The sequence below is a fragment of the Haemorhous mexicanus genome, chromosome 5 (genome assembly GCF_027477595.1).
Source record: "Haemorhous mexicanus isolate bHaeMex1 chromosome 5, bHaeMex1.pri, whole genome shotgun sequence".
Taxonomy (NCBI): domain Eukaryota; kingdom Metazoa; phylum Chordata; class Aves; order Passeriformes; family Fringillidae; genus Haemorhous; species Haemorhous mexicanus.
This window is the reverse complement of record NC_082345.1, coordinates 61450388-61731579: the sequence shown is the minus strand read 5'-3', so window position 1 is coordinate 61731579 and position 281192 is coordinate 61450388. Positions and strand designations below refer to the sequence as shown.

The following is a 281192-nucleotide window of genomic DNA, read 5'->3' as shown; positions in this document are numbered from 1 at the left end:
TATTTTGGAAAAGAAAAAAAAAAAGCAGGGGGAGCTGAGTTTTGACTCATGGATAACATTTGAAAATGACCGTTTACCAAAGCTTAATTCCATGGCTGGTGGTTGGTTATTAAACGTGACTGTGAACAATAGTGGCATTTAAAATGAGCGGGGACACTGCACAGGGCAGGGTGGCCCCAGCCTTTGGCTCTGCATGCAGCAGGTGCTGCTGTTGCTGTGCTTCAGCTGGTAGTGTGGGCTCTAGTGGGCACCTTTCTAGAAGTTTAGAAATTCACTCTGCAAATTTTGAACTTCACTGGAATCATAGGAAGCTCATTAAACCTTTACTTATGCAAATGTGGCATAAGTAAAGCAGCATCCTTTGAGTTTCACTTGAACCTGATGGTGCTTGACTAATGCAAAGGAGTGGTCACTGTAGCAGTTTCTGGAGGCTTGTGGAGAGAGAAAATACTTTTTACATGGCCAGCATCACCTCAGGGGGAATGGACTGGCTTTCAGTCCTCCACCAGCAGCCCTTGAACCCACCCTCTGTGTGGCAAACTGCAGCCTCTGCTGCTGCTCATCCAAGGGCTCATAGCTTTGAGAGTGTCCTGCAGCTTTTAAAAAAATATTTATTTCTTGTGATCTCTGAGGATACTGGTATGAAGTTGTCATTTCTGGGCCTCAGCCTTAGCTCAGTTGATTTAAAGTCCAAATTGCAGAGCCCAGGAGCCTGGCAGATGGTGGCGGGGGTGGATGTTTCTTGTAACTCCACAGAAAACAGATGTTTTCAAGGCAACTGCAGAGGTGTCGCGGCAAGAAAAAGCAGAAGTGAGACTCCCCGACCTTACGCTGTTGTATTTATAGTGAAAAGTGCCAGCTGTTTCAATGGGTCACTCTCCATGGCCTGTCGCAGCTCGCTGTGTCCTCAGGGCACGATGGTGCTGTGCGGGCTGGGCTCTGCCGGACCCCGAGTCGGGGAGGAGGCGGCGGTGCTGCAGCCGTGTGACCCTGTGAGCTGCGGCCCCGGTCACTGCGTGGGGCCTCTCCCTCCCTGCTGTGACTGCCTGTGGCTCACCCTTCCCTTAAAAAGGGAGTTTGCCGTGAAGGGCCGGATCCCCTTTGCAGCCCGGTTAAACAGCTCTGCAGAGGCGAGGTGGTGCAGGGCCAGCGCGGCCCGGGGTGCCCCACAGAGGGAGCCGCGGCCGGGGCAGGCCGGGCTGCTTCGGCACGGGAGGTGTTGGCACAGGAGGAGCTGGAAGCTCCCAGTAGGATGCAGCCCCCCCATGTCGCTGGAGGGGATTCCAGCCTGCTCGCTCCTGCCCGGGCATCCTTGAGCACCGGGCAGCGTTTGGCCGCGTTTTCTGCCTGACCTCGCCGCTGGGGAGGGCCCTGAGGGGATCCGTGGGGCGGCACTTGGCAGCACCGAAGCCGGGCCCGGCCCCCGCAGCGCTGCGGCTCGGCTGCTGAGCACTGACGCTGCCAGCTTCTGCTTGTTATTTATTTCTCTATCTCTCTCGCTTTGCCCCCTTGCTTTCTCTCCCGACCCGGGTTTCAGAGCTTCTCGGCTGGGTGGCAGCGGTGTCACAGCCCCCCCAGCAGAGCCTGCCCCTCTCCCAGACACAGATGTGCCGTCAGGAGCCAGGGCCAGGACACAGCACGGGAAAAAATGGTTCAGAAAAGGCAAAACACTAAAATGGCTCCAGGAAATTTTAATTTCTTCCACTTCTTCTGTCTGCTTTAATTTTTCAGGTCAGTAACATTAATGGGCTGTGGTGAAGCGAAGTAAATAATCACGTACGCCAAAGACAGCGCATTGATTTGTAAGTCTCTCCTCACTAATTAGTGACAGCCTTTGTAGGGACTGACAGCAGCACTTAAACCTCTGGCAGCAGAAAGGCAAAGCAACACAGTAGAAAGGGAAAAAAGAAAAGACCTTTGCTTGCTTTTTGACTTTCATTATGTTTTTACTAGAAGCATATTGGTATAGTTTTAAAAAACTACTGTTTTTTGAATAGATCTATTGGTGTATCATAAATTTGAGTAACCTTAAAAAAATTATTCCAGTTTACTGCTCTGTCCAAACAACCCATGTAAAAAGGTAGGTACCAGTCAGCATCGAGGTCACTGAAGGGGAAAAAGTTGTATCACCATTTGATAATTGTAATTCTGCTACTTAATCAAACAAGGACTAGTGTAAGTGTTGAGGAGTCTTGCTGAGGTGCCTAAAGCTCAAGGCACAGCTGTCCTCATCTCACAGGTGCAGCAAAGAACATTCCTGAAACTGTCTGTTAGAAATTTCACCTGGGTTCACTTCTAAATTTTTGGTAAATGAGGTTTCCCTTTGCTAATACAACAATAACTAATACATCTTTTGGTTTCTTTCTCTTAAAATAATGAATTTTAAAATACAGATATGCAGTAAGTATGATTCTCCATTTTTATGTGATTATGCTACTCTGTATTTATAAACTAATTGTTGCAAAGACACATACCTACCTAACAAAAAAAAAAAAAAAAGAAAAGAGAAGTTACCAAATAGTATGCTGGCAGCCAGAGAGTTTTACCTGTTCAAAGGCCATGAAGAAGGCTTTATATAAGAGAATGTGCAGGTCAGTACAGTCCTGGGATGAGTTCATAATATGGATGAAGAACTAATCGAGACAGAAATAACAGAATACTTGCTAGTTTTGATCAGGAAATTTGGTTCTCTTAAGGCAGGTGAGGGGGGCTCTTTCCAGATATTTTAAATTAATGACAAAAGCCAGAAAGTAAGTGAGAAAAATTGTTCATATGCTTTTCTACTTGAAAGACTAATAGAAAAATATGACTGTGACTGTCTTTTGCTCATTCACTGAGGCTCATTGTTTTTCCTGACTACTTTCTCATGTCTCTGGTATCTGAAGTGTTCATTGTAAAATGGATTATTTGTCTTGCAAACGCCCATGTTTGGGGGTTAAACCACACCTGAGAGGCCTCATTCTCTCTCCTCCCTCATGTGTCCCAGTTTTGCCCCAAAGTGGTGCATGAAAAAGTAATAGGGTAATAAAATGGGACACTAGAGGCAGTGTGAGAGTTCAGAGGAATGCCAGGACGTAATACCAAAAGTGAATTAAATCAGGCTGTGCAGCTTGTTTACAGTGGAGTTGACAGGACCTGCTTGTAAAAGAAATGAGGTTAAAATTAATGACCAGGTGAATCTGCATATGTAATTTATGAGAGCAAGCAACCAATAAAAAAGAATTACTCTAATTAAAGTCGGTAGCACAGGAGGGGAAGGATACTTTTAAAAAACCCCAACAGTATCCAATCAAGCATTCAGCTCCCTGTGTATGTTTAGTCTCCTTGCCTTTAGGTTTAAACCCCAGTACCCTTCAGGGTAGTGAGGGACATGGGTTTACTCACCTGTCCCAGCTCAGGTGCTCAGTCACACCACACCACTTGCTTGTTTCCCATGAGCAAACAGGCTCTTCTCTGAAGTAAGGGTTATCTGTTTTCACATGTTGGATGCTATCCTAAGCATGCAAAAAACTTTATCTGACAGAACTTGTCCTCTTATGTGATCAGCTTCCACTGGTTTTCAAACAGCTCCACTGAAACCAGAGTGAACACAAAGTTATGGATTTTTTTTCCCCTCTTTCCTTATAGTTTGTCAGTAGAGATGTTCCTGGGAACAGGTTTCCTTATAGAGCAGGTTTCAGTGGTGCTGTTCCTGCCCTTGGTGGCAGGTGCCAGCTGGGAGGGGATGCCAGTCCCTGAGAGCTTCGAACAAGAAGCACCAAGACAAGATGTTCTCTAAATATTTTCTTGCAATACTAAAAAGTATTTGGTGAGGATGTAGTGGGATCATTGTGCTCTGTGTGAATGAGCACTGTATTGCTAAATAATTCCAGTGGGTTACCACCATGACAGAATTTTTCTCTCCAGCCACAGATAAATCAGCAGCGGCCAGTTGAGTTGGGTTTGCAATGAGCTTCTGACTCTCTTTTGGCTGCTGTTTCTTTTGTTCTTTGCCCTCCCTGTAATACTGAATGCATGACCCAATTCAGTCTATGGATCAACGTTACCCAGAGTCTTGGAGAGGTGAGGAATGACTGCAGGGACAATTCTCCTTACAGGACACCTCCCATCTCAGGGAGAAGGGGAAAGGGCTCGAGGCATGCACTGCAACAGAGCAGTGTGCAGCAGGAATGCAGCTGTGTCAATAATACCTACAGAGCCAGGATTTTGCATCATCCTGAAGGAATTAAATGTCACAAAAGCTGCACAGAAAAACCTCTTCTTAAAAATTCAATGATGAGAAAGTAGACTTACATTATTAACAAAGCAGTTTTAATAGAAATGTTTAGGCTTGCATTTCAAAATTACTTACAAATAAACTTAATCACAATGCATATATTCTTTTCTTTAAAAAAAAACCATAATCATTCTAACATAATATATATTTTCTGAGTTATAAAATCCCATATAAATAGCAAATTCTTCTCAGTACACAGATTACAAGAATTCATAGAAACTGGGATGCATATCTGAAAAGAATCCTGAGTATGCATTCCACAACTGGCAGAAAATAGAACAATGCTAGAGTTGGACACAAGAACTGCTGTTGTCCCAGTATGTAATTTTCTAAAACAAACAAACAAAAAACCCACAAAAAAACCACCAACAAACAAAAAACTGAGAACTTTTTGGTTGCTCAAATGTGTTCAGCTCCCTAGACTCAGGAATGGCTCTGGATGCTCCACTCACAGATTTTTGGGAGCACCCTGTGGATTCTTCTGGTATCAAAAAAAGAAAACAGTGTCTGTCTTCAGGAGGACAGAAGCAAGGCACTTCCTTAGAGCAGGTCAGTGTGGGCTGTAAGCAGCAGTTTGGACTTACAGCCAGAAAGCAGCAAAAAGTGACTCTTGAATGATGATGTGTGGAAACAAATTTGGAAGAGGCAGCCAGTTCTTATACTCCTCAAGGCTCCCCTGATTATCCCCCAAAACAACATCAACTCCAACAAGAATGAATAAGTGGAAACTTTGCATGTTAGAAAAATCAAAGCAAAAGTTCCCCTTTTTTTAGACTGAGGTAAGCAAACAAGCAAGTTGGACTAAGAGCAAGCCATAGCAGCATTAAGATCAGAGCACTGACCCAGTTCTTTCTCTTCTCCCTTCCAAGAGAGCAGCACAAGAGAGCGACGTGCCTGGCAGCGCTCCCAGCGGTGTGACTGCATCTCCTCGGAGCGGGCAGGCTGCAGTGCTGCACGAGGACACCGGCCTCACCGTGTGTTTCATTTGGAGCTATTTTATTACAGTAGCACAATGGGGTTTCTTTCTGGTCATAATGGGAAAAAAAAGTCAATTATTCGTGGAAGAAACACAGACAATTCTGCCTGTTGTTTTCAAAGAGTAATGTAGTAATTACATATTCCTTTAAACACTGCTGTTGGATAAAAGATGATGTTTTTTCATAGGGTCACGAGCTCTGACATTACTAAACCATGAATCATAGGAACAAACTCATACATGCAAACTGCAGTAAACACACAGAGGCTTAAATTTTGCTTCTTATTAGAGTGACAACTCATAGAGATAATGAAGTAAATTAGAGCCATTTATAGTCTCCTGGCTTATTCCCAGTTTAACTGGGATCAAAACGTGGATGAACAATGTTATACTTAAGTTGAGCCATAGTTGCAGAGAGCAGAACTTCACAGGTAAACAACAAATCCATGATAGCATTTTAGAATCAGAAATTCCCAACAGTTTTCTGTCCTTTCAAATATTAAAAAGAACTTCTTTCTTCTTGGCATCCTATGAATACTCTCATGGTAATTTTCTTCCTGCTTTAGGTTAAAAACAACAGGAACAAGTTGTAAATATTGCACAGCATGTTAGGATGGAAGACTAGAAAAAAAATGGCACTTGCAGGGTGACTTTTCAGTCCAAAGAAAAGCTCTTCATTTTTTCTGCTAATTCCTGTCTCATTTCTATGTGTTTTTTCAGGTTTTGCACTTCATGGGGCAGGTTAATGTCCCACACTGATACGCAGGATTGTAACTCTGGAGAAAAAAAAAGAAAATTTGAAAACTGCAACAGAGATGAGTTATTGCATGACTAGAAATTATTTTGCTTATCTGCTTGTTCTCAATTACTCATAAATTTACCCAATGAAGCATTATCTTTAGGACCCAGAGACAAATTCCATGACACTTTGAGCTGATGCAGTTATGGGTTACAAGGTGTTTGTACTTGCACAAGTATTTGCATTCTAGTTTCTATATTTAGAGTATCCCATTTAAAAGTACTTGAAAAAAACATTTCTGGTGCCTGTTTTCCTTAGGAAACTGACCTGAGCTACAGCTAATGCCAATACTGAGGTGCCTGCTTAAATTTCATCTCTATTTTTCCAAGCAGATATACCCTAAATGCCTATGAGATTCAAACCCTATTCACTGTAAAATAAAAACTGGTTTCATAAGCTAGTGAATATACTGAAAAAAGGCCACTTCTTCAATCTCCATTCATGCAAACAACTCTTTATTCATGAAGAATTCACACTGTTTTTAGTGGAATAGGGACAACTGAGAACACTTACATGAGTTGAGGCTTACAATCTAAGGCCTCAAGGATTCTGGAGTCTCTGATTCTTCTCTGTAATTAATGTCACTCTTAAACAAAATAAAAATGCTAACAAGCCAATAAATGTTCTTACAGTTACAGGAATTGGGGATTACCACAATGTAAACCCAATGCTCTGAAGTTTGACTCATTTCAGTCAGCTCATCTACACTTGTCCTCCTTAACTTTATACTGTCATTGCCACATTTTTAGGAGTCACTGAAATTGGGATGAGATAAAGATGAAGAAGGGCATTGATCAGAGCATCAACTTTAACTGTTCTTAGAAAAATCTAAAGATGCAGATCTATCTTCTAGCACTTTGCTGTCCTAATTGTCAGGAAGCTTTTACTGATGTCTGACCGAAATCTCCCTCGCTGTAACAGAAACCTGTTAGTGCTTATCCTACCCACAGGGAATATGTAGAAGTCTTTATTCTCTTGCTCTACATTTACATATTTGAAGCCTATTATTGTGTCCTCTCTAAGCTTTATTTATATTAACCAGTATAACTCTCTGCAACATTTCCTCACAGGTTGCATTTGTCTCCTCTGGATATTCCTAACAGTCCAGATCATTCAGCAATAAATGGTTAGGCTCCTCCAGCAGAGGCCATATTAGCACCCAGCAGAGTGTAAGAATTAGCTCATGTCTTATAGACACCACTTTCATGGTGTGAGAGTGGTGTTTGCCTCATCTGCACCCATGTGACAGGGCTGATTCATGACCAGCCTCTGATCAATTCTGACCCATTTTCTGCAGCACCGCTGTTTAAGCTGGTCATTTCCTCATGCTGGTACAGCAGATCATTCTTAATAAAATAAAAGGTCTTGCATTTGTCCTTACAGAATTGTATCCTACTTCCTTCCAGACCATTAGTTCTATTTGCCAGGGTCACTTTCAGTTCTAATCCTGCCCTCCGGTGAGCTTGTCTTAGCTGTGAGTTGTCACAAAACCAAACAGTACATTCACCATTCTTTCACTCCTATCGCCATGAAAACACTGGGGATTCCTGAGCTAGCACAGACACCTCTGGAAATCCATTTGATACATTCTCCAATTAGACAATGACATTTACTCTCCAAATACAGTTTTGCAACAAATTGTATTGTATCCTTCAAACAGTGGTTTCCTCAGCTCCATTTTTGGAAGTTACTTTCAGTTTGTATGAGCCCAGATATGCAAAAGAAAACAAAAACTATTTAATAGTAGTGTTTCAATAAAATTTTGTCAAATGATGATTAACTCTTCATTCTCAGTGAGTAGTCAAGCACAATAGTGTCTCCTCCACTAATAACACAAGTTAGTAAAACACAATTTAGATACCTTTGTGATATTTGTTGTCTTCGGTGTCACTTTTGTAGCAATATCCCAAAACAAGGACGACATTCTTGAGACTCCCTTTTCCAAAGAAATAAAATATCAAATCCTAATTTCAATGTGAGTTTTGTAATTTAAGGACAGAAAGACTAAATGGCATCAAGGCATCAATGGCATCAAGAGCATAAGAGGACGGAAAGCAGACTTCAATCAATCAGACCCTTTATTCAAAATCATTAACCATGAAAAACCCAGACACAAAGACAATATAGTTCCCATCTCCATTTAATGTCAGGGTTTATCAGGGTTCCAAGGCATAAGCACAGGATCAGCTGACCAGCCTACTGAGCAAGCCCAGGAACAAAGCACCCTATTATAGAGCACAGGCAGAGGTGGAAGAGTCATAGGAAACAGATGTCACAGCAAAAGGACAGGCTGCAAGTGAAGTCAAACAGATGTCACAGCAAAAGGACAGGCTGCGAGTGCACAGCAAAACGTACCAGTTCAGTTATGAAAACAAACCAACCAAATATGACAAAAAAACTGAGTAAAAACTATGAACTAAAAGTTTTAAACTTATGATGGCATATGGGTAGGAAGTGGAAATGGGGGACAGATCATAAGAAGGTGCCTACTGAATAACGTAAAGAAAGACTTGTAAGACAGGAGTGGTTGGATCACAAAAGGATAAACAGAATGTGCCAGTGTTTCAATATCAACTTCCTGCTTATTTCCAACAAGACATGTCTATAAATGTCTTGCAAAGATAGACAGAAGCTGTCACCTGTTCTCCTGCCACAGCGGCTCCCTGTTCCTACTGGCAGCACATGAGGGTGGAGAGCCCTTGGCTTTCAGCTAGTAGAGGAATACAGGGCCCAGCCAAGGTCCCTGTGAGGAGCAGGCCAGGGAAGGAGCAGCCCCCCCGTGCAGACACCCCACTGCAGCACCATGCCTCACACTGCTTCAAGCACGGAGCCTGACGCTCCCAGGGCAAAGATGAGGAGGGGAGCAGTTCCTGGGGCATAAATAGACTGGAGTTTGGCTTAACTGTGAAAGCTGCAGCTGGGAAGTTTTTTAACATGCCCCGGGACCTCAGCAAGGTAGAGAGAGAGAGGTTCTTCCTGCCCCAAGGAGGTCAGCACTGTATTCTCCTCTGAGAGTGATGTAAATCTGGTTATAGTAGATTAGGGATGGTGGGAAACATACACATGCTCCATGCTCAGATTTTTCATAAATTCAATTTTTTTCTATAGCCAGTCCTATCCATACTCCTTACAAAAGTGATTGGAACTAATGTATAATGTTTCTTATTTAGACCTAGGTCCTGTCTTACCATATAGAAATCTAAATTTGCACTTGCAAAATAAACTACAGATTTACATCTAAATTATTCTCTATGGTAAGTCTCATGCCTATTGAACAGCAATGTGTTAGGTGACAGAGTTGGAAAATGACATTGTATTTCCATATTCATACATGAAGTACAGATAAAATTCATATCTCGAAGTCTGGCAATCTCTTTTTCCTGAAATATTTACCTCTGCTTGACATTGCATGTTTTAACCTTAAATGAAACTATTTCACACAAATATTATAAAAAATATTTCCCTCCATCTTCTCTTATTTCATATAAGCAATGTGGTACTGCTGAAAAACTGCTCAGCACCCTCAGTGCCATTTTCAGAGATGCCAGTAGAAATCAAGTCCTTGAATTTAGGGAAAAAACCCCTAGCCCTTATAAATAATTTCTGTAAAAAGATGATCAAAAGAAAAAAACTACACATCAAACTGCATATATCAATCTTATTTGCTGTTCTTGAGATTTGTGCAAATGCAGCTAAACTCCTCAATATTAATTTTTCTATAAATAAAATTTTGATGAAAAATGATGTGACTGAGCCTCAAGGCTTTTTAAATCACACTTTTCTATACAATGTATTTTCCCAATCAATGACTGCAGCAAGGCAAAAATTGTTGTGTTTTCATAGCAACTATTCTTTACAAAATGCTGAAAATAACTAATGTCCCTTTATGATACTAACATTGTAGCTATCAGGACTAGATGGAATGATAATGCTGTGCTATAGCTGCCACCATTAACAGCTGGGCTCTGACCAGACAGTAACACTTGCTGTTTCAGGCAAAGGAAAGTCAGAGGAAGGTGAGGTATGTTTGACTCATACAATGTTGCCAGCACTATGACCTGCCTGCAGTCTATGGATTTTTCTGTTGCTGGAAAGGAAGGAACAGCCTGCAGAATAAGTTCCTGATGGTAAGGAGAAAACATCCACAGCCTGCAACAGTGATATTTGTGAGCAGAATTATAGTGTGCTGCTGAATTCACAACAGCTTCAGTGTTCAGGTGTTTTTTTTTTGGAAAGCAAATGCACTTTAAATAACACTGACAGGGAAACTCCAGAATTTTTTCCAAAACACAGTGGAAATAAATGGGAATACACATATTGTGCCACAAAGTACTTTTTGAACTAATGTGTATTTTGACTGTGTTCACCACAGCAGTACCACAAACTTGAGTTTACATGGTCTTTATTACTTTTGGGAAAGGTGCAGGACAGTGCACAGGTGAAGGAAGTTTCGACAGCGAAGGAGTGTCCCTTCCTCAGCTGCATTCCTGTGGCTGTTGGTGGTCACCACTGAAACCTCACAACTCCTGTCTGCCTACAGCAGTTCAAAACAACTGTCCCTGATGACAGCAGCAGCATATCTGTACAAATCCACACCCCAAGTCCAGGTGTGCAGCACTTTACCAGCTCTCCTGTGATCTGCCTGTGACCCAAATCTAAAAGAACTGTTCCTGAATGAGGATGAGAGAAGAAAACTAGCCAATAAGCAATGAAAAGAAGCCAATAAGCAAAAGAAAAATTATTAAAATCCAATATAGTCTACAGAGAGAAAAGGCAGAAGCGTAACACTTGAGATGGAGAAAGAAAGAAGGCAGACACATGTAAGAGAAGACAGAATGACACGTGACAGAGGATGGTGAGAGCTCTGCTGAAGCACAGCACAGGGATGCAGGTAAGGTGGGGAGTTCATGTGCAGACCAGTGACAAGCCAAGGAAGAGCTGCTGACTTATGTGGGCACAGGTATTCAGCCTACTGGTGTTCAGTTTACACCCTAGAGTCTGACACTGATGGAAGATGACAGCCGTGGAGTAGAATGAATGAACAAATCCTGGATAATGCTAATCTCTTCCTGGAACACCACAACAAGCAGTACAGAGCAAACCTAAACTTAGCAGTGATTTTAAAGTACTCATCACTTGAAGGTTTTACTTACCCAGCTGAGCTGTTATCATGACTCGAATAGAATCACAGAACTTGTCTATAACTCGTACAGGACGACGCGTTGACAAATCAAGCAGCAAGATATGTCCTCCTCCTGTCCCTATCCACAGTGCAGTATTTTTCTGCAGACAAATGGTCTTCACTCTTCCAGAATAAGCCAGTTTGTGTTTTGATTCCTTATTTAATTTTTCCACTTTGTTCCTATAAGTATGGAAAGAATTTGCATTGAATTTGGTGGCACCCTATTCTGCACCTACTAAAACTACACTCTGAATACCAGACTTTTAAGCAATCATTCACCAAGCCAAACACAAAATTCTCATGCAAACAAACTGGGATGAAAACTATTGGACTCCAAAGAGCTATCTGGTCTGCTTCAGAAGACCTTTAAAAGGAAGGCAGGAACACTCTCAGTTCTCCCCCAATCTGCAAGAGGTTAATGTCACAGCAAAGCACAAAGAGCACACCTACACCTGCTCCTAACCTCACCATAAAAAAGAAATGGATGTGGCATGCTAAGGCAGAGGAACAAAAATGCAAATGAAAAAGTTGTCACAGTTAATAAAAATCTAATTTCCTACTGAATTTCTGCACTGAAAAGACATTCTTGTTCAGGGGATGCAGGAAGTAACTGGATTAGCCTTAGCACCTAAAGGACAGCAAAAGACTTTCTTCTTTCTCGAGCTAAATGAGCCTTCATGACATCATAGAGAAATTGGGAAACACAGTAAGGGTCTTTAAAAAGTGGGATTCTGCATGGAATATTCTGAAGTTCTGGACCAAAAGAGAGGATAGGAAATCCACACTTGCCCAACAAACTGGACAAATGCCTTACTTCTGGCAGGTTAGGGTACCATGCTAGAGAAAGCAATCTGATATTCCTCTTCCTATCCACCAGGCCAAAAATCTGAAATAAACCACTTACTTAAGAAAATGTGCACAGTCAATTAATTCAGAAAGTTTTTCTGTCTTCTTGTCCCAGATTTCCACAAAATGGCTGTTTTTCTTTGCCAAGTAGATGGATTTGTCTATTGCTATTGAAATAATGTTTGCATCACTGTAAGCATTATGACAGAACCTAAAAGAGAGAAGAATTCCAGTCAGATACATAGAAAATACCTAGTAGAAAAACTTCACTACTTCGAGTGGGATTTGCTTCCTTTGACTCTTGCAGAATCATTCAGCCTTAAAATCAAATTAGGCTAAGATACAATTGAAAGACTTTGCTTTTATCTTCCTACAGTTCAACATAAATTCTCACAGTAACAGAGTTAGGCTGTTGACATCCTTGGAGGCACATTAATGCTCAGTCTATTAATAAATCTTTCTCATCAAACACTGTTTTCCCTGCTCAGGAAAAACTCCCCTTAATTTCAGAGTAGGATTTGTCCATGTGAGAATTACATGAAACACTCCCAAACCCTCAGTCAATAATTTCTAAATAGTGAGAAGTCAGCAATCAGATGTGATTAAACATATATAGGGCAAAGATATGCACACATATCATACTGACAAACATGGAAGGACAAATACAGTGATAAATATGTATGTGTAATTCCAAATAAAGTAAACAGGGCCTGGACTAGACCAACTGGAGATGAAAACTGATCAGTTGTCTAGATATTGACTTCATCAATCCTTTATGGAGTAAAAATGTATTTCCTTGCTTAAAAGCAGCAACAAATACTTTCAATATTACACACTGATACTCCATCTGCATTATGGGAAGAAAAGAACAGAAACAAGCAAACTCAAAGAACAAGCTCTAGAACAAGACATTACATCAAAGTACTGTCAGAAACCTTTGGTGAAAACAAATGAGCCAAATAACATCACTCATAAAAATCAAAAACTTACAGTTGACTTGTCTTTGTTTCAATGAGCTTTTGAACAGAGAAGTCACTGGTTAAAGCAATGATTTTTGTTCCACAGCCTCCCCAGATTACATTTCTTTCAGATAAGCATGAGGATTCATTTAAGCACATCAGGGGTGTGCTAACATTTCCTATAGTCAGTATCTTCAAAGGTGTAGCACCCTTACACTGCAAGAAAAAATATATTTTGTATTAGAAACAAGGAGGATGCAGACTCTCAGAATGCTGTTAAAACAAGGCCACACAGCCTGGTGAATTAAATTTACTCATCCAGATTTTCTGATGGTCCAGAACATTTCCAGAACATTACTGACTGAAAAGCACCACATTCCCATTATAGATGTCCCATAGGAGACAGCCTGAGAGCAGAAACAGGCCAGAGCAGGGACTGACAATTTCTGCAACCCCTGGCACAATTCAAGGACTGGCTGGCAAGGTATATCTATGTCTTTGAAGACATCCTACACTGGACCATATTCTAATTCTGAAATGCACTGCAACTCCATAACTGCTCGAAATGCATGGTCAGGAACTAAACCTTCAGGTGCCAGATGATATAAACAGCTCCCAGCATTTCTTCATCTGTTCTCTGAGCAGAACTCTGACCTACAGGAAACCTAAGCAATATTTTAGTTTTGAACATAGCTGTTATACAAAAATTTACTAAATGAGAGGGAAAAGGAGCTATTACAGCAATAAATAATATTCTGTTAGAATATTCTTAACAACAACCAGTAATGTCAGTCTCTAGACAGTTTGCCAGGCCTTTCAAAGGAATCTTCCACCTCTTAACTCTTTTATTTATAGCAGTTATTGTAAAGTGTGCAGTTCCTCTCAGACTGCAATAGAAAATTATTTTTAGTTTTAGAGAAGCAATTAATTTTAGTTTTAGAGAAGCAATTAAAAATAAGTGGCATGAAATAAAGCTACTATTGGTAGCTGCTTTAGATATTACTGACTGATAACACTGTAGAACAGACAGCAAAGTTGTCTACCTTTACTGCTCTGTCTTCAAAAACTGCCAGTTTGCCATCAGCTGTGCCTACCAAGAAGAAATTCTTCTGTTTGCTGAAATAAAAGAAAATAATTAATTTTAGAAGTGCCTTAATCAGGTAAGAAAAATTAAAATGAGAAGTCTCTAGTATTTCAAGTATTCAATTAAACACTAAAAGCAAACACAACCCCTGTGATCATGAATGTAGTCCCGAGTTGCACTGGGTGCAAAATTAAGTGGAAATGCAGGCAAACTAAGCAGTTGTCAGAACAAAAGTGCAGTGTGTACAGACGTCATTTTCTGAACACCTCAGTTTAGCAGTATTTTCAAAATGTAACCCAAAACATTTAAAATTCATTTATACCTTTGCTTTGAAAGAGAATTACAGTATAAACAAGTGATAGAATCTGACATTTTCTGCAGACGATGCCTTCTTGTTTCATCTTCTGTGTTAACTGCCCACAGAGAACCAGACTGGGTTCCTGCTACAATCCAGTTTTCTTTCTCAGTAGGAAGAGTCACTAAGGCCAAACTTATAATTTTACTGTCTGCAATATCCTGAGTCAGAAAAGAAGAAGAAAAACAACTTGGTCATTATTTCAGTAATGGTAAATGCTAGAAATTACTGATGATAAAAATATAGCAAAATCTTCTTGGATTCTGGACAAACCCTTGGCCTAACTTCCTCTTTAAGAAATCTAATTCCCTATTAGCAGAATACATTATCAACTGGGCCACCTATCTTCCAAGTGCTGGGAAGGACGCCTCAAACAGTACACAGGAAAATCTCTCAGCTGAATGCTGACAAAAAAAATTACTCTTTTATTTATTTAGAATTTTAAAAAATGGAACTCTTGCAGTACTAATTGCTAACAATGAAAATAGTGGCCTAATATTTCTTTTTCTCATTTTATTTTTAGAAAAACAACCCATATAATTTATACCAAAGCTACCAATTCAGATGTGTCATGGTCAACAGATGGCAGATGGAAATAGAACTGAAACAACTTTGATGATGAATCATGCTCAGTTCTGGCACACATGTTCATCACAGCACATCAGTCCTGGGTAAAACCTTTCCCCTTTGCTGATGGGATAGGAACTGAGATGTAAAAAATCAAATGAAAATAACTGGAGGGCATCACCAAAGTGGCACAAGATGGCATTTGTGGGAAAAGAGAAGTTGTTAACAGACAAACTGGATTGTAAAAAGGAGGTAAAGATATGAAGGTCTGCCTAACTATTAACTCCTTTCTGTAGTCTCCATGCTAGAAATAGTTTCCATCTCAGTAGAAGAAAGTAATCCAGTAGTAGAAAGACAGTATTATGAGAAAGTTCAGGCTGGATAGCAGGAAGAGAGTAAAAAGCAACTGCTTTTCTGCTTCATTTCATGGATACAGTGATGACTCACTTATGAGCAGTCTTTCTTCTCTCAAAGCTTAGCTTTCCAGAAGTAATATCCTGCTGTAAAAATGCAATTAATTTTTCTGAAATATATCTGTCTGCCAGAAAAAATAGAATAAATGTCAACTTTCCCACATACCTCACAAGTATGTCCATCTGTGTTTAGGTTAACAAATGAAAGTTGTGCCTTTTCTGTGTTCCCATTGCCTATCCAGACTCCTGCCTTCTTGCAGCTTTGATTGGCAGCCACCATGCACTCTGCTGTAGATGTGCTAGGTATGGAGACATATCTCATCAAACAGATAAGCTCTGCAGAATTCAGGATCTCATAAACCTATAAGGAAAGCCACAGCATGCCCATGGTGACAACAATGGCTTGTACAGCGATAAATAACAAACAACAGATAGCAGCATTTTTTAGATTTAGACACAGTATCTCAGCAGCTCTGGTCATTTGTACTGCCACAGAACAGAGTGTAACTGCACTGATACTATTTAACAAAGGCTTTTTGCATACTCAGTAAAGACCAAGAAGTAATCTGATTTCTGTTTCATTCCAATTGCAACACAGCAACACAAGGGAAAATAGCAAGCTAGAACATGTGCTTGGTAGATCTCAATGGAACAGTTTATTCTGGAAGGTGAGAGCAGGCAATATTTCATGGCAGTTTCCATTCCAGAAAAGAACAAGAGAAAGAAACCTGTGCTTCTCATTAACTTAATGTCTGATTCATTTTCAGAAACCACAACTTTGTACTGCCATCTATCATAAAAAAGCAAATAATCTAAGTAATACCTGGCAAGATGTTGGACGTTCCTGAGGGTTTTCCTTCAAACACTTTTTAATTAAGTTTTCAACTTCAGGCCAGGGGGAACACCCATATTCTTTGACAGGATCTAGAATGTGAAATTACATAACTTATTAACCAGCATTTACCATAGTTCTAACTAACCTTATTTTTAGAATTCATCTAACTTCTTACTGAGCTGCTCTAGGAAATATCACATTCTTAGGTAAAATGTCAGCATGAACAGCTTGGAATTGCTCATCTGTCATTATAGGCTAGAGCATGAAATGCTAGAACTAGAGTCCTTTTAATTAATAGCAGTTAAAGGAAATGGATTTGGCTTTATCTTTTTCTTTGATGTCCCTGTGCCTGGGACTGAACTGCAGATATACATGGGCTGTGTTTCCATTAATGCTGACCATTCAAGGCTATGGCACTTCAGTCAACAGTCTCTCAAATTCCTGTAAACACTATTTTCCACATTTATTCTTCTGAGTATATGGAATACAGATGAACTTCCAATAAAAGATACAGCAAATAGATAAGCAACTCCATATAACATTTAAAAGATATGGAAGTTGAAATTCCCACTTAGTGCTTGGAATATGTATCTTATGACAATAGCTGCTGAACTCTCTGAGAATAAATCATTCATGATAGTGCCTGTATTGCTTTTCCTTTTAGTTTACCATAATCCACAGCAAATATTCCAGTCCTACCTCAGACAGGGGTAACATTAGTGATGAATACCTGCAAATGAACATATTCAGTGCAGCAAAAGACAGGCACTGTTTGCTTGTGAGATCAGCCAGCCCCTCTTTTGGTGGAAATATACAAACTATGAGCACAGGTGGAAGGAACTGTACTATCTCCAGAAACTAATACTTCAATTATTCCACAGGGCTTATATTACAGTCAGTATAGCTGCATTTGAGAGATACTTAGTCATCAGTTCCTGGATATCCTCTTCAGGAAGGGGGCGGAATCTGAGCTTAGAACTGGACTGTTCTCCTCAAGGAGCAGAAAATGTATGAACACTCTGTCTGTCAAAATGGAGAAGCTATGCCAGACTGAGTGATGCTGATCTTTCCTAAATGGAGCAAAACATTCCTCAAAGAATGTTTCATGAGTATACCCACTATTGCTGGGCAATAAATAAGAACACCAGACATTCAGCTTGTAGTGCTATAAAAATTCAACAGCTCTCAACACTGGCAGAAGTTGCCCAAGTTATGTTGTCCTGAGTTATATTGTCCAGATGATTACATCATGTCCAGCCTGACAGCCTGTTTAATCTTTCTTCCAGCAGCCAATAATTACATATTGCAATGCAGAAGAAATATGAAGAATGTTGTATTTTTCTAAGTGTCTGATCACTGTTAGATACAACATAACTCATAAGACATGCTATTTCTGGAGTAGCAGGACAAAAGCTAAAACTTTTAGAGACAAGGCATACCTGGTAATTTTCCTTGTATTGCTAATTCATCAAATTCATTTGGAAACTTCAAGCCTTCCATTATTCTACCTCCTCCTGTTAAAATGTCATAAAGCAGCAAGCCAAATGAATAAACATCAGCTTGTTGATTGTAAATAACATTTCCTCTGGCAACCTCTGGCGCTCGAAATCCTGCAAATAAATCATTGATTAATAAGTATGCTTCATGTCAAGATGAAGCCATATTTGTACTTTAAAAAGTAAACAATTATTGATAAAAATGGCACAGGAAGTCCAAGGGAAAACATCAAACTATTTCTGGGCTGGCAATAGCTTGTATTTGGCAGATGTCCAAGAATATCAGCAGTAAGTATAAAAGAAGGGGACAGTACATCAGTTACAGGGCTCCTGCCCCTTTTAATGTAAAATAATTACTTTATCAATGAATGTTGAAAATCAAGGGCAAGTCTGCTGGCTTTATTGATGGTCTAACATTTAACACTTGAAGTGGCACTCCCAACCACAATTCAATAGACTTAAAGGAACTTTTCAAAGTGATTTTGGAGTTGTTAGGACTTTAGAATGGATGCTAATAGGTTCTCTCTAAAGTTGAGGAAGAGTGAAGATATTTATTGCCTTAAAAAAAATTAAGACTTATGTACAATTTACTGGAAATTAAAGCAAAAAATTTTAGCAGTATAATTTCAATATCACAATAACCATATTAAAATCAGACAACAAAAAATTATTATGAATGCATGTAATTTAATTTCTTCTTTTTAAACCTTTAATATACTCCTTAATTCTTCTAAAAGGTGTTAAAGCATGAACAGGAGGAATGGCCAAGAGGTATAAATCTGGCATCACAACTTGCAACATGATTAGGACTACTTCTTGTGATTTTTGACTAGAATATAGATTTGAGTTACTTCTTACAGACTACATTAAAAATATATCAGCTATTTTTGGACATAATGGACTTTAAATCAAATCCTATTTCCATACCTGGTGTGCCTTCTGAGGTTTTTATTCCCATTCGGCAGCAATACTGGGCAATGCCATAGTCAGCTATTTTTGCAATAACAGCTGAATTGGGATATAAGGTAAAGAGCAACACATTGTGAGGCTTTAAATCACGGTAGATGATCATTGCTGAATGCAGGTACCTAGTAATCAAAAAATATTTACTGAAAGCATTCACAAGTTACGGATGCATCTGTAGACACACACTGAGTGCATTAGTCTTGTAACAGTACATTGTGCTTTCAAACATGAAATATTGTGTTAAAAATGTCAAACATCAACAACAAGACATAGCCTTTCTGGATAATGATTTTAGAATTGTTCTGAAATACTATTTACTGTTTACTACTTTACTATTGACATCGCAGTATTTTAGTATCAATTTTTATCTGAAGAGTCACTGATAGTTTGAAAAATGCATCTTAGAACCTTAAGCTTAACCCTCTTGCAGGTTTTATCATTTTAAAGTCCCACTGCAAAGAGGTGAGGTGATTAAATGACTTTCAGAACTTGAAAAATGCACTAAATTAATTTCTTTGACTTTTCAGTAAGAAATCAACAGCCACATGGAAACTGCATCCAGAGTCTTCCAATTTCTCTACTTATATGAGCATCACTTGTTAGCAGGAAAAGAACAGGTAATGAAAGTTCACGTTATATATCAGTAAATCAACCATGAAAATACAAGCATTTGTCTGACCCAGGAAATATTCTGCTTGAGATGTGAGAGAACAGAAGCTTTTCATTAGCAGTATATCATCTTTATCCTGTTTTGCAGCAATGCAGAAGTCACATTTACCTTAAGCCATCTGCTACATGTAGAGCTATCCTGTGCTGAAGTGTTCTAGTTAAACTTGCATTGTCCTGTTGAAGCAAACGATCAAGAGATCCTTTGAGGGCCAATTCCATCACCAGCATCCGGGGACGGATTGCAGCAGCCAGCAAAGACACCAAACTGGGGTGGTGGAGGTGACAAAGCACTGCAAGCTCCTGTAAATTGTTAAATCAGGTGAAATAGTGCAAAAAGCATAATCTCTACATCTGAAGTAAACTGAGGAATGTTTTGGAGCGAGGCTTGCAATTTACTTAAACTTTTAAAATTCATTCCTAGGGCTGGTATTCCAAGAGCAGCACTACAGAAAAAAAGGCAGGATTTCTTACTTGTCTTAGGAGCCTGAGGGAAGTATGTTTGTTGAAAATCTTTACAGCGACCTCTTCACCACCATAGGATGCACGGTACACAGATCCAAAGCCACCATCACCTTTTGAACAATAACATTGAAGAGTGTTATTAAAAAAGGGATAACAACCATTTCTCAAAAATAATAGCTGAAAGGGTTCAGTTTTAAAATATGTGGATCATCTACTGTGTTAAGATTCATGATCAGTAAACTAAACACATGAAAACCAGTGTCATAGTGCACAAATTAATGGAAAATTCAGAACTCAATAACCTGAAATTCAGAATACCTTAAAATAATACATTTCTTCAGAAAATAAATCTCTAAAATGCTTTTCATATGTTGCAGAACTGACTTCAATAGATTTGTTTACATAATCTCTATAAAAAAACCCCACCCTACAAAATAATGCTTACCCAAGAGAAATTCAGGAGCTTCATCAAATTCCAGGTCATCACTGTTCAACATAATATTTCTAGGCAAATCAGCCAGTATCAGATCAGGAGCAATCTGAGCAATTGGAATGGTCTGTCTTGGCTGATCTGGATTTACCAAAAGGTCACCTAAGAAAAACAAAAGGGAAAATGAAAAAGAAAAAAAAAGATAATCAGTGAAAAAGCACTGAAAGGCATGAGGACCTCTGAAAATGCATAAGATCAATGTGCCTAAAATAAGATTAATATATGTGCTTATATATATACATATATGTCATATGCATGCACACAGACATACATACTAATTAAGTTTACCATTCAAAATCTTGGCTCTTACATGTTTAAGTATTTTCAAGGTTCTTTTTATGTACCTATCAAATGTGAAAAAAATGGCTGCAATGTAACACTAACCAAGACATCATTTTTCTGTCTGTAAAAAGAAAGAATGCTGTTAGTATGTAGAACGCCACACTGAATATTGTCTTTTAAATTACTGTGCTATGTGATCCAACCAAGGGATCAAATATCAATTTAACTATCTGCTGGATTCAGTTCCAAGATGGAAGCTGCATTATCAGTATTATGACAAAATGATTTTTTGAATTATTGCTATTTTTATATAACTACACAGAGTGGATGCAATCTGTCTCCTATTTTTATATATACTAGACAGCTCTGACATAAAAAAAACCCAAGCTGCTTCTGACTTACACTGTAATTTTTTCTTATGGAAATGAAACATTTTTAAATAATATGACATACCCAGATGTTATCAAGGGGATGTTGCATAGTATTTGTGTAAATACAAGTGTACCTCTATATACCTCAAATGGCATAAATATATACCTTCTTCAGCCTTCCTAAGCAAGTCATCAAGTAGTATTTTTTGGTGTTCTTCACCATCTTGAAAGCTGTATAGAGCCCATTTCTTCAACAGTGTTTCCCCTTCACCACAAACATCGATTTCCAACAAACCTGGAAACCATTCTTCCATAAGAGAATCTATGTGATCCACAACTTGCCCCAAAAGGATGCACCCTTTAAGAAACAAAAAGAGGGAAATTACAGACCCAGTCTGCCGTACTTTTAATTGCAAAGACAAATTCCATATTCCAAAGGCAAAAGCACAACAAACCAAAATGCCAAGCTGCAATCAAACTGGAGCAAAATTCAGGCTCAGGAATAATTAACCTTTTCTGCAAGAAGGTGCTGTAATTTTCAAAAAACTGTCTGGGTTGTTGTCAAATACTGCTGATTCCACTAGACAATAAGCTTCAGGAGACCAGTTCAAGTAGATGCCTTGTCTCCAGTACATTCTGTTAGGACGAAGAGCTCGCTCTAGAAAACACAAAATTAGATTAAAAGTCTGATCTCTAATATGAATGTCAATTTAAAAATATTCAGAATAATTCATGGTACTTTGAATATATAATTATGATTGTAGGGTTACACTTACCCAAATAACAAACAAAATAAAGGCTACAACCTTGCAGGCAGCACAGCCCCACAAAAACTAAATATATGTCAACTTGTGTTCAGTTCTGGAAGGAATTACAGAAATGCTTAGGTACGGTCAGGTTCAAGCACAGAATATCTCAGGCAAAATATGAAAAAAAGCTGTGATTTAAATTTTTCCTGTCACACACTGATGAAATAGAAGGATGCGACTGGAATTCGATGCTCAGAAGAAACTCAAATGCCAAGAAATCAGGCATTTACAAGTGATATTTGTAGAGTGTTCCCATATGAAAGCATGGAATTCTTGGGGAAAAAAGTAAAAACATATCCCCTCTTTCTGATAAAAGCAAAGCTTTGAGACTTAAATAAAGGAAGAATTAATGAACCTGAAGAAAAGCAGTTTGTTTTTCTGTGTGGAAGACATATCCCTTCCTGTACTCTTTGTGAAAGCAAATAGCAGTAAACATAAGGATTTCCCCTATCTCTAGCATGTGAAGGAGAGAAATGGATCACTTACAACCTTTACTTTCTTACACACAACTGCAAGATCAGGCACTATCTGCTCCTGGATACTTCTAAATTGCAAAAATGACCACTGTCTTTTTCTTACACTTGTGAAGTGTTTAGCTAAAGCAAAACAGTGTTGGGGACTAAAGCTTTAACATGCAAGCGTTGTCATTCAAGGCAAACTTGCACACTATTCCTTTTGAAGATAAAGATTTGTACCTCTTCCTGATAGCATGTAAGGAGATATCTCAAGCAACCTGTTGATGAGCCTGGACCAAAATCCCATAGGAAAGTATGGCATCTCATAAAGCCTGATGATAATTTCTGAATTTTCACAGTGGGGAAGCTCTATAACAGGTCTGTGATCAGACAAGCTGAAAGAAGAAAAATATTTGATGATGTAATATATCTGAGTTTATGACATATATTATTTATCATGTAAAATGCATGATTTATTAATGTATGCATGATTCAGATGGTCAGGGAGTTAACAGTGTGTTTATTATGCTTGCTTGTGTCAAAGTGAAGTTCTGACTGTAATTTACACCCAACAGTACCTCACTAATGGATCATTAGATATTTAATGCAAATATGAGAAAAATCTGAGACATACATAAGATATTCAGATAAAATCTTCCTATCTCAGGACTTTGAAGGACATAAAAATCCTAATCAGTGCAGCCATGCAACACTCTCTCCACTAGGCAACACAAACATTACTAAACACATTAGGGAAATCTGTAACTGAGGCAGAGAAACTGAGTTATCTGCCTCAGATAAAACAAAACTACCACATTCAAAGTCGTAACACTTTTTTTGTCACCACATTTAGTATGTACACTTTTTGAAGGAGATAGCCTCTGAGTAACTTGTCAGTGGTTCTCACTTCATGCAAATAAGTTACGGAAATGTTTTGCTATCTTTTAAATTTCAGTAAATATCTGTAATGCTGGCACAGTGCTCTGAAGCTAAATTATAACCTTCTTGCTGTAGTCTTGAAGCATGGTAACTATAAAAGAAGTACTATCCTCATAAAGTGTTCTATCATTTATAGTTTCCATTTACCCACCATGTTGATACAATGTAAGCTTTATCTCATGCTTTCATGTACCAAACTGCTCTGATGATCAGGGAAACTAGTTAGCCTGATGGGAGGTTTCAATTTTGATCTATCTCTGGGGCTGATATTTGTGGGTTTAGCTCCTTGCTTACCTGCTTGGGATTAGTAGTTGGTCTTCTCCTAATGGCAAAGCAATCTGAAACTTTTCCAGAAGCTTGAAGTATTGTGACATATAGATTTTAGGAAACTTGCTCTTTTTCAAAAGGAATTTTTCCACATCTGAACGCTTCACAATTCCCTTAGGGTATTTAGAAGAGCCTTCCACTTTCACCATCAGAATCTTTTAAAAAAAGTGAAACAATTTCAGGCGTACATTCATCATTGGATGAAAGTTTCAGAGGTTAGAAAATCTGAATATATATAATAAATCTTGAGAGTGTTTCTAGATCAACATTTCAATGATGGTCTCCCTTTAACAGTCAGTCTGCTGCTCTCCCATTCCAACTTCATATCCACTCACTTGTCTCTGCCATCTGTGCCTAGCATACAATTACAACTTCCCCCCATTCTTACAGCCTTTAGCCCAAAGTTCCAGCTTTCACCCCAACCTGTGGCAACATATTGCAGGGTTACCTTGCATCCATGGGGTTTTTCTGTTCTACATGTATTCTTGTGTCTGTTGCAGTTTAAATGATACAGGACATTACAATTTAAGAACAGACAAGCAATAACACAGTTGTTCAGAAAGCAACAGAAACAGAAAGAACCAGGTTAAAAAAATATGGTCCTTGAGAAAATTCTAGATCATGAAACAAAAAAGAAGTGGTGAAGAAGGAACATTGATGAGTTACAGTGGCTTTAGACAGGGGAAAATATACCATAAATGCATACACAAAAAGTGTTGAGTCTGACCTGTGCCATGATTTTACACAGCCACTTTGGATCTACGAAATACAGATCTCTTAGCTGCAGTGCTGGGTCTTGGAAATGAAGGAGAACACCTGCAAAAGAATACTGTAATTAGCAATGCGTTGCTCAAGATCAATATTAAGCAAAGTAAGCACTCCACTCTGGGCTGTTTTTATTATATAACTTGACAGAAACAATTTAAATAATAAATACAGCGATATTGGTGTCAATATCTCAGAACAGCAGAGTGCAAGCACAGCATGCTCAGCTTTACCTTTATTTTCAGAATTTTCGGTAGATTTTTAATCTGACTTGCTTTTTTACTAAGATCTGTGTGGTTTATTATTTAATCTTAGGAAATCAGTACTGCACTGAGATAAGCTGTTACATGTGTTCCTCTAACCCCTATTCTATCGAGTGATTGGAGCAATTGCATCTTTCTTCAGCAACTGTGCTGCCTAACCAGCAGCAGAATGTTTTCAAGGAGGGGTAAAAGAGAGGAAGAGATATAAACTGTTACAGTACTGATCCTTCATGTCATGGAATTCCCTTCCTAATAATGTGGTTTAACAAACTGATGTTAGCCAAGCTTAGACACCTCAGCTTACCATTTTGTGAAATGGTACCTTGTGAAAGATGTAAAATCATGTACAGATCTGTCAGCTGCAGATTTACAACAAAGTGCTAACAAACATACTTTGAAGAGAATATTTTACCTGATTCATTCAGAAAGTGAATTGCATGAGGGAGTTCATTTTCATCCAGCTGTAACTGGCCTTCTTGTACCAGTTCCAGCAAGCGTTTCTGATCAATTACAGGAAATTCCACTGGGACGTTTCTACGTTCCAGCAAAATTCTCTTTTCCAGCTCCAGGTAGCTGTCAGGAATTAGCTGACCAACCACTGGCTGATCTCTGATCTGTAAAATTATGAATAATAATCTTAAATGTATTAATTTATTCATGTGAAATGAAGAAAATAAAACTAAGATATAAAATATATGTCCACTCAATAGAAGCAGAAAGGAACAAGAACACTCATTTACTGACTAACATGGCTTCTGAAAGGTAGGTGTAAGTAATTATTCTTTCAGAATTATAATGTCTTCCTGTAAATAACTAATCAGAGAAGAAAATATTTCCATATTATTTGTACATAAAAATAATAAATGAGGTCTCTCAGAAGACGTTATTTCAAAGAGAAGCTGTGGTTCAAAGTAAAAGGAAAATATTCACTGTATGAGCAGATTATACAATACATCTTCAGTTAATACAAAGCAATGGACAAATTAATAATAAAAAACCTATACTTCTTGTAGTATGTAATATCTCTAGCCATGTCTTTAGGTAAATGGGGGGGAAGAGGGTAATAGGTAATAGCTTGATTAAAAGTCTCCACTGCTGGCAGTCAGTGGACAAGAGAATAGAATGAAATAAATTTAGCCACATGAGTGACACAAATGGGTGCTCTGTGCCTGTTTCCTGAGCCTCTCTTCCTTCCTGCAGACGCCCTTTGATATTTGGTAATCACTAGTACCCAGTCAGGTTTTCCTTTCTCCATGCCTGCTGAGCTATCAACTTTTTTGAGGAAATGGGAAACAACTTTCCCAATATTTACAAACTGGCCTCATAACTGTAATTTTTCTCTCACCAATGTACTGTGATGTTTTTAATGTGTCAAAAATATAATTGGTACCTTGTGCAGATGAAATTAGTACCTTGTGTAATTTCAAAGACTCCAGAGTACTTGATGACAATGCTGAATACTTAACTAACCTTGTCTAATCTCTAAGCAGATACCTTGTAACATTCCTTTCACAAATTACCTACATAATTTATGGTAATTATCTCATTTTCTTCGGGCCACCTTACATCTATGTAGAAGTTTAAACATCAGTTTAAGTCACAGTCTCAAAAGATGAGGAACAACATTTTTCAAAAAGCAGAACTTCTCTGGGGTGTTCAATAAGTATGGTGAGACACAGAGCCACATAGAAACACCAGCTCAATTCATGCCTGCTGGATGCATGAGAGGAGGAATTAACCCATTTCACTTGAGAGGACACCTCCTTGCCATTTAGAACTGGTTAGCTGTTCCTTGCACTGTGGAATGAAGTTAGAGAGAATTTGGATATGGCTGAGCAGCTAACTCCTGAGAGAAACAAGAGAGGTGTGTGCACTTTAACTGATCTGTAGCACCACTGGTGTGAGGCTAGTCATAAATACATCATTTGCTCTATAAAATCTTCCAAGCAGTCATTTGAAAGAAATTTGGGTTCTGGTACAATTCATGAAGCTCTGCCGTTGATTTAAGGAGGACAGGACATCATCTTTTCTCTTTAATGTGTTATGACATATGAAAAATGTATTGCATAAATTAAAAAAAAAAGTATATTCTTTTTGTTACAGATAAGATCCTGTCTTTCTACAAGCTCCATGCCTGGGCTGGTCTCTTCATTCACACTTAGGGCTTCATGTTATGGCTAAGGATAGAGCAGGGAATGAGTTGGGATGACTCTGGAGACAGAATTACAAGTACAGATATTCCAATCTAGGAGGATCACTCAGTCCAGAGGATCTTCCTTTCCTGCTTTAATTCACTTTCCTCTTTATAGAAATAGTTTCATGCTATGTAAACTGAAATCAGTAAATGAGAAATCAGCTGGTTTTCACAAACCACAACATCCAATTTCCTGTCCCGTGAAATCTTGCAATATTTGCCGTAATTACATGATGCTGTCCAAGAAATCAAGGTTTTAATGAAATTTCTTTGTAAGACAAAGATGGCTCATTTTTAATCGGATACTTGATTTATGGCCATAGTGCTTGAAAAAAGAACTTAGCTGGTATTTTTACTAAGTAGAATTTTTGAGAAGAAAATCAAATTAAAACAAACCTGGCGAATTTCCTTCATTATTTTGCTGTGTGTAACATTTTACAGAAGGCAAGATGACTTTGCTATCACATGGGAATTTATTTAAATATGCATTAATGTTCAAAAATGCATTCCCTTAAGTAAAATAAGGATGTTTTCAACATTAAAACCAGTTTGTATCTCACCTTGAAGTGAAGACTCTCCTTTATGATGATTTTCCGAAGTCTGATAATGGAATCAGATTCTTCTGTGGCATTGACAAAGTGGTAATCCTGGATTGCTGGGAAGCCTCGCTTGTTCAACAGCTCTCTGGTAATTTTACTCATGCAGGCCTTACGTTGCATTTCATCAGAAACATCCAGATGAGTGCCAACAAGAATCACAGGGGATGTTGACGCTCGAGCCTGTTAGTGAGATCCATACTGCTGATAACTCAATAGCAAATGTTGATTTTAGAGTTTTATATTCACAAAAAATGGGAGCAATTTAGTCAAACATTCAGAGAGCTATTTCAAAAGAGAAATATTTAAAAAATCAGCTTTTTCTAAAAGGAAGGAGTGTACATCTATTAACACTATTGGCAGTAAAATAGAGGGACATTATTTGTTAAGAACATCCAACAAAATGGAATAGCCAAAAGAAATGGTACTTTGCTAGCTGTCTTTGGAACAGGGCAGCAGGGAAACATCAGCAGGTACTGCACAGCAAAGAGAACACATCAGAAGTGATTTTCATCAACATAAACTGATTGCAACACTGTGTCCTGTATCACTGCCCAAGTTCATTAACAGGAACAGTAAACAAACTCTTTATGTGAGTGTATTGCCCAGTCATGGCTAAGCATCCTATAAAAGTAAAGACAAGTAATGCTCACTCACCATGGAATGGCTCCATAAATGGAGACAAACACTTAGAAAAAATGACAAATACACAGGCAGATTGTCAGGTCAATTCCCTACCATAGTTCTGGAATAATTCCTATTAATAATAGGATACTAAGCATACACTTCATAGTATAATTTCAAGCCTGTATCTAGTCAGTTTTAAATTAGCCTAATTCTGATTTCCCCAAAATTTATACTGGTGTTAATGAAAAATGCAAGTTTAACTCATTATTTCTTTGATGCTATTCCTTTCTTATTTTTATCAGTAAATTCAAAATATTGCCAGAATATACAAACTATTCTTTTCCACATCACTTTGTACAATTTTAAGTCCAAAATGGTGCTGATCATGTCTCTCCATGTCTAAAATTACTGTAATATCCAATACATGATGTATTTAATCTCTTGTTTAATATTACTGTTCTTACTTTTTGAAGAATTTTTTTCCTTCTTCCCCTATATAAATATTTATGGTTAATTTGCTGTTCACCTACAGCTCCCTGGAAAGGAGAATTCCATTCTGTAAGTCTTACCTTGATGTTAAAAAGCCATGGCTTCATAGCATCCACCTCTGCTTGTCCTTTGCTGAGATCATAGACAGCAAGATATAAAGCCCTCTGGGTCATGAAATGAGGATGGGTACTGTAGAACTCTTCTTGTCCTAATGATCAAAAAATTTCCATTGTTTAGTACTTCCTTGACTGAACATCTTCAGTCACAAAAAGGCAGAGGCACACGTCCCCAGACCACAAGTTCACAAATGAAATTAATGTTCACAGAAATTAATATAAATTGACAGGAAACCATAAAAACTACGAATTTCAGGAAGGCACTCTGTGGTAGCTCATTGACTGAAGTTAATGTTAAAACACATACACTGGTTTTACATCAAGTGTAAGATTTAACTGGATAAACATGGTTGCTGCATAGACAACTTAAAAGGTAGTGATTCTTTTAAAACTTCAGTACTGAATTTCTCCTTCACTCTTTCCCTTTGCTTTCTTCCTTTCCTTTCTCCTATACTTTCAGCAACTTCACATAATAAATTCACATAATTAAGCACTTAAAATTACAACTAAAGCTGGATATCCAGCTTGAATGGCACTGGTCTGTGCTCATGCATTGTGAATAGACTGTATTTAAATGATGACAGACCTCTGTTTAAAAATAACTTTTCTACAGCCTCAATTAGCCCTGGATTTTAGAAGTGCTTCTGTACTCTCTCAAACTTAGAAAGTTTTCCAGAAACACAAGGTTCAAACACTCACCCTAAGTGCTTTGCTGTCTGTGACCTTACAAACCTGTGACATTGTAGAGCCTAGAGAGACCTGGACTACAAAACGGAGAAACAGAGTTTAATGAAAGATTCTTCTGGTGATTACAAGCAGTTTCTTACTATTCTGAAATGATTATTCTAAGTATTATAGTTGAAATGAGTGGTCAAACCACATTTGGTGATAAGAAATTCCTGAGGCTTTGAGGGATTTGCTGCTAATTTACAGAACCCACTAATTTATAAGCGGTCATTTGACTTTGGGCATACATTTGTGATTCTACTGCCCCCAGTTTGAATTACCACAGGCTGACTCTAAGAATAAGTAATGCATTAAAATATTAGAAAAGACAATAGTAAATGAAAATAAACTCAGGAAATACCTCCAAAGTCCCACACATTTAATATAAGCTCCTTCTTCATTTTGCCTTTCCCTTGAATGATCCAGTCTTTTACATCAATGCCTACTGTAGCTTTTGGAGAGCCCAATTCTGTTCGTTTGCTTTTCATGAGCTGTTGCAGCAGGGTAGTTTTCCCACTGCCAGTGTTTCCAACAATCATGAGCTTCATTCTGTTATAAGGCACAGCCTTCTTCAGTCGCTGCTGAAGAAACCTGGTAGAAAAAAGATTGCAAAACTCAGAGAAGTGTATAACAAAGGAAAAGTTGAACAGAACTCAAGAACAAAGAAAAATCTAGAACCATATAATTTTCTTTAAATTTTTTGTATCTTTTTGATATTACTGTTCTTTTAAGTGTCTACTCTAATTTCTGGTTTGAAAGCTATAGTTTAATTCAGAATATATCTGTTTTTTGCTTTGTAATTATCCCAAAATTGAGCTCTGTGCAGTGCACAGAGGAACTGGGGAACACAATAAACATATTACAAATAATTGGTAAGCACCAATTTATTGCACAGTTTGTGGAAGCATTAAATTCAAGAAGTAATACCAGTATGGTCTAAACCACTCTATTTTATCTCTGTGTTGTTATCATAACCTCCCACACAACAGCATGCTGGATTTCACATGACAAACCAGCATGTCTTTTCAAAACATCAAGTTATTTCCTCAATGCTTACTGCAAATCCCAAGACAGCAAACCAGGAATATCAAGAACAATAGGGCAACAAACCTGATAATGTCTCTGGCTTTGCATCCCACATGCTTGAAGTCTAAATTAAGATGGAGTCCTTCCAAAGGAAGATCCCAGACTTTGGACAGTCTTCCCATTTCATCGGGAAAGAATCTCAAATCAGGATTATGACTTACATCCAGAGAAGTCAAATTCTCCAGGAAGCCAATCTGAGGAGGAATCTAAATGAAATAACATTTAATGGGCAATTAAATGTTAAAAAATTGAGGAACATGAACACATTAATTATTTAACAGAACTAGGTATTACTTTTACTGCTGTAGTTCATTTTTTGTAATACACAGGCCTAATAACCCACAGTTAGAGAGAAAAGACCTTATAAGTAAATCAGTATACAAACTGATTATATGACACATTCCAGGCAGAAAAGCTGAATAGCACATAGCAATTTTCCTTCACGGAGGAAGGAAATATTTGCACTTACATACATTTCGCCAACACAATGCAATTGTATGAGAGGTGACACCAAAATCAAATGAACATTGAAAAATTTCATTCAACTGAAAAGCAAATAAATTTTCTTTAGGTAGAATCTTACGCTTTACCTCCTTTAACTTGTTGTGGGAGAGGTGTAGCTTTTCTAGCCTAGACCATGCACATGCCTTTTCACTCAAGTCCAAGACATCTATTTGATTATGATTAAATAACAGCTCCCTTAAATTTAGTGATTTCCAGTGCATCGGTCCAGGCAGGCTTGTGATCTTGTTTTGGCTTAAATCTACTGATCTCAAACTAAAAACATGAAAATAAAAAAGAGAGAAGTTAGCAAATGAAAAAATAAAACCCAGATTAGCTGAAACCAAAGCTGTATTAATTTTTAAAAAACAAGTGGATTAGCTATCAGAAGAGATGGTTTTCTGACTGAAATCCCAACACAAGTAGGTATGTTTGCAAATACATGTGTGTGCAGAAATTACATAGTTCACCTAGACCTATTGGACAAACATGCTGTTTATGAAGCACACAAAAATGCATGCAATACCTTCTTCATTTTTCTGAGCTGGGAGATGCAGAATCTGAAAACTGCATTTTTTTCAACACATCTATTAAATCTGCAGCTGTGAATGTTAGCATGCTGAAATTGTGCAATATCATGGTAATTTCATTAATAAAAATTCCCAAATCTATGGATCTGCTCTCTCTATGGTGCCATCAGCACTCACATCTCCCCACACCTATTGGATCACCCCTTCCAAGCACTCCCTCCACAATCTAATTCTACTGATCTGTTAAGGTCAGCAACTTTTATAAAAAAAGCGAAGTCCAATTTTCACATAAGAATTGCTTTGAACGTATAGCAAAATAAATGTCACATGCTTCTCTACCACAACTCCTTCTAGAGGAAGTGTTTTTCTTTGAGAAAAGTATCTCATGTTATTTAGGAAGTGAAAAACTAATTTCAGTAGTCTTGTGCAAAAGTCTGCAGAACTCAAAAAACTGTATTTTTATTGTTGGTTCCAAGTAAATATGAGATTGATTCTAGTATTCTCAGTAAGAATTGTCAGCTTCAGCTGTCATGGAATATATTTTTAACAACAGTGATTTGAATCTGAGGAGCAGAACTTTTCAGAATCATGAAGAAAATGTGACTAATTTGTCTTCAGTTTAAAAGCAACCAAGTTCTGGATTTAACCAGTGAGGATTCCCTGAAAATCAGTAAACCATTCAGAATTTTCTGCATAACAACAATTTTGTCATCAGATTTTCTTTATCAAGAATTTGACATTAACATCAATGAATAAAAGAGTAACTTACTGTGGTAGAAGAAGAATTGCTTCTGGAACATTAATAAAACAATTCTGGGATAATTTTAAACTTGTTATGCCAGATGACAAGTCAGGTATCTTTTCTAGAGCAGAAAAAGGGGTTAATCCTATGATTTTAAGAATGGCTTAAATTATTTTAAAGACGGGAGTTTAGACAGACTAAAAGGTCAGTCTATCATTCTCATACAAAGGTATCACCTACCAAAGGCAGAGTTCAAATCATTTTTCTTAAATCTTATTAAAAACTAAAGTCCCAAAATTAATTAATATATCATCTTTTAACAAATTATACATTGTTATCCTTCATCTCCTGGTGGCAATAAACACCAAAATAATCTTACTTACATTTTACTGTACTGCAAGAATACATGTGACCCAGGATTTGTTGGGTCTTATTTACTTATTATTCTTATAAAAATGAGTCTAATCGTTCAGCTGTGTTAAATGCAATTCTAAGAGTTACCTTCTGAAATAATGTGACAGTAATTTCTAAATGGAAGATTTTATGTCTTGAAGGAATAAATTCTAACAGTAATTTATGAACTCTCATAGTATAATTGAAAATCCAATTTGTATAATTTTTATTTTGCATAAATAAAGAGATTTTGACACCTTTACAAAAAATATGCTAAGCCACTGACCCACACTCTGGATGGAATCAAGTCAAGCTTGAGTTAAGCAAACTTTAGTTCCTTAACACTGGGTTCTACTGAAGGGGATCTGTCCTGAGCTACCTGAGCTGTGTGCACAAGGTTTGAAGATAATACACAGGAGCTATGGAAGATCTGCTTTTTCTGGACCAGAAGCTGAAAGCCCAGGGGGATGATTCAGGGCATCTCAAATGACACTTGCATGCAGGCAACTGAACCAAAGATTCTCTCCTGTTCTGAAGATAATGCTGGATATAGTGTGGTAAATATTTAATCATAGCATCATTCAGGTTGGAAAAGACCTCTAAGACTATTGTGCCCAACCATTAACCCTACACTGCCAAGTCCACCACTAAAGACCAAAAGGCCACATTCACATGTCTTTTAAATACCTTCAGAGATTTTAAATACCTCAACCACTTCTCTGTGCAGCCTATTCCAGTGCTTCTTTCAGTGAATAAATTTTCCCTAATACCCAGTCTAACCTCCCCAGGCACAACTTGAGGCCATTTTCTCTTGTCCTATTTCCTGTTCCTTGGGAGAAGAGACCAACCCTATCTGGCTGCAGCCTCCTTTCAGGCAGTTGTAGAGAGTGTTAAGGTTCCCCCTCAGTGCTCCCCATCAGACTTGTGCTCTAGACCTTTCACCAGCTCCTCTGTCCTTCTTTGGATTCACTCCAGCACCTCAACATCTTTCTTGAAGTGAGAGGCCCAAAACTGAACAGAGGATTGAGGTGTGGCCTCACCAGTGTTGAGTACAGGGGAACAATCCCTGCCCTGCTCCTGCTGGCCACACTGCTGCTGGTACAGCCCAGGATGCATCTATGTATTACAGTACAGTATTAAACCTGCATTAGTACTAGATTTGCAAGCTAAATCTCAATGATTTTCTCCTCTTTGAACCTTCCTCAGCAGTGTGCACAATCTCAAGTACACTCAGTCATTTTTACAGCATCCACTCCAAATGCAAGAACAAGAGGAGTTGGGTGAGTCAGATCAAATGACTGGAAGCATACTTTATGCTTCAGTGGTCAAAAGCTGATACTTAGGAAACGGTATAAACAAGGACTAGTACACGTGGTATTACTCTTTTCTCTTCTCCTAAGACCCCAAATGTTGGTGGCAGAGGAATTTTGTGACTTGAAATAGTTTCTAGAAGGTGAATTCTAGAAGGTTTTCACAGATACTTACCAAGAACATTCATTCTGGCATTGAACTGCTCCAGTTTTGCACAGCCCATGAAGACATTGTCAGCAAGGGATGAAATACTGTTCTTACTAATGTTTAAAATTTTCAGGTCTTTCAAGCATAGGGGCGAACATAAGCATGAAATCTTGTTTCTGTGATAACAACAAGAAACAAGACAATCCATGCTTAATTTTAGAAACTATTAGGTAAAAGGTGAAAGTATTGTTGATCAGACAAAGTCATCCTTACACCAGTAAAGCAAAAATAAAACTTTATCTACATAAAGACTGACCAGTCAGTAAAATCATTGTTATATGTGGCAATATGGAATAACATGACTGATATCAAAATAATTTTAATTAATTTGGAGACCAAGTGTCAAAATGTATTGCAAGGTTTAATTTTCTGATTACATACTGGAGCTAAATCCCATGCAAAGAGGACTGCTGCATTTGTGAGAGGTTCTGTGTACTAAAAGTATGTGTTTGCAATATTACAGAATTACTAACAACCTACAAAATTTTTTTAAAATAATTCCTGTATGGAATGCAATTCAGAATGAGTATATAACTTTACACAACATATTCTGGGGAGAAGAACACTAGTAAGAAAAGGAGAAAGATACCAAAACCACAGAGATAAAAGATCCATCCACTGTTATGCCAGGGTAGTATTACAAACAAAGTTCACCATTTGATTTAGCATGAACTGTAGGAAATGAATGAGACAGTCTCTGCAGTTTACAGAGCTATCACAAATCACATTCTTAAGAATTCCACATGGTATGAATTACCTCGCTAAGAAATAAGATAATAAGTGCTGGAAACAAAAAGCTAAATGTTTTAACCTGTTTCTGTGGTTTAAAACATATCCATACCAATACCTAAAATTCCATTACTACTACTACTACTTCCAGAAAAGCTTTTATGCATATGAAATACAGTGGAGACTGTATTGTGTATACAGAAAACCTAGTTGAGTATGTCAGACTACACAGCCCTGTGGATTAATAGTATGGAGCAGAAAGAAACTGAACTACAACTTCTTTAGTATGTTAATGGAACAGCAATGCTATTAGATTCTAACAAGGTCCAAAGTAATTCCCATATCTTGTACTTTGCAATCCAACTACAAAAACTGTAGCAATTTATTTGGAAGACAATGTCAGTGTTTCTCTGGTGATTAAACAGTCCTTTACATGCTACAAAGAGTCATCATTCTGCATGACAAATCTATTATTACCTGTTATGTTTGTCATGCTACAGTCTCCATTTACTCATGCTACTCACCCTTCCAGCGAGAGCTGCTCCAGATTTTCAGCAACACTTGTAAGAAATTCAGGAGTGCACACCAGCTGATTGTATGAAAGGTTGAGTTGCTTTAGAGTTGGACATCTGAGGCTGGGATCCAAAGCAAAGGAAGGCCCAATGTCATTTCGCGAGATGTCGAGGTTTGCGATACAATTCATCTTCAGTAAGTAGGGCGGGAAAGCCGTAAATCGGTTACTGTGCAAATCCAGGTAGGTCAGGCATTTCAAGTTCTGAAAGAAAAGGATAATTTGCTTGTAAAAAGTTAAAAGAAAAGATGAATTTATATGTTTGCAATTGAGTTGTACTTTTATACAAATTATTAATTTTTTTATATTTATCTCACATGGAAAAGCAGCAGAAAATAGCAATCATACCAGTGTAACCTATAGTATTTCTACAAAAAAATAAAGTACAGGGCATTATTCAAAAACAATGAGCTCCACTTAATAAAATTTAAGATATTGCCTGCAGTTCTCTGTTCCATTGCCACTATTATGCTACTTAATATCACACATCTTAAAGCAGTTCTCTGCAGTAAATTACTCAAAACAATCCCATGAAAACCCTTTTGTTTCTAATGAACATGAATCCACTAAATGAAAGTTGAGTAACTGTATGAGGCATGCCAAAATATACACCCGTATTCTTGAGTAATATTGCTATGGATACATTATATATGGATCACATTATTAGAGATCAACACTTTATCTTAACTAATTTCAACTTGTGTTAAAAAAAAATTACGCAGAATTACTTCACACAGTTGTTCTGGAATGTTTGCAAGAGCATTTTGGTGGAGCTCCAGTTTCTCAAGGTGTTCCAGATGACTACTTAAGCAGCTATTCTGGCTGATGGCATCAATGTTCTCCAGCTCATTTGATGAAAGATCTAGTGATTTAATATATTCTTTCTCTGAGATCAATGAAGAAAGACTGTCTGATGATCTTATATGTGATGACAATTTTGAGACGCCTTCTATTAAAACAAAAATGTGAAAATACCATGATTTAATTTATCACTGTCACTTAGGTAAAATTACAACCATTTAGCTAGAGATCTAAAGATACAGAAGAGAGTGATTGTTTGGATATTGGTTAAGATCCAAATCCATGAAGAATTCTATTAAGACACAGAAATTTATAAGACAGTAGGGAAGGGGAAGAGGTGAATGTTTATGCACTGCACAAGAGAAGGAGCTTTTGAAAGCTAAAAAGGGCACTCATGAAACTTCATTGCCTACATAAATTATTTGTGGAGTCCAAGAAATAAAAAACTTTATATATGCATTATTTGTACTTTACTGTAGTATTTCCAAAATGTATCTTCCTCTTAGAAAAATACATAATGTGTCTCAAATCTTTGCATACCATGCTTGTGAAAGCATTAAGGCTGCAAAATCTGTTATATTAAACCTTAAACTGTACAGTTTACTTACTGGGGGATTCATCTGAGAGCAAGAATTTTCGTCTTTGTTTCATTAACGGTTCATAATCTGAGCCAGGTCCCTGCAAAATCCAAGAGAAAAAGCATTTAGGAATATATGCATGTTCTGAAATCATCCAAATTCAGTAAAACTCTTATTGTGATTTCTTTTTATCAGAGTTTATAGGGAGAACACCAAAAAACTATACACTTGAACCCAAAATAACAATAGGTCACATCTTTATAAAACGTATTGACCCATGAAATATGAAAGAATGGTAGATTTAAAGTGCATGGAAGTAGTGCATTTCTGGCAAGCCAGAATGACTTTCACTAGGGTGCAGTAATAGAATGAAGCAGAGTATTACAAAACATAACTTTCTCTAGGAAAGCCAATCTCTCCAGTTTCCCTTTACAGTCAATGGAAAGAGAGAAGCTCCTTCCAAAGGAACTTGACTTCTATTCCACCAAGTTGTCCTCTTATGTCTTCTTAGGGAATCAGTCTCTCTCCACTGATCATTACTGAAGATCAGCTTCACTAAGGGGAAATTGAGTCTTTGCGACTGAGCCCATGATTCCTGTATTTCCATTTGAACACCAGACTGGAAATTTGAACACTTCAAAAGGGTGTCTAATCTTTAGTGATCAGAAATTTTTTCTGATATAAACTCATCCACACAGTGCACCACAGCAGAAGGAAACACTGAATGGCAACAGTGGTTACATGACCTTTCCTATCACTTGATTATTAACAATTTTGGAGTAGGCTATGTAGATGGACTTAAAAACCTGGAATGAGCATGGATCTGACTTACCACAGAGTAGGAATGTCGCAGCAAAGTAGGAGAACCTCTCTGACATGCCATTTCCCTACAATATAAATCAGCAACTGCAATGGAATTGGACTTCTTTTTTGTAAAAAGCGAACCTTCACTTCCTTGAACATAGAAACAGAAATAGGTAAGAAAATGTACTTAAAGATGAGGCTCAGAATTCAACTGTACTATAGATGCTGACATACAAAGAGAAGAGATGCATTTCAAAAGCATCAATACTGGCAAGATCTCGCTGGTCAATTCTATGTGCAATAGGCCAAGAATGTTGTCAGTGTGTTTTAGAGTAGAGGGGCCATACTCACTTGACATTCTTCAAGTAGGACCTGCAGGTGATTGCAGGACCTGCACTGATGATTTATGATACAAAATTTCCATTGGGTTGGGATTATTATGTATGTTTCATAGCACACGTTTCTGCTACTTCAGTGTAAATAACTTTTTAAAATAGAAAAGAGTTGTATTTCAATAGATAAATTTGCACTCCCACATTTATTGAGAATGAAACATCAAATGTCACTCTGGATTTGGTGATTTAGGGTCTCCTAAATTTGGTGTCATTATCTGGAGACATTTGATGTCCCTCTTCTCAAAGCTACTTTTAAAACTCCCAAAATCACTCCTGCATTTTTTTAGGATAACAACTTTTCTACATGGGGCAACAAATAGACCTTCAGAAATTAAAAGTGGTCCTGAATGATATAAGGAAAACAACAAAGCAGAATAAAAAAGTTCCTTAGCATTCTTTGATTCCAAAATTCAAATTCTTCATCTGTGTTGATTTTAAGTAACCAGCTGTACTAAAACAAGTAAAACATTTGAACAACATTAATAATTGAGGCTATTTTCATTATTAAGTTGCTGGTATTATAGACACAAATGCTGTCTTTCTATAAGTTAAAGGCATTCAAATGTCCCGGTTACAAAAATGGTGCTGGGCTGAACATAAACCTATCATTTACATTTTCTGACCAATTAGTTATCTTTGGGATAAGGCTTGTTTCACCTGCTTTATTTGTTAATAACATAGTCCTCTATACTGGATCTGGTTGTATGAACTTTATTGACAGACTACCCAGGGAACAGAGGAGTTTCTAGATCACAATACACCTGACTTCATGATGAGACAAACTGGGCTCTTGAAGCTCTTACTTTTTGTCATAGACTATGAAGGCAGCTCAGAAACAGACAGAAAAAGTCAAAATCGAAATTCAGTTGCAAGAATCTTACTCTTTCTCACTAAAAAACACTGAAAGCATGACAAACTAATTCTTAATGTATAACTGGGTAAAATTCTTCAAGGTCTTAGTTTTGTAGATGAAGCACATACTCACCACGAACTATTTTCCAATGTTACCTCAAACAAAATTTTAGAGAGAAGTTTTTTTCTTCATGGGAGGTGCTAAATCTCCAATACAAATAAACAACTTTATTTGATTTATGGCTGTAGTCTAGCCCTAGTACGTTAGATTGGGATTATTGAAAGCAAAAAAGAAAAGAAAAACAGATACCTTCACTATCAATATCATCACTCAAAGGAAAAATACTGTCCACTAATGGGTCAGGTATGAAATTCCAGTCATAGTTTCTGTCCACTCCATCTTCAGACAAGTTTGGATCAGAGCAGGCTCTTGATCTATCCTCTGAAATGTTCTTCATCTGGAATTTGAGCACCATCCTTGCCAGTGCAGAACCTGCATCTATATGTACAAGAAATGGAAAAGATAAAATAATCTCCAAGAATTCTAAGTAGGTTCAAAAAAATAACAGAAATAACTTTATTTCTTTTCAAGTTTTGCCAAATTTCTATAGCAAGCTGAATGCTACGAAAAGATTCTCAACTGAAAGTCTTAATCTAAAACACATTCATAGCATCATCAAAAGATATTGACACATTTTGTACAATGATTTCTATATATACTCACTCTGTTTTCTTGTTTGAGTAAGTTTATCTGGGAACAAAGGAATGAGCCAGGAAGGCTCTAATCTGCCAAAACCAAATCCTCCAAGACAAATACTGCTGTTGGTGACATCAAGGCTAAGCTTCTTTAAGAGCAAGCTGATGATTTGGCTATCTCCTCTCTTTATACTGATGGTCAAAGCACTCCGGACATCCTGCTCTCGAGCACCGCTGGCTAATAACAATTCCACCAATTTAGGATTACTTCCTTTCTCACAAACCTAACAGAGAAAAGCAATTAAAACAAACAAAACAAACCAAGAATATGAAGCATTCAAGTAACAGCTCAGACTGCATTAAGACAATTGTCTCAAATTCAGAGTGACTTCATTTTTAGGACTGTGTCTCTTTCTCAATTAAGCAATTCCTTACTCCTTGGAGCATATGCCTCCTAAGGTGCCTGAGTACCAATTCCCACTTTCATGAGTGCTTTGCCCAAATGTATCAAAGGCTTTAGATCTGCAATTGCAATTTTTGTCATGAGTGCACACAATTTTAAGGCAGAAATGAATGGTAATTTATCTAGTTTGGTTATTGATGTGGCCTATTGCAACTCCATTTATTTATCTGTTTAGTGGAAAATAGACACTTAGGGGTTATCATCTGGGTATTTAATGAACAGGCAAGAGTAGTCAGTCTCATCAAGCCATGCCTAATGATAGTGAGCTCAGCTCTGCTGGCTTTAACTACCTGAAAGGAGGGTGTAGCCAGGTAGAGATCAGCCACTTCCCCCAGGCAACCAGTGACAGGACAAGAGGACATGGCCTCAAGCTGCTCCAGGGCAGATTCAGGCTGGACATCAGGAAGAATATCTTCACTGGCAGGGTGGTTAAGCATTGAAACCCTAAGTGGTGGAGTCCCCATCCCTCAAAGTGTCCAAGAAACAACTGGATGTGGCATTTAGTCCTCTGGCTTGGTAGACAAGGTGGTTTCAGCCAAAATTTGGACTTCACTATCATGGAGGTATTCTCCAACCTTTATATTTCTATGGTTCAGTCAGCTCCTCCCAATCTCCAAGCCTGCATTGCTACACAGACCAGTGTTGATTGTGAAGATTAAAAACATTTTCTAGAAATACTTTCAGCTACTTCAATAAGTCCACTGTGGTTTCCTACACTGATTTGCCTTCCTCACACTCTATCAATGGATGGCCAGTTCTAAACCCAGCTGTGCTTCATCACCCAGAAAGTTCTACCAGCAGAACTGAACACATCCTAATTTCCTTCAGGCAGTATTGGTGGAGTTCTCTCAGACTATTTAAAACCTTGACACTGAACCAAAATAAGGAAGTGCTTATGCAAATCACTTTAAAAAAAATTAAAGGTGGTCACAGTTAGCAAGCAGCACTGGTGGGCATGTGGGAGCAGCATCTCTGCTCTCTGTGTTCAGCCAAATAAATATTTACATGGCAACAGAAAGGAACCCAAAAGCACATTTTTTTAAGCAACAAAACTGTATATATATTTCCATGTATTACCTGATAGATCAAAGAGTTTGTCTTTGTTTTCTTATTAATATCAGCTCCCAGCAGAAGTAAACATTCAGCCATAATACTATTGTACTCCATACATGCTTTTTCCAGCATTGTATTTTTTAACTCATCATTCTCAGCTATTTTAGCAAAACATCTACAACACAGGCTTTGAAACTGAATGGGAAGACAAACAATAAAAGTTAGGACAAAAAAAGCACTGTTTTTCAGCTGTGGAACTGTCAGAGAAAGAAGATACCTGTTGATCTCGCTGGTCAGTGAAACACATAGACATCTGGTAGAAAATGACTGTGTCAAATGATTCATTTACCAGCAGCTTTGCAAAACAAGGTGACAAACCAAGAATTGCCAAGATTGCATGAAATCCCTAAGAACACAATGAGAACATTGAAAGAAGTACAGTGTTAAAAAGTGTCACTTTAAAACAACAAAATCAAATTTCAACCAAAAGATTCGTGCTTTAATTTGTCTTACTTTTAATCATGCAATAATTGACAAATAGGAGAAGTTTGAAAGAGAAGGCAGAAAAAGCAGGTGTCTCTGATTATATAGCTGTAGTTTCATGCTTATTTAGCTGACCTACTTAAACAGATATTAACTGACACTTTGAAAAGTCAAATATACAACATTATATCTGACAACATCCTGCCAGCAGTGACAAATGTACTTGTGATTTCCTGAAAATGTAAAGAGGAAACAATCTCCTTCTAAGGGGAATGAAGATACATCCCCTGTTCCAGTGTGTTGCTCTGTAATCCCTGACTTTGAAAAGAACTATTAAACTAAATGAAAAAATTAACAGGTGTATCTAATAACTAAGAAGAAATACAAAATTATCCTGTGATTCTGCAAGTAAAGTTCACCTAGAAGGATGAACTGGGTAAATTATGGACTCTTTGTCCAAATTCAATTGAAACTAAATCACTTAAAGTAACTTCCTTATTCCTTATAAAGCATATTGTTTTTATTTCTCTCTATATTGGTTGCTAAGCTAAATGTGGAAAGGCTGGGCAAAAAATAGCAGCAAAGAAGGGAGGCTGTATTTGCAATATTTTCATATTCATCTGAAAGAGAAATATAGAAAACTCTCACAGAAAGCTGATGTCACAAGCAAACTCTATCCCAGTAGAAAAATGAAACTGGTAACAAACAGGGAAAACTTCTGAAGCAGAGGAAACAGAACTTTACACAAGGATTAAATGTGTGTTTACAGACAAAGAACTCTCCTTGCATATACAGATGTGGGTCCAAAGTCTGATAGTATTCCAGTAATATCTTTTCTTAAATACAGCACTCCTACACTACGTTTATCCCTGGTGGCAAGGCTGGGAACTAAGTTATCTTCTATGATTTCTCAAAGGGCAATCAGTACTCATGATGGTTACTTCAGGAAATGGTTACAGATTAACAGAATGATGGATCATGACTGAGAAATTTGTTCTAGTTTGCAGATCTCAGAAGTTTTAGATAAAGACTTAACCTATGCTTACACATTCTGGATTGAATATATGCCTCCAAGAAAACCATCTCTACAACAAATGTCTCTGTTTAATTACAAAGGTTTATACTAATCTAGTAATTTCAAGAAAATCAAAATCAAGTAAGTAAAATAAGGAATTATACTTAAATATAACTATATTAAATTAATTTTCTATGGTTTTGAGTTTTGTTTTCATCTTCATAGACAGAAATGACACATACATGCATCTGGATTTCAGTGACTTCTTTAAATCGTCGCAGAGTAGAAACCAGAACTGCTGACAGGACGTGCATGGTTGCAATACACAAACTCCTCCGGGTAATCAAAGAGCGTAGAAGGCTCAAACCCAAACACTGTATGTCTAGAGGAAAAATAAATATTATTCAGACACTGATAATTCAGACAATCTGAGTGGGATAAACCCATGACTGAAGTAGTCTTTCAGTAACATTCCAGAAAGTTATTTGCACGAGCTATTATAGGGCCAGGCATAACTACAGTGTGGGTGAATCTGAGGACTGTGCAACACTGCAGCCTTCTGTTGCCATGCAACCTACATCACATCCAGCACTAAAGAGAGCAATAGATCTGGTACAAACCTCCTACCATGCCATTCTCATTCTGCTGACAAAACACCTTCCCTACCTTGTTCATCTGGATACATCTGTAGGGTGTGAAGCACAGTGTCAGTGGCTCCTTGCTGGGTTAAAATTTCCAGCGCACCAGTGCACTCAGCTACAGAACCAAGCAGTTTTAATCCACACTTCTGAATGCTAGGATTTCCAATAAACTAATGGAGAAAGGAAGATAAAATCAGATCAAGATTGTCCTGCTCACAATGGCAACAGAGGAGTTGCTTGTTCTTAAAGCTGCTCTGTAATAGCAAGTGAATGTTGTTCTTAAGTGAAGTTACAGCTGATGTGACAATAAATAACAACAATCACAATTCCAAAAAGATTTTCTTATCAAACATCAGTTTCAGCTGCTCATAACTTGCCTAGATTTTAATCTTTGATTCTGAAAATATTTCCTAGCTACTTTTCTGATGAAAAATTGGATTTTTCACCCTCAAATTCTCATTGATAAGTTTACACTATTTTTCTAGGTCAAGCAGAGGGAGAAAATGTACTTTGTTTGTGGTTAAAAAGGAAAAAAATATGGGGTTTTTTTGTTTGTTTGGTTTTTGGGTTTTTTGATAACTGAAACAAGTGATAAACATGCTGGCAACTGAAAAATATTAAAAGAGAAAATATGAAGCAACATACCTATTACCACCCCCCACCTTTAGATGGAAGAAACCTAGATGAGGTCTAGATCTGTGTCAGAGAGAGTGTCATAGCCATCATAAATCTGCAAAATTACTTCAATGGAGTCATGTCCATCTCTTCCTCCTTATTCTGTCTCTAGTTTTAATTAAATGTGTCAATTTCTAACCCTTCTGGCTGATATTGTAGCACCCCAAACAACAAACCAGTTGCATTGGAAAATGCAATCAAGGTGATCACAAAATATTGAAGACCTTCTGGAGCAAAAATTTTACCTCCTTTGTTAACTTCTCTATCTGATACCTTCAGGTCAAGGTGTCCTTTAGACACTCTAGAACTATTTCACTGATACATTACTTGCTCTAACTTCTATAGCAAGAGACAAAAATTTCCTTGATTTAATCTGTTTGGCAAGCTTAAAATTACTGAGAGGGACTTCTGAAAAATTAGGAATTGCTACATTTTGATTGTGATCATGTGAACCTTGAAAACCTTGTAGAGATTGGATTCTTCTGAAGGCCATGAAGTTAAACACTTCCAATCACTAGGATTTGAGGTTAATTTGCTGTGGAAAGTTCCCAGAATTTCCTTTGCATAGACTGAGTCTGTTTCAGCCTTTCATTTTTCAGCTTCTCCTTCAAGGCATTGTGATCATTCTATTATACAGAGGCTGGAAAAAGTTGAACAGTGGAAAGAATGCAGACAACTGAGTTGTCCACTCAGTTCTCTGTGTAGCTGAGGTGTAGGCATGAGGACACTTCTCATATACACACTAGCCTGTTTTAAGAAAATAGAAATACCAAATAAACTGTATCCTTGAAAAAAACCTACTTTTTTTTTTTTTTAAATAAATATCCTTTGGAATTACTGTATAAAGAAAAATCTAATACACTCCAGAAAAGAAAGTAAGAAGAAACTCTAAAAGATTCATGAAACTTGGGAGTTAAGATTAATTCTATAAAATCAGTAGGAAAATCAATGCAGAACTAAAACTTACAAATGATTCACTGTTTCAAATGTAAAATAATGACAAAATCCATTGGAATAAAGCTTTAACTATACCCTGTTTAAAGCATTAAGCACCAATGAGTGAATTCCCTCCAACAGACACTGGCTTTTAATGACTTTTCCTGTAAGTGCAAAAGCAGCATCTCCCACATCTCTGGAAGAACCATTCTGGTGTTCATTCTTTGTACCTGCAACAATGGACAACAGCCTTCCTCAGAACAGCAGATTTCTTATTCTCCCCACCATTAACCCAATAATAATACAATCTAACAATTAAATGAACACTGAGGTGACTCAGAGAGCATATTTCAGATCTTATGGTACTTTCAGAACACTGTATTACAGAGACTGGAATCCCTCCAGATTTACATTGTAATATGAGTACATTGTGCTTGAAAGGAAAATTTCACCACATATTTGCTCACTGCTTACTATGAAAATACAAAACCATGCCAAAGAATCTGTTCTAAGGAACATTGCAATCTATTACTTTTTTGAGCTATGGAGTTCCCTGATACCTACTTCAGAATGCCTCTTCCTTCTGGTGAGGAGACACTATAGAGAAGCTATAAACTATTTGTTCTTGCTCACTTGGCAGCACATCATAGGACAAATTTTACACACAGATGACATTAAGTGGAATGTGAGCATATACAAAAAAAACAGAGAAAGGTCTTTCAGATTTACCCTTGTAGCTTTTAGCACTTGCAGTCAAGTGACACTACAGAAAGTACCCAGAGATTCTTTCAAAGTCACTTCAGCATTCATATTTATTGTGTTTATTATTTTTCCCATGAATTACTTTTTTATTTCCTAATTAACTTGCAAGTTCCGACATCCAGTTGGTGCTCTCTGTGTTTGATTACACTTTAGAAGGGCCTTACTTCCAGGATACTGGCAAGTAAAGTGCCTTGTCTCCATGTTAGAACACATATATCAACTCTAAATCTCACTCTTCATTGAAAAAAGAGGAAAGTATTAGGATTAGAACTCAAATAATAGAAGGAAACTGAAAACCTGCAATCAGTCTTCATATTGATCAGGTTATTATTTTCAGAGTTATTAGTTTTGTAAATGTTCAGCTCAAACTGTTGAGAGATACTTGCAAAAAGTTGCTCTGAAAAAAAAAAATCAGTACCCATGTCTGTACTCCTACAATCAATACCAGAGGAAAAAAGCAAGATTTACAGCAGTACATTGAAAAAAACAGTTAAAACTTTTCCAAAATTCTACTAAAGCCATAAAATTAATAAAGAACATTTTTCCACCCTCTGAATTGATGATAAAGAGGGTTTTTTTGGAAAAGAATTTCTAACTAAACTAGTCCTTTTGGTTTCTCCTTTTTGATAGAAAGTAGTGTATAACTGTATATTTTACATCTTTAAATATATAGATCACTGTCCAGTTGTTATATTCCTTCCAAGAGACACTATCAAAACAATTGCATTTTGTGGTACAACAATGTTCATGTGACTATCATGACTTGCTCTCACTTAAAGGGCATTGATGATGCAAACCACAATGACACTGATAGCTCCACACTCATTCCCTGAATTCCTTAGAAGGAACAGAGCTAGCTCTTCACTGAGGAAATCAAGGGAAAGTCAGCAGTAATCACTTCGGTCTGTTACCTTCAATACTTCAAATATTTTCTCCCATCTTGAATGTTCCTAAAGACTTACAGCTGTTCTCTGCTATGTACAGAACTGCAATAATTTTTTGAAGACCCATTAAAGGCTGTCTCATTAGATAAGAAAGACTAAAACCCAGCTATCTGATCCTATTCTCTGATTTGGTGTATGCCTTTGGATGACTTACTGGGCATCATGAAGTGTAAAAGGACTCGAAGTGCTTCCAGTTGTACAGAGAGTGATTTTTCATGTTTCCTCATGGCTTTTACAACTTCTGATACTGCTACTGTCATTACATCCAGATGAGGGAAACTGAAAATATTTTTCATAAAATAAATAAAAAGAATGTATTTCCAAATTTTCCATGTATTTGTCCTTAATTAACACCGTGTGATAACCCTTTAGAACACTATACATCCGAAACATAAATTAAACTTTGGTACTTTTCTTCATCATAGCAAACTATTTTCATGCCATTCTATTAATTAAGTCAATGTAAATAACTGCATCCTAGCCAACAAGAAATTAATATTTAAAAAATGCTATTTTAATAATCAGAGGTTATTTTGTGGGAAATTTTTTATCTCTCAATGCAATTCAGTGCGGCTAAAAGAAGGGAAGACCACCCAGAGGTTGTCTATTTGAATCTCACTGCTCAAGAACCATGAAGGGAAGAACATGCAGCTCCCTACACACACCCACTCAGGCATTTGACTACAGGGCTTACCAAATTCCATGTCTGAAACAGGACTGCGAGTCTGTGGTCAATTTCACTACCAGTCAACAATTTAAATGTAATCACTCTTGGCACAGAATCTCAAAACTCTTCACCATGAAAGTGGACATGCATTTCTAATTGTATTACCTTCCTTCGAAAACATGATTCAGAATCCTGCAGGCACTTTCAACCATTTCAGGAGAATGTGGATGTTTCCTCATTATATCCAAAACATTCATATGTATGCCTTTTGCCAGTAGTGTCTTCCTAATATTTACTAAAACACAAAAGAGCAAGCATCCTATAAGTAAATCTTTCTTTCTGTGTAGTTCTCAAACACAACTTTGTTTCCCTCCTTTTTTTTCTCAATGTTTTTCCCTCATCAAACAGACATTATAGTATAAATTAAAATGGGAAACAATTTGAGCTGTAGCTGACTTATGTTTGCATAGCTTAATCAAACACCTTATAATTTCTGACTGTCTAGTAAGTTTCTATACATCTGCTATTTTTACTTAAGGTAAAGTTAACATACGGGAAGAAGAATGTATGGCCTCACTTATATTTTCAGAAAAGTTTAAGAATAAACTTTTTTCTTGTAATTGCATTCTGTGATCATGTAGGAAAGCTAGAGCTTAAAACTTAAAAAAAACCTTATAACTTCCAAAATGAAACTTAAAAAATGAACTTTTATTTATTAATTCTTTTTACTTTGTTAATTCACTTTTTGCAAATTCAAATATCCAAGCACATGTTGTAGCTATAACTGTAACTAATAAAAATTAGAACATTATTAAAATTTAATAATATTTATTAATGCTCTTTACTTTAATATGAATATTAATTAATATTTATTCATTATCTTTACTTTGTTAATTCACTTTTTGCAAATTCAAATATCCAAGCACATGTTGTAGCTGTAACTGTAACTAATAAATATTAGAACATTATTAAAATTATCATAGTAACTAGCACCAAATCTTGTTATTCCTAGTTCAGGACATCCATTTCAGATGGTTAGTTCAAGCAATACTGCATTATGCCAGAAAGTTTTACTAAGCTTCTTTATGTCTATCATTTCTGCTGTAAGCACATCCATTCAGGGGGAAAATAAAAATAATAATAATTAAAAAAAAAAATAAAAGAAGAAAAACTTGTTTTAGACTTCCAAAAGGAACCAGAGGCCCACTTGTCAGTAACATGTTATGAAAGTACCTGGTATATGACAATAGTATGGATACATTTATGAGATCCATTTCTCAATATAGATACATATTGATCTCATAAATAATTACAAAACCTTTTCTGTGTTAGGTTTTATGTACTTGGATGGCTCAATAAACTGGTGATAAAACAATGCTTTCTCACCTAGAGAATGGTAATTAAGTGCTAGGATTTTTCTTCCTATCTAGCCAGTGGTTTTCAATGTGCAGTCTGCAAACCACTTGAGGTCCATAACCATTTCAAAGGATTCTGTGAAAGTTATCTAATAAAAGCAGGCCAACTGTCAGTAGGCTTAAATACTCTACTCAGGGGTCCACATCTCCACTGAAAAATTTTGAGGGGGTCTGCAAATTGAAAAAAGTTAGGAAACCATGTTAGGGACACAATCAGGAGTAAAGCAATCTTGAAAACTGTCATGCACATGCTTAAGTTTCTACACAATTTGATCCACTGAAGTCAACAGGACTGTGTTAAGCAAGAAGGTGGTATTTGCTGGGCTGTGGTCCTTATTCATGTGGTCCTTATTCATTTTCAACAAATGTTGCTCTTGATGAAATTCAAACATGTGATAAATATTTAAACAAGCATACAAAGAGAGCAGTTTTTTTTTCATGTCTCCTGCTCCAAAAAGTAGCAATTGCAACACATAATGTGGCAGAGAGCTCTTCATTTCCTCATATTTTTTGATACCAGCCAACAGTAACTTTTTGAAAGCAAGGAATAAACTTCCTACTTATCACAACAACATAAAATTCAAATCACAGGGAGTACTGTATTCACTCAACAGTACACTACATTCTCTTTAATATTTTTGCAAAAACTTTCTGCTGAATGAGAAAGAAAAGATAATTAAAGTCCCTTACCATTTTGTTGTGACAAAATTGCCAAGGTACTAGCAGCAGCCTGAAACACTTCTTTTGAAGAGGAGTGCATCAGCATGGAGAGCATCACTGCTCTGTCTATTGGGAACCTTTCAGAGAGAAACAAATCACTGCACATTGACTGTATTACATAGTTACTTCATAACTGCAGTTCAGTTTCTTAAAGAGGTATTAAGTAACATCATGAAAATTTCAGGTGACTGCTCTTGGTCTCTAATGTATTTCCAGAGCAACAGCTGACAGAAAACCCTTTTTAACCTATGCAACTTTGTCTAGTCTGAGTCCCACTGAATTCCTTGGAACCATGCTTTCCAAGGGACCTGAGGTCCAGAAAGGGGTATGAACAGGTTTACAAAAATTGAGTGACTGAAATTTTAAGGAACTCTGAGAAATAGTTTAAGTAAAATGGAAATTTGTGTCTTGTCCATGCCCAGTAGATTCTCCCTAATGAAACAGCATTCCCTCTACAATGCCTTTTCATCTGTTTTGTGGGAAAATGAGCACTGCTTTTCTACACTCCTTACATGCTAAGTATCTTAATCTTGTCTGTTTTCCCAAAATTTCTTTATCCCTATGGCAACTGAAGACAAAATTCCTCATGAACTGTAAAAATTAGCTCTAATAGGCCTTTCTGAAAACACTAGCAGATTTTCCTGAGTCAAGGTTAGCACACTTTGGAAGAAACTTTCCCAGGTATGGTTGATCATCATGCATTTCATTTACTATAAAATTAAGCGTAATTAAAAAGTGACACATCAAATGGCTTAATAACAGGCACTCATGTTTTTTCATTTCCAAAAATCCAGTTTAAGACAACACTGACTGATTATCTCCATCTCCAATCTTCTCATGAAGGTTGCGTTGATACAGAAACAGATTTTTCAAAGCCCAGCACGCAGCCTCCTAAATATAAACCAAGACAAAAAGATTAAGAAAATATACCTCTAGAAGATTAAAAATATATGAAAAAACTGATATAGTTTGACTGCTTTTCAGTTCACAAAAGAGGTACAAGGCACTTTATGTAGAAAGAACAAAATGTGCACTGTAACATTCTTTATAGCTCAGATAGGCCCAAGTTACAAACATGTGTGACAGTCTCATTATTCAATCTGCGTTTTGACATCTATTTTAGGACAAGATTATTTCTTCTGCTGATGGGCCTGTGTTTGACTGTTAGATACAAAAGAGGTATGTAAACAACAATCTTTGCATGGCCAAAGTTTCAGGTATAAGCCTCATCTTAACTACCTAAATTTGATCTGAAGAAGTAAAACCTCTTAAGACGAACAAAGAAAGGTAAGAAAGGTAAGATTTATTTTAAATCTAACCCAGACATTACAGCCTTTCTTTTGTCTGAGGATATAGATGAGAAAAGCATGTTTCTAAACATTTTATTTAATACATAATACAGTCTTTCCATACTCCCATCACTCATAATTTCTCACCAGCACATCTGTATTTTTTCGGTGCAGTTCTAATGCTCTGTAACACGCTTCCAACCAGCATAACTTTTCTTCCTCCTCCTCTTCTTTCCTTTCCTCTAAGTCCCGGTTTAAGAATATTGTTTCAGCTGCAAATATAAAATATTTACAATAAATTCTTACTGTGAAAACAAAACACCTATGTCTTAACCTTTCTGTAGTCATACAGGCACTCACACTGGCAATGTGTGAAAATCAGCAGGAAGATAAGCCTTTTCTGGGAAGGGAGAAATCTTTTGCTATAAACTCTGAGACAGACTTGAGAAACGTCTTCAAGTTTATAAAGGGAGTGAAAAATTTAAGTGTAGTGTAGTGAATGTCACATAGTTACAGATCAGACCAGGCTTTGGCTCCAAAAAGACCTGCATGTACCTCTTTTTGTTGTGTATTTACATACTGAATACCACAGACATAAAGTATAACTGTGAATCATTTGCATGGAACCACTTATTACAGAGCCATCTACACTCAGAAGCAATGCTGTTTAAAATAAATGCAAATTGCAGTTGCTAAGAGAGAAATAGCTCATAAAGTGCAACAGAATTTGAAATTTATAATTTTCAACCTGTGATTTTTCAGCAATTAAGGCAAAGAAAGAAATACCAACACTGAGCATAATATCTGAGGCATAATGGAATGTGCACTGATATCTAATCTTTGCTATTTTGGGGACTCTTAAACAGCATTTCTACTGACTTTTATATGGAACAATTACAAGGACAAAGAGGATCAGATTCTTAGCTTTTTCCCACTAACTAACTAATTTCTGTCTGAACGGTACTCAAGAAAAAGTTTACGTCTTTTAATTGATTGCAGAACTCAAGCACAAGCATTGATTTGTTGCTATCAACTGCCACAATAGGTCAGAGTACTGTCATACCTGGCAAACACAACATCAAATCAGTATTATCACTGGAGACTTTATGTTAAGAAGGGATTATCCAAAATTTGTCTATGAATAAACAGTTTGCTCTGTTCAGATTAGTCAACATAACTTACCAGCTCTGAACACGGTGTAGATGTTGGGCATGTGATATGAACACAGACTTATCATAGTGAAACAGCAAACTGTAATCATGTAGGAAATCCAGCTTTGTTCAAGCTTTGTCCTGCCTGAGTCTTTTGTGTTAAAGAAATTGAGTTTGAAATTATTACAGGAAATTACTAGAGTGAAAAAATTAACAAGTAGACAAACATTTACTCACTTAGAAGAGCTAAACAACTGAGAGCTGCAGCTTGTAACTTTGCATTTTCAGGATATGTTGTAACAGCCTTCACAATGACTTCTGGAACCTTATGTAATACAAGGATATTGAAAAAATTTCCTGAAACCAGATAAGATATCAAATTAATACAAACACATATCTAGAGCTTTACAAGCATTTAACATAAATTTCTCAGCACCCAATGCACAAACTTTTAAACAAATGCTGTTTTTCTTACTACAGGGCTTGACATCAAAATTTTATTTGTGGAAAGAAGAGGTTAGGGAAAAAAATAGTTGGGATCTACATTCTTTGTGGGCCTTTTTGAATTTTTTTTTTTTTACAAGAGGCAGAAGTTTAATGCAAAATGAAACACACACTGTCATCAAAATAAGAAAAATACAATTGGTATACCACTTGCAGACTTCCTGCCAGGAAGCAAATGCAGTCCTGGTCCTGAATTCCTGCAATGATTTGATTTATCTCTGACACAAGTAATTTAACCCTAGTTTACTCTCTGGTTTTGCCCTCCTCATTAAATAAATCAAGGCCAGCATTATAAATATAGAATAGAGTCCTTCTGGAACAGATGATACCCTTTGGTTAATAAATAGATTTAAAGCATAACAATTATTCTAAGTTGTACAGTATTTTGTATTATAGGCTAAATATAAGGCACTCTCCAAAAAGCAAGAAAATTCAAATAACTTCCTTGTTTGGAAGTATTATGCAGAAAATAATGGACCAACACTCTGTCAAATATGGTTTCATAGCTTTGACTTCTATTTAGATATTCAATTTCATTTAAATCTTGATAAGCAAAAATGAGAATCAGAGTTGTAATGTGAAAGATCAGTTCTGGGGTCATGTTATATCAGCATCCCTGTTTCTTAACATATTTTAATGGAAAAGGTATGCTTGTGTAAATGCATTACTTACCTAAAGAAATTAATAAACCTAGGCTATGTGATGAGTAGTTCTGTTGGACTTGGGCTGGCCAAACAGGTATCAGCCAGTTAAAATTCCAAAGACAGTCAAATCTAGGATAGCCATTACCAGATTAGCAAGAATGCATGATGATTTTGGAAGCTAGTACATGCTAACTTCACCATTTCACTGCCAGTTAACATGGGTTTAAGAAGACAGTGTCCATCAGAATAATCTGGGAAACAACACTAGCTATTCATACGAAAATCTTCCAGACCATTTCCAGGAGCACCTAACAATTTTACATCTGTTCCCATAATTGCATGGTGCTGTGAACACTTCTTCCATAATTCTACTAAAGCAGCTCTTTATTAAGATGAAGGGCTCAAAGAAGAAATGGATCTTGTGGCTGCTTTTCCTCCACTCTTCGTTGTTGGTCAGCATAAACACATGGCAAACATCTGATTGAAACCAGGCTGGTTGCCCTCACAGCAAGATCAAGGCCTGTCAACCAAGCTGCTGTGTCCCCACAAGTGCTTGGTTTCTCTGCCTATCTTCAGTCAGCCTTGCACAGCAAACTGTTCAAGGTCAGCATCACCGCTTGCCAAAGAAACTGGGCAATTACCACCTCAGCAGCCATCACATTTCCTTAAAAATCTTATCTGGTTTTCTGAAGGGGAATGGGAAATTCTAGGTTGCACTCAGATCTGATCTGTATTTTCTACCATATCTGCATGAAGAAGTGGAAGCAGATGGTGAAAAGATGGGACCAACTTTATTATGGGGAGTCATGCACTGGTACCAGCATCTGTAGTAGCTTCAGACCACCACCTGCAAAAATTGGGAAGTCTAACTCTTAATGAAGAAAAGCCAGCCATGGAGTGAGGGCTGCTCAGACAGCTGCTCACAGTGGGCTTGCATCCAGCAGGGGGAAAAATATATTTATTTTTATTTTAACTTCCTATTACATAGTTCTTGGCAAGTGCTCAAGTGTATTTATTACAGTTGCAAATGTGAGAGCTGCTAAGAGGCACAACTTTTTGCCACTGACATAATTTCTCTTAATGTGACACCAGCCCTTTTTAGCCCAGACAACCAAAGTACTTTTGCTCAAGTCAAGTCCAAAACCCAGTGATTCATTCACTGCTGCAGCAGAGGGGGGCCCCAAGACAGGCATCATCACTATCAGGAATGCAGCACAGGTCTCTGAAGATAAATGCACTGCAAGGAAGAAAGCTAGAGTTTTACAGAATACTTTTCAACTAATTCTCTAGCACCAGTTGTTTCTCACACATTCACCACTGGCACTTCAAAAAATGAAATCTCTAAGCAATTTTCTTCTTTTCTATAGAGAATCAGACCTACTGATTTCCCATTCTCCTACTGTGCTTCTCACCCTTTTTTGTCTCATTAATTCCCCCTAACTGGAGTCTTTCATGGCAGCTGCTCATTGTTGCTTACATTTACCACATAAGGACACCATATTGCCTGTGGTCAGGGTCATCATTAGACACAAGGGTCTATGCACCACCCTGAGGATGTACTGGAATGGCAGCTGCTGTCTGTAAACACTCCCAGTTAACTCCAACTCTTACATAGTCTGAATAAGCTGACTTTACATAAACAACTTTGTGAACTTACCCAATGTAAGCTTGTGCAACAAACAGCAACTCACTTCCTGAACTGTTTCACTGCTTGGGAAACTTTTCATCATTTCCACTATAACATTGTAGCAGCGAACATTTCCCGACATGAGCACTTCAACATTGCTGGCTGAAGAAAGAAACAGAAACAAAAACTGCTTCTTAAGACAGAGGAAAAAAAGTTGACTGGATTCTAATTCAGACTTTAGCTAAATAGATTTATTTAGGGAAGTGTGACTATATTGCAATTTTTACCTTGCATCTTGAAACAAAGGTGGCTTTATTTCTTGATATGGTTATAAAATGATGATGAACATTTGGAAACTATTCATTAAAACAATGCTTTCTCACCTAGAGAATGGTAATTGACTGCTAGGATTTTTCTTCCTATCTAGCCAATGGCTTTAAATGTGCAGTCAAAATTCGGATTAACACTTCTAGTTTTTTCTCATTCTGTATCAGGCCATGTAACAGAAACCTCCTCCCAAACTAATCTTAGGTAGTTTTTTACTTAAATGTGAATAAGCTGTTTTATAAATACTATATCAATCTTATAAATGGTGTTTCTACCATGATTGTAACCAAGCACACATTTTACAATATTTCAGTAATATTCCCAGTGGCATAAAATTAAGAAAAAAATTTTTGACATTTTTTTTCCCATTAAATTTATTCTGCAGTAACTTATTTGATTTAATAATGTATTTCTGAGTTTCCTTCTTTTTTTAGGGGGAAAGTTAGGAAGTTATTATTCTCATACAAATTAGTTCTACTGTACACCTGTTGTTCAGTACCTGAGGGCACTGAAATTTTCATCTAATGTTCCTGCAATATTTTGAAAGCTGTTGCACACCCTGTATTTCACAGAATCACAGAAGATTGACATTGGAAGCAACAGCTAAAAGGTCACTGTGTCCAACCCACACGTTCAAGCAGGGCTGCCTACAGCAGGTTGTCCAGATGGCCTCTGAGTATTTCCAAGGATAGAAACTTCACAGCCCCTCCAAGAAAACTGTGCCAGAGCTTGGTCACTCTCACCCTGTTTACTTTTTATTCCTCAGGCCAGATACAGAAACCAACAGGGCAATCACATGAGCCCATGCAAAGACAGAATGTATCCATTCCAACTGAGGACAGAGTGATCGTACATATAGTGATTTCAGGCAAAACAGCATCATGGTAGTTAAAATACAGTGTATTAAAATATCCTTGTAGTATTCTATCCAGGGTATGAGACAGGATATGAACCCAAAAATCTTGGCCAAAATCCTGGCCCAAATGAACGAAAGGGAGTCCTGTCACCATTTCAAGGGAGTTAGCATTACTCTGCTGACTCTATAAATTTTCTTAATTGTTCTTTCAACAGCTTGGCTTCCCTGGATACAACATAAGAGTAATATTCACAACTGCATTATTAAAGATAATTACCCTTTTTAAAAGAGCAGCAAATCTTTAAAATTATACATCTCTAAAAACTAAATCATGACAACCTACTGGATGAAAAAGCAAGCTCTGAGTGGGAAGCATTTCTGAAGCACTCTATTTGATAGTGAAGGAAGGTATCTTTCACAATGCTTTATTAGGACAGCCATTTATCAAGTCATTCTCAACTGAAAACACACATTCCACAAAACAGTACTGCATCATTCCACAGTAAGTTATGATTTCAAAGGTGATACTTATGAATATAGTAAAACAGTCAGATGATTCCAAAATTGATCTCTACAGTGATGGCATAATGAACTGCATGTTAAAATCTGCACTATCCAAGCAATGGCACATCTGTAGTGAGTCGCCACATCCCAGAACAAGGTAGAGAAAAAGAGGTGAAACAGATCTCATTTAATCTTAACCACCAAAACTTGGTCATCCAGCTTCTCTCAGCAATTGATGATGACACCTGAGCACTCTGTATGGCGGTTCATCCCAGCTGGTTTAGGGTTAGGTAAATTTCCTCTTCAGGTGACTGTTCCTCCGTACTAAACAGAGCCTGGCTGGCTCCCTATGCCTGCCATTTAGATGGGTAACATTCTGTGATTCACCACTCCACTTTGGAGGACAGTCAGCAGCAAAGCATTTTTCTCGTGCCACAAATACTACTGAGATTAAAGAGTTCTTGTACACCCTTATCCTACAATTTCTTATTACATGAGCCAGAACCAAGTCCAAGTATGTATTAATGAAAGGCATAGCGAGGTACTCACTCAGAATAGAGACTTGCACCTCAGGGTATGGGGAGACATTTGCTATTGGATAAGTTACAGTGTGTACCTAACACTGAACTACCTTCTCCATGGTGGCCTTAAAGGAATATATTTTGTTGAGTTCTTGAGGGATGTGATCAACCAAGAGTATGAATACCAGCTTTGCACACTCATGTGCAGGTAGTCTCTGTTCCTTTGGCTGTTTTCAATCTTTCATATTAGAAATGACAGTATTAAATACCTACTTTAGAGCAGGTCTTTTTTATGCCTTCTCTTGTTACACTTTGTATAACTATTTACTGTTTTGAACAGGACTTAAAATCTGGCATCCTCCTCCCTAGAAAACAGCAGTAATTTTTGGGCTAGGGTAAAATTATTTCTTTCTCAGGGGGTATACTAAACTTTTTAAATATTAACTGGAACAGCAAGAATTTTAAGGAACAGGAACTAGACAGCTTGGAGTCTGATGAAATGTGGGACACTTCAGTCTAGTTCTTGTTCAGTGGGCACTCATGGGGTGAGCACAGTTCCTATAGAGCCAGACAGGATGTACAAGCAAGGCTTTGTAAGTAAACACATTTGCAGAAGGTACAACATTATGCACCTCATGAAAGACACAGAGAGCAGAACCCTGTTCTCTGCTTTCCTAAATTTGTCAGCAGGAAGCTGACAAAACCTGCCTCTGTGTCAACAAGATCAGATTGCTGTCAACAAATTGACCCAAATCATCAAACACATTCTCAGGATCTGATTTTGCATAGAACAGGGATTGCTGCTACTGGAAGAAGAGAGATAACAAAGACCTTTTTTTCCAGTCTTACTGCACAACACCTGAGGACACTGTAAGACTACCACATGCACAGTGCTACCAATGCTTGCCATTGCAGCCACCACTCAATGACCACAGCAGGTGTGTGAACTCAGATATTTTTTCCCAGGCCTGGCCACTGAATTTGCACAGGCAATTTTCCTTTGTGGGACAGACTTTGCCAAGAATATTCTTTACCTGTGACCCGAACTCACTGAAGATTTATTTAGTCAATAAACATATCTTATTTTTCAAGTAATAGAAGATGACAGGGCAGGGTCTTGAAACTTCAGTCTCTACAACCATGACAAGCATCTCTGCTACCACTTACTCCAAGTGGAAGAAAATATCTTTCTGTTACTTAGGAAAGATTTATGGTTAAATATAATAAATAGCACGTTTAAAACAAAAGGGTATTTCCCAAAGAAAACGGGAAGGTGATTTGTCTGGCAACTCCCAACCAGTTCTCAATGTTTTTTTCCAATCACACAAAGATTACTTTTTACAATTACAGAAAGCAAGAATTGATGCACACTGTGGGAGAAAAGGAATTGAAAATAACTTCTAATACTTACGTGGACCAGCTAAGGAATGTAATGAATAAAGTGCAGGAAGAATCACCTCTTCTTTCTCTGGAAACTCTTTAAATACTTTCAGTATGATCATATGATCTTTGCTTTCAACAAATTCAGTCAGCTGCTCTTCTGGAACTAAAATGAAAGGCAAGAGATACAGTATGTTTTGAGGAAATAATTTTTATCCTGGTGCATCATGAGAAAAGACAACTGTTTTTATCAAGTTTCCTTGTATTTATTCTCTATGTTTCACAGAAAGTAAAGTACTCTCCATACACATAGTCTTCCATGATTATGGCTTCTTTAATTAAAAACTGAGCCACTTTATAAGCACCTTTTTCTAGCTTACACTTTACGTAATTGAGTTCTGACTTTTAAATGCTACCTTGTGAATCTGTATTTCAGAAGTCTTTTAGCCTTTTTCAAAGAATGCTAGTCCAAATGAAGTTTCCACAGATAGTCCAAAACAAGACAGTATATAAGTGAGGGAAAAGCTAAGCATACAGTGGAAAAAAAAAAAAATAAAATTAGGGAATGCCATTTTGCATACTCTGATTTTATTTAATGTGTTTGGGTTTTTTTTGGTTTTTTTATTTATAATGGACTTTTTTCCATAAAGCCACACTTTAATAATATCCTACCTTAATGGCTTAAGGTTTTTCCCTTCCTGGCCCCTGTTATTCATACTGACATAACTGTGTGGCTGTGCAATGACACAGATAAGAGAACAGACCCAGGATGAGAAAGAGCACCTCTTAAATTTCACAAACAGAATTGTTTTCTGAATCTGGTTAAAGATAAGGTTATGCAAAACTGACATAACAAAAACTGACAAGGTGGCACATAGGTAGAGAAAACAAGGCAGGAGCATCCTAGGAACTTGTCACATTGGTGCTGCCATCAAGAAGAAGGTATGCAAGTCTGTATCTCAGCCAGATCTGTGAAAATCTGGCACTTACAAAAAACATGCACAGAAAACATAGGAAATTCAGACTGTTATGGAGACTGAAGAGAAAATATAGCAGGGCAAAAGTATTTAGGGACAGGAAGAGGAAAGGGAACAGAGAAGATTATTCCAAGCACACAGGTGGGAGAAACACTTAAAAAACAATATAGAATGGTGCCAAAAAGAACCAATCTGAAGAACTGAAGATTATCTTGAAACAAAAGAGTACAGCAGAGTGATAGCATTTCTCAATATTTATTTTGAATCAAAGAAACTCAATTCAAAGCAAGGGGATTACAACAAGGGGACTTCTGGCTGTAACATGCACAATTCTTGAGGTTTCTGCAAAAAATTAATACAAGGTGACTTCATCTTTCAGAATAATATGGGAATGTTGTATGGATACATGATGACCTTTTAGCACTGTCAGGGTAAAAAGCAGAAAAAAGTATTCTTCCAAAGTACAAACATTTGTTTGATTTTAGAACTGTTCATGTTACTAAAATTTACCAGTCTTAAATACGCAACCCTGTTTTTGAAAATTAAAATCAAATGTCACTATTCTTTATTCCAGTTACTGACCAACATTAAATCCCATCTTTTCAGTTAACTCTGGAGTTAGAAATGAAGGGACATTTTTATTTTTTAAAAGATGTCATATTCATTGCTCTAATTTATAGAATTTGTGATATTTCTTGGAAAGTCTGCTTTGTGCTAGCTCATTTAAGAACAGACATAATCCACAAATCCAATCTGGAATGCAAAAACTATTGCCTTTAAATTAATATCTGTCATCCCTCCCAGTCTATACATTTTTCTAATATCATTAACTAGGAGATAAAATACCTTTCTCAAAAAGTTTGTGTAACGCTTTACATCCATGCTGCTGGATCTCTTCATTTTTAGGGAAGGTGTGCATGGCATTAAATACCAAGGAAAACACATCCACCTCTTCTTCCAAGAGCAGGAAAGCAATTATGTCTGAACAGCAGAAGAGATTACATGTTGCACTGATTATTTCTCAATATTTTCATTGGAACACCATAAAATTCAAAATTCTTTAATACTGTCCCTAAAGCTTACTCTGACAGTTCAAATCCAGTTTTGTATAACCCATGACAAAGTTATCTCTAAAGGTAGCATTTACAATAGTACTGATGTTCTAAAGCTTTACTACCAAAAGACAGTTCATACTTACCTGCTTAAAAAAAGGTTCAAAATAGCACTCTTATTATTTTGTATACATTAAAAATGACAAGTGACTTCATGGAGTAAAACAGAGAGAAAAATCCAGTCTGCCATGTACAATCACACACTTTGAATCAGCTCTGTGTTTTAAAGGCTTAGATGAAATAGGAAAGTAAAACACACAATACCTGACATGAGGAGTAGATTTAATGCTTTTAGTCCTATTACTGAAAGATTTATATTTCCTTTGTGGACTGTAAGCATTTTAAGAATCTGCCTAAAAATTAAAGACAAAAAAAAAAGGGGGGGGAAAAAAGAGTTATATCTAAAGAAATATTGACACATACAAATTTTTATCAAACATTTACTTTGAAAACAGAAGTAGTTATAGAAATTAGCAAAACATTAAAAAGATCTCATGTAATTCTAAAAAACCTTTTATTTCAGTTTATATTTTTTCAAGTTACCAATGAAGTGATATTAGAATTTCAACTACGATCACAGTTCATTAAAACACTGATGTATAACTTATCCAATTTACTTTTTAGTCAGTTATATGAACTAATTCTGCAGGGTCATTTAGGAGGTGGTTACCCTGCAGAGCACTGGTGTGTGGAGCATCACAGAGTGAGGACAGGACAGCACTGCTCTGCTTGCAGCAAGAGCTCAGTTACACTGAACAGGCAAGGGTTTGGTGGAAGAGAAGCAGCAGCTTCCCAGCTGAAGAACTTGAACAGCATCTTGATGAATTTTACCCTATGTTTCAGCCCTACAGCACTTACATGATGCTGGACAAACCACTAAAAAGAAACATTTCCTAAACTTCCAGTTGCACTCTGTGTACTTTCTGTAAGTCTGTTCTGACTTGTTAAAAAAAGAGCCAAACAATGCCAAGTACTGCAAAATTCAGGTCATGTATCAAACTGGGCACAGAAGAATCAGTAGATGTTTTCAACATACTTTACTCAAATTACTATCTGTAAAATAGTGACTAAAAATCTGCAACACCTCTTAAAAAAAAATTAAAGCATTGATACCACACTGAATGAAGCTTATATCAAAATGGGGGGGGGATGTAATTAAAAACTAAATTAAAATGCACAGACTTACACACAAAAAAACTAAAGAAAATTTTTTTTTTTTACTTTTCCTTATTTTAGAGAGCTTGATTCTGCAATTTTAATAATCTTCACATGTGAATCTTTGCATATATAATATCTAATCAAAATAGACTGTGCAGTAGTTGTAATGCTTCAGTTGATATTCTTGACCTGTCTTGAAAAACATAAGCAACACTTGAAGTTTCATCCAAATTTCATGCCCTAGCCCTGGCAGTGATGTTGTTTGCCTTGCTGAAGTCTAAATTTACAAGCTGGAATGAATCACTGTTTTCACTTCATACTATGATGCTGCAAGTTTCTCTCTCCTCTGTTGTAGCACTAGCATTGTAGCTATGATGACCAAAGCAGACACGAGGGGCAAAATCTGATGAGAGGTATAACACCAGTTATAGGCATAACATCCACTTTCCAAATTTACTTTCAGAGAATTCCCTCCTCTATGTTCTCCCATTTCAAGTATAACCAAGAAGGATGTAAACCTTTCTAAACTTCTTCTGCTGTAGGAAAGTTCAACAAAAGACATTACAAAAAATCTCAAGAAGTCTTTAACCTTGTGGAAATAATGCAAATACACTGAAGGAAATTCTCTTTCTCTTCACAGTGATAGCAACTATTTAATTATTTATTACACTTTCAAAAACACCTAAATCAAGAGAAACTACCATTTGTGAACATAACTGCAGTGAAGTCAAGTTGAATCATAGCTGAGAGACAAAAGAAAGAAATGCTTTTTCTAGTTTAATATTCCTATTCTCCCAAAATAGTTACACACACAAAAGGAAAAATCTCCTGAAAAAAAAAATTACTTTTTCTTCTCTATTGTAACTGTTTCCTGCCTTGCTGTAAACAGCATGTACTCATTATGGTGTTGATTCACATAGTACAATCCATGCTCAAGGAGCATGAGACATAATTTAGCTGGCCTGCTCTGCCTTTGGCACTGACAGAAATGCCTGGGCCCACTCCCCCACTCAGCCTCTCCACAGCAAGGAAAACTGTCAACAAGTCAGACAGCGATACAAAGTTGGCTAAAATATCGGTATTGAGAAGGAACCATGTACAGCAGTGCTATCATCAGATCTTAAGAGAAGTTTGAGTTTGAAAAGGATGCCTTCTTTCCCAGAAAGTAATTTTTCTGGGACCTGAGAATGAGCAGCAGTATCTCCAGCTCTCAAGATAACTTTCAGTCAATTAACAAGGTTTTAAGCTGCCAAAGAAATTGTAACCAGCATGTGCAGTTTCAGCTCAGTTATTTCTTGCTCATGAAAATCAACCCAAATCACTTTTGCTTTCCAACAAAAACTGCCAACACATCTTTCAAGGGAGTTAATTCCCCTATTTACCACGTATTCTATACTATAAAACAAATTCCCACAAAATCAAAATGCATCTTCACGCTATTTTTCAACAGCAACCTTTCCAAGGAAGGGTGTGGTAAGGACTGTGGAGGCAGATTCACGGGATTATAAGGCTGCTGTCATTATCAGCCCTGAAGGCAGCAGTCTGTCCAAGAGTGAGAACACCTAACCAAGCCCCCAAACCAACCCTCATGTGCATTGTGCCTACATCTACAATTAGCATTTGTGCTACTGGGCAACATTTGAGCCAACCTGTGTGGGTGTTCATCCCATCTAAACACAGACATCCAGAAAACACTTGCTTAGGCTTCCTTTGACAGTTGATGGACGAGAGCTGAGCAAGTCCAAACCACAATTTGCTCAATTTACCAAAAAGACAGAACAAACCATCCCTTCTGAAGGTAACTGTATCCACTGAATTCACAGGTAGTTGAGGTGATCAGTGTAAATACTTTAGACAATAATAACAGGTGTGACAAAACCTCCTCTTCTTGATTTATACTGCTTTAGGCTTGTGGATATAATTCCTCACATTTGAAAAAAACACACACAAACATCCAGGTAATACTGCATCTGCCAAATGTGTCTCTACACATTTTTTTTAATGCATAAGTGGAATTTTCTATATTTCAGTTTGGGCCTTTTGCTTCTCATTCTGTCATTGAGTGTCACTAAAAAAGGCCTGGCTCAATCTCCTTTACTTTCTGCACCAGGTATTGAATACATGGATAAGATCCCTCTATGTGCCATGTTCTGAAGGGTGAAGAAATGCACCAAAAAAACTGATGTAATAATTTTATATATTTCATTGCATATATATGCTGCCAAAATGACCAAGCATTCTGGCAGACTTTTTGTATATAAAATACTTACTGGTGAACACCCAGTACTTCCCAGTCCTTCCCAACATCCTTAGGAGCTATGTTTTGTAGAGTACTTGGACAAATTTCTATTAATTTACAAAGAAGTGACCAGCCCATCTGTAAAACAAAAATGCAGCTATTTTAGAATAGGTATTCTGATTGGAACTTCTACATTGTCTTCTAATATCCTTGGCTTTTGCAAGACAGCTGTTCTGTTACCTAGCTGAATCACTAAGGGAAAATTAATTAACACAAGACAAATGGCATGGAAAGTTAAAAGATGGAAGTAAAACATATGCTAATGATTCTGATTGCATTGCTTGCAGGAACACATCACTCTCAGTCTGCTTCAGCACTGCTTGAGGATAAAGGGCACACAATTAAATGAATTGCTGACAGAGAGAAAGATATGATGTGACCCATACTATGTTATCATTGGCCAGGGAAAACCCCTACACTATTGCGGGTGTATTTTTTTGAAGAATGTGTGTTTTTGTAAGAACTTGTTATTTAATTGCAAATTGTAAGGACAAAGTATAGCTTTTTAAAGGCCTTCAATGCTTTAAATGGGGATGAGATACATAGACAATTACTATACATTTCATATTCTTGCCATCAACCCTCAGTAGTGTGTTCTTTCAAAATGTAATGAAGGCAGCAGAAGTTTTGAGATCATAAGGAGTGAAAGACAACTAAACCAAATGTATTTGTTCTTAATAACTACTTATTTCATCCACTGCAAATTCTTTGACTTTCAAACATCTGTAAATAATGCCAAAAGCTAAAAATGCTCCTCTTTGATCTTCTTTTTTGGAGAAATCTGCTCTCTTATGAATTTTTACAGGCTGATATGACTGAATAGGCTGCAGTATGGAAGCAGTAAGCAAAATCTGTACAAAGAAACAACTGATGAAAGAAAATCCCTCTGTATTGAACGAAAAGTAGTGAACTGTGAAATGTCAAAAGTCAAGATGAAGCAGATTTTACAGAAAGGCATTATAACAAGGCATGTGAGTTTCCTTGGCCCATAAGTAAATAAAAAGGTGGAAGCAGGCCTCTGTGCTTTAAGAATAGAGTCAAGGCAGAAGATAATATGTCACAAAGACTCTATACAAAACTGGATCACGTTTTCACAGAAGAGTTATGTAAAGCAAAAAGGTCAAGATGGGACAGCCAACAACAGGAATGTAAATGGCTACCTCCAAAGAGTTTAACAGCAAAGTTCATATAAAGTGCATGATCCCTAACCCTGCAATCAGTAAGACTAGAGACATGGAATTACAAGCCTGGTAGTGCAGAGTCACCCACAGGAACAGCATAAACTTGAATTTAGACAGCTTTCCTGACAGCTTTGTAGAGTGTGCAAAAGGTGCTGCAGCTCCCTGGGGACCAGAATTCCACTTCTGTCTTTCACATACTTGGTTGCAGTGAGAGCACAGCCCATATCTGCATTATTTTGTTTCTGTTTCAGTTTAGATTTGCAGAAACAAACATTTTAAGCCAATTATAACCTTAATGTCTGCAGATTGAGCTTGTCTATGAGCCAGTTTCCATACATTTCTTTTCCTTGGATAGCAAGCTGCCTTGCCCTGCATGAGACTACAAATCACTTCCTATGGACATTCGGGGTGGTCTGTGTAACTGAGTCCTAATTAAATGTAGGTACAGTGAATAGTCTTAGTAACCATCAGTCCAAGATGAAGATATATAATTCCTTAATTTTCCATATTCCACCAAGCAAAATAGAGTTTATTGGTGACAGTCAATCAGGTACAAATTTCAAAAACATTGTAGAGGTGACTATCAATTGATAAACTGCTTGTTCTTATAAAATTTAAAATCTGATGAAAACTTGCTTAATTACTTTAGAAAATTCCTTTCTGTATTAACTGTTTCTGATGAATTTTATATTCCCATTGAACATTTTTCTTTGGATTGTGAGGACTCCAGGTATTGACAAACATTTATCAGAACTTTGGATCCAGAGAAGACCAATGGAAACATCTGACCTGCTGATATGTGGTCTATTTTACAACATTAAAATCACAACCTGAGGTAACAGAGAGCTTATTAGCTGTTTGAAGATTAAGTAAGAAAGCAAGAGTCTTTTAAAAAACAGAAATCCTGAAGGTTACAAGGAAGGGAAATAAAGCAAAAGATTATGTTGTTATAAAGACTTAAACAGGTCCCTAGATACAGAAACAGCTGGTAGCAGCAATTAAACTCATTATTTTTAAATCTGACCCTTTTTGTTGCTAGCACACAATTAATTTATATTACATTAGGTGCCACCATCTACGTAAGACAATACAGCTCTGCTGACTGCTCTTTACTCAAGTGCACTCATATTTTGCTCTAGAGTTTCTAAGCTGCTCCAATCATTGCCAGAGAAACTGCAGAAAACTACCCCATTTACTTAAAGACATATATTTTACTTACAGGAACTACTGGCTTTCCACACCAGTACCTTCCTATTGCTGAAGGAGCTTGCAGGGTTTATGCCTGCAGTCTGACTTGGGCCAGACTTGCAATATTGACCTACTAAATTAACACTGTACAAGTTAGTGGAGCAGCATCTAGGGTTCCAACATCAACCCACAATGCTTTGTAACCAGTTAAGGAGGGGAGGCGAAGAAAATTCTCACTTCAGGTATGTCTCTGACTGTCTTTATTCTCTTACGTGAGTCAATTTTTTTACAATGCCAAATCAGGACCTCATTACTTCACCACCACTGTAAAGTGAGAATTTATTCACAAAGATTACAAATAGCAGTGAATGAAGCAAGAAGACAGAGATCTACTTACATAGTGTGAATGTTTGTAAACATCAGAATTGAATGTGAAAGAAGAGCTGCTCAAGATATTTTATGAAGAATGGGATTTGAGCTTTGCACTGGCTGTGAATTTCCCACTACAACACAACATAGTAATGCAAAGGAGGTCCAGAACTTCTGAACTGAAACACTGTATGACTGCAAATGTAGGCAGGTAGAAGATTAAAATTAATTTTAAAATTCTGCATTAGAATGAAGTATTTTAAAAGAGTTAAAATGAAAGTTAATCACTGTCTTCTTTATGCAATTCTGAGAGTCTTGTGCTATCATTTCACACCTACTTCTTGTTATGATTGATGTTTTAATTCCAAGTTTAGACTTCTGGGCAGAGGTTTTATAAACTAATGAGCTTTATCTTGAAAAAAATCTGCTGCTTCATATTCATACTGCTTAATAATTTAAAAAAAAAAAGCATCAAGTGAGTTGCACAGAAATCTGTAGTTTATAAACATCCTCTATGCATAGCATAGTCAGATATTTAATATATGCCTGCCAGGAAGGAGCTGCATTGTATGACAAGTCTGGCAGCTGTACTATAAGTATAACATCAAATTGTGCAAGTGCCACACCTAGTCCAAATGGGCCAATGTTAAATTACAGGAGCAGGTAGGCAGAACCTTAAATTGCAGAACTTACTCTTGGCTAAAATATTCCCCTGTCTTTAAAAAACTGTGCTAGCACAAGTCTCAAGGATATGGCTACACATATACAAATTCATAGTATAAAATCATGCTTTTCAGAAGTTTGTCTAGCCATGGCAAAATTCAATATGGACACGTCAAAATTACATTAGATAACACTGGTAATTTAGAACCCTACATTACACAGTATTCACATGGCTTAATTTTTATTTTCTCTTTCGCCTCCTTCTGCCGGTAAAAACAGAGACGCAGCCAGTGGCGTCTGCAATAAGTTGGAATGCTTGGTCCCTTTAAATGCCAGCAGTGACAGCGCCCTTCTAGAGCTCAGAGCACTTCAGGAAGCGGCCCAGGAGACACACGGCAAGTTAAGGAAAAATCAACAAGCGGAACAACAACTTTTATCCCGGGAAGGGCCCGGCGCTCGCTCGCTCATCCCGCGGAGCGCAGCCGGAGCGGGGCAGCGGCCCCGGCCCCGGTCCCGCCCGGCCCCTGACCTGCTGCACGCCCGCCGCTCCCGGGTACAGATCCACCACCAGCAGCAGGGGCACGTGGACGTTTTTGCCGCTGAAGAGCCGGGGAGCTGTGAGGGGACAGAGACAGACGGAGAGACCGCGTTAGCGACCGGCGGCGGGCGGGACAGGGCAAGGCAGGGCAGGGCAGGGCGCTCACCGCTCTGCCGGGCCGCCAGCTCCAGCAGGTCGCTCAGGGTCTGCACCAGCGTCTCCAGCCGCTTCCTCTCCTGGACGTTCTGGAGCCGGACGACCAGCTTCCTCAGGGCTTGTTCCTCCCCCGCCACCGCCTCCCCGTCCTCGGGGCCGCCGCTGGCCATGGCCGAGCCGCTGCCCTCTCTGTGCCCATCCGCCGGTCGGCGGGACGAGCGCAGGGCTGGGCTGCGCGGAGCGGGCCTGTCCCGCTGCTACAGCCCCGCAGTGCCGCCGCCCGGCCGCCGTCACCCGGCCCTCCCGAGCCGCCCCCGCCGCGGCCTCCGGCCCCTCCCACGGCGCCGCTCCATGGACACGGCCAAGGACCGGCCCCCGCGGGCGGGCGGCCCCCGGTAACCCCTGGGAAACGCCCGAGGGCCTCGCGCAAGCGCCCGGCAAGTAGAACAGACCCGCGGGCAGCTCCCCCTCACAGTGATTGACGAAAGAGCTGCCCAATGGAGCTGCCGAGCTGGACCCCGGTCCGCCCAGCAGCGCCTCGCTGTAAAAACCGGCCAAGGGGAGCTGTGGAACGGGTGATTTTGGTTTTCGGGTTGGGTGTGCTTTGGGCGGCGAGGGTCTGTGGCCCTGTGGGATACCTACACTGGGGCAGTCTGTTCCTGAAAGGCTGAACCCTGTGGAAGGGTGTGGAGTTGAGCCTTGGAAGAAGGGAGGGGTGAGGTGAAGGTGTTTAAAGACTTCATTTCCATCTCTAATTGCCCTACTCTAATTTGTTTGGCAATAAACTGATTTACCCCAGTTGAGTCTGTTTTGCCTGTAATGGTGATTGGTGAGTGATCTCTTCTTGTCCTTATCTTGACCCGTGAGCCTTTTACAATGTTTTCTCTTCCTCCTCTAGATAAGAACCTGAGCTAGAGAGTGGCTTTGCTGAGAAGCTGGTACCCGGTGGGGTCAACCCACTACAGTCCTTTTTGGCCCCCACCACATTACTCTTGCCTGAAACCAGATGTCTGAAATTTTCAGTGTGTATCTTCTGTGCACCTTGATAGTAAATATTGTGTAGTTGAAGTCTCTTCTTGTTCCAGCTCACAGCTGGCTCGAAATCCTGGATCACTTTAGTTCCTTCAGTAAATAATTTGTTGCATTTGTAGATTCCTGAACTAGAGAGCTTGAGCCTGAGTTAGTGTTTCCTCCTCTTTCCACTTATGTTGGCAAAGAGTAAAAAAACTGTGCTAGTGTTTCTGATGTTCCTGAAGAAATACAGGAACTAACTTCTAGAGATCAGGTGTCTCAAACACTGATCTTCCAACATGTCTCCCAAGGTTCGTTCCTCTGCAGGTAGCAGTTCTTGGAGTGCTGGTTGGAGAGGATGCCAGCTTCTGCTAAGTCTCAGGAAGTCTGGTAGAGTTTGGTAAAACTCTTCTGAAGCATACTAATTCGTTAGACAAGAGGAGAATTGAAAGAATGAGGTAGTCTTGGTAAGCATCTATATTGTAGTTTTCCTGGATTTTTCTAGCAAAATACAATGAACATACATTAATATCTTCACCAGTATGAATGGGAAGAATGGGTTCAAATTCAAAACCTGAAAGTTTAGGTTGAATACTAGGAAAAAAGTCTTTACTGTGGGGGTGGTGAGGCACTCTAATAGGCTGCCTGGGAAAGTTATTGATGTCCCATCCCTGGGGATGCTCAAAGCCAGGTTGGATGGGCCTCTGAGCAACCTGGTCTAGTGGAAAGTACCCCAGCCCACAGTGGGAAAGTTGGAATGAGGTGGTCTTCAAAGTCCCCTTCCAACCCAAACCATTTTAGGATCTGTAGAAGTGATTAGAGATTGTGACTGTGCTGTCTTGTGTTGATGTCTGGCAGGAAAATTGAGGTCTGGTAGTAAAGTGTAGTTCTCTGAATGTCATTCTTAGCATGAGAAAAGGGCAAAAGACTTTACCTCTGGAGCACCTCTTAAATGTTTTTCTGCTCTGGAAGTTTCATGTATTTCTGACCTCATTCTAATGTTCCATCAGTGAGAGTGGATGGCTTTCATGAAGACCACAACAAAAGGCCCCAGAACTTTAACTAATTTAAACAATTTGTTCTTTATCTGTTGGGTCTCAGTGTGTCCATTCCACAGCTTCTGTTATCTATCAGCTGTAGTGTGTTGTGTTGGTGTATGCACATAGTTTGAAAATACTGTACAAAGTCACAGAATCAACGGCGTTGGAGAAGACCTTTGAGACCATTGAGTCCAACCTACCACTAGCTCCACCTTTTCAACTAGACCATGGCACTAAGTGTCACATCAAGGCTTTTTGTTTTAAACACCTCCTTTAAAAGCACAGGGACTCCATTTCTTTTTGGCCACAGGCTGAAATTCCACATCATACAGTCTTCTGGTTTGATTTAGCAATTTCCATGGCCTCATCATCCAATGTATAATGCATATTGTTATATTTTCTTGAAATCAGTGTAATATATGAATAGAGGATGCCTTGACCACTAGAGAAACTAAGTGACCACAATGTTAGATTTGACTGTATTTGGCTGTAACAAAACTGTATTTTGTTTTAGCTCCATGCAGAAGTTGATTGGGATAGGAGCTTCTGTTGGAATAAGGCTGCAAATGGGACTCCAAAGGAAGGGGCAAGCTGCTAGAGAACACATTAGAAGACCCTCAAGAACTTTTTTTTCTGAGTTATGGCCCATGTCTGGGCCTGTCTCATCCCATTCCTAGGATTTGTTTTAGAAATGAAATCCAGTTTGGAGCTCCAGGTTGATTTGGGTTGTTAAGGGGCCATTTTCGCCTTCTGTTCTCAGTCATCTCTAATGCTTCATCTGAAAATCATTTTCTTGTCTTGGGCCCATTTCCCTCTCTTGTCAACACACATTTTCAAGTTTGGAATAAAATTTTCTGCTACATGTTTTAATTCACTCTGTCCTTGATATTATCCATCTCTGCTTGGCTTTTGCTATCAGCTGTGTAGCAGGTCAGTCATTATTTCATCCTTCCTAGCTTTGGTGCTGACACTGATTTAAATGTTCTGTGGTGCTGATAGGGTGAGATATCTAGATGCAGAGAGGGATTCTGGGTCAGCTGTGAAAGGACTGTATGTTGCAGTGTGATACAAGTACTTTTCAGAACTGAAACTTCATCTTTTTGACAGGAGAGGGAGGCTGTGTACAAGGAAAGACTGTAGGCTGTTGTTTCTGTGTTGCTGGGAAGGAAGGTGTTTTTATGGAACAGTTCCTTTCCCTGAATCCTTGCCAGTTCAGCTGGGCTTTTGGGGGGCTGAACTCTCTTTGGGTTTTCTTTTTGTTTGGTTTTGTGGGAAGGAATGTATGTGAGAGTGAGTTTGGGTTTTTGTGGGGGAGGTTCTGAATGGTTTTTTTGTTTAGTTTTGTTTTCTGAGGGTTTTTTGTTGTTATTGTTTGTTTTTGTTGGGTTTTTTCCTTCTTCCTGCTCTCCCATTATTTTATTTGCAGTGCTTTACACCACCTGGTAAGCCTGCAGAAGCTGTATTAGGTATTGCCTGGGGACTCTCCTTTGCAAGCTATTTCTGACAGAGAGCAATGTCAGTCAGGTCCATTTTTTCACATTCAGTTTTGTCTCATCATGCTTCCCCCAGAGAGGAGAATGAAAATTTAATTACACGAGACTTTATAACCACCTTTTTTTGGTTTTGAAATCTGCTTTGAAGAGCCCATGCATATTTATCACTGAAGGTATAATACTCTGAATAAATATTCTTTCCATTGTTGCATCTCCATTCTGTGTGTTTTAACCCTGCAGCTGGAGAGGGGCTGATGTTAATTTGAATGACAGAAAGTGCTCAGACAGAGCCTGTTCAGAAGTGATATGACAGTTATTTGATTTACCCCTGGACAAAATGCTGATAAATGGTCCCTCTGCTTTTATGTCGTAACCAGCAGGGGCTCTGTGGTATTAATGAATTCATTGCTTCAGAAAACAGTGGCAGAGCAGGTATTCTGCCTCAACCTTTTCAGCTCTCATTTTAGCTATCAGGGATTTAAATTTTGAAAAGATTAAGTACTGTGCATAGGCACATACTTATCCACTGCTCTCTGTAAGTGAAGGTGCATCATCTCCACAGCTTCCAAATGGATGGGCTCGGGCAGGCCCTCTCTTTGCTGGCTAGGGAACTGGCTGATGGCTGGGCCCAGAGAGTGGTGCTGAATGCTGATACATCCAGGTGGTGGCTGGTCACAAGGGATGTTCCCCAGGGGTCAGTATTTGGATCAGCCCTGTCTAATACCTTTATCAATGATCTGCACTAGGCGATCAAGCGCTTCCTGTCAGTTTGTGACAAGTTGGCACCAAAGTGGAAGTGTTGATCTTCTGAGGGTGGGAAGGCTCTGCAGAGGACACTGGACAGGCTGGACAGAATTGCTGGGCCAAGAACAATTGTGTGAGGTTCCACAAGGTCAAGTGCTGAGTCCTGCGCCTTGGTCTCAACAGTGGAGTGCTGAAGGCTGGGGCAGAGTGTTTGGAGATCTAGCCAGTGGAAAAGGCCCTGGGGGTACTGGTCAACAGCAGCTGGACATGAGCCAGTGTATGCCCAAGTGGCCAAGAAAGCCAATGGTATCCTGGCCTGGATCAGAAATATTGTGACCAGCAGGACCAGGGCAGTGATTGCCCTGTACTCAGCCCTGGTGAGGCTGCACCTCAAATCCTGTATTCAGTTTTGGGCCTCTCACTGCAAGAAAGACACTGAGGTGCTGGAGTGTGTCCAGAGAAGGACAGTGAAGCTGGTGGAGGGTCTGGAGCACAAGTCTTATGAGGAGCAGCTGAGGGAGCTGGGGGTGTTCAGCCTGGAGAAAAGAGAGCTCAGGGGAAACCTTATTGATCTCTACAACTGCCTGAAAGGAGGCTGTAGCTAGGTGGGGGTCAATGTCTTCTCCCAACTAGCAAGTGATAGAACAAGAGGAAATGTCTTCAAGTTGTGTGAGTGGAGGTTTAGATGTTAAATTAGAAAAATTTCTTCCCTGAAAGGGTTGTCCAAGCCCTGGAATGGGCAGTCCAGGGAAGTGATTAATTCACTATCCCTGGGGATATTTAAAAGACATGTTGATGTGGCCCTTAGGGCCATGGTTAATGGTGGACTTGGCAGGGCTGGGTTAATGATTGAACTCAAGAGTTTTAAAATACTTTTCCACTCTAAATGATTCTATGAAATGTACCTTTCTGAAAGCAGGTGCTCTACTTGCCTTTCAAAAATATTTTCATTAATAAGTATTTAAGTGTAACAAAAGTAAAATTTGATTTAAAGAAATTGTGCATATGTTAAATTGGGCTGACACCTAGTGGTGGGAATACTTCTAATACAGTAGTACATGGCCTGTAGTTCCTTTGCTTCTGTGGGTATTTTAAGTTAAACAAAGGCAGCTTGAAACTATGCTGTTCTTAGAGGAGGCCAGAGAAGACTTGGATTTCCTCAAAAGAAGACTGTCCCTGGAGTTCCTGCCCTTTATCTTTCTGAAAATCATCTTCCCTCTGCCTGCTTTTCCCTTCTCATCATCCTTTGGGGTACTCTGCATTGCTATATACTCAATATGGTCTTTATGTTAACAGAGCAGATGAGTACTTCAAAGCCCAAGTAAGCTTTCCTGCTGTTTCCTGCTGAATAGCTGATGATGCACTTTGTGATTCTAAATTAGAAACTGAAGGAAATGTTCAGGATGTTTTCTGCCAGTATCCAGCTGATTAAACAGCTTCTGTTAAAGGGACAAAGCTTTCACTTCATAGAATCATGGGATGGTTTGCATTGGAAGGAACCTTTAACACCATCAAGTTCTGACCCTCCAGCCATGGGCAGGGACACCTTCCACTAGACCAGGTTGCTCAGGGCCCTATCCAACTTGCACACTTCCAGGGATGTAGCATCCACAGCTTCTCTGGGCACCTTGCTCCAGTGCCTCACCACCCTCACAGAAAATAATTTCTTCCTAATGTCTAATCTAAACCTGCCCTCTTTCAGTTTGAAGACATTCCCCTTTGTTCTGTCACTACATGCCCTTGTAAAAAGTCCCTACACACCTGTAGAACCCCTTCCAGTTATTCTTTGCATCCCTTGCTAAGTCCAGCTCCAATTTTCCCTTGGTCATCCCTGTACAACTGGACTGTATCCCTATACTATTCCCAGGTTACCTGCTCTTGCTCCATTGCCTGTGCACATACTTTTTGCCCTTTAGCTTCATCAGCAGGTCCAGACTCAGTGATTCCCATCTCCTGCCTTCCTTGCCAAATTTCTTGTGACTGGGGATCACTAATTTGTGTGCTCCATGAAGATGTCCTTAAAAATTTGCCAGCTCTGTTCTGTTCCCTTGATCCTGAAGAAAGATTCCCAGGGGATTTTCTTGATGAGTTCCTTGAAGAGCTGGTGTTTACCTTTCTGATCAAACCTTTAAGGGGAAAAAAACTTCTCAACTGAAAAATTATAAAGTGCACTTGTGGCTGGTCTCTAAGGAGGTGTAATAGAAAGCCTAAATTTCTGGATCACTGGCTTCAAGGTTATGTTAGAGAGCTGTGAGGAGGAGGGTTAGGAGCCACCTGGTCCAGAGTATGTAGCACTTGGCCATGACAACTAGCAAAGTGATGTAGGTTTAAAAGGAAGCTCCCACAGCTGAGCATGAAACAATACTGACTGCTTGAAAAAAAAGAGTATGAAACAATCATCACTTTTGGAGTGGCTGGAATACACAGACCTTGGATATAATAGGATATATAAGGCCACTGGTTTATGCAATATGGTGAACTTCATAAGGCTAGGTCTACTAGAAAGTACTGCCTCTACTCATGCTACTTCCTTATAGCATAGACACTACAATGTCTACAGAGGTGAGTTTGCTCACCAGATAGAGGCCAGCACTGTGTCTGACCTGGGCAGCACTGCTCATCCTGGGATTATTTTACTTCTTATTTCATTTTAAAGTATTTTCTTAATAACTGTAGCTATTACTATGCATCACCAGTGTGTTTACAGGGCCATGTATGTGGCATTTTGCTTATGTCTAGGGTTTTGTATATCTTTTCTAATTTAATTTTTATGGGTCTCTTTCATTGTATCATAATGTCTATCTGTCATCAGCTTTTATAAAGAGTAAAATAAAGATGGGGATACAAATGAGTGTAAATCCCTGAAGCAGAATTAAAGAATGTGGCACCAAGGTAAATCATAACCCAGCAATATATTTTTTCCCCTCTCTGTCTGTTCAGTTATTAGTGGATTGATCACATTGGTTTTAGTAAGGAAGAAGGTTCTTGGCTCTTATATGAACAGTTATTCATATGGTTAATTATTTACTTTGGCAATTTATAGAAACAAATTCTTATGGGGTTTGCCAGTGATAAAATAAAAACATTCTAATTCCTACAAAGCTTTTTAGGTTTGTTAGATGTTTTTAGTTCTTCCAGAGAATGCATTGTTGTTCAGGACATGTTTTTGCTCTGGTTATAAATCAAAATAATTTTCTTTATGAGAATGAAGAGAAGGCTTCAGGGTGACCTAATTGCAGCTTTCCAGTACCAGAGGGGAGCCTACATAAAAGTGGGAGGGAGATTTTTTAAAAGAGTATGTGGTGACAGGGCAAGGGGGAATGGCTGAAAACTGAAAGAGTGCATACATTTAAATTAGATATTAGGAGGAAATTTTTTACTGTGAGTGTGGGGAGGCACAGAAACAGGTTACTAGGGAAGCTTTGGCTGCCCCATCCCTGAAAATGTTCAAGGCTGGGTTGGATGGAGCTCTGAGCAACCTGATCTAGTGAAAGGTGTCCCACAGGAGGGAGGTTGAAATTAGATGGTCTTTAAGGCCCCTTTCCAACCCAAGACATTCTCTGATTCTATGATTTCATTAGTTTAAATGTAAAAATTATTCCAAGTAGCACTCACTGGATTTGCAAGTAGCTAAAATGATTGACGACTAGACAATCAGACAATCAGTGTTCCTATGTCTGTCCAAGCGTTCTGATGCTGTATCAAGTAACTGATACATGATAGTTCTGCTATCCCATTGCAGGTCTTAGCTTACCACTGAAAGAACATAAAACTTCCCATTCCCTTTACCAAGCAGACATTTTTCTGAATCAGTTGTTTATCTATTTATTGCCCTTTTCAAACTAGAAAAAAAACCTAATCTACTAACATTCTCAAAGTAACATAAAGGAGTACTAGCTGATAATGCTCTTAATTAGCCAAGTACTTTTCTTAAAATATTAAAATTGGTTTAGCCTTTGTCAACATTGACAGTGGCAAGGCCTGTCCTCATTATTTCCTCAGTTAAAGTCGCAGGACTAGTGTTAACTTTATGAATTTTCTTGAGAAACTGAGAATTTAAGTGCTTCAAACTTGTTTCTTGTCACTGCAAGAGGCTTCTAATCAATATTTTCTCTCTTCATAATTGGAACAGCTTTAGTACAAATATGTTTTACTGCATGAATATTTTGACAAATTACCTACTGTATCAAGTACAGTAATTATTTTTGCAAGGTTTTGTGTACCAGCGTGCTGCTCAGATAAGGTAATATCATTATTCTAATTTCACAGTAATTCTTAATTTCTATCACCAGTAGCAAATCAAGGGTGAAGCAAATGATAGGACTGGAAGGGAATAGTCCTCTGGTTTAACCCTAGTTTATATTTTTCCAAGGATATGTTAGCATCCCTCTTTCCTTCAAAGAAATACTCTGCATATTCTCAGTCCAACTTCTGGCAGATTCTCCCATCTTAGTTCTCTACTGCTATTCTTGTCCCTCGGAGGACTTTTCTTATTCCCTATGACATTTCTTGACTTTGGCATGTTTATTTCCTGTGGTCCTCCACCAGACTGCTGCAGGCACAAGTGGTGCCTGCCCCAGTGCCAGGACTCATGCCAGGCATGCATGTGGCAAGAAGGTCAAGCCCTACTGCCACATCTGGCTGCAGCATCAGTCCCCTCTCTCTTCCTGCTTGGCACAGTGCTTGCGATCCCTGTTGCTACTCCTGATAGTGATTATCTTGCATCATCCACAAAAAATATTGTGGCACTGTCAAATACTGTGATATAGCATTATTAAACTGATTTGAAAAGTATTGAGGTGTATAAACTTCCTATTGGTACAATTCCACCTACTGTGTGTAAATGATTGCAGTATTGAAATTGCATTGCAGCTGGTAGAAAACGACTTCAATCACTTTGGTAAATGCATTGCTGTGTGAACAGTATATTGTGATACTCAGCATGCTGTCACTGACACTGAGCATGTAAACAGAGCACACTTAGGTAGTTCCTGTACTTGTGGTGATAGACTACAAAGTCTGCTTACACTGGCTGTTCTTATCTCAGCAGTAAGATAAAAACCATGAGCCACAACAAAGTCAGTCAAATATCTCAGTTAATGTTCATTGCAAGTGTGCCAAGTCCTCCATGCTTTTTGCCTCTTTCCAAAGGAGCTATGTGTATCAAAGTGCTCATGAGAAAGATAACTGAGCCTGTGACACCAAGGGTGCAACACCCAGTAGCACAGCTGCTTGCTGTAATGTGCATTTTCTTGGTGTTATCAATATTAGCTGTGGTTGGCTTCCTGGCAGGCTTCCTACCACATCCGTAGGTGATGTTCCAACTCTGGAAATGAAAGAGTACAATTTCATTTCTTTCCCTTGCAGTCTGTTAATAAGAGTACTGAGTACAAAGTCCTTATTATTTTAGTCAGTATTGCAGTGCAATTAAGCCTCTCTCAGAATTGATTTGGCATTCACTTCAGCCACTAAACAGCCCTCTATGTCATATTAGGGACTGGATACCTACAGCAGTAGTGGGTCTGTCCACCAGCTTCCAGTAGGACTTGCTAGAACGGGAACTGTGCAATAGGCTCTGCAAGATCACAGGGAACAAAACATGTATTTGGAATAAATGAGTGGGCCTTTTTCAGTCGTGTTGTTAAAGGAAAAAAATCCAGCCAGATGTTCACTATGGAAAAATATTAATTTAAATAAGCTTTGTTTCAGATGAGTTCTTAAATAGAAAGGAAAATGAGGTCTTCATGTGTGTTGGTCATTGCCCGGTCCACCTAAGCAGTGATGCCTCAGGAACAACTCTTCCCAAGCCAGTGCTCAAGTCCTGGCCCACATGATGTGTGTGGGTGTCTGACAAAGAGGTGTGAGGACCAAAGGAGTCTGGCACCAGGGAAACTCAGAGACTTTGCATTGAGGAGAAGGAGGCAGGGCTGACTGGGAGAATGTGATTCCTTTCAGGGCATGGTCAAGTTGAGGGCCTGGCATAGAGGCCACATCACCCTTTCAGTCCTGAGCTTCAGTAGCAGCAGAAGGCCTCAGACCAGTGGCCATGCACAATCAAATGCTGCTGCATCTGCCTGCAGTTAAGCAGCTCATCATAGCAGGGAAGGGCAGCTGACCATTCTTCCTGGTGTGTTAGTAGCTCACTGTTCATTTTTTTCTGTGTGATGCTGGTTTAGGCTACAGCATTGGGCTCTGGTGTTCCCCTGCTATGGTTGCAGAAACAGGCTCTGCCCCAAAGTAAAGGGTAAGGCCCTTTGCAGTTTGCTAAGTTGGTGACTCTGTGGCAAGAAGGAAAGGATGGATATAGGATGCCTTAGAGTACGGTGTTGAGATGTTTGTCAGAGTTTGGGAAGCCACAAATCTATTGGCACAGACACGGTGATGTGATATTAGCAAGATCTCATCCATGTAACCTCTGGAAAGCAATCCCTGCTAGTATCTTACCCCAATCACTCTGGGGTTTCATTCCACACTGAGCCACTTGAATTTCTGTGGTATTTAATACATAGATGAATTGTCTGGCCACTCTCAGGCTTTCTTTTTAGGATTATTTTGTAACATGAACATAGCTTGTAAGGACTTTTTACTGTTACCTATGGGAGAATGTTTTAATCCGTTGGGAGTTCATATGAGTCTTGCAATTGTATGCAAAGTGACACTCAGCTGCTGCTGGTTCAGAAAGTTTGCAGCTGTTCATGTGAGAATCTCACGTGTCTTATTCAAGGTGAATGAGGTTGTGAGTGACAAAATACCTTGCAGTTATTTTTCTTTTCTTCCTCTAAGGAGTAGGAGAAAAGCAGAGCTATTCCTTTCTGCTCCCCTTATCCCCCAAAAGAGTAAGTCTGTATTTCATCTATTTTCTTTTTTTTCCCCTTTCTCTCCCTAATGCACAAAACTAGGTCATGAAATCCATCTGCAGACTGCTTGGCAAATTTCTTTTAACTTGTTTGAAGAATCAGCCACAGATTTGATGTAGTCAGTGTCTTTAAATACCACCTGGTTTTAGAAGGTGTGTGTTGGTATAGACAAATGCAGCATTGCTTTCTCTTGGATAGTCAGCCAATAGTACCACACAACACAAGTTGAATTTCTGCACAAGTGAATTTCTGTCACAAGTACTGTTTAACACTGTTATTTGAGCTGATTTTGTCTACTGTGTGCAAGAGTCTAATACTAAAGACTCACAGACTTCTGTTACTATTTAAAGCATGGTGATTTCCCTGGAGAGTTTCTGGATGGGTATTTGGTCTTGGTGTTTAACAGTTTCAGGAGGTCTGGCATTCTCCTCCTTCTATGCTAAAAACTGAGATTTGGTACCTGCGAATATACTCTGCAATAAGACTTTCAATTTCTTTATAAATTTTTGTAATCAGTGAAGTGGGACTTCCTGTTGATGTATGGCCTCAAGCTTTTGATGAATACTGTGCCACCATGTCTATTGCAAAGCTAAAATTAGGCCATGTTTAGATGCATGACTTTGGAGTATAGTGACAGGAGTGACTGCCTGGATTGTCAATATATTGGCCAGTAGTTGTACTTTCCATAAGATAAATCTTCATAAATACCCTCTGATAATAACTAATTTTTTTCTGCACAGAATAATTTGTTCCCAACAAAATTTGTTCAGTGCTGGAGAGTCTCATTGACAGCATCCACCTCACCGTAATCCTCTTCTCTCACTGCAAAAATTCTCTTTCCTCAGTTATGGCTCATTTGCAAAGCCCAAATCTCAAATATATCCATTCTATTAAAAGAGGCCAGTCCCAACATCCAGCTGGATAATCTCATCCCTTAGTTGTAGATCAAAAATTTTTGGTCTTTCATTAATTATTTGCATTTCATTTTTGATCTCTCAGGATTCATGCACAGTAGGACTCATGTCCAGTCCATGTGCAAAACAGTCTTGTTTCATGAAAAACTGGAACAAAATGGACATGAGCAAAATTTTGAGCCTAGATGATTAGTATGAATTATTATTGTTAGGAATATTTTTAAAGTATCAGTTACGCAAAAACAGTTCAAGTTTTATAAGCTATTAAAATATTTATGAAAATCACTGGACTGAAAAAAAAATTCTCTTTTATGCTGACTTTGTGTGTATTAGTGGCTGACAAATTTCAGTAAGTCTTAATCTCCACATAGGTTATATTCAGAGATTAAGTATTGCTTCTTAATTCCGTGTGGTTTTGTGCCAGTCACTTGAATTTCAGGGTCAGCAGCAAGGTAACAATATCCAAAATCCTGGTCCAGTCTTGCTGATTGGCATTGCGTTTCAGTTTGTCAGAGGTTTCCAAATATATTGCACTGTCTTTAAGTCACTCATTTTTAGTTGGAAGACTGTTTTCCTCATTTTTTGTCATGTATTTATTTTCAATCCTTGTTCTGTGCATCTCCTTGCAGTTGTATTTTGCTAACCTTTTCCCACAAAACAGTGGAGGGTATGTATTATGTAAATGGATTTGCAATCATTAAGAAGTCTTTGAGGCTGAAAGTTCATTTTAATACTCATGAGCTGAAATTATTTCACTCTTATTACAAATATATTTATTCATGTGACTGTATTGCTTGCTGCATTGAAATAATGTTAAAATTCCTTGTACTGCTATTATAGCTTTACTTTTCTGCCTTTGATCACATTGGTTACAAATGGCTGTGTCTTATTCCTATGTGGTCAATTATGCTTTGACTTAGTCTTTTTATTGGTAAAAAATTGGGCATTGAGCTCTTTTGAAGTATGTGCAATGGAAGATTTTGGATTTAACTATTTTTGGCATATCCTATTTTCTGCCTGTCTGGAGATTGTTCAAGGTTTTTACTGTACAATTAATCAGATTTGACTTGGGACAGAGTCATAAAGAGAGACTGTGAAGCACTTTGTATCACAGTCAACTCCTCCAAAATATCTGTTACAGAGCTAGTTTAATTTAAGAAACTGTAATTAACTATATTTTTATCATTCCACCATAAATGGAACTTTTTGAAAATTAAGTATATAGGGCAAAATATTTGTAGTGGAACATAGATTACAGAAATATCCAAATCTGGTTTGTGGCACATATAAATATTGATAAATTTCCTGTATCAAAGGCCTTTCAGAAGTCAAGGTAGATACATAAGTTGCTTTTCCCTTGTCCACTGATCCAGTCATTCCATTGTAGAAGGCCACAAGGTTAGTCAGGCACTATTTGCCCTTTATGAAGTCAGAAATCACAGAAAACAAATATGTTCCAAGTTGCTATGATTAAATCAATATACAACAGATCTCTTTGCTGCAAATGAAACTTGCACCAGTTGTATGTATGACTGGTGGGCTATGGACTAACAGTCTAGGTTGTCCAAATCTCTATAACAATCAAATGATTGTAATACTAAATCTAGTCACTATCACCAAAAAAAAAAAAAAAAAAAAAAAAAAAGGAAAAAAAGGTAATACAGCCAAATATTCAAGTATAAGGTTTTTCAAGGTTAGAACTGCAAGAATTGTTTAAGAGAATATCTATATATCTATGATGACAGTGATTTGGCATTAGCATTGTCTCTGTCAGATTGCTTTTCTTTAGGAATTTAAAAAATATATAAAGTCTGCTTTTGATACCAAAATTTGTGGCATTCACATTTTCTGGAAAAATCCCTTCGCCCATGATTTTTCTCCTGGGAAGCTGAGAAGCCTCAAAGAAAAAGGAAAGCAATAATTATCTGATTTGCTTTTCCTGTGTTTTGCTTCTTTGGAATGTGTTTGGAGATTGTTTACCCACAGGTGATTGTTTCATTGTTTTTCTGCTGTGAGTTGTTTTCACATTTTGGCCAATCAGGGCCAAGCTGTGTCGGAACTCTGGAAAGAGTCACAAGTTTTCATTATTATCTTGTTACTCTTCTGTAAGAATCCTTTCTGTATTCTTTAGTATAGTTTAGTATAGCATTCTTTAACATAATATAGTATAATAAAATAATAAATTAGCCTGCTGAGAACGTGGAGTCAGATTCATCATTCCTTCCTTCATCTGGGGGAAACCCAAATACAATAAAAATTATTACTGTTCCTTCCTTTTTATTTGCTAATTGAAAAATTCACAGATAGGACTTAAATGTGCCATGTTATCATATCCATATTATCTTAGTGCAGAGAGGATTAACTAAAAGTTCATGCAATTCATCCTCATCATCAGCCTCACTACACTTGCTGCAATAATCCCTGTATTTAGCCTTATATTTATTGATCAATCTCACATTGTTTTTTCATTCCTCTCTAAGCATCAGAGGTAAACCTGAAGTTTTATTTTAAGCATGGTTCTGTTTTGAGATCTTAATTTTCTATTCTACTTCTTGTCTTAGACCTGGTAGTGTTTACTGGGGCAAAAATGCTCACTGTGGATGTTGCTTGCAGGAGTTGCTGAAAATAATCAGAATATTGCTTTGTGAGATTGCTACATAAATATGTTGAACTATCTTTAGCAAATTAAAATTATTGTTTATTTGCCAGAGCTTCCAACCACCATGTATTTGCTGACAGGTCTGCATTTCCTGCTGATGAATACATCTTTGAAAAGTATGAACATGCTTTGGAGATCGTTATCATGAAAATCTAGTGACTGCTGCTATTCTATGCGAACATGATATTTTACAGGCTTCAATTGCTCTGGCAAACAGTGGAAGCATAAAACTGATGAAGGTAGCAGTCTGAAAATAAAAGAAATGTGTCAATTTTCTGAGAAGAGCTGCTCTCCTGGAGACAGAATAAGCAAAATTTGAGGGGTTGCCAATTTTTAAGCAAACCTAATACTGCTACAGACCAAAGTAGTCAGCATCTTTGTGAATGGGACATGCCTATGTGCTGTGGTAGAGTCAGGGAGGTTTTATTATTGTCTTCACAAAAATCTGAGGCTTTTCTGCCTTCTTGTTTATAAAAGTAAGTAATTGGTCTCTTGTTTGATATATTTGCTGATGAAAAAGGACTGAAATAGGGGGTTTTTTTCTACACAGAGGGCCAAAAATTCACTTGGTCTTTGCATGTTCTTATTTTATTATACACACAGTTGAAAAGTCATTGCATATTTCAGCTGTAACTTTTGTTTCTATGGTCTTGAACATCAATACTGTGGCTATGACTTATCTCATGAATAGTTAAATTTTGTGGATGCTACTTGTTCCTCTCTTTGCAGCTGCTGTTTCTGTCCTTAGAGTCCTTTTCACTGCCTTGTGTAGAAATGCTGCATTTCCCAGGATTATTCACAGCTCTAAAGCCATCATGCTCCGTTGCAAAGCTTAGCTGCAATTAACATCATCCTCTCTCAGCAACATCTTCTGCTCATGTTTTTTTTCTGTCTTGAACTGTTCATCACTAAATGGATATATTGCTGTATAAATCTATGGTGTACTGACATCTTGAACACTATAATTTTTCTCGTTATCTCAAGAATATAGTAAAACTGGAAATATTCTAGCTAATATGTGTCTGATTTTGTGATCAAGGAATCAAATGATTCCTGTAGAGGGGACAGTTTGCTGAATCCTCATCCAGGCTCTTTGGTCTCAAAGGGAGAACTGGGCTATGCACGTGTAAAGCTGTGAATGACACAAACTACATAGGGAACTCCTTCCACTCTCATTCTGTGCAAGAATTAGTGGGTGTCAAAACCACCTAGCCCATGGTAGGGTGCAAAATATAATTCATCATAACATGCTAGTCAGCTGTGGAACTGGTTGTCACAGGACATCGTGGAAGCTAAAGATGTGTTCCAAAACTTGTGGGATTAATTCATAGAAGAAAAATATCTCAGTTACTATGAAGTACAAAAATTCACTTTTGACTTGGAAGTCCCTGAGATGATGATTCCTGGAAGCGGTGCTGAAGCACTGCTCAGATCAAACCCTACCATTTGGCAGGTTTGGTCTTACTCATTTGTGTGGTGCTGTAATCTGACACCCAGGGCTCTACTCTGAATTCTGGGGAGAAATTTGTCCCAAAATGTCAGTGTAGCTGAAGAAATGAAAGGTATCATCACAATGAGAAAAAGTCCCAATGGCTCAGTGTAGTGGAGGGCGAAGCAATAAATATCACAAAATGGTTGAGATTGGGAGGAACATCTGGATGTCTTCTGATCCAACCACCCTATTCAAGCAGGGCCACTTAGAGCTGGTTGCCCAGCACTATGACCCTGTATACATGGAGAGAGATTCTAGCACCTCTCCAGGCAACCTGTACCAGTGCTCAATCATCTTCATAGTGCAAAAGTGTTTCCTGACGTTCAAGCAATGTCACCTGTGTTTTTTTTAGGTTGTGACCCTTGCCTCTGGTTGTGTCAATGGGCACATCTTGAAAGAGTTTGACTCTGTCCCCTTTTCACACTCCTTTCAGGTATTTTTCTGAAAGCTGCTTTCTTAGTTGGGTATCCTCTGATGTCCTGGTGCATGGGGTTGTTCTTCTTCAGCTTCAGGACTTTGCACTTCTTGTTCAACTTCCTTGGGTTCCTGTTGGCCTGTTTCTCCAGCCTGTTAAGCTCCCTTTGGATGGCAGTGTGGCTCTTTGGCCCTTGCTCTCAATTTTGTGTCATTTGCAAACTGGCTGAGTGTACAGTTTGCATCACCATGTAACGAAGGTGGTAAACAGGATTAAACCTAGTATTGACCCCTGGGGTACATTGCCAGTTACTGGCTTCCCGCTCAGCTTCATGCTGCTGATCACCACCCTCTGGGCCTGGCCAATCAGGTTTTGGTCCACCTCCCTGTCTGCTCATCCAGCCTATACTTCAGCAGCTTCCCTGTGAGAATCTTGTGGAAGAGTGTTGGAAAGTCTTACTGAAGCCTTACTAAATATTCACTGCTCCACCCTTTTCTACCAGGATAGTAATTTCATCATAGAAAAACTTGTCAAGTTGTCAAGCATGACCTGCATTTGGTGAATCCATGCTGACTCTTCCATATGATTCTTGTCTTTCATGTGATTAGAAATGGTTTCCAGGATTAGCTACTCCATCACCTTCCAAGGGATCAAGCTGAGTCTGACTGGCTTGTAATCCCCTGGGTCCCCCTTCTTGAAGATAGGATGACATTTCCTTTCTTCTAGTTTTCAGGCATTCCTCCCAATTTTTGTGGTGAATCAAGGATTATACAGTAGCATTACAGTTCCCTCAGGTTTGTCGTCCATCCCCAGGAAGAACTCCATGATGTTTGGGCCATCCAATATCTAAAAGGGAAGTCTAGAAGCAGCTCTGTCTTGTAAGTTCCTTCTTGCAGGAAACAAGCAACACTGAAGCAAGTCTAAGAAGTGGGAGATTATTGCTAGTGGTTGAAAATTACTGACACATAACAAATGAGTTCAAGCTGGAATTGGTAAGTGTGATGCTTATGCTAAAACCACTTCTGAAATTAATAAATTGCATCAAATTATCAGTAGTTCAGAAGGTAAAGTCCCTGGATGTTATAAAGATATGGGTAGTCAATATAGAAAATTCATTAAACTGGCCTATTTAGCTTGATTTGTATGCATGAACTGTGTTACTGCCAGCTGCAGCAAGTTTTGGCTTTGAAGAACAGCACAATGACACTCTGGAGGGAACAGCTACCCTCTTCAGCTCATCAACAAACTTCAAGTGCGGGTCCGGTCTTAAGAGAAAAGGTTTTAATCCTATAGTCCCTGTCTAAGCTCTTTAATCTTTATTCCCTGTCAAAACCAAACTCAACAGAGTAATCTGTTTGGACAGATGGAGGGAAAGGCTGTCATATTATACTGTTTCATACTGTGGATATTCTGAGTGTTATTCAGTTTGACCTGCCCACAAACAGCTCACTTCATCTTTCCCATTCCTAAATTCCCCTACCTGAAATTCAGTTTTGTGTGACAGCTCTGACACCACAAAGTTATTCTAATTCCCTTCCTCCAGCTCTTGCTCAGTGTCACAAGAATCCAATACATCTGCAATATTTCTTAAGAGAGGTACTGCTTCTCTGCTTTCTTAGCTTTACCTTGTGCTACCACAGATGACAGTTCAGCTGACAAAATAAAAATTTGCATCACCCACTGACTGTGCTAACTCCTGACTTCTGGTAATGGCCATATTCTTCCAGATGCCGCAAAAACAGATCTACAAGTGTGAAAGCAGTAGGCTGCAAGAATTGGAGTGTGTCCACTGACTCCAAGGTATGTAAGTAAAGGCTTACTTGCCTTAAAGGACTAACTTCTCCTGTGCGTATATTTTCAGGATTATTGGAAGAGTGTAGCTTGGGAGAGTGTCTATTGAATATAGTTAAGCTTGAGTTTGTAGATATTCACCAGATTAACTACTTTAAGGACTTGTAGCAAAGGAGGAAGAGAATGCTGCCTTGATGCATGACAAGGTGGCATGTCAGCAGCTTTTTTTTTTTTTTTTGAATGTTGAGCTTGACTAAGATGCTCAAGCTAGTGGAAGCAGAAGCCGTGGTCTCCCTACAGCAAAGTAGAAGCAGATTAGAAAAACACAGAGATAATATAGAATTGGACAAAATATCCAAGTCACTCATGCATGAGAAGATTCCTTCTGGATTCTGAAGGTAGATGCAGAGATGAGTTACCTGCTACCAAGATGAAGGTAGAATGCAGAAAAGCTCCACTTTTATGTGAGTAGCATTTAGTGATCAGCAGCTGGACCCAAGAAAGAAAATGTTTATGTCTTGGGCTTTTGAGTGAATACAATGAGGGTAACAGTGCCATTGTGGGCACTGATCTGGCATTTCATTGGACCTGTAAGCTTCTCTTCAATGCAGGATGGAATGTCTTAGAGCCCATCTTTCAAGGTACAGGTGATTGGAGTCTGTGCTGTAAATTCCATTAATGGTTGCTACAACAACTGGAGAGGAGATTCTTTTTCAGAGCTGTTGTTTAGGATGACCTGTTCAAACTGCATGGGCAGATGCTGGCCTCACTGATCTCTCAGCCTGCCTAGGCAGTTTTTTTAAATTCAGTTTTCTTAACCACAGGTCTGTATAGCAATATCTTCTGCCTCTGAATGTAGGCAGAAATATCATCTCCTCAGGACTGCCAGGATTCTCTACAGCTTCCATGGCTGCCAGACTGTTACTAATGCCAGCTGCAGAGTTTTTAATCTTCAAAGTACAAATTATATCTGGAGCTGAGCATCTGAAACTGTTTTTCTCTCCTTGTGACAACTGCTTCTTTCAGCATTAGAGCTGTGTGCAAATGGCTCTTCTCTCCATGGCACTGACCTTTCAATTTGAAATCATAGTAATTTCCTTTGGGAAACTATCCCAGGGACTGCTGCAGAGCTTTTTGCACGTTTGGGGAAGCAAATCCCACTCCTGGGCCTATTGGTATTCATCCAGCCCCTTAAGGTTTACCATCATGTAGTCAGTTGACAAATGCCCTGGTCAAAGTAGTGAGGTGGTCAAGGCTAGTGGGAGTGCAGCAGTGAGTGCTTGTGTGTTTTCATTAGAAGGAGACACACAGTGTCTGTCAAGCCTTAGGGTGGTATGTGAACCTTGGGTAGGCTGGTGCATCTGTGCCTGGGTAAAGGATCTTGGCTTTACCTTTCTGACCTTGGTGTCTCAAGTGCAGCTGCTGTACTCATCTTTCTCAGCAGCCTTTCAAGAGTGATGGAGCCTTTGACATTTATTTCTTGGTAGGAACTTCTAGGTGGAAGATAACAAATAGGATTTGTTTTTTTGTTGATGGCTCCAAGGCAGCTGAGGGGCCCCTGGGTGGTAGGGCCTGACCAACCTTATATTATATGTATTTGGGAATCCAGCATTCAAATTATTTGGTCTTCCCCACCGAACTTGTTCATTGTGGACATACATGGGTTTCTCTTTCTTTTATTATGATGGCATAGCTCTGGAGGGCTGTATAGTGTCCTGGGAAATGGGGTGTTAGTGCTAAATAGCAAATGTTAGGTTCCTTGACATCCAGAAAATTGTGGTCCCACTGTTGTTTATCCTATGTGTATATAGTCCTATCCTATCTGTTTCTGATAGGACTGACTAATGTATATTAGTCAGTCCTATCAGAAACAGAATGGTGGTGGCTCAGGTGAGCTGGCCTACCACAGCAGAACCATACAAGTGAAAGGCCAGCTCAGACCCTTGACCTGGAGTAAAACCTATGATGTGTGGAGCAATTCTTGTGATCCCATATGCTGGAAAAAAGCCAGCAGGCCAGGTCCACAAACTGGAAAGAGAAGGCATCAGAGACCCTCTGGAAGAAGTACAAGGAGCAAATGCAGCAGATGTAGAAGTAAGATCAGTGAGAGTAGATGTCATTGTACAGAGTGCTGCCTAAAGGTAGGAGCCATCCCTTAGGTGTCTGTTTCTGTGCCCTGGGCAGGCAAATGCACAGAGTGCTTGTGCTGTATTAAAGAAGTGTGCATAGAATAGATACTGAGCACTACAAGTGCAGAGTGAACATGACAGAGCAGATTTGGTCAGTGTGGTGCTCTTTGGGCTGCAAAGAGGAAATTGTTGCCTGGGGAGATGTTTGTGGTCATGTAGATGTAATCTAAGGTAACTGTAATGCAGTTCTTGGCACCTAACCACATCCAGCTTAAATATGCGTATCTAATGAATTAAAGACATTATTTAAATGTCTATTTAAAACCAGGTTTCTACAGAGACTTGCCTTTTACCTCTGGTCATCATAGTGTTCTTCCAAACCATATATTATTATATAATATACATACATTATTATGTATCCACTCAGGCAGTGTTACTAGCCTGGTAGGCAAAGTCACCTGTAGCCATCACCATTCAAATTCTGAAGAGAAGACATAAAGTATGTGCACAGGATGAACTGTGTTAACAGACATAGAGATAAATATGTACAGAGAAAGACCACAGTAACAAAAAACATTTGTTCGGAATAAGGTCTTTTTTAGCTCTAGTAAAGTTGCCTTTTTGTGCTATGGATGTATTTCAAACTTGTTACGCAAAATCTGCATTAACAAACCCAATAAACTGGGCCTGCTTTAATAGCTATTAGGTGGAAATTAGTGTCTTTTGGGGAGCAATTAGAGCTCCTCCTAGTGCCTTTGGAGTAATATTGTAGAGGAGCTGTACCAATTACACTCAAAATATCTTGCAATTTTCACAGAAATAAAAAGTAATTAACAGCTTGCATTATTGTTCTCATTATCTAAGTTCTGAACTGTTTCGAGGCTAGGATTTTATTTTGAAAATTATTGGAAAGCTTTCCCTTAAGAACTATTCCCTTTTTCTTTTTATCTCTCTGTCTTATATAAACAGATTTTAGAGTAGCTGTTTTTGCTACTGCTGCTGGGGAAAATAATTAAATCTTTGGTTTAGTAGAGCCATATAAGACAACTAGGAGAATTTGATAAACCTGTGCATTTTCATGATGAGACTGTTTGAAATTACCCATCAGCATGTGTAATTATTTTCTGTTTATCTTATATTTCCAAAACAAGCGTACACTCTAAAGGATATTAGCTAGGTAATTGTGGGTAGAGCCTAAGTTTTGTATGCCAATAAATTAAACTGGAAGGGAATTCTTCTAGCCTTTTTTATTTTATATTATTCTTCCTGAACTCTGAATTCCTTTGTAAAGAAAAAATTTACTATAGCAAAGACATATAAATGCTAAGTAGTACTTTTGTAATAGAATAGCATTAATATTTACCATAATCTTTATAAATATAAGTGTTTGTTCAGCCTGGAAAAGGGAAGAGAAGGTTTAGGGATGACTTTAGTGCGGCCTTCCAGTACCTGAAGGGAGCCTACAAGAAAGATGGAGAAAGATTTTTTGCAAGGGCTTGTAGTGACAGGACAAGGAGGAATGGTTCAAACTCAGAGTAGGTTTAGATTAGATATTAGGACAAAATTTTTTATGGTGAGGGTGGTGAGGCCCTGGAGCATGTTGCCCAGAGGAGTTGTGGATATCTTGTCCCTGGAACTATTCAAGGCCAGGCTCAATGGAGCTCTGAGCAACCTGGTCTAATGGAAAAGTGTCCCTGTCCACAGCAGAGGAGTTGGAACTGGATGATCTTTTAGGTAATTTCCAATCCAAGCCATTCTTTGATTCTGTGAAATATACTACAATTTCTATTACATAGTTGAAGCATAATGGCAAATTTAGTTTGAGAAGATCCACATGTTCTGTGTCAAACTAGGGGAAAGGTAGTTACTGACTTTGCTCATGTTAAAATCCCACTGTTTCCAAAAGGCAGCAGCAATTTCTTTAAGACTGATGCAGAATCCTGTTCTAGTGAAGTCACATTGTGGGCTTAAAGCTGGTGAAAGTATTGATATGTGTCAGCTGAACTGTTCTTCAGCTTGATCAAAAAAACTGGCATGCATTGGGAACTTAGGTGGACAGTGTAACAGAACTGTCCAGCTTTGGGAAACTGGGATATTTTGGCAATTGAAATCCACTAAAAGAAGATTAAAAAAATCCCAAAGACCTGGAAAATTTTTTTGCTTCCTGGAAGTGTTGACTACAGTTTTATCTCCTTGTAGGTATAAATTGAGAATGTCTAGGTAATTAAATGTACTGCTTAAACATTTTCACTGTGAATTAATCATCTTGAACCATGCTTTTATATTTTCCTGTACTCTTGAGAGTGCAGTTTTAAAAAGCACACAATTATTTTATGTTTGAGATAACAGAGGAGCAGGGCTCTTGACAAGCCAGTGGACTCATTAGGACAATAGAGGATCACACTAATGAGTGGGGTACCAGTTCTGAAGTGATGCAGCATGTGGTGCTCCAAGTATGCATGGGATGAAGATTGACTTTGATCATATTTCAGCTCAGTATTAAACTGATCTCACAGACCACTTGAACAGTTTGTGCAGTGCAAGGACTGTGATTGTGGCACTAAAGCAGGCAATCTGTTTCCAGAGGTTGTGATCCTTCTTGCTGCTGAAGAAGCCTTGTGCCTATCTAGAAGGCAGCCTTGCTAGGTTGCTATGATAAAACAGTGCTTATGTAGGGAGATAAAGAATGGGAATTTAAGCCTTAGCCTTTGAATGATATGTCTTTTTCTACCTTTTGAGGCACTGAGTCCCTCCTAGTCTTTGAAAGGAGCCCAAAATTAAGCAGAATTACCCAGTGCTGGAAACTCAGTGAGAAGAAGAGCATCTACTTGTCAGGGTGGCACATGAATGTTTAGCACCATGTATGTCAAAGGAGGATTCCTTCACTTGCCAAAATAATCTGTAATGAAACAACATACTCATCATGGATAGAAGAGTCGACTGTCTAAAAGGCAAGTGGTTTTGTTTGTTAATATGGCTTCACCAGGACAGTGAAAAAACTTAAGATTTTTTGTAATGTCGGGTTAAAAGGCAGATTGATGTAGAGCACAGAAGTATAATTAGCAATAAGCTGATGAAAGCATCATCATTATTAATTTCACTGTTTGCATAGAGGATATTGTTCAGTTTGGTTGAGTGAACTGAAACATTTCTGAACCTGCTTGGACATAATTTTTTTAAGATGTCATTTGGCTTGCAGTATCCTTTTCTGCATCAACAATCACAGCTGAAAATGGAACCATATATCTCAAGCAGACATTGAATTCCTGTATCTGTTGAATCTGAAGCTGTCACCACTCTAAATATCTTTTCAGTCTTTCTGTTTGAATAGTCGTTAACTGCTGACATTATAAAAGCAACCACTTCCAAGTAGATGTAATGACAAATTTCCTAAATTTGGGTATCTGCTTCAGTATGCTTACCTCTATTTGCATTTCTTCAGGCCTTTTTCTGGCTCCTATTACCACTTGAAATGTTTCTGGTGAATCTGTTCTCATGTGTGAAATTTGACTAAGTGAATGGAAATAAATCAAAGGATCAACCTTTTACTGTGAAAGACTCTGGTACTTGTAAACATGTTATGTTTGTCATGCAGAGAATGATAGATTAAGTACTAAAAGGAAAGCTATATTTTTAATTTGAGGTGTTTTGCTCAATTTAAGGCCTAGTTCAGGGGTATTCAAAGTACAAAAACTAATGGAGCTTTAGTTGCATATGATAAAGGACCTCAGATATTGAAGCCTGTACTCTTGCACAGGACTTGTTGGACACAGCAAGATGTTTACCATGCATTAGCACAATATATTCTAAAATACACAATTTCTGTCAGGCAATATTTTGATTGCATGATTTAACTAATAGTCTCCTGCATGCTATGTAAATACCATCCTTGCCAGGTCAAATTCAAATCACTAATAGTTACATTGATTTTTAGTTGTGCTGTTAGGTTCAGGTGTTATCAATAGATTGTAAATCTGCTAAATAAATTGTATTGCTAGAACATGGAGTGCAGCTGTTGTTATTCCTCAGATTAATCACACAAAATTACTTTTGCTGATGAACAGATTACCTGGAACAATCCAATTGGATATTCAATATTCATATTGTCACCCACTTATTGTAGACAGAAAACTACCCATTTTTAAAATTCTGTTCTTGTATTACAAAATATGTTTGACTGAACATAAAAGAAAATATTTAAACAAAATTACAATTGAGGCCCCTGAAATTTAGGTTCTACTTTTTTCCTTAATTTCTTCCTCCTGTGTGCTTTCCTATGCAGATGCTTCCTAGCATAGGTTTTGACAGGACTTGTACAGTTCCTATCAAATCCCTGTCATTGACAGCCATGCAAGCATGGCTTCTGAATGCTTTTCTTCCATCCTAACAGGCAGCATACAGCCCTTTTTTCTCTTGGTGAATTGCATCTGTTCTGCAATAGAAGGAGAGCTGGCAGAAAAATGGCTGGAGTAGTTATGAAGGTGAGAAAAAAACCCCAGATGAATTATCCTGCCATGATGTGCATTTTATATTCCCTATTCTTTTCTTTCCTTTCAGTTTTGCTACTTTCAGTGTTCCTAAACCATTGGATTAAGAAGCACAAGAGCACAAAGATAAGGTGTGACCTTAGACCTATTTCCATTAACGTGTAGCATAACTTTGTCATATCTTTTCTTTGCTACTGCTGCTGTCAGACTTATTTCTTAATAGCATATTTCAGAGGCTTGAAATTAAAGTAATCTAAAATATCTGTCAGTGGCAGAAGAAAACCATTAAACAGTAGCAAGTGAAAATCTAAGAGCTATCTTAGGCTAAATGTTACCCACATCAGTTGGTATACCAGAAACATGATTTTGAATTATCTTGCAGTCTTGATTAGAAATTTTTTTTTCCCTCCATTTATTGATCTAGGATGAGATGGAGGCAGAATTCCTGAGCACTTAAACTAGCTCAGGCTGTGACTGTGCATTAAAGTAGGTAATGAGAGATTCTGGTTTTTGGGTTTCTTAAGTTTGTCATTTTAACTTAAACTTCTGAAAAGCTGCTCACCATCTCCCCAGGCAACTAGCTTTTTAAAAAGGGTTTGCTCTCCTGCATGGTAATTTCTCCTGCTTCAAGTTACTTGTTCATGTCTGTTATTCTTAAATGTCATGTGATTAAAATAAAACCTAAAATAAAGGCTTTCTCATAGCCAATTCCTAATATCTGACAAATAGTATTGAACTGTGTAAATATAAATGTTTGAATTAAGAGAATGTTATTACCAAAAAAACCCTGCAGAAGTTGTATCACTTACTGGGTTGGTTTCATAGTATGGAAAGAACATGGGCCTCCAAATAATGAGAACCAGACTGCTAATAACACCAAGCATTGTTCTGTCAGGAGCTGGGTCCATCTCTTGGTTCATGTACTATGAAATTTTAATAATGTTCTAATTAGGCTAGTCAACTGGAGAATTAAACTTTGCTTCTGACATCCAGCCTAAAGGAAAGAAAGACATACTTTAGTATATACCAAATTTTATCTCCACAGTTCCAAGTAACTCTGAGTATTACTAAGATCACTTGCTTTCATAATGATTATTAATGTTCACTCCAAAGCTGGGTTTGCAGATGGGGCTATATAGTACCAAGAGAAAGCAACTTTTTCAGTGATGACTAATAATATAGGCAAGCTGGGTGAACTTTGTGGGCAGTTTGAAATAAATAATAAGACAGAATTAAAGATCTGCATTCTGTGTCTTTAAATTTTATTTGAGACATTAATTTTTCTTTGTCTCTCTTTCTATTACCTTTTATGTCATGTGTATTTTCGGATATTTATAAAAGATAGTGTTAGATAAACATCACAGAAAGTGAGTAAAATATAAATTCCGTTCAATATAAAATATATTTATAATATGCTACATTGTTTATAAATATATTTCAATGACTCTACATTCAGTCAAAAAGCCAGGCAGGTCTCTGGGCACAAAGGAGAGGCATCAGAGTGTTGAGCTGTCCTTATAAACTTGCAAATATGGTTGAATTAGGCGAAGCTAATCACTGCTGAGACAAATGAGCACCAGACCTGGAATACTAATAGAAGCTTCTGGCTGCAGCCTGTGGTTCATCCTGGGAGACATGTAGCTGGGAGAGGGCTAGGAAAAAGCATCATGGCAGGACCAGATGGAAAGGAAAAAGTGAAGGAGTTTCTGTAGTGGTACAGACCACTAGTTATTTTGGACAGACAAGCCTAGGACCTGTGTCTACCAAGGCTGGAAAAGGAGAAACAACTACTAAAAAGCAGAGTAAGAGAAAGAATTTTAAAATAACAAAAAATAAATCCAAACTAAACCCTACCCAATGATGAAAGAACTCACAGAAGAGCAATTGCAGGGCATAGGACTGAGAACATAAGGTTCACATTGTGTCTAAGTCTTTACTTACAACTCTGAAGGAGTAGACTTGGTTGAAAGATCATGTCAGCTACTTTTTAAACAAAAGAGGTGAAACAGAAACTGAGGCAGCAAACTGAGATGATGAGAGGACAATAACAGGTAGTATACTTGGGGTGATGTTGCTACTATATATTTCAAAATGGGATTAACATACCTTTTCCCATTGATTTGTCTTGAGCAGTGTTAGCAACCCTGAATGTCATCTGAGTCCGTTTTTCTTGTTTTACAGATGAACTTTTGTGGTATAATAACTCCAAATACTGTTGAGTTTAAGAAAGCCAGAAACAGCTTTTGAGGACTTGCTCTCTGCCCTATTAGAGTATTTTCTCAGATATTAAAGAACAAAAAAGTAATGTTTTGTAGAACAAGTGCTGGTTTTGGGCGCTGTGTAAGAATCAGTTGAAGCCTGTTGCAAATTTCATTGGATTTCCCATAGTTCAAGAAATGCCCTGTGGTGTGAGACCAATCTCTGATGGTGAAAACTTAAAATGCTGTTTAGGGAGAAAGCACAAGTCTAGCTGCTTTCTGCCATCCATTTCACTTGTACTCCTCTACTATCCACATTCATTGTGTGAGGGACGCTGGAGGGGAAAGCCCTGGTCTGTTCCTTCAGCATCTGGTACAACATCTACTTGAACCTTTTGCCTCTACAGCTTTCTATGGCAACAGATTCCACAAGTTTGCTACAACCCATGGGGAAAAAAACAGTTTATACATTTTTAATTGATCCCCTTCTATTTTCAGTGAGTGATCTATAGTTCTTCTACTTGAAGGATTTGGTGGAAAGCTTGTAACTTTTCCTCTGCTTTGCGATTTTGTAATCTTTACTTGCATGCCCTCTCAGCATTTTGAGTTCTCCTTGCAAAGCAGCTGATCTCTCCCTGTCATCATTCAAGTTGCCCTTCTGTGCTTCTTCCCTCTCTCTGCCATTTCCTTCCTGATGTGAGAGAGTGGGGCTGCAAATTGTGCTTGAGATGAGAGCTCAGCAAGGTTTTGCACGGAGGCAGAACGGTGCCCTCTGTTTTGCTCTCCTGCCCTTCTGGGTTCAGAAGACAAATTGCATCATCAGCTGTTCAGTGCTGCAATGTGCAAACCCCTGTCCCAGCCATTTTCCTTTGGCATCTTCCTCATTTTGAGGCCATGTCTTTATGGTGCTCCCCAGAAGTGAAATAACTAAAGACCTCTGGAATTCCCTGACTCCAGCATAGGAATGAATGCTCCTTTTGGAAAGTTGCAAATAGGATTTACTCCTGTCAACGAGAGGTACCCACCCTTTCTCAACAAGGGCTTGGTGATCATAATGATTGCCCATGCATTATGTTGGCACCGTCACAGGGGTGCAAGGAAAGACTCCCCAGAATCCTGCTTGTGGCTCTTGCCTGGTGGTCGTTCACACTGCTGGGTAGGGAGGGAGTTTCTTATTTCTGGCAATGAGTATTTGACTGTACATCAAGTGTCCCCATTTATTTTGATTTCCATATTTTTCTTTCATGAAATGTTTAATAGCTTTGCATCATAGGCTGTTTTCTAAATTAGAAATTCACTTTAATATCAAGTGGTTTTGAAACTTCCATATTTTGAGAAGCAATCAGTGAGGCTGAAATAGTTTACATGACCAGAAACTGAAACCTAAAGGTACTTGGTCACTGCTGCAAGATTTTCATTAACATTTATCCACAAATAATTATGGATATTTCATTCTGAAAAGCATCTTATTCCTAGAGCTATATTACTGCAAAACTAGAATATACACTTTGCACAGACATTTCCAACCTCACATCAAACCAGTCTTTGCTTTCATGGGGTCCCTTCTACAGAAATGGTCCCATTAATACAGCAAATGGCAAAAGACCAGGCAGTATTGTGTCTTGGAAGGTGTAATACAAAGGAAAAGCATATAGGAGCATCCAGTGGGTGACCCTGGCCCTGAAGCCCTGGGATGAAGATACCTGGTTGATGTACTCCATGTGTCACAGCAAGGCTCCACAGGACATTTGCCCATAGGGGATCAGCTACAGCTCCCATAAGACCTTCAGGCCATCCCCTCCTTACACCAGCAGTCTTCCTGGGTTTCCATAAGGCACTTGCACCTTATTGCTTCTATTTCTCTGTGCTCCCAATGCTCAGATGAGGCACTTAGAAGGCAATGAATGGTTTTGGGGTGAAATAAACAATGCATATCTTGGTAAGCATACTTAAGAGCAAGAATGTTCATGAAGCTTTCCTTTCAATGCTTTTCTCCCTTGAAGAAAAGTATTAACTTGAAAATAGGAGAAGAAGCATGGCTTTTCTTTTACTCTTGGTTCTTCTCTTTGTGTAGTTTACTCTTCACGAACTGCAACATGTTACTTGAGAGTGTATTTTATTTGTATTAATATTTTTGTAGCTATGTGATGTGAACAGTATTTGTGTTTGTCAGAGCCATGCAGGAGGTAGAAATGCCTGAGAAGGCACAAGGAAGCATCTGGATGCACGGCAGGTGTTGGGTTTATGCCTGAGGCTGACAAGGACTAATTGTCACTAATAGCTGCCTGAAAGAAGCTGAGCAAGGTTACAAAGCATGTAAACTGTAAACTCAGCAAAGTGCTAGCTCTGAATAGCTGGAGAGAATGCAAACCAGACAGAGGGTGTTCCTCTATGATATCACCTTGTCTGAGTTGTTTGATAAGCCATTCTTCAAAGTAGTGAGTTAGAAATTACCTGCTATAAAAGAGATTGAAACAGCAGGTTGCCTTACAAAAGTCCTATGATTTGAAATAGATCCCTCAGCTTGTCTGCAAGAGCCAGATCTCTGCCTTATGAAAACACTGTGAAGTCTCCTTTAGGAGGTTGGGAGGAGGATTTATGTGCCATGAAGGTGCTTTTGATCCTGTGGGTAATGTTCTCTGGTGTCTGAAAGCTTGCTTCCAGGGAGCCTTCTCTGCAGTTCTGGCTGTAAAGAAGATAATCCTAGCGACATCAGTGTAAATGTAATCCTTTGTGTGTTCAAAGCTGAATGCTTAAAGCATTTATTAAGGAAGGTGGAGGAAGAAAAGTGAAGATGGGAAGATTAGTACCAGCAACAGATTTAAGTTCTAAGGGCTGTTGCTCCTTTTCTTTCAGAAGTCCTCATAATTCTTCAGTTTGTCACAGTGTTTTGATGTTCAGCAGGGGAAATGCACAGGAATGTCTCTTCTGCATTGCTCAGAATTCTGATCAGCATTTTGGGAACTGTAAGCTGTTAATTGCTATTTCCACTCTCTTCCTTTTATTCCTTATGATAATTTTAGCAACTGCATAGGAATGCTGCATTTCACACAAGAGCTCAGCATCCCTGGTTCTGAGCCTGCCAGCCACAACAGCTGTACTGAATGAGGTGAAGGAAAATTATACAGTGTGTTAGGGGTCTTCTTTAAGGAAAAGGGTATAGATCATAGGTGTAGCACCTCCTTCTTGGTCCCAAAGCCAAGCCAAACTTAGAAATAGGCCCTGAGCCTGTTGTCTGACTGCCCTTGGGCACTATGTTGAGTCTCACTCCAGCCCCTGGGAGTAGCCAGGGCTCCACACTGAGTCCCTGTGTTAACAACCAGCCAGCACAGCTGGTTTTGAAGGCTGGCAGTTGTGAAAGTAGAGGTTCAAAGCTTCAAATCTTAGTGCTGATTCCTGGTAACAAAAATGTTACCAATGATAACAACTGAACTCAGTTGTTATCTTTTTTAGCCTTTCATTCAAAACAACTCTTTTAAATGGTAAAGTGAGGCACACAGGAGAAAGGTGTCAGGTGTCTCTTACTGGGCATAACAGTGAGATATTCAGCATCATGAGCATGTTCTATTTTTTCAATAGGACATTCAAACTGCTGCATAGAGGCTCAAGAATATCTGTTTAGGGCTGCTTGATCCTCATGTTTTCACTATTTACTTCACAGCTAAATATTATTGTAAAATGCTGCTAAAGGTACACACCTATTCACAATTTCTTGGCTATGCTGCCTCCCAACATGTTTTCAGTGTCATCTTCAGACAGAAATGTAAGTAGGGGAAAAATATCTATACTTAAGAAATACATCCATGTGTATACACTGAAAATTGTGTCATTGCCAGAAATAATTAAAGCCAGAAAGAAGAAGAATTTTAAAATTAATCTTTCAGTATGAAATGTAAGAAAAGTGATTTCTTCAGCTTTGAAGGTGATTGATAATGTCATATAAATGCTTACATGTGGGAATGAGAAATTATAAACTTCTCAGTGTTTAGAAAAAAGCACAATAGCTTGCAGGTGAAGTTTCCAGCTGGAAGCTGTAATCTAGTAAATGAAGATTTCCACACATGAGGTAAATTTTCTGACATGCATGCACTACCTAGGGACTTAAAATGGGATTAGACAGCTTTCTAAAAGATTATTGAACTCTATCAATTTTAAAATTCTTTTGACTGCTCAGTGCAAGGAAGTCTAAAAGAGCAGAATTGCCCCCTCTGGCATTTGACTGTGTGTTCTGTAACTAAAAATGCACCATGCCTGCACATGGCTTCCTGAAGTTGAACTTGACTTGAAAGTCATGGAGCTTTGCATTGCAAATTCATTATGTGGAAATAAAATATCAGAATTTCCTGGCATTTTTAAAGCTAATTACATCACCTGACACTTTTTCCTTAATATATTGCAATTTAAAATCAGCTTTTAATGCTTTTTCATTCATTCCAGTATCTGGCATACACTAGGTTAGTTTTCCTTTTAAAGTCAGAATCTCCATATGGCAGATGTTGATATCAAAATAGCAGCTGTAATACCATATTCTTATATTGAATCAAGAAGGAAAATGCTGTTAAAGATTAGTAATACTGAAGTGTCAACATTATTAGTCAAAAAGAATGTTACCTCTTACAGTCAAAACTTCCTAACCACTTTTCTTCAAATTGGTGTTGATGTTTCTCAAGCCTTGAAAGTAATGGATGGTAGCACACAAGGTCCATAGCAGTTTACATATTCAAAACCTCTTACAAAACAGTTTCTAGAACTTAGCTAATAAAACTGCTGGCACACTTTTGTGTTTGTTTTACTAGCCTAGGATACTGAAGGATAGTTAATTTGCCTTGTATAATTTTGTTCAGGTCAAGCCAGTCCCAGAAGAGATTGACTTTCGATGAGACATAGCCTTCTTTTTTATCTAAACTAGTGGTAAATTTAATACCACTTGTCACATGAACTTCAGCAATAGATTTGAGTGCAACAGGTAGGTTCAGACACCAGACCATAACAGCAAGGATGCATTTAGGTCACCCTGGAGAATCTATCTTATACCTTTATCAACTGACTTTTGTTAGGGAAAGCCAAAGGGTCCTACCACATGCTACAACTAAAGGAACATGCAAAAATTACAAAAAACTATCTCCACTTGTTGCTTCCTTCTCTCTCAGTCATCTGAAGGATGTTTGAGCAGCTCTTTTTTCAGTTATATTTGAACATATATGACAAGTGGGGCATAAAACACATCAGTTAAGTTTTTTTTTCTTCTTGTTCTTTTTGTAGTCAGGCCTTCAGCACCCTCACCACTGGTGGGTTCTCTGCCCATGCTCAAGTTTGGTGCCTCTCTGTAACCTTGCTTCAGGTTAATTGTGTTTAGGTGAGTTGTGTGAGAAAACTGTGAGCAGCAGCTGCTGTAGTCTGTACCTGCATTTCAGCTCAGGCCCCTGCCCTTTTTTGTGCCTGAGCTATGTCACAGCCACATCCGTGTCCCCTGTCACTCTGCACTCAACTTCTGGGCATGACCTTGGATCAGCATTGTTATCACAAACCTGTCTAGCTATCAGTGACTCTTGGCTGTCTTGGTTACTGGCTCACTGGAACGGATCCTGATCCTGGGCTGACTTGAATGTCCTACTTAAAGTGGTGGACTGATGCTCTGGACTCTTGGCTGACTGTGGTTACTGTCACCCAAGCTACTTTACTCATCTTGCTCAAGTACTGGGGGCCAGCACCCTTGGCTATGATGTTCCTGACTGTGCTTGCCTTGCTCTCACTCTCCAGCCTGGTCTCCCCTTCCCCATGGATCTGTTGCTAGAACTTTTCTCACAGAATAAGTGTAATGCCTTCCTTTTTATTTCTCTTTGGTGCATGCTTATCTTATGAAATAACTTAATACTTTCCTTTAATGCACTATTTTCTTTGGCCTGTTATTGTATCCAAGTGTATTTCTGAACATTTACAAGCCTTGTTGAAAAGCTCAGGGCTTTTCTCCTGCAGGATAGCAGGTATGAGCAAATCTGAACCTTTAAATATTCATACATGTAAGTAGAGTCTCTTGAAACAATTATGACTTCTGGGTTGAATTTTTTAAATGATCAGTCCCCAGGATGAATTCCTGTTGCAGAACACATCTGGTGTGGCAGTTCACTGTTGTAACAGCACTGCTTACAACAGATGTAATCCTCTGTGCAATTGTTTTACTCTGGTTCATCAAATATAGACAGTATGGGGCTACAACATTCCCCATGACTGAATAAAAAGGAATTAATAAATTACTCTCCTGGCACAGGGAAATTTGAGGACCCACGGTTAAGATAAGCAACATGAGATATCTTCTATTAATAACCTTTCCCCATTTTCAGGCAAAGCTTATTAACAGAAGATATCTCATGTTGCTTACCTGAACCAGGGGGGTGTGTTGAGTGGCTTACATGAAGTGCCATAAACTGAAGGACACAAGACAAGAACTAGTGCAGACATGCTACTAAATATCTGGAGATTCAGTGGTACCTGGGTTCCTATTCAACCTGCCTTCATTGATATGGTGTTCAGCACTGCACTGACAAAGCCTCTGTCTGAAGTACAAATTAGCCTGAGCAGGGCTCTGTGCTCAGGTGGTAGGGTGTGCCCTGCTCTAGTTCAGATAGATGTACTCAAGGCTGCAGCATGTGCTCTCACTTCTTCAGATGCCAGCCACAGTTAAAGCTGTTCAGTGCTGCCCACTGGAAATAAAACATGGCTATAACTGTTAGACTTCAGTTTGTCATTTGTGTCAGTCTCGATTTTTCCTGAAAGTCAGTAATTTTTTCCAAAGAGAAAATGATAGAAAAATATGTTGATTTGACCATGTCAGTAAGCACATACCCCATCCCTAAAATCTTAGGATGAAGAAAACCAGCTAGGTCTTTTCTTTGAACTCAGGAGAGATGATCATTGCTGGATAGAAAATCACAGAATCAGCTGAGTTGGAAGAGACCCTCAAGGATCATCGAGTCCAGCTCCTGGCTCTGCACAGGACAACCCAAGAGCCACACCATGTGACTGAGAGCACTATCCTAACACTTCTTGAACTCTGTCAGGCTTGGTGCTGTGACCACTGCCCCGGGGAGCCTGTTCCAGTACCCAGCCACCCTCCGGGTGAAAAACCTTCTCCTCATATCCAACCTAAATCTTCCCCAACACAACTTCAGGCCAATCAGTTGTCTGTTTTGAGATTTTTAAAAAGAGACAATTTTTTTCAGGAGGGAAAAGTGGTAGAGAAAAAAAATTTTAACAGAGACTGGTGAGAGATTCTCAGCTGCTCAGAAGATTAACCTGGTGTGAGTATGCCCTAGTCCAGAAAGTGTGGCCTCAAGCAGGCATTTGTATTGCTTCTGGGCAACAGGTCTGCTTTGGTGCTTTTCATAAATTCATTTGTTTTGTCAAGGGGTGGGTCAAAGTCTCTCTAGAATGGAGAGTTCATCCCTTTCATCAATGAAGAGACCTTAAATCAATGGTCCAACGCTCCAAGGTAACCAATTAGAAAATAAAGCTAGAACAGGGTATTGATTCTTAATGTTGCATGAGAAAGAGAGGGGGAACAGAGGTTCCTAGACAGTGTACCCACACAGGCATCTGAGCACCTAGAATCATCCCCCAGAAGAGCTCCAGCTGCCCACCCAATGTAATAGGGGATAGTCAGGTCTCATCCCAGGATACCAGTCCTGAACATCTTTCCTCTGAGTCTAATGAGTTGTGTTCCAAGCATCATTGTCAGGAAGAGGCTAACAGTAACAGATTTGATGGCCACAGACAGTGTAATACCTGAGAGGAAAGAACATTGCTTGTTTGAAGTCCTCCCCCACACAACAAATCAGTGGTCTACTTCAAAAGGTTTATTTTCTTTTATTAGTAATTATTTTCCTTGAAGATTTTCCACACCCATGGGGATCCTCTCTTCTCTTATCCTAGGTCTCAGATACTTTCTTTCATGTATGTTGAGGAACCCTATTATCCAAATCAGTGATGAGTATTTGATGACTAAACATGACTTTTTTGTCCATTCATGTTCCCAAATAACTGATGAAGAAATTTCAAATGACAGGCACTGATGCCTTAGTACTACAGAAAGTTCCAGTGTAATTTGCAGTGCTTCAATGCTGTGCCTCTCTTCCCTGATCATTCTTCATGAATGAATTTGAGGAATCAGCATGCCTATAAAAAATAATCCATCTCACAGCCTAGCTATTTTCCCTTCTATTTCCCTGGTGGGGAACAAGGAGGACAGTTTAGCTAAACATAATGGCAAACTCCATTTTCCCTATCTCTCTTTTTCCTTAAATGATAAACTTTCAGACCAGGATCTGTTTTCTAATATTGCTATTTGCTCAAAAACCTAACAGTATTTTGAGGCTCTGCTGGCCCCAAAACACAATGTAATACACACAGCAAGCTTATTAAGGAAAATGGAAAGATGGTTGTGATGCTGAAGTAATATTTCCTGTTCAAACAGAATTTGTCAGCACACCAGTTCATGCAAAATGTGCTGCTTGGAGGAACAGGAGGAATGGCATTGTCAGAGATGTAATTTCTGTGTTGAGAGCTGCAGACAGAGTAGTCTGCAGGGACCAAGGTGCATCTGCCTGGAAGGAAGCTGCAGCTGAGGAAAGCCATTTCTCATGAGGAGGCTGATTCCTGTAGTGGAGTCAGAGCCCAGCTCACAGCTATCTTCATCTCTTTGTCCCATGACAATGGTTGCAGAAACCCAAGCCTGGTTTGGTGGTCTCTTACCCTCTTCCAGCAAGGAAGGGCTGCAAAGGGCAGGTAGGAGGCCCAGGATGGAGGGATCTGCATCATGTGCACAGGCCAGATGGGCTGCCCCTTTCCAGTGGGCTCTGATCTTTGCAGCCACACTAAGGGGTGGTGAAGAGCATCTAAGTCTTTACCTACAAATAGCCACTAGGATAGTCGATCTGCACCCATGTGCTCTGCATTGGCTCCAAAAAGAAGACATGTGGGGGCTGGGCCAGCCTGTATTCTCCAGCAATTTCAGCCTTCAGGCATGGGTTGAACTCTCAAGCTGGGAGGGTACTGCTGCTCCTGATGCAAGCTATTATCTGAGTTGAAGGCTGGTGATATTCAGAGAAAGAAGGTTCCAAGTGGAATATTCCATTCCCTTGTCCCTGCCTAATAGAAAGATGGGGCTGGAGCACAAGTCTAGAGAGCAAAAACCAGCTGTATTGAGCCTTGCAAAGGGCCCAACTCACATAAAGGCTTGGGACAGATCCTACTGGAAAATCCCCTGCAGGCCTGGACATGGGGTTGACACTTGGAGGCAGATCTAAAGACCACCCATCTGGACTGTGTGTCCCTGCAAAGAAACCTGGAAAAGGTCTGTCCTGTGCTTCAGCAGAAGATTTCCTTAACCAATACCAGCCTGGAAGCTCTTTGATACGCTGCTTCACCATCAGATTACAAACACATGGTGGGTTTTTAAACAATGTCAATCCCAACAGCAAGAGGGAGCAGAGGGAGAGATTGTGCCACAAACAATTGCTTATTTACTCACCTTCTTTTTCTTCAAAATTATTGATCTTCAGAGTTTTTTGCCTCAAGAGCTGCTGCTTGTTGATTGACTCTCTTGACCTAACCCAACTCAGCTGGAATCAGTGTCTAAAACTTAGATTTCCACCTGTTTACTCACCATGTCTTTTTTCTCCTGTCTCTCTTTTTTTCCATCTTCACTACTTTAAAGTTTCCAGAAACTGACAGATCTATTTTTTTTTAATTCTGACTTCTTCCTACTGTTCTTCAAGATTTTTTTCTTCCTCTGCCATTTTTAACCTCTTCTGTTTCTTTTTATTTTTTTTCCCTCTCACTCTTACATTATGTTATCTACAATAGTGCTATCAATGTAAACTTCTCTAATTGCCAGTTTTGGAGAGATGAATGTAAGACAAATGATGATACAATGATGATTCTTTCTCACTTGCCATTGGTCCTAATAGATAACCACCTCATTATTTACAGAACTGTATCTTTGAAAAGTGGTAAATATATTCACCAAATAGTGTTCCTTGAATAGCTCTTGCTCATTTAGAGAAGGTCCTCCTGTTTACCATTAGAAAGATATAGACCACTTAATTTCCCACTTATTAGTTATTTCCCTCTGAAATCAAATTATCACAAAGATTAGCATATGGGTGCAGATTTGCAACAAAAATGTAACTTTAATAGTCTTCAGTGTTGAGAGTAAGCACACACATTTCAGTGTAGCCAAACCTTTCACACCTTTTTAATGTGTTTACATTCTCGTGGTCTTGTGAAGAATACCAGTGCCATTGCTCAACTCAAGATGCAGTCCTTAATGTATTCTGTTATCTCCCCAAACCTGTACGCTCATATGCCTCCCTGTGGGCTGTTTGGCTGTGCTCCCCTAGGGCATATTGAGGATACCTCTCCTATCGATTAACAGTGGGTTCCTGACATTTATGTGTTAGCTGGTCACTCAATGTCACCCAAGAGTGTTACTGTCAGAGCTAGAAGCTCCACCTATCCTAAACTGCACTGTTAATGTCTTAGAGGAGGCTGAATGCTACACCATTCTTTTTCCTCATCTATTTCATATTAACACATTATACAAAAAGTGCCCTAGTCTCATATTGACAATACCAGGTGTTGCATTCTGTAGTTCAAGACCTCACATTTATGTTGGTATTACACGTGGGACTGTGCCCCTCAGGGACATTGTTTTCTGCTGTGAATGCTTTGGTACAGGCACATGCCCAGTTGCCTACGTTAAGGTGGGTATTCACACTATGCTTAAGCACGTAAGCTGAAGTGTTGAGGCAGGAGCTACAGCTGCCTACATGGTCAGCAGAGGGGCTCTTCTGCTCTGCTAAACAAGGTAGCACTAGTGAGAGAAGTCGAGTGCTGATCCATAAAAGGTGTAAGTGCAAAATGGTAGATCACTTCAGTCTCTGTTTTGGAGCAACCAACAGGACCTGAAACAAATGCTGGGAGTGGCTGGGGATGCATTGCTCCTGGGACCATTCCCAGCAGGCAGTATGAACATGGCTGCAGCAGCTGTGGCTGTCTCACACAGTCATCCAATGTAGTCCCAGCACTACTTGTGCAACATGTGCTCTTGGTGATTGATGTACAAACACCTTTTGTACAGAGGGCAAAGCTGTCTTCTTATCCAGCATACCCCTGTGCTCCCTCAGGTAAATGTCCCAGGAGAAACAAAGAATGACCTGTCCAGGAATCACTCAGGTTGACCTACAGTTCCCTGGATCTTACCTTGCCTTTAAAAATAAATGTAATATTAACCATCTTGCAGTCAGCAGGGCCTCTCCTGCTTGCCATGATTTTCTGTAGATGATAGACAGTGACCTTGCTGGCCAGCAATGTCAATGCTCTTGAGTGACCACCCCCTGATTCCATGGGTTTGAATGCCCATGAGACATCTCAGTGCTCCCTAACTGCTGCTTTCCCACTGCCCTTCTGTTCCCCCCCCCCACACTGATATGTGCAAAGGCCAGACAGCACCACTCACATGTGCCAACTAGTGCAAAAATGCTGCTGATTACTTCAGCCTTCACCGTGTTGTCTCTCCCATCCCTCTGTGGACCCTTGTTATCTCTTTTTGCCTTACTACCCTTTATGTCCCTCATTAATTTTAGTTCCAGCTCGGCTTTAGCTTCCCTGATTTTACTCCTCAGTGCCTAAGCAGTGCTTTTTGGTTTTGCTTCCTGCATATTCCTTGTCTGTATTGTAGTTCACCTGGATGGTCCTTGTCTAGCTTATGGGCTGTCAGCTGAAGCTTCCTGTGCTCCTGCACAATGGTATAGCTCATGCCTGAGCTCTCATTAAGTTCTCTCTAAAAACCAATTAGCTCTTCTAGGGACTTTTCCCCTTCACAGCTGCTTCCCACAGGCTATTTCCTGAATAACTCAATCTGCTCACTCAGAGTCTTGTGGCTCACCTTCCTGGCTCTGCTACATCTGTCACCTCAAGACTGCTGCAGCCTGTGACAAACCACCGACAGCCAAAGCAGTGCTCTGTGACCCCTCTCACCCCCACTTCTTCCCTGCTCCTCAGCAGAAAGCTAGCATGAACAAGTCAGTCGTGACTGCCCTGCTCTTGTGCCAGGAAAATGCTACAATTACACTCTAAGAACATCCTGGGTTGCCTGCCCAGTGCTGCCCCTCCACCAGACAACCAGGTGGCTGAAATCCCCACCTGAGGGGACAAGGTGGGGACAAGGACAAGGGCTCAAAGTTGGAGGCTTCAGCCCCTGACTCCTCCTATTCTGCAGTCTGTGGTCCTCATCTACCACAACATCCCCCAGGCTGCTCCTTGCTGTGATCTTGCCCCAGAAACTCTCAGCAGGTCTGTCTCCAGTTTGATACTGGGACACTGCATTTGTCAAGGAGCTCTTTAACGTAAAGCATAACACCCCCAGCTCTTCTTCACCTGTTCTTCCTAAACACTGTGTATCCACCCATGGCCACATTCCAGCCATGTGCAGCACACCACAAAGTCTCTGTGTCCCTGACAGCAGCACCTGCAACAGTGCCTGGCAGTGCAGCTGCTCCTCCTGACTGGCAGGCACTGGGCACCACTGAGGGCACCTGAGGGAAGGCTCCGAGTGCCTGCCTTTGAATGCAAGCAAAAATGGGGTGGGCTCTAATCTGCCTCATTTAGGCATGTAATTTGTAGCTGTAGAGAGAAGCAGGTGCAGAAATTTTGCATCATTAGTGAAAACAGCCTGGTAGCTTGGAAAGCTGCTAGAAAGAGGTCCTGTGTGTTTAACTCCCATTCTTTCACACAGAGCACCATCAGAAGTGCCTCCTACGTATATCCAGGGCCATGTGTTGTTATTGCCATATTGAAAGCAGAGTCCTCACTGAACTTACAGATGCTTTTGAAAAGTCAATGGCACTGCTTTGTGATGGGTATTAGTGACTGTTCAACACTTCCTACTAAAAATCCAACCTTCCCAGGGGATTAGCACATCCACATATCAAATGCTTTGAAGGGTCAAAAATCACTATTAATGCAATTTTTAAGAGTCTTTAATGTTTAATTCAATATTATCACCTTGGCCTCTATGCTGCTTGTCAAGGAATTGTTAAAATTTCTAGAGGAAGTTACAGAAAACATTTTACAGAGGATGTATTCTGAAGTGCAGCAGATTTTAATACTTACAGCAGAACAAAATAGATTAAAAAACTCCCATGCAGCTACATTGGTGGAAATAGGACTTTTGAAGTACAGATAGAGAAAGAAATAAGCAAGGAAGCTATTACAAATGACAGTGTGCTGCAGCTACATCCTCTTTCCCAGCAATGGAAAGTGCTGGTTTTCAACTTCCACATCCCAGTATGATGCCTGGCATGTGTCAATCAACTTTAGGCACTCTCTGAATGTATTTTGCCTTTGTACAGGGAATTCACATGGTAAAATTTCCTTCTCAAAGTTGCCTATCCCTCATGGTACAGTTCTCTCAGAAAAAATCCCACTAAGCAAATTTTGATGGATTCATAGTCTGTCAGATGCAAAGCATTGACCAACTTAATGAGTCAGTGACTGGATTCTTCCTGGTCTGATTCCACTTTCATTTGCAAACTCAGAATAAGCACTTCTCTACAGTGCTCTGCTCTGAGGCAATGCAGTGTCAGGGCTGACAGCAAAGCAGCTTTTAACCTGCAGCTTACAGAATATGGCTTCCTTCTTGGAACTTTAATTTGATGGAAATACTTTGCATTGATGAGGTGAGAGTTTATAAAGTAGTGAATTCATACCAGGTCAGTTGCTGCTTTTCCAGGGATGGAAAATAGCATTTAGTCATAAATAAGCCTGAAAGCCTTTCTGATTTATTTTTCATTAAATGACAGACAACTGATGTTCTGGTCTTATATAATCTGTAGAAGGATTTGGTTTAGAAGTATTGTCCACCTTTTATGGAAATGGGCTCTCATAAATAAAATTTGTTTCATGAACAATAGAATGAAGGAGGTTTGGACCAAAATTAATGGGTCTGCATGTAGTTCTCTTCTTCCTGTATATGTCTTCCATGTACACCAGATGCTAGTTGCCTGCTGGAATAGAGCATTACTCTGACTCTAGAAATATGAACTGACTGAGAGATGGCCTGCTGTTATTCTGGGCTTACCTGCAGCACTTGAGGAGGTTTCTGTTTGGCAGACAAACAGCTCTGTGTTGGTGTACATCTGTTTGAAGATAACTCCTGGTATCCCTGGAATCTCATGGGTAGTGTTGGGCCAAGTCCTTGATTTTCATGCTGCCGGGTGTTGTAACTAAGTAATTATAACTTTTACAGGGTAATAAGGATTGTAAACTAGCAAAGCATCTTTGCAAGTACACAAATGTAAAAAATCCAAATTGTGCAATGATAAAAGTCTGCATCCCCCTGCACCCCCATCCCACATTTTGCACTGGCTTTTAACATGTGCTGGGCCCTGAATTTTAGAGCAATGCATTTAAATGCACAGCCTGACCCTCACCCCTGCACACCTGCACAGATGTCAGTGCACAACTCTCTATTTTGTGGCTGCAAATGCAGCCATTGGGGCACACTAGATTTAGCAGCATGTTTTCACATGTGTTGCTGCTGCCTGTACCAGAGACTCTGTTTCAGTCAAATCTTGTTAGATCTCCCTTCTGACAGCCAAAGGAAAGGCAGAAAGGAACTGTCCTCCTGCCAAAAAACTGAGTCCCTGCTGTAAAGCATAAAAAAGTTGGAGATTTCAAAAATAGGGAGAAAAATTTAACTTTGAGAAATGTGCTTCTTACAATTGCATTTTCAATAGGATTGAGGTGGGTTTGCTGGAATCCATATTTAGAGAAAGAAAGAGAGTGAAATTATGCAAACTGTGAGCTCAGATGGTTATTTGGTAAAGTTACCTGGGATTGAAACAGCCTGTGATGTGATGTCTTAGCAACCTTAGCTGCACTGCTGTTAGTCTGTTAGGACAAGAATGCTTCATCTCCCAGTTTGTCAGCTTCTTTCTGCCATCAACCATCATCCATACCCTTCTCCAGTGCTAAGGCTGTAACTCTTCCTACTTTTTAAGCAATTTATCTCTTAACACTTGACCAGTAGGATTAAATGCATGGCACCAATACATTCCTCATTAAGAAATTATGATGCTACTTTCATTTTGAAAGGATTTTACAGAGGAGGTAAAATTCTGTGTACAGTAAAGGTTTCTGAATCTTGAGACTGCAAGCAAACTTAACTTGAAAGAAAAGGTTCTGTCATTGCTTTTCTAAGGTTTCAGACATTATATAAGCTGCTGTAATAAACAGCATTTGCTGATCTTTTTTTGTATATTAAGCTCAGGGATTTCCCTCAGCCCAGCACAGTAGTATTTTTCAACTCATACAGCAACTCTGTTTAGAAAAATCTTGTGGCAAAATAATTGACTATTAAAGCAGCATCAGAGTTAAAGGCATCATAACAGCAAAAAACAAGAAATTAGTTTATGAGCTTAAAAGAAAAAGGGGTTGGACACTGTATTGCTGAAACCCACATGAGGGTAAAGACCTCATGCCCACCCCCATAGCACCAACCAAGACAGGAAGAATTCTTGGTTTGAGGATTTGCTGCTTGTAATACTGCCTTTTTTTTTTGGTTTTATGTAAATAATATAGCCACCATTGATAAAGCTGACCTTCTTTTGCCACAGAATCACATCCTTTTCTGCTTCACTGTCTGTCTAGACCCACGGCTCTTACATTCTTGTCTGCACATTAACCCAATTTCCTTTAAGAATCCATCTTTTCTCTATTGAACCTATAAACTTCTTGAGAGGTGAGAAAGAGATTTCCTGGGTCCTGAGTCCTGGGCTGAAGCAAATCCACGAATCTGTCCTCCCACTTGCTGGATGAGGCTACTGACCACCAGACTATCACACAACAGACCTAGAGCATCTCTCTGTGAATCTTGGCTGGAGATTTCAGCACTCTCCACCCACTTCTGAGTGCCTGCAAAGACTCAGCTTACTCCCCTGGTCTGGTCTGGCAGAGTTCTGGGGACATTGCAAAGTCGTCAGTATTTTCTGGAAGACATTTTCTGATGCATGCCATGTATCAACAACATAAAAGCAGTAAAATCCTGTGATTATTCCTGCTCTTTATGAAACACAAAACTTTGAGTTTTTGAAAGCTGGACAAGTTTTTTGATCTACTTCACAACCTCCTGGCAAACAATTGTGCAAAAGGAGAGAATGAGAAAGTGCTGTGAATCTAAACAGTGTTTCAATTAAATATTCAATCTCTTGAAAGCATAACATCATATCTAAAATCAAGCATAATCCTTCTTTGAATCCAATGCCCTGTCTTAGATTACTAGTTATACCTACTGTATTTTGAATTAATGTGAAATCATCTATAAGTCAGCTTTTATCATGAAATGCAGTACTATAGAGAGATGATAACAACAATGAAAATCTACAAAAGAAACAAATCCTACATCTTTCTCATGAAGTCAGTCTTCAGTGTAACGCATAAACTCTCACAGCTGAACTTTTTGCGGTCTTTCTTCAGGGGATCCTTTTAAGAGAGAAGCTTGACAGCACGATCTGATGAGAAATTATGTCTGTGCTTGTGTTGGGCCATCAATTGAAAAAAATAAAAGCTTTTTGTTAGCTCTCTTGAGTCTCTATTAACTGCAACATACAGAATGCCTCCAGCATCTGCAGTGGCTATTAAAAAGACAGGTTGTTTTTGTGACAGCCAGCTGTTGTGACAGTATTCTGTAAAAGCAATCCTTCTAGCTGGCTTGGGATTTGGTGTGAATGTTTTCTGTTTCATGCACTGTGTCTCACTTTTTTATTTGGGGCTTACATAAAAAAACAAAACAAAAAACTAGTGAGTGTTATGCTTGTTAGGCAAGTCTGGAGACTTCTGGAAGATTACAGCTTCTCTCCTGCTTGTGCTGTAGAAATGTAAGCCCGTCTGCTCATGGAGAGCTGCTGGACCTGAGGGGACACTTCCTGGTAGCCCACCTCTTTGATCAAGGGAAGGTGGTTGATGTAATCTTTTTGGATCTCAGTAAAGCTTTTGATACTGTCTCTCATAATATTCTTCTGGACAGAATGTCCAGCATTCAGCAGTTCAACCAGGGAAAGTGCCAGATTCTGCACCTCAGATGGGGCAACCCTGGATGTATGGACAGACTGGAGAATGAGAGGCTGGAGAGCAGTGCCACAGAAAAGGACCTGGGGGTCCTGGTCAATGGAAAGCTGAATAAGAGTCAGCAGTGCCCTGGCAGCCAGGAGGGCCCCCTGTGTCCTGGAGGCATCAGGCACAGCATCACCAGCTGGGCAAGGGAGGGGATTGAGAGAGCTCTGCTCTGCAATGGGGTGGCCTCATCTCAAGTGCTGGGGTTGTACTGTAGTTTTGGGCACTACAATATAGAAAAGACATTAGATTATTAGAGAGTGTCCAAAGATGGTGAAGGACCTTGAGGAGAAGTTGTATAACGGGTGGCTCAGGCCACTGGGTCTGTTCAGTCTGGAGGAGACTGAGGGGAGACCTCACTGCAGTTACAACTTCCTCACGAAGGGAAGAGGAGGGACAGACACTGATCTCTTCTCTGTGGTGACCAGCGACAGGACCTGAGGGAGTGGCCTGAAGCTGTGTAAGAGGAGGTTGATGGGGAAATTGGAAAAAGGTTCTTCACCCAGAGGGTGGTTGGGCACTGGAACAGGCTCCCCAGGGCAGTGGTCACAGCACCCACCTGGCAGAGTTCTAAAAGTGTTTGGACAATGCTCCAGGGCAAATGGTGTGACTCTTAGGAATGGTGCCCTGTAGGGCTGGGAGTTGGGTTTCATGATGCTAGTGGGTCCCTCCCAACTCAGCACATTCTGTGATCCTGTGATAACTTCATTCCTCATGCTAGAGCCTGGAACTGTTTCTTGCTTTAGTACTGGGTTGGCCCCTATTGGTCTTTACCAAAATAAGGAATGCTCAGTGCCAATCATACCCTGTTACCCAAATATTGACTAAAAATAACTGTTAACATGCATTTAATTATTATCTAGTTCAGGCTTCTCCCATGCTCAAACATGCAAGCTGACCTATTGTATTTAGAAATCCACTGCCATATCTGTCTCTAACTGGATTAGTTATACAGACATTATACTGTTATTATAATTAATTTTAGTAACTACAGCTCACTATTTTATTTAGTTGGTATTATCTGAACCAGTATCAGTATGTCACAGCTTGCTTTGAGGCAGAGGGAAACCACCAAAGAGACTGTGTGCAGCTGGCCATGTTGGACTTTGCTCCCTCTTCTAATTTTTAAATTCACATGGCTATGACTAGTACTGCTCACAAGGTGTGGGTTGGTAACTGATCCAGTTAATTACCAAAATTCTCTGGGTACTGGCTGGCCTCATTATGAGACTCTCTACAGAAGACAGTTAAGTCAGAAGGAAAATTTTGTTTTATCCATATGCATACCAACATACAAGAAGTACAAATTATAATATTGTGATATTATGACATATACTTTTCCCCAAAAATGCATTGCATCTGGAAGGCCCTTCCATGCACACTGGGAGCAAAGCTTGCCTGGGTCCTCATGGAGCTGGGCACCTCTCCCTGCTGACAGGATCCACCAGGCTCTGCATTCCGGTGAAATATCCCCAAAAAGACTATTTAAAGGTGGAATTAGCAGAACACGATGCTCTACCTCAAGCACAAACACGAGAACAAGCTCCAAACTCTGCTCCTACATGGCAAGAAACCTGTCCCACTCTGAACAACTGCTGGCAATTTCCCCTTTTTTGGAACAGAATCACAGAATTGTTGGGGCTGGAAGGGACCTCTGGAGATCATTCAACGCCCCGCTAAGACAGGGTTACTTAGAGCAGGTTACACAGAAACACGCCCAGGTGGGTTTTCAGTGTCTCCAGGGAGCCAGTCGTCTCTGGGCAGCTCGTTCCAGGGCTCTCGCCAGGCTCGTGGCAGCAGCGCGGCTCCGGCTCCAGCTGCCCGAGCAGCGGGCAGGGACGGGACGGGCAGCGACAGCCAGCCACTGCAAGAGCATCAGCGCCGAAGGGCTTTTGGGAGCTGTGCAGTCCCAGGGCCCTTCCCGTTAACACCCTGAAAAGAGGGAGAGCAGGGGAGGTCGGGACAATCAATCGATACTAACGATCTGAAATGGTCCCAGCAAGTGAGCTGGGACGAAGAGAGCCGGGAGATCCCAGCAGGGAAAACCCGCTACTTCCGTGCTCAGCAGCACAGCCAGTGTCACCCAGTGCTTCAGAAAATGACTAACGCGGGGGAACGCTGTCTCCGTTCAAACGATCCAGTTATTAAGTCAACTGCGATCCTTACGCGCCCGGCACCCGGACAACGCTCCCCAGGCAGTGCGGAACCGCGCGGGGGGCGGGCGGGCAGCCCCGGCCGGCGGCCCCCTGCACCTCATGCAGAGGAGGGCTGCCAGCGGGAACAGCTCCACAGGCTGGGGGACCGGCCCCGGGGCTTGCGCGGCGCCCACCCGCTCAGGGCTTCCTTCCCGACTTCCATCCCGACTTCCTTCCCGGCCCCAGCGTACACTGCCAGCACAGCCACCCGCGAGTGAGGGCGGCGGGCGCGCTCCGTGCGCAGGCGCTCCGGGTCGCGCCTGCCCCGTACCACGAACGGCGGGGGGGTTGGGGGGGCGCGGCCGAGCCCGCCCCTGCGCCCGCCGGGCCGCGCTCGGCGCTGTCCCCGCCTGCCTCCGCCTCCAGCTCCGCCCGGGCGCTGGGAGCGGCGGCAACTTCCCCTCAAGTCCGCCCGGCGGCGGGGGGACGATGCGACCCAGTTGAGCGCGGCCCGAGAGGGGCGGGCGCGCTAAGGACGGGCAGCGTCGGCAGCAGCGGCAGCCCCGCCGCCCTAGTCTGAGTAGCCCGGCAGCCGCCCGCCTCAGCCCCCTGCCCTCCCCCGGTCGGGGCGGGAGCCGCCGCGGCCGTCCCATGTCCCGCAAGGCCAGCGATAATGTGGAGTACACGCTGCGGAGCCTGAGCAACCTGATGGGCGAGAAGAGGCGGCGGCAGGCGGACGGGTCCGCCGGCTCGGGCGCGGCGGCGGGCGAGCGGAGCCTCATCGCCGCCGAGTCCTGCTCCAGCCTCAACAGCGCGGCGTCGGGCGGAGAGCTGGAGCGGGCGGCGCGGCGCCAGTTCCAGCAGGACGAGACCCCCGGCTTCGTCTACGTGGTGTCGGTCTTCTCCGCCCTGGGGGGCTTCCTCTTCGGCTACGACACCGGCGTGGTATCGGGGGCGCTGCTCCTCCTCAAGAGGGAGCTCAACCTGGACGCGCTCTGGCAGGAGCTGCTCGTCTCCAGCACGGTGGGCGCCGCCGCCCTGTCCGCTCTGGCCGGCGGCGTCCTGAACGGGCTGTGCGGCCGGCGGCCCTGCATCCTGCTGGCCAGCGGCCTCTTCACGGCGGGGTCCGGCGTGCTGGCCGCCGCCCGCGACAAGGAGACGCTGCTGGCGGGACGCGTGGTGGTGGGGCTGGGCATCGGTGAGTGCCGCACCGCCCCGCCCGGCTCCCTCCCCCGCGGGGACCCGGCTCTTGCCCGGCGGGGGCAGCGCTCCCCCGGGGCAGGTTTAACCGAGCCGGGAATCGCCCGTCCCTGCACGCCCGCAAACCCCTTGCGGTGAAGCAGAAGGCGAAGTAGTCCCGGAGTGCCCAAGGCTGGGGAGCTGGCGAGGGGAACGCTTGGCTGAGCGGGGTCCGGGGTGGGGTCCCCTGGACATCGCAGCGCGGTGTGCAAGGGGACGGGGTGTATGCTTGCCCTCTTGGATTTTATTACAGGTGGTGTAGTCCTGCCCCGTTGCTGGGAGAGTTGTCTGGTTTCTGTATGAGGAGAATGGTCTCGCATCCTTCCTGCGGTTCCATGTTTAGGGTGGTCTATCAGTGTCGACACCGCACGCCGCAGGCTTTGCATTTGAGGGGGTTCTGGGAAGTCAGGGACGAGGAGATCACGCCCGTTTTTCTGAACTATAAATACCTCTCTACTGGTTCCCCGCATAGCTTTACTTTTGGTCACTAAAGGAACGCCTCTGGGGCAAAATGAGGTGGTAATCTCCCTGGTCTAAATAAGTTAACGCTTGCTTTGGAAGGGTTTGGATTTTATTAATGATATACTGAACGTGAATTGCTGCTCTTTATTTGCCGTCCTATATGGGTTGCAAGCGTAAAACTTTGTAGTTGTCCCAAGGAACTTGCAGTGATGTTTTCTCTGACCTATGAGACTGCTTTCTGTGCCGACTATATCCTAAATAGCCCTCAAGTTTGAGTTGCTCTTCAGCTTTAGTTGCCATCCTATCTTGAATTATACTCATCTTCTAAGATGGGCTGTATGAGATTAATCAGAATTCTTGGACTATAGTAGGTATTGTCTTGCATCCCTTTCTGTCTGAAAGCACAAGGACAAATTGAGAACTAAGACTGTTTTCATCTGTGTAGCAAAGTTATGTTTCTTAGCCATTGGATAATTTTCTGAGTCCTCGAGCTTGTTATAGATACACATTCTCTGATGCAAATTGTGGCCTTATTAAGGAAGAAAAGTTAGTGAGTCATAATAAGGGCTGTCAGAAACAAAATTGTCTCCATCCATGAAAGGGCTCATGCTGGTTTTCCTGTACGGCAACATCAGGTTGCAGTTTTCCTACCTCAAGTTGCATGGATGGTTCTTTTTTTATTTTTTCTTTTGAATGCTACCTCTCTGCATGTTTGCTGTTTTTTCAAGACTTCAGACTGCAGAATGTTGATAGTATTGGTCATGAAGTTCAGGAGGCAAAACTAAATTTGACTATGGGATTGCACAGCTAACAGGAATTTTTATGGCAATATGTAGTACATATATTTAGTGGTAGATACTAAAAATACCAAATGTGATGTCTTTCTGTGTTTGTAAAGCTTGTCATGTTCCTTTACTGTAACTGGTTACAACGACAACTTCAGGGGCTGTAGAGAAATGAAATGGATGGATGTTTTGCTTGACTCCCGTGTGTGTGTTTTGTAGAGAGATACACAGGCATATTGGAATTGTCTGACCATAGTGCAAATAAATTATATTCAAATTGTTGGAGAGATATGAGACCTGGGACCTAAAACAATCAATATATAACCAGAAATGAAAACTAGGAGCCCTAGATCTCTTGTGTGCTCTGGGGAGAGCGATCTTTCTTTAGCCTCTGTCCACATCAGGGGCAGAAGTGGTGGTTCTGCTGGGACTCTGGAGAGCTGAAGTAAGAAAGGAGAAATGTTCAGAGGATTTTGGAGCACAGTGACAATAATTAGTGTTTTAAAAATTGATGGTTTTGCTTTTTTTTTTTTTTTTTTTAAATCACCGACTGCTCTTCTTTATGTGATGTAGCTTAGGGCCAGAAACAAAGCTCAAAGCTTTACCTCAGGTTGCTGTGACTGAAGCATGACAAGAGACTCCAGGAATTGCGGAGTCCAGTCATAACTCGGTTTGTTTTACAAAAGAAAAAGCCTGTTGTGGTTCAAAGCTGTTCTCATATAGCAAACAGGAACAGTCTAGCTTAAATCCCCCACCAGAGGGAGCCTGGATAATTTAATGAAGGCATTAGAAATTGGTGGAAGTTTTTTCTTCCCTTTCATCTCTTGGAGACTCCTGACTATCATTTTACTGCCCAAAGTGAGCCAGAGTTTCCTAGTGTTGGTGTGCGAAGTCTGTTCAGTAATGTGACATTTTAGCAATAATACAAACTGCTAAAATGTGAGGGTGCAGTGGTGTTTTCCTACCTGAAAACCAGTAAAAACTTTTTAACTGTGTATAATTTTATACACAGTTAATTTCTTACGTTTCTTTCCTGTAGCTCTCTGCAAATTGCCCATCAAAAGTTCTACTCCAGACTCCAGATACATGGGGTTTTTTTGCATTTACTAAGTGAATTACTGTCTTATGATCAGTAGTGTGGTGCTGTAAAAACAGATGTGGTGGTGTTCCTTCTGCCCTTGCTGGTTACAGGATAGATCAGTGTTAATTTTGTCTGTGTGAGAAAATTGCTATTTTTCTTGTGACTGTAATTTATAAAGGAATAAAGTTAAACTTTTGAGGATGAAAACTAGAGGATAAATGCTGAAATGAGGAACATCTCTCATTTGTCTGTCTTGTCCATTTCTTACCATTTTCCTTAGAGCTGTTTTGGAATGGAAAAACTGTCCTTTTTCCACAGCCATTACAGAATGAGATGTTTCTGGAAATAAAGACTTTCTCTCAAGGACAAGTCTAAATCCTCTTTTATTGTAAATGTTGAATAGATTTTTATGGTGGAAACCATTATGTTCCCTTTCTGTCCCTCTTCCCCTCAGTATTAATACAAAATATAGAGAATTCATAAAAAGGGAAAACATGTTCATCATGAGCTTAGAATATCCTTAGATCTTTTCAGATCTGAATTTCTAAATACATAGTTCATGACAGTTCCAGGCTAAATGGCTTAAGAACAAGGTTATGGCTGTTGTTCCTCCCACCTGCCCATTTCCAAGCAGTTCTGGTGCCCTGGACTCTTTAGGAATTTGAGCCAGATTTCAGGAATGCAACACTTGGACAGATATTCATTACAGCAAATGGGGGCAAAAATCCAAGCATTTAGGAAATTGGATTGCATGAGCTTGGTAACACTTAGTATGAGCTTAGCTAGGTAAAGAAGTCTTTGGTACAAAGTGTGTTTGGACCTTTGGCATCTGATAATGGTGAAGGACTCCTCCTGTTGTGTTGGCTACTGTAGTTTGGCTTCTGTGCTTGACAGGAAAGCTGGGTTCTTCACTTGGCTCGTATTTGGTCTGTCCCAAAGCCTGAGGTCAGGCCAGAACTGTTACAATAAAAGCAAGAACCAGGTATGACTGGAGATAAGAGTTATTTCTACTGAACACTTGCTGTCTTGAGAAGGAAGGCAAAGAGTGAGAAGAGTAATCACTGGGGCTAAACCAGCAGAGACTAGAAAGGATAATAATAAACAGCCATGCTTGCAAAATCACTTCTTTCTTAGGCTGTGATCAGTCTGATGTCCTTTTTTGCCCGAACCCTTTGGCCATGGTTTGCCAGCAGCTCATCTGTCTGCAATGGGAGTTGTTTATCCTTCTGTCGTCTGGGGATGCTGAAGGTTTTAAGCTTACAGCTGCTGTAGGTGGGTGTTGGCATGGTGCTTCAGGGAGTGAGCTGTTCAGGTTACTTTTTCAAGAACACTTGCATACCACCTGTGGAAGGAAAGCAGTTTGAGCAGAGTTCAGGAAGTGACAGCATTAGGCTTGCTCTTCCATAGCTGATCTCTGTCTTGATGTACAATCATTAGCTGGATAATTAGATACTCCTGTCTTGTTTGGTATGCAGAGTAAATGATGCTCAATTAACGATCAGCTTTTCAGGTTTCGTTTTCTTGCTGAATGTGTGGCTTAGGCATTACTTAATGCACACATTACCCAAGCTCTCATGAAAGCAGAATTACTTAGGGTTGCAATATGTGTATGTTACTGAGTCTGTAGTGCAATGGGGACCTGTCTGGTTAGGTGCCTTATCTTCTCCTTGACTCCTGTCTTTCATAGGTGAGGTTTCTTCACAATGTAAGCCTACTGCTCAGTGCTTGCTTTGTGCTCAAAATGTCTCTAGTATTTTTTTAAAGGCTGTATTTGAATCTGACATATGTAGTGCTTCTGGTAGCATCTTTTGACTACATATGTAGGTCATTTTCTGAGCAGAGGAAGCAAGACTGTACGAAGAATTAGGCTGGAGTGAAAAGTTCTGGCATATGGTTGTGGCTCCCCTGGTGGGGTTGGCTTCTATTGACAATAAGGTTCAATGCCAAATGACAAAAATAACCAAATTTATCCAAAGGACTTGCATTGTGTAGTACAAACTCTGTATGATATTTGAAGTGGTTAAATAAAGGTCTGCCATATAATCTGGACTACTTGATATGCTGTGGAAATACTAGAAAATACCAGGTATGACATGTTGCCTATGAAAGTTTAGGATATGTGTGCTGGTTTTTATTACCTTCTTTTTTTTTTCTTTTTTGGAATATGACTGAGCTTTTTCAGGTATTTTTCAGTGTATTTTTATCTTGGAAAACCAGATTAATCTTCTCATCCTCCCTCAGCAACCTGATATTTTAAAGGAGTTTATACCTTGGTACATTTTGGAGTCACCCTCAACCCCCAAATATGCTGTGCTGCTTCTGACAGATGCTTGTAATTTTCAGTCTGGAGGTTCATAGCTATTTTTGCCTCTGGAGACAGTGGTTTGTTAGTATAAACGGGCAGTTGGGATGGAGGGGGATGGAGAGACAAATTTCTGGGTTGTTGCAATTGATTCTTGTGCTGTCACTGCTCACAGATGGTCATCCAAGCTTCCAGGATCTAAAGGTACTGACATTACTGTGTGTGCTCAGGGTTGAATCTCTGTATTTTAAGAGCTTAATCTATTCTTGTGCAAAAGCATCTGGAAGGATACATTAGCTTCTGATTGGAGCTGAAATCTTTCAGGGTACCAGGATTAATTTAAGATTAAAAACTGTATGTTTTGAAGTCCTCTAATTTTTGTGCATTGGACAGAATACGCAGTACTAAGCTCAGTTCACTGTCACGTCAATAAGCACTGACTCCATTAATGTTTTGTCTGATGGTGTAATACAAAAATCAGCAATTTGCACAGGAATATTGCTACCTTACATTTAGTGACCATTTCAGAATGCAATATTAAGTACACAGAGTTACACCTCAGAGAATTTTTGGATTTTTGATTCTTCTGGACACTCTTTAAAGTCATAAGGGAGGCGTTTTGGCCTTTTTGCTATTGTTTTTATGTAACTTAAGAAGGAAATTAATTCCCATAGTTCATAAACCTTGAATTTATTTTCTGTCTTTAAAATATGGGAATTTTTATAAAATAATTTTCCCTGTACTTGGTCAAACTATTCTATTGCAGCATAATCCCTGGATTATGTTTCAATTGGATTATGTTGTGTTGGATTATTATAAGTATCTTTGTTTATTTTGGAAAAATATAGAAAGCATCCATTTCATGTGTGACATAAAATTGAAATTATGGTCTTCTTACTCCTGATAAAAAGGCAATTTGAAGGAAGCTTGTAGTGTTAAACACAAGTGTTTCTTTACCTTGAAAAATTCATGTGGGCACTGTAGGTGGGCTTATTTTCAGAATGCTTTGTTTGCTACAGGAACAGGAGACCAGTGGCATCTGTGATGTTAGAGACAGCAAATCGTTCAGCTGGAACTCTTGGGTCTGAGTGACTTGTTTGGCTGAAGTTTGCACCAGTCCTGTCAGCAGAGGCACAAGTCAGGATATCTGGGGACAGTCCAAGCAGCAGATTCGAGGTGCTGGCTGCTGTCTCGTGCTCTGCACTGTCAGAACTTGCACTTAATTTTTTTTCTGAGAGTACTATCTGTACTTTGCCAGTTGTATTCTGAGAAGCAATGAAAAAAGAAAAAGAATCACTGAATGGTGGTGCTGAAAAGAAGGTCTTTTAAATTATGTTTTTCCTTATCTCATTATCAGTAGACTTCAAGATTAATTACAGCTGATGTATGCTCTTAAGTGGAGTTTTATAGAATGTATCCTATTTTAAAATATATTAATTTCTTTTTAAAATACTATTTTAAGAATCTTAGGGATTATTACCTTCAAATGGCAAGCTTTTGGGTTGCAAGTCTTACAGAAGTCCTGAAAATTGGTGATTTCTACTTGAGATGGTTGGACTCAAAGTGAGAAACTGTGGTTGTGTGGCATGCTGGCACCACAGAGGTATAATGGGCCTGATGGATAGCTTTGTTTGCAAAATTGCTTTATGGGTCTTCATCAGTGGGCTTTCACATCTGACCTGTACACTCAGTGTTTCTGGTGTGAAGCTTGTGAAGAGCATGGGTCTGCATTGAGCTGCTGGAAGCCTGAAACCAGTGACTGATGAACATCAGGAGACCAGAATTCCACCTTTGGGTTTTTCTTTGAAGTGATTATGCCTGTGGACAAGTACCAAGAGAAGCAGTTGTTAATTCTGTTGAAGAGATCTTATGTAACACAGCTCTGGACAGGTCTGGAGCCATCTGATTACTTTAGCTAAATTCTCTGTAAGTATTTTGATGCAACTTGGGTGCAAACTCTTCTAAAATGTATTTTGCTCATGATAGTTGTAGAAATGAAGGTTTAAAAGCACATGTTCCCGTTCTTTCAATTTCTGATCTCCCTCTGATTTGTTGTCAGATTTAGACTGGTTTTGTAAAGGATTTATTCAAAGTAAATGCATGTTCTGAAGGGGATTTTTTTATAGGTGGTTTCTTATTTTGGCTTTTTGTATACCCAGTCACTGAACTTAGGTTTCTTAGCTCAGACAGTCTGTCCCTCCTTCCTTCACAAGTCCCTTCCAGACGTGCTGCTGGCACAGATGAAATGCCACAGTGACCCCAGAGCTCCCTCCCCCCCTTCTAGCTGGCTGTGGATAGGCCACAACATGCTTTCAGCCATGGGTTTGGCCAATGTGTTCCCACTTCCCCCCAGGTTTGGTCTCTTACTCAGCTGGACAGTAAGGGTGTCTGCCTCTTCTCCAGTTGGGGACAGACTTCTTTTTGTGTTCCTCCCTTTCAAACTGCAGATTCTTGTTTGAAGTCCCCATGAGTGCCCCAGGGGTTGCACCTGTGTTGACTTTCTTTGGACTTCTGCCATCATTTCATGTGGCTGTGTGCTAGTGGGCTCACACACTGGAGCAGTTGTGTAAATTTAATAAAAAAAAAAAAGATGTGTATGTTTATTGATAAATGCAACTTTTTGTCTTTACCTTGCGCTTTTCCTTTAGTTGTCACTCAGGGGTTTTTCCCCCTCCTTTGTAGAAGGGTTTTTTAGTTGTGTGTATTCAGGACTTGTCAACCCAGCTTTTCTGCCTGAACTTTCCTGCCACCCTCCTCTTTGATTTTTCCATTGTAATTCAGCGAGAGAGCAGCTCTCTGGAGGAGGTTTGTCCTCTGTGTCCAATGTCAGTGGCTTCTTGGTTCTCATTAGAGCTGATGTTTTCTGGGACCACCTGGCACTGGCCTTGGGGCTCATCCTTTGTGAGTGTTCTACAGCAACAAGAATATTCTACTTCCACTCCTGGGTGACAAGACAGCTTCCAGCCAAGAAAATTTTCCAGGCTGTGTGGAGAACCACAGGAACACCTGATGCTTTTAGCACACAGGCTGTCAGACGCTGCAAGGCTGAACAGTCTTTAGGGAGAAGTAAGGATTCCCTTTCTTCTCCCTGAAGGCCTGTGCCAATTGCTTCAGGCATCAACTCTAGAACTTTCTGGTCTCTTTTCAACACTCTTCTTGGGAAGATCTGATTGCCACAAATCTCATCTCAAGTGGTGGCTTTGAGGAGCTCTCTAATCTAATGAACAGCCAGCCAAGCACATACAGCTGCATGCTCAGTTGTCTCTGAGACAGGAGTGAAGTGGCTGTCAATCTCCAGATGATAGACACAAAATCAAGAGATGCCAGAAATGGTGGAGAACCTGCTATGTAAACAAAAATGTGTAGCTGAAATTAAAATCACCTTGACATCACCCATATTTTCATAGTCTAGACAAAATTAAATATTTCTAGAAACTTGGTGCCCTAAGTGGGAGCCCTATGGCAAGAGTTTTCAAACCTTTTCCCAGAAATGGGAGTTTCTGCAGGCTAACCTGCAGAAACAAGAAGTACCAGCCCTTTTGTTTCCCTTTTCATTAGTTTGGGAGCCTCATGTATGCGGTTGAAAGGGAAGCAAAACCAGTGACTGTGGTTTTAATGTGTCTATGCATGTAATCACTTTGGAAAAAGATTGTTTTCCAGCAGCTAGAAGTATTAGGTATGTGTTTGTGTTTAGCCACAGCTCTTCTACTTTGCTGCCTTTCTCTGGAAATACTGGGGAATGCATTCTAGGTCGGAATGAGCAGAAGAACCTGCCTGGGGTTGCACAGGTTGTATTGCCCATGCTGTGGGGTGTATGGCCTTGTAAATATGGAATGTGTTCTGGTGAGTGCTGCTCTGAGAAACATCTACTGAACTGATTGCTGCCATGTGCCAGTGGAAGAACCTTTTTAATTTCTGTTTGCTCATAAGAAATTCTCTCCTGTTCCTTCTCCTAAATACTTTTTCTGTGCAAGAACCCTATAAAGACTGACCAATCTCCCTTTCTTAGTAACATTGCATAGTTCTCTAGGTATGTTTTCATAGTTTTAGCACTCCTACTCTTGGTTCACCAGATAAGAACTTTGAACTTAGGCCTACTTGACAGCGCCAATAATTTGAACTTTAAATCCATCTTGAACTGACCTCACTTCTAATAAATGGGTGAATATCAAAGTTTTGCATTGGGTTGTTTGTTCTTTTCTGTCTTCTTTCCTTCAAGTTGAGAGTCATAAAAGCATGAAGGTGACCTTAGTGTCATTAAATAACTTCATGTTGTTAGGACTGATATGTTGCTGTTGGAGCAGTGCCATTGTTCATAAGCCATCAATTACATTTATTCTAATAGAAAAGTTAAATATTGGTAGTGGTTGAAAACTATAGCAATTGCCTTGATTCATGTCCTTCCCTGTCTTCTGCAGTTCATCAGCTCTTGCTTTTGCATCTCTCTCATTTCCAAGGGCAAGAGATGAGCAGATCTGGAAGTACTCCTCCTTTTCCCTAGTGCAGTACCAGAGCAGAACTGCTGTGCCCAGAGGAGCAGGCAGGGAGCAGGAGCTCTGCTGCCATCCAGTTCTCATGCCTTGTGGTGCAGTTTAGCCTCCAAAACAAGACCAGACCAGCTGGTGGAAATGGGCAGCTCCTGTTTGCATCCCTCTGATTTCCTCCCTTAAATTACCATTGATTCTTGTTCAAAGCCTGTAGTGGTACTACAATACTTGGAATCTGTGGTTCTTTACAGTTTTTAGCTAATATTATGAAAATTCAAACACTATGACCCTTTAGGTTTTACAGCTCTAGTCTTGAAGGAACTTGCAGTACTTAACCTGGAAGTTAAGTACTTGCAGTACTTAACTCTATCATTAGCTCACAAAAAATGAATAAGCAGTTGGGATTCAATAATTTCTTTAAGGAAGAGTTAGATGTTCCTGATGCTGAAGACAGCTAACTTCTGAGCATGTTGCAATTTTTTTCTCATGCTTTTGTAGCATAGGTTTCACATTCCAGCTGTAAAAATTGTCAAAATTCTTATTGTAAAAATGATCAGGAGTTATGAAAGGGAAAAAAAAAAAAAACCTACTATCTTAAAAGTGCCTAAAGAAATTCAGAAGCAAAACCTCTTGATTGAAGCTAATAAATATACTTAATAAAGTACTTATGAGATTTTTATAGGAAGAGTGGTAGCTAACTAAATAAATTATGATGAAAGCCATGACAAGAAGGCTGGAGCAACTTCAGCAGTCTAGAAATATAACAAGCACAGAGCCTACATGAGGTGTTGGAGCCAGGGAATATTTTTACTGCCTCTTTGAACATCTTACTGGAGTGCAAGTGGGAACAGGGAGAGCTGGGAGTCTAAATTCTTGTATAGCTGGTGGAGGAGGGTATACCAGAATCCCAAAGTCAGAGAGCTCAAGTCAGATTTAGTGCTCCTTCTTTCAATAGGTGATAGTAGGGAAGAAATACCCATTCTTATGGCATTTTTTGTATGTTAAAGGTTCAGGTCAGTGTACTTTATTTGCTGTTCCTAGTTGTATGAAAACCTACTCTGCCTGTTATTTTGAATTTTTATGCTTGTAGCTGCCTACCTGGGAAGTTTTGTTTATGAAATTAAGGAGATAAAAATCATAGGGACCTGCCACTAAGTACTTGCTCTCTGATTTGGTTAGTTAATTTTTTTAGGATTGTTGTTTGGAGCTCTGATGGACAGTGTGGAGAGTCTAACATCTGAGGAAGGCAGTGTGGTAATTAATGAATGAACTGGAGCATGCTGAGCATGGAGGAAGTAGTGGATAAGTCCAAAGCTGTGTGTACTTTAAGCATGCACTTCAGCAAATGTTTGCATACAAGTGACCTTTTTTGTTTGTTCACAGGTCCTTGATTATTGGACTGTTGAGGTCAGTAGTAGCTATGTCAGCACAGGAATGGGGAATCTGCCTGAGGGGAAAAGGTAAGACTGGTTTTATTCACTATGGAGTTCAGCTAAGTCTTTTGCCTCGTAGACTCCCTGCTCCTGCATTAATCATAGGTGCTGCTGACCTCACCAGTCCAATTCACATTGGAACAGCTTGGTACAAATGAAATCCAAAGCCACCTGGGCAATTTTAGGATCCTGAAAATAGAGGTGGAAAAGGCTAAATGTTGCATGTAGGCATTCATGATGTTTTACATCTTAAATTCAATCACTGTGAGAATATTTTGAGCTTGTACTTGTGTCTGATTTTGTCCTGTGTGTTGTTCTTGGTTAGGAGGAGAAATAAAGCACAGATCCTTCTTGTAATGATTGACTGGTGTTTTCTTGGAAAAAATCACTGGTGCATTTAGCAGAAACGTGGGCACACACTGAGTAGAGCATTACACAAATAATCTTAACTTCTCTTTTAGTGAGTGGGAATGTACTTTACTAAGTTCTTTGACAATTGGGATGAGAAGTTACTATTTATCATAAAATCTCGCATTGTGTAGGGCACAATATTTGTTTGCACCTGTGTGGTGTGTGTGATTTCCTCTCTGCATTTCACCATCCTGCAGGTTTAGGGCTTCACTCTGCGCCTGACCCTAGTCTGCAGGTTTTTCAGCTGGGGTACACAAAATACTATCATGTTCAACAGCCTGTGTGCTTCTGAAAAAGCTGGAGTTTCATGGTGTATTTGTTAGGTCATGCTTTGTTGTTTCACCTTCTGTTATATCTCTGTTGGTGACTTTAGAATAAGAAGAGATGCTGTTTGTGTTTTGGCTTTGATTCTGCCTACTCTGTCCCCACCTACTCCTTCCCTTCATTCAAAGGCTGTCTGTTGTATCAGTCTGCAGGCCTCTCCCTGACTCAAAGTTAATTGCTTTCCTGACACCCATGTAATATCTGGGCTGTTAATCATTGTCCTCTTAGATGTGGAGTGTTTCCTTGCACAGGAAGAAACAGTACTCCAAGCTTGTTATGCAGAATGCAGAGCAGGCTTCTCCTCATAGCTCAAGACCAGCAGTCCTGTCTCCTCTGTAATACCAGTTGGATCTTTAGCAGAATCTGAGCCACCTGTTGAGAACAGTTGTGCTTAATCTATCCAGAAGCTAATTCTCAGTAATTCACCTTGTAGTGGTGAAACTTTGAAGGCACTGTGTGCTTTTCTGGTGTTCCTTGTCTAGAATATTAACATGTTTCTGGCTGACTTAATAGAGCCTCTGCTTATATGCTCACTTTGATCCCTGAGTATGGATTTGTTTCAGATGGGTTGCTGGGGCATCGGTCTCCTTGGCAGTGTGCTGGTTGGATGAGGGTGAGCCTGGGCTGCCTGCTGTCTCAGGCTTTGCTATGCATTCTTCCTGGAGACTTCGTGGGATGCACAGAATGGAACTGTGCTTGTGTGTTAAGTGTGATGGGCTCTTCTTGTGAACTACTTTGCTGCAGTCAAGCTAGTCAGTTTTTCAGTTTTGCTAGCTGCAAATGCTTCTTACCCCCAAGTTTCTCCAGGGAATTTCATTTGGGCTGGGATGTAGGGAAATCAGTCCTTGCACTGGTGCATAGGAGGTAGAACTGGAAGTGTGAGTGCTAAAGCAGCACTGTTTGAACCTCAGTAATTCATCTGCCATACTTGTCTTTCCTGGCCCATGTTGGTGAGAAACAGAGTCAGATCCTGGCCTTCTAGACTGCCACATTGGGAAGTAGGAAGGAATGCAGGCATCTGGAGAGTTCCACATGTGCATGTATGCACAGAAAGAATTGAGTAATGAAATAAGATTCTATTGCTGAATATTTTAATTAGGAGTTGATTGTATTTTTGTGGTAAGAAAAAAGGAGGTTGAAGATGGTTATGCAAGAGGATACTGTAAACCAAGTGCAAAGATTTTCAGGATTAGTGTGTTTGAAACAGACTCCACAGCTGTGCTCTGGAGGACAGGAGAAGATAGGAAGAATGGCTTTGGGGTATGGGGCCGTTCTTTCTGCTTTTAGTGGCTGCTGCTGCTGACAAATAGAAATACAAACCAAAGAACACTCAGAACAACTGTGAAAAGGAGGCAGAGTAAAGCAAACACTTCTCAACCTATTATTGCTTTAGGGATACATGAAAGGTAGATCTCAAGATGACAAGCAGTAGACATTTGAAGTGCTGAAAGCACACACTGCATTGGAAGCATAGTCCATGAGGAGCTTTTCTACCTGTTATATTATTGCAGTAGGTTACAAGTGTTAGGGAGGAGAATTCTGTTATTAAGGAGGTTATCTTTGGTGACAGGAAGAGTAGCATTCTGCTAGAGCAGTTAATTCCCAACCTCATTGACAACAGCCTGTCATCAACATGTGTGCTTTGCAACAGAGAGTAAAATTTTATGGGGAAAATACCATGGTTTTATTATTTTCTTACTATACGCAAGTATAAATAATAACTAACTTGGCAGGTAGGAGAGGATAGTGACTAATTCAGAGATCCAGTCTCCTATGGGCCTGTTTTGTCCTTCATTGTAGGTTCCTAGTTCTTTATTAGAAGCTATCACAACTCGTTCCATTCCTACTCACAATTACTTTATCAGTACTCAGTTTAATGATTCTTCCCCAGTGGGTAATTAATTCTACTTTCTGATGTTGCTCTCTTGCAGTATTGTCAGCAGTCCCTACCTTTTGTTTAGGGAAATAAGAAAGAGGAAGTAGGCCAAAAATGTTTTAAAATGTAAAAAAAGTGATTTTTGCTTTTGAGTGGAAATTCAATTATATGTAGCTAGGTTTTACCATAATTGATGTTTCAATTAAATGTTTCTATATGAAGATATAATTAAATACTTTAATTAAAAAATCAGGTGAAATGTGATATAGGGAAAATCAAGATGGGAGGTAGTAATTACTCAATAGAGTTTCTTTGGAACAAGTCCTGTGGGGATTCAGACATCCTTCCCTGCTCTGGTCTAAGACTTTTCAGTTATCCTCAAGTATGGAAATTTCTTCATAAATTTTTCTCAGTGAAAAGGGAGTAATGCTGTAATCACAGGGCTTGCAAAGTCTGTTTTTCAGAGAGATCCTGGATTTAGTTATTTTTCTCAGTGGTGGCTTGTGCATGAATCTTTTCCCTTAAAGCTTGAACCTTAAATGAGAATGTCCTGTCACTTCGAAGGAGAATGTGCCTTCATTTTTAACTATAAACTTTTCAGTTTTAAGGATGGAATCCACTTCTAAGTGGGAGCAGGTATGAAGGTGTTAAAATTTACTACCCTCCAGTAGCTGTGCCTCAAGTACAAAAAAGCTGGGTTGCTTGGACCTGGCAGACAGCAAACTGAAGCAGTGGAGTATTTCATTGCCCAGCTTGTTACCTGACAGCTTACACTGATTCATTACAACTTGTCTAGTGCAAGTCCCAGGAAGAGCAGATTCTGTCTTAGAGATACTTGCTGGATCTGTGGTAATTGGAATGGGACTGTCAGATATACTTTTTAGAATTGCAGCACCTAATTTTTCTTGAAATTTCTCATTTTCACTATTCTCTCACTGTGTAAGGGCAACACAGCAGACTGACAGGAGAATCAGTGCAGTGCCTTGAGTTGCAGAATGGCACTTCAGATACCCATCTTTATTTCCTCTTAATCTCGAGGTTATCTAAAGTTATCAAAGACTGGTATCACTTAATGAGATTTACCAAAAACAATGTGGTGTTTTCCCAGCTTTCTCTGTAGGCTGACCTGGAGCTCTGCCTGAATCCTGCCCTGCCAATGTGCCTGGAGAATGAAAAAGGGGCAGGAAAGAGCTGCTCTGCAGGGGAACCTGCAGGAGTTGTGCTTGGTGCTTAGTGAGGACCTAAAAAAGTGCAAAGTAAACGCTGAAGTAAAGCAACTGTTCCCAGAATTACATCTGCTGTTTGGAAAATAACTGTCCACCACAATGCATCTAGAGAGCTGCAAGTTGTCAAAAATTAAAAGTCATGAGAGCAACATTTCCCAGAAAGCTCTTTGGCAGTCCATTTCCCTGACAAAATTTAGCAGTAATTTCTTTCCACCTGCAGCATCCATCCACTCCTGGTTGGCTGAGGCTTCCTCAGCTTTTTGTCCCTTAGGTATTGGTAATGGAGTAGTTGATCTGTTCCTTTTTTCCTTTTAGCACTTGACACTACTGTCTTGCTTTTTTTCTCCCTCAAGTGCAGCATTCTCATTCTTCGCTTGTAGCTTCTTTTTCTTTGGTCGGTATAAGCCACTGGTGGAAGTAAATACACATCAAAAGTGTTTAAAGTAACCTTGTGTCCCTTGACAACTTGAATATTGCACCATGAGTGTGCCAGTTGTGGTAGTCTAGGAGAGCAGTCACAAGTCATTTCCATGTGCAGACCTTTATGACATGAAAAAATTGGCTTATCCCTCTGCTAAGAGCACTCTAATGCAAGATCCTTGTGCTTACAGTTAAAACCCTCTCTGAGACTACCACTTTTCTTGAGAGATCTTTACTTGGGATTCCTCCATAGGATGCTCTTCTATTAGAGTTGCATTGCACTTGCACTGAGCAGCTGTTTATTGAATTGGTAGCAGAGAAACTCCAGATCATGAGGAGAAAGACACTATATATCACACTTAAATATCTACTGGCAGTTAGATTTTTAAGCTGAGCTGCTTCTCTTAAAGCAAAAAAGTGTGCAGCCCTAATTGACTTAACCCATGGGCACTGGGAAAGGCCTTACTCTCCCTGGCATGCAGAATGTGGGTGCTGCAGGAAGAACCTTGAGGAAGTACTACTGATTTCTACCACCCTCCACCCTCCAGTACTGCAAATATTTTCCCTTATGGTCATAAAGAAAGGAGTTTTATTATCTCTGCATGGATCACTTGTGTTTGTAGACACAAGCTTGGTTGCATGTGAATCTACTTGTGTAGAAAGAAACTGAGCAATTGCTGTGATTCCTATATTTTCATTGTAACTGTTATAATGTAAGTTATACCTACATTACTGTCATGAGTGCTACTTGCATTATAAAGACATAATTGAAACTTAGATTTTAAAATCAAACCTTAGGCTGAAAAAGGCTTGCAAGGCTTTTGTTTATTTTTTAGAGTGATAGTTGCAAAGCTATATAACTGGTACCTGTCTTCCTACCAGTCATGCTGTTTTCTGCACAAGTGGGTAAATGTAGCAATTCCTATAAAAATATAGTTCTGTGTGTTGATGTTTACAATGTATTTATCCATGGCAAGCACAAAATTATTTGGAATTTACATTAGACAGACAGTATTTTTTGAATGGCTTTCCTGAATAGGGAATGAAATCATTCAGTATTATTTTTTGTCTAAAATGCTCTTTTTTTTCTCTAAAACACTAGGTTTGCAATGAGGTTAGTCTTTCTAATGTTTATTTGCCTTTTAATTAACTGCAAGTTTTAGGTAAGAAAATGTGTTCTTCTGCTCATCTTCATGTGAAGCTTCATGTTTGGAGACAGTTGCTAGACTTTAAACCCAGTGAAACCTAAAGCAATTTACAGAGAAGTTAACCAGTTTCACTTGTAGAAAGAGGCACGGTTAAAAACAATTTAGGTCTTAGTTGAAGCGTATAACTGTAGCTTTCAGGTATAACCTGAAGGCATGCTTTTGGCTGAGTTCAGCTCCCAAAGCTTGTTCATGTTTATATAGATGTCACTTCCTTTAGAATTCTTGTATCACTGATACAAGCATCACTGTAGTAGAATTAGGGAAAAAATGGTTTATAAGCAAAAGTGTAAAGTTAGAAAGAAACATTTGTTTTCTGTATAGCTTTCAAACCATTATCCTTGTCCTCTGAAAATAAAATTTTTCTGCACAGAAAATATGTGCTAATCCTTGAAGCATTCAACCATTTTTCTGAGGTTTTTGATGTGGGATTGGTTTTTTTCAACCATGTAAAGATTGTGTTTATAATGCTGACTTTCTGGCATATATGGGCTATGCAGATGAGCCCTGATGAATCTTTCTGGGTCACTATAAAACCATATTTCCCTGCTGGAAATTGCAGTTCGTGTGACTGAGTCAGCAGAAAGAGACAGATTGGCATCCCCAGCCTCTCAGTGAGTGCTTATGGTGACCTGTGCCTCAGCACAATTCCGTGCCAGCCACCAGAGCCAAAGCCTCCAGTGGGGTAGCTCAGATGGGGATACTCATCCAGATCCCCTGCCTTGCTGGATGGGGAAGCAATTCCTTATCTGTGCCTCAGGACCTGAGCACCTTCACCTGCAGGTTCTTCCTAGGCGTGAGCAGCACCAACAGTGCAGTCTGCTGGTGCTAGAGAATGTCTACAGAAAAGCACTGCTTATCTCAATTAGTATTTATTTAAACTGAAACCACTCTTGAAGTAGATCGAGTAGTGCTTGACTTACATGTTTATACAAGCTGTCATAAAGAAAACTACTATGCTGTATTCATAATTTTCAAGTGAAAATAAAAATGCTCTTATTTTCTCAGGTGAGAAGTTTTTGCCATGTGGTAGAAATAAGTGTTGAGTGGTATAAACATCTAGGCTGCTTTACTCTTTTAAAATGAAAGGTCTGCATCTTACAATGAAGTTACAGATCAAAATTAATGCAGAAACAGAACAAATTAGAACTTTTTCCTAGTTGCTTTTTGATAGCTTTTACTCACTTCTAGGGTTGATTGTTATTCTAGTATTGCTATAATCATTCAAAAATGCATTTCTTCATGATTTCTTGTATCTTTCTGAAATGGGATCTCACAGATATGAACTACAGGCACAGATTCCCAGTATGGCATTCTCAGTGGGATACTCAGGAACTCAGGCAGCTGGGTGGGGTCTGGCTGGGATTTTCCCAGCCTGGATTAATAGGAAGAGATGGTAGCCATAAAGAATGACTGAACACAGGTAACTAAATCAGGTTGCTGAGAAGTGTAAACTGACATCTGTAGTGCTAGGTGTGGTCAGAGGCTTGGACAGTTGCAACGAACTTTGCTTCACATTTTCTGGATAATTGTCTTGATTATTTTGCCTCTGGTTAATTAAATCCCACTCTCTGATTATGTCACTCAAGATAAATTTCCTTTTAACTTTTTTTTTTTTTAATTTTTAATTATTATAACCTTGAATAATCTCAACATAATTTTGAATAAAAAAAGTTATTTGTTTAGGAATTGTTTCTCCCCAAAATGAGCTGTTCCACAGATGGTGCTAATGTTGAGTTGAATAGGACCCCACAGATGAAGTGGTTCTAACACTTAGAATCATAGAATATCCTCAGTATTTTTTAAATTACTGCCTGATTATTATTAAAGATTACTACATTCTTTTTGTAACTCCTAAACTGTTTTCTTTTAATAAATTGAGTAAATTAAGCTTTATTTTAATAAACTTTCACACTGTAGCCTGTAGGTGGTTCTTGTCTGTCTTCCCTCAAGTGTCATGGCTCACTTGTTTCCATTTCATAACGAGTAAATTATTAAAATATTAAAAATATTCCTTGACTTGAAGAATTTCAGTGTAGAAAAATCACTGCCGTGATAAATAATCCCTCCTTGATTATGCTTTGTTGAATATTCATGTCTCTTTACTATATGTGATTACCCTAGGCTGTTCTTCTGAGATGCTGTCCTGGAGATGCCGAAAAAAGGCCTTAACACTTTAATTATGGAGGAATTGTATTCTGGGTTGGCATGTTAATTTTGTTATGAGCTGGATTTACTTCTGTATCTTTTGAACAAGGGAGTGCTTGAAACTTGACATTTCTCTTGTGGACTAATGCTGTCTTCTTGGGGCATTGCATTTACTCTGTGACAGTTGTGGTTGTTTCTACTGGATGCAATTTGAGGTTTTCTGAAGTGAAGAAGGATTTTGTGGTTTTGATCCATGCTGATAGCACACAACAATAAAAAAAGCCTTCTTGTGGTCATCAGAAAGAATTATTTATTAAGGCTCATTAAGATATGATTGTTCTATAAATCTGAGCCAATATCAACTAGTGAGGAGATTTATTTGCATTTCTTCAAATTGCTCTGGTCCTTGACTCCTTCACGGTTGGATGCCACATAGCAACATAGGGCTTTGCTCATAATTGCAATGTTGCTCACACTGATTTGGGCTGATGGCTAGTTAGGGATGTAAAGGTCTGGAATTACTTTGTCTATTAGGTGTTCAACAGTACAGGTTTTTTAGTTATGATGAACCAGCTCTCTACAAGTCAGTAAATTAGTGTTAAAATACCAGACTTGAATGAGGGTTGCTGATGTTGAACCCCATTCTAGAAGAGATGCACCTCAGTCTGTCCATTACTGTGATCTGTGTTCTCATGTGGTTTTGGTGCTGCTGGTTTGTACCACTGCCCTTGTGCATTTCAGTGCTCTGCTGTAGCCTGTACAGTTGTGCCACAGCTAAGAAATTGACTTCTACTAATCTGACATAGGGGAGATACTAAATGGGGAAGTGTGCTTCCAGTCATCCTTGAAATAATTTCAGTAACCAGTTATAAACTGCTGATAATGCCTTTACTAGATATGTGCAGTGGGTGGGAAGCCAAGATATTGGAGAGGACTTGAGCTTTCACTGATATTCACACTCAAATACAAGCTGTGCAATGAATATTTTAACTTTATCTACTAGGGAGATGGTTAGTGTACTAGAACAGCATTTAAATGCACTGCTCTCTCAAGTATTTCCTATTAGCATGTTTAATAAGGCACTCTGTTATCCCCTTAGGTTGACTGTCATTGCTGAAAGCTGAAGTGTTAACTGTAACAGCACAAAAGGACTCTATGAGACTATAAAAAGGTTTAATTTCTGATTACTTTGAGCAATATTATTGTAATATGTTGTGGAGCTGCCTGTAGAATAGGAGGTGGCTGATTGTTGACAGCTCCTGTATGTGTGTTTGTGAAGGCTAATGGTCATTTAAAATAAGCATCCTTTGCAGTTAAAATCTATCTCTTTTGTATTGCTATTTAAATAGATTCTTCTTTGATGGTAAAGATGATACAGTTATTGTAGAACTTTACAGTTCTTTCAGGAAGTTAACCAGCATATTGCCCCTGTCCTCCTGAGTTTTGCTACTCAGATGTCAGCAATGTTCTAAAATTTTCAGTTGGCAAGAATGCTGGTTTTGTCAGAGTAAAGCAAAAACCTTAAAGTATAATTTTGTGGGAATACAACTGAAAGAAAACACTTGAAGAAAGTGTTTTTGTCTATATAATGTGACATACTTCTGGGGTCGACCATATTTCCAAGGCACTAAATTCAGATTGCATGTCCAGAATCCAAGATGTAGGACGTTTACCAGATTTCCTGCAAACTTGCGGTGTGAAAACATTAACTCTGCTGTAGGCTGGCAAGTTTCCCCTTGTCACCTTAGGAATTTGCTGTTATTTATACTCCTGTTGCACCCCCACTAAAAGCTCACCTTGACTTTGTATTCAAATTTTCTTGTAGCATAGCAACCTCTGCTAATATTTAATTCCTACTTCTCTTTGCCATAAACTTGCTTCTTCATCAGGTTGCCTCCATAAATCCCCTGTCTGTGGAATCACTTGCTGCTTGGAATCCTTACCATTAACAGAAATTATTATGGGATGCTTCATAATTAAGTGAATTTTAAAGTTGGCAGCATTAAAGCTTAACATTTTAATGCAAACTTGCTCTTGCAAGATATGTGAAATATTTTACCTTGGTTAAGTACCTCGGTGCTGCTTTATAAGTTAGTGAAGGATGTTCTGAAAGGAAACATTTTAGTTTATGCCTGTTCATTTGAAGCTCCTAACAACACAAATTTTTGTAATAAGCTGTGTATGTTCTTGGTTTTTAATAGAGATTAATTGCTGTGTTGCTGTACTCTGAAATAGGAACAGAGATTTCTTTGCACTTTTTAAATGATTATTTCGCATTTTAATTTTAGTTTCTCCCTGGACAGTCTGGAGACCCATGGTGGTTCAGGTTACTCCATTGTCATAATTAGTCCTGCCTGGAGGCCGGTACAGTCATCTGATGTCACTGTGAACAGTTTAAAGGAGATAAGTGGTACGAACCCCTTAAGAAGCAGGTGGATTCCTTCTAGCTGGTTGTATTTCCTGGTTTGCTTGGTTTTCATGCACAGGCTGGACAGAAGGGACAGAACCATAATACAAAGAGACATCAGCTCCTGGATGTGCCTCCTTAGCACTTCTAGTTAACATCAGTCCTCTTTATTACTAAGCATGGAAGACTAATTGAGTTGCAGTAACAACAAAAGTCTGTCAGGAACCCTTCCCTGCGTTTTTGCTGCTCCTGATGCTGGTTATTGGCTGATGCCAGTGAAAAGACTGACACATTTCTACTACCTTAGAGCTCTTTTATTGTGCTAGCAGTAAAAGTGCATCTCATTCAATATCCTGTCTCCAGCTTTTGTTGCTCATCTGTTGTTCTTATGATGCACCTTCTCTCCTGTTGGCAGGAGACATGACAGGAGTGTGGTGGAAGTCCTGATCTGGACAGGGTACATTTATGTCTGTCTGATCTTGCACAAAGAAGTCTTTAAAATGATTCCATTTCCTTAGCATTAATGCTCAAATGCATTTTGCAAACAATAACTTGGATTACTTTTTTAGTCCTTGTCTTTTCTACTGTAGTCTCATTTCTTAACATATAATTCTAATTATCATAGGAACTCTCCCTCATTGACCTTTTTTTTCCTCTTGTCAGTAGATTTGTTGACTTAATTTCTGAACTTTTAAGTGAATTCTTTATGATGCTTACATGTTCATACTGGAAATACCTTTCTGGCTGATAGGGTGACTCTAAGATGTCTTTTCACACCCCTGGTCTATTGATTGTCTTAAAATTGAGCTGTGTACAGACTTGTCTCTGCTTTCTACTGGTAAGTCTGCAGATTATAGTAGGAGCCCTAGCAATTAGTCACCTAAGTGATTTTAGGAGTGGAAAAACATTTAATATGATGATTTCAGCCCATTGTGTCATCTGATGCTTTCCATAAAATAATTGGATGCATCTTCTGGAAGAAATTTAAGGGACCTTCTGTTATGTTTTTTCTAAGCTTTATCCTTTAATGAGGTCAGAAAGTTCATGTCTTGGTTACCCAAGTGGATAAAGACTGGACCTCCCTGCTCTCTTTTTTCATGTTTCATAGCTGTGGTGCACAATGTAGAGCTTCAGCCTTCTCTGACAGATTTCCAGTTAATTATTTTCATTTTCTATTTCTCATGTCTTGTCACTTATCATCTCTGCTAGTTAGGTAGTAATATACTTGCCTGCAGCAAGAATCTTTTATTTGGTGTGAGCAATTTAACAGTGAGAGCATATTAGAAAATGTCATCTAAGTGTAAATGAAAGCATTCTCCTATGAAGGATTAAGGAAAGATTCCATTGCAGCTATATTTGTTTTGCTAGGAAAGCTGTTCTTTGTTTTCAAATTTCTTTAATATCTGACTATTAAAATAATTACATAACAGATACTGGTTATGTATTTTAGAGATTTTTATACTTGACTAATACTTAATGCACTGCTTCTGACTATGCCTTTTCAGGAGAAGTTACTCTCCTGTGTTCTAGTGGGTCTTAATTGGAAATCAGAGGAGGAAAGTCTGGAGAACATAGATGAATTCTAAGGCAACTAAAAGCAAATGAGTAATGCAAATAACTCTTGAGAATCTAAAATATTATTTCTTTAAAGTCATATGATTTTTTTTTTCTCTAATTCTGATCAGTTTTAGAATAGCCATTTTTTCACTCCTGGTGTTTTTTCAAGAAGAACTTTGCTTTTGTGTATGAGTGCTTGCTGCATGACAGATAAACTGGGAAGGCTTTCCTAATTGCCTCCTCCTGTTCCCTGAAACCTCCTGCTGTACTCTTTCAGACTCAGAGTAGCAAAGCATATGTTTTGATATTGAAATGATAATTGAAAATATGTAACAAATGTGTCTTTTGAATTGAGCTTTTTGCTTGAATGTTTTGAACCTGTAGGTTTTGGGACACACTGTAGAGGAAGTAAGGTCTAAATAGAAATCCAGAAAGGCTGTTTTAGACAGCAGCATTGTGAGCACATTTCTCAGGGCAAGAAATCTGGCATGGAAACTGCAGAATTACAGAGTCATTTTGGGTGGAGATCACATGTTGACATGGTCAAGGCCTAACTGAGCATGGTTCTGGGCATCCTGCTCTAGCTGCCCCTGCTTGAACAGCAGTTAGACCAGATGATCTTCAAATGTTTCTAGCAATCTAAACAATTCTGTGTGATTTTGAGCTAATACCCTAAATCCTTAGGTTTCCCTGAGAAATCTTGTGCTCTTTATTGCAGTTTTGATAATAAATAATTTCAGCTATTGTTTTAATGCCAGCTGAATGGCTGATATCACTGGCTAGCTTGTGACAGGACTGTTGGGGTGTGCAAAATTCCTTTTCTCTGTTTATTCCTGTAGTTGTCAGCTTGTGAGAAGAATGCAGCAGAAACAATAATAAATCTGTTGTCATGATGCCTCTTGTTCAAGACTTTTTACAAATACATGTTAGCTTTCATACCACTCCTATGTTATGCAACAGGTTTTAGTTTCACTTGTAAGAGGCAAGTGTAGCTCTGGCTTACCCGGGTTCTAGCAGTGTCTCCGGGCTGATGGTGTGCTCTGAACATCAGCGAGAGCTGCTGGTCTGGACAATGGTGTGGCTTTGCTTTGTGGATGCCTGAGAAGCATTTTTGGCTGGCAAACTTTGAAGAAGATTCCTCCGCAGGTTCTGGTAGAATCAGTCTTCATCAAGAGTTGAAAGGGGATAAAAGGTAGCTTTTTTTCAAAGCATGTATTGGTTTTGCTTGTGCCCATCTTTCTAACTGTTTTCTAGTAAAAACCACATATAGATGTGGCCGTCTTTACTTCTCAAATTAGCTTTACTACATGATTAAGTGTGTCAAAGATACATGTTAACATTCAGTCCCAAGGAGCCTGTGGGAAGATGGCCACACCACAGTGGGGGACCAAGCCTGGGCATTGGAGGTGACATGCCCAAGGCAGAGGGGTGGCTGGTGAGCAGGAAGGCCCAGCCTTACCAGGCCAGGGCTACCACAGCTGTATGGCCCTGCCCCTCTGCTCCGGTGGCAGCCACAGCCTCGCATGGGTCCTTGGTGGCTTTTGTTTGCAGCAAGTGGACACACACCTGTGCTTTCCCAAAAAGGATTTGCTGTTATATGTGTGCAGTCTCCATCACTTTAATCATTATTATTTCAAATACTGACATGAAATATTGAAGAGAAACTCCCCTAATGGTGGGCTGGGCTTGAAAATTCACTTCTCTGTCAAATACACAAAGGACTATTTGAATGCTTCTTTCCATAGTACATTCTAGTTGGCTTTGAAAATTGGTTGAATAAATTTTTAATGCTCTTTTTTTTTCCCTGACATTTTTATTTGGGATTTTTATTCTGTGCCAGTTTCTCAGTTGATAAGAGAAGGAAGCATTGGCATGTCCTGGGAGGCCCTGCTGGGAACTGGGTTATCATGCTGAGAGGCTGCTGTGAGTGTTTACCTATCACAACAAAGGAGCTTCTCATGCCATTTTATTATGGAACAATCTGTATTCCTCGCTCGAGCTTTTGGAGGCTCCCAGCAGTCCTGTCAGGCTAACCTTCTAACCTTGTTGCTAAAGATGATTTTGTACTCTTAGTTTGGTGAGTCAGCCAGGCTAGCCAAAGCCTCTGCCATCCCATGATGAATCCCTTCTGCTGTGACACAAGCCAGGAACCATAGCTGTTCTTCAAGAGCCATGTGCTTGCTTTTAGGTGACCCCAATTCCTACTGGGGCTGTAGCACTGGCCCATGCTGGTGTGGGGCTGTCTGTATGGAGCTGGTGGAGCTGCCCCAGGCTGGAAGATGTGTTGTGTCTGGTGGTGCTTGGCTGTGCTCACTGTGCTCAAGTTGTATCTCAGCTGACTTCAGTCAAAATATGGTTTTGGGTGGCTGCTGCCAACGTACTTCTAGTTTGAACTACAAAAGAAATCACTGCTGCTTGTCAGTGTTGGTTCTTGTAAGGTAATAGGGATTTCAACCACCAGAGCATGTGCTGCACCTAGGTGTGCTCTTCATACACTGTTGAACTCTGTTTTTACAGTTTATGTGTGTTTCTTGTGGACATTTCTGTCTTTTGCACAGATAACTTATTGCCTAGTTAGTAGGAAATACTACCAGTGTTGAGACAGAATAAAAAGCAGCTGTGGTTTAGTGTTAGTCCTTGTTTCCTTATGGTGATAGAGGTTTTTGCATTGAATCATAGAATGACTTGGATTGGAAGGAACCTTAATGATCATCTAGTTTCAATCTCTCTGCATGGGCAGGGGGGCCCCTCTCTAGATCAGGTTGCTCAAGGCCCAGCCAACCTGCGCTTGAAATAGCACATGGAATATTTTAAACTAAGTCAAGAAACAAGTTGTTCTATAACAGTAATGAAATTACACAATAATAATAATAACAAAAATAGTACTTGGCCTTGTTTTTGTTTCTGGCTGTGGAAACCATGTTCTTTTTAAACAGAATTTTGTGAACACCTGATGTCTTCAGTTAGTCACTTTGACATATGTGTGCTTACTTGGATCACTGCATCTCTTTCTTTCAAAACTATAGTTACATTTATCCTTTTATTTGATTTCAGTGTACATGCAATGTGAATTGAAGAAATTAATTCTTTGTATCATTACATCAAACCTTGAAATTCCAATACAGCTGCTAGCAACCATTTACTTTTTGAATGCTTCTAGAGTTCATTACTTGCATTTTCATTGTTTTCATCCTTTGAAAGTCAGAAATCAAATTTGTCCAGCTTATTCCATTTAAGTGTGTGCTGATTTCACCTTGAGTAGAGTTAATTTTGTAAGCACAAAGTCCTACGTTTAAATCCAAAATATAGCCCTGGCTGCTATGAAGAATAGTAACTCTAGCCCAGCTGAAACCAGCACATTCTCCACAGCTTATTCAATCTAGATGCAGTGCATTCTTCTTACCCATGAACCCCCTACCCATTCTTTGATATAATACACAGATATCATTCCCATAGCCTATGGACCACCCCTGTGGAATGTCTGTAAAGTGCCTATAAATGTCCATTGAGTTCCTTTAGTCCATGACTTTGGCTCCATCTCTTGGGGTGGTCACGCAGGGCAGGAGAGGTGGTGTTTTCTGTGGAGTTAGTTACTGGGCACCACAGCCAGCTCAGTTTGGGTCACTGCTTGTCAAGCCCAGCCTTGGTCAGCAGCTCAGCCCTGTGTGGCTGCTTGCTCACTCCCTGCTGGTAGGATGAGGGAGAGAACTGGAAGAGTAAAAGTGAGAAAACTCGTGGGTTGGAATAAAGACAGTTTAGTATGTATAGCAGAAGCCACACACATAAGCAAAGCAAGGAATTCATTCATCACTTCCCATGGGCAAGCAGGTGTTGAGCCATTTGCAGGAGAGCAGGGCTCCATCACATGTTACAGCTGTCGGGGAAGACAGCCTCCACAACTCTGAATGTCCTCCCTTTCCTCCTTTTCCCTTAGCTCTCTATGTTGAGCATGATGCCATGTGCCCCTACTTGTGTGCCCCCTGCCTTGCTGGTGGGGTGAGGTGAGAGGCAGAACAGGCCTTGACTCTGTGTAAGGAATAAAGAAAACATCCCTGAATAGTTAACACTGCTTCCAGTACAAATATAAAACAGCCCTGTACTAGCTACCATGAAGAAAATTAACTCTGTCTCAGCCAGACCCAAAATAGTATTTTATGATGAAAACGCAATATAGTATCTCTTTTGATTTTATAACTCTAACTGAACTTATTTTTGTAGGTGTAGCATCTATGACTGTGCCAGTGTACATCGCAGAAGTGGCTCCACCACACTTACGAGGCAGATTGGTCACCATTAACACTCTCTTCATCACTGGAGGGCAGTTCTTCGCCAGCGTTGTCGATGGAATCTTCAGCTACCTCGCCAAGGATGGATGGAGGTTTGTGAGCCTTCCTTGCTAAAAGCAAGCTGCTGTAGTCCTGATTTGGTTGACAGCTATTATAATTCTTGTTGGTAAAACAGAATTTACATAGAAAGTGGTAAAACTGTGTACTAAAATGGAACTTCAATAATTAAATCTTGCCAAAATAGATCCCTACTGCTTTCGCTTTAGCTTAATATTCACAGTATGCACAGGTTTTTTGGCTTTGCTAAACTTTAAAGTGGGAGAGTAATAAATATACATCACAAGTGTGAATGATTGTCATGATGTTTATGAAGGTAGCTTGCCTTTTGCATTTACAATAATTGCATGCTGATTTTTCAAAAGGCAAATTTCCAATAAGTAATATGCTGTATGTGCAAGATAAGGTGAAGTTTGAATATTCTTAATCTGAGCAGCGGTAATCTATTGGAATTGAAGGATATTGTAGCATAAATTTATAGTTAAAAGCTTATGTTATAAAATAAAAAAAATATTATATTCTGGGCTGCACAAACCCAGTTCTCTCAGCTTCTTCTCTGTCACATACTCCAGTTATGCAGCTCGTCTTGGTGATCCATTGTTATTCCTGGTTTGTTGCTTTCTCTTGTATTTGTAGTCCTAGTGCAGCCCGGTGTGTGGAGTAGTGAAGAGCAGTAATTTCTGCAGCCTGCTGGCATGTGCTGGGTGACTTTTGCAGTAATGCTGTGTTTTCAGTGTGTGCCAAGTACTGCTCTGCTGGATTGAATGGGGTGGAGAAAGGCTACCACCTCAGTGATGAGGTATCCAAGTATTCCAGCTGCAATGCTGGAGCTGTTAATTGAGGATGGTGTACTGTCCTCAGCTAGTTTATTGCAACCTGAGGCTGAGCAGGGAAGAGTACAGATGGTCTGTCACCTGAAAGGAGTGGCCAGCAAACACATGGAAAGAAATCACAAATGTCTACTCCTGAGTCATTACATAGAAGAGGGAATATTACAGCAATTATTGTATCTGTTACTGACTGGATGGCTAAGCACCGGAGTACTGCAACAAACAATAAGGAACTTCAATTTTTCTTGGCTCTGCTTATTCTGGGAAATGCTGGATATTAAATTAAAATGAACCAAAGAAAACAAATATTTAGTGTGACACTTAGGTTAGCTTTATAAACCCTGCTAATGCCATCTTAATAGTATTGCAGCAGTATGTCACAGAAGGAGAAATGTTACAGCAGACTTCTTAAATTTCATGCTGGATTTTTTCAGGTCTGCTAGACATCTGGCTTCAAACACAAAGTCTTGTAATCTGTATAGGAAAGAACTATATTAGATTTCTGAAAGCTGGCTCACTGTGTGGAATGTCTAAAATTGCCTGCTTTTACTCTAAATTGATTATATCAAAATGGCTTGCTCTGAAAATTACACCAACTCTAGAACTTGCAATGGATGTTCGCTTTCAACTAAACGTTTTCCTTTTGGCCTGCTCCTTTTATTCAACTTTGATCAGAATTTTGCAGATTGGAAACTAACTTCAGTGAGGGAGCACTGTCTGTACATTTCTTTCTTGCCTTGCCTGTGATAAACAATCCAATAGAGTCCAACTGGTATGAATCAAGCTTTCAGGAGCCTTGATTGATTTTGCCTCCTAAGATGATTGCAGGCACCCAGCTGGTTAGTTCTGGAGGCTCTGCTGCTTTTAAGTGACTGAAGGGTTTTAGAGGAGCAGAAATTTAAGCAATAGGAGTCTGAAGGACTAAATCTGCATACTTAGATGCATGAAAACATACTTCAGCATGCATTTTGACAGGATACAGCAGTTGGTTTTAATCTCTATGAGTTTGTTTTACTCTTCATTTGAAATAGAAAGGCTTTCTAAATATTACTCCAATAAAGATATCAAATCTACAATTTTGTGAGCTTCAGTGGTCTAAGTATTTTGTGCACAGCTACCAGAATGTTTGTGGAGAAGGAAGAGTGTAGGAATAAATAAGGCCATTAATGAATGAGAGCATTAGTGAATGAGGAATGAGAACATTAGTGGATTAGTGACACTGTGAGACATGTTGACTGAAGACTACCCAGCTAATAAGCCTTCCACCAACTTTATGGTTTGAATTTATTTTCTTTCTTATGCTTTTCTTTTTTAGCTAATAGTGAGCTATATAATTTTTAAACTGTTACCAAAAAAGGAGAGCTGCTAACTGAGCTCCTTCTAGTGCAAGTTTTTCTTGTATGACCCTGGGAAATTTCGACTGGTTTAAGAAGAACTTGAGGGCTCAGCTGGGGGTGGGAAGACTGGTCTGCATGCACATTGTCCTGGGATGGCCATCCTCTTTGCATTGCCTTTTGGGTATTCTTTTTATCATTCTCCAGTTTTCTGCTTGTGGTACTGCCCATGTTTTTCTTCTTGTTTTGCAAGACACAAATGCCTCTAAGAAAGTATTTTTCCGTTTTTGCTAAAAATGCATTTGGACTTGACAAATGCATTTGGTTCATTGCCCCTAACATAAGGTTTTCAATAATAGTTATTGTCTCCTTCCTACTCAATTAACAATCTCATGCATGCTTTATAAAAAGATCCAGCTAAGAGGCTGCATATCACCTGTGAAAGCATGCATCCTGGGGAATGGAGAGAGGAGCTAGAGGAGAGAGTAGCAAATCTCCTAAATCTCCTGACTGATGTCAAAGTGTGAATTTGTTTATGAGTACAGGCTACCTCAATATTCAGAGGGACTGATTTCTGGAGGTGTTTTAATGATCATATTCACTGATGTGAAACCCATGATAATTGCAATAATATACAGGTGACACCGACACTGTTTAAAGTCTTTAATGAAAGTCAAAAGAATCTGGGTGAAGTGTAAATGTAAAAAGGTCAGATTTTACAAGCAGAATAAAATTATACATTGTTCTGCAATTCTTTTTATCCTTTTATTGTTTTACTGAAGAAATATAAAAATGTGATGTGTACAGACCAGAGCCACCTATGAAAATTGGTGGTGTGCTTGTCTTCCACAGCTTTTCCCCCACTTTGGATGAAGCAAATAACCCTGCTTGGGTGTTGCCACGGATGTCAGTGCTGATCATTGGAAGCATAACTGTGCTTTTACCAGTGGTAATTCTCTGTTGAGTAGAGAAATAGCCCTGATGCTGTAAATAGTAACCCTTGGACATCTAAAATGCAGTTTTGATTTAAAACCTCACACTGCATCTGACTGAAGGTTTAAAAGCAGACTCTCTGAAAGATCTTGTGTAAATTGCTGTGCTGGTGAAATGAACTCTTTTCAGTGTTTCTCCTTATAGTCAGAAATTTTCAAAATTAAAACTGGCAATGTGTCAGTGTGTATGTAGTACTGACCAAATTATGCATTGTTCTCTGGCTGGTTTGTTTTTTTTCGTTGTTTGTTTGTTTTTAATATGTTGGTGAAACACTTAGCAGGATTTTAATCTCATCTTTGTCATCAACAGTACTTGGTTTTCTCCATGCATTTGCTTTCTCTTTCTGTTGATTATTGTCACTGAAGGGTTTATCAGTTTCCAAACTAGTGTAATATTTTAGGTTTTTTGTTTAGTCTAATTTAGTGTCCTCAGGACCAGTAGCTAGAATCAGTGGTGGCAGAATAGTCACCATGTCCCTGAGATTTCCTGGAAATGAAGGAAAGATCATGTTTTCTAAAATACCTGCAGAATATGAATCTTCCCTGCTTAACTTACAGTGAGAAAGAATACAAGGAGTGGGAGATTTGATCTGTAAATACAGTTTGACTAGCTGTAACTGAATCTTCTCATAGTGTGTTTTTGTAGGCAAATAGTGGATATTTATCTATTTTCTGATTTATTTGCAGGTACATGCTGGGCCTGTCAGCTGTACCAGCAGTTATACAGTTTCTTGGCTTCCTGTTTCTTCCCGAAAGTCCCCGCTGGCTCATTCAGAAAGGCCAGACCCAGAGGGCACGGAGGATTCTGTCTCAAATGCGTGGCAACCAGGCAATTGATGAAGAGTACGACAGCATCAAAAACAACATTGAAGAAGAAGAAAAAGAGGTTGGAGCAGGTATGCTGAATACTTGTTGGCCACTCTGTCTATTGATGAGGAGATAAAAATCAGAAGAAATGTTGAAGCTGTAGCCTGTTGGAGCTTGATGCTTTTGTTTAGCTGAGTCAGTTTTGCTCTTTGAAGTATTTAATGTACTGGTAGCTTCAAAATTGAAGATATTTCTATGATCCTGCACTTTCAAATTAGGTTCTGATTTCTTTAGTGAGGGAAGAGTAAAGTTGTGTAGGATTCTCAGTTTATACCACCTACGCTTATGTGAGAATTGATTTCAGAAAATGGATCAGTTTAAGAATGCACATCTCCAAGAGTGGAAATAAACAGAATAAAGTTTGGTTTCTTTCATCAGTGGAAAAGGCCAAACAGACCACAAGAGAGGTCAGAAGGCATTGTACATGGCTCAGTTATCCAGCAAACTGCATTCTAGACAAGAAGCCTTTGAAAAGGTGTACAAAACAGGGCCTGTAATACACAGATTCTTTTTCTATAAAAGCAACTTCTGAAAGTCCTTTTGATCTGTCCTCAAAAAAATAAGGCACCTAAAACAAACCCTTTTTTTCAATCTTTTGAATCTCTGTGTCGTATTTGCTCAAAACTTTGTGTTCATGTGTGTACTTACAAAACAAGATTACCATTTGATTGACTTTCGGTACTCTGCATATTTTTTCTTTCCTTTCTGCTGGAAGTGTTGACCTGAGAATGTCAAGTAAGACTCTTAAGTGAGAGTTATCCTTGATAGGAAAATACTGTGACTTCTCAGAGCTGGTGGAAAGAAAAATGGATGTTACTTTATATCTGTTTAAACTGAGATTCAGCATCAGATAATACAGTGCTTTATTGAGTTTGTCTTTGAATCTTACAATAAATAATTATGAGTCTAGAAAGAGATATTTGACATACAGTTGAAGACTTTTTAAAATATTCATCACTAGTGTGAAGCAGGGCTGGGTTTTTTTCCCTCACACACATTTTTGAGGCTTTGGATACCTTTTTTTCCCAGTTCCTTGGGGCTGGGAAACGAAGTTCATTAAAGTTAATTTGTTTAAAAGATGAAGTGGGTATTCATAGAACAGCTTGGACTTAAGAGTCCTGTGCTTAGGTTCTTCATTCTAATTAGGGATTGGGCTATTCACTTCTATGGAAAACCACTTAATGTCTAGTACTGAAGTTTAACACTGTAGAAATAAAAGGAACAGGAATTTGGTCTACTCAGTCCCTTGTTTTCCATCACTGGGCTATAGGGTATGAACTTGCTTGTCACTCTTAAATCTTTTGTCATGATGCTTTTTGACAATTGTGAATCAAATGCGTTGTGGTAGGTGCAGTAGGATTGACTCCATTGTTAAATAAATTCTTTATATATTTGTAGCTTGGACTGGGACACTAATTGTGTCATGAATCAATGAGATTGTTGTCAGGGATATGCAGGTCTCTTGGTTCCCCCCCCACATTTCCGCAAAAACTTAATGTGTTCCAGGAATTTAGTTAAATCAATCACATTTCCTAGGAGAAAGCTTGGTTACAGACTATCAGTGTTTTGCTCTCAGGTAATCTACAGCTTCAGAGTTGTTACCCAAGGGCATTGTAAAAATGAGTAACAAGTATATGCTGTCCCATTTGTTGTAAATGCTTGGCAGACAGACATTGGACAGCTATGGTCACTTTTGATTTTGATTATAATTTTACTTCAGCTCATTTAATTAAAGATCTTCATTGTTATAAAGAGATACTTTGTATGTCAGCATCAAGACATACATTGCTTTTGTTACCTTTCTGTGACTTATAGGTGGTATTAAATTGTAATTGCTTTCATTTCTGTGAGGAATTGTCTGGATTCCCAGTGTTGAATTTTGCTTGTGTAGTGCAAAAGCAACTTTCGGTTCATGGTTCATTGGTAGGTTTTCAGGTATCGACAACTTAAACATGTGCATCTGCAAAGACTTTGCATTTTATTTTGCTATGGGTATATTAGTTTGGGTGGGTTTTTTTTTTTTCTTTTTTTTTTGGGGGGGTGGGGGTTATCTATATTAATGTGAAGCTTTTTTTATTACTTTCTCCTATTTGTGGCAGGCAATGTTTTAAAATGCTAGTTAATAGCAATGACAGGTGACTGTAATTCCTATCAGAAATTTTGAACCTCATTCCAGTCTCCCAAAAAACTTTATTAAACCTGAACTGGCAGTGTGTGTACGTGACATTCAAGGAAAGACGACTTTGCAGATTGAAAATCATCTGGCTTACTTTTAGGTAAAAGTGCCTTTTCCTTTGCTGTCTTTTTCTTTCTTGAGAAAAGACAGATGTTCCTTTTCATTGACTGATGCAGAAGCATCTTTGCCAGTTCCTTAGGGCATCACTTTCTAAGTGAAACTAAGGCTGTGTTTGACTTCTCCTTTGCAAGGGAGTAACACAATGTAGCCATAACACCTTCTCCAGTCCCACACTCAAGAACTGTAATGCCTTTTGTAACTGTTGCATCAACTGCTCTCATCTCGGAGGAGTGAATCATATGGAAACTTCATCAGTATTTTTGAAGCCACTTTGAAGTTTGGTTTAATATGTGTCATAAAACTAGAGAACTTCCTTGCATTTTTCACATGGTCATCAAGCAGCTTCTGTCTTCAGAATGACAAAAATGCCTTCTGCAACAAACTTCTGCTTCAGAAGTCTTCTGTACAGTTATGGGATACCTGTTCAGTGAATGATTCACATTTCTGTATGCTTTCCAATACATTCAATCAAATCAGTGCTGCTGATACTGATAAGCAGCTTATGTATTAGCATTTTGAGATTGGCATCAGGAAAATAATGTATCTTTTTGACAAATACTTTCCTCATGATTGCTTATGCAAATGACATTTTTTCTGGCAGCTGTGGATACTGCTTTTGTGTGCTCTGTTATGTACTTGCAGTGTGACTTCTGGTGCTGTACCCTTGCATTTTGAGAAGTGGAGGGGAGGGCATTGCATTCTGCAGTAACATTGCAAGACAGGTCAAATCTTGGTCATCATCTAATCATCATCTGTTAACATCAGCTCTCACATGCTGTACTGCAAAAACAGGCTGTTGATAGGAAAATTGGAATAAGGAAGATTTTAGAAAAACAGTGTTCCCCAAGAGTTTGATGCAGAGTGACCTTCCCCCTCAAATATGTTATGGACTCACAGATTCCCCAGTGCTTGGCTTAGGTTCTGAAGCCTCATGGAGAGAAAAGGGAGAGAATGGTCAGAAGGGGTTTGCAGTTGAGAGAAAGATCAAAGACATTGCTGGGAGAGCATTCTGGCACAACTCTACCTGGCAAAACAAGTCTGACTCACACTGCTGCTGAATTGTAGTTTTTAGCGCAGTTAAGGCAGAGGTTCTGTAGTGCACCTTAGTTAAAAATAGGCAATCAAATCATAGCAATGCAGGTAAGCACTGGCACAGGGGCTTAATTGCAGAATCAAAGATCATGGAATGGTTAGGGCTGAAAAGGACCTTAAAGATCATCTAATTTCAGTCCCCCTGCTAAGGGCAGGAAACTGTCTACTTGCAGCCTCATCCAGCATGGTCTTGAACACCTTCAGGGATGGGAAATACAAAACCTCTCTGGGCAACCTGATCCAGTGCCTGAACACCCCCACAGTAAAGAATTTCCTCTTAATATCTAATCTAACTGTGCACTCCTTCATCTTAAGGCCATTCCCCCCATCCTGTCCCTACATGCCCTTTTAAAAAGTCCTTCTCCAGCCTTCTTGTAAGCCCCCCCTACATACTGGGAGGCTGCTCTGAGAGCTCTTCAGAGCCTCCTCTTCTTCAGGCTGAACAGTCCCAGTTCTCTCAGTCTGTGTTTGCAGGAGAGGTGCACAATGTGCTGATTCCCTGGATTCATTCCAGATCCACATCTGTCTTGTGCTGGCAGCCCCAGAGCTGGCTGCAGTACTCCAGGTAGGATCTCATGAGAGCAGAGTAGAGGGGAAGAATCAACTCCCTTGACCTGCTGGTCACATCTCTTTGATGCAGCCCAAGATGTGGTTGGCTTTCTGGGTGGCTGGCACACACTATTGGTTCACGTCCAGCTTTTTGTCCACCCTCAAGTCCTTCTCCCCAGGGCTGTTTTCAATCCATTCTCCACCCTGTCTTTGTGCTTGAGATTGCTGTGACCCTGCTGCAGCACCTTGCACTTGGTCTTGTTGAACTTCATGAGGTTCAGCTTCATGTTGAACTCACACACTCACCTGTAAAGCCTGTCAGGATCCCTCTGGATGATATCCCCTTTCTCCAGAGTGTCAGCTGCACCACACAGCCTGGTGTTGTCAGGAAACTTGCTGAGGATGCTCTTGATCCCCCTGTCCCTGTCACTTGTCAAAGCTGTCACCATGCTGACTCCTGAGGATTGTCACTTGTCAGTCTCTCCACTTGGACATTGAGCTGTTGAGTCTTTGAGTGTGACCATCCAGCCAATTTTTATCCACTGAGTGGTCCATCCATCAAATCCATGTCACTCCAAGTTTGGGCAAGGGTGTGGTGCAGGACCACATCAAATGCTTTACACAAGGTCATGATATTTTTTGCCCTTCCCTTATCCACGACTGCTGTAACCCCATCCTAGAAGGCCACCAGATTTGTCAGGCTGTGGGTATAGATGAAGTAGCTTGTGCTCTTAAGCAAATTAAAGTGTGGGATTTGTAGTGTTAGTTCTAGAGCAAGCACTTGGGAGTGAACTTAATGTGGTGGTTTGTGCATGAAAATAAAGCTGTCTAGCAGATATTTTGTAAAAGTTTTACTGGCTGCCAGTCTAGTAGTCACTTCTGACTGGAATGAAATCATTATAGCATCCAGTTGTGTTTTAAATAGATTGTTAATTTTCCATATGCCGGACAGTGCTGCAATATTCAATGCAAATTGGAGAAAAGTATCCATTTGTCCTGTCTTTCTGGGTGAAAAGTGTCTGCAAACTGCATGGATTTTCCTCCCACCCCTGCAGTAGCTATCCTCAGCTGTGATGTGCCAGGATGCACGGATAGTGTTTCACACAAAATCAGAAGTGATGTGTTTGGTACTAACTTAGCATCTTGATGAAATGAACGTCATTTGCATTAAGACTAGACATTTATTTTTGTGTAGATGAAGGATGTGTAACTGTGAATTGTAATTAGGAGAGCAGTGTAATCCCCCCCAGCCTTATTTTTCCCACATTTCTCCAACCTGTGAATTAGGGTTGAGATTCTTGACTTTATCTTCTCTGCATGTGGACCTTTGCCTTTTGTTATCTGTTATGCATGTATGTGTGTCAGCTTCTGATCATGAAGATGTCTTCTTTGCACATGTCACGCTTGCTGATTTTGCCATGTAGAACTACTGGGGCTCAGCAGTGCATGGAACCATGCTGCTTCCGTGAAATTCAGTGAGACATTTATAAAATTGATCATTACAATGTAATGTTGTTTAACCTTCCATTCTGTCTCTGCACCAGAATGTTATGTAATGGGCACTGCTTCTAGATTAGACATTTTTCTGTGTTTTCATTATTTTAATGCACTTTTATAATAGCTGAGCTTTTTTTGTGGCACCAAGAAAGATGCCACTCTTTCAGTCTGGTAGGCTTGACTCACTTAACTTTTTTTGCTGTATTTCCTATTTCAGCAGTGAGTCAATCTCCTTTTTAACATTTTGTATTTCCCTGTTGGAGATAAATGTGTTATGACAGAAAGGTAAAACCACCTCATTGCTTTTAGGTTTCAGCTTGTAATTTTATCCATTTAACTGAAAGTTAAAATATGACATTATGAGGCAGGAAATCTGGACCCTTAGTCTTTCCTGGTTCCAGTATTTCTATTTCTTGCACCTTTTTTTCTTAAGTAATATTTTAACTTGTTAGTATTCCTGACTGTGGCTTTGGCTGGAACCATTTGATATGCATCTTTCTAGGGAGGTACTTAGAAGCTTGCAGTGTTTTCATTCTTATTCATAATTCTCCTCTTGCTTCTGGGAGTCCTTTTTATCCCAAGGCCATTGCCCGACATGCTTGATGTTCAAAAAGAGATAGTCATGTTATTATTATTGGACATCAGCTGGAATCCTAGTTAATGAAATGTGGTAATACTGTAGTGCTCTGGTAGGACTGTGCAGATCGCTGAATAATTCCACTTCTGGGCACTAAAATCCTGATTTGAAGTTAATTCTTCTTTTCTGATAATCGGTGGCTTTTGTTACCTGTAACCATGAAATTAGATGGAAGACTTTGGGGCAAGAGGAGCAAAGGATTTGGGTTAAGGATTTGTTGAAGGAGTCCCCAGATACAAAATGGGCGGTAGTCGTGTCCGCCTGAAATTCTTGCTTCTGGCAAACCATACGCCAACATCAGTTCCAAGTGGGTTTTGCTTTTAGGTTTGTGGGATGCTTGGCTGATGCAAGAATGGAATGTCTTGGTTTCATTCTTGTACTTTAACCATTTTATATATAGAAGTATTGCTTTGTTCCCCCAAGAACACAAATTCTTTCTGTGTTTGTCTCCATTGGAGTTTGTTTGGAGTTGAACCCATTAAAAAAAAACACTCCTGGATAATTAAAATTCATACAATGCAGGCAAATAAAACATGGAGACATTTGATCTTGAGAAAGTATATATATTTAGTGTACAATCAGGTAAAAGAAAAAAGCTCTCTACACAACTTGGCAAAGAATATTGAAAGTATGCATTATTGTATGTAACAATTAATAGAGACAGATAAGACTTTTGGTTCCCTTTCATCCTAAAAGTCTTTTAAACTACTAACTTATTCTTGCAAATATGACCTTTGAGACGTGTAATTTATAAAAAACATAATTGTTTTTTGTCTTGTACTAAAATGTGACTGCTATATTTTAAAAACAGTAGGTTGTTTCTGGTATCTTAGAGCTCTGCTTATACTTTAAGAATCCTGCTGTGAGTTTGTTTACCTGGCTGAGTGTTTCAAGTTGGCCTTGCTTCAGTGGCTTATAACCAAAACCAATCCCTTAATCTTTCACCTCCTTTTTCCATGTACTGGCATAAAGTGAACATTTAGCTGGAAATGGTGGTTAATGGCCAGTCTGAAAATCACACATCAGTTGTATGTTTTGGAACAAGCTCTGCTTTGCCTGAATAGGATTCCAGACAGATTTCATGTATGGTAGTCCTAAAGGGGAGGAAAAGTAAAACTTGGTAAAGCTTCTTTTCAGTATAGGGAAGCACTGAAAAGCAGGACACTTTCAGGTTTAGTTTTGTTTCTTTGCCCCACTTTAGATCCATTATGAAATTTCTGGAAGTACAGTTAGCTTTTTATTGACAGTGTTAATAAGCTTTTTATTAGGTCACAGCTCCTGAAGCCTACAGAAAATTCAAGCTACAAGTCTGGAAAATAAAATTTAAAATACTTCATCTCTTATCAGTTCAACAATAGATTTGAGCATAATGAATTAGCTTTAAGCCAAATGACATTCACAGATTGAACCTGAATTTGCTGATATTTGTATAGTTCAGAACTGCTGCTCTTCTAAGCCTGATTGTGGGACTACATGTCTGGAAACAGTATTGGAATGCATCACTGAACATTCTGCTGCACCCCATGCTTTGTTTAGGAACAGATAGCTGTGAAAAAATAGGTTTCAGAGTGAAAAAATATTGTAAGAATACTAACATCCTTTTATCAGAGAAGGTGGGTCTTCTAAATCAAAAACTGTCCAAAGAAGAGGCAGTGAGTAAGGATAGTATGTTTCAGTCAAGTCTAAGTGAATAGGAATTTGTAACTTGTGCTACAAAAACAAAGAAATCCCTATGCCTCTTCCCCCTGCCCCTTGGACAATTTAAAATGGAATGGTTTATTTTTCTTTCCTAATATGAACATCCAAAACTAGACATTTTTGGCTGGCTCTCAAGTGTTAAAAATTATCTCTATTTCATGTTAGGGATAGCTACAGAAATTTATATTTATAGAAAAGTATCTATTTCTTTTAATACAAAAACGACTTGTTTTTGGATTTAAACAAGTTATTCCAAGTGACTTGACCTAGATCAGTTGCTAGAAGGTAATGGCTTCCGGCCCCAGCTCTTCCATGTCTTCTCAGAGCTCAGTTCAGTGCTGCAAAGTGAGAAGCTGGACACATATCTTGGATTTTCTAGAAGTAGTGCTTAATTGTCTAACTTGGGCTGTTGTCAAAAGTCTTCCATATAATAGCATAAACTTCAAACAATATTTCTTACATTTACAATAGTGCCTTCTCAGTCAGGGGAAAATCCCCAAAATAGTGTGGTGTGTGATGAAATTTTGGGAAAGCTGGACAAAAGATTCCTGCAAAATTTAACTTGAAGGTCTTGGGTGGGGGTGGAATCTTCTTGATCAACAAAAAGAAAAGTGGATGTGTACAACATGAGTAATAGTAAAAGAAACAAAAAAAATTAAAGAGTCTGCCAGGGTGCTGGAGGGCAGCTTGGGTGTGAACTGGGTGCCAGCAGTGTGGTAGCTTGGTTGTGTTAGAAATGGGAAGCCACGGGTTTGAATTTCCTGTGTACTCTTGTGGGAGAGGTGGGCACTCACTGCCTTCACAGTACATTTGTGTTTTGGCACCTGTGTTATTTCTGGCATGGATACACTGATGTACTTGTTTCTCATCTGAAATTGTGAATCTACTTTTCCTATTTATGTATATCATTCTTAAGGAGTAATAAAATTATCGTGCCTCTAGAGCTGCTAATGGTATTCAAAAGCAGCTAATTAGAAAAGGGGGGAAAAAAAGGCCTGGTTCTTCATCATTTCTCTGCTGAATCTAGCATCTGCACTGAATACACAATTCTAAGTCAAATGCTCCTGCTTGAGCCTCCTGTTTACATGCAACAGAGATTCAGACAAAATATAGTGTGTGAAAATGTTAATGACTATAGGAGGAAATTTTTTTATGGACTGCTGAGGAATATTTTTAACACTTTGCTAAGCTTAGTACTATGGTTCTTTGAGCTAGCTCTTAGAGCAGGTTCCATAGCAAAAGTTGGAGATAATCTTGGTGCTTCTTTGCTCTCAGACCTTGTGAAGAAATTCAAAAATAGATTTAAGGATTTTAATAACAATACTTATATGTAAATGCCCATATGCAAATGCCCAACAGGTAGTTGGGCAGTGTTTATCTATTGGTCCCACTTTACCCTTTTCAGTATAATCATTAAAGTTTTGGGGTTTTTTTTATTAAAGTTGTTTTGCAGTGATGTATGACTCTTCCTCGGCAGCATTTTTATGTGACCGGCTTTGCACAAGGAAGGGGCTTGGTCCACCCAGCACATGTTATTGATTCTGCAACAGCAGTAGTTCTTAGATTCAGTAGTCAGGTGAACACAGTGTTTATGCAGCCTGTTTAAGGCATTGAAGTATTTTTTTAATAGGAAGAAACCATTAGAGAGGAAAAAGGTTATGCTTAAGTGCTTATGCTTACTTCTTTTACATAAGGCCATGTTCTGCTCCTGCAATACAATAAAGTTTTGTTCTTCCTGGAGACCTTCACTAAGGTATTGTCTGCCTGATTTTTGTCCATGCTCATCTTTTCCCTTGTCTTTTAAAATAATAGCATTGGGTGTTTTTGGTTTTTTTCTCTCTCTCCTGCTTTCCAGACCCTAGTTCTTCCAGTTTGTTCTTCTAGTGAACCTGAAGAGTTTGGTTCAGAATAAGCAGCTGTCCTTGCACACTGCCTGATGGTTAATCTAAAGTATTCATGCACTGAGCACTTTGGTAAATCTTGTCAACCAGTGTGACATCTACCAGAACTGACATGCTGTCAGATGTGGATTGTGTTTTGTTTGACAGAAAATGGATTTGAAAAAAGAAACCAAACAAAAGCTTTAATGTTATTGCTGTGTACGTTGCTGCTGTGTTTTACAAACTACCTGTGCTCCTTTACACAAATATTTTCAAGCTTTCCTAGGTTAAGAAAGCAAGTTGTTGGATTATTCCTTTGGAAAAAAATTGAAAAATTGTATGGTACTTCCATGTTGGCTACTTGACTAGAGTATGTATTTAGGCCTAGTGCTTTCATCTAGGAGATAAGAAACAGATTCTTTCTTTACATCCATTCTGTTTGACTGTAGTTTTTAGAAATGGTGAACCGGTTCAGAATTTTGTTTTATTCATAACTTTTTGGGCAATAAGATGTTAGAATTCTGCTTTCCTTTTCGGTCGTGTGCTGTTTATATTTTTTTAGTCATATCCCCATAGCCACTGTGATGCTCAACAACTGTAGTATGGTAGCCTCGCTCTTGAGCCAAATTCCTAGGAAAGAGCTTTCACTTTGTGTTATTTCACTCCAGAACAGGAAGGGTGAGCACAGCCTCTTCCTTTTATCATCTGAATGAGTGTGTCTGGGGGGTTACTCTTTGTTGGAGATGTTTCTATAAGTGAAACATTTTCTAGGAATTTTTTACACTATTTTCTATTCTAAAATACTACAAGTCTCCTGGAAAATGTCCACCTAGATTTGAGAGGGTTTATATGGCTGAAGTGTGTGTGTGTGTGCGCGAGATAACTAATGCTGCATGAATAACTCACAGTGAATAATTTTTTCAAATTAATTTAGACTTTCTTCTTGCCGTTTTTACTATGAATTCTTTGGAAATTGTGGCTTTTACAAATATTTAGCTGTATTTCAATCATGTTCTAGAAATACCTGCACAAAGCTCTGATTAGCTCAGCTGACAATTCAGAAAATAGTTACAGAAAAAAAAAAAATCAGTATGACTGGTCCCTCTCCACCCCTATTTTCAGGTTTTCCTTTTCTTGAAAACCAAACCAACTTCTCTGCAACAAAAATCCCACCCCTTCCATCAACAATTCCTTCACCAAAAACCACTGGTCGTTTTTTAGCACGTGTTTTCCCCCTCAGGAAACCACTATTCTGTTAAATGTCTTTTTCCTATGAGGAGAGGATCACTGTTCCTGTAGTGGTGTTTGTTATGGTTTTTTTCCTTTCAACAGTTAGAGTAGTCAGAGATAAATATTGCATTTATGGATAATAGGGGTTTCAAAAATTTTTGTTGTTGAGTATTTCTATTTAAGAAGAAATAATCTTTTCTAAGCCAGTATAATTTAATATCTATGGATAGTTGAATATTTTCCAAAAGTCATATGGAAAATGTTGTTATCTAGTCAAAGTAAGTTATCCTGCAGTACAGCCATGGTGATTTATTAATTTTTCTTCCCTCCAATATTGTAAATTATATTTAGAATTATTCTGTAATTTAATGTTGGGAGAACTTGAAATTTTTTTTCCTTTTCCCAGACACACAATAGTGAGTATTCTATTCCTCCCTTAGGCAGTGGACTTCAGGCTAAAATTTAGCATTAATAAGCCTTACATGCTGTTATTTTTCCCCACTATTGTTGCAAGGAGATAGTAGAGTTGCTAAGAAATGCTGAGAGCTCAAGTTGCTCTATTGCATGTAACAGCTTAAATATATCCAGTTGAACATGCTGCATGTTTACTCTGCCTTTCCTGGTGAAATGACTGGTTCTCCCATTTCACATTTTATTGTAGAGGGTCACAAACCAAGCATCTTTGCTGTAACACACATCAGCCTTGTTCTGTTGGTGGCTTTGCAGAACTGGGCAGGGGCTGGTGGGAACCCAGTGCTGGTCCTGGGGTGTCTGTGAGCCCCAGCCTGTGTGAGCTGGGGTTGGGAGGACTTCGGGAACTTCTTTGCCTTGTAGAACAGCACTTTAGTATTTTACAGAAATAGTTTAGATCTTTGTTTTGGTACTAAAACTGCATGAATGTATTTGGGTTTTTATTAGCACTGGATGTCTTTAGTTCTTTAATTTTTTGGTGTGCATTCACCTTGGTGTCAGTGGCTCTAAAAATACCATTCTCTTCTATGTGTTTTGACTTGTTTCCCATCTCTTATTGAACACAGAAAGGTTTAATTACAATTATTTAATAAAATAGTGCATGATTGCTCTGAACAGTACTATTGAAGTCAAAGTCAGCAAAAATATACTTAAAATTGGATTGATTTAAGAACATTAATAAATTAAAAGTAATTCTGTCCTTTTGACTTCATATAGAATAGATTGAAGTATTTCATTTTAATATAAATATTCTATAACCATTTTATCTAACACAAACCACATGTGATTTTTCATAGTAGCTGAGGTGGATGTAGCTTATGTTATGCAAGTATGGATGTGTAAATGAATAAATTGTCTTCTATAGTGTATGATATAGAAAGTAGACGATTGAGCCAGACTCAATTTTGTCAAGACTTCATTTTTAGTTAAAGCAAATTTACGTTTCTATGGCAATAAAAGCAAATTTAAAATGTAGGTGGTTCTGACTGTTGCTGGTCCAAAATAAAGGCGGCAGTTGCAGAATAGTACATTTCATAGCCAAAAAAAAAGCCAAGATTTTTATCAAAGAAAAATACATCTATATTGCCCCATACTTAATTTTTAAAATTTTTGGATTGTAAGCTCTTTCTGGTATATATACTTTTCCCTCCTTTAATTTTTCCTTTTTTCCACTGTGTGTAGCAAAGATTTATATAAAATCTGCATATATGCAAATATTTTATCAAGTACATGTTAAGTGTCTTTAAATGGTGATACTTATTACCTTTGCATCTTTCATAATTTGTCGAGACTTTAAATTTTTAGTGCTTGTGAAGTGATGATTATTTTTAGTAGTACTCAAGAGACGAGAGGCATGAGATTATTTTATCAGAAAATAAATTAAAGCAGTATTTACCAAAGAACACGAGATTGGTGGGGTGGGTAGGGGATAGCAGGTTGCAAATAAATAGGGTAGAACATAATGAGAAATGATAATCCTACTCTAATTGGAGTTCAGGGTAAGAATGGAGACACCATTTCATTCCAGACTAGATTGTTCAGGACTTCACATCCACTGAAGCACATTAGTAGAACAATCCATTACAGAATACCCAAATACCACCTATTCATGAGTGAGTCGCCTCAAATTCATCATCCTGTCCTATCTGTCATTTGAGTATCATTCAAGCTGTGTGCTTTTTTTGTGCTCCAAGTCTTACCCAAATCCATGGGCTAGACCACAGAGAACTCAAGATTCAGTATCTGTGGAAATTCGTCTTTTTAAGAAGGGAGTATGGGCATCCTAATTCATATATTAAAGATTATATTTTGCATCCAAAATTTCTTATTATTAAAGCATAGTGTGCATACATAAAAAACAAGTTGTATCTTTTTGATCACTCATTTATTTACTCTGACAGAGCTTTACAGGAATTCAAATTCATTTAGCAGGATGGGAACATGTGGCATTAGTCCAAGGTTGAAACTGGATCTTTCAGTTGATATAATGTCAGATTTCGTAAAGTCATGTTTAGCAACAACAGTCTTTTCTTAAAGTTATAGCCTGGGAATATTTTGTGTGAATATATCAACCTAAATTTGCAGAGATTCTGGTATTATCTACGAGGTACACAGTGATTTGCCTCTTCACAGTGGGTGCTCATGTAGCAGTCCTTGATAATTCAAATAATTGGTGTTAACTACTCAAATACAATAGATGAAATGTCTTGAAAAGACACAGGGTTTGTGCCACCTGATTGCTGCCTGTGCTACTGGGATAGTGGGTTTGTGCTCCAGCTCCTATCTAGCAGGAGCAATCACGACCTAAGCAAAGGGCTTTGGATAGTTGAGCTGCTGGTGGCCAAAGAAGCTGTTGGTTTTGAATGCTTTATCACAAAAAACCAACCAGCTTTATATTATATAAATCTGTGAATAAATGCACCAAATTATGCTTGATGAATGATTCTGTAAGCCTAGAAATAATGTATGTACTCCAAGGCTGCATCATGATAATATTTTGACATGCAGTATTTGATGTAAATCCTGGAAATAAACAGAAAGACACATTTTGAAATGTAGCTTCATTTATTCTATATTTGAATGCAACTGTAGTGTGACCCAGCAGCATTACAGAGGAGATAGAATTTATATTTTTTGTTATTTAATTATTATAAGGCAAATTGTTTGTATTTTACAAATTTGAGATGTTATCACACAGCTTAGTGTTCTGATCCGGGAAACATTCCCAACTGTCTGCAGCCAGGTCTGCTGTGCTGTGAGAGCCTGGTTCAAAACACAAAATATCATCTGGGCTCTGTAGCTCTGTCTTTGACAACTCCTCCCAAATGTGGCTAATGGAGGCCAAAGATACTCTCTGTTCAGATGCAGGCAGATACATTGAAAACATGAATTTTGAAAAACCTTCATGGGTCTTTCATGGATTTGGATGCGTTTTACTAGACAGCAATTTATAATGGATATACTAAGAGATGTGGCATCACAAAAATATTTTAAAATAAGGTCTTCTAATATGCTTTGATTTTATAATTCTTTTTCTTATCAGCTGAAACTGGATTTCAAATTCAACTGAGAGGATTCTTTTTTTTAATATGCATTTAATAAGCTTGCACTCTTCTGCCATGATGATAAACTTATGTTTTTTTCTTCCTTAACTTCAGTAAGAAAAATTAACCTGCAAAACCTGTATATACCTTTTCCCTACATGTATTTTGGAACCTAATAAATCTGAAGAGAAGTGTTCCATTTTACCAGCAGTTTCAAAGCAGATTTCTTTTATCATGACTTGGATAATTTCAAAGTCTTCTTTTCCTCCTCTGGTTCTTCCTAAATGTATTAATTTTATTTGGTGATAAAACTTTCCCTCTAACTTTTAAATAGTTTTTCCAAATTTGAATAATGTTTTATGCTGAAATCAGTTGTAGAACCAGTTTTTGCTTATATTTTGTTATAATGATATTGAGACATTAGTGATTAATGATATTGAGATACTAGACAAAATTTGTGAGTTCTAATGGTAAGACATAACAATGGATAACTACTCATCATTTTTTTGTAAATCTGTATGTATGATATCATATGAAAAAGTGTAATATTTTGTTGCCATGGTGGTAAGCACAGTTGTGTTTCAATTTTATTTTTTTGTAGCAGCTTATAATAGTTGAAGTAGCTGCAAAGGGAAAAGTGTTATCTGCAACTTGAGTTCCACTGAGAATATAGGCCTTGAATGACTTATAAGCTTCTTTTATTATAGAAGGTGCCTGAATTGTACTAGTGCATTACAGCTAAACTTTACCTGTAGAATAAACTTGGATTTGACATTTAAATTCATTCAGGAAGGTTTTAAATTTATTTGTTCAATTGGGAGAAAAAAATTGCTGGTGGCTTACTTAAAAGATTTAATTACATGGAGTACAGACTCGTGTTTTACTTAGGGAGTGTCTGTGTGGGTTTTTTTCAGTGATTCATTTTACGGTGTAGTGAGAGCAGAGAATGTTTGGTGTAGCTCTGTATATTTTCCTATGTTATATTTCTTAGTAGCAATGTGTAAGAACATCTGTTACTACAGTAACTGCCCCACTACTGTGATAATCCATCAGCAAAGTTTTTGTGTTGGGTAAAGTAGCCTGTAATTGTGACCTACTGGTGAGCCTTAAAACCAGAGGATTTTGCCATTTCTTCTCTTCTCAGAAAAAGCATTTCTTGTTGAACTCTAGTGTTGGGAAGCACAGCGTGGAACCAAACTCCTTAATATCTCAAGCAAATCACTTTCTCCTATTTTCTTCCATCTGGAGTGTTATGGGCAGGGGGTGTATAAGATGGGCTGGAAATAAAGGCTTCAATTCCTCTTTTAGCTCTTCCCCTGGGTACTGAATAGCCTATAGGTAGTTGTTCTTAGTCAGTTTCATTCATGAGAGATGAAGATCAGCTTGCTATTTGACAGGATAAATAGTTGAGGCAGTGTGATTTAATTTCTGGTAGAATTGAGAATAGACTCAATGTATCAAGTCTTTTGACTTCAGCATATTTCTGAGACACAATATACTTCACATACTGTAGGTGTCACCTATGGAATGTGTCTACACCATTTACTATTACTGTTACATGGCATCTTCTGGTGGCAGTAAATGTGCTGCTAGATGACTCTTCTTGTCTCATTTACTACAGGTGATGAAGGGACTCAAGTGACTGCAGGCAGATAGTTGCACATTTGGGTTTTCTTAATTAATAAAGTGCATGTGTTGGTAGCATCAGAAGAGCATTCAGCAGTAATGTAAGAAGGACATGCAGAAATAAAGTGTTCTCATTTTTATGGAAATGAAAGCATTCAATTGTCTGTAATTCTGCTCATGTGTTTGCTTCTGTAGTCCCATTAGCTGTGTCTTGGTTCAGCAGGAGTCAACAGCAAGTGTCTGGGAAAGAATAGAACTTCAGCATATATGGTATTTCACCTAAGTAAATATCATATATATATATATATAGTTTCTGGTGATTTTGGATTTATTATCCATGAAACTCTCTGGTCACATGTAAACTTTTAGTACATGACACCTATTTAAATGCTTGCTGTTGTTTAACTCCAGTATGGAAAGTTAGTGTTTAATTCTATAACTATTTTTTTTAATTTGAGGTTTTTTTCATCTTTTTAGGTGTTCTTTAGTCTGGTTGGGTTATTTAGAGTAATAACTAAGGTTTCCGAAAGTTTACAGCAACTAATTTGGGTTTTTTGAACAGATTTTTTTTTTTGTAGATTTGTCTTCTGTTAACGGAGTTCTTCAGTCTGCTTCACAAAAAGTATTAGTTATTTTGCAATATGATTAGGAAATACCTCTATATAAAAATTATGCATCTCTTGATTTCTGAACGACTGTATTTTCAAAATCCTTCATGCAGTGAAGTTCTACTAATCCCACTTCACAGAGAATGAAGAGACAAGGGCCTGGCACCAAAGGAAGTTTCTAAGGGTTGCCTGAAGTTTGTGATGCAATTCCCACAAATACCCCTGGTAATTCTAGACCATCCTCAAACTAGACCATCCTCAAACTTTGAAGCTGAAGTACAGGAGCATGCTGTGTGCACTTGGAGGGGAGGGCAGTGGGTGTGTGCCAGCCGTGGGTGCAAGCTGTTCAGAAGCTCCAAGCATGGATGTTGACAAAGCTGGCTTCGTACCAGCACTTCTGTCAAATGTGCCCACGTGGGTGCTGCTAAACTGAGCAGTGCTCAGGCTGTTATTCCATGGTTCTTGAGCAGAGTCCCACTTCATTCAGGGTGACATTCTCTGGTACATCCTTGTTTGGAGGCTAGTTTGGGTAATCTCTGTGCAGGTGAAACTACAACAAATTGTCTCCGTTTTGTGGTCAGATCCTAGATGCTGTGGGGGATTTCTCTGTGGTCTGTAGGTCTCACACAAGTCTGAAACAACCAGATGGGGTGGGACAGGGGCTGTCTCAGACATCTGCCTCAGCTGGCTTGACTGTTTCATTTGAAGCTGGTGCTTTGACATGTGTTCTTTCACAAGCTTAGGGTGTTGTAATGCTGTTCCTCAGTGTTTTAGAAACCCAGCACCATCAGTGGAGCCTGTTCCTGTGCTCTCTGTGTGTCAGCTGAGCTGCCATGCAAAGACGCGGTAACACTCTTACTGTCTCTTTAAAAATTAATACTAAACAACACAAAGAAAAAAACTTAAGAAGCAATTGCCAAAAATTGCATTAGATGGCTAACTAGGTCAATGCATCCCCAAAGACAGATGCAGACAATCTCTTGCGTTACGTCTTGACTGGTTCTGAGATGAAATGTAATTTGTATAAAAGGCTTTCTAGTCAAAACAGGAGTCACAAATTAATCCCTGATGCATGTTTCAAATACAGACCTCCTGAATGATGAGTTCTAGGGAATGCTCGTTGCCCTGTCACTTTTAGTTGGTTCATATTTTCTTCATTTCTTTAACCTGTTTTTATTACTTCTTGAGATTTGCCATTGGTTTTTCATTTCTTTAATTCTTGTGTTACTTTGTCAGTATAGGTATTGCTTGTTTCTTCTACTGCTTCTGGAACAATGACTAATGAATTGGTATCTGCAAGGCATGATTAGGAAAAATTGAGCTGAGACTTGCTACTCACAACTGCAGGTTTGCAGGTTTGGCTGTACCTTAGGGAAATCAGAACTCTGAATTTTGCCCATGCTTACTTTTGGTCTGTATCTGTCATGTCAGCCTACCTTAAGGGAATTTTCTTTTCTTTTATAACTTGTTTACTAGAGGTGAAATCCAGAAGGGTACAGAGTCTTGTGCATTAGTCATTGAGAGCAACCTCCTGACTTTTGCACCCGTGTTGGCAGGAGGTAGTGATCAGCTCTGGGGTTAGGTTGGTTGTTTGATGCTTTCTGTCATAGCATTGTGCCATCAGGTAACATTTTTGGTGAAATAGTTCTGTTTAGTGGAGTGCACCATTTGTGCATGAGTGATGTGGTGGTGCATCTCAACAATATCTTACCCCATGTTAATGTACTTCCCAAAGGATCTGTCTGGGCACTTTGCACATGCTATGACACTGTTGACATAATGGAAGGAAAAACCTGGACATGTAGCCACAGCTGAAGTTTCCCCAATAACTCTGAGTCTCAGGAGTCACTGAGTATAAACAACCAGACTCTGGAAAAGAGCAGAAGGGAAGTGCTTTTTTACATGTTAAAAATGTAGTTTTAATGGCATGTGCTTCTTTTCCCCTTACAAGTTTAAGTTATTTAATGATTTTTTCTGTTCAAACCTTTTTTTGGGCTATCCATGTCCAGAAAGATTATTTTTCTTCTGGGGCAACCAAGACCATCAGCTGCTCTTCTTTGGTGTACCTAGGAGGGATGGGTGAAATGTTCATTCTGAGTACATATTTGTATAAATTTACAGGTAACATTTACTTTTTTTCAATTCTTGAAATTTAATATGTGCACTGAATGCTAGGAAAATGCTTTTAAAATGCAGTATATGGATTTTTTCTTCGTTTATATATAAAATATGAAGTGCACTTCAAGAAGTAACTGAATTATTTGAAAATGCTTGCATTTATTCAGTTTACGTTTTTCTTTGATGCCAAACCACTGGTACCACAGTGTTACTCTTTGGCAAAGCAAGAGCAAGCAAAAAAATGTAAACATTTGTGCTCCTCTTAACTGAAAAGTTATTATCATGATGGAATTTGTTTTGGTTTTCAGCTCTTTAGTATCTGCATGTCTTTGAGACTTGCCTTCCAGCAGGTACCAAATGTGAACAGTCAAAATTCACTTTTTCAATGGCAGATTAATGTCTTTATTACTTAATGTCTTTATTACTTTCTTAGATATTTCTTTCCATCCTTGTAAAATAAGGGAAGATGTTGGAGACTCAGAAGTTAGATCTGTATCACAGTGCTTGAGACTGGAATAACTTGTTTTTAGTGTAAAGACTTTCCTTGTTTAACATTCTACAGTGCATTTGTAGAAAATTTGTAATCTATACAGTCTTTGCAGTTGGCCCTTGTAGGGTCATGTCACAGGGAGTTAGTGTTATTGATGAACTTTGAGATTATGAAGCAAATACCTGGACTTCTGGAAGAGTTTAATATAAGTAGAGTGCAGTGTTAGGAAGGGTGTTAAGAGATCTGGTTTGCATGTTGAAATTGAGTAACAAATGCTGAGTCAAGGTTGTTCTCCTACAGCAGTATGTGTTAGGAGAGCTTCCTTGGCTGAAGAGTCAGGACGCTTCAGTGTCACCATGCACAGATGCAAGGGCACACTGGCAGTCTGAAATGGTCACTCAAGTGTTGATGTCACTTTTCTAGACATAACTGTATGTTTTTGCTATTGTTGTGTCATATTGGCTGCTTTTGAGAGCTGCTCTCTACCTGAGGCCTGGGAAGAAGTGTGTCACGTAGGTGACATTTGTGATGATTGTCTTTGTCCACTGAGAATAGAAGAGCCTCTCATTTTAAATCAATGTCATTGCCATACCATCTATCAGACATGAATGGTGAGGTGAAATACTGCTCTTTCAATCACAGAATCGAGTTCCTGTCCTTCACTGAGGAAGGTCACACGTTTAAAATCTGAATTCTTTTACACTGGGGGATGACATTACTTCAATTTCTTCTAGCTGTGCTCACAGGTTAGTTTACAGAGTGAGTTATCTGGAAGAATCAGTGTAAAAAAGCTTTATTTTTTACAAGAAACTCCGACTCGTTTCTTGTAATAAATAGCATCCTGTATCACATCTTTGGAGGCTTGCACTTCATCCATAAAATACTGTGTTATATGTGGTGGATACTGGTGGAAGGTTTGAGCACACACGAGTGAGGCATGTGGCAGAGGGTTCTTGGGTGGTTTTGGGGTAAACACTTGGCAGTGGCATAGGATGGCATCTGTGGAAAACACAGAGGAAAGAGCAGTTGTCTGACTCAGCTGCAAAGCTTCCGGGTGCCGGAGCCAGATCTCCCCTTCTGTGTCCTTTTCCAGTAAGGGCAGCATGTGTTGATGTCCTTTCTTGGTATGTGTGTGGGATTATGCCTCTGGATCATTCCTCTCCCACAAGCTGCTGCTTCCCCATACCCTTTTGTAGAGGATCTGGGTTTGGGTTTTTTGAAGAGGATTTGTTGTTTTTATTAATATTAGGTGGTTTTTTTCTGATAGAAATGTTGCTGCATCCCACATCTTTCCAGTGTCTATTGTGGATGGTGACTTATGGCCTAGCCTCAGTACTTTTCATGGGAAGCCAAGTTATATTGGACCACTTCCTTTTTCACATGTTATTTTAAACATGTAGAATGTAGTGTGTTGTGTTTCTGCAAAATGCTCCATTCAGTCACAGGGGTTTCAGTGTCACCTGCATCACCTCGTCTGGCAGCTGCTGCCCCAATCATACACAGAGTGACCTCAGCTGCTGCTGGATGCTGCCACATCTGGTCTGGAAGTGAAAGAGCCAGCATGTCACCTTCAAAGGTATGCAATGCACCTGGAAGCAGCAGCTGAAAATGCCCTGATATACTTTGAGTCAGTGTGGGAGAATCAGTTGTGTTTTTGTGGCACAAATAAACACTTTCTCGTAATCCCTCTCATGTGACAGCAGCAAATATTTTTCTTCAAAACTATCACTTGAAAGCACAAGTTCCTGCTTTGTTTTGTCCCAATTTAGTGCTGGTTCTTGCTCAGCTTCTTTGGAAGTTTTGAGGTATTTTCTTAATACTGCAAAGGATGGTTTGCAATGTGGAAAAACTTAAAAGCCTGTCATCTTCAGTCAGTTGTTGTTAATTGAAGTCATCATTATCTAAAGCCAATAGAGTCCCCTTTCCTGTGGTGTTTCCAAGCACTGACTGGTGAGGGAAGCATTGGATGCCCAGGAGCTGAGGCTTCCTGAGCTGCTGTGAAATGGCCAGTGCTCTGCAGGGTGCAGCTGGGAAGGGGCAGGTGAGCTGCCATGGAGCTGGGATGCTGCAGGAGACAGTGAGGGTGGGATGCCTGCCTTGAGACCTGCATTTAAATAGTCAGAAGGTGTATGGAGGTCTGACAGAAGAAAATCTGGCATTGTCACTGAGAAGGAGAAAGTAGAATAATTTGTATTTGATGTGAAGGCTTGTATCTGAAACTATCACATTTGAAATGTACTAAAATAGCTGTCTTCCCTGGAGCTAGGACTATCAAGACACGTTGCAGTAACATTGATATGCTAATCTCTTCAGTGTTCACACTGCCGTTGGCTTTGTAACAATAACGTGTACCTAAATGTGTTTCCATTGGAAAAGAGTTTTTCTTTCAATGGAAAGCATACTTTTGGTTTCCTAAAAGCTTTCAGTAGCAACATGGTAAACAGTTCTTTAAACCGATTTTAAAAAGTAAAAGCCAATTTATTGAACCTTGTCAGATCTCTTCTGAGGAACCTATACTAAAATTAGAAATTTTTTCCTCCTAATTGATTTTGGTTGTCCCTGGAAATCAAGGATGAAAGAAGAGGGCCTAGGACATAACCAGCTCTCAGAACTTGTCTTTATTTTTCTGCTGTTGCTCCCCCAACCCCAGTTTTTTCTATCACTATTTACTAGGCTTGTTTAAAAAGATGTATAGCCCTAGTTAGGGGAATAGGGCCTTACAATTCTTCTGCAAAATAAAAAAAAATTGTTCTGCAGAAAAAAGTATTCTTCTGTTTCTTGTCAAAAGCTATCAACAGTAATGATGAAGGACATGACGTGGCTCTCAGGTTTTATCCTGAACATGCAAAACTAATGAGGAGGAAACTATAAAAAGACAGGAAAAAACTCCCAAAACTCAGACCTCCAGGGAGCTGCTGCACGATTGAATACATTGTGCTAATGTTACAAAATACTGAATTAATTTTGTCCTATATTTCTTCTAAATTAATTTTAATTAAAATGTAATAGTTCATATGAGCAGCTTATAATTGCTTTTTTCCTGGTGTGGTTTGTACAGAATCATTCCAGCTGCTATCAGTAGAAGATGCATTGACTGCCTCTGCATTAGCATTTTGGCTCTGGGCAGCAGTGTAGCTCTGCAGTGAATCTCTTCTCATCTCCCAATGCCTTCCCCACAACATTTTTGATCAGATCAAAAAGTGGTGTCAGTTCCCATGGAGTAACTTCCCCCAGGGCAGGTTAAACCACAGGTCTGCTCCAGGGATTCATTCCATGTGCTTGCATTCTTTTGGAGATGTGAAGGTTGAAATCAGTGAGAGTCTCAGGGCAGCTTCTAACAGTCCATGCATGGCAACGTTCTGCTTAGAGGACTGGCCTAAATCTACTTAGACATAAAAGCTAAAATGACATGTCATGGATGTCTCTGGACCTCAGCTTCAAACAGCTTTGACCAGGTGATCCCTGCTAGTGCACTGCCTTACTTGCTGAGCTGCACAGGGTCATACTGCTTCCAAACTGTGCAATGCCCAGAGGGATTCATTCTCTTTACAAGTGAACTATCTTCTGTGTTAAAATATATTGTGTTGTGTAGCATACAGGCATGTTGTTACCTGCAAAATAATTGAGTGCAGGGGTTATGTGTATCCTCCTCTTACCCCACTTCTCCAAAGATGGGAGGATTTAATAATATTTTCTATCCCTAAGAGAATTACTTTCCTTTGTGGTGGAATTCATCTCCAAGTTACCATTTTGGCAATGGCCAAAATTTTCTTGTATCTTGCTTGTAGTTCAGTGAGTCAGATGCAGAGAACAAATTGTCTCTTAGTATTACTCTGCAAGTTTTACTATATTTGATTTTAAATATCCACTATTCCCTTTAGATGACTGTTAAGGTACTTGAACAGTGATTACTGCATGGAATTGTTGGCTGGTAGTTATCTCTGGCAAAACACTTGCAGAAATGCATTTATGACTGCAGACATATTTTGCTTTTTCCTTCTTCCATGCTTGTCTGCTGGTGTCTTTAACCTCGCTGTGTAGGTACAAAGTGCATAAAGGTGTATATAGGTGGAGAATGGAAGTGAATTAGCTTCTCAGATTAGCAGCAGAACCTGCATCATCAGCAGTGGTGATTTCTCTCAGTGACACCTCAGAGAAAGCCAGCAAATACAATGTCAGTGAATGGGGGTGTGTGGAAATCCACTCTAAAACATCGGTGGCCTGAATTCCACAGCTTTTTTCCCAGCTTTGCTCTACCTATGTTTTTGTTTACAAGTTACAAGACTTTTTCCTTTCAGCCTGCTCAAAAGGTTGGTGGCAGCTGGCAGAAGGCACAGTTAGGCAATGATGCTTTTGCTGAGAAACATGAAAATATTTTCTCTATCCATGGAAAGATGCAGATGCTTCTTATATCTGACGCTGAAAATTAACTTTCATTGTTTCCTGACCCAATCCAATGCCAACCAGACTGTTGTAACTCCCTGGTGATATGAAGCAGTTCTCCCTTTTACATCTATCAGTCCTTGAAGCCTGACAAAATCTAAGTTAAGTGATTGTCCCCTCCTTTTTTTAATTAAACAGGACCTAGGACTTGATTTTTTTTTCCTGTTTGTTTTAGTGCTTATCCTTCAAATATCTGTTTTTCATAACAAGTGTTTTGCCTCTGGAAAATAGTTAAACATCCTGGAAAAGTAGCTCTTGTGCATTGTAGAGGATAGGCATACCTGGGTAAAATTCTGTCTCTTCTCTGTAATCTTTATGGCTGATCATGGGTGGGAAATCTACAATTTGCCCTGAAAACAAAAAGGTTGTCTGAAATTTCAGCTATGCTAGTGGTATTTTTTCTTTCAAATTTAGACAAACCAAGCTTTTCTTGGGACACTGAAATGCTATTTGATTAGCAACCACTAGTTGCTGACCACATCTTCCACTTGGATACTCAAGAGTGTTTGAAGTTTGTCTGCACCATGTTTGACTTCAGGTAGTGTCATTTCTTTTAGAGCATGGTTAACTTGGAAAGGGTTTAAATGCAGCATAAAAATCTACTTCACTGAAATTACGAGGAAGTATCTCAGAATTCCTGTATCTTCTTGAAAAATGGGTTTCAGGTCTCTAAATAATTGAATACAGCCTTTCTGATTGTACTTTCTATCTGCTAGATCTGTGAGGCTGCAGAGAACCCATGAAAAGGCCTTTGCCCTGCATGTGTCTACCTTGTAGTGCATATTAAACTGGGGAAATAGATTGAGGATTATTTTACACTCTGCTGGACTTCCAGCAGCTTTTTAAAGAATTGCCTTTTAAAATATTTTAAACTTGTAAGGAAGCTGCTAATAAAGATGGCATTTACACAATGCCATTCTGTCTTCATCATGCTGAAAATGGTAAGAAAGCTTTCTGCTTCATGTAAGACTATTTGCCTCACATGAAGATTGCTTGCAGATTTATTCCACAGTATGTGAGACACCTTGAACTGTCCATTATGAATATTTATTAATGATCTTTCTCTATCTCTACCATATTCCTCATTTTGAGATGAGTGTGAGAAAGCAAAGGGGACCAGAGCTCCCTTGGTACAGCACTTAACAGTCATAGAATGGTTTGGGTGAGAAGGGACCTTCAGAGATGGTCGAGTTCCAAACCCCTGCTATAGGCAAGGACACCTTCCACTAGACACCACATCCAGCCTATCCTTGAACACTTCCAGGGATGGATTATCCACAGCTTTTCTGGGCAACCCTAAGAGCAAACAATTTATTTTTTATATCCAGTAGAATTTACCCTCTTGTAGTTTAAAACCATCACCTCTTTCCTTTCACTGCAGGTCCTGGTACAGTGTCTCCCCCCATCTACCTCATAAGCCCCTTTTGTATATTGAAAAAATGAAATAAGCTTTCCTTATTTCTTTGTTGTATTTCATACCAGTTATGGAAGTTGTTGGTTTAGTATTCTACACCTGCTGTGTTCAATATTGATCTGTATCTTCTGCAGAGGTTATAAATTCAGGGTAAAAGCTGTCAGTCAAGTGTGACTGACAGGTTCTTGATTAATGAAGCCTAGTACTGAAATTGCAAAACATCTGCTGCTGGCAGTACAGAGAGGACTGAGTTTTACAGGATTTGTATGTAATGATGTTTTTCCATCACTGTTGTTTAAGATAACCATGAAAAGTGCCACACTTACTTTTTCATTAGTACTGGTTGTAATAACTAGTACTATCCCAGATCTTAGGAATGCTGTATGTTTCATGTAAAAATCTTGTGGATGACCTCTGAAAGTTCTCTAATCCCATCCCTATTCAAAACAGAATAAATTAGAGCAGGTTGTGCAGGAACTTTATCAGTGAAGTTTTTGACCATGACCTGTTTGCATCTTGCTTTCTGTGTTTTTTCATTTCCATCTTACAAAATAAACAGACTTCACACGTGGTCCAAATTTTCTGCATCACAACTTACCTGTTGCCTTTTGTCTTACCCTTGCACTCCTCTGAGGAGCCTGGGTCTGTTTTCTCCTTGCCCCTCTGCTAGGTCTCTGTAGACAGCAGAACCTTTTCCCTTTACCTTCTCTTTCAAAGTGGAACAATCCCAACTGATTCAGCATCTGCTTGTATGTCCTGTGCTCCAGCCCAGCCACCTTGGTGGTTCTGCTCCAGGCTCAGGCAGCACTGGGATGTGCTGTTTCTTCTGCAGGGCTTGCAGCTACAGGGTAGAGAGGAAAAAATGTTTCCTTGACATGCTGACAATGCTCCTGCTCCTCCTCCCAGGATGTGATTGGCCCTCTGTGATGAAAAACGTGGTGTTCTTGAGTGGTAATGGTTGCCTTAGAGCCCTTGGTGTTTCTGGTAGGAGATGGTTAGCACTAAAATGTAATAAATAAGCTGGTACCTTGAGGTAAGGTGTGATCTTAGGCTGCAATTTGGTGAAATATTTAGGTGTGTATCTGTCATTCTGTCTTCAGTGAAACTCAGCTTTGTGCTCAAGTTCAAATGCTTTCCTTAAAATAAGAAAGTTGAAGCAGTTTCTTAAGACATACTATTTTCAGCTACACACCGTTTTGCTGTGCTGTCTGTCAGCTGCATATCCACTGATGGTGATGTCCTGTTCTTAGGAAGCCAAAGTTATAACATTTAGCTTTAACCTACAGTGATCTTTTGGTTTTTCTTTTCACTAGGTTTTGGAATTTAGCTGAGCTGTGCTAAAATTACATTGGTTTGAAAGCAGGTTTTTATAAGCTGTTTAAATGTGGATCTCATCACTATTTTAACTTTTTTCCTTTTATGTTTAATGAAGCTCTTATGATAACAGCATCTGATTTTTAAAAAGTGACAGGATTTTTTTAGACCCCTAGATAAATTGGGTTTTTAAACATTTTAAAGGAGATGGTCTAAGCTAAAGATGCTATTAATAAAGCAAAATATTAGAGTGGACAACTGATTATATTCATAAATTCCCGTGGAGACTTTCATTTCCCTCCAGGCTCCTTTCTCAGTTCTATTAAACTTTGCTTTTTTCCCCTTTCCCTCCTGGGAATGGGTTTCTGAGTCTCATTCTCATGAAGGGCAAGAAGTATGAATCTGTTTTTACTGTTAAACTGCTGGCTTCGGGCAGAAATAAAGATATTTCATTTAGAAACAAGGGATAGAAGGGGCAAAATAATATCACTAACCCATGATTTTTGGCAGAAACAAATTGCAAAAAATGTAAGGCTTGAAGTGTGTTGTCCAGAAAATAAAATACAATATCTATTATAGGTGTTAATACAGTAACAGCTGGGAAGATCAGCTTGAGAGTAGACTACTGGCTAGGAGGGAACTCTTGAGTCATCAGCTTTTTTAGTGCTCTTTTAATTGAAAAGGAACAGCAACACACACCCCTGACTGCAGTTCTTTGTTAAGTCTCTTTCCTCACCTTTAAATGAAAGAAAAAAAGCCTTCTACTTCCAGATTGCTGAATGCTCTGCCCTGCACTTCACTACTTGATGGGAGAGGGGGGTGGGAAGCTCTGCAGGCTGTTACAGCACTTGGCTTATTTTGGTTGGTGCCTGCGTAATGCTCCTACATCATCTTCTCTTTCCTCCTCTGCTTTCTGCAGCTCCAAGTGAGGGTCACATAACTGTTCCCTATGTAAGGCAGGAGTTCTGGAGCAGACCCTAAAAAAGAAATGCTGATTTGCAGGCTGTAGGTATGCACAAGTCTGCCTTAGTATCTGCTGCCTTATTTCTGAGGTATTTTCCACAGCCAGAAATAAATCAAATGTGATCCTTGCTTTTCTCTGCTCCCAGCCCAGTTTTCATGTCAAAGGAGCACCTCCCCCTTGCTCATTCTCCCACTCCACAGGTCTGACAGTATCACAGTGGGGTCCCTTTTCCCCAGTGCAGATTCTTGTTGGTCATTGAGGCCACTTCTCTCAGCTCTCTCTGGCATCACGAAAATGACCACTCTTTGTTGTCTATGTTGTTGTGGTTTCTCTAGTTTAAAAGGACTTCATTACAGCAGATTCTGTTTTCTATAGAGAACAAGTCATACAGAGCCAAAATGAAGTCCTTTTTTTTTTTTTTTTTTTGCTTCCCTACTTGCCACTGCTTCTTGTTCTATTCAGAGGTGTTATTAATTGCTGCTGCCTTTGTGCAAGTACTCAGTCATATAGATTTTCCATCACCAAAGCTTTATATCAAAGAATGTGGTATCAAAGAAAAGATTTTTTCCTTTTACAGATAAAAGAAAATGTCTTTATTTTCAGAACTCCCAAAGACCAACTCAACTTGCTGTCAAAACAAAAAAAATCTATATTAGGGTTTCTTTTCACAATGTGCAGATTAAAAAGATCATTTGGAGAGACCATTTATTTGAAATACAGGTTTCCTGAGCAAACAAAAAAAGCCCTTCCAGTTCATCTAGGCATGGAAAACCTCCTTGCACAACCTAATTCTCTAGAATCCAGGTGGTTATGTCTCATTACCTTTTGTCTGCTTTTTGACCAGGTTATCTGGTTAGAATAGAATTACAGAATGATTTGAAGTGGAAGGGACTTGAAATATCATTTAGTCCCAACCCCTCTGGCATGGGCAGGGAATCTTCCATAAGACCAGTTTGCTCAAAGCCCCATCCAACCTGGTCTTGCACATTTCCAGGAATGGGACATCCACAGCTTCTCTGGGCAACCCCATTCCAGTGTCTCACCACCCTCACAGTAAAATATTTCTTCCTAATATCTCATCTAAATCTCTCCCCTTTTAGTTTAAAACTTTTCCTTTTAGTCCTATTGCTATCTGCTCATGCAAAGAATCTCTCTCTCTCTTTTTTTGTAAGTTTTTAGGTACTAAAAGGTTGCAATAACCTCTCCCCAGAGCTGTTTTTCTCTAGGCTGAACAAGCCTGTCTCTCTTAGCATGTCTTTGTAGGAGAGGTGCTCGAGCTCTCTGGTCATCTTTGTGCCCTCCTCCTCCTGCTGCTTTGGACCTGCTGTGCTTCAGTGTTTGCCTTGTCGACACAGCACTCCAGGTGGGTCTCATGAGGGTAGAGTAGAAGGCAGAATCCCCTCCCTCACCCTGCTGCTCATGCTGCTCTGGATGCAGCCCAGGACCCCTTTGGCTCTCTGGGCTGTGTGCACATGTTGCCAGGTCACTTCTCAGCTTTTCATCCAGGAGAATCCCTAGGTCCTTCTTGGCAGGACCCAATGAGTACTTCCTCCAGTCTGTAGGCATACCATTGGATGGTTTAGTTGTGGAAAGCTGAAAAATGCTAAAAAATGCTAAGACTCAGCTGTTGGGCAAGCTGACAGTCTTTATCCTTCTTGGCTGATGGGGATCTGTGCTGGAAAAAAAAAAAAAAAGTAAAATTGATTTGTATCTTCACAGGATAATTAATGCAGTTTTGATCTTAAAGCTAATTCTATTTTCTTTTGATCTGTTAAATTTTACAGAAAGGAAAAATTAATGAAGTTGATACTTCTAGGAAATAGTCATGTAATAGGCAAGGGGAGGAAAAGGGTGCCTGTTTTAGTATATTATTCTTACTCAGGAAATAATACCTAGCTGTAAGTGCTTTAGAGTAGGAGTCTTAGGTGAAGGGAGATTCTGCAGGAGGGTTCTGCAGATGATGCAGAGAAGGCTGGACTGGAAGCTGTTATTTTGTAAGAAGGAGAAATCCAGGAATAATTCCCACATTTGTCCTCTGTTATGGAGATCACCAGCCCAAAGTTTCTTTTTTTGGTCCCTGCTGTAGACCAGTTCCTTGAAAATTTATCTGAGTGGAAGAGAGGGCATTTGAACAAGAAAGATCCAGAAAACTAATCTGACTCTTTAGCTCAATTGATGCTAAACTGATGAGTGGCTGTGTTGTTGCTTGGCTAAACCTGCCTTTTTTGGAAATGCAAAGAGTACAAAATGCTGGCAGGAGCCCTATAAGGTTTTAAGCTGCTGCTACAAGCTGTTACCTAGATGAGCTGGCAGAAGAATGTTTGAACCTGCAAATGACTTTGGCAGGGCCCAGTCTCTAACCATAGATTCCTGGCTGAGAAATCTGTCCAGTTATTCTACTAATAATTTGAGGGATGGGGAATCACAAGGTTTCCAGGCACCAGATGTCTGCCTGCCTTTGCTGTGGGATTTTTAGGTTGGCTTTATGTCTACACTATAATTTCTTTTTTCCTGGAAGTGAATGCAGTTCGTTTTCAGAAGGAGATATGAAGACTTCATTAATACTAATTTTTCTACTTTTTAGCTTCCATTACACAAGCTCATTTTAGAACTGGGGTTTTTGTTGTGTTGCCTTTGAAAATCATTTCATCTTTTAGTTGGCTGTGGATCATACCCCAGCTCCTATGATTGCCATAGAATCCATTTTGCTCATACAGATGAAAATAAAAATGCCTTACCAGGTGATTCATAATTTCCAAGTCTAACTTGTGGGTTATGCCTAGTAACAAAGATTACTGCTAAAATATAGGAAGCTGCCATTAAAAGTTTCAGATAACCAGTCATAAAATATAATGTTTGGAGTATCACTCACTTTCAGAAGTAATGTTTTGACAAGAACAGCTTCTCCTTCCCTGTTTGGCTCTGCGTCAGCTAATAAGTTTTTTTTTGGATGTGAAGCTAAACTTCCCAATTCTATTTTTGCTTTTGCTTATAAGGATGAATTCTATTTTGGTAGACAGATTGTGCTATGAAATATCTACTTGGATCCCAGCAGTCCACTTTGTGTATCACCACTTCAAGTAGTGTCACCTTCAGCAGTATCCTTGTTTTTCCATTGCTCTTTATCTCATGTTGTTGTTTTGCATAGAGGAAGCTCCAGCTGCCCTTTACTGTAGCATGTTTTGAACCTTGTAAATATTATGTGTTAAAGAGTTTTACTTCAGTTAAAGTAATTATCAGAAACAACAGCACAAAAAGTCCAGCCAGATCTATTCTCATTAAATTCATCAAGGCATTAGGAGGTCTCATCATTCTGACTTCATTTTTATTCACAGAATTGAAGAAGGAAAACAAGCATCTTGGTGTTTCCTCAAGTTCAAATGAAGTGATTCTGATGCAGGAATATGTCTAAATATCTTAGATGAAAAGAAAACCTCAACAATTAAGGCAGAAGTATCACTAACAAAAACATTGACTTTTTGGAGACAAATACCTATTTTGTCCTTTGTAAAAATTGCCAAATATTTTTTTTCTGTGGCATATGTTTAAATCATCTATTTCCTTCTAGTTCTATGGGAAGTTAAGCTGTTCCATTCTTTAAAGGTGGAATGATTTTATTGTTTAGTGGTATTTTAATCTGTTGTCATAACTGACAGCATATTTAAGGGTTATCATAAACTACTGAAGTGCCATTTAAGTTTTCAGAAGACTTATTTTCAGAAGAAAAGTGTATTTAATTCTGAAATATTTTTTGGTTTTAATTTTTTAGTTTAAACCCATTTTCTGTTCTTAAAATTTGTATTATGCCTGGAGTTGTTTATTTTTAAGAACATGGTAACATATGAACTCAGCAGTATGGGTGGAAGGAGTGCTGCTAAGAAAATGCAAATATAGTATAGCTAGTTTCAGAGCTAGATGGTGTTTTAATAAAAAGTTTCACACTCATTTGCTGTTATAAGATCAGTTACCTCACAGTCAAAGTCCTTTGGGTTTTTTAGTTGAGTTTGTAAAGCTCCTTTAATGCAGAGATTAGCAGTTTCTTTATTTCTTTCATTCCATTTATTGGTTTGTAAACCTGAATGCTGTGAATTTTATGAAGGAAAAATCCTTTAATTTTGTGTATGCCTGTTGGCATGTGGTGGTTGCCATGGTACATGTTTGGAGCAAAACTTTTTAAACACTGAGTTGAGTATGATAATTTTTAGCATAGTTTTTCTGATAAAATTATTCAGAAGTCTGAAAATTTTCAAGTACTTACTTTTCAAGTACTTTAGCTTGACTGGATGTTCTAAAGGTCTTAAATGTAAAGTTCTGACATAAGGGTCTAAATTTCACAATATGGTCTCAGCATTTCTGCAGGGCTGCACTTCAGATGCACAAACAGATTTGTGTGATGGAGCTTTGTTGAGAGTTCCCAACTCCCTCTGAGTTGCAAACCATTGTCTGAGAGCAGCTGCTTTAATTTCTCACTATTCATTTTAGTGCCTTCTTCCCAATTGTTTTGCACAATGCTGTATTGTGAATGAAGTTTTATAAACATCTATCAAATAGTTGAGTGATTCAGGAATTATTAAAAATCTTGCATCAGTTCCTCAGGACATTTGTGCCTCCTTTCCTAACAGTCCCTGCTGTAGAGTTCCAGCTGATTCAATGAGCAGGATCATTGATGGTGGCCTTGAAGATCTAGGTTGTCTAAAATGTCCCTTGAAAATAAAGATACATTTTGAACTCAGTTAAGGACCTTATGCAGAGTTTATGAAGAATGAAAGCATTCAGCAGCCTGGGTTTCCAAGAGATGCTGCAGAATCAGTTGCCAGACAAGATTTTTAAGTCCCAAGACTTAAAAATGCTCACGTGTGACACAGGGTCTGAGAGCCTTAGGGCTGTTGTTTGTGAGTTAAATTTCATGGGTACATGTATTAGTAAATCTTTTTTCTTTCTGAAATTTGAGCTCTGGACTACTCCTTGCTAGCAGCTGGCTTTGGTGCTTTTCCACTGAGGAAATGCCACTTTGAGTATGGAATCCTTGTCAGCCCAGTGATGTCATGTGTCTTGCCTGAGAATGTCTTATGAGGTCTATGGATTGACTAAATCTGTCACTTGGTTTTACTTGGAGACTTTTTGAGGTGATGGTGTGGCTAAATGGCAGGACATGTGGGACTGTGTACTGTCTGAATGTTAGTGTTGCTTGAAAACCAGCTAGAAAATTTGTCAGGCTGTATTCTGCTATTAAAGGAGCAAAGTTAAATGATGATACAATTAAGTTATGAATTGGAAATACCATGATTTTAAATGAAAATAAGTTTTTCTTAGGCAGGTCTGATTATCTTTTAATGAAGGAAATGTAATCTAAACCCTCTTCTTGAGTCCAACTCTTGAAACTCTTCATAGCTTGCCAGCTTTCTGAAGCTGAAATTCTGCATGTAAATTGTTCTTCACTAACAGACTCATATAGGGTTTTTTACTAAATCAAGACTTCTGACATTTTCTCTATGCTCAGAAAGCACTGAAAATATAAAAATGTAGATCCCCTTCACCTCTCTTTTTTTTATTTTTCTTTGATGGCAGCTATTTTGACTTATTCATATTGTGATTAGATGTTCTGAGTAAGTATACTAGTTGTGACAAGATGTATAAAACATAGAATTTTTCACCAGACTTTACTAGTGAAAAAGCACTGAAAGCATTACTCTGGGCAGAGAGAAGTTCAAGTCAATACTGTGGTCAGGAAATTTAAATTTTTGCCTATTATCTCCAAAGCCTATTAGCTTTCTGTATATTTTTTTTTAATAGGATACTTTTAAAGTTATAGAGCTTTCTCTGTTAGCCAGAAATTTTTGTGGTTTTTTTTTCTTCATTGAATCTTAAATTCAGCCTCATGCCATTGCTACCAAAGGTATAGAATAAATGTAATTAATTTCTGCTCCCTCTGCTGGCCTTCGAGCTGTGCAGAATAAATCTATCCAGTACTTTCAAAGTACCCACACCTGCAACTGGTCTGTGGAAATTGGGTCTTTTGGGGACTAAGGAGAACATGTCATCTCCAATATCTAGACCTGAGTAGTGGCATTTCTGAAATAACCTCTCAATAAAAATGGAAGCTTTTAGAAAGGAAACAAGAGTGATACTTTGTGGTAACTTTTGAGTACCTTCAGGTGCAGCCAATGTGTGATCTCTCAGTGTGACAGAAGGAGAGCTGTATATTTCACACCAGTAGTAGACACTCTACAAAAGTGGTTTCATTTTTTGCTTGGGCTTCTTGATGATACTCTTTGTAGTACAGTGCAGAAAAACAGAACTGAAATGATCATATTGTTCAAAAATAATTGAAATATTACAAGTTTGCTTGAAACTAAGGTGCAAAGTCTGCTATGCCTGGCAACATTGTCTTGATAGCAATCACTTAAGAACTATTATGTATTCTTTTGTTGTTGTCTTGTTTTTTTTTTAAGCTGGACCTGTGATCTGCAGAATGCTAACATACCCTCCAACTCGAAGAGCCTTAATTGTGGGTTGTGGTCTGCAGATGTTTCAACAACTGTCAGGGATTAACACCGTCATGTATGTATTTCCCAATTGCTTCTTTTTATAAGAATTGGAAAAAAATCAGTGAGACCATTAGCAGTTATGGATGGTCTTCTGGAAGAATTCTGAAAGGTGAAAAATGGAGTGTGAGCTGGAATGCTGGTTTGAAATCCAGATGTTGACATATTTGGCAACACAGTAAATTGGTACAAGAGGGTGTTGATAGAGGGGTAAACATTTTTATAGACATGAGAATACAAACTGTATTCTGGGAGATGCATTATTGTGGTAGGGTTTATGGTCAAGGCTGTGTATGTCTGGACAAGAAAGCACATTTATGGTTTGAATGTGTGTGCAAATAGATCACAGTAAGGTGAGGGTTAGATTAACCGTGTTAATGAGGTGGAACATTACTGTGAAGTGGTAAAGGATGCTGAAGGAAGAAACATTTCCTACTTTTACATGGTTTTGTTATGTGTATGGAGACTTAGTAAATGTGGAAGTGAAGAATAATTTATTGGGTTTTCTTACGAGCTGTCAGCTCATAACAGGAGTAGCTCTTGACAAATGTGCAATGTGCAAGACCTTGTTTAACATGAAATTATTGTTGGGCCGCCCTCCATGACTAATCATAATGAATAAGGTTGCCATATTGTTTTAAGAGCAAGTATAAAATATGTTGCCATAACATTTTAAAGAGAAAACTATGCCTAAGGGAGCATGCATGTTAGGAAATTGTTAAAAGAAACAGCTTAAAGGATAAGGCTTTTAGTGGTATCAAGAGTTACCATATTAAATGTTAGAGTAAACACTGCCATCTGTCATACTGGAAGAAAAATGCCCCAGACTAAGTATTATTAAACTACACAGGAGGGAAATCTCTAACAGGTATAGAAAGACTTCATAAAGTAGGAATTGTAAGCCAGTATGGGAAACACTTGGACACAAAACTGGTAAGTTATGTGTGAAAGCCAGAAGAAAGGCACAGAAAGAGCTTTGATAAATTTTTCAGACACATCAGAAGCAAGAAACCTAACAATCTCCAGGCCCAGAAAGGATCAAGACACTGGGAGTACACTAGCAGAAGAGAAGTGTTTAGCACCAAATCTCACAAAGACACTTTTTGCATTTGTGTTAATTATAGAGGGTATATGAAGCTTTTTGCACTAGTGCCTACTTAACATGTCTCAGGTGGTCTGCTTGACCCTCAAGTATTAGGGGAAAACATCTAGAGCAAGCTGATTAAAAAATAACAAATTAATCAGGGTACACTCAACAGGTCTCAAGTAATTTGCATTCATAATCACTGAATTTGGAAATGTAGCATAATTTACATGAAGCTACAGCCCAGAAAGTTTTATTTTGGTCTCTATAAAAATTAATTAAAACTTCATAGAATCAAATAAGATGTATGTTAATAAATATGAAAAATGAACCTGTACACATAAAACATAAAACAACAAAGAAGAGCCAACATGATTGTTGTAGACATATTATAGCTTGCTTAGATGTGAGTCCATGGTTGTGTTAGAATTGTAAATCCCTCATGAATTAACCATCTTAAGCAACCATGACAGCTGCAGCCAAAGTTTCTTGAAGAAATCATATAGTCATAAAAATGAGAAGTCCTGTCATGTAAATAACTATTTAAGATAGGAGAAAAAAGGATGAGAATAGAAGATCAGTTATCACAAACCAAGAACAGACTCCTACAGTGATCTATATGAAGATCTTTGCTGCTTTAATAAATCTGTGAAAGCAGCTAAACAACAGAGTAGCAGCTTATATTCATACAGCATTCACAATATAAAGATCCCCCAAATCTGTGAACATGAACAGTTGTGGGAAGATAATGCAAGATAGCAAATTAGTGGAATGGCAAGTGCATTAAATACAATGTTATTCAGTAATGCCTGCAGGAGGGAACTGGGTAACTAACATGCATGGCAGTCTAAATTGTTACTACTCAAAAAAAAGGGCTTGCAATTGCATTATTGTTCTATACAAACATCATGATGACATCCATGGCCCATCTGGAATAGTAGGAACAGTTGCAGATGTCCTTTCTTTTAATAAGAGCAAACCAGGTTATGTGTGGGGAAAGAGATACCTGTGTTTGAACAGGATGATTAGAACTCTGCAGCTTGGAAAAGAAATGAGGTCAGAAGGAATACAAGAGGTATATAAAGCTACTAATGTTATGGAGAGGATGGGGAGAGCATGATTATTCATCATTTCTTCTAACACATTTTTGGTGACTCCTAGCTCTTACCCAGCAGTAGGTTTAAAATAAGCATTTTTTCATGCAACACATAATTACATATTGGAACTCATTGCCACAGGATGTTACAGATGCCAAATGCAGAAATACATTTGGAAGTTAATTAGGGAAACTTACATAATAAAAATTATTAAAATGTTATGAAATGTGGTGTGCATGCAGTCTCTGGCCAAGGACAGTCATTCTCACAGTTTGGTTCATAATACTTTGAGATGCCCTATTAGGCTAGAACAAAAAATTGACAGTTCACAAGGCTTATGACACTGGTAGGTTGACTTTGTTTATTTTAAACTTACTATGTTTTAAAATCTCAAACTGCTTTCTGTGTAGGAGGTTTTACAAATAGTTTGGAATTGACCTAATTTACTTGTGGATGTGTAGGAGGACAGAATTACAACTATAAAACGTGGTTGAATCTTAGCTTTAAAATAATAAAATGCCTATAATAAACACATGAAGGCACTGTTGTTAAAGAACTGGATTGCCAACCATTTGCAATATCCAGTCTCTTTTAATATTCCATTATGACTAAATTTTTAGTTATCAGATATGCAAGACAAACATGCTCCTGTGAAAGGACATTTTTCAAATACAAGTAAGCAGCTGTGTGTTGATGGCTTGCTTACATAAAAATTGGTAAATGCCTTTTAATGCTGTAATTAGTTGGTACCTTAAGGAGCTGTCAGATTGTATTAACTCTCTAAGCACTAGTTTTCTCTTCATAATGTTTAGTTGTGTCATTCTGGGATTGCTGTTCTCTTGCAGCATGAAAGCAGGCATTGGTTATGGTTGGAGGGTCTAGTATTGTGTGGGCTTTCCTTCAGTGGTTTCTCAAGAACAGACATGGCAGGTATTTTGACAGTGGATGTTCACTGTACCTTTGGTGCTACTGTAAATCCTGGTTTGTTGGCCCTTTTGAGGCCACAGAAGAAGAGGCTGATGACCCCAACTTGCAGTTGCCTTATCACCGAAGGGATACTGGGGACAGAACAGGTGATACAGACACTCCAGCATCAAAAGGCATGAAAAAACCACTTTATTATTAGAAGTCATAGTTCTTATAGAAACAATGGTGGACTTAAGACCTGATTGGCTTTTAGGAATCTTCTCACACACTATTGGTGAACTGTGAATAGAACACTGGAGAATCATATCTACAAACCACGGTTACAGAAAGAGAGATAACCATTGTTTGAATTCTTCTCTTTAAGTTTCCTACAGCTCCTCACAGCTTCCCAGGATTTTCCTGGGACAGCTCTGTCTCTCTCTGTTCAGGGGATATGTGAGTACCACATTGCCTGACTTTGTAGCAGAGAATTTAGCTTCTGGTTGCCCTCTGACCAGTCAACAGGGCAGCATCCATGACAGGCTCTGGCTTGTTCTAATTTTCTGGCTTGAGAGTTTCTGCTCTTTCTGCTATAAAATAAATTGTTTAATCTTGTATTTTACTGTAAGAAAAGTGAGGTATCAAAGTGAATGTCTGTGTTTCTGAAGAGCTCATTTAAACCCCCATCATCAAATCACAAAGAGCCATGAAAACATAAAAAATAACACAATTGTAGAATGATTTAATTTAAGTATCAAGAATGATACTTGCCCAATAAATGCTTTACTGAGTAATTCATCAATTTTAGAAAAGAAAAGCTTGAATCAAATATTATGGGTGTTAGAGCTCTAGAAATAGTCACTGAGTGTACCCATAGAAGAAGAGATGCTAAAACCCAAAAATTACCTGCAAGAAACACAGGGAGATAACAATAAAAATCTAGAGCTTCCATGCTTAATAATTCAGTAATCTGGTATAAATTTTCTGGTTAAAAACTGGATATCAGTAGTGAAGCCATTGAGAGCAATGAAGTCCATGTGTAGTTGGAGCTCTCTTGAGGTTGGGGAGAGGAAAACCAGAAATATTGCTGTAAGAATTGTTGAAGGCTGTGCTCAGCCCTTTTCATTTTGTAATAAAGTGATCTGGTTTTTGCACAGAAATAGTTTCATATCATATTTGAATCACATTTGTTATACACATGAACGTGTATAAAATCCAGCCATGAGGAACCAGAAACTCATCAGGAACTGGATGTTACTGAATGGGTGAGAACAGTATGTGGAGCAACCTCTGCATTGAGGAGGTAGATCTAAAAGAAGCAAAATGTAAAAATAGGCTAAGGAGGTTGTGACTGTCACAGGAAAAAAATCTAGCATGATAAATTTAGTCAGCAAAAGGATAAAGCTCAGTGACCTATTGCTTTGATTCCTTTTTTTCCCCTAAGAACAAGGGTATCACTGCTGTCTGATGCAGTGCCTGACGCAGAACAAATGTTTCCTTTTTGTCATGGCTTTCACCAGCTTAACTGCCCTGTTAAAAGTCATACAATTTTAGACAAGCATCTCTCACACTGGTGTGAGCAGGTCTGAAATGGTTTAACTTCTCAGTTTCTTATCATTCTAGTGTTTTCTGATCTTGAAAACAGAAGCTCATTGTTTCAAGCCTGGAGCCCAAGTCTGCTTGGCAGGAGACTGAGAAAGGCCTTGTGAAGGAAGTTGGAGTCCAGGGGAGTAGTTATTACAAATTAGTTTTGTAATAGTAATATATCCCAGAATTTGGTTAAATCAGTGATGTTAAGATATTTTCAAGCCCAAAGTTGCCCATAGTTAAAACCTGGGGGAAGAGGAGCATTTTGAGGTTAAAAAAAAAAAAAAAAAGTTAAAAATTGAAGAAGTTCCATTTTTGGAAGGTGGGAGGAAGAGGGGACTTAAAGGATTTGAACTGTTCCACATTGTGTAGTGAAAACCATCAATGGATGTTTTATCTCTGTGCTCATGTTCCTGCAGAACCAGGACTTCTGAAAACATTTCTGGTAATGTGCAGCCTCGTAGCAGTTAAAATACTTCCAAACCATGGGGAAGAAAGGTTTTGGAAAAAAATCCCAAGTTCTCTTGAATAGTAGGCTGTAACTTAGCCATAATTGAAGGAGTTCAGTATTGTCTTGACAAAATTGCTTGCAGGTGGTGTGACCTATGCTGGAGACTCTGCTGCTCTTTGAGAGGCTTTTTGTCCGTTCCCAAAGACTGCCGGTGCCCTCAAGACTATAAATCTGAGATAAGATTGAAGAGACAGCTGCATCATCTTGATTATTCTTACTCTCACAATACGTTGAGTGGATGTGATGAAAGCCAGACAAAATACTTTGTTCTGTGGTTGAAACACTAAGTTTGATGTGGTGCTAATTTTGTAATTTGCCATTATCTTTTCGCATTGTGTTAGCAAAGCTTTCTGCAACAGGAACGTGGTATGATGTGTCAAGAGGGAAAGCATATGGCCTTCAGCATTTTTGCTAAGCTATTTTGCAGGTGCATATGATCTGTTATTCCTATTTAATAAAATATTTTTTTATTTCTGAGATATCTCTGCACCTCCTAGAAGTTAAATGAATCCACATATAAAATGTATTGCTGCTTGGATTTGGTCCTCAGATGTTTTTGAGCTCTAACAGTGTTGCTTTTTTAATTTATGCAAGCAAACGAAAGAACCAGAAAAAAGGATGATAAAAAGAAGCATCTTTTTTCAGCTGGCAAGAAATAGGGAGGGGAATAAAATACTATATGGAGAAGGAAAAAAGCTCAGAATAATGAGAGAGGAAAAAGAAGTTGGATAATAGAAGAAAAATATAAAAGAAGACAAGAGGAGGTTATGTAACAAGTGGAAACTTAGGGTTTGAAGATAAGAATATAAGAATAATTAATATGAAAAGTGAAAAAATATTGTGCTGAATGTGAATGAGAGACTGCAAGAAAATAGGAATGGGACTGGGAAAGAAGTCGGGATGCTTCTGGAGTTGAATAGAGACCAGAGAGGAGTTTAATGAAAAGCCCATTTCCTGGCAGCTTTAATTGCCAGGTCTTTTGTGCAGCAGCTTCAGAGCTGACACCTGTGAGCAGCTCACTGTATCCTCAGAACCAGCCTGGTACTTCTGCTTAAAATGAGAGTGCAGCTCAATCTCCAGAGGGGTGGGGAAAGTCAAGACTCAGAAACTCATCTTTAAATTCCAGTTTTCTAACTTCTTCAAAATGAAATACTGAAGAGGGAATGTTGGACAATATCTGACATATCTGACTGCAGAAAATCTTTTCATACCTTATTTTGTGAATTACTGCACAAGTAGTAGCAACCTTCTCCACTCTTTCAGCATCAGAGCAATATAGATAGAGATTTATGATTAATGACTGAATGCATTTACAGGTTATGACACATTTATAATGACTAAGCTGGTCATTGAAATTAGGTTTTCCTAGAGCATTGGTTGTTGTTTTGAATATTGGAAAATAGTGTCTGAGATCTGTAAACAGAAGTTCTACTGGCAAAAAGTAATGGTGATTCACATTTTTCTTTGACTTTTAGGCATTGACTTTTAATGTACAGGTTTCTATTGTGTTCTCTGGCTGTGCATTTTAAAACAAAATCCAGAAAGTAGCATACTGTATTTAAAAAACAAGCAAACAAACAGTGGACAACCCCGATCTGGCACAATGCTAAATGTCATCCAAGTTGCACAGCAGTTACTGGAGGAGAGTACCTATTATTGTACTCTTAGCTTAAATTCAAATTGGGCACAGTAAGTCCCAAGCAGACTGCCATGTGGCATTTCTTTTTGGATGGCCAGTAACTTGTCACCTCAGTTTTTCTTGAGTATTCTCAGACCCAGCTGGGCTTTAAGTCTGAGTAAAGGAGGCACTATTGCATTAATGTTCTTTCTAGATACAAACTTTGTAGAATTGTCAGGATAATTGAGAAGATTTGGTAATTGACAAGTCTCATTTTCTCTGATGACTCCATGCCATTAAGGCTGCTGCCTGGTTAGGTTTTCATCCTTCAGTATTTTTTGTGGGTAAACTGTCCAGTTTATATCTTTCTTTTAGATTTTACATTTTCCTCTTAGGCTTTAGGAAATGTTTAATAAAACAAAAAGAAATTCTATGTTGAACATCCACTTGCTTTTCAGATAATAATTCATTAGAGATTTTTTTGGTAGGTTTTCATAAATTCTTTCAATGACATTTTTTTAAGAAGTGACCCTTCATTTTACCATTTTAGCCTTCCTTCATATTGCAAGATGTTTTAGATAGTCCTGTGTGCAAACTCATCATGTAAAATAGTTCAGTGGCATGTAGATGCTTTTTATATAGACTGCAGATATTTGATAAGAACAGCTAAACCAGAGTCTAGTCTAGTCAAACACGCTAGGTGAGGTGAGTGTGCCATGCCACCAGCTGTCTCTGTTGTTTGTGCTATACAGAAATAATGGGATTGACTTATAACAACGCTTGAGAGGAACAAATTGTAGTTAATAAGCAAAATAATTTCATACTACTCACTCTAAAACATCCTAAATGAGGGTTTATGGAAACTGCCTATATCAGTTTCATAGTACTTGAAAAGGAAAATGAAATTCTGACTCAGGCTTTTGGAAAGTTTTGCATTTTCAGCAGCCACTTTTCCTTAGGCAGTGTACTGGTATCCCAGCTGAGCTTGTTTCTTTTAAAGTAAACAATGCATTGAAAATAAAATATATTTTAAAAAACCCAGCTTCAAACATCTCATGGCCACCAAGTGGTACACATTGGACACAAGTTTATTGTGTACAAACAGGTTTATACAGTATTTTTTCCAAGCCCTGTAACAGGTGATGGAGATGATGATTATTATCATTATTATTAAATTTAAAATTATTTTTCCCCCAGTAAAATGGTAGATCTGAACTGAACAATTTGTTTGTGAAAATCTGTTCATTAAATTTGAAAAAATTATCACACAACTTATAGAGAGAAGCAGCGACTTTGGAACTGTGGCCAAGGACAAACTCAGATTTGGAGGTGAAGTTGGCTGGAAGTACAGAGCCTTAGGCTGGGCAGAAGCAGTTCTTGTCAGCAGCTGAGATGCTGGTTGTGTGGGTAACAAGAAATGTGAAATGCCCTTTCATCACATGCTCTCAGCAAGAAGGCTGGGCAGTATTTACAGCAGCTGTGACTTGGCAGAGCCAATCCTTTCCATCCCCTCTTTGTTTGCCCTCACCTCTCCATCAGTGCAGGCCAGGGAGGAGCCCAAACTGGACTCCAGTTTCTCTGGACCTTGCTCTCATATTCTCCCTTCTTCTCAGTCATTAGTAGATGCTGATGTGGGAAGGGAATACCACCTAGTAAGGGGAGTGTGCCTTAGTCAATCTGCTAGGAAGTGGCTGAAACAAATCTGTTGATGACAGGATGCCAATAGCTTCATCCATGAATGAAAACCAAACCAGCCAGCACAAGATCAGCTGGTTAAGGAGCACTGCAGCAGGCCTGAGAGAAAAGAAATAGCTCTTTTGTTCCTCAGGCAGGATGCAGTGCAGGTAGTGGTGACTTGGTATTGAGAGTCACAGAGAGGGATGGGAAGAGAAAACAGCTGGGTCATACAGCTGGGCATCCAATATGGCCCTACAGCTGTGCAAGAGCTATGAGCACAGCTCATTGAGGTCTTAGCCTTCATTCTGGTTTTGTACTTACCAGCAAACTGCACAACTGAGTGACCTGGATGGATGTAGGCTGCAGAAGGCAGTTCAGTAAACTTGAACATTTTTTAAGGCAGTTATATTGCTGAAGTTTCTGTATCATTTACTGTGTTTGAAAAATAACTCCTTTGTTTTAGAATTTTTGTTTAAAAATTGAAGTGTTTTTCTTAAATATTTTTGTGTGTGCTTTTAGGGTGACCTGCAAAACCCTGAAAAACTTAGGGGTTTAATGATTTAGCTCCAAAGGCTGTACTTTGTCAGGTGAAATAATTGTGAGAGGGTAGTTGGGATACAAGTAAGAAACTGCATCTTTATTAAAAACAAGTCACCTGTGTGTCAGCATTGGTAGCAATAAATCCACACTATTCCAAGTTTCCACTAAAAATAAAAAATTAAACCAAAGCTGTTTTCTCCTGTAGTTTAAAAGTTAGTTTAAAAGAATAGATTTGTAATTTGCCATAAAACAAAGAAGTTGAAACTTGAAATTTGGGTTATTTGGCCAATGTCATACATCAGTCTTCAAGACTCCCTCTCAGGCTGAAGCTTCTCACTGCTAATGCCATTTCTCTGTGCATTTTGTGTTCTTATTCCTTTTGAAATAGAAAAGGAAAAATCAAAGCTTTATGCCACTTAAAAGAAAAAAAGAAATAAGCAAAACAAAGCAGTGAATCATGATGGGGTAGGTAACTAGATTAAAGTTATAAAATACATATCCTGCTTAAGCTGCTTGGCCTGTTGATCAAACTAACCAGAGTTTTTGGAAGATGGTTTTTACAGGTACATCCTCATTCTGACTGTTGGAGATCAAAGGATAGGTAATTCAGATATAAAAGTTTTGAAGGTTTATTGGAAGATCAAGGAAGTATTTCAAGATGCTATATAATGGGACTAATGGGATGAAATGAAGTAAAATGTAGAATGATTATTGGAACACAGTTCAGTGCTTAGAAGTACTATATTGAGTGTCTCGAGGGAAGTAGGAAACAATTGTAGTTTCTAATTGCTTAAACTGTTACAACAATAGAGAAAATATCAGAAATAACATACCTGGGGGTTTGGTGTTGAGATTAGTAGACATACAAAGCAGATTAATTTAAGTTTATAAGTAAAGACTAATTTCCTTTATATTCAACTTTTATACCCATCTTCTGATAATTCTCATAATCTATCCATTATTGTTAAAACAGTAGAAAACCAAACGCAGCCCCCACCTAAAACCTCAACTTAAAAAATCCTAGATTACCGAAAACATTAAATGATATTGAGGTGGATTTATTTGCATTATAATTTTTGTCAGGCTAAAAAATAAACAATGAAAACCCTTCTGAATGTGCACAGGAGGCAGGTTCAGGGTGCTGATGTGAGGTATTGTAAGGGGCTCTTAACCATAGGCTCTCACTCTGTTTTTGAAGCAATGGATTATTTTTTTTTTTCATTTCATAAATCTTGTAAGTATTACTGGTTTTCCTTATTTGTCTGGTGCTGAACATCTGCTTAGCTGTAGGAGTTTTGTGTTGTTTGGGTTTTTTGCCCCCAAATCTGGACCTTTAAATTCATGAGTTGAAGAATGACCACATGAAATATTTTCCTTATTTATTGCCCTTTTTGGGTTCTATCCTGGGTTACTGGTTAGAAGAATGTATACTAAAGAATGGAATAGAATGAAAGTTAAGTAAATAAAAGAAAATAAAAGTAAACCTCATTGTGTGACATCTGCAAATGATTTGCCACAGTCTGGATCCATCTACTGATGGTTTGGTTAATAATTTTTAAAATGGTGCAGGTGTATTATAAAGGATCTGAGTATGAACTGATACTTCAATAAAAGAAAAAGAAAAATCTTCAACAAAACCCCAAGTTAAATGCCTTTAATAAATTGGTATTTTTCAGTGTAATGCTTTCAGAAGTAAATTCCTTGTAAATTTTGTGCTGACTGTGACTAATACAAAGGCTTGTAATATTTTCATTTGGAAATCAGGGTTTATTTTTATAACATGTTCAAAAATACATACTCAAAGAACTGTATAGGAGTCAACATACCAAATTACTGTAAAATAAATTACGGTAAAAGTAATCCTGCTATCTATCTTCTCATTTGGCATGTGTTTTATTTTAATCTTGCCTGATCAGCAGAGACTAAGTGCACAAATGCACAATTTTACCCCCAGTTTTTCGTGAATGAAATCTGGGAAAAACCAGTCAGAAGGTTGGACATTTATATTAAAACATTGAAAAACCAGTCAGAAGGTTGGACATTTATATTAAAACATTGAAAACCATTCAGAAGGTTGGACATTTATGTTAAAACATTGAAAACCAACTCAGAGTCCTGCTGATTGTACTCTTTGTTTTACCTTACTGTGGTTTTCTCAATGGTAGCTGATAGTATCTGTTCCTATAGTTCTTCAGGCTGTGAAAGCATATTTAAAGAAAGACTGTCACTTTGGAGGTAGCTTAAAAGCAAAGTATTTATTTAAAGAAGAAATACATTTGAACCCTTATTTTCTGACATTTCTTTTGGTGTTATTGAAGGATTTGTGTATTTACTAGAAATTTTTCGACATTTTTCTGCTTTTGATTTCTGCTCTCCCTTTTGCCTGTAGTGAATTCACAGCACTGTTTGATTTCTATCTGTTGCCTTAGTAATAACTTTCAGGTCACAAATCCAGTGTTAATTTCACTGCAGGGCCATGCAATAGAAATTGTGTGAAAATGGCTTTGCCTTACATGTTGTACATACCCAGTGTAGCTGTTTAGTCAGATAAATGCATCTCATTCAGTTTCTTCATGTGTAGAGCCAAGTAATGAAATGAAGTCAGAGCAGTGATGCTGTTTTTAAATCATTCATGAATGATTGCTGAAGGAAGTTCCCTAAATAGCACTACTGGTTTGTTTGTTTCAATGTATTATTTGCCCAAACAGCTCCTGGAGCACAACAGGTCTCAACTGTTTTTCTTCTGTTGAACATTTCTAATCATCTTGTAAAAATTCCTTTTTCATGCAACAGTTAATGTTTAATATGCATCACTCTGTTGAACTGTACATTTTTGTTGTCTCTAGCATTTATTTTGAGACCTATCAGGAAATCAGATACCATTTTTTTTTTTTTTAATAAAGCACAATAGAATAGTAAGGGGAGGGCTTGGTTTGTGCTGTAGATTTGCTCCCTTGGCAAAACCTAGAGGGCACATATTCAAAAATTGGAGTGTATTTGTAGCAATAAGGAAGTGTCTTCTTCTTAGGTGAAAGACAGGAAATATAGAAATGTGAAACAATTCCAAGTTCACAATGTAATCAGTCTTGAAAAGACACAAAATTAAAGTGTAAAAGGTCACCTGGTTAGGTGGTGCCTGCTACAGCAACATGAGCAACCTCAGTGAAATATATTACTGATGCCATTCAAACACAGAGTAAGAGATAGGATGCCCTTTAGATCTGTTTATTCACCTTTACTTTAAGGGCAGAGGAGCCAGTTCTGTAAATTGGATTCTTTGGAGTCTGTCAATAAGAGTTAAGCTGCCACAGGCTAGTCAGTGTGCCTTGTGCCACAGACTGGAGACCCCCCCAGAAAAAAGGTTGAAAGGTTATGTGCATTGCAAAGATTTGCTGTAAATGAAAATAGTCCAGAAAAGAACCGTGAATAAAACATGGTAGTATCTAAAAGTTAATCCAGACCTTGTTATTGGGAGCAGTCTACAAAACAAAGAGATGGCTGTGGTGAAAATGGGCCATTACAGAAGGTGTGATATAGAGCACAGTCACCAGATTGAAAGAAAATGAGAAATCACTGATGAGACTCTTAATTCCTCAGTGTAGTGAGAAAGAATAATGTCTGTAAGCCAGCAAGAAGGAGAGTCCAGGGAGGGAGGGGGATATCAGGAGGGGGAACTGAACAACACTTGGGTTCTCATCTTTTGGGGGGACTGGTTCTTTCCTGGAGAATTTCTGGCAATCAGGTGGTGTCAGAGCTGGAGGGGTGCAAATTGAGTCTAAGCCTGTGCAGGTGAGAGGGGTCTCACCTATGACTGCTTAAAATCTTTGGGGATTTTTTCTACAGAGTTCTAACAAGTCTGGGAGAATGATTCAGAGAATGATTTTAAGACATTTTCATGAAAGAATAAAATCCTTTGTGATATTTAAATTCTTTTTAATAGTCACTTGTATACTGCACTCTCCCAAAGCGTGTTTTACAGACGTCTTGAAAATAGAAAAAGAATGTGAGAGCAGATTATTATCAGCAACATTTCATATGTTTCACAAGGGGAAATTGGAACAGGGATGTACTGGACTGCTAATTAAAACTTCTGCTTGCTGGAGGCCCCTTCCTCATGTAAACTTGAATCTTTTGGTCAGTTATGAATAGAAGAGGCTTTTCTTTTTAGAAGAAAGAGGGAGAGCCCTGTTAGAAGCCAGGGGAGGAAACAAAAGCACAATAAAAAGAAACAGTTAAGATAATTTGGGCTTTCTTATTCCACTCCCTCTTCTTACTTCCTTGGTTATATAATTTCTATTGTATGTTTGTAGACTGGGGAAGCAGAAGAGAAAATGAGCAGCTAAAATTTAATGTTTTCAACTTCAGGTCTTTAAATAACAGATTTAAATGAAAGTACTGAAATTAGTTCTTGAAAACATAAGTTGACAAAAGCTAAAGTCTTCTGTTACTAAAGGAATACCTATCGCCCCTGCATGTTGGTGAGAGAGGGAAGCAGGTGAAAGTACTGAAAAAAGTACTGAAGGACTTGGTGCTGTAAGGAACACGTTGGCAAGTAAGGAATCAGGTAAGATCTCACTTGGACCAATTTGGCTATTGTTAAACAAAGTTTTGAAAGTTACCTTTTAAAACCTCCTCTCTCCTACATATGAGCCCTTAACGAAATGTGAGAACTGAAACTGTGTAACCACAGTCTAATATAGATGTCAGATGAATTTGTTACAGATGATATACAAACTAAAAGAAATCCTGGCACTACACTAAGCCAGCAGCTGTCTTATTTCCACAGGAAGCTTATCAGAATGAAAAGTGTAAATTATGCTTGTTAGTGATGACATTCCAGGAATTTTAGATTTTTCAACCATCTTAATGTATGAGAACCAAATTTTGTTTCAGATTGTGACACATGCCTGTAATGTCACTAATTTACAGTGGAAATAAAAGGCAGGATACAGTTCATATTTTTTTCTGGTTCGTGTAGGAATGGAGAATGACTTATTAGTGAAATGGAACAGCTCTCAAGGGAAAAATGTACTAATTCCAAGTAATCTTTCTTTCTTTTCTATTTCATTTAATAGTAGAGAAATTATGTGTGTTAACACATTTGCATGAATATTATCAAATATATTACAAACATATTACATCTATTACAGTTGTCCTCTCTATCTTATATGCCTTAACAGAGTTTTGAGTAAGTAAAATTAGTGAGGGTTAGCTCATTGTATTTTTCAGGGCATGTAGCCCTGCTTTTATCTTACATCAAACCCCAGTTTTTTATGATTCTTGTCACATTGTGGTAAACTAACTCAAGCACTGCCGTAATTCTGAACAGAGGCAGAATCAGGATGTAATGTAGAGAGAAAAAAAACCCCCAAACAAACAATCCCCTTCTCCCCACCTCACCCATATATATATATATATATATATATATATATATATATATATATATATATATATATATATATATATATATATATGGATATCACAATTGACCTGGAACACAGGCTCTACAAGATACTGGTCAAGTCTCCACAGATATTTGTCTAGCTATATATTGATTTATCATATTTGTTAGCTTAAACCAGCTAGAAAATCATTTAAGCACATGCCCATATTGCTAAATCCCTTCTCTCCTGCAAACTGGAATGGTCATCTCCTCTTTAAGCATCTCTGAAGAGGATTCTGCTGCCCTACTGTGTCTTCAGTTATGCTTGAGCAGCTCCAGTGGCTTTTCCTTGCATCAGTGTAAGAGATGCCACCATCTCTGCAAACTCTTCAGTGCAGAAATGCACATTAACCTGGCAATAAATATGGGTAAGCAGTTTGAGACTGTGGACTTCTGTCCAGTTTTGGAAATCTTAATTCCCTTAATCGTGTAATATGCTACTGCAGACAGCTGGTGTTGGAGGAAGACTAGCCAATGCTAGATTGGGAAATTAAAAAAAGGAAGTACAGAAAGAAGAAGAATAAAAACACATCAGATGGGATGGACAGTGCTTTGAAATGTCCTGTAAAGCCACTGTTGGAAAAAGAAATTAATTCCATGGTTAGAAGTTTGGCTCAATTGCCCATCCTCTCAGCAAAATCTAAGAGCCCTGTCTAGGTTTTGCCTTTTGAAAACTAAACAAGCAGCTCTTGGTTATCTGTGACAACACTTGAGCCCTCATTTCTGCTATGTTTTGTTAGGATATGCTGAAACAAATGGTTTTGTAAAGAAAAAAGATGATATTGCAAAACTTTTTTTTTCTTCTACAGGTTGCTCTAAAAGCTGTGCTTGTTCTGTTTTCTGTATTTTTTTTTTTTCTGAGGGAATGTTACTTCTGAGACTTACTCAGCTGAGGGACAAATGACACCAGTAGATTCCTGCAAAGAACATGTTATTTTGCCTCCAGTCCTTCTTACAATGACTTTAAAACCCTGCACTATATGCTTGCAAAAAACTTTAAGCACATTTTCTAATTCAGACTTGCAAATTACTGCCCTTAAGTGACACATTTTAGCTTCCTGTAGTGTGTATATTACAATAGTATTCACACAAAGATATGATGTCATACTTTTGAGTTTTTCTCACTCAGACAAGAGACTCATCTGGACTATTACCTTGGAAAAAAATTGTAGTTCACCTTCTGTACAGCTCTTGATGATGACTCAGGGGAGTCTCTTAGTGTTCTGAGTGGTATATGCAGGGTCATGCAGGGTGGCTAGAGCTATGACTGTCACTGGCCTGGGCACCTCCACACTCTGTCTTTTGTCTTCTCTTCCAGTATAAAGTTGATCTTTTCAATAAATCAACTTTTGGGTTTTTCTAACAACATAATCTTGCAGAAATTCCATGCTTGCTGCACTGTAAACCATTATGTACAGGAGCATTGAAGTATATTTGCCATACACCTTCTAAAATGTTTATTTTTGTGTGTCTTAGGTTCTGTGCATTGGCTTATTGCTTCTTGTTCTCTCTAAATAAAGTTATGAAGAACTTAGAAGCAACCAGTATTTATGACACCTCCCTAAACTAGATGTTCTCTGTAGAGAAACCATTTGGGGATTTATTCTGGTTTCATAAAAGACATTTTCCTTTCCTGACAGCAAAATTCTCTGTCTGGAACAAATTAACTGCCATTCAAGGACTAATCTCTTCCTCCACGGCAGAAATGTCTTCCTCTGTGGCACTGCTCTTCAGGCTGACTGCTGCAGTCACTGTCACAGATACTCCCCAGAGGTTTCAGACCAGAATCACATCTGCTGCTTTGAGTCACAACTTCATCCTATCTGGTGGGATTGCAGTGTTCATTAGACTAATTAATGATTAAGTGCAGCAATATGACATGGCTTGGCTGTTTTGTCATGTCAGTCAGCTTTCTCAAAAACTCACAGTAGCAGCTATGTTCTGAATGTTTGGATTTGTGCAAGATTTTAAATGAGCAGCTTTCTCACTAAAGCCTGAAGTGCACTGCTGTCTGGTATAATCTTACTTGAGCTGCACAGAGGTATCTAAACCAGCAAAGCCTGCATTTGTAGAAGGAAATGTTCAGACAGAAACCTCTCTGTAAGGGAGATCTTTACCTACGTGGAATTCGAGGTATTATGAGGAGAGAGGAGCAAAAGCAGGAGAATGGGAGCAGAATGTAATGCTCAAATTGAGTTGCTTTCCTCAGAAAAGCAGAACAACACATAGCACTGAATCTGCTGCTGCTTCATTTTGGCCCTGTGGTTTTCCCTTACAGAACAGGTACTCACTTCCCACCTCTGCTTAGGTACTTAAACTGTGTTTCCAGCTTTTAAAGAAAAGGTGCTTTGTAATTCTTTCCAGGATAAAAATACTTAATTATATTGTGTGCATAAGTAATTGTTGTTTATATGTATTACTAATTTAATAAATGATAACTGTTGTGGATGAGGGGGTTGAATGTACCCTCAGTAAATTCACAGACAACATCAGGTTGGGTGGGGATATTGTCTGCTGGAGGGCAGGAAGGCTCTGCAGAGGTTCAGGCTGGACATCATGAGGATTATACCCTTGGAGACCAGTGTGTATCTGAGTCAAATGGAACCCATTGATGGTAGTATGGCAAGGTCTTCACTGAAGAAATCTGGGTGATCACAGTGATGGCCCTTATCAAGGGCATAGGTTTACTAGCTTTTGGAGAAGATGGAGCAGTGTGTGACCTGGTGGTGAGAAGGCAGAGAGCAAATATTTATCTATCCATCAGGTATTGACCCTGCAGTTTTCTAAACCCATGTTTTCTGTCCATCATGCTTGAAGTCTGACTTGGCTGGGAGAGTGTGACCATTGCTTCAGGAGATGCCACCTTACCTGTGGGATCAGATTTCCCCAGCAGTGGTATGAAAGGCTTCTTCTGGTTTCTAATCTTCTGGTAAGGTATCAGCCACGAAAGGGCAATGTGTCAAATAATAGTAGCCATAAAGGCTGCTTGCCCAAAAAAGTCAGCTAATTTTTTTTTTGTGAATTATGCAGTGATTCCTTTGGTGTTCTTGTGACACAGCTGTTGAGGAAGGTTCCTTCCATGACATGTCTGCAGGTATCTGTGAAGAACAATGAAGAGAGGCTACCAGTCACAGTTATTTGCTGTGTGCATACTATTACTTGATACGTTTTAAATGTGAAATTATTGAATTTTGCAGCTCACGACAGGTCTGCCAGATAGATATTAAAGATTTTTTTCAATGTATTTTTCAAATATGTTGTCTCTGGTTTTCTTCCATGCCTCCTCATGTGAGAATATGACTAGCAAAAGCTAACATTCTGTCAGTATTCCTTCTTCAAAAACTACCTTTGTATCATACACTTTTGCCTCTTCTCAAAACTGTGTAAGTCTGTTGTTCTCTGGTCTCTGTTATGTGGCCCTCTTTATGCCTGTAATAAATGCTGACAGCTCCCAGCTCAACAGTTATTTCCATCAAATGCAGACTGTTACGTCACTCAGATTTCTGAGTGCCAGCCTGAGATAAGGACTTGAATGAAAAGGCAGCTGGCATAAGGTTTGTGTCTGAAGGAAATGTTACTGTGTCTGCTAAGGCAGCAGGAGCATCTAAGGCAAGAGCAGCCTTAACCTTCAAGGGGTGTCCCAATCTCCAGCATTCAAGGACAAAGCACATATCCTTTTGGCTTCTCTCAGTATTCCTAATAAAAATTATTGTGAGAAGGTGAGAGATGGTGCTTGCTTCTTTCCAACATGAAGATGCCATGATGATCCAAGCTTTCAGCACCCTGAACTAGGCTGCTAATGTATTTTTATTTAGATCAATATGTTGACTTTGGGCTCATTCAACGTGCAGGTTTCTGCCAGCCAGAGGTGTCCCTGTGGACAGCACAGCTTACTGTAGCCACTAGCCTAGGTGTAAAGAGCTTAAAAGCTTTAGGGGTTTTTTTTGTACTTTGCTTGTTCTCAGTAAAGGACAAAGCTGACAGGTGGATATGCTGCGCAGTTGTATAATTGACCACTCAGGGAAACTGATGTTTCCTTTCTCTGTGGTAGCAATCTTCCCAATGCCAATTGGTGTTTCCCCAATCCAGGCCTCTCACCTGTGTTATCTACTGTAAGCTGTCAACCTTTAATTTCCTTTTTCCTTGCCATGCAAGTTCTCTTCCTGAATGTGGTTCTTAAAAAAAAGGCACGCTTCTCAAAGTAAAATCTTTGTGAGCAGTTCATGGTGTCAGTGTGCTGACGTAGTCTCAAGTCAGAAATTAGTGGTGCTTCCTCATTATCTCATCTCTCCCCATCTGTCAGCATCCATTTGGGGTTTTTTGCCTTGTGTTTGTATTGCAAGCTTTTTGGGAGAGGTGATTTAATTGTTCTGTTTCTGAGCAGCACTTAGCACACTGAGTCCTTCCTGGTGCCGGAGACAGATATTTCAGTAATGCAGTCAACCTTTAGGAATGAAACTATGTGATGTTCTGCTTCCAACAGTGTAATTCTACCACATAGATAACCCTTTGTATTTATTGCAATGAGAGAAAGGAGCTTTGCTGATGATATGTGACAGCATTTTTAATAAATGAAGCTCAGATTTTAAATTCTTTGTGAGAAATGGCCAGATGTCACCCATTTTTTGCCAGTACAAGTAAGGTCTGTCATTTGCAATGTCAGTGTTGGTGTTTGAGAGTACAATACTAATTAGAACTTTACTTTCTAACCCCAGAATATTTGTATTTTATATTGCAGCATGCTGTATTTTACAGGGAAATATTTATCTTCTGCAAAGAGTGCCAGGTTCTCCCCTGGTCAGGAGCCATGGGTCTGCAGAAGCCCCAGTGGTCACAGAGCTTTGCATGCTCTAGAGAGGTGTGGAAAGTCCAAGGCTTGAGGTCAGACTGAGAGGAAAAGGTAAAATCTTCAGAAAAAAAATGCACATTTAGTATGTGTATTGTAGAACTAGAAAATAAAACAGCAACTTAGCTTTATAGATTACTTTTGCAGAAATTTTGCTTCAAGAACTGTGTTAACTTCTCAGCATAATTTCTTTTCCATATTAAAATATGGAAAGAAAATGTGTTGTTGCAGGTATGTGGTGTTATTAGAAACAAGTTGGGGGGAACAGAGAATCTGCATGTGTGGAGAGTCTTGCTACTGCAGATGTACATATTGTTCTTCTCTTGACAAGGATCCCCAAGCAAACTTCAATTTGAGAAAGTCAGTGTTTCCCTCTTAGACACAGCTTAGTTGGGTGGATTCTGGATGTTGTTCTTGATGGAGTAAGTAGATCCTGGAAAGGAATTAAGCCCAAATTAGAAGCCTAGAAGAGTGAAGACAAAGGCAGCAGTCAGGAGGGAAAATCAGACAGAAACACAAGCAAGAAGTTGGATGAATATTGGGGTTTTAGTGTGCTGGTGTGTCTGCTGACTCCTCTTATCTTGGCCTAGGAAATATTTGAAAAATAAAATTGTATTTTATTAAATGTTTCTTTGTATCAGTTAGTAATACACCATTGCATTTCTGTGGGATTATTTTGTATTCTACATTTTTGAGCTCCGACTTTTTTATTGTGAGCCAGTCACTGTTTGGCTGACCTTGTGTGTGACTAATCCATATGATGCCATCCATATGATTGTACTTTTTTAAATCTTGTGAATCCTTCCAAATCACAAAAGGTAGGTTATGGCAAAACAATAGCATTCAGATTTAATGGCTGGGAATACAGAGATAACAAAAAGACCTCTGTGCAGATTTCCTATGTGCAGAGATGCTTTACTCTGAGTGGGAATGAGCAGAACAAAGGCAGTGTAACCCTACTAGTCATTCACAGTCACCTGCTGACAAATTTAGCTCTGTCTGACCTTTAAAAAAGAGAAAGGAAAAAAATACATGAGAAGTCAAATTACTAGGTCCTAGTCCATGACATAGGTCTGTTAACTCTTAAATAAATAAATAAAGTAATAAATACATGCATATATATATATATATATATATATATATATATGTAATACATAGTTTAATAAGTAATTTTCTCCAAAAATTTTAAGTAATATTTGAGGAAGTTAGTAGGGCCAGAAGAAAATAGTGCAAAATATCAAAACAGTCTCCCAGCATTTAGGTGAATTACCTTTAGTCAGGACTATTCCCATTAAAAGGGGAATAGCCTATTCATGCACAGCTTTGCTTGAAGAGATTTTTCACTCTTCCCTTGCCTCAGAAGCCAAGTGTGTCTTCTCAGTGAACTGCTGCTATTTCATATTTTTGTAGATCTCTATCTTCCATTTGCATTTTGGTTCTCGTCTTGTAAATGCAATCTTGCTCAGGACTGCTAATTGCAATTTCCTCAGGCAAGAAGATCTTTCTTTTGTGCCAATGCAACTCATAGAAATTTCATTTATGTGATGGGTTTTCTCCTCTTAGCTTCACTGTTCCTACCCTTCTGGGATTAATTTATCTTGGCCACTTTGAGAAGAAAAAGACTTTTATTGCAGTGTTATTTCTGGAGTCCTCCTTAGGAGACCAACAAAGCCAGTGCAGTGAGGATCCACAGCCACAGTGCTCCACTGCCTGATGTAGAATACTTTGTGAAGCAATTTATCATCTGTCTTGCATGCCATGATGGCAGTTGTCCTCTGTCACTGAGCTGTCAGGTCAAGATGCTGTTTTTAGCTAAGGTTGCTATTTCTAAAAGGACCTCTGGGAAGAACTGACTGTCTGAAAGCAGATGCCTGTTGCCCTGTAATTGCTTCTTCATTAAAATATTTCAGCTACAATTCTTGTATGCCCCTAAGTTCTCTAGATACCCGACAAGGAAACTGTCAACTGTAAAGTAAATTTTTGTTCAATGTGACATTTTGGAGCAAAATCCCAGTTGTGGGATTTGAGTTAAAGCTGTCAAGAAGACTGGCTTCCTCTGGAGACCTAAACCAATGCATCCATATTCTCACTTGAGTTTCTATGCAGTTCTATACTTCTATCTCAATAGAAATTTCATTCTGATTTCCAAGTAACCTGTCTAATCAGAAGTGAAAGGTATTTGCCAGATAAGCATTTCAGTAGAGCATACTGGATGAACTGTGACTATAAACTGAATGGAGTTAAATATTGCCGCCTACAGGCACTGAACACGTCATCACCATCATCATCCTCATCAAAGAAATAAACAAAGTCCAGAAGGAAAAATCAACATTATTTTTTGCATTTTTGGTAATACATTTCTGTTGGGGTTTTTTTAAGATTCTAATCAAAACCAGGTACAGCCATTACTCTTCTGAATGCAGTAGGGCTGAATTACCTTTGCCTCAGGCTAAATTATGCTGTTTGCTACTTACTACATTATTAACATAAGACCCATAAGATTGTTCTAAACAAACCTTGCCTAGGTTGCCATTTGTTCTTACCTGCTGAGAGTGGTTGAGAGTTGAAAAATGTGTATAAAAACAATTACTGGGTAAAACACAGTTCATCTCACAGATAAGGTAATGGCACAGTCAGTGTGGCAATAGGACCTTTTTCCTCTTTTCTGATTCCATGAATTTGAATGTTTGACTTCTCTGGCTTTCTGTATACATTATGTTGTACTTTATATACTCAGTATTGTTAAAAAAAAAAGAAAACTACAATAACTAGTGTGTTAGAGGAGTCTTGAAAGTGAACTTTTTTTTCCTTCCCCAATCCAGGAATAGCTGAATCAAAGGAAGTTTTAGAAAGGGAAACCATTATATCCATTGACAGCAGTAATTACTATTGGCATATGAATACAGGAAAACATAAAGCTGTTTCATTAAATGAACAATTTTGTGGTAGCTGGCCTCAAGGCTAATAAAATGTATTTGTGTAATTATTGCATTTTAAAGGCCTATTTGAGAAGCAGGATAGTGCTGCACTAAGTGATGTAGAAATGTAAAGCAGAACAGCTCTTGGTTCAAGAGATTAGTTAGAAATTATTGAATACAGGAGTGCAAGCAAAAAGAGAAAAATTAAAGTGTGAAGAATAATTAGATAAAATAAAATGGGATAAATAGGATACAGCACATTGATTTGATAAAGCAAAGTCAAACTGTAGAACAACCAGATACCTATTCTTTGAACAAGTAAGTGGTTTTGATAGAACAAGAAAATGTTGAAAATTTCTTTTATCTGGAAAGTTTTGATTTTTTAGTTCAGCTTTTGTTTGGGGATAGGTGGCATCGCTCAAGAACTATAAGATGAGTAAAGGTATAATGTTGTAACAGAAGATTGTGAGAAGAAGCTACTGGAAAGACTAATTAACTTCATTCCTTTCACTGTGTTCCTGTTCATACTTTCACCGAGTTTGATACTATCAGAAATCAGACCTTTCATGTTTTAAAATGACATTAGAGCTCAAAGAGGGAAACTTCCAACATAATATGCAGCAGACTACCTGCATATTAAAGCTTTTAGTTTCAGCACTTTTAAAGCTTGGTTTTATTGTAAATGTATATATTTAATATATACATTGATAGATTGAAGTAGTATTAACATGGGAAATCCCAGGGCCTTCTCATTATACTAAGGTGTGTATAATAAATCTTTATTTCAGCAGCATATTTTGCTTAACTCCCAATGAGGCCCTTTGTTCTACCTAGCTGAGAATTGTAGCACCCTGGGTATTACTGTTTGGTACATTAAATTCATTTCCAGTAAGGAAATATATGCATCAATGGGTATAAAACAGATTGTGTAGTGAGGATAGGATTAGATTAATTTTTCACTATGTTGTAGCATTAATACACAACTAAAGAAATGTAATTATTCTTCCTTATTCTTTATCTCCATTTTTTTAATTAAGAAAGAATACCTTCATTTTTCTTCACTTTGCTCTTGTGATTAGTGTTTGCCAAGTGCAGAACTTAGTGCTGATGCTATTACTGCAGCCTTTTGAAGCATTTTTCAAGTACCTGTCACTTGAGCACATGAATGCTGAGGCTGTGTTGAGAATTGCTGCACGTTATGTTCAAAGCAGAGCCAGTCCGTCCCGTCATTCTTTCCAGAAGAGGCTCCTCATATGGAAAGGAAAATGACCTTGACAGCACTTTCTTAATCAGAGTCTGAAAGGTAGCAAAAGACAATTTCAGCTTCTTAGCACTTCAGAAGAAAGATCTGGATTGCATTTTCATTCATTGCCCTGAAGAATAACCTGACTCTTCATCTCCCCCTTTTGGACATTTCCCCTTGTCCAACGTATTTCTAAACTGTAACACAGACCTCCAGCGTGTACTTGTGGTGAGCATAAGGAGAACTGATCCAAACCTACTTTGTTTTCCTTTTCTTTTCTGCCTGTTTTCAAGAATTATCCACATATTAATCTTCTCATGAGAGGCATGGAAAGGTATTTAAAACTTTGCAGAGAAGAAACAAATATGAAGAAATTAAATTACATCTCCAAGGTTACAAAGTCATAGAACTGAGATTAATATTTAGATTTTTTTTATCTTGGTATTCAGCTCCCATGATGAATTCTGAAGGACAGAGAACATAAATTTATTGTAGTCAAGCTGTCCTTGCACATAGAATAATTGGTCTGAATTGGATAAGCTGCCAGGGATTTAAAACTTGGCAGTTTAATTAGTTGCAACAAGGAAATGATAAACATGAAAGCGATCTTTACCTGGAGGTAACAAAGCAAGACTGTGGATGAGGAAAGTATTTGCTCAAAGCAGTTAAACACAAAGACTGTTTTGTGTCTATCCTTTATTAGGTGTTTCCAAGTAACAGTGATTTATTTCAGAGAGGAGGTAAAATATATTTTCAAAAGGGACTCAAAAATATCTAGCATAGAATCTTTTCAGCCGTTTATTTATTTTGTGTTGGAATTTTCATCCAACTTTATCTAAAATTTTGTTTTACATGTATTTTCTAGCAGCTTCACTGAATTTTCAATGTAAAGTATATGTAAATACTATACAGAAGACATAGCAGTAAATGGTGGCAGCAAGTTCTCTCCTATGTGGTTAAGTCATACATAACTTTTAAAGAACACTGTAAGGTGCTCTGTATAAATTTAGAATGAAATTTCCCTGTTGAATAGAAGTATACAGAGTGTAATACACTCCAGGTATTAGCAAACAAATCTGATGTGCAGCATATGGTTCACAGATTAAAAGGTTACTATTCTGCTCTGTAGAGAATCTAGCTCTATTACATTAGCCTTTAGCTCTGAATTACATGAGTCTTTGCAGTGCTTTCTGCAGCTGTAGCAGTTTTGATGTGGTGCTTAAGCACTCCTTTTTGTATTGAAGAGCAATGTGTTTGTCCCTTCCAACAGGCAGCACACTCACAGCACCTCACTTTGCTGCCATTGTGCAGGCTATGCTGAAACATATCTCACAGCACACTAGAAATGGATTGTAGCCCTCTGCTAGAGGTTTGTTTTGTAGCTGCTTTAATGATAATTGTTCTTACCGTTTATGAACAGCAACTGGTGCAGACTTCACCAACTTCCAGCACTGGGGAAATGTTTTTGCACTCACATAACAAATAAGTAAGTGCCAGCTAAAAGCTAAATCCTTGGAGGAGTGAGTAAACTCAGTTTCCTCAGGTAAAATTGCTGAAAGAAGCTCAGCTTCTGCAAGTGGTTCTCTAGTGGTACTAAAAGCTTGTTCTGGGTCTTTACAGCTGATATATTTTTCTATTAAAGGTTTTGGACTGGGAATTATACTCCAGTTCTCCCCTCTGCTGTAAGCAGAGCATCTCTGCAAAGCATAGTCAGGGCACAGAGTGAAGCAGCATGGGTAGGAAGAGGTCTAATGGAATTCTGAGGCTAGAACATCAAAAATTGAGGCTGATGCTTTGTTTATTGGCAGAAAAGCAGAAATGCATAGTTGGGATGCTTGCAGATTCATTTTTAGTAAGTGAGAGGGAAAGAATGAGGCTATTCTAACAAGTTTTACTGTTGAAACTGAAGAGGAAATTTCAAAAGCATCATCCAAATGCTGCATTTGGGTGGATTAATCATTCAGACATCAGAAATTAAATCCTTTGGGTTTTTTGATTGCCATTTATGTGCTATGTTAATGAAATCCTATGGTTTTACCCATCCTGAACATGATATGAAAAAAATCTATCTACATTGGTGATTCCACCATAAGAATTTTTTTGGGTCTGCCGTCATTTTTTATTTCTCTGCTAGAACAGATGGGACAAAGGACAACAACAACAAAAAAATTGTGTAATACAAGCAGACACTGCTGAATTAATATTCACACTGCAAATGTTTTAAGTTTGCTGTGCAATTACTTTTGTTTTCTAAGCAAGGAGAATATGCGAGTCTGTTGAGATCTTGATGATGTGCAGTGTATGTCTGAAATCTATCACAAGGGTAATATTTGATTATATGAATATTAAAACCTGAGACTGGATTGAGAAATTTCAATTAAAGCGCCACAAGTGAGTGGCATGGATTTGAAAGGCACTGAACACCTGCCATTTCTTAGAACTTGGGTCCAGAAAAATCTAAATATATGAATTCTTGGATGCAGATTTAGAATGGTCAGTTGAGGTTGTCAAAACAGGATATTTTTTGCCAAAACCTGTAGTCCTGAAAAGAATCTCATCTGCCACCACAAATATGAGCTCAGATGGAGTCACTCCAGAGTTACCCTTTTGGGTTTGTTTCATAAACAGTCCTGAAATGACTTCTGGTAGTATGGGTACATCTGTGCGTTTAAGTCCAGGAAAGACTTTTGTGCCAGTTATTTCCCAGAATTTTTTTTTTTTTTCTTTTAACAGGACATATGCTTAAAACTGTTACTAGTAAGGGCATTGTGCCCAGTAGTGACTGCAGCTACAGTGTACTCATGTGCACATATGCATGCTGCTATTCCTCATTGCTCATCGTGGAGTTTTCCCTGAATGAATGTGGGATTGGTGCCAATAGGTTTTTAAGGTGGTGGTTTTGTTTTCTTTTTTTTTTTGTGTGTATGTGTGTGTGTGTGTGTTTCTGGTTCTGTTACTGGCTAATTAAGAATGAAATGAAAGTGTATATTTAATGTAACACTGTTAAATAAGGCTTCCACCATTTATTCCAGCATCAGGTGTATGTTTTGGGATCATCCCAGGCCCTTTAGGTGCTCCTCCCTACCAGTGCAGCTGTGCCAGAGGCTGCTGTGGCTGCCTTGCTCTGTTTGGGCACTTCCACCCTGCCCCATGTGTCAGGGCCTTTCCCAGCCTCACCTTGCAGAAGAGTTTTTTCTCACTGAGTCTTCAGCTGTTGGCTTTCTCAACTCTCCTGCTCCTTGTCCAGCCCCGTGTCCCTGGCAATAGGGTCTGAGATTGATTATATTTTTTCCATTCTTTTCTTTTCAGAAGGACAGTTTGTCATCTCAGTAGCATTACTTGTGGTTAAATCACTTTTATCTGTTTTGAATCCTCTTGCCTTTCCAGAAGTGCAGCCCATTCTCTGGCCTGTTATGCTGTGCAAGAAAAATGTCTTTAATGCAATGTCTTCTAATTAAAATTAAAAAGCACAGAATCATAGAATGGTTTGGGTTGGAAGGGACCATAAAGACCATCCAGTTCCAACCCTCTGCCATGGGCAGGGACACCTTCCACTAGAGCAGGCTGCTCAAAGCCCCACCCAACCTGGCCTTGAACACTTTCAGGGGCGGGATGTCCGCAGTTTCTCTGGGCAGCTGTTCCACTGCCACACCACCCTCACAGGAGGGAATTTGATCCTAATATCTAATCTGAACCTACCTTTCAAGATCCCATTGCTCTAAGCATGCTGGCTTGAGACTACTGTGTCTACAGTCCCATTGTTTGCTGCTGGCCTTGGCTTTAAATTGATTTTTCTTTTTTTTTTTCCTAGTGCTATGTACATTCTGCAGGTCTATTGATTTTAATGAGGACTGATTTCATTATTTGGGATCCCAGAGAACTTACAGCAGCCATTAGAATACCCTGGAATATATTAAACCTAATTTAAATTTAACTGAAATTGTCAGAATAAATGAATAATTGAACAAGGTATGTTTTGTGAAACACCTGGGGGATTTTCTTTCCCTGCTTTTGTACTCAGTAATTTGCAGACAGCCCTTATCTGCATTGAGACTCTGGAGTGTCATTATTCTGCTGCAGGTAGTACTGGTGGATAGCTGCACACAGTCGTTCTTCTTCCTCCTCTCTCCCAAAAGCTCCAGTGGTCTCCATTTATAAAACAGGGATGGCAGTGGTGATTTTCTTTCATAAAAGTTCTGATGAAGAGTTGGGCACTCATGTACTGAGTAAAGGCGCTGAAGACAAGGTGGAAAAGTTGTTATTACTGTTGCAGTGCAAAACATACAAGTGTTATGGACTCCAACCTATTTTTTCTGTGCTGGAAACTGATCTCTGTTTTAGGAAGAGAAGGAGGATAATAATGACTTTGTTCTTTCCAGTGCTTTCATTTAATCTTCAGCTCTGCCTATTACTTTCCAGTTTACCTCTTCAATAAATTCAGCCTACCTCTTCAGTGGATTTTAACTGCAGGGCTCTGTCGGGAAAATTTACAGAACACTATTTTGCAGCCTGATAGATAGTTTGGTATTATTTTCTTGCATAATATTTTTTTCTTTTCATAAATAGATCCAGCTCATTGTATTTTACTATTTTTCTGTTATGAAGAACAAAACAATTTCTGTCCCTTGAAGTTTCAGACCTGTGAAGGACCCACATGAGTAGGTGAAATAAGTGAATGTGAAAAGCACACGGACTGTTGGCAAAGAGGTATCTTGTGCAGAGCAAATAAGTTAAAAAAAAAAAAAAAGGATTTTTTTTTCAATCTCACAGCAGATACTCCAACGGTATTTTCACATGACCCAATAGGTGTGTGACAGTACTGTGGTAACTTAAGAAAGTGAATTTCTTTGTGTATCTTGGTGATCCTAATCCTCTAAAGGTTTTTAATCCCTGTCAAACACTTGTACACTTATTTTGCTTAATAGCTATAGAGTTTAGTCTGTTTGGACACTAAAAAAAATCCAGTGTTTTCTTCATTACCATAATTATATGGTAATTTTCAAATCATTTTCATGTACCTTGTACATGAATAACACGTGCTATGTCAGAGAACCTATTGGATGTATATGTTATCTGTCAAGCAGTACTAAATTCTGAGTGTTTGTATTACCATAATACTCTGATTGTAATAAGGAGCATTCACTATGTCATTTCAGTCTGTGCTGAAAGCATTTATAACACAGTGCATTGTTACTGCCAAACAGGGAATGTGAAGGTTTAATTTAGTTTAAGTGTATAGTGGCAGCTCCCCAGGTTGCCTCCCAGGTCCTGATTCTGAAGAATCTCTTATAGACGTAGAGATGATGTGGCAGCCATTTCCTTGAAGAGCTCCTCAGGCTTCTGTAAAGAAAGCCTTAGATTTATTCATTACTTTTACAAGAGTTATAAATTCTGTCCAAAAAGGCTGAAATCCTGAGGCAGAAACTTTGTTGGAGTGGGCTTAGTATGACAGGTGGGCTGGAGCAGCATCTTGTGGGAGATGGGGACACTCAGAGCAGTGATGGCACTTTATGGACAAACATTGATTTTCCCTGGGAGCTACAAAGCCTGGCGTGGTGGGCAGCTTCTCTGCTGCTGAAGATGCTAAGCTGGGAACCCTGATGCATCCAGAGCTATCTGTAAGATCTGCTTGAAGGCAGGAAATTATCCTTTTCTTCAAACATTCAACATTGTTGCTTTTAAAACACCCTGACTCATTAAATAAAAAAAGAGAGGAAAAGTGGTTTTGGGTGCTTAATTTCCTTTAAAACTGTGCATTTTTAATATAGAATCAAAGGATTAGTCTGAGGAGGCTTGAATATGGGAGTGTTTTTGGGTTTATTTTTCTTCAATGTACTGCAGCTTTTGATATAACAATTCATAATGTTGAATTTCTTGATAATTTTGACATCCTCAGAAATCAACTATATTAAAAATCTTTCTGTATATATCCAACTCAGTTATTTTGTGTGGCTTTGAATTTGCATGTATTTATTTGTTTTCTAAGATATGGTGTTTGCTTAAAAATTCGAAGGATCCACATGTGTTTTAAATTTTCTTTACATTTTAGAAAATAAGCTGTGATTGCACAACTTTGTCACTGAAGCTGTATTCCCTGCAGGACTTGCAGTATTAGATGTGTCTGTATCATACCACAATTTAACCTTTTCCTACCACGTAGGTTTTTTCCCTTGTCAGGAGGAACTTGGTAAAGACTGATGCTTTGTTACATTAATATACAGGCAGGGCTGCACAGACTTGGATAAAAAATGTGCCCACTAAACCAGGTGAACATACTAAATATATTTAGTAGTTCTTATAATCTATGTAAGTGCCCTTTTAAATTTTGGAAATTAAGTTGCTATGCCATAATAACTATGAACATCACTGCTCAACACCCAGCCTTTCGTAGCTTGGCATTTGGATTTGCAGATTCTGAAGTTCCCTGGTTTTTTTTCCACAGAAATGAAATTTGCTGTTTATTTATGGATAAACAACAGGCTTCTATTTGAAAATATATAACCTGTGAGTGCAATAAGCAACCAGAAGGAATGATGGGAGCAAAAGGTGCATGTTTGTATGGGTTAGGCAGTAGACATCTACATGCTTTTATGTGATTTCTTAGTCTTTGCTTTTCTTGACTGTATAGACAGTACATTATACATCGCTGCTGACAACTGGCAATTTCTGACTTCCCAGTAGAATTGGATTTTAAGAAGATTTAGATATGTAGAGTTAAATTTGGCTTCCTGAAACCTTGTCTGGGGGAAGTAAATAGGAGTTTCATAGTAGGGGTCAGCAGGTCAACACTTGACATTTGTTATTTCCCTACCCTTATGCAGAAAAAGAAGCATGTATTGGGAAATCAGAGACTGGGTGATTTTGGTGGCTGAAACAGTGCAGTACTATGTAAGGTTTGACAGGCAGTCAGCAATTTAATTTAGAGTGCCTTAGGACACGAGGACACATTAATGTTTTGATGTCTATCCTTCATGAATCGTCCCTCCCTAAGAACCACAGCCTTGCTGGGATCTCAAGTGGGCAGCTCTTAGACAGGAGCTGAGCCTGGATGAGTCACTGCAGTCTCTCAGGGGTAGGCAGAGACCCAGAGACCCAGCCTGACTCAGAAGCCCGTGTAGGTCCCGTGTCCTCAGTGCCAGCAGGTTCACTCTGGAGGCCCTGTGGTGCTGCACCACCAGCTGGTTGTGTGGGCATTGCCTCCATGGCTGCGCTGCGGAGGAGGAGCTGGGGAAGGGGCTGGGAGAGTCTCAGTGCCTTGTGGGTGAGGGGGTAACATCCAGCACAGTCATGGTCAGTTCTGGATGGCAGTGTCTTAAATGGCATCTCAGCATATTGCCCCATCACGGGCTGTTGATTTGAAGTAAAAAGCAGAATGTGCTTGCAATGGAGGAATGGGAACTGCTGGTATTCCTGAGGCTAGCACATCTGGGTGTTAAGACAACAAGGGGACATAAAGCAAGCTACATATTGACCAGAGACAAAAAAAAGAAGCTTTGACATTCTTGATGGTTATTCTGTGTCATAGCCTGTTGACTGCAAGGTGTTAGAGGGCTTGAATATTCAGTATTTCAGTCAGCATAAACTCAGAGAAGCTGAAAAGTGTTTCTACAGCATCAACAAAAGTACTCGTGTTTCCTTGGCCATTTATTTAGCTCTCCCTGAGATCATGGGCACAAAGTCTGTGTTCATTTGATTGCTGTGAAAAATGGTAGAAGGCTTCCACTCTCCTCCCTTTTCATTTTGCTCAGTTCAATTTTTTATGAGTTATTGTTTGTGTGGAACAATTGATTCCGTTTAGAAAGAAGGAGAACATTCTGTCAAATGCTCCTGTTGGGTGCAGATTCACATATCTGCAGTGTGGTGCTAAGGCATTTCAAAGCAATCATTTTTTGGTTTAGACAAAAGGAGAGGGTTTTGTGCATATCAGTGGCACTGAAAAAAGACTGCAAAACCTAAAACCAAGAGGATGCAAGTGTCACTTGCAACATGTTGGATGCCATAGATTATATGACCTTTAAGAGGACTGAAAATCTATTTGATTTTGAGCTGTCTTTTCCTAGACAATATACAGACTGCTAAAATCCCAAAAAGAGCATAAAACAATGGATGAATATGAAAGGCAGATTAATTTAAATTAAAAATGCAAGCCCCATTTCTAGCAGAATGTGATTGACCATTGAAAATAGAAACAGCCAAGAGAATGGCAGTTCATCTCTTGATGTCCTCCAGTCAAAACTTTAGTCAGGTGCAAGTTATGCCTTGGTTATGCCTGATTTCCCAAGGTGATTGTGTGTCAGTCTTCAACTGCTTTATGAAAGAGGTCACACTCGATATTTGTTATCATCTTTTTCAAATTGAATCAGAAACTATAACAGGAGCCAAATTGAAATAAGCAGTGTTCTTATTTGTTTCTCCCTCCCTTCACAGGTACTACAGTGCTACCATTTTGCAGATGTCAGGAGTGGAAGATGACAGGCTTGCAATCTGGCTGGCTGCCCTGACAGCATTTATAAACTTTATTTTTACTCTTGTGGGAGTCTGGCTTGTTGAAAGAATGGGTCGCCGGAAACTTACACTTGGTAGCTTAACAGGTGAGTGTTTCATTAGTTATTAATTAAAGGAAAATAAAATTTCAAGTGCAGTTTTTTTTCAAAGTATTCATCTTTAAAATTACGGTGTTGATGTCATCTTCTCTCTGAAATCTTACAGGTTTTCAAGTCTATTAGTAAAATGCCACAGCTAGGGCTAATTTAAAAGTGACAGATGGTTATTTTTTCAGGTGCTTTTCTCCTTGAAGCCATGTTTTACAATGTTTTCATTTAGCCTTTTTTTCCAGTTTAAGGAATCAAATGCCTGGAATATCACACGTGGTTAGTTTTTAAATCTCATATTTAATTTTGGGCTTATTAACTGGAATTCAGAACCATCTGATGAAGGTGTACCAGAGAAAGCATATTGCATAGCCATTGCAGCACTTTGTGAAGAGTAATGCAGTTCTCTGCATAGTTACCTCAGAGACAGTGCAGTAAATACCTTACATACCTTAATGTGATTTTAATTCACCTCCACTATGAGATACACAAAGACAGAATTGTGGTTTTGTACAATTTGTCCAAATACTCAAACACCTTAACTCATCACATAGTCTTTTCTTGAAAGCAGAGAAAGGCAGAGCAAGCAGCCTTCCTGTGTTCAGTGTGTCCTGTTAGGATGGTAACTCCCTGCTTGTTCTGCCTTCTGTGCTTGTTTTTGCTGAAGTGATCTGTGACCAAAGTTGCCTCTGGCTGAATGTCTGGAAGGTTCAGATGTTTCCAAGAGCAGGGTTTTGCAAAGAGAAACTGTTCCTGCTCCTCTTGAAATAGTGTTCACAAGTGTTTAGTTGTAAAGGTTTAATGTCTTCATATTTTGTTCTGCTGTTGCTGTCAAGGATCCAAATTTCTAGTTAGTGCAACACAGCAGAGAGGGACACCAGCTGCCATGTCACTGGATGTGCAATTCCCAGCTCTCAGCTGAGTTAATCTACACTTGAGTATTTGAATGTGTTTATATAGGCAGAGCAGCAACAACACAGTGACATGAGTTGTTTGGTACACAGTTGCTCAAAGGATGCTTCTCACATTTTAAAGATATGAAAAAAAATCTCAAATTGCTACTTTTAGTCTGTTCCACATCAGTTACAATGCATCTCCCTTATATGTCCTTCTGTGCCTCCAGACAGTTTATTGTCTTGTCATCCTGTGGTGTGGATCTCTCCAGGCCTTGCACTGACCCTCTAAATCTTGGGTGCTGCCTCTCCTTTAATGCCTATTGAAACAGGATGGATGGATGGATGGATGGATGGATGGATGGATGGATGGATTGATTGATTGATTGATTTTTAATTGGCCCCAATACTTTTGCAAGTCTGACCAGCCCCTTCAAAGAGTTTTTTGCTTATCTAGACCCAGCTGTATAGCTGTGATAACCAACATGGACTTTTCATATTATCAGAGCTCTTGGCTTTTGGACTCTGCTTAACATATTCAAAGGCTGTACATCTGAAATGTGGATACAAATGTCTCTTACAAAGCATGTTAGTCATGGATCAGAGGAGGATATAGCAATAAGACACAGAATTAACAATGGAGCATAATGCATTAAAGAGTTATTGGTTAATGATGTTTGGACACAAAGTAATTGTTTAGTAAGAGTGGTCTTTTTTGTGGCAGGTTGCTGGCTGCCTGTCTGCAGCATCACTTGAGCCAAGCTCTAATGCTTGCTGTGGTTTTATCCTACAGTCCCTCCTTAAGGATAATACAAATAATGACAGTCATGAAATCATACATCATCCCTCTGTACTAGTTAGAATTTTGTCATGCAACATTTGATTTAGGTAGTGTGGATATGATGTGTTTTCCTGAGCAAGAGGGCTGTGTAATAGAATGATAATTACTAAATCTACTGATGGATTTGTTTTCCATGTCGAGTTTTCTCACGGGGTGAACATATCTTACAGCTCTACTTTGGTTTGCATTTCTAAGGATATTACAATTTACACTGAGTTATTACTGGCAGCTTCTCTTGTCTTTGGGGAAGCCAGGTATGCCCCAGTCTCCCACTGCATAAAATGAAGACAAAATTGCTGCTGCTGCTGCAAGGATGTGGGGCTTTGTTTTTTACTAAAGCCCAATTGATTAGATGTTTATTAGATAAAAACCTACAAGTATAATCAGAGAGTAACATTAATATTTTGATTAAAAGCCAATATACTGTAATTTAATTTTGTAATCTTGTGCAACTTTTCTTGATTTCTGAAAAAATTTGGCAGAGATGTTTTATATTTCATTATGTCTTTATCATTCTCAAAATATTAGAAACTTTTGAAAAATGGAACTTTCCAGATAACATCATGAAAAATTATAGTAAATTTCTGGAAAAAAATCCCACTGTTTTAGTTCTCTTTACTACAATTACTGATTTGTCTTCATTTCCTGTCCATTTTATATCTTTCTTTATCTTATCTGTATAATTTCTTATTTTTCTTCTGCTCTTTTTCTTTAGTTAATGTCTTTCTTCAAAGCTGTTAGCTGGAAAACATGCAGGAACTCTTACAAGTATATTATTCATTTTATTTATCCCTTTAGAAATAGTCAATTTGAAAGGTACTTGGGCATTGTACAATTTGTATCTCTTTTTGTAACAGAGGGGGTCTAAAATATCTTCAGGATGTTTCCTTTTTCTTTTTCCCACCTGAGCTAATGATGCACTGTGATTTTTTCACATGCTTTATTCACATACTTCTGGTATGTTTGCCAGCTAGGAAACCTTTATGCAACACAGATCTCAATGTGTCATTGAGTAGCAAGAGGTAAAGTTTTAGAAGTCTGAGTTTGAGGCAGCTGCAGTAGTATCATGAGTAGTGAGGTTTATCAGTTTTCATTAAAATGATACAGTATATTGTGTTTGTGGCAAATAATATGAGTTATGTTCCAGTACTGTCCTGTTGCACAAAGTGTGAACCCTTGTTGTCATCTTCCTCTTGTGATTTTGTCCATCTTGTGCACAAAGTATTTGTTGGGGGAAATGGAAGCCAAAAGATGGAAGGGGACTTCTTCCCAGCAGATGTTGTGCGTGCTCTTTGAAACAAGATATGTTGCACTTTTTGATTCTGTTTCTATGAAAAGTCAAATTTCTCAAGTTTCACAAAAGGAAGTAGAGTCAATGAAAAAGCTGGTGCTACTTTCTGTTTTACAGAAAAGCCTGCAAGTCTGGGTGTGGGAGTGGAGAAAAGTATGGTGATTTCAAAGCCACCAATTAATTTTACCTTTGCAACATTATTTTCAATGCCAAAAATAATAATACCTGTTCATTCAAGCAGTCATCAATTCCACAGATTAAAAGAATCTCAACCTACTAATTTAGTACCTGGACATGAAAGCTGGTGCACTTGACTTTAATATCTAACCTAATTTAGGATGTGGATATAGCAAAGAGTATTTTTCTTAGGTTCTCATCACAACTCCTTAGGGAATGCTGTATGCATAGTGATGGGGTGCCTTGCTTTCCCAAGCAGAGTTGATTCAATGGAGAACTATTTCATGTGCTCTGGAGAAAAGTGTCACATTGTTCTTTATCTGTATTTTTAGGTACTGCTGTAGCACTCATTATCCTAGCTTCGGGATTTTTGCTATCAGCTCAGGTCTCGCCAAGAATCACACTTAATCCAACAGATCCTTCACATCAAAACTCTACCTGCACAAAATACAGGTGAGATTTCATGGTCATTCATCCAATCTTCTTGAAGATTGCTTCCAATTAATTTTTAAAACCTAGCGTGAGTAATAGACAATTATTCACAAAGCCTAGTACAAGGAACTAAACTAGACATCTAAATTCAAAATCCTAACTTCCCTCTGTAGAGAAAATGAGACTTTGGATTAAATTCTCTGAGTATTCCTTTGGAATTTCTTGGACTAAGTAAGGTGGTTAAGTGGCAAATTCCACATATGCCTCTTCTAATATATCACACCTGCTATAAGTTACAGTGTACACAATGTCAGGAATATTTTATAAGGAATTTATAAAAATGCTTGCTGTTATTCATCTGCTTGTCATGTACAGCAGCTGTAAACTCTTCAAGAAGATGGGTTCCTTGCCTGTTGTTTTCCTGAGCAGAAAGAAGTAATGTTCAGATAATTGCATACCAAGAAACAATTATAATAAATGTGTGGGCTTTGACCTATTTTCCATATGCAGTCATGGTTTCAAATAGCATTACTTCTGGGGGTCTAAGAATGTGTCATTTTCTATATTTTGTGGGGTTTATTCACATGTGAGTGCTCTTATGTTCATTTAGCTGACAGACTAGAAAATTTCCTATTCAGAGAAGACTAGTTCAATGGCTGAAGAAATTCTAAATTATGTTCAAAATCTGTCTTTTGGTAGTAGAAATAAACATCAAGAAATGAGAGGTACACTCCTGGTTTTGTAGCAATATTGGCTAGAAATACAGTTCATGGCTTTTCTTATGCCAGAGCAATGTCTTAGGTGAAAGATTCTGAGGATCTGAAGATTTATAGAAAACTTGGGAGGGGATGGAAGGTCTTCATTGAGTGTAGTTACAAATAACCACGACACAGGATACTATCAGATATAATGACTCCTGTATTAAAAATTGTCTTCTACTGCAGAATCAGCTATAATTTGCAATTTTTGAGATGGGCCTGTCTACAAAATGGAGAGTAGTCTGGTTAAAAGAGGTGAAGGGGGAAGATGCTCTCCTTTTGCTATCAGATTACATTAAAACAAAAATGGGAGAAGGATTTGCCTAGTACTTCAGTTAACTGTTTGGGAAGGATGTCTGGAGAGAAGAGATGCACCCTTTGCAGAAGTCATAATTTATTATTTAATAAAGCTAGATGGTTAATGTAACCTGAAACCATATAAAATTTATGTACAGGAAATACAGGCTAGTCCTACTTTAAAAAAAAAAAGAAAAATATTCAACAATATTTTCGTGTTTGAGTTAACCACAGCCAGTCAATAAGGAAATTTTCATGGCTTTCAGTGTGTGCACTTATGGGCAAAAGCATGAAAAATTAAAGCAGACAGTTCTCGTAAAGGCATGTTACTTCATGAATTATTGGAATGCTTGTAACCTGTTGTGATTTCTGTTTCTGATGTGAAGTGGGGAAAAGCAGATAAAATAAAAATGCAAAGGTGCTGGAAAAAGTGCAATAAAATAATTTAAATATTTCCATTTGAGAGTATTTTGAAAGAGAAGGAGCTTTTTGTTTAAAGATCAAAGTGAATGGAGGGGGAAATAATGAGCAACATATGGGAAAGCTTTAGGTGCTTCTATTTTAATCTTATGCTATACTTTAGTAGAGACACAAAAGCCAGGAGAGCTGAAAATAATAAATGGATGCATTTGCCCACAAAGCACAGAATTAGTCTACAGCACTCAGTATTTAAAAGGTTTGTACAAAAAAAGTAGGGTTTGATATGCCTAATAATAACTTTCACACTGGTATACCTAAAACTGTATAAATTTTTATGCCTCAAAACTTCACCAAAGTGTGATCCAGATGGAGCCAAAGGAAGAATTCCTTCAGCATCATGAGTATTAGTATTAATTATTTCTGAAGGGTATGACATACAAGCATATATTTGACTTGGAAGAGTGGCTGTGCCTGCTTTCTATGCACGTTGTCAATAAGCTGAATGAAATACAAAATACTGGTTTTGTCACAAGAAAGTAGATGGTGTTTTTGGCATTCCACTTGGGTTAGAAGAACTTCAGCATAACATTTATGGTCTTGTAAGGAAGAGGATGTGGGGATTGCACACCAGGGAAAAGCTGAAGGCTGAGCTTTGTGACTCTCCTCTCTCTCCTTTTTGGCCTTGGAGGTATTCCCCATGGCAGTTATAAAATTGAATCAAAACAATTCCCAAACCCGAAGCTTTGGAAATAAAAGTCTACTCTGTATAACATCAATCTTGCATATTTTATGTGTTACTCTAAGAGTAATAGCTTTACTGTACAGATATCCACAGTGAGGGGCAGCAAGTGTTGCTGTAGAAACAGGTACAAATAGACTATCCAGTCAAAGTAAAGGGAAGTCAATTAATGGCAGTGGTCCCTTGCTCCTTAACTCATATTTTAGCTTGTTCTAGTAAAACTGCTGGTGTCTCAGATTGCTTAGCATTGTATCTTGCAAGTCTTCAAGAGGTCTCAGAAAGTTTGGGGAAAGCAAAAGGCAGCAGGAGTTCAGAAGATGAACACATAATGCCAGCTCCCTGTAACTGCTTTTAAATATGTGCCTGCACAAGTGCAGCTCGTAGTTCTCTTCCTCTTGTGGGGACACAGTGCTTCTCTGAGCTGAGGTAAACTAAAAAGTCTAAACCTGATTGCAGCTTGGGCATTTCAGAGTGTGGGGCTCTTTCCTAAATATAATTTCTGTTTGTCTGTGTCAAAAGGTATTTATAAGTAATGAAAGCATCAGTAGAATTTATTTTGCTGGCAGAAGCTTCACTGATACTACACAGAGTAAAAATGCTTTTTATGTTAGTAAATCCATTGGATTAAAGTGTGGGTGTCCATTAAGGAACCCTTAGAGCTACTACAAACAGTCTGTTTGCTTGTTGTTCCTTCAGATCCATATTCCTCTGCACAGACTAATCCCTGCTGCTAGAATAACAATGAAGATAGAAAGACTAGCAGATAAAGAGCACATTGTCCTAACTCAAAAAAGCATGTAGGGCTGAGTACTGTGTTCTCAAAGAGCTGTGCCATGCAAATGGAGTTACAGGACACCTGTACACGGTTGCAGAAAACAAGCCAGTAAGATATGCTGTGCATAAAATAAGTAAAATAAAGTATTTTCATTTGGTCTGGAGATGTACAATATTATAGTTGAGCAGCCAAAAAATAATTCATTAATGTGTGGTAAAAAAAAGAGTCATGGAAATACCTCACATTCACCAGGGTACTCCAAACACTGTAATTTGTTTTGCCTCCTTACAGCTGGAAGTGGATATGTGTCTCACTGAGGAGAGGCAGGGTGAATGCTCCTCTCTGCACCATCCATTAATCAAATTTCATTTTCACACTCTGCTGTATAAGGTTGTGTAGATATTTGCAGTGTGACCACCTGTTTTATTTGATCTGAATCTCCTCAGCAGCTGTGATTGTACTTATCATCAAGGCCACAGAAACCTCAAAAGGTAAATTTAAGAATACAAAGCAACACCATTCCAAAATTTGTCACCTTAGAAGTAAAAAGATGAACTATCCATTCCTATCATTATTCCAACTACCAAAACTCTATAAACATTCCCATTTTTACTGGGAACTTGCCTGATTCTGGAAGGAGGTTTAGGTTAGGGCATATGTATTAGCAACCCTCCCACCTTTTCCCAATCTTTAAAGAATCAATGATGTGGCTGTTTGGGACATTGAGCCATTTCTGTAAAATGACTATGTTCTGTATTCTTGCTTGTTTTGTCTCTGTTCATGTCTTTCTCTGCACTTCTTGAAACTTGGTCTGCTCTAGAAGACATAATGCAAACCTGTTCTGCCTAAGCAATATTTTTTCTGTCAGTTACTATATAGAAATGGTAAATATTGTGTTAAGCTTAGGTCAGCCCTCATATCTTAGGGAAATGATACCTGAGCACACAAAGTTTCTCAGAATCCTTCCTGTACAGATTGTCTTCAGACTGATTAAAATAACACAGGCAGTGCCAGCTGTGCTGGGCACACAAGGACTCTGTTGTTCAGTTTTGAATTAGTCAGCCTCACGTGGTTCATGATCCTTTGTACAAATACACTGAGATGAAGGCAACAATATTTAGTACTCCAGCATAGCCATTTAGGAAGATAGCTAATGCACAGAAATATATATTTTCTTTTAGAAGTGTAGCAGAAGTATCTAATTGTGATCAGTCCTGAAAAACTCAGCTAACCTAGTAATTGAAGCTGGTTTTATTGTACTTAATAGCCTTAGGATGCCTATAGGTGTATTAGGTATTGAACTTTATTTTATTGAGAACTAATTGACAATCTGATTTATGAGCAAACTAGGCATTGCTGTTTTTCATAATGTCACTGTAGCATGGAACCAGTATTTGTTAAAATATAATTCTCATTTTCTCTTTCTAATGTCAAAGTGCCTGAGTTACTGGTCTTGCTGATAGTTGAGAATTGCAATAATAAATACAGTAATGTGTTTTGGCCACTGAGGTCAGAAAATTATGAATATATAAAGAGATAAACATGTCTGAGAATGCTTTTGCCAGCTCCTATGAAGTATAGTTGAAATTCTAATAGTTTATGTTGCAGAGCTGTGAAATGACCTCAACACAGTCTTGAAATTTATTAAATAAATAATATAGTGGTATATTGCTTGGTAATGATTTTCCCTGTGCTGGCATGTTGGTCCTTTCAATCAAAACTTGTAATTTAATTTTAAATGATGAAGCGTAGGAAGGAATATATCAGTTCATGTAGTAGGCATCTTTAATGTGAGTGGAAAAAACCCTTCTCTCGTCAATTTAAGCACATTTTATTCAAGGATCTGAAAAGAAACTTACCTGAACTATAATGTCTGAGTGCAATGCAGTTCCTGTAACCATTGTTAAGTTTTCCACATGCTGTGACTCAGACTCTGCATTGGTGAGGAAACAAGGTGTTATTCATATAGTAGCCTTTTAACACTTCACATCTCTGCTAGTACTTCTAAGACTTTGCTGTTTAACAAAACCCAAAACAATGCTTAGGGAATGATTTTTTAATATCTTCCAAAGTGGTGGTGTTACACTTTACAAGGTCTGCAGATTTTAGTCACACAGGAATGATTTTAATCAAGTTTGAACAGGGCTTCTATCTGATCTGCCTGGAAGGTGAAAATAGAGTATCTGCCTGTAGGGTCTCTTTGGAAAAATAGTTTGGAAAACAAATTATTCTACGGAGACAGCCACTCTGTCCAAAATAAAGGCATGTGTAAGTCAGTTGTTTCTGTTCTTTATTGTCTGTGCTGCTCAGTTCCAGGAATAAATCAAGAAGCTCTGTAGTTGGAGGCTCTATAAATTCAGAAAAAAAGATCATCAAAGACAAGAAGCAATTGATACTATAAGCAAGTAGATTAAGACACTTCTCATGTCATGTCAGCATTTCAGCTGCCAAGGTGCTGGTAGCAGTAGGGGGCTTGCCCTAAGGACTAGGCAGGGTTTGTAGAGTCATTATCCTCCTAGGACTGTGCTAGGTGAGGAGCATAGATGAACTTTCACATCCTCACCACACCTAAAGCACAAATAGCAAACACCAAGAGGCTGAGAACAATTTCTGGGAGGCTGTATAAATTATGTTGCATAGTTGAGGAATGGGAGCCTTTGTGAAGAAGGTTTAAGGAATGTTTGAAGAAAGAGAATGTATTTGTATGTAGCTGGCATATCAGGAAGGGTGAAGATTCAGGGCTGGTCTGGAGCTTTAGGGAGGACACCAAAGAATCATCTCAGTGGAATAGATGGAGCAGGAGCCTGATTTGAAGATGAGAAAGGGTTGATCATACTTGACATAACTGTGATTTAGATCTGTTGGAGTATCTGTGTGGCAAACTACAGAACTGCAATTAGCATCCAAGTGCTGTGATTATAAATTATAACTTTTCCTTATGGACACCACTAAACAGATACATGTGTTATCTCACAGAGTGTTGGTAGAACTTAGCAAATACACTTGTGTTGCTTGGTCTCTTATCATAGCAGGGAAGTGCTTTTAAAGTTCAACTGGATTTTTCTCATTCTTTGCTAAGTAATTTGTATCCTATGTGCCAGATACAACAGCTGGAAGTGGTATCTGCAGTTAGCACACATTTTAACTGCTTAAAGCATCCCCTATATTCTTGTCCAGTTATATGTAACCTGAATTTAGTGCTTCACTTCTGGAAGCAACACAGGGACCATCAGAAGTATAAAGAAAGGCTTAATTTCATGCCTGAGGTGCAGTGAAGCCTGTGCAAAGAGCACAAGCCATCAGGTGCAAGCATCAGGCAGTTTTAAACATGGTCCTAGGACCTAACTGAGATGAGTTTGTGTATAAAAATGAAGTAAGCCATTTGTCAAAAAATCCCCAAGATCCTCAGTTGTATATCTGTCTGAAAGTATCAAAATCCTAATATGTCAACAGAGGTAACAAGTCTACTGCAGTACTTGTCCAAAAGACCTTGGTTAGATTTTTTTGTTGTTGAGCAGCCTTGGCTGTTTGGGTTCATCAGTTGCCCATGTCCCTTGGTGAGTGCAGCTGAGTAGGCCTGGCCTGAGCAGTGATGCTCAGCTCAGCTGCCTTGGCCATTTTCTTTTGCTCAAGGCTGGAGGAAGAGACATTGTCTTGTGTCTTGTAGATAGAATACAAGAACAGAAGCAAGGAAATCTTGATCCCAGCTTGTTATTGTTCCGAAAGGAGATGGAAAGGAACTGCACTGCATGCTAAGGCAGGCAGAGAGTGTGTACATAGCCAGCCCTGGGAGCAAAGAGTAACCTGAGGGTAGGGTGAAAGATCCACCTGGCCTAGGATCATGCTTCCAGGGTGGCAAACAGCAAGCTGGAAATAGGAGACAGCAGCACAGATGTCGCTATCGAACACGAAAGAACTAGACGCACACTGCTGCTCAAAGGTGAAGAGCAAAAGAGGAAGTTTATTTTCTGACTCAAACATTTATAGTTTTCCAAAGGTGACAATGGATTGGAGGGTGACTGTGCCACCTCTCCAATGTCACTGGTCAAACCAACAGTCCATCAAGTCTCTCTTCCTCCGTAAAAGAATGCAAAACAATGTGTTATCTCTAGACAGTGTGCGATAAAGTTCTCCACAAGGAGGTAAACATCAGAAGGCTTAGAAAATCTTAGAAAATCAAGGCGACACACAGTCAAAGTGACATTCCTTCCAGCCTGCAGTGATTTGCAGCTTATATTCTCTCTGGGTGGGATGTGCTAATCCTGCAAGACCCTCCTGTCCCTGCATTTAGCCTTTCCTGCCTGAGTCACTTTTTATTGTTCCTGCAGTTCTGTGAGGAAAACCATGTTCAGGAATATGAATATTTGCATTATACAGAGCAGGGGCAGTGGGTTAAAAAAGTGCACAACAGTGGAATTTACTCTGTGGACAAGAGAGGACATGAGCAAAATGTCCTGCATATAATATCTCAGCTTGGTAGGGACCCATAAGGATCATCAGGTCCGATTTGCATGTAGCAGATCAATCAGATTTTCCCATAAAAAGTCTTCTTCACCTACTGAGGCTGATTCTGCAGCATATACTCAGTGTGAATGCTGGATCTGAAAGAAGTGGAAAGAGTCTGTCCACAAAAAGAGTCTGTATTTGGGGATGTTCTGATACTCTGAGTGGCTGTTCTGCTCCTCATGCAGTAGAGTATTATGAAATCAGGTGCTACATCCTGTACAGCTGCACAGTCCAGAATGCATTATCAGGTTCAGTTTGCATTTCTGTAGCTGGACAATAGGAACATACTGATACATTTTGTAATTGGATAACAGAAAATAGAGAGCAAAGTTGAAAGTTCTTCAAAATGTGGCAAAAAGTGAAAATTGATGACATTTTTTTAATTGAGGTTCAGCTTGAAAAAGTCAAAATTGTGTGAGAAAAAGACAAATTGTGCTTGCAGAGCAAAGGCACTGGGCAGAGGTCTTTTAGTGCTAAATCACTCAACAAAAAATGGCAAGGTAAAACTTGCATCTTAAATTACAAGACTTCTGAGAATTGTAGGAGAGTCATTACTTACAAGGTCATTTTGCAGATTTAAAGTGCAAAATGTAATGATGAAACAAACATAAGTATGGAGTATTCCAAGCAGGGGGGTAAAAGTAGTTAGGAACCTTTCTTCAGCACTTGGAGAGTCACTTTGGCAGGTCAGAGATTTTATTCAATATTTTTAGAGACTGCATTAGAGCCTGCTAAAACACACTGTTAGAAAGAAAGAAAACAGTAATTTTGGTATCAAGAAAAATGTCCACAGCTAGTCAATTAGTAATTCATCCACATAGTGTAAGATCTCTGTGAGAGAGGATGGCATTGAGGCCTTTGTGATCAGCCTCTAATCTCAGGAGCAGTTAATTGTGCAGGCTGATCCAGAGCGTTCTGAAAGTTGCTGCTGCTTAGGCTGGCAAGAAATTGCTGTCAAAGAACCTCAGAATTGGTGCTGTCAGTCTTTCTAGATATCAGTTATTGCTGTGGGGTTGGATGAAGGGGACATGTGTTGAATGTGTTGGCAGAATCAGTGAGGAATCACAGGGTTGGGGATGTGGTGTTTGTGAGGTCGCCCGGATGAGGTGAGAGATGAGAATTTGACTTTATGTTTTCAGAAGGTTGATTTATTATTTTATGATATGGGATGATATATATTATATTACATTACATTACATTACATTATATTATATTGTATTCTATTATATTGTATTCTATTATATTGTATTGTATTATATTGTATTGTATTATATTACATTGTATTATATTACATTGTATTACATTACATCGTATTACATTACTTCATATCATATCATATCATGTTATCATATATGCTATAGTAAAACTATACTAAAGAAAGAGAAAGGCTGTATCAGAAGGCTTAACAAGAATGATAATGAAAGCTCATGACTGACTCCTCAGAGTCCGACACAGCTGATGGTGATTGGTCATTAACTCAAAAACATTTCACATGTTTGGATAAACCATCTCCAGATCGCATTCCAGAGCAAGAAAACATGGAGGAGCTGAGGCTTCTTATCTTCCCAGGAGAAATCCTAGGGAAGGGATTTTTCACAAAATATCCCAGTAACATGGGGCTATCTACTCTGCTGACAGTCTGTCAGCTCCTCAGCAAACATGCTGTGATGCTTGAGCAGGACCCCAGAAATCCCATTCCATGGCAGCCTCCCATAGACTGAGAGGCCAGGCTACTTTGTTCTGTTGAGTTCATGCCACTGATCTGCGAGAAGCTGGGCATTTTTGGACCTGTGGAGCCTGGCTGCTGTTGTTCTGCCTCATAGGCTGCAGCATCTGAAGTCCAGACACTTGCCTTCTCTGGGTTGCCTAGGAGCCCAGCTGGCAAGCAGGGAGTGAAACAGGCTCATTGTAAAACCTTTCTGCTGTAGTGCTGCCTGGTTTCATCAAAATCAAATCATCTCTCCCAGGTATTTCAGTCTTGAGTTGTCAGTCTTACAGACCACCAGCCTACCTGGGAATGTTGAACTGGCTTTTCACAGATGAACTTGTTTTCAAGACACTAGCTCATAAACTTAGCACAAATATAAATATCTCAGGATAACTAGAGGAAGCATATCTCCTGTTTATGATTGGATGCAAATTTCCTTTCCTACCTAGACATCCAAGAGTACTCTCATATAGAGCCTTCAAGGCCATAGCTGATCTCTGGTGTGGATTTGAAGAATTGCCAATATTTTTAAAGATTCATCCTGTGACATATATTTTTATATATATATATATATATATATATATATATACACACATATATATAGATAGGACTGATAAGGTACTTCTGAGGACAGGAATGAGCTCTGTAGAAATTGTTTCATGTCAGTAAGTATTAAACTGTGCATTTCTTTTCCTGATATATTCTATATCCTATATTATTTTTATCACTATGAGCATGTATGTCAGAATATGTGCTCAAATTCAAATTGTTTAAATAGTTTAGCAGATAATAATGGGTCTAGAGGGAAGAAGGAACCTGAAACTGCTTTATATTTTATTTCTAGAGTGAGCAGCCTCAGCACACGGTGTCTGTGATTGTTTTTTAACTGCTTCTTTGAAAAAAGAATCTTCCTTGCTCATTTCATGGTGCATCTTCTATTATCATTAGACTTAGTAACTGATAGAGGTTTCTTTATTGTGTTATGAAACAGTTTTAATGTGTATGTGCTAGGGGTTTGGAGGAAAAAACCACTGGTCTTCATCTTGGAAAAAGCAATGACCATGTACCTCGTCAAAGACAACATAAAATTTTATATCAGTGATAAGACAGGGCACTGAAAAATACTAAATGTTCTGAATAGCAGCTGCCTGCTCTTAGTCTGCTGGGAGTTAGATTTGAAGAGGCTTGAGGTCTTGTGTGTTAGATTTCTGTGTTTCCTCTGTCTGGTATAAATTAGCCTTGTCTCCAAAATCCGAAGTCGGGGTCTGCTTGTATAGACTCACTGCATAGGATGACAGGAAATCCTAGCATAAAGGGTTTATAAAGAGCTGCTGTTTAACTGTTCAATCTGAAAGACAAACTTCAGAAAAAGCATGGAAAATAATATTTTTAAGTTATTGAAATTGTTAGGAGTAACTCTGTTAGGAGTAACTCTGTATAACCTCTGACATTTGGCAAAACATGAAATCCAGCAGCCTTTATTACATTGAATGCCACCAGGAGGACCAGTTGGATTTGATGGTGTTAAAGGTCTTTTTCAACCTGAATTATTTTACAATACCCAATAAAGCCAGGGGATCAGTTGAACCAGCAGCCATGTAGACAGACACTGGAATCAATACTCAAATCTCTCCATTTTTTTCTGGATGGGAGTAGGAATAAATAAGATCCCTTGTGCTTCCCACTCGACTGGTTTCTGGTACCAGCACTACATGAGGTTATGTGGAGTTACCCAGCAGGATGGAACAGACAGTGCAAATTCAGCCCTGCTGTTCATCTCTGCATTGATTCTTGTGCAGACACTGAGGGAACCAAGAGGTGTCCAGTGCCTGTCCTGTCCTCTGCTGGTAACACCATAAAGATGACACAAATCACTGTGTCTTGTTAGAAATTCATGTTCCTTACAGGCACTTTGATGACCCCATTTCAGTGGAAAATGTTCTATAGTTTGAAAATCATATGCCACAATCCTGTTTGCTGTCACAAGATTCTTTTCAATATAAGAAAATATTTTAATTTTATACATTTTTTGTATTATTATTGCATATTTGAATGCATTTGTGATTTATAAAGATGTTTTCATTCACTTGCAGTCTTCTGTTCCTGTAAACTCTTTTGGTCACTGCCCATTGATGTACTAATATCAATGTAACAAAATGTAACTAAATCTCACTACTGTAATAGTGCTATTGGCCTTTCCTTTGAAAATTGCTAATTGCAGAATTACAATTTTCTCATTTATCTTTGCAAGAGAAGAAATGTTTTCTACAGTTAGATAAAATGATTGTCTTTCATCTGAAAGTTTTGTTTCATCTCCAATGTAAAAATATTTTCTGCAGTCTATATCTCAATTAAGATCAGATTTAATGCAGTTTTCCTAATTAAAAAACCACAAACTGTTTAAACTGGAATTTGACCAATCAGTTAAGCAGAGGAAGGTGTGTTTAAAATAGATTTATATTCTAAATGTAGACAACATAGAAATTCTGCAGTAATTTCATAATTTAAAAGAACACAATAGCAAAGAGTATATTTTTCTGAACTTGGAAGAAATAGGAAAATCCAAATGAATACATTTTCTAATCACAATGCAAGCCCTTTTTTTGCCATCTGCCATGTGAGTTGGCCTTATAATTCTTTTAGAAACATTATAATACAAAGAGTTTGAATAACTAGATTTTAAGCATATACTTTCAGACTTTTTATATCCATATAATCTGCTTTGCTGTTTTAGTTTCTTGAGACTTTGTTATACAGTTATTTCTACTTTTTCTCATAATGCTTAAGTAGTTTAAGCAAGATATTCCTTAATTCACAAATTCCTTCTTGTGTTAAAGATATGCACTCAGAAAATAATATTTCCTTGATATTGTTGTTACAGGAGTGTATGTTAAAGCTACTTTGGTCACCTTAATTATACATTTCCAGATGTTGCATTTCAAAGTTAAATTTTATTTTCAAATTCCCTGGCTCACTCTATGTTTTACAGTACCTATTTTTTTCTAATTTTTACTGGCTAAAGTCATCCCTTGGATATTCAGGTGAAAATGTGTGTCTGAATGTAAAATGGCTTCCAGGGAAGATAAAATACCTGTGGAGTTTAATCACAGGAGCAGTGAGTGAGTGTTTGCAGGGCTTTGTGCCAGCAGCTTTCAGGTACCTTGCACTGCATGGGGAGCTTTGGGATGCCATTGTAGCTCAGGTAACTGCATCCCCCATCAGTCAGAACTGAGAGACAGATTTTGGACTGACTCCTCAGTGAAGTATCTCTAGGGCCCTTGGTGTCTAGGCTGCCAGAAGAGTCAGTGGGGATGTGGTCAGTGCAGCCAGGGACTGAGAACAGTTTTGCTGTCCAGTTCCTTGAGCAACTGACAGAATGGCATTGAGGAAACTTAGCCTGAATGTTAGCATCTCATGCTTATTGAGACTCCCAAGGAAATCAGAGGCAGCTCCACAGAGCTGGCAAGTGTGATGCCTGGGAATACCCTGCAAGAGCACTGCACACTCTGCAGTGACAGCTAAGGGGCAGATGGGGTATTTTTGGGCACTGGGTGCCTGTATGTGAATTGCCTCCTCTGACACAATGACTCCTTCCATCAAATGTGCTGGAAATCCAGGTGCTGAGCTTGCTCATGGAGACACGTGGTGTTGTGGTCTCTGACTGACTCACATCCATGGATGCCCAAATTCTAGCTTGGTGATTAGGTATGATGTATGATAGGGCAAGGGAGAATGACTTCAAACTGAAATAGTGTTTAGATTAGACAGTAGGAAGAAGCCCTTTTATTTGAGGGTAGTAAGTCACTGAAGCAGATGCCCAGAGAACTTTTGGATGACTCATCTCTGGAACTATTCAAGGCCAGGCTGGATCAGGCTCTGAGCTGAGGTCTAGTAAAAGGTGTCCTGGCCCATGGCAGTGGGCATTGGAACTTGGTGATCTTTAAGGTCCCTTCCATCTCAAACCAGTCCATGATTCTATGATGATTCTTTTTCTTCTACTCCAATCTGTCTTTTTTCAATTTAAATTTATTCTGTGAATGAATTCTCCTACAACCTGATCAGGTATCACAGGGTAGATGCAGATGGACCACCAAAATGTGTTACAGAAGAGGTTGAAAGCAATATGTGATCCCTTTTGGAGAACTTACTGGTCTTGTCTCCAACCCTGACAACTTAGCTATGTGCATTCCAAGACTTATTAGGAGATGCTATTGGTTTTGACATCCACAAATGAATGAATTGTTGCTTAAGTATTTATTTTTTCTCTTTCAGTTACTGCAATGGATGCATGTTAGATCCAGACTGTGGTCTCTGCTACAAATTGAATAAATCAAGTGTTGTTGAATCCTCATGCATTCCTGTTGATAAACACTCTACAATGAAAGCAGCTTGGGGCAGGTATGTCACTTGTCAAGATTTTTTAGCCTTGTGCTCTACAGAGAGTGTCTTTTATGCTATTGAGAACAATTTTGCTTTTACAGAAAGTGTTAAATTCTTAAGATGTTTGGGAAGAAGAAAATAACTTGGCAGTGTCAAAAATGGGTGATTACTTCCTAACAATAAATTAAAGCCTTGACCCTGATGTGTGCAGCCCTTTTGGTATAGTCTGTCACTTAGGAAGCATGGCAAAAGTACACTAGAAGTGAGGAAAATTACCTTTCCTTAATGTTTTTCATTCATTTGAAGTGGCACATTCCCTAGTTGTATACTTAAAGCCCTCTGAATTAATTTTCTTTTAAAATGCATTCATTAGACCACACTTTTAATTTTGGCCTACCGAAGAAACAATTAGCTCAGCTGAATAAACTAAAATTAGCAAAATGTGAAAAGTTCAAATTGTCAAAAGCATGGGGTTTGGCCCCAGATTTCTGTGGTTCTGTGCCTGAAAGGGGTGCCATGCCATATGTTGCACTTGGGTGTAAAAACGTGTGCATTCATAGGCACAACTGCAAAATATATCACACCTCTTTCTTATGCAGCACAAAACTGCCTGGGAAGTCACAGCAACCTTCAGGTTTTCTGGAGTACTGACTATTCCTCAGGAATAGCTTTGTGAGTTGGAACATTGTCTTGTAGAGGCTTTATGAATACTTTAGTAATGATTAGGTCTTGGATTAGGGTTTAGAATGGTTCAGAGGCACAAGGGAATTATGTAATTACTTCTGAGAAAACCACCTCAACATAATTCATCTCAGCCACCCACACACCATGAACATACCTAGGGAATAGGCAAAGGTTTGTGTGGTGGTTTGGGCCTCTTTTTTTTTTTATTTTTTTAATTTTTATTAACTTTCATACATATTTCTCAGAATTTCAACCAAACTGTCTCAAAGGCACTGAGTCATATTGGACAGAGGCTAAAAGGTATGAAAAATATCTACTAATTGTACAATCATTAATTTAAAATTACTTTAAAATTGCCCTCATTTTGATTTCAGTACCATTAGGCCTAGTAATTAATTCCAAGTGCAGAAAAGAGAAGCTTATATTTTTTGTAATCCGAAGTTAAAAGCACTGTGATCATTTGGGGGTTATTACAGTTAATAAATAACTGGGAAAACTACAAAATTGCATCTGACCTGCTTGTTCTGTGACTAACTTCAATGTCACATTATGGAGTATACCTTGCATATTGCCTGATACCCTGATGTGATCTGCAGCCTGTGGACTCTCATATTTGTAAGGTAACAGATGTCTCTTCATATTCCAAGTCAACATTCATTTCCTATATGCTGTAGTTTCAAGTAGCTTTTCTATAGTTATCAGAATCACACTAGAATTCAGAAAGACATACATGCAAACAAAACATTTTTATGAATAGTTGATAGGTAAAATTAAACTTTATTTCATTAGCCAGTGCTATTTTTTAGCACAGTAAATGTGGGCTAAGCAATTATTTCATATTAATGATTCAGTCTCTGTCTTTGCTGTACAGCCTGTGGGAGCAAATTAGATAGGGAAGAATAAATATTTCCCTTTCATATTGCAAAATGCAGTCTTTCCATGTGCAAGAATTCCATACCATGAGGACCCTGCTTAAAATCCTTTGAAAGGAAATGAAACAATTTTATATATGTTATACTGGTAGTCACCACTGTGAAAGTCCTGCCTAAAGATGGAAAACCAATAAAATATCCACATTTCTTTTTCTAAATATTCCTCACAATTTCTAGTGTTTATTTCATTAATTTCTCTCTTGCCTCAGTTTTCAAAAAGCTAATCCTTCAAGCTCTGCAGTGTCAGGTGGTGCCTTCTGTGCCCTCCAAGCCCTGTGGAAGAGGGAAGCATTCTGCCATCTTTTCCTTCTGCTCCTTTTCTTCACAGATAGGTGTATTTCTGCTTACTGGCCCGGGGGAATCCCCATAGAGTTTTGTTTCCAAGGGCTCACATTCACATACCACCCCCAGCTCCATTTGCTCAAATCCTGAGTCTGCTTTACAGCAAAATCAGTCGCAAAAAAGCCATAGGGTTTCCCTGCCAAGGGAAGATTGCTGCAGGGAAAACAGCATAGTTCCATCCCCAGTTGAGTCTCAGAGCAGCCAGAGGCATCTGTATCTCCCTGGCAGCATAGGGAGAACAATGCCTGAGACAAGCTAACAGCACTGGGGAAGGAAATTGAAGCCCTTTCTTTCACAAAGTTGCTTTGTCACAAGCTAGACATACAGGGGCTATTGCTTAAAAAATATACATGGCATTATGGTGATCAGAAAGTAGTGTAATAATTGGAGAGATGATTTTGTGGGCTGTGGACAGCTGATAGCTGTAATTATCAGCAGCCTCTTTTGTAACTCCTGTGTGTCCTGATGGCTTCATGCATCCGGTATTAGATGAATGAGTTTAAATGGCTTAAAACCTCCAGGGTTACACTTGGCTCATAGAAAATCTATTTTGCCATTAATTTTGCTCAGGAGAGAAGAAATTTGTTTCTGAGCTATTGGTTTGGGACTTGTTGGACCTCAGATGTCTGAGCATTAGCAGAAGCAGCAGCTCTCACAATGTTAGTGAAGGAGTTAGAGAAACAGCTTCTCCTGGACTTGGGCTGGCAGTGCCTTGCAGAGCATTTTCCTGCTGCTGTGATCACATCTTGTTTATGATTTTCCTGCTGGAGAGCTGGGAGCTGCAGCCATCTGAACCCCAACTGTCCTGACATTTACTCAGGGGCTTATCTATTCCTGATGTGTAACCTACCACCAAGGTGAGAGGTGCCCAGAAGCTCTAACAGAGAAGGCCTTGTCATGTATTTTTTAAAGCTCTCTGCAGCCATGCAGACTGACATGGAAAACTTCTGTTTATGTATTTATAGCTTTGCACTGTTTTTCACTGTTGGTCCCAAGGTACTTCGATAGCACTGATGTAGTGGGCCATGCTTTGACTGTTACCATAAAATATTGTAATGCATTTTATTTCCAGGACATTTCCCCAGTGCCAACTGGGTGTACTGGATACCACCTCCATTGTTAATTGCGTTTATTTGGTTATGGTATGTTCTACATTGAGAAGTTCTGGGGAGGGGAGGGAAGAGAGCAGAGATTTCAGTCTCCTGTGGCTGCCAGCAAGGCTGTTTATGTTGCTGTGGTTGTCATAGAAACCCAGGGAGACAATTAAAGCATCCACATATTTTTCAAGAAGAATATAGTGTTTGGGTTCTGGTGAATGTTGGGAACTCTGTGGCTGGCAGTGGCCCTGGGGGAGAGAGATTGCGCAGGAATAAATCTGACCGAGTCCAAGTCACAGCTTAAGCAGCCTGGGTGATGTGCAGTGGGTGTGCCTGTAAGATCATGCATGTAGCACAAGCAGCAGAGATGTATCTTTCATTATTTAATCAGTTACATAAGCGTGACTGGTAGTAGAAGAACACAGGGAGGAGTGTTTTGCCCAGGGCACCAGCACAGGCAGGTGCTTTGCTGCCCTCGGTATTTCTGAACCAGTTAACAAAATAGCTGTTGACATGCAAATCTTGCTGCCTCCAGCTCTGCTCAGGGACACATAAAGAATGGTTCCAAGACAGTGAGCAAGAATATTCTTAAATTATTTGCTTTGTAGTAAAAGAAGAAGAGCTGTATCTTTTCTTTCAGTGTGGTCTCACGGTTCTGCACTGGGACTCTGTTTTCCAAGATGTAGGGAAGTTTTGCACATAGCAGTAGCACAGAAAGCCTTGCAGTTCTGTTCTTCATGAGCATTGAATTATGAAATCCCCATGAACTTAATAAAAAGCATTAGCTCACTTGTACAGATGGGGTTGCAATGGGAAGGTTCCCATATGAAACTCAGGTGGCACAGAGAGGTCATGGGCAGAGTCCCTCTCTCAGCCAGGACAAAATGTAGAGGTGACTGCTTTCAGGGCTGTGCTTTCTGAACACAACCCAAAATCCAGGGGTTTTCCCCACCACTACAATTACTCCCTCAGTACTCAGAGAAGTTTCTCTCTTGAAATTTCTCTTTGTGTAATTGCAATCAATACTCCTAAAGGTCAGCCAAGGATGAAGAAACTTTAAATTGCATTACTACCCTTACAGTTAAAAGAATAACTGCAAGGGAAGGAGGTACTTACAGTGCCTTGATGTGACATTAACCTTGACATGAGTATGTTGTCAAGACGACAGCAGGCCCACAACTGAGCTGAAACGCTCTCATGAGCAACTCTGAGCAATCTTCCTCTGGAGAGAATGATGTTGATTTTATACAGTAAACAATTATGAAGAAATAATAACATCATCCTCAGATCAGAGACAAGCCTAGAGCCATCCTGTCCACACAATTAGCTGGCAGGTCTCCACAGCCCCCAGAGGAGAACGATTGGGAACAGAAATCTATAAAGAGAGAGGAGCTGACTGATTTGCTGTTTTCAGCCATTTTTATTAACTTTGTTAGAGGAACATCTTTGTGCCAGGGGAGTTTAATGCTTCGTGGAGAATCCTGCTTTTCTCAACATAAAGAAGCACTCCCCTCTCTAAGGGCAGCCCCTGCAAAGGCGAGAGAGCAGAAGAGCTCTGTCTTTGGGAAGCTCTGTTTTCCTTTAGCCAGAGCTCTCCTGAGCATCTTCCTCCCATGTAAAATTAATGGCATGTTTTACAGATGCTCAGTAATGCTGTTATGTTTCACTGTGTGCCTGTTGCTCATATCTGCCAGTTTGCTGAGGGGTTTAAATGTGTCTTGGAAACCTGTTTGGGGGGAAAGTGGGTTTGAATTGCCTGTGCAGTGAGAGGAAGCAGGTGAGGCAGGCAGTCAGTCAAACCCTCTTTCCCAGCTTCAGGAGTGTGCCTAATGACCTTGGCATTCGAGCCTGGATGCTAACTAGATTCCACTGGTTAGAAAAAAATAAATTCATGGGAGTTCATTAGCTGGATTCTCAGACAACAGATCGGGTTATGTCCAACAGGGGACATGCCAGTGTCTGCCACAGCCTCGAGAATATTCTGGGGAGCTTTACACTCATGCAGCACTCCCTGTTGTCTAATGCATAGCAGATGAGACTCTTAAAATTATTAGAATACTTTTTCTTGGTAAGAACATTCGATTTTTCTAAAAATACCATATTGCTTTTTCCCCTTGTAGATAAAGACAGACATGTAAGTTCATTACACTTGTTTTGCACCATCAGATACATTTGTAAAAGTTCCTGTGACTGCTTTTCTAATGCAAGAAGAATGTATGTGCATAACTATGCATTTGAAGACTGAGAATCTGTTTTCAGTACATCATGGGAAGCAGCATGACAGACCTTTGCTGTTACCACAGAAAGATTGGCCCCAGAGCAATCTTTCAGGAATTAAGTACTCTGCTGTCCATGGGTGTAGACATGGCTTGTTTTGTCATGCAGAAAGTATTGCTAGAAGATTTTATTGCTGAAATGATTATTTGAAGCCTTTCTACAAGGGTCTGCATTGAAAATTCATGCTTAACTCAGCAGTAATTAGAAGATAAACTAGTATTTCTCTTACCAAGTAGTCAGATCAATAGATGAAGATTATACATAGCATTATGGTTCTCATATTTACCATGTAAAAAATGATAGTAGAGGGAGTAAAGGATTCAGGAAAGTAGCAGGATCAAGAGAATATTCACATCTGCATGTATGTTGGCAGCACTCAGAAGAGTTGTGATTATAACCAGTAGTCTTAGAGAAATCTCCTAATAGACAATATGGTAAATGTTGGCTAAATTGAAATATTCATAACTTCAGTAGGACCCAGAACATAAAACGCCCCCTCTCTGCCTCAATATTGTTCAGAAAAGAAAATCAAGATAGATGCAGAATTGTATTCTGAATATCTTCCCTAGTGCTAGTAGGTATGAAAACCTGGAGCAGCTGTGTGGCAGGGTGCAATCCTATTTGTCCTGTTTGATTTGGAGTATGTACATCAGCACAATGTCTAATATATATTAGTGAGTTGTGTGAAAACAGAAACTAAAAGAAGATCTGAAACTGGTTACAGTCTTTGTCAGCCAGACTCCAAGGCACGAGGTCTTTCCTGGGAGGAGGTTATCAGACATGTAGTCACAGTCTAATGGTTGCATATGCCAGTGTGATTTGTAAAAGAATGTGGAAGAGGAACTTAAGAAATCTTGTATGCATGTTTTAAAGCCATTTCTGCTCTCTGGTAAGAGCAAAGAGGAAGAATAGAAGGATAAAGTAATATAGAATACAGTGTCCTTGATCCTTGATGAGCCTGTCTTATTGGTGAGGCAGGAGTAGGTAGTAAAATAAGTGGAATTTTAATGTTCACATCCTTTCAGCCACTCTTCCTGCTCAAATCTTTAAGACATCACACTTTGAAATTATTTTAAAAGGAAATTATTTAATGGTGGACTTGAAAACCATAATAAGCTCCTTTTAAGCATATATAAAGATGGTGAAATCTATATATGTACTGAAATATTGTAAGGGTGTAATTAAATAATTGAGGGCGGGATTTTATTGTAACTTTAATAGAAGATAATCTTGTCCTTTTTTTAACTGTTTAACTTGCTAAAAAGGGAAGACTTTTTTTAAGCTATTGTTATAACATAATTATATTTTAATTTAATGCCTGTACAAATAAAGTACTTTGTATATTGTAGCTGCATTTTAGGTCTAAAATAGTGAACAGAGCAACACAATAATCTAAACTGAAACTATTTACATTTCTTTCAGATAATTGCTTAGGAATTACTATTAATAGCTTTAGCATGATATTTCTACTCCACCAGTGACAAATTCTGGATGTTTGAAAAGCCTTGTTATGAAGTGAAGGTGTTTTGACTGGGAAATTTTTATTTTTTATACTGAAGGCAGAATTTATTTGTTGGAGACACCCAGCACAAAATAGGATTTTAAAGCAGGGCTGGTTAGTTTGAAATATTGTCTGTGCATTTGTTCTCTACCCATTCCTTTTTATTGCTAAACATGCTTCTGGATCTTGCTCCAGGTTACTGGTTAAAAGGCATTCTGGCAGGGAATGCCAACTGCTGTTTGGGTTACTTGGTACAACTACTTCAGATGCAAGCATTGAGGTAATTTGAATATAAAAACAAAAGTGGCCCTTGAGCTAAAATATGATCTGTCAAGTGCTGCTGGCTGGAAAAAATTGCATTATTTAAATGAAAAAATATTTGAGTCAGTGTTCTTCATTTGAAAAGTGGTCCAAGGAAGAAGATGGCATGATGTTCAAAATTTAAATATACATCTGCTGAAGAAGCAAGCCTTCAGCTTTTTTCATTCATTCTCTGGTCAGCTGAAGGAGAGCTACAAGGAAAATACTCTTGTTCCCTGTTCAGAAAGCATGTTTGCTCCTAGCTGACAAAGGAGATGGGAAAGGAAAGGAGGAGAAAACGCCAGTGTGTACGAGAGAATTGTCAGTCTGCCACCAGTGGGCTTTGATTATGAGGATAATTCCTGCAGCTTTTCTCTCTCCCTTATGAAAGGTACGTTAGAGAGTCTTTTACTGCCCATAGGAGCTGCTGCTAATGAGCTTCTCCAGCTGCTCATCTTCCTAGGGACAGACGGAGAGCCGTCCGTGCGTCCGTGCCGGGGCCGTGCTGGGCAGGGCAGAGCTCAGCCCTGCTCTGCTCATCCTGGGGCACCCCAGAGGGGCAGAGGGAGCGTGCAGGGAGCTGCTGCTGGCACAGATGGGGAGTTCCCCTCCTGCCTTGGAGCCCTGGAAAGGGAACTGACTCACTTTTGGGAGCATGTGGATTTTTTATCTGAGGGGAGAACTTCCAGTAGCTGTTTTTCACATTTATTTGGTTATTGACTATAAAGTTTGAATTTAGATAAAAATAATTTGTGAAGACTGCCTCAGGAGATTCCTTTGGGCTTTTACACTGTGAGATGGATTTACTAAAATTAAGTTTCCTCTGTTTGGAGGGTGGAAAATATTTTGGAAACACCCATGGGGTAGAGTATTTTTACTGATAAAGACCATTCAACAGGGCCAAACCCAGACCTCCATACAGCAGCTTGTACTTTTAACAGCATCCCTAATCCACATCTTACATACCTTTATTCCATACTAAGTAATTCTTCAATAATCCCAACATGGGACACAGTAAAATTTTCATATCTTCCCTTCTTAAAAGAATTAAATTTTTAGAGTTTGTTGGTTTGTTGTTTTGTTTTGGTTTTTTTTTTTTTTGCTTTTGAGGGAAAATAAATCAACACATTTCTGCAGTAGGGCTGTTGAATAACTCAACATGTTTGATTAGTTTAAGTCATCGAAATTACTGCATGTGCTGTTTGCACGTGTGGTTCATTTCCTTGAGAATGGCAGCAGTAACATCAGCCCCTCACTGGCACAAGATGAACTGGAATTATCGATTCCTTTGATTTAAAGTCGTGACCTTACTTTAACTCAGCTCTTTGGTTAGTACAGGCTAGGAGGTGGGCAGTCTGGGAGGTGGCACTTTGGGCATTTCTTCCTCCTTGCAGGATGCACAGACTTCCTTTTGTCCTGCAGCTTTCCACAGCTGTCAATTAGCTTTGCAGAGATAATAGTGAGAGATGAGTTTGAGGTTCTGCATGATTATTGAGTTCTTCAGTCCTGTGATTCAGGCGGGTTATGTTCTCATTTAGCATATTTTCTTGGGAAAAAAGCATTTATTTATGTAAAATTCTTTCTAGTTGTCAGAGGCCATGAAAGATAGAGGATTACTTTGATTTCTGCCGAGGTCTTCGACTGTCACATCCCAGACTATTGAGTTGCATGTAACAATGAAGACTTTGGTAGCCAAAGTTCTTAAATTTCATAAAGCAGAGATAATGAAACCATATATACCATATATATATTACCATATATATATTTTATAAAATTTGTTAGATTAGGCATGGGTGTTGCACCTGTGTGCACAAATCAAAGCAGAGCAGCATTCTGTGTTAAGTGCTCACTCTCACAAATCAGGCATGAAGTAATTATCTTGTTGTAAGTGTTCTTAGAGCCTTAGGGCTCCATTTTTAGTTGCAATATTAATGATTTGCAGTGAATTTTAGGGCTGACAGCAGAGGAATCTTCTTTGGAGAGCTCTGTTGGATGATTTAATTCAGAGCCTCCCCGGTACAGCAGGGATGGGTGGGGATGCAGTGCTTCATTCCCCTTCTGAAAAAGGTTTCTCTGAGCTTTTTAGGGCAGAGCTATTGCCACCTACTGGAATCAGGGAAAAGCTCTGCTTAAAAAATATGTTCCATCATCTGTTTAAAACAACGAATGCAAGATCTCAAGTGTTGTCTAGTTAGATTTCAGTTGTGGTGGCAAACAGTTACTGGCACTAGTTAAAATGTAATATTTGTGTCTAAATTGCTGTTACAGAAAACAAGTGTTGTTAGATGGAAGGTTATGGTGGTCAAGATGTTATTGTTAGAACTGTTGAAATATAAACTTTGTATGTATGTCAATAACTAGAAATTAAACAGAGCAGGGAAGTGCTAAAAAGGCATGCTAATGCATGTAATATTGATCTCTGTTTTAAACTCCTTGTCCTTATATGGTCTTTTGGCTCAGATTCAAGAAGAAAAGCAAATTTAGAAAGTCCCCCCTCCCCTTTCCTTTTGTTTCAGTAAAAATTTCCAAAGGATTGATACTTTACTCTCTCCTCAGCTCCCATTGAAATATGAGGTTAACTGAGGTTGTAAGGTATGAACAGGGAAAAAAATGGAAAATTCTTTCTGCACAGTGCTGGTTTGGCTGGGAGGTACAGGGTCTGCTGCCTGGAATAAGCAATAAATTATCTGTAAGCCTCAGCAATGTGCCTGCAGACACAGAGCAGACCCAGGTTGTGCTGGAATTGTGTGACCATGTTCCATTTGTGGTTTGAGTTTGGGGTTTGGGTGGGATTTACTTTGTTTTTCTCAATTGAATGATAAAATCTTGCCATTCCTCGCTAACTTCACACACCAGGTTTCAGTGTGAAAGTGCAGTTTTTATGGTACCTCTGTATGTCTAAAACTTTGGGGGAGTTAAAGCAATATTTTTTTTTTCCTCTTTATTGTTTTCTAAAGTGTTTAGAAGCACTCAGAAAAGAAAAAAGATTGTAATATAGAGACTATTTCATTTGGAGGGTGAACTTCCAGTGAATTGTACTGAGTTACCTTGATACTAAGTTACAATAACCACTTTGGTTTCTTTGGTCTTTAATAAAGTCTTGGAAATGCTTCTGACAATTGTAACTCAAGGGATCATTTTGACATGATGACATTCCTGTGACACTACCACTGGCACATGGTGGACAGCACAAGCATCAGTAAAGGTTACTTGTAAGTTTAAGTAAGAATAGGAAGTCTGGATGGAATTTGTTTAAATCAACTTCAGATGTCTAAAATTGTGACCTTGAGCTGTAGTTCCTTGACTAATGGAGTAGAAAATGTTCCTTTTTTTTCCTTTGCAGCTGGTCTTTGTCTGTGTTTTAGAGAATTCACTTTCTTATGCCATGCCAGCAGTTCTGTTCTGCTGTTCTGTTAAAATTTTTTCAGTTAACATTAAAATATTGATACTTATTATTATTGAGCCCTACATTTGGCCCTTCCCACCAGTATTCATTGGAGTGATCTGTCTTTATTCAGCATTCAAAAGAGGCAACACCTGGGAGAACTGATATTTCTGCAGTGATTAGGCAGCTGGTTGATATTTCTGTTATAACCAAAAGAACTTTGGAAATTATAATTATTAAGAAAATGAAATGTAAATTCAGATGAAAGAACAAATGAGAGTAAACATCAGGTGGATATTTATTTTATGGTAAGCCTGCATGAAATTCCAAAGTGCTGCATTTGACATCATAATCTTCAGACCAGTTTGTTTCAGTAATTTTATTATTGAGCATCAATGCTGCAATCAGAGAGATTAAATGCTTTTAAATCTGGAAAGAAAAGCCAGAAGTTCTCCTATCCTATTACTCCAGTTCTGTCAGTAGTATGGTTGCAGTCTGGTGCTCAATCCATAAGCTCTCCAACATGTCAGAGCAGGGATGACCCAGAACTTCCACCAAAAACTCAGGAGCAGCAGAGCAGCTGCAGTTCAGGGGAAAACCAGGAGCACTGAGGTACAGCGAGGGCTCTGCACCCAAGTGAAACTCTTACTGAGCTAGTCTGTCATGGGTGTTCAATGCCAGTCTGTCTTTAACAAAAAATACTTGAATCTCCTACATTTATAAGCAATTTTGTCCTGAAAGAGCTCCAACAGAATGAAGCCTGCCTGCCTGTAGGCAGGAATAGAGTGACTAAATCTGTCTGGATTTTGCTAGAAAGCCTCAGGCAGCACAAGTTAGCTCTGGCAGCCCCCAAGGTGACTGATAGACACTTTCCAGTTAGTGCTCATCTCTGAAATTCCCCAAAGGTTTGCCTTTCAGAAGAAATGGCCAAATCACTAATGAGCACTCCCTCCTTTCAGAGAAGCAGGGGAAGCTGGCAGTGACTGGATGAAGCCAGACTGGATGTGCACGCTCACTGCTGAAACGGATTGTTCCAAAAGTGAACTATTTCTGTATAACCACAGAAAAGCCACTAAACAATCTTTAAAGCCCATTCTGGGGTCACAGGGAGTCCACAAGCATTTCTCAATCATGATGGCTGCCAAGAGGGAAATAATAGCTCATTCTGTTTCCAGAATGTCTCTGTGGTACCTTTTTGCTGGTTGTCATGAAGAGACAGCTTTGTGCTTATATTTTAAATCTGTGAAATGGCACCTACTTCACAAGCAGTTAAATATTCCCAGATGTCATTTCTTACAAGAGTTTGCCATGTGTCTGTGCCCTTACTGTGGCATGAGATGTTTCTTTTCAGTTTGTACTTGATTGCAGTGAACACAATTAAATGGAGCTTTTGTGGCAGCCACCAAGGTGGTGGGAGCAGGAATTCTCATGTCCCACTGGCCACTCTGTGTGCAAGTGACATCCCTGAGCCACGGCCCCATCACACACATCACATCTCCATCCAGACCTGCACATGAATACTTGAGTATAAAAGTGTTGCAGGACACAAATTGTGGGTCTTTCCCTCTACCAGATCGTGGAGTTTTTTCCACTCCATCTGGTAGAATGCAGTGGGTTTCTTATATTTTTTTTTATATTACTGTCATACTAAAATACCTATTGATCATGGCAAAGGCTTCAAAATGTTGGGTAGTATCACTTCCATCATATTTACTCAAATTTCTAAACATTCTTTGCTGATGTGCACCTCTGGGACGTTCTTCAAGATTTGATAATACCTGAAAGAAAGAAATTGTGGGAACTGCAGCATTTAACTGAAGTATTTCAGCATGAGAATTAGGACTGAACTAAACTGTTTCTTTATCTCTTACTGGATCTTTCTTATTTTGAGAATTGGCTGAGACTTTTTAAAAACAGCACTGGAATCTGGGAGGCTTCATGACTTACTGAGGGCACTCTGCTGGAGCCCACCTTCTATGAAGCATTTGTTAAGTTGGGGTTCCCATGCACATCATTTGTTTGGAAGCTACAAGAAAGAGTAGAATTTGTCTTGAAAGAGAATAAAAGATTTAGGGTTAGTAAAGTTGTTCAAGGACATGAACAAATAAAAGTTTTGTGATGAGAGGTGAAATCTCAGTGGACCACTGGGCACAATTGCTTGTATTGCCACAAACCTTAGCAACAGGATATGCTGAAGGGACAAACATAAGATTCATATGTATGCTAAGAATATTTCAATAAGAACTGTCAGACAGTTTAGTGGTTGTGAAATACTCTGTGGTTATTTTTAATTTTTTGAATCAGTGCATTCTACATATGAAAAAGCAGGAAAAGTTGCTGAAGATTTCAATCTTTAAAGTACACAGATGTAAGTTTTCTGTAAACAATTGGGATGTGTCCTTGACAGGGGGAAAAGGGAAGAAATCTTACATTGCCTCCACTTTCCTTTTGAGTCTTACCTGAAATAGTTCACTCTTTTATTGTTGCTTTTTCATAGACTTTTTTAGCTTGTAAATACACAGAATTATGTTTCAAGTTGCAAAAAATATATTTTTGTGTCTTCTCATGAAGACACTGTGACCTATTATCTAGTGATTGAAGTAGTTGAAGCCATCACAGGCAGAAATGCATGAAGGACAGTGGCATTCAGCTAAGATGCTTATGCTCAAAACTAATTAAGTTTTTGCATTTTGATCAGCTTTTAATTTGAATTCTGCCCATTAAAATTCTGTACTTATGACTAGGTATTTGTTAAGTGAACAGTTGATTATGTTTCATAGTTGCATGACCTCTCACAAGTTTCTGTTCTATTAATATAATATTTGAATTATTTATGATTGTGAAATCATACAATTTAATTACTACTAATTAATTCTAATTTTTGCTGGGGTTAGCCAAGTGTGTCCAGTCAGAATCAGAATTAGAGCTAGGAAAGGACACTGTAGAACACAGAGACATCAGATGTTTCCTGACACTTTTTGTGACCATCTGATACTTTGGAAGAGTAGGAGAAAGCTTGGAAAGAAAAATAAGTCAATCTCTGTATAGTGCAATGAAGGTAATTTTGTGTCCTATAACAAAAATCTGGTATGTACTTATTTCTGCTCCCAGTTTTTGAGTGCACTGTCAGCTGCTGTGAGGTCTGAAATGGTTGGGCTTTAACACTGGGTAAACATTATTGTGCATTCTCCTGGTTTGAGTCCATTTCTCAAGGTAAGGAGTGCACAAAAGATGATGGGGGAGCCTGTTGGACAGAGTTCTGGCAGTAGCAGAGATTTGTCTCTCTCCCCTCCTGGCAGATATGATGAAGAATGGAGCTTGAAACCCTTGGGGTGTGACAGCAGAGTGGGGAATTGTAGCTGACAGCTTGGAGGTAGCCACGGGGGCTTGCAAGGTGCCTGTGTAGGATAAAAGAAGTCTGAGGCAAATCCCAAACTGAGCATCTTTCACTGGGAGATTAGAGTTGTCTGATCCCACCAAAGGTGCTTGCTCAGCCCCACAGCTCAGGAGCATCCAGCTGGCACTGTCCCACAGCTGAGGTTCTTCCTTTGGCAGCAGACACAACATCTGTGTTGTCCACACTTCAGAATCCACTGATAGGTGGTTCCAAAAGTACTGAAGTGTCCAGATCAGCAAACAGTTCAGAACCCCTTTGACGTGTTTAATTTTGGACAACTATTTGTCATGGGGAAAAATTGCAGATGCAGTTGTAAAGCTGAAATTTCTCAGCTTGTGAAAGTGTTTGAATTCAAACTCAAAGATTCTTATGTAAGTAAATAATAATATTAAAAAATTATGTTCATCTGTGATCAGGTATCCAGGACAGAGGTAAATCAGAACAGTGCTAAGTCTCTTGCAGGTGTGTGTTCTGACATGACTGAGAATCATGGAATTATTTAGATTGGAAAAGGCTCTTAAGATCATCAAGTCTGCAGCTGTAATGGATAGATCCTGTAGCAGGGGGGTCAGCGTGATAAAGACTTTTTCCATCACGTACAGATGCACCAGTCATCTGCTAAGATGCAATTTGCTTTCTTTGCTGTGAACTAAGCTATTTTTCCAGGTTTTTGAAACATATACTAGTATTTTTAAAACTCTTTGACAGTTATAGCAAAAGGCTTCAATAAGTGTCCCAAAACTCTGTATTTTATGCAATGAAAGTTAAGCAATGTATAGCTGAATCCCATGAAGTTTCATGGCAATAGTTTTTCAAGGCTGTATCTGTTTGTTCTTTTCTGGTTGTTTGGGATTTTGAGTTTTTTTGGTTGTTTTTTTTGGTTTAGGGATTTTTAGGGGTTTTTGTTTTTCAGTCGCTGATGTAAGCAGCTTCTTACCTGGTGTAAGAAGCTTCATCTGTAAATTTTTAGGTAACATCTGGTTTAATGGATGAATTATTTCTCTGTGTAAACTATAAAGTCAAAGTGATAAATGCAGACTTCTCCAGAGAGGTGTGGAGCTTCTGAGGCGTGGATGACAGTAGCTAGGGAATTGTGGGAAAGCTTAGAAATTATTGATTCCAGCATTAGTCAGGTTTAAAGTAATCTGTTTGCCTTCAGGTTGAGTTGCAGTTCATTTGATGCTTTAGACAGTGTCTTACCACCTGTATAAAAAAGGAGCAAGGATTTTTCCTTAAAACAGAATATGCTGATTTATAGTGAAATTATTGCTCATGGTTTAACTGGTTTCTATGGGTTGTGCTAATGTAACTATTTTGGACCTACATGGATGGATATGGGAGGCCACTTGATGGACAGGGTAGAGGTGGTTTCCAGAGCCCTCCTTAGAGAGAGTGTCTGACTACCACTGAGTTATTACACAGTTCATCTGATACCTTGCTAATTTCTGCCCTCTGAGGTAGTTGGGGGTTTGTTCAGACAATTAAATATCTTTAGCAGAAGAGGAGGAGCTTGAACTTATGAGAACTAATCCAAAGGTTGAGATTCAGATTCTTCGACAGGATAAGTAATTGATTGTGGATAAATAGTCATAGTTGTTCCCAAGCATCATCCACAAAAACCTTCCTCCATCCAAACAGCAGCTACTCTGAATCATGTCTCTTTTGTCCCCTGTTATTTCCATGACAGACTTCAGATGAAAACATGACTCAATGAACTTGGCATAAATGTATATTGTTCAGTGGATTGCCATGATATGAAAGTCAGCACTCTACACAGGAGACTGTAAAAATCTCCTTGAAGGAGATTTTTAATAAATCAAATATATTTGTTTTACACTTGAGACTTAAATTGGAAAATTGTAGATTATCATCATCCTGATAACCCAGGCACAAAAAGCTGGCATAAGAGCAGTCCTTAAGTAGTTTTACTTGTGTTAGAACAAAGAAATGGGGGATTAGTGAAACTGTGAATTAACTATAAAATCTATGCCATCAGCATCTGATGTCAAAGTTTATCTCAGAGTGGAATGTGTCATTTTGAAATATGCTCGTTCTAACAAGCATTTTACAGAGACAGACAATCACATTAGTGTTTTTCTTCAAAACTAATTTCCTTTGGCTGACTTGATTTGAATTTTGACCTTTCAAATTTTTTGATCTAAATCCCTTTAAGATGCTTCTGAAGTGTTTAAAAGACAGTGAGAAGTCAGAAGCTTTCATATCAAAAACATGTGAACTGTTCACAATGAAACAATTAATTCAAGCAAAAGCTGTATCTTTAGGGCTAGACAGTCCTCATTGTACAGCAAAGCAAAAATTAATGGATATTTGAGAAGAAAATCAAATTGGTCTCTGTCTTGTGCCTGTGCTGTGTCTTGCCCAGCCATTTCTCACACTGGGGTTTTCAGTGTTGTGCTTCAGAATTATTGTACAGACAAAATTGCTCAAGTATTACAAAAATTTACATTGATCATCAAGGGAAGTGGTTTTATCCTCTTTCATCCTCCTATTATTCGCAATAATATTTTAGACTGCCCACACTGGCTCTTTTCTTACCTTCCTTTATGTGCCATATGAAGGTCATTTAAGGAGATGGGGAGCAAAGCTTTAGTTCTTTTGAGCTTCAGACCATATCTGATAGAGGGTGGATTCCGTGATTTTGAAACTGACCATACAATGCTTGTAATTTCAAAACCTACCGATCTCATTTATTTTCAGTCAGTTGAATTTTTTGCATCAACTGTTAGTAGGTCAGGCTTTCATTAATTAGAACTGATGTACGTCTTAAGTAGCCTGTAGAAAACAGCCAAAAAAAATTCAGAGTGAAGGTTTTCAGTGTAGCATTTTCATGGTTTTAGTCTGGCAGTGATTTCAGAGGCTATGATGTGGTGTGTCTTCACTGGTTGTACCAATCTGACTATTACCCAGCGTATTGGTACATACAAACTCTTTGCACCAGTACCTGACTGCATCGTTTCACTTGTACCATTTACAGGGAATTGCCTGGATGGTCACCCAAAGTGTTGCAGTCAGCAGTTTAATGACCAAGTGGCACCAGTGACAAGTGGCACTCTTCAGGGGTCAGTACTGGAGCTGGTGCAGTTTAAGATCTTTGCTGATGACAGGGACAGTGGGACTGAGTGTGCTCTCACCAAGTTTGCAGGCGGCACCAAGCTCTGTGCTGCTGTCAGCATGCTGGGGGGAAGGAATGCCATCCAGAGGGGCCTGCACAGGCTGGGCCCATGTGAACCTTCTAGAGCCATAGAATCATCAACGTTGGAAGAGCCCTCTAAGATCAAGTCTGACATCAGCGCAGCACTACCCCTGTAACCACTAAAGCACATCAGCCTCTTAAACACCTCCAGGGATGGTGACCCCAACACTCTCCCCTATTCCAGTGCCTGTGCACTCTAACAGGGAAAAAAACTACTTCTAATACCTAACCTTAATCTCCCCTGTCTCAGCTTAAGGCTATTTCCTCTGGTCCTCTTACTTCAGTCACTGTAGAAGAGTCCAGCCCTCATCTAACTACAATCTCTTTTTGGGTAGTTGAAGGCAGCGATGAGATGCCCCCTGATGCTCCTCGAGACTGAACAAACCCAGCTCCCTCAGCCACTGCTCATAAGATCTGTTTCCTAAACCATTCATGAGCCTTGTTGCCCTTGGCTGGACATGCTCCAGCACCTCAATGCCCTCTTTAAAGAGATGATCCCAGAACTGAGCACAGGATTCAAGGTGCAGCACAGTGCTGAGTACAGTGGGGTGATAACTGCCCTGCTCCTGCTGGCCACAATATTCCTGACACCAGTATTCAAGATGCCACTGGCCTTCTTGGCCACCATCAACAGGGATCTTAACAGGCTGTGGAACAGGCTGCCCAGAGAAACTGTGTGTGCCCCATCCCTGGAAGTGTTCAGAGACAGTTTAGATAGGGCTCTGAGGAACCTGAGTGAAAGTGCCCGTGCCCGTGGAAGGTGCGGGTTGGAACTTGATGATCTTTAAGGTCCCTTTCAGATCACACCATTCTATGATTTTTTGACTTGCTTCTGTATTTCAGCTTAAGAAGCAAATGGGTAGCTGCTCCTCTGCTTCCATCATATATGCTGCCTTCATGTAGGACAAAATTAAATTTTGTCTGTTAATAAACTGTATGCTAATTATAAGTATGCTCTTCAGCAAAATAATAGGTGGTACAGTAATAGAACAGTAATAGAGCTGGAACAAATCTCCAGCCTTGAAGAAGTGTTATTTTTTTAACATTCCCAGCACTGCAAGATGCCAGCAAATGCAGATGTCTTTGCCTTTACTATGTGTACCATGCTGGTTTACAACTGAAGGATAAGCAAAGCAAAGTTTATTACTGTCATGTTTCTGTTTAATAGTTTCAAGTGCTGTTTTTCCCATTTCATTGCACTGAATCTGCTTTTTTTGCAACACAATTTCCTCTCTGTTAGGGGCAGACAGTGGAGAATAGATGAGTGGCTCAGTCACAGGAGGCTTTGGAGACATCTGGTTTTCCCTTGTATCATTTGTTTTCCAATCTGTCAAAAGCAGGACACAACTGGGGAAAGATGGCAGGGGAAGGAAACACACTGACCAGCCTGCAGTTGTGTCTGCATGAATCAGCATGTTGGTTTGTGCTCATGGAGATGGATGCAGGGTAATAAACCAAGTATGTCTTTGTTTACAGTTTTGTTTGAGAGAAACCTCTCTGCAAAAAGCTGCCAATCTGGCTGGGCAGAATGGAGAAATTCATCTCAGCATCAAAAATGCTTAAAAGTGCTCATCAACTTGTATTCATTACAAACACCTGCAAATGAAATTCATGTAACAGCAAAAGAAGCAAAAGTGATGATGTTGAAGCAGTGTGAAACTGAGCACTCCTGTGTCTGCAGTGGGCCAGTCTGTATCCAGGCACAAAGGATGTGTCTTTGAGAGGGATGTTCAGCTGACCTGTTTTCTATGTGTTTTCTACCTCAAGAGTGAAAATGAATCAATGCCCTGGATAAGATGGCTTTTCCAGGGGAACTCAGCAAGGCAGAGCTGTGGAAGAGTGGAAAGGTGCACTGGCAGCACTGGCTGCATTGCTGACCCCAAATTAAGGGCTCAGCATTTCTCCACTTGATCAGGTGCTGCTCAACTGCAAGGTGGAACTGTAAATCTTACAGGTTACTGCCATTAAGGAAGCATTAGGGTCTTACCAAGGTTTCAGACGTGCATTTTTCCAGTATTTGTAGGGTTAACCTCTCTCTTTTAAATATTTTGGAGCTTTGGATTTCCAGCTGTCCTGAAATTGGGTCTGCGACTTCACCATGATATCCTTCTTTAAATGTTGTCCATTCATCAATGCTGAGAAAGGGAAGATTTCTGCCCCAGGAGTGCTGGGGGGTTGGCCATCAGTGCTTGGCACATTGCTGCTCAACTCTGAAGCATTGCAGGGTGGCTGTTACTCCACCATCCACAACTTGTTGCCCACGTATTCCCTGTGGCAGGCATCTTCATTCTGGTTTCCCTACTGTCAAGAGGGTCATAGCCTTCACATACGTGCTCAACTGATCTAGAAATCATAACCCAGGCAGATGTTCAGCTCTCTGTGATTTCTTCTTTGCAAGTAAATACCACTTTCTGCATATGAAAGAGTAGTGTTTGCTTAAGTCCTCTCTCCCAAAAGTATAGGATTTTTAATCTCTAGCAATTTAAGTGGTGGCAGCTGAAAAGTTTCTCTAGTTACATTTTTGACTTGTTCCTTTAAACAAATGTTAATTTTAAAAAAATTAAAACAAAAAATAAAGTTGTGAGTATGCCTTTAAAAAATTTTATATTGTTGGCAGTCAGATGGAAATACCTGATCTTATACCTGTTCCTTGAAATATGGAATTCCCACATGGTCCTTGGAATAGAGACATATTTTCTTTCAGCAGCTAATTACAAGCACTACCTTCTCCTAAACTATTTCGCTGTGTAGGAAGAAAAATACTCGCCTCTTTTCTTTATAACTTCACTTGACCTTGGCACACTCCACAGACATTGCTGATTACACCTGAAGTGTGCCACATGTAGTTGTGATGTAAGGACTAATTTGCATCTGACATTAAATCCTTGTGTGCAACATCTTTATCTCAAAATCCTGCTGCTGCAGCTGGTTTTGCACTGTGTGATATTCCTGTGAATTGGTCTTGATGGCTTTGGTATCACCATTTTTGTAGTAATGCCTGGTTGTTTGAAGGAGATCTGTAAATACAAGGCAAGTGTTTAAACTCAGGGATGTTCTGCTGATTACTCTTCCTAAGACCAGACTTGAGAAAAAAACACGTGTCTTGAACTTTGCTCAAAGACCTTGGTACATTACTTGCCATGTTGATATTGCAATGTCAACTAATGCCCTGAAAATTCTTTAATAAAAAGGAGTTTTGTTGATTTTCAGGTGTTCAAATGAATCCATATTCAGAAAGGAAGATTTATTTTGGGCATACAATTTCTGCCCCACTCCGTACTCTTGGACAGCACTTCTGGGCCTTATTTTGTATTTGGTTTTCTTTGCACCTGGTAAGAAAATACTTGGTTTTGCATATAAGTTTAAAATGTCAAATAGTGAAGCTGCATGTTAATTTTATTTTTGAGCCCAGCCATTAATGTCAGATTGATCTTTTTATTCCTAATTCTTAGGGATGGGTCCTATGCCCTGGACTGTCAATTCTGAAATTTATCCACTTTGGGCTAGAAGCACAGGAAACGCGTGTTCTTCTGGAGTCAACTGGGTTTTCAATGTGCTCGTGTCACTGACATTTCTGCATACAGCTGAATATCTGACATACTATGGTAAGTAACAGTACCTGTCCATAAGTGCAGTACTGCCATTGGCACAGAGATTTCCTCTGGATTCTGGGTCCCTCCCCTGGTTTTGCCATGAAGTGTCAAACCAGTGTTCTCAACCCACTGCGGTTTAGTAAGACTGGAGATCTGCTTGGAACACAGAGTTTGGTCTGGATTTCATAAGAAGCATTTAATTTTGTCCTTAACTGAGAGCCCAGACAGTTGATTAAAACAGAGAAGCTGGAAAAAACCACTTTTGATTTAGTGAAATAATGCTGACTCCCACTTAAGGTGACAGCATCTGCAGTTTTCCACTTTATAGTGACATCCAAGGCCAGTATCAGATGGTACTTGCAGAAATGCAGCTGTTGATAGAGTGCTGTCTATGGGACCCTGTGGAGTGTTTGTCAGGTTAACTGCTCAGCCACTCTGGTACAAGTCATTTAAATCACATTAATCTGCCAGGGAGCTGATGTGACCTTCACATCCTTACTAGTGCAGAGCCTTTCAGCTCTGCTTGTTATTCTTTTGAGCCATCAGTGGAGCAACTCTAGGTAAATGTTTGTTGGTCCTTTGCTACATGCTCTGCCCCTCTAGGTATGGTGGATTGTGGGCAGGAACAAGCTCTTTCTCAGTATTAATTGTCACCACAACACACTTTTAAATAATAATTAGGTGTAAAAGTCACAAACATTATTTTAATCCTGACTCATTTCTTTTGCTAGAGCTTTTCATTTTGAGGACTTGACTTAATGTGTCCTTCATTGTCAAGGCAAACCAAGAAAGGTCTTTCCTTTCACATCTGATTTTTTTTTTAATTTGGGCATGTGATTGTCTAATTGCTGTTTATTTTAAGAGCAGAGCGACTTGCCCAGAAAGGATGTGTGCTATCTTTCACATGAATTGAAATTGCCTTTGTCAATTTACTTTGGTGAGGAATGAGGTAGTGAAGAGTCCTTCTCCTACACCCACGGCTCATTGTTGTAACCCTGCCACTCCAGCCTTTGCTTTCACACTCTCTGTTGAAGCCACAGCCTGCTGCTTCTGTCACTCCCCTGCTCTGGCACAGAGGAGGGATGGGGACCTCTGTAACTGACTGTGACAATGGTTTTACATTGCAGGAGCCTTCTTCCTCTACGCAGGGTTTGCTGCCTTGGGACTGGTTTTCATCTATGGCTGCCTTCCTGAGACTAAAGGGAAAAAACTGGAGGAAATTGAATCTCTGTTTGAAAGCAGGCTATGTACATGTGGTATGTCAGATTCTGATGAAGGGAGGTATATCGAGTATATTCGGGTGAAGGGAAGTAATTACCATCTTTCTGACAATGATGCTTCTGATGTGGAATAATTTTCAGCTGCTGATGTATTTAATCATTTAAAAGCCTTCTGGGAGAAAAGCAGCTCTCTGATGACCTCACTGCCCTGCTTCTGGTCTGGTTCTCCTTTCTACTATGTATTTAAAAATGCCTTCATGTTCAAAAATGCTCCATTTGGGAGGAAATTCAATATGCTAGCGTTTTCTTGATAACTGAAAGCAATGGCTTCCAAAAGAGATTGAATTCCACGATTATGTGACTTTACCAAGTGTGTGTGACACTGCTCCATCCCCAGAGGTTTAGTAGGGTGCACTGTACCAGATGAATACAGAAGGCAATCCTAGATGGTCAGGGGCTTATCTCCAATACTGACAAAACCTAAAATAATCAAGTGGCTGATGAGAAAGCAGCTGACAGCTGTTGGATCCCCATCCCATAGGAGCCAAGGAAGAAGCTCTGCTGTGCAGTATGACAAAGGATGAATGCATAAGCTGCTGTAATAGTAACCATTTAAAAGGTTTAACTGATTGGGAAAATACAAATACCTGCTGTATCCATCAGAGGGACATTTCCCAAATTTACCCAAAGAGAGAGAATTTCCATTATTTATTTGAGCTAGCAAGTAGAGAGCCATACTCACCTGGATGGGGGTTCACTAGGGTGGTGTGTGTCTGTGCTACACCGGGTTGTCCACCCACTGCTGCTCCTGAGAACATGCTGCAGTTGGGAGTTTATGTTTGTGAGAAAAACTGCCAAAATTGATTACTAACAGCAGGAAAACAGAGTTCAGGACGTGGCCACACGTACAAATGTACTGGTATATATTGCTAGGTACAACATAGAGGTTTCAGTTTTAATAAAAAAATATGTTTGTTTTCCTTTTTAGCATTTGAACATATTGGTTTGTGCCTAGTTTTGAACAGAAAAATACCATTAGAAGAAAGAGAAGGAGGGGAGAGGGTTTTTGCTGCTAAATGTACAGTGGTCATTCCTCCTGCGCCTTTTGCTTGTGAATAATTATTGCCTTCAGTTTATCTCCATTTGTGCCGAGTAAATGACTCCAGCACATTTTTCTTCAAATTTCCATAGCCAATTGGTGTCTTGCTTCATCTATAGAGAAATATTAGCCGTGGCCAGAAGCCTGCATCTCATATTAATTGCCTTACTGAAGCATTGCAAACTTGTCAAGAAAATGTCAGGCACAAAACTAACTTGGCTGCCTTTAGCTTGGTAATGAAAATGTGAATGGTATTTTATTCACCTGCTGTGATTGCTTGCCTTGGCAAATTGAATTTTATACAGCTACATAAAAATATTATTTGTTTTTTCTTTGTCCTGTCCTCACTGCTTTAAGTCTTCAAAGATATGAGTTTGAAAACATCAACAATTCAAATTCTTATCTTTGAAGCATTTGCTTCATGAAAGAATATTGGAAACTTTCTCTGCCCGTGGGCTGACACCCATTTATTTGGTAAAAAATACATTTCTTTTTCATTGTGTAAAGATTAAAGAAGTCATTAGGTGCATTAGCTTTTATAGATTTGGTTTGTGGGTTTTTCTTGGGTTGAAAAATGTTTTTAATGTTGGATTGCTATCAAAACCAAGCCTGGACAGTTGTTACTAAATTATTTTTGTTGGATAACGTGGGGTTTTGTTATTGTAAAGAAGTCTGACATTATGTTATCTAATATTCTGTGGGGGGAGTTCTTATTCTCCAATTCTTAACCCTCAGGGATTGGGTGTATTTTGGTTTTTTTTCTTTTTTTCTTTTTTTTTTTCCTTTTTTCTTTTTTTCTTAATCAGAGAAATATTTTTGGAAAGAAAACATTTTAAGGAATCCTCCTGTGACTTGACTGGGGCTAAAAGGGAAAAACATAGTAGACAGAGGGAATTTCAACTGACTATTTGCAAAGAGCAGCTCGAGCTGTGCGGTGAGAGGGCTGGATTCTCATGCCTTCCATCTTGCCTCCCTTTTAAGCGCACAATATTTTTATGCTTGAAAGCACCAGCTGTAGAAAATGCTGAGATCTCCAGATCTATCTATTGCAAATGCTGAGGTCCTCAGACCTCCCTACAAATGCCCCTGCTGTGGCACGTCTCCCTTCGGCTGTCACCTCTTTGAAGCCTTCCCTGAAGGTGCAACACCTGAAATGAGAAAAAGAGATACTTGGCACAGAGAGAAGAACAAAATCGTTTCAAGGAGAAATTAACTGATTTCTGAAACCAAAAAATGGTGTTTGAAGGCCCAAATTGGAAGCAGTTTTGTTACCTAGAGCAGAGTGTGAATAGGTGTGTAACAGCCAATCTGTGCTTACAGAGCTTAAGTGGTTTAAGTGGGTATGTTCTGGCTTCTGGGGATGGGGACTTAGGGTTCTGATGGCCCCAAAAAGCACAAGCCCCCATTCACCTTCACACCTGTGAACATTCCCTTGCTTGGGGTGTCTGGAGTGGGAGCGAGGTGGGAGCCACCATCCCAGTGCCAGCCCCGTGTCAGCGCTGAGCTCACCTGTGTCCACAGGGAGAGGGAAGGTGCAGGGATTGGGCAGAACTGAAGTCACTGAAAGGTCACTGTCACAGGGTCAGCAGCCTCTTCTGTTTTGCAGGCCGTGCTGGGGCTTTTTAGCAGCAGCAGCCCATCTCTCTGCCAGCCTTGTTTCACGGACCTTCCCAAAGGGGCGCTCAGTCGCGCTCAGCACTGGGCTCGTTTTCTCACACAGGTTCAGTCTTACTGAAAACAGTTTTCTGAAGGTTTGTATCCCCTGTCCTTTCTCCCAAGACACAGCAATTGAAACATGCATTTTATTCCTCACTGCTGCTGGCCATGAGGGTACAAAATACATTGGCTTCTTTATTGTCCCTCGCTGTTCTGTGCCTACGGAGAGCCGGGTTTAAGTCTTCCTTTTAGGGTTTCTTCACACCTAGAAAGCATTCCATACCTTACAAACACTGAACCAAGCATCATGTGTATTAAAAATGAGATCAGATACTTCAAATTAATCTTATGCTGTAGGGTTTTATTTTTAGAATCTGTGAACATTTAGAGTTTATGAAGAAAATTAGAAATATGTTTCTATTTTGCAAATATTTTTTATATTTATGAGTATTTTAAGTTTTAAGAGATTTTCGCTAGAGGTAGACTTAGTAACATTCCAGATAAAAGAATAAATTACAGTGTAACTGAATAATTTCTTATTACATGAATTTCATTTATGAAGTAGCATAAACAATATGTCTAAGCACAATATTCTTTTATTGAAAGCTTTTTGCAGAAGATGTGAAATTGTTTCTTCACAAGGACTGCACACTTAATTCAGGTATTCTGTGCATCAGGAGTGTGAGAGTAATACTGCTGGTAGAATTGGGCTTATTGATTATACACAACAATTTGAGATATTTTAATTCTGAATTATCCACCGACTCTACATGTTGTGAGCTAACACCAACTATAAAAGAAACAAGCACTGATGCATTTTTAATATTTTAAAATTTAATTCATGTAAATTTGCATATAGTAGCTTGTTCACCATACTGAGTAATTTGAGATAATTTGGCACTTTTTTCTTCCCCTTGTCACTTTGTTGATCAAAAGAATCTTTTAACAAGAGAACCAAACCTGTTTTGAAAATAGATAGAGTCAAAGCAAGGCCCAGGAGTCATTTGGAGGGCTGGAGCTTCATTGCTGTGTGGGCACCTTGGATTGGTCACTCTTGTGGACGTTTCCTTGGGAGGTGCAGTGACAATGCTGGCAGAAATGGTGGGGCAAGAAAGGGTAAATCACAAAGGACCATTGCTCCAACGCTAACTTATTTTGGGATGGGTTGATAATGCCACATTTCACTCGTGTAGGAGTTAGGGTTGGGAGGGGAGAAGGAAATGATGCATCGAAAGGACCACAAAGTCAAGTTTCAGTAGAGATGGGTGTTGTAGCCAGCAGGAGCAGTCTCTGCTTGTCTCCCTTGTGGGGTGAGGATGATGGGGCGAGGGACTGTGCTTGGCCCTGTGGATAGGAATGGAGGGGCTGTAAGTGCAAGAAGCACTCTAGTGTTGCTCTCCCATGCCTGTGTGGAGGTGAGGATGTGGCAAAGTTGTACATTTTTCCTTGGGGAAATCTCTTTTGCCATTCGTAATCACTTGGGCTGAGCACTAGGGAGAAGTTTTGACCTTCAGGAGCTGCTACAGACCCTAAGCAAGGGTCTTGCCTTAGGCCATGCAGTCCTGAGGCAAGGAAAAGACAGAACCTGTACTTCTCCACTTTTTACCCAGCTTTCTACTTCTTGGTGATGCTCTTCTAACATGGTCATTTTGAAATTTTACTTGCATTGTTGGCTTTGTTGGCTGAACATCACTACTGCAGAAGAGGCAGAACCTTTACAGCAGAGAATGATCTGGGGGTAGAAATCGAGGCGGAAGAGACAGTTCTGCAAAGCACTTTAAAGAGTAAGATACGTGTGCACTTTTTTTCTGAGAGAATCAAGCTAACCAAACCCATTCCTCTGCATTGGGAAGAGAATCAAGCTTTGTGTACCAGGCCAGAAGCAGATAATGCCACAATATGTGCTTTATGGCAAAACGTGTTTTTATTGCGGGTAACATTTACAGCTTACATGTAGCTGCTGCCTATAAAGTGACTCAATTGTTCTCTGGATTTGAACAAGTCATACTTTTGTGCAAAAATCTTAGTGGTTTTCTATCAATCTTCATCACCTTGTGTACAGTACAGTTAAGCATAATCCACAGTGGTCTAGATTGTGGCAGTGTTTCAAATGTCAGCACAGTAAAATTCTAGGTGAACATTGTTAAAGAAATATTGTTGTTTGTGATACTGGGGGTTAAAATTCCTCAAAGGCAACTATATATAGATTTTAAAAGTCTGAAAAAAAAAGGCAGTTCTTATCTATTTTGTGTATGTTTTCATATAGAGAAGGAGTTTTTTATGTGCCAATAACCATCACTGTAGTGTTTTGTAAATGGGTGTTAATAGTGTTGCAGAGTTCTGTATATGAGAATATACTTTAGCCACAATGACCTGCTAGTGTGACCTGTGGCATGTTTTTAATCTACACCTCTCATCAGAGGTGCTCACTTGTTGGCTTCAGTAGAGCTCACTCATGCCAGGGGAAGTTTGACAAGAGTCAGGCCTCAACAATACAGACTTCATCTAAATCCCTGCTTTTTCACATTGTCCCTAGACAGTATGTTACATGTGAATGATCTGGCACATGTAATTTTAAACCTTCATCCCCAGTTCAGTTACTCTCCTTGATTTTGTTGAGAAAAATTTTGTCAGAATTTGCTTTAGCCTTTCATGACATTTATATAAATAAGGAGCATACTGATGAATTATGAATATTGTCCACCTATTTCTAAAGGAACCATCTGTTTCTGAAGTGTTAAAATAAAGGCAAATTTCTCTTGCTGCCTTAAACATTACACAGACTTTGGAGAGGACTGAATGTATGACCATCATCGTGACTTCTGCAGGAGAAACTTCATGGATGCTCAGCAGGTGTGAAACGAGGTGGTTTCATGGTGCTGGGATGCTGCGTTACACTGCGGGCCCTGCCTAGTGCACGCCTGCCATCTGTTTGATTTCCAGTGTTCCAACAGCCCCTGTAAACTGATGGGATTATCCATGTGCTTGATATTCTCCATGTGCTCAGTGTCCTGCTGGTCCGGGACGTCCCTGGGAAGTGGCACGAGTCATGTCTCTGCTTTCCATTGTGAATCTCACTCCTCCACAAAATGCTTAACCGGATCTGTGTGGGACAAATGCCATCTAGAATATCTGAGACGTTACTGGGGACCAAACTGACAGTAATAATTCCATGCTGAATAATGTGCACATGGTGCCATCAGGCACACTGTAATCCCTGGGCACGGGTTATGGTATTCAGTACAAAACAGGTTTTGGCAAAACAATTTGCTGGGTTGTCCAAGTCATTTCTTAACCGTGTCGAAAATGTGCCATTTCCATTTCCAACCGGTCAAGCCTATAATGTATGAAAGTGTTGTACATTTTCTGAAACTTAAGTGATGTAAAATTATTTAATTGACTTATGATTGCTTTAATGAAGTTTGGTCTTTACATAAAAATAAATATCTTCAAAGAATTGTCAGTGCCAGAAGTGTAAATGAACAAAATAAAAGGTGAGATACTTAATTAAAGAATTCTTCTCAAGGTTTCATTTTTTTGAGTATTCGGGTCACCTTTTAGAGTGGCAGCTTCACATTACTCAGCAAAATGAGCTCAGATAGACCACGGGTTTGCCTGAAATAAGGGAAGGGTAAGATTAGCTTTGAATATGATCTTAATATGATGTTTTTCAAATCAGAGAATGGTTCTGTGACACCAGGTAAGTTTCCCTTCCTTTCTGGAGGATTTGTGTGAAGAGCTGAATGCAGCTATGCAGAGCTGCCAACTGTCCCAGTGTCCCACCATGGGTTTGCAATGTCCTCTGCCCAAGCAGACTGGTTTTCCTTACAGCAATTTACACTGTCAGACTTGATTATGGACTGGGAAAAGAGCAGGAGTTGCTGTTTTCTAATGGGGAACTGTCCTAATTCTGTGTGTTTTATTAAGAAAATTGCTGGAATCGCTTTGATGGCTAAAACAAAGCAGCATGACTGTGACTGTGCTGTGCTGGGGCTGCGCTGGCTGCACTCGCCAGTGCGACAGAGGAATCGCACCCGGGAGAACAAATGGAAGATGGTTCTGTTACATCCACCCACCACAGGTACCACAATTGAATCCTGCTGAGATCCAGAGCTGGCTCTGAATGAGCTGTAGCCTTTTGGTCCAGGATGCAGAGAGATCACAGCCAATGGGGAGAAGACTGCTTGGCAATCGTGTATCTGTGGCAGTGCATATCTCCAAGAGGGGAGTGAGGCAGCTCAGCACTGTGCACTGACAGCTTCTGTTTCTAGGTTTCTGGCTGATAGTGCTTACAAAGGTGATGAGTGACTGCAGTTCATATTACTTGTCACCAAAACTACATGGCAGCTTTGTGGGATAATGAAAATCTGCTGACTCTGTGTTAAACACTCAATTTTTTGCCTTCTCTATGCTCTATGTTAAACACTCAATTTTTTTGCCTTCTCTATGCTCCATTGCCATTTCTCTGTGCTCCAGCTACTATTGCAAAGCAACTACTGATAGATTGATGTTTGCCAAATGCATTCTCCCTTGTGTAGAACTGAACTGCAGGCAGTAACAGCAGTTGCTCCAGATCTTTGTGAGCATTTTCAGGATCAAGACTGGGTGATGCTCCATCTGATCTAAAGTCACCCATAGAGTGGTGTGTGGCCTTTGCTTTGTGCAAGGCACTAACTGCTTCTTTCAAGGCTTCTACAATTTGTGGGAAGAAGTGGGGAACTTAAAGGTATGCTTAAAAAAAAAAAAAAAGTCCTTTTTCTCTAATCTCAGTGGTCACCTGCTGAGTTGCTCTGGACTGGTTAAAGAGACCTGCTGTCAGTTGTCCCCTGAGCTGGTGTCCTTCCAGTTCACCCCTCACCCACACAGAGCTCCCTGCACAAACATACTAGGGCACTTCAACTGCTGCAGTTTCACTTCCACTTGACCCAAAATGAATGGCATCTCAACTCTTCTCCTGATGGACAGTCTAACATATTCAGCCCATCAAGCAACCAGATGAACTCTGTGGGAATCAGTCACACACACTTGCATCAGCGGTTCCACAGTCTCATCCTGGGCTTGGTTGTTAGCTGGTCTCCAGGGCAGGTTTTCACTCCCTTGTTTAACATGTGTTACCTACCTCATATCTGCATGTGTGTGTGATTGAGAAGGTCTGCATAGTCCTGAAGTTTAGAAAGCCTTTGCCTTTTGAGAGTTAACTGTAGAACTACCAGGAATATTTTCTGCGTGTTAATTTTGACAGAAAAATCTGCAGGGCTGTGTGAGTTTAATTTGGTTGGATACTTTTATAGGAGATACTGGGATCTGGGTTTCAAGAGGATACAAGGATCCATCTGTTTTTCTGATGTGTGAAACCTTTGCCTTAGCTAGCACACTCTGATTTTGGATGCTGTGATATCCCATGAAAACTCAGATAGAATCCTTAATGCCAAACAGAAAAGCAGGGGGTCATACACAGAGCAGTGAGATGTATTGTGTGAAGGAAGAAAGAGAAGCACACATCCAAAATGACCTGTCCACAGTCTTGTAACACATTAACACTGGCACCACACAGGGGGGACTTAGGTGCCTTTTATTGCAGGTAGAAAATGGCAGGGAAATGAAAGGCTTCCAAAGCAACCCTGTTCTGTGGATCATTCTTCAGATCAGAACACACAGATCCTCACAAAGATGCAGGAGTTATGCTCAGTTAAGGAGCGTGGAAGCTGCAGTGAACTGATGCCAAGGGAGCAAATCCCTTGAGGGGACTCAGGTGTGAGAGGAGAAAACAAAGCCCCCCCCACTTTCACAAAAGCAGTGAATCACTGCACTGTCCATCCCCATTGGAAAGAGAGTGACTTACAAATCGTTTAAGGTGGAGAAAGGGGGCTGGAGAGGTGGGGAAGATTCATGCCTGAAGGAGCAAGTGAGAGTTTGGGGGTCTGTCAGGGACGTGGTTTGAGATACATGAGCAGTTTGAGGGCAGAGGGGGCTGGATTAGCTAAACTTGATAATCAAGGTGATATTGGAATTGAGACTGGATCAGGTTGCCACGGCAACATGAGCAGGAAAGAACACAAAGCAAATCCTGAGCAGAGGCTGGAGGAAAGGAAGGGCATAAGGTATGGAGGATGGCTAGTGAAGTGTGAGTGTGGGGACCTAGTGTCCATAGTGTCTCTGCCACACCACTGCATGATGTCAGGGGACAGTGTCAAGCTGTCCTGGGTAGAGGGAGGCAAAGTCAGAAGGCAGCACTGGGCTGAGCATGCAGCTGATTCAAGATCTAAATCTCTCTCTAAAAACAGAGTTTTTTTTTCCCAGGACTCAGATTCATAGGCTTAGTCCTCAATTTTTAATTTTTTTTACACTTCTTGAGTGCTGCAGTGCACTTTGTTAATTGCCTAATCTATCAAAACTGCATATTTAGAGAGAAATAGTTAGTTCCTATTTCCACGGCTAGCTCTATGTTCTCAGCTGCATCCACCAGTTTGTGCATGGTGACAAAGCACAGGAACAGGGTCAGGAGCAGGGTGAGCCAAGCCCTGCTCTGCTGGCACATCCTGCCCTTCTCCTTTACATGTGGCATTTTCAGCCTTCCCAGCCCCGCAGCTTTTCCTTCTCAAAACCATTTCCACAGCTGAGGTTGGTGAGACCCCGTGTCCCCATCCAGCTGTCACCCAATCACACATACACATTTTCCACCTGAAGCCTTCACTCAGGATCACTCAGCATAGCTGTAGTTGCAAAGGGGAGGCTCTTGGCAGTCACACAAGGAGCTGTCCTGCAAGTGCCAGATGACTTCTCCATCCCTAAAGTGGCAGTTGTGGCCTGCAGCAGGTGGCCAGGTCCCCACTGGGAAGTGGTGCCTTGGAATAAACACTGCCATGAAATTGGTACTTGTTCTAATATATTCATGGTGAGATGGCATCAAAACTGCCTGGCTGCTCCAGTGAGCTCCTTCATTGTCCAGGATGTCTGATCAGTGTGCCCTGTCACTGGTTTGTCACAAGATGTGACTGCAGTCAGTCAGTCAGTCAGTCAGTCAGTCTCATGCTGTATGGCTTCTCCTGTGCTCTCCCTGGTGTTTGAGGTACCCATAACCTGCAGGTTGGCTGAGGGGGCTGAGGGAGAGGCAGATGCCCCATGCAGCTTTGGAGCTAAGCTGGAGCTGGTGTTCCCACTGCTCTCCTCTCATGGGCTGCTAAAAATTACAAGAAAAAAGTCAAGAGCAAGTAAAGTTTTTGTAGGCTGGGAGAAGGCTAACTGCCACCCCCAGCCTGGTAGCAGATGAGATAGCTTTTGTATTCTCCCTATATGTCAAGCTTCCTTGTGGCAGGTGTGATTCAGAGGGATGCACCAGGGATACACCATCAGGGTGTGCAGTCACTGCAGAATGCTTGGAGAGGGGGACACGTTCAGTATTCAGCTCAGAGAGTCAGGAGACCTGGCTGGAGTTCCACATCACCAGTCCTGGAGAAGCAAGCTCTGATATGGGTGACTGGGATTGTCACCTCTAACCTCTCCGAGGCTGTCAGGGAGAACAGGCTGAAGAAGCCTTGCAGACAGGTCGTTGACTTTCATGAGGACAGAGTAGGCATGAAATGACTGAATGCAGAGAGTTAAATATTTTTTCCAGGAAACCTCATCCTCCCTCAATCTGCTATCTGTTAAAACCCTTGAAAAACCAATTCACAATTTCTACCAGAGAAATAATTACTTGTATAAGACTTAAGCCTCTCATTTCCTATAATGATAATCCTTCATGAAAATGAAATAAGAATTTCTACAAAGTTTGTGGAGGCTCTTGGCAGAACATCCAGCAACAAACTGCCCATTAATGACCAAACTTCTTTTGGTGCTTGCCCAGAAAACCTTACTTTGCAGGTTACTGTAATTAGATCTGATTTTGGAGGGAAATTAAGTTATGAGCAGTATATTAAAACTGATTCTGACCAAAGCTTACGGTAGTATTTTCAGTGAGAGTCTTTCAATCTCTGTTTAGAAGCATTTGACTGCCACCAATAAGCTTGTGGTTTTTTGCTTAATTACAGGTACCTTTCTGTCCTTCTCCCCAGCAAAATTCTACTTAAAATTAATACATACCAAACAGTTAAAAACATGTATATTTCCATGGCCTCCCTGGAAGCTCAGCATGCTGCCAGGAAGAATGGCATGGATGAAAAAGGGGCGCCTTTGCCTAAGCTATTGCTTCAGAGAAAGCTGGTGGTGCCTGGATGCATTTAGACAGATGACAATCATTACATTTAGTAAGATGACAGTCATTACATTTAGGGAGATGACAATCATTACTGCTGCTGAATTATCAGCTGAAGAAAGCACAGTTTGAAGTTACTACTTGTGATTAAACCAAGCTCAGCTCTTCCCTGAAGTCACCAAAAAATCAAGGGAAAGAAAGTACCCTAACAGAGGGGCAGACGTGCTGAGCTAAGGAGAAAGCACAAGTCTCTTTAATTGCAATAACAGCAATGCAACTACTTTAAAATATTTCTCTAGTGGCTATAAAGAGCATGCAGCCTTATTTGTCATCATTGCCAGCACACAAACCACTACAAAGATAGTTTTCTTTCTTCTGATTGCTTTGCAATTACAGGTAAAAATGGGAATGTAATTTGAATTTATATACTCTCATCCAAAGGCTTTGAAACATGATTACCTACAGTGATTGATATCCCAAGTGGGGAATTATTGCGTTAGAGACAGATTAGTACAGTCAGTCAGAGGGTGAGTTTCTGAGCAGTGGAATTTCAGTGCAGTCCAGGCTGAAACCTGGCTGGGACTGGACAGAGTGTGAGATTTTCTATATCAGTGGCTGAAATGAAAATAAATGATACCCACTGAGAGGCTTTTAAGGATGATAACTCTGAGCAATAACTTAATAAGGAGCATTTGAAACCCCCCACACATACATCCATATGGTGCAACTGTCCCTCTTTTCCCACCTAAGTTCCAACCTGTGTTCTTTGTCCCTTAGGTTCATAGGCACAGACTGGGAATATGTCAGCCCAGGGGCCAGCTCTGCAGATCTGGAGTATCTGCCTGAATGTGGGTAGCTCGCTTCAGTGTAAAACTAACCGTGGTTTAAAAGTCCCAGCAACAATGCCACCATCAGAGAAACCAGGAGCAGAACTTCCACTGCAAGTTAACAGCAGCTCATCTCTGTTTGGGTCACCAGCACCTCTCTAACCCAGGCACCAAACTCTTTGGCCATGAGGCAATTTTACATCTGCTGGGTAATAAAACCCCTCTAAAGCATACAGTGCTGGAGCTTTTAGCTATTATGTGCCACTCTCTGGCCTCTGCCACAGTGTATTGCAGGCTGGCAGGCCAAGTGCCTTGGGGACACATCAGCTGTGGGGGAGGCTGGGAAGCTGGACACACACCACTGGAAGGACTGGCAGGTAGGTACCGGGTGTGAGGGACTGCTGGGAAAGCAACATTCAAGCCAGCATGGGCCACTGCTGGTGTGGCACAATCTGAATTGACTTTGTCATACTGAGTGAAAATCTATGCTTTAGAAACCATGGGTAACAGCTGAGCTTTCAGAAAATCATAGCTGTTATTCAAATAAATTATATCTCCTGTGAAGAAGATGAATATTGCAGCTTAAAAAAATTACTAAGGAGTTTGCTTTGACAACAAATTGAGGCAACCTAAAAAAGAAAATCTGCTTATGTCAATCCTTAGGAAGTGGGCAGTGAATTGGCTAAGTGATAGTTACATGGTTTAGAAGTCTGGCTGTGCAAACCACTTCCTATGTATGCAATTTATACATATAAAAGACTATGCTATTTTCTTCCAAGTACAGAACACTCCACTGAAATTTCTGAGCTGCTATTTTGAAAAACAGCACAGCCATAAACCTGTAAACTGTTGAGCAATGTAGACCTTCTTTTAAAAATTAGTCCTAGCTTCAAAAAAAAAAAAAAAAAAGGCAGCAAAAACAGCCACTTGTTTGATGACGAAAACAGAGACAAAGAACAGTGACAAGTCTCATCCAGGCTGGGTGACACTCACCCCTTCTACAAAGCATAGAAAAACCCCTGACCTGGTGGGAATAAGCAGTGAATCTTTTAACAGCAGACTAGAAGGGGAAAGCACAACATAATAACCTTATAGAGACAAATCTCCTGTTGTTTAAGGAAGTCTCCAGCATAGCTTTTGCCCAAGCCCAGTTTGTGAAGAAGAGGAACGCTGCATGCAGCCAGCTGGCTAGAAATGCCAGCATAGTCATTTCTATAAATACATAGGTATATGTATATATATGTACACATGCATACACACACATAGTTAAGATAGAGAGATATCTATATAGAAGCGAAGGTCTATGGATCTGTAAGTAGATGCTAGTAACAGTGAGTCTCCCTGACACCTTTACCAGGAACTTTTTAAAAGGCAAAAATATAACCTAGAAACAATATAATCAGAAACTTTTATTTGTTGTGATTTGTAGCTTCACACAAATACTGAAATGAAGATGCAAGTAGTTCAGATGTTCAGTTTGCAGACAGAATACAGAAACACATGACAGATTTTTTTTTTTTAGATTAACAGCCAGAAAATGAATGACTGGATCTGCTGTGGAAAGAAAATGGAGCATTTAAAAAAATTTAATAAATTAGCTCTTTTAAAATTACATTCTATTCTATGTGTGCAGATGTACATTTTCTGTTTCCCATTTTTCTGTTTAGTATGAACACATGACAAAGGCAAGTTTTTCTGTTAAAATGGGTGAGAATCAGACAATGTCTCTGAACTCAGAGCCACACTAAATATTTTTTGAAGTAGAACAACATCTTCCTATTACCTTAAAAGAAACATAGGCAATGAATTCTAAACTACAGAATCCTACAGATATATGGTGAGGAAACAAATATAATTCCCAATGTTTTTATTTACTCGGCTATTGTAAAATCCTTTGTTAATAGTTGGGAATCAACAACTTTCTATAGATATAGTTCAGTATCTATAGAAACCCATACTTTGAGATAGTAGTAGGTAGACAGAAACCCATAATTACTCATAGTTAAAGCAAACAATCAATAAAAGTATCTTTAGCCTAACCATGCTAGAAAAATCAAAATATGCCAACTGAATGAAATACACTGAGAAAAGGACAAAACTACTGTGTTCCTAACGTGCCATTATAATTGATCACTGCTTATCTCTCTCCTTCATTTTCTCAATGTAGTTCAGCACCTCTAGAGTCTCACTGCCAGCCAAACTCAGGTACTCGGCCTCAGAAGAGAAGTCGTCTGTCCCGGCCGCGCTGCCGGTGCCCGCGGGCTGCTGCACCTCCCGCGCTGGCCGTTCCTGCCCTCCTGCCCTGCCGGCAGTGCTGGGAGGAGGGACCCCGCCTGGGCTGCGGGCAGCGGCGAGGGATCCCCCACAGCTGCACACCCTCAGGATGCCACACTGGGTGCCTACATCCACCTTCTCTACGGTCACAGGGCCCTCGGTCTGCGACCAAACATCGCACCTGGTGCTGCTACTGACATGCTCCCTCTTAAAGGCGTGGTGTGATGGGCCCTGAGATAGACCTGTGTGGGTTTTATTTTCCTCCTCTGAGGCACAAAAATTAGAGTCCTTGTCCCGAAGGTTGTTTGCTTCTTTTCTAGCCAAAGTACTGCTGGGCTTCATACCCACGCTTTGGGTGTGAGAGCTCTTGGGGGCCTCTCTGCTCACTGAGGCTGAGAATAGGTTGGCACCATGTGCTTTCAAGGACTGTTCATTCAGGTATTCCTTCTTTTTGGCTGCGTCTTCCTCTTCAGACTGTTTGAACAGAATTGTGCAATTGTAACTGTTCAGATAGTTCAGTAACTAAGGACTAAAGTAATGACTTACTAATAGCTAAGTGAAATAAACAGAAAGGCCAGAACAGTCTGCTTTTGGTTGTTTGTGGGTTTTTCTTCCTTCCTTCTCCAAGGATGGCTCTTGGTGAAGAAAAGGTGGGCAATGCAGACCTTCAATCTCACATGCAATTTATAATCTTACACCATGGCATTTTTGTGTTCAAGAATGACTAAAAACACAGTGAGTCAAATCATTCTGCTTTACAGGCTATAAGGTGGCTATTCATACAGGAAGAGCATAGAACACTGCTTAGCATCTTCCCACAGTCAAGCTATGTAATTCCACAAGGCCAGTCCTTATCAAGAGAACAAACCACATGTCTGTCAAAATTTTAGGAAAATTTACAGCTCATAATTTCTTGTCTTCATCACACATGAAGTTATCTCGTACAAAACAAAATGAGATGCCAGCTACATCCACCTTTAGGTGCACTGGGGCATAGAGATATGATTCAAATAAAGCCCTGCCAGCCCACAAGGATTTACTCACTGTGTCAGGACTAGAGCTCAAATAGCTCTCAGACTGCCTTGGAGAGTAACTGTGAGACTGGCTGCTGAGTGGGGAGTCCACATCTTGAAAAATTAGATGAAAAAGAAAGAAAAGGTTACTCATGGAACAATCCCCAAAGTAATCCTCAAGTACACCATGTAGAATTAAACATTACTATTTCTGATGCAGGTTTAAGATATTGTTTAAAGAACAAAAAGTTAGCAAGGTCAATCTAGTTCTCAGTTCTTCTCAGGTCAACACATCTGAACAGAGGTTGTGGATGGGGCCCCCAAAGCCTCAGCTGTGCTGTTAATCAGCAGCAAAACTGGGCTACCCAAAAAGAGGAGGGACTCTGGAGAGCAGGGCCTGCAAGAGAGCACAGCAGACTCCATGTGCACACTGGCTGCCATACAACTTACATATATCTTTCTTGGAGGCCCCTGAGAGATTCTCTTCTCTGAAATGCAGCCAGCACAGCTGACCCCACAGCTACTGAGGGAGTAGGAAGGATGTAGGATTGCCTCTCTTACTCCCCTCCCTCTGGCCACATGTGGAGTGACAGCATATAGTCTAGTGGAAGAGAATATCTCTAAAGAAAAGCAAGCACAGCTAATTCCAGTAGTTTAGTGGAAGAGAATATCTCTTCAAGGAAAAGCAAGCGCAGCTAATTCTTCACTGTCTTTTTACAGTGCTGTGTGAATCAGAAATACAAGCCCTTAATCAAAGTTAACATCCTAAAAAGATCATTCTCCCTGGCTTTAAAAGTAACTGTTTCAGTTTCACATGTAGAGAAAACATTTTTAAGTGATAATGTATAAATAGTACTAACCCATCTCATGAAGATATGAACTCAGTCCAAACTTATACCCTTTCTCTTGGGCTGTTGTGAACTGTTAAAAAGAATAAGGAATTAATAATGAGGGTTCCGCTGGATCAGCATCTCAGGTTAAGAGAGGAACATTCAGTTTCTGTATTACCTAAAGGAGTCACTGCACTGTACCACAAATTATTTTAAGAGGTATTTTTACCCCAGAGTAGTACCATATGTGCCTTCTACAGGCAAGACATCTGAAACAATTTTTATATGTATACTGGCACAAAGCTCCTTTATAATACTGAAGCATCCTGCATATAATGTCTGGGCATTGCCTGCAGAACCTGATCCCAAGTGTTGATGGGTAACTTACCCAATGTCTTTCAGGCATCAGCTAAAGTGTGAATGAAACCATGTGAACTGTGGACCTGTCTATCTGAACCACATCACTAGCAGCAGCTCTTTCTGAATTCCTTATATAAACCATGATGGAAAAGAAGCTTCCATGGTAGTTAATTCAGTGAAGATATATTAATTTTCTAACTGTGGTGAAAAATCCTTCTCCACCTCAAATGAATCATGCAAACAGTGGGTTTGACAAAAAAAAGACATCTTTTTAAAAGTTACCTCTTCAAATACAAAGACATGGTTCTGATTCCAGGCTGCTTCTTTCACAGACTTGTTGTCACTGAGGAATGTAAACACAAATTCTCTGGTAAGTGATTTTTCCCCATTATTTTTATTTTCTTTCTGAGTAAATTCCTTACTGGTGACTTTTCAATTTTTACTTTGTCTTCAGTAACCATTAAATGCTTCCCACTACTGAGATCACTAGACTTATCTCTGAACCTGAGATTTAACACCAAGAATATGTTTTTCATCAACTTCATTTCTGTTGAAATGCAAAATGGAATTGAAGCAATAACTGAAGATAGTGCTGTTTTGTAAAATGGAAGGTACTGTGTATCAGTCTTTGAAAAACAAGTCTTTAGTAATCACAGAGCACTCACATAGCCCAGAGGAGACACTTACTTGCTCTGTAGCCAGTGATGAGATAGAGTATTTTAGAGGACAAGCCAGATCAACAGCTTAAGTTCCGGATCTCCAAACTGCCCCATGAAGCAGTATTTCTGTGTACTTATTATGGGCAGATACACAGAGGCATGATGGGCTTTCCTGTGCATAGATTTATTCACACTGTACTATTTTCACTAAGAAAACCGGAGTCCTCGGTACTACTGTTTAGAATTTTGCCTTCTTGTGCTCTTAGCAGGATTTCTCCAATTCAGCAAAGTCTCTGCAGTTATCACTGGTTAATAGATTGGTAATTTCCATGACACTCACCTTTTTCTTCTTGAATAATTCTGCACATTCTCCTTTAAGCTATTCTGCCAATCATGGTGATAAGCAAATGTCTCTAAAATTTAAAAAAACAAAGTAAACCTTGATTTTGAAATGCATTAGAATGAACACAATTTATATAAAAGTTTCTGTCAAGTTTTTAAAATAATTTAAATAGTTGGATTTAAAATTATGTTACTGCATTCTGAAGATTCATGATGTTTTCCATTGGGGCAGATACATCTCTGGTTATAAGAACATATATCTTTAAAAGGAGCATAAAACCCAGAATACATGTCCTTGAAATATGACACGCACCAATTTTTTCAAGATTTGCTCTTCTTTGTTTCTGTTCACAGGGCATGAAGTAGCGCTGTCCCTCACGACAGTTCTGCAGGTGTGTTTTATGAAGTGCACTTGTTTCCTTGTAGCTTGTATTTGACACGTTATTACTTTTAAGGAAAACCTGTTCTGGAGCTGTGAAAATGCCTTCAAGGTGTCTGTCTATAGAATCTCCTTTTGCATTGATTGCAGGATAAACCCTTCTAGCGTCACAAGAATAATTTCTGTTGGTAATTTGATTTTGAACATCAGGAACAGTGAAAAAAATGTCATTATTGCTTTGGTTAGAAAAAGAACTGAAATGCTTTGTAGAAGGATTATTATGGATTGGTTGACTCTCATCTTCAAATAGTGCCAGAAAGGAAGAACCGCTTCCATCTTTCAATTCTGTGGTTTCTTTCACAACATCAAATATTGGTTCTTTTATTCCTTCACAGTTTTCTGATTCATTACTGGCTATTATCACTGGATTTTTCCTGGCAGAATTCATGCAGTCTGGCCTGGGGGTAGGCAATGAGGTATAACAGGGGTAGAAGAGAAAAAAACATTTTGCTGAGTACACAAACAAGCAAAATATTGTTAACACAACACTTTATGATAATTTGATGATAAAAATATCAAAAACTTCACTGCTCATTACACTTGATTTATGGTAAGATTGATTTAAAAAGGGTTCTATTTCTTAATATCTCCAACTATACAAAGCCATGGAGCACATCCTCCTAGACAGAGAACTGTGATTTATAAAATCAGCCACAGTATGTCACTGCTGCTCCACCAGCTGACCAAAGGCGGCCACGTCAGGGAGAAAAAGAGGAAGATAGTTTCTTCCATTTATGAGAGTAAGTTGCTTAAGACTATATTTCTCTTCCATACTAAAAGCCCCTAAAAAGTGACTTTCATTTGTACTTGAAATCAGTAATTCTGATTCAGCAAAATTCAAACAGAATTTTTCTGTTTCACTGTCAGGAGGCCAGTCAGATATTTTGTTATGCCTCTACTTCCCTACCCCACTTCTGAAAATAGTGGTTTTGAAGATTTTATCATGTGAGTATCATGGACATGAAAGCCATCACACTTGCACTTACTGGGTTCTTAATTGAACATTTTCCCTGTTTTTTTTTCCAGGCTGGATGTGCTGACTGACCTTTCAGAAACTTTGAGCAAAAAGTTGAGATTCTTCTGAAGGACAGAGATCTGGCAAAAAAGGCCATTCAAAAAAACCTCCTTCTTTAAAATGTTCTAAGCAAAGCTGTCAATAGAACTTGAAACTGAAAAGTAGTACAGAAAACTCTTACTGGAGAAAAATACCTGTGGGGTTTTGATCAGCAAATACTTGGAACTGGATAAAGATTCTATGGAACTTAAATGAGAAACTAGTTTTCTCTAGTTACAGAAACCTCACCAGGACAGTTTTAGAAGGCTAAACACACTAGAGTTTATTTCAGAAGATACCTATACATGAGGAAAGTTAAACCATTTTGTGAATCAATTCAGAGAGTCTTTCTCAACTCCAGCTGAATATTTTGTTATGCAAAATAAAATTTAAGAGTAGATGAGGAAATATGACATGCAAACTTTTAATTAACATTTAATAACCTTGAGGTGCCACAGGTCTCAGAATTATGCACATTGATTACATCATCAGTATGTTACATTAAACAACTGTATAAACCGACACCCTACTTTTCACAGACAGTGAAAGAAACTCCCTGCACAGAAGATTTGTGATCTCTTGAGGTATAAGAATTTATGGCTGCAATGGATGAAAACAAAATGAGGACAATACAAAGAAATGGATCTGAAGAGCAGTTGGAAAGGAAATGGTGTTAGTGACCCATGAATGGGTAGAAGATGAGAGGATGTGACATAAGCAGATGAGTGCAGGCCTGATAGCTGGTGGAGAAAGGAGAGATGTAGGTGAGATAAGGTTATACAGGGCTCAGTGTAAATATATAAATTGGGAATTCATTCAGATGTGCAGCAAGATGAATCCTATGCTCATTTTAGGTTTTGCTGGAGAAAGCCAGGAGAAGCTGCAAGAAGAGTGGAATTTAAAGGGGCTGATGTGTTTAGTTATTATTTGGCCAGTGATTTTATGGGCCACTTGACTCCCCAAGCAAAACAGCCTGCAGGCCCTTCAGGAACAGCAAAATACTGTATGGCCTTTTTATGTCTCTATCCAGCCTAAGCTAGAGATGGACAGGAACTTTCAACCAAATGGCAGACTTATGGAATAGAAGTAATAAAGATTAGCTATGTAAGACCTCTAGGTCCAAGGGAGAGACGCTGGAAAGAAAATTAAATAAAATTTTCAGTACAAATGAGTCTGGCCCTAAACCATCTGTGATTTGAAAGATTTTTAATCCGCACATACAAAAAGAAATATATTCTCGATTTTGATCCATTCTTTTAAAAACAAAGTGTACATTCTCCTAGAATATTATTGAATCAATTGTAGGGAAAAAAGAAAGCTATAGTAGGATCACATATGGAAGAAAAGGAAAGAAAAGGCTTTGTTCCTGGAACCCCTAGCATAAATAATGCAGGTGCAGATGCTCAATTGCTATTGCATCAAGATTGTCAGAAAAGCACTTGCAATACTGCCCAGAACTAATAACACCTGGGGCAGCTTCCCCCTCCTCGTGGCCTCTTAGTAAATCTGTGCTTTCATTCAAGGTGAATTCAGCAACACTATCATGTCTGTGACATTGCAAAAAATAGATCATGATTCCAAGTGCCTATCCAAAATTCAGATTTTGCTGCCTTTCAGCAAATTTAAATAGCTTTGTTTAGTTTTTCCGTTTGATTTCAATTTTAATTTGACAACCAGTCAGTGAAAAAAACAAGTAACAATAAGCTTCTGATTATTTTAGTATTTTTCTTAATTAAACTTGACTGTTATTTTCCTCATTAATGTAAAATCACTGCCTACCTATCAAATGGCTTGAACAGCTCCCGAGGCACTGTATCAGACTTACTGAAAATACACTGGCTTGGAGGGTTTGTATTCCAAGGATCTTGATCAAAGCTGTTACCTGGCTGAGAAAACAGTAGAAGCGGTCAAACTGTGAATATACATAATTGTCTTTAAAACTTTCAGCTTGGGTTTGCAAATAATATACATATTTTACCACTATTTTTATTTTTTTACATCTTTACAGCAGAAGCCTAAACCTCCTTACAGCCCAACTGTTGCCAAGCAAACTTTAGCCAACGATGACTACTTTGAGCATGACAGGAACAGACAGTTTTTTCTCACCCTATTCTCCATTCATCTGGTTCATAGCTGCCCATTTTGGCTACCAGAATCCCATGGAAAACTTCATCAAAAGCCTTCCTAAAGGCAAGGTAAATAATGCCTGCTCTTCTCTCTAATTCCCGGAGCTACTAATTCTATCACAGAAAGCCACTGGGTCTACCAGGCAGAGTATGACCTTACAAAATCTGATGGCTGTTTGCAGACACCTTCTTGTTCCTCATGTACCTTGGAATTGCCTCTGGGAGCTTAGCTCCTTAATCCTTCCAGGGACAGAGGTGAGATGATGCTTCCCCAGGTCATGCCTACATTTTTGCAGGTGGACATAACATTTCTGTATTTCTTCTCACTAGGAAGCTTCTCTATCACCACAGCCTTACAAGGGTGATAAATATCTGCCTTGCAGTGATGTCATCCAACACTCTGAATATACTAGGCTGAACTCTGTCCAGTCTCATATATTTCTTTATGTCCAAGTTACAATGGATTCTCTAGCTTGCTCCTTCCCTGCTGGTTCATTCAACTCCCCCCAGCTCCTGACTGCATTTTAAGATGAGCCAAAGAGCAGATCTTGTCTGAAAAATTTGAAACAAAGTAGTCTTTGAGTACCTCAGGCTTTTCCACATAATTTTTCACTAGGTCTCAACTCTATTTAGCAGTGGACAAGATTTTCCTTGTTTTCCTTTCTTTGATGACACACCTACGGAAGTCCTCCTTGCTGTTCTTCTCACCCATTGTGATTCTCAGCTCTGGCCATTCTAATGCCACTCCTTCAAGCTGAGGGGATGCTCCTGTCTTCTTCCTGCCTTGCCCATCCCTCCTCGCACTCTTCCTCTTTGCATTTGACCTCAGTCACAGGTTCCTTGATTCTGTCAAACTGGCCTCCAGAATCTAATCATTCTCTTGCACTTAGTGGTGGACACAACATAGTTGTACTCTGAAAACATATTTTTTGGGCTTCTTTGTTCTTCAGGTCAGCTTCCTGTGAGTTTTGACCTACTCATTCCCTGAACAACCCATCATCTCCCCTTTGAAAATCCTCAAGCATTTCTTCCTCATTTACCTCAAAACTTCAGAATACCATTGGTGAAACACATATTTTTTTTATTATTTTCAATGAATAATATATTTGATAAAAATAATGCATATTATATTTGCTATCACTTTTCTAAGGATCATTCTTTTAAGAATTACAAAGTTAACAAAAAGAAAAATAATAGTATGCATTAGAACAAATAACTTTCAACTGTTTCTTAAAAGTAAAGAGTTGAACAGCAGAGCACTGAAAATACTGTAAGAACAATGTTAATCACTGAGACATTAAAAGATAAAAAATTAGGTCATTGGATCACCTGGGATCATGCAACACCCAGTTACACAAACTGTATGTTTAAGAAAGCTGCATTTCTAACTATATTTCAGGTTTCTTTAACAAAATTTACACGCCAGAAGAAAAAGAAAGCCACCAGTATGGGACTAATTCTCTCTCTGCTGATATCAGCAACACTGAGAGTTCAGTGAACAAAAGCTCAAGTTGAGCTTATTTCAGAACAATAAAATAAATATATTTGTATGTACAGAACATTCATTGCCACCAGCCTACAAAAAATGTTGATCAATCATAATTACCATCACCATGACACTATTTTTACACACCAAATAAATGAAAGTTAGTTATAAGTAATTCCATGGAAGTAAAACATTAACCAAACCTGGTTTTGCAGCTTTTTTTCATATATCTGTTCCCAAATGTTGCCCATTAGTTTTGTGTTGAAATTTTCTTCTGAAAGCTGTGTACAGTTAGAGAACTGATAACCAGAGGAGGACAATGGACAAGCACTAAAAACTCTTGCCATGCTGTCTTCATTTTCCATACTAGAATCAACATAGCCTAATTCCATTACTTGTGGAATGAGCTAGACAAAACATAACAAAGACATTTTATTTAGCTAAAACTGTTTTGATTTAAGCATAAAGTTCAAAGTAATCAAGCCATTCTGTATCTTTTACATCTATGCACATAAACCACAAAGAAGAGAAAATTTTCCATATTCTGATATAGAATTAGAATTCTGATATAGAATATAGAATTTCTATATTCTGACTTTTCACTAAAAACTTAAGGCAATAAGGGCTTATTTCAGGGAAACATGTAAGTAACTACTTAATCTGAAGCATGCACACAAATACTATCTTGAGGAGAGATGGATATAAATTCATTTTTAGCTTTTTTTTCAAGAAATATATATGCAGCATGAAAATAATTTATCAATATAGTCTTAAAGACAGAGAAGACTTCATGTTTCAGTATCCATGAGCTTTGTCCACTCTTTGAAAAATCACTAAAAAATACAGTAATTACTGCACATTTTTAGTCTTTTATCATTAGAACAATAACTTACCTTATGCTGGTATTTTACTTTTTCTGAGAGATGTTGTCTTCTGCTGTCCAAAACTTGCTTTTGTAACCTTGTAAAATGAATAAAAACAGCCTATGAAATGCAAGATCCAAAAGATTAAAATATTCTGAGTATTAATTTCAAAATAACTTAGGAACATTTCTCCACACATCTTAAAACAGCCTGATTCTTAGGCAGTTATGAGCAGCCTGTCTGTCAGTTGGTCACATTAGGACATCCAAAGCAGGATGGGAAAACAGTGTAAGTGTATAATGCTGTTTGAATAACCTGCTCCTTACTTATACTAAGTACCTGACATGAGTACAGACACGTAACCATTTAAAAAAATCTCTCAGCTTCATGTGCAGTTTTTTATTCAGAATTTATTAATTACTTTCTCACAGTAAGAGTATCACTGGAATAACAGGAGTGGTGAAACTTCCCTGTTTACAGTGGTATGTTTATGTTTTCATAATACCCCAAATGTTAAGACTATAATGAAATACCTCTCCCAGAACCTCTCTGTTGCATAACTATTGCCTATTTTATACAAGTACCTGCTCTGCAGATCATCTAAGTTAAACTTCTGTTGTGTACGTAGGGGTGATGTGGGAAGTTCTAAGTTAAGTCTCCTGATGGGTTTTTTTTCATCTTCAGTGATATCAATGTGGACTGGCTTCCTCACATTCTCTGCAATGAATTTGTTATGTCAGTATTTGTTATGTCAATGCTGGGCTTGGAGAAAGTTTTGAGGTTCCTTAATTTTCATTAGAGTACAAAAGCTGTTGTTTTATATTTCTTAATTCATTTAAAGCCGTATTTGTTTCTTTGCTACTAACAATACAAAAACTCTATTCTAAATGGCACAATAGTATAAAATTATTGAGTCGGCCACTGTGTGTGTACAGGCTCTGTAGCCTTCCTCAGTCACCTTCTACTCTTCTGAGCATAGGACAAAAAACGTTCCATAATCTGCTTTATGAATATGTCACAGATGACAACAATCATAGAATCACAGAATCATTTAGGTTGAAGAAGACCTTTAAGATCATTGAATTCAGCCATTAAATCAGCACTGCCAAGTCCACCATTAAACCATACCCTTAAGTACCACATCTACATTTAAAGAGCTAGGACTGAAGTTTTAGTGATGTTTCTCAAGAAGTTTAATAATGGATTTTAAGAAAGATAATCTGGGTAGAACTGACAAGACTATTCCAAATGCCTCCAAAGTTATGAAAAAGGAAATGGATGGGAAATGGACCCACACAACAGCCAAGAGGAAAAGAAATAATGTGGGGTAAAATTAATAAATAGAATGGGGAAGGTAATAAATGTGTGTAGTGGTTTAGAAATAGTATTCTTCAATTTAGTGTTCCCACAGAAACGCTTCAAACCATGTTCTGCTCACTCCCTCTCCCTTCTCCCTCTTTTCCATCTCCCTCTCCCTTTCATTCTCCCTCTCCCCATCACTCTGCAGAGGATGGAGAGGAGAATTGGAGGCACAAAAGGTAAAGATCATGGGTTGAGATACGAACAATTTACTGGTAGCAGCAATGAAACAAGAAATTATATTCATTACAGAGTGATGATTCACAGGCAGGTGCTCACCACAGGGAGCACAACGTTCCCTGGCCACTCACTTCCCACTACCCCACTGGATGGGACTCCTTCCCTTGTGCATGAGGTGAGGAGGTGTAGAGTCACCTCAGTGTCGTGGCCAGGCCTGTTCTGGCTACTGCAAACACTCACCCTGGCCTGGCCTGGCCTGGCCTGGCACCAGGACACTGCACAAGGCTTTACAGGGAAGTAGGCAGGAGCCAAGGTTGTTTGATTCCTTTTATGCCTGGACTTTTTATTCAGTCATAATTTTTGTATTAACATACAATTTTTTACTTTAAAAATAAAACAATGTTTGCTTGAGGGTTAAGCTGTAAATGGAAGAACAAGAACTAAAATAACAGTAGTAACAGTTAAGAATAACTAATTGTGATGTGTCAGAATACCCAAAACTCACCAGTGTTTTCTTTTTTGGTTGATATCTGGTTAACCACATATAGATTAAGAAGATCCAAACTGACTGCTGAACTTTTAGGAGATGATACTTCCAGGAGCTTCATTTTTGACTTAAGTTTCTTTCTTTCAAAGTATTCCTTAATTTTTTAAAGGAGAGAATAACTTTTTGACAGCAGTTTCAACAATGCATTACCATTATTAGTATAGCTAAGTCTTTTGAAATTAGCAAGCAAGACTTAGCAAACTATTCCTAATATAAAAGCACACAGTTAAGTATCTCTGAATTCTCATGCCCTGTTTGCTCTTAATTTATTTTTATTGACTTGAAAAAGAATGTAAATATAATTTGGTCATATTCAAAATAAATCATTGTTATCTTAATGTCAAACATTTGGTCCTTAAATGCTCATTTCTCAAACTTTGTGTACAACCACTAAAAATATTTCTTGAAATAAAAGATACCAAATGTGGCAAGGACGAAGTCCTAAAAAAATTTAAAGGGTCTTTTCAGGAAGCATATAAGATAAGCAAATAAATCAGAAAGATTACATACACCAGATGTGCCATCTATAATGACAGAAAGAGTTTATTTTTCTCCAAATTTCTCTCTTGACAAAGAAAATAGTCTTCTGACAAAAAAAATAAAAAAGAAGAGGAAAAAGTAAAAAAGAAAAGTCTCTAAGATTAGGAATTCAGAAAGAATTTTTATTACAAGGAATAAAAAGGGATATGACTGACACTTTGAATTTATCAGGACAATAATATAGGAAAGAAACCACTCAATTTTGCAGAGACTATTAATAACCATCCTAAAATCATTAAGTACAGCAGATGAATAAATAACCCCAGTAAGATTATTTTTTCTAAACAAAATACGGATATTGAAAACTCAAAACATAAAATAGCATTGGCATTTCTTCTAAAATGTAATCCCTGTCATGACTGCAGGTTACATGTAACTAATATACCTAATATGTATGTTGGTAACTAATTTTTAGTATCATTTATTATTATCTTTAGTTTCCCACAATAATATTATCTACGGAAAATATCTGTTCTTCAGTTAAGATGAATATCTTCAGTAAGGTAAAATCATCCTGTGTACAAATCAACACTTCAAAATTCATTTTATTTTAGGGCCCACACCCCCAAAATGTAACCACTTCCCTTCAGTGTCCCAGATGTTTTTTCCCCATCACCTCCAAATTACCAAATTATTAATAAATATGTAATAGTAATTAGAAAACTACCATTGTCTTTAGTAATTTAGTACTACATTACTAATAACAATCCTGTATTTTCCTGTTTTCCCTCTCCACTGAAACAAATCACATAATTGTAATATAAATTATGTGGCTTAGACAGTAATCCCTGAGAAAACAGAGAGCTCACAGGGCTCCAGGAAACTGGGAAAGGGATGGGGACAAGCTGCTGATTGGTCCCACATTGCCATATGTAAATGTTTTAATTTGAGTAATTCTCCCTATACAGCCAGCCTGTTTTTCCTCAACCTCTATATACCTGGGCACCTGCTCTGGGTGTTGGGGTATCAGCTTCAGTGGTGGAGCTTCCCTATACTGCCTCTTTCTTCCCTGCTGCTGAGGAGGAAACTGACTCCACTTATTATGGTCATGGCCAAATTCTCTTTTGTTTTCTTTCTCTTTCCTGTTTGAAATGTCTCCTGCTATGCCAGGGATAAGTTTGATTCCCTTATTTCACTTTCAGATTCAAAATACAAATAAGCCATCCTCGGTTTGCAAATGCCAGAAGAAGGACTTTAATGAGCCTAACATCATTTACATGACCCAGAAGAAAGGCTGTGTAGGTATGTGTTGGGCCAGCTGACCACATGGTTATCACCTGAGGCTTCAAGCAATCCCTTGTGCTCCCACATACCAACACAACATGGTAACAGAAGTAATCCAGGAAAGCCAAAACTGGGCATGGGCCAATTCATTCATTCATTCATTCATTCATTCATTCATTCATTCATTCATTCATTCATTCATTCATTCACGCCTTCTCTTCTTGTTGTAATTGAGTTTAGTAAATCTAGAACAAGACTTTTCCCCTAAAAGTCAGGGAAACACATTGTAACTGTTCAGCTATTGTTTTCAATCTCACTCCAAAGGCTTTGAAAGTTTTACCTAAGTGAACCCACTAAAGCTTTTATATAACAACATAAAATCCAATATGGCTGAAACCATTTACCTTTTGTTTTCTCCTTTCTTGCTTTAATATGATTCTGCTTCTGTAAAATGCAAAAAATTATTGTTTTAATTGCAAAAGCATAATCTTAAGTCATGGCTTGAATTTCTCATCAGTGCTTCTGAGTTTTAGGACACAAATATGTGTTATGTTATGTTATGTTATGTTATGTTATGTTATGTTATGTTATGTTATGTTATGTTATAATGGATCAAACCTTCAGGTAGTAAAGTCACCATATCTCTGTTGAAGTAATTCTGACTGATCCCAGTTTACTCCAGTAAGGATAGGACAACATTCAGTATTAGGCTACCAAACATATTTAACATGAAAAAAGAAAGCAGAAGAAGCTTTTAATCATTTGACTTTTAATGCACATTTCATCAATTTGTAATTTCTTAAAACTTAAGAAATCTTTGTCAATATATTATTTCATCCTAATTTTCTTTGTCATGCTGCAAAATAGCTACAAAACTATATTGGCAAACAAATGGAGCACTATATGAGCTTTTATCTTTTGGGACTTTCCAGAATACTGGGGATCTTTTGTAAAACAGGAAAGCAAAATAGATCAGCACTACAAGTTGCTGTTGTTTGTTCAATATAGGAGACAGTTATAGCTCCAAGTACTTGTCTCATCTGTCAAACATAGTCTTATGTGAAATGCTTGTAGGGCTTGGTGCATAAAATTGGAAGTCGGGGTCACTGTTCCATGAGCAGAGTGAGTGAGCATGGCTGCAGTCCTTAGGTCAGTAAGATTAGGACTTTTTGTGAAGGTTAGAAATTTAGAGCATTCCCTTGGAATTACCTTTTGCTTAAAGTTAGAGTAAACTTTCCAAACATATACATGTAACATTCACCCTTGCAGTGGGGAGGAACCCCAGTGATGTGTAGTTTTTCTGACACCTAAAATGTAAACCCCAGATTCACCCGAGGAACCCTGAGAGATACTAGCAGCAGCAGTAGCAAGCAGCAGGTTGCTTTGTATTTGCTAAATGTGTGAAGTCCTCCTACACACTGGGCTTTCTTACAGAGGGTATGTGAGGCAGGCAATTAAGACAAAGCTTGGGTTGGTGTTTTGGGGTTTTTTCCAAGTGAAACTCTCCCTTCCTCCTGCTTTATAGAGGCAACATTCAGAAAACTCAATTTGCTGGGAAGAATTCCAGATGGGTAGGGTGTTCTTTTAGTTTGATTCTGCATAGTCTGGACGATTACAAAGCTGTCTTCAGCAATGCTGTTTCCCAATGGCTGACAAAATCTGTGGGGTTTACATTTCTAGTAGATTGGCAGAGGGCACAGCACTCAAAGAAAGAGAACATTATCTTTTTTCTTTCTTCATCATTACAACTCAGTTTGTGATGCTTTACTATTTCAGTGAATCTCAATACCTGTACATCCTTTACCCCAAATGGTAACCACTGCTTTTTGTGAGGGCGTGAGAAAGGCCTCATCCAGTCCCTGTCTGTGGAGAGACACTGAGCCCAAGTGTGACTCCCTGCCTGGGGTGGGAGGGCACCTGCACCTTCCCACAGTCCGGCTCCAGAGGGGACTCTGGGGCTGTCACACCACGGCCTGCTGGTCTGTGAGGGGACACCAGGCCTGAAACACACACACTGTGGCACTACTGTTCCATGGAGAGACACTCGTTCGGTCACAAACACCACGGCTATGCCCAGTTTGTGAGGGGAAATGAGGCCTGAAGCACACACCATGGCTGTGCGCAGTTTGTGAGGGGACCCCACGGCTGCCACACACAACATGGCCGTGCCTGGTTTGTGAGGAGGCATCAGGGCTGTTAAACACACCATGGCGGTGCCCAGTCTGTGAGGGACACTGACACAGCACGGAGCTGTTTCTGTCGGCTTTGAAGAGTTTCACTTACCGACTGCCACCCACCCAGTTCATTTTCTGCTGCTGAGGAGGCAGGGAGGGAGGGCTGCCCTGGGTGCTGCTGGCACTGCGGGCAGAGGCAATGGCTACTCTGGTATGGTTTGCAGCCTCCCAGCAGGGCCACAGGGCCCTCCCGCGGGGCCTCCTCCGCCCTGCGAGCACCAGGGCAGCTGCTCTCCATGCGCCCCAGCCGGCAGAGGAGAAGGAACGGCTGGTACAGGGATTGACAGACAAAGGGGAAGGATGCAGAAAGCCAAACGAGGCACTGACAGGGAAGAGGCAATGCTCTGGTTGCTGCTGCCCTTCTACCCCTGGTGTTTTCATACAGCCTGCTGCCAAGGCCATCGCTCTTTCCCGAGGGAGTCATGAGCATCTTGCTGTCCCAAGTGAATTGGTTTGTCTTTCAGGTCCAGCTTGTCTCTGCTACAACCACTGTGATTTTTAGGACGAGAGCACTTTTCATCCGGCTCTTCCTCAGGCTCTTCCCCTGTTGCCCCCTCTTCCCTTTAGGGGCAACAGGGGAAGTGATGAGCATTTTCTGCAGGTAGATATTGTTGCCCTTGGTCCTGCCTGATGAGCTGTTGTGTGTAAATGTGACTAAGCCTCGAAGAGGGATGCAGAGCCACTCAGGGATTCTTGGCAGCAGCACAGCTCCACTCGCTCCCTTCCCTATAACTCACTT

General features: G+C 39.2%; 3 protein-coding genes and 1 long non-coding RNA gene across 6 annotated transcripts; 1 reads left to right on the top strand and 3 right to left on the bottom strand.

Moving 5' to 3' along the window:
• Nucleotides 1-4294: 4294 nt before the first annotated feature.
• Nucleotides 4295-68435, bottom strand: LRRK2 (leucine rich repeat kinase 2). Its single transcript, XM_059847329.1, has 51 exons — nucleotides 67759-68435; nucleotides 67584-67669; nucleotides 63625-63731; nucleotides 60461-60549; nucleotides 59931-60065; nucleotides 58139-58273; nucleotides 54550-54681; nucleotides 51982-52101; nucleotides 50741-50865; nucleotides 50116-50195; nucleotides 49275-49381; nucleotides 47335-47464; nucleotides 46657-46781; nucleotides 44893-45026; nucleotides 43211-43355; nucleotides 42787-42926; nucleotides 41324-41452; nucleotides 41071-41241; nucleotides 39559-39814; nucleotides 39145-39333; nucleotides 37616-37737; nucleotides 36814-36883; nucleotides 36133-36353; nucleotides 35358-35608; nucleotides 34072-34220; nucleotides 32221-32314; nucleotides 31011-31197; nucleotides 30445-30626; nucleotides 29696-29925; nucleotides 28573-28700; nucleotides 27341-27559; nucleotides 24999-25200; nucleotides 24286-24374; nucleotides 23526-23713; nucleotides 22533-22687; nucleotides 21540-21686; nucleotides 21195-21386; nucleotides 20331-20477; nucleotides 19895-19995; nucleotides 19533-19723; nucleotides 18716-18876; nucleotides 17732-17902; nucleotides 16281-16381; nucleotides 15624-15818; nucleotides 14445-14638; nucleotides 14082-14154; nucleotides 13070-13254; nucleotides 12138-12290; nucleotides 11205-11413; nucleotides 7913-7987; nucleotides 4295-6028 (listed from the first exon to the last, which is right to left on the bottom strand). The coding sequence occupies exons 1-51, from the start codon at nucleotides 67916-67918 to the stop codon at nucleotides 5907-5909; spliced, it is 7599 nt and encodes a 2532-aa protein (XP_059703312.1). The 5' UTR covers nucleotides 67919-68435; the 3' UTR covers nucleotides 4295-5906.
• Nucleotides 68436-114713: 46278 nt separating this feature from the next.
• SLC2A13 (solute carrier family 2 member 13) lies at nucleotides 114714-257417 on the top strand. 3 transcript variants are annotated; one of them, XM_059847328.1, is made up of 11 exons: nucleotides 114714-115480; nucleotides 141864-142023; nucleotides 145832-146040; nucleotides 179835-179943; nucleotides 211825-211988; nucleotides 215523-215643; nucleotides 229098-229223; nucleotides 249545-249666; nucleotides 249787-249939; nucleotides 251055-251183; nucleotides 256685-257417. In XM_059847328.1, the coding sequence occupies exons 1-11, from the start codon at nucleotides 114934-114936 to the stop codon at nucleotides 256699-256701; spliced, it is 1857 nt and encodes a 618-aa protein (XP_059703311.1). In that variant the 5' UTR covers nucleotides 114714-114933; the 3' UTR covers nucleotides 256702-257417. The 3 variants fall into 3 exon arrangements, with proteins under 3 accessions (XP_059703311.1, XP_059703310.1, XP_059703309.1); XM_059847327.1 differs by having other exon boundaries at nucleotides 253853-257417; XM_059847326.1 differs by having other exon boundaries at nucleotides 114715-115480; nucleotides 251055-257417.
• Nucleotides 194471-203952, bottom strand: LOC132327779 (uncharacterized). The gene is made up of 4 exons (XR_009486615.1): nucleotides 203657-203952; nucleotides 203301-203450; nucleotides 197259-197488; nucleotides 194471-197110 (listed from the first exon to the last, which is right to left on the bottom strand). It is a non-coding gene; the product is annotated as an uncharacterized LOC132327779 (long non-coding RNA).
• A 7139-nt stretch (nucleotides 257418-264556) lies between the features above and the next one.
• REDIC1 (regulator of DNA class I crossover intermediates 1) lies at nucleotides 264557-280428 on the bottom strand. Its single transcript, XM_059847934.1, has 14 exons — nucleotides 280009-280428; nucleotides 279429-279526; nucleotides 278624-278663; nucleotides 276414-276549; nucleotides 274954-275086; nucleotides 274390-274466; nucleotides 273710-273900; nucleotides 271674-271780; nucleotides 268715-269238; nucleotides 268400-268472; nucleotides 267683-267743; nucleotides 267071-267131; nucleotides 266242-266324; nucleotides 264557-265671 (listed from the first exon to the last, which is right to left on the bottom strand). Exons 1-14 carry the CDS (start codon nucleotides 280426-280428, stop codon nucleotides 265054-265056), a joined length of 2622 nt encoding a protein of 873 aa, XP_059703917.1. The 3' UTR covers nucleotides 264557-265053.
• Nucleotides 280429-281192: the final 764 nt, after the last annotated feature.

Coding starts and splice junctions, on each gene's coding strand:
- LRRK2 (XM_059847329.1), bottom strand. CDS start 67,918: ATGGCCAGCGGCGGCCCCGAGGACGGGGAGGCGGTGGCGGGGGAGGAA. Junction 41,453..42,786: donor TCACTGAAATCCAGATGCAT/GTATGTGTCATT, acceptor TTGTGTTCTTAG/GGATTTCATGCAATCTTGGC. Junction 12,291..13,069: donor GAAACAAAGACAAGTCAACT/GTAAGTTTTTGA, acceptor TCTCTCTTTTAG/GTTCTGTCATAATGCTTACA.
- SLC2A13 (XM_059847326.1), top strand. CDS start 114,934: ATGTCCCGCAAGGCCAGCGATAATGTGGAGTACACGCTGCGGAGCCTG. Junction 215,644..229,097: donor TCTACCTGCACAAAATACAG/GTGAGATTTCAT, acceptor TTTCTCTTTCAG/TTACTGCAATGGATGCATGT. Junction 229,224..249,544: donor ATGAAAGCAGCTTGGGGCAG/GTATGTCACTTG, acceptor GTTGATTTTCAG/GTGTTCAAATGAATCCATAT.
- REDIC1 (XM_059847934.1), bottom strand. CDS start 280,428: ATGGTGTGTTTAACAGCCCTGATGCCTCCTCACAAACCAGGCACGGCC. Junction 271,781..273,709: donor AAAAAAAGCTGCAAAACCAG/GTTTGGTTAATG, acceptor CTGTTTTCTCAG/CCAGGTAACAGCTTTGATCA. Junction 269,239..271,673: donor CTGTTCAAGCCATTTGATAG/GTAGGCAGTGAT, acceptor GCCTACCCCCAG/GCCAGACTGCATGAATTCTG.